Genomic DNA, 263243 nt, shown 5'->3' with positions numbered 1-263243 from the left:
TGACTTGAGATGCACCTTTGGATGCATGACAAGGTATGGCTGGCCTTGCTGGCTGTGGTCTGGCATTGGTGGCTCAAGTTCATTGTGGAGTCAATAGTGACTCCGAGATCCCTTTCCACCTCTGTGCTTTCAAGAAGGGAACTCCCTAGCCTGTATGTATGCTGTGGATTCCTTCTCCCAAGGTGCAGCACCCTGCATTTGTCTACGTTGAACCCCATCCTATTCTCATCTGCCCACTTTTGTAGTCTGTCTAAATCTAGTTGCAGCCTCTCTCTCCCTTCAAGTGTCCACCTCGCCCCACATCTTAGTGTCATCAGCTAACTTGGACAGCGTGCTTTCCACCCCCTCGTCCAAGTCGCTGATGAAGATGTTAAACAGTGCGGGCCCGAGGACAGAGCCTTGGGGTATCCCACTGCTCACATCTCACCAGGTTGAGTACAACCCATCCACCACTACTCTCTGGGTGCACCCCATCAGCCAATTTTTTTACCCATCCAACTGTGCAGGCATCAATGCTGCAGTCACTTAATTTATTGACGAGGATGGGGTGAGAGACAGTGTCAAAGGCCTTCTTAAAAAGTCTAGAAAGACTATGTCCACAGCGACACCATCATCCAAGGATTTAGTTACTTGGTCGTAAAAGGCAATCAGGTTGGTCAGGCAGGACCTGCCTTTGGTGAACTCATGCTGATTGCCCCTGAGCATGATCTCCCCTGCAGGCCCCCCACAGATATGCTCCTTGATGATCCTCTCCAAGAGCTTCCCGAGCACCTAGGTGAGGCTTACAGGCCTATAATTACTTGGGTCCTTCTTCCTCCCCTTCTTAAAAATTGGGACCACATTAGCCAGTTTCCAATCCCCCGGCACCTGGCCAGATGACCACAAATGCTCATACAGCCGGGCCAAAGGCTCCGCGATGACCCCTGCCAGCTCCCTCGACACCCTTGGGTGGAGGGCATCTGGACCTGCAGATTTAAAAATGTCTAGCCCTTCCAGAAGATCCCTAAGTATATCTGCACTGACTGAAGGCTTGATAGAGCTAGCTCCAAGATTGTCCTTACCTCTGGTAGGTGGGATATCCCGGTCCCTGTTCAGGAAAACAGAGGCAAAGAAACTGTTAAAAATATCAGCTCTCTCATTTGGCGTGGCCACCAGATTACTGTTTGTGTCTTACACGGGCCCTACATTGCCTGGTGTCCTCTTCTTGCTCCCAATGTACTTGAAAAAGGACTTTTTGTTGTCCTTAATTCTGGATGCTAGCCTGAGTTCCAGGTCTACCTTGGCCTTCCTAATAGCCCTCCTACACTCCCGGGCCGAGGAGGAGTACTCCTCCTTGGTGATAGTTCCTCCCTTCCACTGGTTGTACTCCTCCCTTTTAGTCCTCAAGCATTGCTGAATGCCCTTGCTGAGCCAAGGGGGTTTCTGAGCACTCTTACCCCCCTTGCTTCTCTCACGGACTGTTATCCTTTGGGCCTGGAGGACCACCCCCTTAAGGTACGACCATCCCTTGTGGGCTCCCATCTCCTCTATTTTCTGGGCCCTTAGTGCCTCCCCCACTAGTCTCCTAAGCTCATTGAAGTTGGCCCTTCTGAAGTCAAGGGCTTTAGCCGTGGTGTGAGCCCTAGACACCCTGTGTTGGATAGTGAAATCCAGCAGGTGATGATCGCTATTGCCCAGGTGGTCAAGGACTTGCAGTCCCCTCACTAGGTCATCCCCAGTGGTCAGGACCAGGTCCAGCAAGGCATTACCCTTAGTGGGGCTGTGCACTTCCTGGATAAGGTGAAGGTCCTGTAATACAGCCAGGAACCTACGCGAGCAGTCAGACCTGGCTGTCTGCTCCTCCCAAAAAATGTCATGGATCACCCAAACTACCCGGACAATAACATCCCTTGACCTAACCACCTCCATAAGCTCACTGGAGAAGTCCTGGTCCAGCTCCTCCTCCTGGTTGGGTGGTCTGTAGTAGACACCCACCGTAAGGTCCCTTTCGCCATGCCCCCCTTGTAGTTTGACCCATAGTGTCTCTGCCTGACCCTCCTCTAACCCAAAGCTAATCCTTGATGATGTGAGGTGCTCTTTGACAGAGTGCAACCCCCACATCTTTTCTCTCTGTCCTGTCTCTTCTATATAGGGTGTACCCCCAAATGCCCACCGCCCAGTCGTAGGTAGGGTCCCACCAGGTTTTTGTGAGCTCTACTATGTCTGGGTTCTTACTTGCAATCAGGAGGCATAGTTCCTCCTGCTTACACCCCATACTACGAGCATTAGTAGAGAGGCATCTGAGGCCTCCTGAGGGTGCTCGTGCCTTCCTCCCACTCCCAGGACAGTTGTGGCCCCCTGCTCCTCGGACATTGATATTTACCTGTGCTTCCCTTCCTCTTGTCACCCTGTGTGCTGGTGAAGCATCCTCTGCACTCAAAGTGGCCCCTTCCCCTGATGTAGCTAGTTTAAAGCCTGCCATATGAGATCAGCCAACCTAGAGGAAAAGATACGTCTCCCATTAGGGGAGAGGTGAAGCCCATCCCACCCCAGCATGCCTTCCTTACAAAAACATGGGTCGTTGTCAAAAAACCCAAAGCCTGCCTCGTGGCACCAGCTCCGAAGTCGCCGGTTAACTACATCAGTGCAGGCCTCATGATGCCTACCCCGTCCACTTACCAGGAGAAAGAAGGAAAATACCACCTGAGCACCCGTCTTCTTCAATTGGTGTCCCAAGGCCTTATAGTCCTTCATTATATTATCCAGCTTGCCCTTGGATGCATCATTTGTACCCACATGGACCACAACCAGTGGGTAGTAGTCAGAGGGCTTGATGATTTTCGGGATGGTCTCTGTGCCGTTGCGAATCCTTGCTCCAGGCATACAGCAGACTTGCCGTGACCAGGTCTTACTATAACCATTGTTAACAATGTTAGCTTATGCCTTTTATTGGAATTGCCTATGCATTCACTAGACTCCTTCGTTCCTGTTCATAATAGGGTTCATATTGTGATCAGTTAGTTTTATTACCCATAAACACAGTGACAATAATTTCCACTGTGAAACAATAAGGGATAGTTTTAAAGAACACCCTGAGTCATATCTTACCCGCAAGTATGCTTGTGGCAACACCCAGTTAAGCAAATGGATTTTACCAGTGCATATCTGAGGGTAGAATTTGGCTCATGGATACTTCAGTGTTCCATGAAGAGCCCAAATTCTCCCTTGAATAAATACGTGCACATTCTATTGACTTCAATGGGTGGTTAAAATAACGGGGCTGAATTTGTCCTCCTTTCTACAATGCTTGTTCCTGGAGGACAATAGTTTTAGCAGGGTGATGGTTAAACTTCAGTTCAGTAGTACTGGGAGTCTCAGTGCTTTTGTGTTGTAATAACAACCTTTATAAAAAGGCAGTACTGCATATGGATGCAGTCAATACACAATAATAGATACAAAGCTAGTGCATTTTTCCAGTGTTCAGAGTAAAAGAAGAATTTGAATAGTATATATCTTCTAATCCTCAGACAACACATTTAGCCAAAATTCCTTCAAAATGTCTTAGTTACTGGATTTCAAATGTTGTTTTAAAAGGATGCTTATTTGGAAGTACTTTGCTACATGGTGGACAGTATATTTGTGCAGATATATGAATACTGTCCTTGTTTTCAGAAATACCACATTTTCTCACATACAACACACACCTTTCCCACCAAAAATAGACCCCCAAAATAGAGGTGTATGTCTTACCTGGGGAAGTTGTTTTATTTTCTGGAAATGAAGCCTGAAGATGCTGCATATCATGTAGCTGGCAAGATGGCTGCTGCTTATCTAGCTTAGAAAACTGAAGGATGGAGTCCTGTGTTAACCCTCTCATAGCCATAGCTATTGGCTGAGCACTGTAACTTGTGCCTAAAGTGGAAAATGAGCTGCTGGTAGTATTGTGATGAAGATTTTGATATGGAAAAACAACAACTTCATTTACAGGAACTTATAGAAAGAACTATTTATACTGAAGAACTAACTGTCTTGAAAGGGTATGCAGCCCAACTTTGTGGGATGTAGAGGAAGTCCTCCTGGAAACACAGAGCATCCTGGAAGCGTGGCATCCCAGGAGACAGTCTGCTACACCAGAAAGTTCCCCCTACCTTCTGTATCCTGGGCACATTTCCTGGACACACTGTCTTCCCAGGAGGACTTACTTTATGTCACACAGATGGCCATGACGCTGGAAAATCTTAAATCTCTCTCTCTTTTTTTTTTTTTTTTTTTTACATTCTGCCTCCTAAAAACAAGGTGCATGTTTTATTTTGAGGCATGTTCTTTGTGAGGAAATATGGTATTTGTTACCCCCAGATACCTTTTCTTTCAGATGAGTGAGTCTTATTATAAAAGGCTGATATTACTAAGAAGTAACTAGTAGCTAATTTAACTTTGAGTGTGGCAGAGCACAATTGGGGTGCTCATCACTTAGTATGGGCTGCAGCAGGCTGGAGAAGTGCCTGCATGGAGGGCATCTGGGAGACACCCCTAAGCAGTAATTTTAAGGGGGAACATGTGTGGCAGAGCACCAACTGGGTGCTCACCACATAAGGGCTGTTGCAGGCTGTAAGGAAGCCTGCTGTGTGAGCAGCAGGGACAGCCTCCCCAAAGAACCATTTCAATGGGGAAGGTCAGTGGCAGAGCACCTTTGGTGCTGCCACTTTAAGGCAGATAGCAGGCAGCAGACAAGTGCAGGCCAGCTCTGATGAGGCACCCATTTTAAGATCCTGGCTCTCAGGGCTGGAGCAGCAGTTTGCTGCTAGCAGCCAAGGAGGTAACATCCAGCTAAGATGCTGCTTGAAACATCTTGGAGGTAGGGGCAGGAACTATGGGGATGTCAGAAGGATCCTTGTCCTGGGTATGCCTGAAAACTGCACCCTGCTGGGGAAGGTAGGCCTGGTGGGACTGGCCATGGTGGGACAGTCCCCCAGTAATGCCAGGCCAGTTACCTCTGTGGTGAAAGGCCCAGCCTCCACCATTTGGGGTGGGGGGGGTAACAACATTGGAAGAGAGTAGGGCCAGGAACACCCAGGAAGTGACACCTGAGCTCAGAATGGGTAATGGGGCCAGATGCATTTATCAGGAGGCACCTGAGCCCATAGGGGTGTAAGATCCCAGAGAGTATTGGGGCCAGGCATGCCCAACCAATGGCACCTGAGCACAATAAGAGTAGTGGGGCCAGGTATGCCCATGGGGTAGCACCTGAGCCCCTAGAGGTGGAAGACCCTGGAGCCCCAGGGAAGGGGTGAGTGTGCAGAGGTCGCAGTGAAGGAGGCAAACCTGTTGAGACCCCATAGAGGGGTTCAGCACATTCATCCCCAGAGTGGGGGTGACTATGTGGAGCCCCAGAGAGGGGGTGAGTGTGTTGAGGCACCAGGAAGCAGGCAGGCCCAGGTGAACCTTTGGGTGCCTGAGGCCATGTGGCAGCAGGGTACACCCTTGGGGGCTGGAAGCACTGGGGTCAGACCCTGATGCTCCCGGAGAGCAGAACAGGGACCCTGAAACCACTGCAAACTTACCGAGGAGACAGACCAGGGTGGAGAAATAGCTGCACGAGCTGGTGTTGCGTCGGCTCTTCATGCGCCTGTCAATTAAGCTGGGTGGTGGCCAGCTGATTATGTCAGCTGAGATGCGAGATTAAAAAACCCTGTCAGAAGCCAGATGCAGGGAAGAAGCCAGTTGGCAAGACATCGGACCAGCTAAGGCCCGGAACGCCAGCACAAATGAGCCCTCTGGCTCTGCCCCATGGTGAACAGGTGAGGGCAGCAGTCAGAAGCCAGCCAGGACATCTCAAACTGTGGTCCCAGAGCACAAGAGGCTTGTGGCCAGTGACTCTCCATAGGACATGCGACCGGCCGTATCCACCCCTGAAGCACCCATCTGAGGCCCCAGGGCTGGAGCTGGGATCAGGGTGGACACAAGAGGAAGAAGAGGTGGGTAGGCTGAACTCTCAAGCCTTTGCCCCATCCACATTCGAGGAGGCGGAGGCCCTTCAGAGCAACAGACAAGCAGTAGCCCAGCATTGGTGTGGCACCATGAAGACCCACGCAGTTGGCGAGTGGATGGGGTGTGGGGGAGGCGGAGCCCTGAGAATATTTGCAGTGAACCCATGAGTATCCCCATCTTCAGGTCAGGGGGAAACAACACCATTGAACCCCTCCTTTTATTGTTCCATCAAGTCGTGGCAGGTGAGTTGGGGGCCCAGACCACAGAGTGGGAGGATACTCACAAGCACCAGTCAGGGGCATCACAGGCCACAAGTGGCTTTAAGGCCGAGTGAGGTGGCAGAGAAGGAGCCGTGAGTGGAAGGGGTGAGTCACTAGCTCTAAGTTGAGAACAAGTGCGCTGTGTTACCCAATGAGGGGTCAGGGGCGGAGGTAGCCTAGTGTTTGGCTAATTAAATGGCTACCATGCAGATGAGGGTTCTGTGCAAGGGACGGCTAAGGAGTGAAGGGACAAGCCTGATGGCCCACATGGTTACTCAAGGGAGCAGGGTGGGGTGAATGAGGCCCATTACAGGGCAAGAGTGTGAGAGGCCTAGTGAGAGCAGGCAGAGTGGTAGAGACTCCAGTGGGGGGGGTGGGGGTGCTGTATGTGTGAGGCCCAGAACAGGACAGTGAGAGAAGCCTAACAGTGCGCCGAGTTGGGCCCAGCCTCAAGCCAGAGCATAATACAACACATGGATGTCATCCGCAAGGCATGAGACACAGTAAGGTGAGGCTGGAGTTCTGTGAAAACCACCCTTTGGCATCAGGGTGCTCGAAGGGCAACCTCCTGTCTAGTACCATCTTTATACATATTTAACAAAAAGGTGTGGCAGGAGAGTAAGGCAAGTGGCATGCCCAAAGACAGGTGGGTGGGCAGACTGGCACGGTGACTGGGCCTAGGAGTTTGTCCCCTGCCCCAATGAGCCATGAGGAATAAAGTAATTTTTTATTCATTTTTTGCATTCTGGATACCTAATGCATTTTGAAATATGCTGATAGCCTTGCATAAATGTTGGACCATAGGAAAATAAGGATGGAAGGGACCTCATGAGGTTACCTATTCCAGCCCACTGCTCAAGGCAAGATCATCCCTGACTAAACCATCCCCATCAAGAGTCTGCCTAACCTAGTTGTGGAGAGTTCACTCTAATCTTGTGGGCTATATAAAACTCAGTTGACTAGATTAGGTACCCAATAGCCTGATTATTCCTTGCTTTCTTTTTTCAGTGGTGACCCCAAGTCCTGCCTGCCACATCTTGTTGTAAAAAAAGTTTGTTCGGGAGGATGTAACTTAAACACCACTGAGTAATGAAATATTGATCTATATTATTGAGGTTTTGACCTTTTCTCATAACAAGGAAATATTTATTTACTTACTTTTATTTTCCTTTAAACTAAAAAATGCAAACTCACAGGATATTCTTTGAACTAAGAGTCTTTTATTAGGTATCTATCTCATAGATTTCATAGACATTAGGCCTGGAAGGGACCTTGGAAGATTGAGTCCAGCCCCTGCCTGAGGGGCAGGAAGTCAGCTGGGGTCATAGGATCCCAGCAAGATAAGCATCCAATTTTCTCTTGAAGGTGTTCAAAGTGGGTGCTTGAACCACCTCCGATGGCAGGTTATTCCAGGCCTTGGGGGTTCGGACAGTAAAGAAATTCTTCCTTATGTCCAGCCTGAAAAGGTCTTGCAGGAGTTTATAACCATTCGACCTCGTCATCCCTTGGGGCGCTCTGGTGAACAAAAGTTCCCCCAGATACTGGTGGTCACTCTTGTGGTCATGCCATAAAAACTTAGGGGTCCAGCAGATCACCCCTGAGCCTAAGCTTTTCCAGGCTAAAGAGCCCCATAGCTCTCAGCCTGTTGTCATAAGGTCTGCTTCCCTGACCTCTGATCATGCGCGTGGCTCTTCTCTGGACTCTCTCAAGCTTCTCCACATCCTTTTTGAGTTGTGGGGCCCAAAACTGGATGCAGTACTCCAGCTGCGGCCTCACCAAGGCCAAATACAAGGGGAGAATGACGTCCTGGGATTTGCTTGAGAAGCATCTACGGATGCAAGCCAGCGTTTTGGTCGCTTTACTAGCCACAACACCGCATTGAAGACTCATGTTCATCTTGGGGGTCAATGATGACCCCCAAGTCTCTTTCTTCCACAGTGCTAGCCAGCGTAGCACTGCCAAGCCTATAAGGATGCTGCAGGTTTTTCCTCCCAAGGTGGAGAACCTTGCATTTTCCAGTGCTGAACTCCATCAGGTTCTCATCCATCCATTTGCTGAGCCTGTCCAGGTCAGCCTGGATCGCACCCCTGTCTTCAGGTGTGGATGCTTTGCCCCAGAGTTTGGTGTCATCAGCCAATTTGGCCAGTCCGCTTCCGACTCCAATGTCCACATCATTAAATGAAGATGTTGAACAATATGGGTCCAAGGGCAGAGCCTTGGGGGATCCCACTGGTCACAGGGTACCATGATTAACTTCCGTCAATTACCACTCTGGGTCTGACCATGGAGCCAATTCCCCAGCCAGCAGATCGTGGTGGACCCAAGGCCACAATTGGCCAGTTTTGCCAAGAGGCGATCATGGGATACCAGATCAAAGGCTTTTTTGAAGTCAAGATATACGACATCAATCTCTTCTCCCTTGTCCAGGTCGTAGGTCATGTGGTCATAAAAGGAAAGGAGATTGGTCAAACAAGACCTACCCGCAACAAACCTGTGCTGGCTATCCCTCAGGATGTTGGCGTCGGCCAGTCTATTAAGGATGGCTCTTTAATAAACTTTCCTAAGACCTTCCCCAGGATAGAGGTCCGGCTGTAGTTTGCCGGATCCACTTTCCTCCCTTTCTTGAAGATAGGCACCACATTGGCCTTCTTCCAGTCTTCGGGCACTACACCAAAGCGCCAGGAGTTCTCAAAGATCTGTGGCAGGGTCTGAGCTATGATGCTAGCCAGCTCCTCGAGTACCCTGGGGTGTAGATTGTCAGGGCCAGCTGACTTGAAGGTGTCCAGCCCCTCAAGGTGTTCCTTCATGAGGTCAGCATTGATAGAGGGCAGGGGATCTCCCTCACCCAGACCTCCCTGTCCCGCAGTGGGCAGGGGCATCCCATGGGACTGATGAAAGACTGATGAAAAGTACCCATTTAATCAGCTGGCTTTTTCCTGGGCATCAGTTGTGTCATCTGATTTAGCAGGGGTCCAATGTTGCCCTTGCTCTTCCTCTGACTCCCCACATACCTGAAAAAAGGACATTTTACACCTCCTTGATACTTGAAGCTAGTTGGAGTTCAGTTGCAGCCTTGGCTTTTCTGGTTTGCTCTCTGCAGGACCAGACCAGTGCAGAATATTCCTCCTTGGAGGTGAATTCTGTTCTTCATCCTTTGTAGGCCTTTCTTTTTAGCCTCAGGAGGTCTGCTAGATCCCTGGAGAGCCAGAGGGGCCTGCTGTGCCCTCTTGCTGCCTTTTCTCCGAGATGGAATAAAATTAGCTTGTGCAGTGAGGATCACTCCCTTGAGAAGCAACCACTCTTCCTGAACTCCCCTCCCCCTGGGGTCGTGGTCCCTTAGGGCCTCACTGGCATGGCTTCTGAGCTTGTCAAAGTTGGCTTTCCTGAAGTCAACGACTTCAGTGTTGCTGACTGACTTGCCAGCTTTATGGTGGTTGGTAAAGGTGATCAGCTCATGGGAAGCTGTCACCCAGCTTTCCAATCGATCACTAGGTCACCAATTAGGTCATCCCCAGTTGCCAGTACCAGGTCAAGCAGTGCTTTACCTCTCGTTGGCCCATAGACTTCGAGTCAGGTAGAGGTCATTTACGCACGATAGGACACTTTGCGACTGCTCAGATTTTGCTGAGTGATCCTCCCACGAGATGTCTGGGTAGTTGAAGTCACCCATAACCACCATGGTCCTGGAGCATGCAGCCTCAGCCAGTTCCCGGGTGAACTCCTGGTCAAGCTCTTGACTTTGGGTGGGAGGTCTGTAGTAGACTCCCACCATTGTGTCCCCTGTGCCGTGTTCCCCATGGATTTTAACTCAGAGGGTCTCCAGCCATCTACCCTGGTCGCCAATATCAGCTTGCAGGAATGTGTAGCTTTCCTTAATATGGAGAGCTACACCCCTTTTATCTACTTGCTCTTTCCTGTATAAGGTATAGCCGTCTATATCCATGGTCCAGTCATGGGTAGAGTCCCACCAGGTCTCCGTTATCCCTATGACATCATAATTATGTGTGTTAAGCAGGAGGACAAGTTCCTCCTGCTTATTTCCCAAGCTCCTGGCATTTGTGTACAGGCAGGCAAGTGTTCCTCTACGGGCCCTTGACTTGCCCACAGATGACACCAGGGCTAGGGCAGGGGTGGGCTCCCTTAAGTGCCTTGGCCTGCTGGCTTTGCAAGGGTTGCTCAGCAGGTCAGCAGTGGCAGTAGTCCCCCTGTCCCCCAGCGGGCTTAGTTTAAAGCCCAGTGGAACAGGTCAGCCAGTCTGGTGGAGAAGAGCCTCCTCCCTAGCGGAGAGAGGTGGAGGCCATCTCTTCCCAGCAGCTCACTGCCTCTCTCACCAAAGAGCGGGCTGTGGTCATGGAAGCCAAAGCCTTCCCGATGACACCAGCGCCACACAGTCTTTGGTAAACTACCTGGATCCTCCTCTCCCTCCTCAGCCCATACCCTAAGACTGGGAGAATCAAAGAAAACACCACCTGTGCCCCCAGATCCTTTAGCTCCACTCCCAAATCCCTGTAGTGCCTCATGACCCAGCTGGGAGATATAATTTTTACATCTTGATCTTTAGGTCTTGGCATTCCCCAAGCTGGATGGAGCGACAGAAGCCTATTTCCCAGGCAACTACTTGATGTCTTCTCCAGTAGAGGTAAGCATTCTCTCTCTTATAATCTTTAAACGTCAAACAACATAAATATGAATAAAGGTTTTGTCTTTTCTTCTAAAATGTGTCTCTCTCAAAGAAAACAGGTTGACTTCACCTTTAGGTGCTTTAAATGGAGCTGGGCTTGTTGTATCTTTCAGGTTTGTTTCTTTCCTCTTTTACAATGAAGCTTTCACCTGACCTAATTTTTTTTTAAAATCTAGTATTTGAAAAGTTTACTTGTTAGCATAGTTCTTCACCACTTCTCCCCGTCTGCTCCTCAGTGTCGTACCAACTGCGGAACCATACTGTGGCAGAACCTCTCTTTTCTTTTTCATTCCATCTCCTCCAGGCAGATGCTGTCTCTCATCCTGTCTGACAAACCAACAGCCGACTCCTCTCTGCAGCCGACAGCCAACTCCTCTCTGCTCTCCGATCCACTCCTTCCTTAGCTCTCTCCATCTCATCTCCACTCTCCTCGGCATCTGGGCATCTTCCCCCTTCCCTCCTGTGGCCAAGCACCTTTGGGGGTGCTTGCCACTCAAGGGCTTTCACAGGATCTGAGGGGAGCCTGCTTTGGTGGAGCAGCAGGGGAAACCTCCCCCAGGAACTATTTTAAAGGGGGGGGGGGGGAGGTGTGTGGCAGGGCACTGTTGGTGACTGCCATTTTAAGAGCTGAGCCAGGCAGCCAGCAGATGCTTGATTGTGATGGTCATTTTAGAACTCCGACTGCCTATATAAACAGAGCAGTTCACTGCTGGCAGCCCAGGCAGCAACACTGCCTGGCTGCAAGGCTGAATGCAACATCCTGGAGGTAACGGCAGGAGCTATAGGGGATGACTTGGAAGCTCCTGGTCCTGGGTGTAACCTAAAACTGCACCCTGCCAGGAGTGGATGCCCTGGTGGAGCTCTCAGTGGCATGAAAGCCCCCAGGAAATACCAGACCAGTTACCACCCTGGTAAAAGGTGGGTAGGGGTGACTTAACCCCAGCCCTCACCTTTGGGTGGGTCATTTAACATCAGAGGTAGTTGGGGCCAGGCATGGCTGTGGCTGCCTGAGCCCTGAAGGTTCAAGACCCTGAGGAACGAGAGTGGGGGCCAGGCACAGCTATGGACATCTGAGCCCACAGGGGAGGGAAGCCCCATAGTCCCAGGGAGGGAGTGGCCCCAGCGAGAAGGCAGAGATGAGGAGCCCCAGTGAGGCAGAAAAGCCAGAGGGCTGGGAGCCCCATATTGTCTGAGTGTACAGAGTTGCCCCAGGAAGGGGGAAGGGCAAGCTTAGACCCCGTCAGGTAACTGGCAGGCCACTACCCCAGTGAGGGTCATTGAAGAGGCCCAAAATACTGTATGTCTGCCACCCAAGGTATGAGCTAGCTAAAGCCTATGGCCTAAGGGGCCCGCTCCAAGAGGGAGCAAAGCAGTACAAGTTGTTGAGGTATGAAAGAGACCCGGTGACACGGGGTGGAGTGTAAGAGGCCCTAGTGAGGGGAGGGCAGTATGAATGTGTGTGCATCTGAGGCCTAAGCTTGGTCCAGCTGTAAGCCAAAAGCATTGTCTCATCTGGATGCCATCTGTGAGGCTTTGGCTGCAGTGTAGGGGAGGAACGGAGCCACAGATAGCACACGCCCTGGCACCGGGGCAAGAATGTGTAGCCTCCTGCCTTAATTAACATAATTAATTAACAACAAGGCATGGCAGGACAGACAGGTGGGCAGTGTGCCCAGAGGCAGGTGGGGAAACCAGGACTGTGACTGGTCAGGGAGTTCCCACTTTGCCACATGTCTGCTTTCAGTAATGTTCCAGCTGCATTGAGCAGCTGCTCCAGAAGCATGGCCTCTTTTTCCTCTCCCCATTCCTGCTGGCTCTCAGGTTGCTCTACTGCTGGCTCTCTATCCTCATGACACTAGTTTTGAATATTTCCAGACATGAAGATTCCATAATTTCTCTAAGTAGCCTGTTCTAATGCTTGATTGCCCTCATAGCCAGAAAGTTGTTTTTAATCTCCAATCTAAAGTACCTATCACTTACTTTCCTTTTTATGTTTGGCGAGTTGCTATGGTTGCAGATTATAATTTTAGCTGGGGGGGGGAGAAATCACAATCTCACCTGGCAAAATATACTTGTGAACTAACCAAGCATCTGTATTTGGAAATTATGTTTGGCAGACCATTTTAATCAAACATTGGATTTTGTTAGAGTAATTTTAGCCCAATCTTGAAGTTCTGTCTCCCAACAAAATTATACCTATACATCAAGGAATGGTAGTTTTTTTGTGGGTAGGACTTAATGTCTTATTAACAACCTATAAACAGATCTCCTGTTTTTATACTTCTAGCACGTTGACTAGCTTGAAGTTCTCTTTTTCATAACTTATAAGGCTGACTAATTTAGCAGGCTGGTTTGCTTTTGAAAAAGTTTCGATTAGAAGGGTAGAAGGTCCTTGCATACTGTACTTAAGAGGGATCCAACATTTCCCTTTTATTAGTAGCTTGTCTCTTGTCCTTGCCAATTTGTTTTCCTTCTTTCTCTAGACAAAGCTAGGATCGTCAAATGCTAATACTAAAGAATCTTAACAGCAAGGTCCAGTTACTCAGTTCACTTTTACTTTGTCATTATCTGAGTGAATGTTGACTGAAAATATTGTAAATATGCCAAACTGAGGATAGCTAATCTAGTGGGCAACACCATAGAAATATCCTCCTATCTTGCAGGCACTCAAATACAATGAATGCTGCCATCTTTCTAAGTCTGAGAAACTCTTTTCATAAAACTTCACTGCTAAGAATGAGATCATTGCATTAGCAAATAGCTTTGTCTGATCCAGTAATAACATTTCCAGAGGTAGCACTTCGGTTTGTCTTGGCGCCATTGGTCAGAATTTTATTCGCTTCCTTAAAGTAATTACAACGTTAATACAAAAGGAGTATTTTTCAAAAGCATATACAAGAGAAGGGAAGAAGTGCAAGGGTGGGCCTTTCATTTTACTTGAATCTCACCTCTGTAGATTCATTTTATCTGGAGGTCAGCATGACAAGAGAAAAAAAAATGATGCTAATTTAACACACACAATATTAATTTGATTGGGCAGAATAACTTACTGACCAGATATCCTGTTTTTCTCTTGCCTCCAGCTCTCCTACCAGCCTCTGTGCCTACAGATCCTCTCAGGCACTCAATTCCTATTAGGGCTGTGTAAAGCCTTAGTTGCCAGTTTGATTCGGAGGAGATTCGACAGCCAAATCTCCAAATGTGAATCAAATCAGGAGACCCATTAATATCTCCAAATTGATTTGGCGATTCAGCCATAGACACCACTTTATATATTTTTTCTACATACCTCAAGGTACTAGGTGCACACTCATGAACAATGAGATGGTGGGGCAGATGGAGCATCCCACAGGAGTGAGTGAGTGAGTGAGGTCCCTTGTGTGCTTGGTGGCAGACCCAGAAGTACTCCTGGTTCAATTCTGGGTCCACGGTGGAACTTGTGGGGAGCACCCCCCACCCCCAGCTCAGTTTCTGGTGCCTCCTGCATGTGGGAAGGGCACCCAGGGTCCCCCCAGTGGCTGATCACTGAGGTGTGGGGTCATGGGGAGGGCCCCCCATGTGCTCAGTGGTGGACCCAGAAGTGGACTGGAAGTACTTCCCCACACTCCTGTGGGATATTCCATCTGCCCCACCATCTCAGCATTCACGAGGTACGTAGAAAAAACAAAAACACAACACACACACACACACGCGCGCGATGCGTCTTAGGCCAGATCTCTGAATCGGAACCAGATCTTCAGATTTGGTTGAATCTAATTGGGACAGTGATCTGAATCAGCAAATCGAATCACTGTCTCCTGAATTTGTTTGAATCCAAATCAAATACACCCTGCTTTGCACACCCCTAATTCCTATCCAATGTAGTGAAAGGAATGGAAGAACAAATGGCTTCTGGATACAGCAAAAGAAGTGGCAGTGTGTGGCAGTGATGATCATGCTGCCAGCTCGGAGGAAGACAGTAAAAACTGTTAGGACAGGTGCCCCAAGCATGATTACTCACCAGGAAACCCAATGGACCCAAAAGAACCAGATGCACAGAAGACAGGAATGCCTTGTGGCAGGGCACTGTTGGTGCCTGCCACTTTAAGGGCCAAGTCAAGCAGCCCGCAGGTGATTGATTGTGGTAGCCATTTTAGATCCCTGGCTGCCTATATAAACAGGGCAGTTCCCTGCTGGCAGGCCAGGCAGTAATATCGCCTGGTTGCAAGGGTGCATGCAACATCCTGGAGGTAAGGTCAGGAGCTATAGGGAATGGTTTGGAGGCTCCTGGTCCTGGGCATGACCTAAAACTGCACTCTCCCAGGAGTGGGTGGCTTGGTGGGGCTCTCAGTGGCACGGGAGTCCCCAGGAAACTGGCCTGGCATTATCACCCTAGTGAAAGGCGGGTAAGGGCGCCTTAACCCCAGCCCTTACCTTTGGGTGCGTCATTTACCATCACAGCAGGGTAGGCTAGGTGCACTTAATGAAGCACCTGAGTCTGCTGGAGGAGTGACCCCACAGGGCCAGGCACACTTCCAGAAGCACCTGAGCTGGGAATGGGGGACCCCCAATCCTTAAGCACAGGCAGGAGGCATAAACCCAACCAAAGGACTCAACTGGTCAATTCTGGGGCCAGGACCAGAAGGGCCAAAAGGGCCAGGGGCCCACCATGAGGGACGCCCATAATGAGCAAAGAAGCTCAGGGTCCCGACTGGCCTGAGATGGAGCTAGGGTTTATACAGAAGTCGAAGGTCCCATGATTGGAGCCACAGCTAATGGGCAAAGGGGATGGCTGAGCCAACTGCCTGAGATGCCATCTGTTAGGCTTGGGCCATCGTGTAGGGGTGGAACGGAGCCACATGTAAGCCCCCAATATTGGGGTATAAAATGGGCAGTCTCCCACCTTAATTAGCAATTTATTTGATTACAACAAGGCACAGCAGGATAGACAGGTGGGCAACGTGCCCAGAGGCAGGCGGGGAAACTAGCTCTGTGGCTAGTCAGGGACCCCCCCACTTTGCCACATGCCCCAATTTATTAGCTCCTGCCGGTTCTGGTTGGCTGGGCACCAGATGGGGAGAGCTCAAGAACTGTGTCCCTCAGCAACCATAAGGGAGAAGAGGACTGAAGAGGAGCTGAATGGACACAGAGGGAACTCTGTAAGAAAAGAATAAAAACCAAACAAACAAACAAAACCCAACCTTTAAAATAAGATCTAACAAAACCCCAGGAGGGATAAAGAGATGAGGGCACAACGCTTTCTCCCTTTGAGACTCGGAGGAGTCCCCATACTCACCTGAGGAAGGGAAGCCAGGAAGGATGACTGCCAGGATCTGGATCCAGGATCTTTCACTAACCAATCAGAGTGCTCCAAGAGTTACGGACAGACAGACGAACTAAGCCCTCTATTATATAAGGATGTTAATATAATAATTGTAACTCCTAAATAAACAATATGTATACCTCACTTTAATGTCTCTGTACAGTTGTTTGCCCCCTGCAGGAATGTGAGAACTTCATTTAGAGAAAAGGTGAATCTACAGAGCTGAGATTCAAGTTTAAAGAAGCAGATGCAGTGAGTACTGCAGACTTAGAAGCAGCCAGGAATATGATAGCACCACTATAAGCTGTAGTCAAATTCTTACTTATTACAGGAGCCTCATGGTTGTACATACATAGCTAACTTCATAAAAAAGAAAGTGTCCAAGTTGGCTTTTTACTGGTTTAAGCCTGTATACCATTTTTCCATCTTACTATGCCTGGAATATTCATTAAGAATTTTTCCATTAGACTTCTCCCAAGAATGCTTGGAGCTTACTTTGTGAGTCTCTCACTATCCAATATTTACTGCCACTTCATTAATAAAGACAAAATACCACAACATTTGGTTCTGTTCTTTGAAAATGAAGATGCTCCAAGGCAACACAAACTTCTTATATGGCCTGGAACAGCAATTTCTCTTTAGGAAAATTTCATACTCTAGCATATGGGAAATATACATCTAACATGATTTCCTTAATTTATGATCCACCCTTTAGCATATGGGATATACAAGTCTAAGAGGACTTCCTCAATTTACAATTCACCCTGTATAAATAATGATTTAGTAAAAGCAGATGACTAAGAGTGAATCACCTATTGCACTATATATCTACTACCAGATCATATGAAATGCAAATTGCAAGAATAGGAATAGAAAAGAACAAGACTGAGAAAACAAAAGGAAATTAAAAAAGGACAGTAAAGCAAAATGAGATGGAATACTATTAGAGTCCAGTTACTTTAGATAAAGATTAGCAGTGAAGCATTAATCAAAGGAACTTATGTGGTCTGCAATCTTTCCTGGTGTGCGCGCCGGGTCTGACCCCGGGTCGCTTACGTCGCTCTGCACGCGAGCTGTGGCCAGCAGCCCGGGCAGGCCGGGTCGGAGAGGGCAGGTGCCGAGCTAGAATTAGGCACAGACACGTAACGGTTGATTTTAAGATTATTTTACTTACACTGAGATGGTCGTGGTGTAGGCTGAGAACTTGCTTGACTTGCGGTTACAACAGAAAACACGAACACACGTGGAGGTTGCAAGGCTCCACGCAGACAGAACACGAACAATCACGTGGAGGTTGCTAGGCTCCACGCAGACAAACTCCGGATGTCCAGGACAAGAGCGCATTAAACTCGTCGTTACGTCCTATAGTAGGCTCCGTTCGAGGACGGGAAGAGGTGGGCGGTGGATCAGGCTGCCAAACTCCTCTGAGCGACACACAGGGTTTCTATTACCCTGCCGCGCACACCCAGAGTCCCCACGAGATGGATGCGGAGTTCTCTTCGGCTTGGGCGGAAACTGCTCAAGCCTCTTATACGGCTAGCAGGCCAATCGCTAGCCGCCATGTGTGAATAATTTAGAACTAGCCAATTGCGGGGCATGAATTTGCATACGACAAGCGGGAAACCTTTGCACCGTGCATTTCTGTGTTGCAAAGGAAATGCACCCTGCAAAGATCTCTGCAAAGTGGTGGGAACACTTCCCTGCACGCGGGTTCTCTGCGCAGCAGAACTCCTCCGTGCAACGAAGTTGTATACCCACGGGGATAATTCTTAGTGCCGAAGCACACACACACACACACACACACACACACAAAAAAAAAAAAATAATCAGACCTTTGGGTCATGACACCTAGTACTGTGAAAGCAAGGTGAGGCTGTCACATGAAGCGAGTTACTTATTTGACAATTTTTGCACAGATTAAAAGGAAATCACCCTATTTATTCCAATCCAAAATTAGCAATGTCAAGCCTATAAGTGTAAGAATTCCAACAATGCAAAAAAACCCACCAGTCTCAGAAGAAACCCATGGAACCCATGCCAGGATTTTAGAGCCCATCCTACAAACTTGTAAACTAAAATTAAACATAGCATTTGAATCATCATATCAAACAATGATAGCCATATTGCATTTAAGCACTGTGTATTTTTTATTTAGATGTAATACAAAGGCAGTCTTATTTATATGGCACTAGAGGATGAAGTAACAAGGAAATAGTTGAGATTATGTCAATACAGGCAGTCCTTGGACTTATGACAATTGGTTCCTGAAAACTGCATCTTAAGTCGAAACGTTGTAACTAGGAACTGATTTTCCCCATAGGAAACAATGTTATAAGTGAGGAATTGGTTCCTGAACCAAGGCTCGATATCCTATTTTCAACAAAAATAACCCAGAATTTTGTACTCGATCAATTATAGATGAGTAACATAGCTGCATTAATGTCTTTATATTGTAAATAGCAATCATATTGATTTGGAAGGACTTCTTTGAGGTGACTTTGCTGGACTTTTTGAAGGACTCTTGGTTGGACTTTTTGAAGGGTTCTTGGCCGGAGTCTTCTCAGAAGTCTTGGCTGCAGGTGTTTCTGGAGTCTCGGACACTTTCTTTAAAAAAGCAAACAAGGAAGGTTGGACAGATGTTCTCCAGTGAGATGGGCGATGCAGCGAACTTGTTTGCTGGTATGGTGTCACATCGGATCAAGTCAAAATTGAAGTCAGAAAGTTAAACGGTGTCAATTTATAAACGTTGTAAGCGTGAAACGTTGCAACTCAAAATGTTACAAGTCGAGGATTGCCTGTACTGGGTGGCATCCTAATCCACAGCAGTTTTTCCTTTTTAAGGAAGTTTGATTTGCATTAAAAAGGATTTTATTCATTTCTATTAATAATGGGATTTTATCAATGATTTCTTAAAACATTTTAATGGAAACAGTTGGCTATGTAGTTTAAAGCATTTTTCTGCAACACAGTGCTGATATGTAGCAAATATAGAATTAAGTGGAAAGGAAAGTAAAACTATTTATGATGTTTTCCTTGGCCAAGCTAAGTTAAATAAAAGTGAAATGTATTACATTCTATCAGGACCAATAAAAATGAATTGTCGTCAACAATAAAACTTTTTTTTTTTAATTGTTGCTTTGTAAAGAGATAGCAAGTCCTCAAAAATCGTTATTCCATTCCATTCTGTCTTAAATCTAGGAAAATCCACTATGAGCTAGTTTGACAAAAAACAAACAAACCCTTTTTCTTAAAAAAAAAAAAAAAAAAAGTGCAGAATATATTATTACTTAAATTTGAAAACTGATATCAACAACATAAGCAACAAAATCCCAATTCTAGCTTATTCTTCACTTGCATACTACCAATCAAAATTGCTCAAATCACAGCCTGAATTTTCAAATCTTGGTATTGAATGGAAGCTTTTAAAATCATATTTAAATCCCAAATCTCAAATCACTTTCATCTGCAAAGCATCACATGCACATGTCATGCTCACATACTTAGTTATTCATTTGCCTAACTGTGTGCATGTGTGGGGCTTTCAGCTGCTAAATGTTCTTGTTCAGAGGTACTGAACAAGAACAGGGCTCCAATTTTCAATTTCTGTAACTACATACAGTTCTTCTACCAGTCAAGAGCCACTTGTTTAATGATTAAAAATGACAGTACCGCTACATGCACTTTTGGGATTGCCCTAGAGTTAATGAGAACCAAATCCTACTAAAGTCCTTTGTTTGTTTAAGAATAACAGTTCTGAGCACAATTTGTAATAGTACATGATCTCCACTTGAGCGAGGTGTTAGAAGGAGAACATGCCTACATTAACGCTTATCCTCTGACTGTGGTCTTGCTATCCAGCCACAGCCAAGGTTATATTCCAAAAGAGGAGTCTACTTTGCTTTCTTATCTTCAGGCCCTTGTGAATGAATATCTAATAGCTGTGGCTAGATCTCTCCAAAATCAGATACTCTAAATACTTTCTGGATATACGCTTTTTATAGCATCTCTGCCATCTTTGTCCTGGACCTCTATTCAGCACAGACTTGGGGGTCGGACTCGATGATCTACTGAGGTCCCTTCCGACCCTAGCATCTATGAATCTTTCCAATTATTTTAAAATGTAATGGTGCTTTCACGATGGTAACCAGTGGGCACATCTATATGTGGGTCCCACTGTGCAGTTGGTACTATTCAGTCATTTAGTACTTGACTTAGCACAGTACTACACAGTGCCAGAGGCACACAGGACATTTCCAACCCTACTGCACATTAGCAATGAGCTACTTGCACAATAGCTCATTGATAATGCACTGTAGCAGCCGCATCATTAGTGCCCGCTGACACTACATCACCGTAGCAATGAGCTACAGCAACGTAACATCTCATGTACATGCACCCACTATCCATTATAGTTTAAGTGAAACCCTATATATGAAATGTTGTGAACAGATACAAGCCAAATTTTAAATTCCATTTCCTTGATTGAAGATTATGTATTTATTTTATGCATTAGCTCATTAGAATTATTTATACTTACATGGCTCAGAACTGCTGGTAGCTACTTTGTCTTACTGAGAGAGTCAGTATCAAAAGGCCTTGATGCTGTTATGTGAGGCTTACATGCAACGGAACTCATGCCATTATACGTAGAAACTTTCATGAGGCATGCATTAAGAAGCTAGTAACATGATCTTTTTACCAATGAACTTAAAGCCCAACAGATAATATAAGCATCAGTTTAATAGAAAGCTTTATAATGTAATCACTCATATTCATCATTAAATAGCCTGCATTTTTAGACCCTACCTGCAAAAAGCTGCAGCCAGTATAATAAAGTATTGCGATCTTTGAAAGAGGGTCTTCCACAGATCCTTTCCATTAATGGGGAAATAATACATCTCAAATATACAAACAAGCTATTTCCTTTGCAGATGAATGATGTAACAGTTTGATAGTGTAATAGTGATGTTATAGCTCTGATGGTACAAAAATTATGTGAAAGGAAGGGATTTCTTAGGGTGCTATCTTCCATTGAACAACTGTAGTTGGGATAGTTAGACAGGTGTTTAAATGCAAGACATTCTTTATCAAGTCTCTTAAAAATACCTTGCATTCAAAAGCTTGTCTAACTTTATCCCAGCTACACAGTTGGTCCAATAAAACGTTGCCCTAAGAAATCCCCGCTTCTTGTGACAGCGCGGGGCATGTGTCTCTTCAACAATGAATTCCATTTCATTTTATGAACACTATGCGTGTTTGCAGGAGCTATTGAGGATTATATACATTAAGGTTCCTGCCACTAGTGTGTATGGAGATTCTGTTTTTTGGAAAGGTGTGACAAAGCAACTAACAGGTATCGACACAGAATGGCTGTCACCTTCTTCAACGCTAGGGGCGTTGACCGACGTGCAGGTCCATGCTCTAACTCATCGTGCTTTGATGGTGGGTCGATGCAGCCCCACCCCCACTCCCAGCTCCAGTGCTGTCCGCAGAAAGGAGGGAGGAGGGGGAGGGGGAGCTGCAGGCTGGGGTTTGCTTGGCCTGAGCTGAAGGAGGAGGGGTGGGGGTGGGCCATGAGGTGGGGGGTGGTCTAACCCACCCTCCCTCCCCTCAGCTCAGCCTGAGAAAACCCCAGCCCACAGCTCTCTCCCCCTCCCCTTCTTGCATCAGCCCAACTCTGATCCCACCGACAGATTGACTCTAAGGAACATGAGTTCCCTAAGGCACTCCACTTTGGAGTGCATTCATCTGATCCCTCATTAGATGAGGATTAATTTGTCGCTCTATTGGCTTTTCAAGCACTCTGCAGCTGTGCACATGTGTCACAGCACAGCTGTAGAGTGCTTTGGGGGGCCAAATGCACAACAGATACAACTTCTGAGGCCTAGGTTATTTGTCATTTGGACCATTGTTTTTAAATAAACTATTTTCATGGGATCCTTTTTAGGAAAAGGGCCGCCTGGAATTCCATCTACTGGCAAATCTACTACTGTAAACTATATTTGGTTTATAAAACAGACAATTAAAAGGAAGCCACTGGCTTAAATGTCTAATCTAATACAACAGCAGAAGCTCAGGCTTTCAAGAATATAAATGAGAAAAACCACTTCCCCACAAATATACTATTTTGAATAGTATTTGAATCTGATACACTTGCTTTTTTGAGCGAGTCAAAGAAAAAAAGATTAATCTATTGCACTGTACTGGCAGACCAGTTAAAGGGACTTCATGGCATACTAGAGGATACAAGATCTTCTGAATACATGTCCCTTCACAAGGTAAAATAAGAAAGGTATACAGAGATTGATTAATATCTGGTTCTGCACAGTGGCACCAAGCAATTACAGCAAAATATTGAAAGACACTTTCCCTAATGAAGCTGTATTGAGCATAGGGAGAAATCATATTTAATCTGTTCAGATCACCAAAGTTAAAACTTGCTTCCATTTCTGATTTACACAAATGCTTCCACTACTGGGGATGCACTGGTGCTAGACCAACAGAGGAGAATTTCAGGCATTTCACTGTAGACAGCATAGCAGGAAGCAGCAGTCAGTACAGCCTGCAACACCTGTGTGGGACTTCCAGTCTTGGGTTGCCAGGCTTTCTGGAATCTCCAGTCTAACCGAGTTTGGGGGGGGCACAGACCAAAGTGCTGTGTTTTCAGGGGAAGCGTAAAACATTTGACAGCATGTTAGAATTTAAATACTTTTAGGAAATTGTATCAGAAAGAAAACTAGGTAAGTCTAAACTGTAAGACAAGTAAAAGCACATGGGAAAGAATGCAAGGAAAGAAATATTCTTAAAGGCATTTATCTCACTGTGAAGGGAACACTGAGCTTGCAAGTAATAAATTTAATGGAACAAATGACATGGGAGAAGTGACTAATTTGTCATCCTTCTAGTCCCATAATTCAGAACCAGAAATATCTTCCGTTTAAAAATCAGCATGTTCTGTAACAAGTCATTCCTTTTAGAATACCTAGATGTGCATCAAGGAAATGGTTCAGATGACTTAATTTCCAAATCTTCAGCCCAGTGGAGTCAAACAGTCAGCTGTTTGTGTTTATATTGTCAGGTTCATCCTTTATGGGGGGGTACTACTTTTTTTCTACTTAAGAGGACACTTTTAAAAAAAAACAACAAACAAACAAACAAAAAAACCCCTCATAGGTCCAGCCTCTACTTCTCTTACCCATCCTTCTGGGTTTTTTTCCTTCTCTTTACTACTGCAACTTCAACCCAAAGGCTACTATTAGCAACTCCCTATAAACCCTCTGTATTTCTTACTCCATCAAATAGTGCACTCACCAAAAATGTTTGGTGTCCTCTCTACTGAAAAAGGAATCAGTCATTGTGGGTCTATGCCAATCCTCTCCTGAAAGGTAACCTGGAGTACATGTGAGTACAGAAGCCAGAAATTTTTGTATGCTATAGGTGACAGTACTGGAAGAGGCCATTTTGTTACATTGATATTTTTGTAAATGTCATTGAAGTGACTTACGGACACACCACTTTCTCATCCATTGGGCGTACTAAGATGGCTTTAGAGCTAGTAATAAATTGCAAGTGGAAGTCACAAATTATAGGACTTCCTCTGTCTGAACTGTGAAGGATTCTCAGTGCATTGCATTTACAGTATTTAACGTTTCCCTCTGATCACAAGATATCACATTCTGTCCCTTCCTGTACAATCTCCCATTTCTTATACATTGCCATCACAAGGCATAAAATGTGAAGGGCTAACCACCTCAGGTTCCACCAGTTGCTTTGGCATAAAAACAACAGCATGTGGAGACAAACCCAATATTTTAAAGTTATAGATAAGTTTTACATTATAATAGGGATTTGTCTCCTACTCTGATCTGTCTGCATATGCTTGCATGAGTAATTTTGTCTCTTAACATGTATGTACAGAGAAATAGAGGGGAAAAATAAAACAAAACATGAATGCTGTCGATTCTAAGAGGTATAAAAAAAAAAAAAAAGCCTTTAATGAGCATAAATAGTGAAGAAAATTCTGGAAATTGCTCATGATGGTTGTACTGAAACCCCAACAGGGTCCCAAAGGCAGCTTTACATATACTTTCAAGTCTCATGGATTTGAATTCCCCTCATGGGTTCTTTACTGCTCAATGAGATGTGTCCACTTAAGGAAGATATTGAGACTGAAGTGTTAATTGAACCATGATAAAAGTATTTATTTCCTGATGGGTTTATTATCTCTCTCGTATGCGATTCTTACCTTTAAATAAACAGTTGTTCAGGATAGATCTTTGGGTGTGTTTAAAAGCTGATACAAGGCCTTTATATCACTGTATTAGTATCTGTTCTTCTTTCATTCTCATTTGGAAGCTCATTTAGGTTTTGATACAGATTTACCACAGAAAAAGGAGGAAAACTCCCTGAAGTTATGGTTATAGACCTTAGCTCTCTTCCCTGCTGTGGGAACTGTCCCACTCAGCTGGGGCTGGCTGGAAGCTGTCCTAGAAGCAGGACAGCTCCAGGGCAGCCCAGGATGCTCTGGGATCTCCACTCAGCCAGGAGCTGGCTGGGACCTGCCCCAGAGGTGGAACAGCTCCCAGCCAGCCCCCAGCTGGGTGGGGAAGCAGAGTGCTTAGCTCCTGGGGAGAGGGGAGCTGGTGTGGGGGAGGCACAGAGCTACCCTGTCCTGGTGCTGCTCAGCTCCTGGGGGGAGCCGGGAGCCAAGCAGTGCCAGGACCAGGGGAGTTTTCATTTCTTGTGACCCACCTTGTGTTGGGGCTGACTGGGAGCAAGTTTGCTCCCAGTCAGCATCTACACATGCACTACTGCACAGTATCTATTGCACAGTTAGTTTACTACCTGTGAATACAGGTAGTAGCTAACTGCACAGTAGACTAATTTCTATGCAGTAAATTGTGCACGCATGTAGACAGTGATGCTTTATTGCACGGATTAGTCTACAGAGCAGTAAAGTGTTTCATATAGATGTCATGACCCAATGATTGTGTGCGCTTCAGCACTGCAGAATTATTTCCCGCCACATGGAGCTTTCTTTGCACAGTGCAATTCTCAGCTGCAGAGAGAAAACCCTAGTGCAAAGGAGTTCCTGCCACCCGTATGTAAATTTGTTTCCCATTATTGGCTGTTTCTAAATTATTCCCACGTGGCGGCTAGCGATTGGCTTGCTAGTCGTATAAGAGGTTTGAGCAGTTTCCGCCCAAGTTGTAGAGGACTCCACAACCATCTCGTGGGGACTCTGAGCATGCGGCAGAGTAATAGAAACTTTGTGTGCGTCTCAGAGGAGTTCGGCGGCCTGATCAACCACCAACCTCTTCCCGTCTTGTTCGTTAAATTCTTAAGACGTATCTACGGTTTTGTGCGCTCGTCAAGGGTATCCAGAGCTCTGTCGTGTTTGTTTTTGCAGAGATGCAAAGATCAGGGGGCAGGTGCTCCCAGGCCTCTGCTTGTCCCGCCACCCAGTTCAGCTGGGGCCTCACTCACTCCAACCCCTGCTCCTGCCTGTACTCTGCTCCCTCCCTCATTGCTGGGGCCTTGATTTCCCCCCCCTCCCCGGCTCCCAACGGCAGTAAGGGAGGGAGGGAGTGGGGCTAGGGCTGGGGCTGGCCATGCATAGCCAGGGCAGGGCGTGGGATGGAGACGTGGGTGGCTTGTCTGGGGGGCACCTGGCACGGGGAGGGGGTGGTAGCTCCCACTGCTGCACACACCTGGGGAGGGCATGGGGGCATGTGCCCCAGATATGCACACGGGGTGAGGGTGGGCTGCTGCTGTAGGCTGGGGCTAGGGGGGCTGCACTGGGCACTTCCCTGAGGGGGGCTGGGCTGTGCTGCACTCAGGGCAGGTGGTGGCAGTGTTGGGAGGGGGAAAAGGGGGGCTACCGCAAATTTTGGGGTAGCTGCAGCCTCCCCCATAGCCCCCCACTCTTGAATTCACCAAGACAAAGAGCAAGGCCATATAGCAAGCCAGGGCTACGCAGGATTAGATTCATGATTGCCCGATTTCCAAACTTTCGCAAATTACTCTGAAGGATATTACCTTTCTGATTTCGGCACTTCACAAAGCCTCAGCAACAATTAATTAAAAGTCTTAGATATTTACCAGGTATAAACCTGCTCCTAAGCAAAAGGTTTAGTACTTTAACTGGTCCAATTGAAGGCACTGGGATTATTCATTGCAGAGAAAACTGTGACAATTATTAAATTGTCTAGAGTACAGCTATCATTAAACCTTTTAAAAAACTACAATTTTTTATCCTAATGAAACTAAAAAGAACATGTAGTAGCTTTAACATATCATATTTGTACCTTAATTTGCAACACTCACGAAACCAGTTTTCCATGCATTAGAGTATTTCTACTCTAATTTGGTCTATCAGATCATTGGATGAAATGAAAAACTTAAACTACAAGAATGAATCATATAAGCAGCCTGTTCCTGCTTCTAGTACAGCTAAAACTGCAGCCTTGATTCAAGGACACTTTTGGGTCCCAGGAACTGTAATACTGCACAAAGGACAAATAAAAAAGTATTCAAAGAAAGGCTTTGATTATATGTAATGTGTAAAGAATAGACGAGAACTTCTGGGCAGTGCCCAAGTCAGTGAAGCCCTTTGACCATGCCAAAAGGCTCTAGCACAGTTGACATTTGCAAGCCATGATCAAAGTTGCTGCACTTTTCACTCACATTTCATTGAGCTCTGAAGACTTGGTATTGTATTACTTATTATGATTTATTCCCCCCCCCCTTGTCTTTTCCTGCTGTGCACTTTCCTTTGCAAATTAATCAGGCAAATGATCCCATGAGCAACACAGATGGGAGGTCACGTTTCTCCCTACAGTGCTGACAACTCATCCAGGGTCTCCGATCAGGGAGAAGGGCGTTGTTGACGCCTTGACGTCTTCTCAGTCTTATCCAAAGTCCTTGTGGGATCCAATAAGAACCTTCCCTATCTCTTTATCTAGGAAAAGAATATATATACTTTGCCGAAGATCTTAGTGGCTGCGAGGAGTGAGGTTGGCGGGGCAGCAGACCCTTCCAGAGGGAGCAGGAGGTGCTTTAAAGCGGAGCGGGATCCGGATCAGGCGGGGCTCGTCCCCTGCCCGCGGCCAGCCTTTCTGCGCCTCCCCGCCCGGCGGAGCAGGTGGCTCCCGGGAAACCTCCCGCGGCCCCCCACGAGCGGCACTCGCGCGACACCCGGGACCGATCCGCGAGGGGGGCCAGGGCCGGGGCCGGGGCCGGGGCCGGGGCGGCGCAGGGAAGCCCAAGCGCAGCTGGCTCGGCCGGGCAGGGCAGGGCAGGGCAGGGCTCCGCTGGCCGCACAAGCCGCGGGGGAGCGCGGGGCCCGTGCGCGCAGGACGCCCTTCTCCAGCCAGCCCAGAAGGGCCGGGCGGCGGGGCGGGGCGGGGCGGCCCCCGCGGGCCTCCTGGAAACCCGCCCGGCTCCACACCCGCGCCTCTGACATCATCCCCGCCCCGCGGCGGGAGGCAGCCGGAGCCCGAGCTTCAAAACAAGCCGAGCGCGGCCTCGTCCCCCCGGCTCCGCTCCGCTCCGCTCCGCGGGCCCCTGCAGCCCCCGTGAGTAGCCGCGGCGTGGGGCGGGCGCGGGTTATTTCCACACGAGGGGTTGTCGGGTGCCAGACGGGACGGGGCGCGGGACCTCGCGGCGGGCTGCAGGGAAGGGAGCTGGGAAAAGCCCCGGGCTCTGCGGATTATGGCAAACGCACGGCTTGGTTTTGCAGAAGGGGCAGGCGCGGCCCCGGGGGCTTCTCCTCGCGCTCCGGCTCCGGCTCCTGCTCCTGCTCCGCGCGGTGCGAAGTTGGCTGTGGCGCTCGCACGCGCGGCGGCGCTCTGCGCGCTCCGGGCAGGCGGGCGGGCGGGCGAGCGGGCGGGCAGGGCCCGGGCAAGCGCTTCCCCCGCTCCCGGCCGGACGCGTCTTGCTGCTGGGATCTTACGGACTAAAGCCAGGAGAGCTACCCACGCCCGAAGACGCTGCTGAATCCTTGCCAAGCCCCGAGAGATGTTGAGGGAAAGAAGGGGTCAAGGAGAAGTGTCAGATCCATCTCATTTCAAGCGTGGACAAAGCGACCAACGGTTGTTTGGTTTAAAAAAAAAATATTTTGAAATAATCTTTCTCTCTGTGATTTATTCTGAAGTTGTTGGGACTGGAGTAGGACTCCAGGCCGGTTTTTAACTACTGTAACCCCCCCTGGTGGAAGGACACCTATATAATTTAGTACAGATTTTTGGTTTACAACATCTGTGCACGTTCAACTTTCCTCCTCTTGAACCGTTCAGCAGTTTTAAAGGTGCCCTTCAGCCTGCCGAGAGCCGCCTGCTACTGCCTTTTTCGGATATGCTGCAGGACTTGCGAGGGTTTACCCGACAGATTCAGACACAACGCTTTCACTAACGCTGCCTGTCTTTTAGAGGCCTGCTCCATGTTTGGAGATACCCAGTAGGACTATATTACACAGCCCTCTCTAATTCGGATGGCTGCCACGTACTAAAGACACTTTTCTCTTAGCACCGTCAGGAATAGATGATCGACAGAAACAGTTTATTCGCTGGGTTTGTTAAGAGCTCTTTCTCAAAGCATATTCAATGTGCCTCGCTTTAAAACAGATGCATATGAGTCTAAGTTTGAAGGAAGCTCCTACTGCATTTTGTAAGTCCTCAGTTATCCTGATTGCAGCCTAGGATCCCTGCATCATCTTAGGTAGGTTTAGATACTGTTTAAGGATATAGTGGAATGGTCACAGTCTTTTAATTACAAGCTCCACAAAACTGGAAAGTAGCAGATTTTATTCACTTTCATGCACATCAAACCCCATTAGTCTGTCATGTACCAAACAGGCCTGATCATCTTTTTAATGAGCTGCCTTTTAGTTTGCCATATGAAGTATTTATAATGCATCTTCAAGTCCAGTCTGATCTCAGTTTCTAGGTTCTGAGGTTTTCTGTGAGTTATTCTAGAGCAGTGCTCAAGTTGGAAAAAGAAAGACGCTGTGGACTTGTATTTCTCATAACAGCCCCTCAAGAGAGACATCTTCACAGACAGAACGTGGCATTAATGCATGCAGTGTGGGAGTGGTTTTGATCCTTACTAGGAAAGAAAAATGGGTTTAGTGGACCATATAATCCTATCCCTAGGTTGGTTGTACAACTGCCTTTCAAAATACATTTGCATGGCAGCATAAATGCCAAAATAAGGAGTGCAGCATGTATTTGGATATTCCTCATCTTTATCAAGAGAAACAAATAAAGTACATACAAGATACATGTTAAAACCTCCAAAGCATTCACTATTACAAGCTGATACATTTTATGCAAAGACTTGAGCTGTCACTAGGGTGGCACTATGACTGGAGAACTGCTGATATGGTTATATCATCATTTTCACTTTAATTTTTTAAGTTGGAGTGTAAATGCTATTGTGGATACCAAGTTGTTGAAGGAGGGTTCACTACTCATGGTGATCAATGGCATTTTTACAGATTTCTCTGTCAGCTGTGTGCTAAGTGGAGGTTGTTTCAGAAGAACCATAAACCAGCGTGCTAACTAGATAACCACAAAAAAGCCCAAGGTGAAACTTGGGAGTGCAATGGATATACTTAGAGGATGATTAATTTTGAGGAAGAATATTGACTGATGATGGTATTCTTTTAGTTGGAAATGGCAAAGTGTTCCTGACCTGCAGCCCTATAAAGCACTTGTTATAGGCAACTAAACAATATTGTTTCCCAGGTCTTTAGTACATTAGTGCATGTAAGGATGTGCTTATTATATGTAGTGACTTAGGTCACTGTTGAAGGCAGTTGGACAGTGTTGGGAAACCAGAATTCTGCAGCTAAACTCTCAGTATACTTCAATCATTTTTTCCTTCAGTATTACTTACCTCAGTGACTGAAAATTCTGTCTTTGGATATACCAGCTTTTACTAAGTGCACATTTTTATTCCCCTTTCTCTGTCACTGTAGTACCACACTTAAAAGTATGGCAATGCAGAGAATGTGGAACTTTGCTATAGAATCATATGGATCTCAGAGAGAAAAGGGGAAACTTAAGACACTGCATAAGGGACCTCCCACCCATGGATAACTTCTAATCTGCACGCTTTTGTTGGTGTTTTACTAATTTTTGTGGTCTCAATAGCATGGTTTCAATACTACTATACTACTTTTGTTGAAAGCTTGAATGTTTGGGAGGGAGAGAGAGAGATGATTCATCAGAAAATAAGTGTCTGAATTCTGACACTGAATAGGTCTTGCTGGCTGGGATTCAAGGGAGAGCCTGATAACTTGAATTCATTCAATAGAAGGAGTGCTACTTCAGTGACTGGGAAAAACATGTCATTATGCCTCACAAATCTGCCCGTTGAGTTTCCTGGGCTGGCTTAATGATGGTGCCTATAAGCCACGTGAGACCTCACATTTTGGGTGTGACATTAAAATACAACCCTCTGGCAGAGTAGAGGTAGTGCTCGCAGAGGTTCTTCAGGGGAGGCTAATAGAACGCCGACTAAATATTAAGCAGATGAGTCATATATAATATAAACATGTATATAACTTGTAGGTTCATTTAACATCCCGGGTTTTTGCACAGTAAAAGGTCACAGATGGTAAGCGTCAGCAGTCTTAAACTTCTCATACAAATACTCCAGCTTCTCATACAAATACTCCCACTACTTTAAGAAGATTGAAGGACATGAAAATGTGGGACCTTGGCCCCATAGAGAAAGTAATCTTCCAGATGAAGACAGCCCCAATATACATAATTTTGGACTCATGTGCCTCTGCTGTTCTCAGTATTTGAACGAAAGAGACAGTGGGTACATCTACACATTCATTAATGCACTTGTAGTTAACCAAGTACTAAATCAACGCACAGTAACGTGCACTACCACTCAGTAGCACCAGTGCATGGCTTTTTAGTGATGCTTATTGTGCAGTAGCCTAATGTTACTGCACAGTAGTGTATTAGCCCAGTTTTTGCCTGGTACGCTACTGCACAGTGTTATTAGGTTGCTGTACAGTTAGCATCTCATGTACACGCACACCCAGTCTCTCTGTACATCCATAAGGAGATTGTTAAAGAGGGATAGGGACAATTTGGATTGAACATAAAATACAAGTGAAAGCCACAGCAACCTCTGGAGCAAAAGAGCCTAACTGAAGATTTCCGGGTGGGCCCACCCACTGCTTGTGACAACATACATCTGAAGTGGATTTATTGCAAGTCCAGGGAAGTTTATGCCCTAATACAGTATTGGCCTTCATTTCACCAACGCAATTAACAAGTTGTCTTGGGGTGAGAGAATGTCATAAACTACTTCGTGTGTGTGTGTGTGTGTGTGTGTGTGTGTGTGTGTGTGTGTGTGTGTGTCTAACATACTGCATATGTAGCTATATTTGTTTAGGAAAACATGACAATAGGGAAACATAGGACTCGTAGAAAATATGGCTCCTTATTTAGGGTATGCAACCTTTTAACTAGGTACTTCCAAGACTGAAAATGCAATATATTGCAGCTCACATATGAGAAGTACTGCAAAAAAATCTTTGTGGGGAAGCTTGCAGGGTGCCTGGCAGCTGTAACAAGTAGGATTTATTTGAACTAGGAATTAAGTTGAGAGAGTCCTCTTTCAACATACTTTCCTCATATGGAAAAGTCCATTGGAATTCAGAGATTTTGAGATTCTATTGTGCTGTGCAGTTAACCTATAAACTCTTTTGTTCCATAAAAAAAAATTATAACTTGTACCATCATGCCAGCATCCAAACAGCTTTAGTGTAACAGATGTGGTAGAAAAAGCTGGAGCTATCACAAATTGGAGAAAAAAAAGCTGGACACTTGCATCTTTTATGTGGTGTCAGAATCTTCCTTTAAGGGCTCTAAAATCAAGATTCCCATGAATATTGAGTACTATTCAGTATGAGAACAAGTGTAGGAAAACCACTAGGAGGCAAATGGGAAACAGAAATACTGAATACCATCAAATGCAGAAGAGAGCTAATACTGATAAGGCAACTAACCCACATGACACTGAGGCTAAGTCTGTATTGCCTCACTGCTGAGCATGGACCCATTGCTGAGACACAAGCTGCACTATGTATGTGTCTAGCATAGTTTAGAGGGGGCCTGAGCTTGCACCCCAGTTTCTCTAAGACAGAGAACCTGAGAGTAGCACTGGAGCATGCTAGTGACTGTTCTTGAACTGATAATGGGAAGTTCAGGTGTGGAACAGAGAAGAGCAAAAGGCTGATATCAGTATAGATCATTTCAAATTTATAACGATAGTTCAAAAGAAATTTAGAAGAAGGGATAGTTAAATGCTAAGTTAACAGGCCTTGTGTGTCCATCATACTATAATGGAAAATTCAGTAATTGCAAACTGACATCTGGACTAAAGACTACCAGCAGATGGCTTCTGTCAACACAAGGAATTAAAAATTTAAGGTATTTACCCTTTAAAAACAAAACCAAACCAAAAAAGCTAACAGACTTGGCTGCAAGTATAATGGTCTTTCTCTACTCTATTATAAAAAAGGCATGGGGGTAAATTCAGCACTGGAGTGTGTAGGATGGAACAAAGTAGCCACAGTTAGTAATGGGAAAAGCAAAGTGCTATCTGGACTGTTCAATTTCCCATTTGGAGTCGTGTGAAGCACAAGTGCCCCTTTGGTGAAGTCACTGTGGCCTCTTGTTCAGACAGGAGATATTAAAAGGAAATGAGAGTCCATCTGATATAAACCTAATTTAATTGGTTAATAAATTCCTCATGTTAGTTGTACGAGTTCAGAATCAAGATGTGACAGAACAGATCATCAACAATAGGCTGCTTGTCCTCAGTTAAGTTTTAGGTCCAGTCATATGCTACAAGTAATTCCCAGCCCTGAAAGAATTATGGCATTAAATATTTGTAGTGGAAAAATTTGGTCCTTTTAGTTCATGGCTGGCTATTGTGCAGTTAGAGATATATTTTTTTTACTCTTGTTCTTGACAGTTGATATGTAAACTTTATTTTAGCTGAAAGCAAAACAATTAATCTTCAGAAACTTTAGTCTTTGCTCCTAGCCAAATTGAAGTTATCAATTTGAAAACTTTAAAGCTGTGAACATAATGTATTAGATTCCTTACAATCTACAAGAGCGTGTGCCAAAATTAGAACAATATCAGCTTTCATTTTTACTGCATTAAATGCATTTCTCTCAATAGCGACTTTTTCTACTGTTGTTTGCTGGCTGCTTAGGTGGAACAACAAAAAAGTCATGCTAGCTGTTCCAGCACATTTGGAATAATAGTTTTAATAGACTGTAGTCTGTGTTGCATTGAGATCATTTGTTGACTTAAGCTGGGAGAATTTTATGACTATGACTAAAAGCAGTGCAACAAATGTCTTTTGCTTAGACTTTTTGGTAATATTCTACACAGGATTAATTGGATGAGATTCACTTCAGTTTTCTGTCACCAGAGACCCTGTTAGAGCAGTTTAGGCATTCAAAATCTGTTTCCCGTCTTACACTGGGAAAGGAAACACTGCTCCACCAAAATGTGGCAGAATACAACTGAGAAAGGGGGTGACAAGGTCATGCAAGGATTCAGTCACTGGCTTGATGTGAACCCCCAAAAGTCTCCTTTGAAGCTTTTTTTGAATTACAGTTATCCCCCTCAATTTCCCTGCCCCACCTGCAGTGAAACTGGCATTAACCTGTTCCTCAATGTTACTGTAACTATGCTAGTGGGCTCTAAATTCAGTCCTGTATAATTCTTAACTGGAACTAGAAACCAGTGTACAAAATGTTGTGGGTGAAAGGGATCCAGATTGCTTATGAAAATGGAAAATGCTGTTCCCAGAAGAACCATCCCCCCCGTAAGAAACTTTAGTTCCTCTTAACTGTTTGTTTTGTCCGCGATCAGTAGGGGTGCACCGATAGAAAATTTTGGAGCTGATACCGATAGCTGAATTTAAGGAGGCATATCGGCCGATACTGATCCAATTTCTGATACAGCTGCATGCAGCCGGTAAGTCTGGTGTGGTGGAAGGGGAAAGGGGAGGGAAGGGGCATGGGGGTGCAGATCAAGGTCCCGTGGTGAGGGACAGAGTGGGGCTGGGGCTGGGGTAGGTGTTGCCCAGCTGAGGCAGGGCACAGCGTGGGATGGAGCCATGGCTTGTCCAGAGGGGTGTGGGGGGGAGGTGCAGCTCTTGTTGCTGCATGCGCCCTGGGAGAGTACGGGGGGGAGGGGGGAGGTGTGCCCCAGATCTGCACAGGGCAGTGTGGGCTGCAGCCACCCCCTCAAAAAAAAAAAAATCTCGCTGTAGCCACCCCATAGCCCCCCGCTGTCTCCTGCCTCATGCAGATCCAGGGGCACATGCCCCCCATGCCCTCCCAGACAAATGATGGGAGCAGCAGAGGGAGTCACCGGATGAGTGGACAAGCCGCCGAACAAGCTGTGTGCAGCAGTGGGAGGTGCCCACCCTCCCTTCCCATGCCCCCGGACAAGGCACAGCTCTGTCACACACCCAGCCGTGTCCCAGCTGGGCAGCACCTACCCCAGCCCTGCTCCCTCCCTCACCGTGGGGGCCTTGATCTGTCCCCCCATACTCCTCCTCTTCCACCACACCAGACTTATCAGCTGCTCGAAGCTCTCCACGCTGCCGGCTATGCTCCTCACTGCTTATGTGTTGTACTGCATGCACAGGCCATTTATCGTGCAAATTATTGGCCACTTCAGACCGATTTCTGATATAGACAATTTTCTTTATATCGGTACCAATCCAATATTGGACCGATGCATTGGTGCACCTTTAGTGATCAGTCTAGAGATTACTGCCTGTGTTGTTACTCTCCTATACAAAGCAGAAATGTGAGGAGCAGAAATAACTAGATTTCTTTCAAAGACAGGAAGGAATTTGAAAGCGTGCTGAGGATCACTTGGATACCAGAAAAGAATCTTACAACACGTAGGGGTACTACTTAGAGCGAATTGTTAGTATAACCTGACTGACCTGCCGTGGAACTCAAATGCCTAGTAGAACTTGTTCTATCCTTGCAGACATTTGCTTCAATGTACACAGTATGTTAAGGAAAAGTAAGCAAATCAGTATTTTAACAAGTACACTACTACCTTAATCACTGTGTATACTGAAATAGTAGAAGGTATCTGGACTGGTATCTACTTAAAATGGTAATATGAATTGACCAGAAAACTACATGTTGAAATAATACAGAATATACACTAAGGATATAATTTAACTCTCTCATATAGCATTTAAAAGTGCATGTGACAAATGTTTTGCAGGAGATGAAAATTTACTAAGAAAATTACTAGGCTACAATAATAGCTTGTGAAAAAAATCAAAATCAATGGAACAACTCATTAATTCTTTCATATCACTTTACTAATAGATGTTCTTGAACAACATGTGTCTTGTAAATTTAACCATTCTGTTTGACCTTTTTTTATGTGGTATCGTTTGTTCCTGCTAGTAACTTTATAAAGACATGTGGTTCCTTTTCTGAATATAAATTTAAGAGGCATGTGCTGGTGGTGTCATGGCTGAGTTGTGATATGTGGAAATTCTAGGACTGATTTAAAGACAGAATTCTTAAGTTTCATGAGGGTGCAGTTACTCCATCTTTATTGTTGACTGAAGTTGAAGGTAAACAACATCTTATGGGAATAAGCCTAAAATAATTACCTTTTCCCTACCTAGTTTTTATTCCTTTCAGTGCACATACAAATAAAGTAACTCCAGTAGAGTTCTAGTAGAGTGCTACAATCCTTGCACTAGCTCTGCATTTTGGATGGCCTTCATAGAAACCATGTTAGATGTTACTAAAGATGGATAAGCCATTTGGAGCTACATCCTGGCTGATTTTACTTGTGCAAATCATGTGTAGCCAACTGGTTCTTTAAATTATATTTTTGCATGTCACATTTGACACTACATTTGGTGTGAGAAACTATAAAGAACCACCCCCCCCTTTTTTTTTTTAAACCAAGATCCTCTCAGAAGTCTTGGAATACTATATTTTCTTGCATACAACACTCTCCTTCCCCTCTGCAAATAAGACATGCACCTTGTTTTGGAGAAGGCAGAATGAAGCAGAGAAGATTTTTCCAGAGTTAGGTTGCACAGACAGACCCTGATGTTCAGCTGACTCATCCTTCCTTTCCTACTTAACTGAAAGCTGAAAACCTAGATGCTGCTGAAGACTAGTTGCCATGGGTAGATCTCCGATTTTTAAAAGAAGTAAAGAGTCTGCAGAGCTGTGAAATAGCAGGAGAGAGACCAGAAGCATCTAAGCAGACAGCAACATTTCCGTAAGATTAGTGGAACATCAAGACTGTTAGAAAGGAAATATGATCTTTACTTGTGGAATGAAGAACAATGAGCCATTAAGTCAATTGACTCTCTCAGTTGCCTGAATAATGATGCTGCTGCTGCTCCATTGTGGAGCCAGAATCAAGCAGGGTGATTCTATTTTGAGCAGGAAATTAGCTTCCTGGTTTAAGATAGGCATTCCAATATTAGGCATCTTATTTTTGGGGAAAAGGTATGTGTGGTATATGAGCAAATACAGTATTAGAAATCAAAGGTATACATTTTTTTAAACTGGAAAAATGTTTGAGGTAATGTATACAAAATTACTCACAATTCTTTATATAATGATATGGAGCTCCTGCTTTTACCTTCTGATAGCCAAATTGTTACCTTTGCCCCTAAATTTTGTTTGGGTACTTAATTGCATTTTAAATCCTAGCAGCAAAGGAATATCATTTAGTGTTCACTAGGCTTACTTTAGTTTTTATATTTTAGCTTCATTCATTAAGTATATGCCTGACAATAAAGGAACTCCAGTAGAGATCCTCCAGTAGAGTAGAATTAACATCTACTTCCCTCCCTGACAGGGTACTAGCTTACGATTTTCTAATAGTGTGTACTGATATTTTTTCTACTTATTCAGTCCTTAATAACTCGATGACCTCTTTTGCTACTGTCACAGAGGCACATGAGGGGAGATATGGTGCAGGTTTAAGTTCAATTCTAAACTTATTCATACAGCAACAACTGACAGAGAAATAAATCCTCACAGTGGAGGGTAAAACAAACAATTAACTACAGGGATTTCAGTGTTCTGCATTATTTTATTTTGCAAAATTGCTGCCCAGGAGTAACTGGAACCTTGTTTTGACTCTGCCCTCCTGAACTCAGGTTCCTACAAATGTAAAACCTGTTTCTATTCAAGGGAACAGAGATTAAGATGTCTTTTTCATTAACAGTGTTAGAAAGCAGTAAGACTGTATAATTCCTAAGTTTACCTGCCTGTAGTCAGCCTCCTGTTTTCATTTGTTCAACCTGCAAATCTGGATCAGCTGTCCTACTCATTCTCCAGTACAGATTTCCCTGTCTGAGCATGACTCTTTCAATACACTTGCTGACTCCTTTCTCCTCTATTTAGTCTTTAATAAACCTTATAGTCTCACTGTTAATTTGTTTTGCCTATGTGTTTGCTGTAGTCTTCTTTCACTACATGCTAAATTGTAGGTCAGAGAAAGTCTTTTGAATTGTGTGTGTGGGTGCATGTATGCCTCTGTGTGTGTTGTACGTTGCGTAATGCAAATCTGAACTCTGATTGGGACCCTGTACACTACAATGATATAAAAATAAAAGTTATGTTAATACCCTTCCTGGTGTGTGGTAAAAGAGGGAGAAAAAGAGTACTTAAAATAGAAGCTGCAAAAACCAAACTACTTGTTTAGTGAAGACCAAGCCTGCAAATGGGGACCAAATGGGGAGGAAGAGAAAAGGAAGAGGGAGGGCTAGGAGCCTGATTAATGGGGCCAGGCAACCACTCTGGCAGCCAGACAGCGTGAATGGCTTCACAGTTACACCTCAATATGAAGCTAGGCTGAACCAATAATACAATAATGGGAAGTTAAGGGCATCAGCTTCCAATATGAGCATTATCTACTCTCTACGCTGGAGGGAGAGAATATAAACTACTGTATTTTGCTTCTCAGCCACAGAAGCCTGCAACACTTAAAAGTCAAGTACAGGCACTAGCGTAACTGAGGAAGGCAACCTGGACAGCAGCACAGAGCTGCCTTTGGGATAGGGGACAGAAAAATACGCTGGCAACTGGCCATGCTGCTGGACAGCAGCACAGCAGCCAGTACTGCCCCATGCACCAGAGCTACCCAGGATGTGCAGCTGCCCTGCCATTACTCTGAATGCAGGTCAGAGTAAAGCAGGGTCTTTCAGATGGGATAAAACACCTTTTTTAGAAACAACAAACAACCCCCCCCCAAACAAAACAAAAAACCCCCCAAAACTAGAAATGGATGATTCAAGGGTTGTATTTTTCAAGTGACTCATCTCTTAAGATTTGAAACTCTGCAAGAGCTCTTACAGATGAAGTTCTTGTGAGAAGGACAGAGTACAGGGACTCCTCCACAGTGCTCAAGCAGTGAGCTCTCACAAGCAGGCTCAGAGTAGTTTGATTCTTGCAAATGTTTTAATGAAATGCTCCAGTTTGAAGCTGGGTGCTTCAGCTCAGATGTACTTGTTGCACTCTTGGGCCAGGCTGTTATTTTAATAGGCGTCATCCTTCCGTTGGCTCGCTGCCAGATGCCTGTGGGAAGAGAAGCCAGTCCCAAAACAAGTAGTCCCAAGCTAGAGCCAACAGGCAAAAGGGGAGCTGGCCTGGACAGAGAAACAAAGCACCTCCAGACTCTTTATTTGTCATTTGGACTAAAAACTTATCCACAACACTTGCCTTGCATCAGGATTCGAGCAGATGCAGGATCTGCTCCATTCTGCTGTTTGCAAGGAAGGAGGATAATGGTATTGTCTGTACAAGGAGTGGCCAAACTGGCCTGTGCGCTGCAAACACTTTTAAATGTGGCTTCTGAAAAAAGAGTGGTGAACTGACTGTGGACTATGAACAGTTTAGTGTCCCGTAGCTTTCAGCTGGGTCAAGATTTTGGTCTATAGTTAGAAGAGTTTGGAAGTTTGACCACCCTTGGTCAAACTCTGAGGCAGAACTAGATTTTGTCGCTGATAAGTGAAAGGTCATCTGAAAGGTGTGCTAATGAAACTGCACTGGGATGATTTTTAGGCCAATGAATATGCTAATTTACCTTTCCCTAGTCACTCCTATGCAGTTCCAACATAAATAATGGTATGCACGCACCCAACCCCCCCGGTCATAATAAAAGGCTTGCTTTATTGAGTTATACAATACACATTTAGATTTCCTAAGGTGTATGTGAAATGCAAGTTTCAGAGTTTTGCTTTTTAATGATGCAAGCTTTGTTTCCTTGACAACCTAAATATAAGGATCTCCAGTTCTCTATACAGCTGAATCATAAAACACATCTAGTTACTGCAACTGTATCAACAAGATCCTCAGATCCTGATACAGCCTGGAATGGGAGCACCAAAACACAAGTCTAGCACCAGGAGCCAGCTGTCCTTTCTGAGTTCTGAAACTGAAAATGAAGGGTATTGCACCTCAAACAAGTTGAAACACTTGGTGACTTTATAGTTGCTGTGTTATTGGAGGACTTTGAAAAGTCTATGAAGGACTTTGAAAAGTCAGTAGAAGTGAGTGAGCAGCTCTCTCCCCTCTCTTGTAAGACTGTTGACACAAAATGGACTCACACCTCCAAAACTTTGGTCTCAGTTTTGCCACGCTGTGCATGGCTGGTCCAAAGCTCAGCACTGCTCTTGTAACAAGTGCTCCTTAGCAATGCAAGTGGAGGTTCCCATTACTTCTAAAAGCCTGAGCACCCAGGGCTGTAGTACATCCAGCCTATTTGTATATTGTAAGCTACGCTACATGCTTTTACACCACTGTACCATGCACATATTGGATGGGAGACTCAACTATGCAGGAGATGGACTCTAGGAAACTACTTTTCTGAAGATCCCCCTAAATTACGCTTCCTTTAGCAACTCTGAGCTCAATTCAGTAAAACCAGACTTGCAAGTGAAAACAAAAAGGACTTTTAGGCTGCTGACTGATGTGTGTGTGTATTGGGAGGTGCAATTCCCCCCCCACCCAAACACTCCGCCTCTGCTTTACCAGAAGCAGCGGTGCATTAGTTCGAGTTGGCTCTAAAGCGTCTTTTTAGATTAGGCACTTCAGCAAGGCTTTTTGGTGCTTTTATGTAAAGCTGATTCAATCAGCTATTAGAAAAAATCACCAGAAACACCCTGCTGAAGCACCCAATCGATACAGATGTTGGGTGAGGTGGATTAAGTTAATATGATGCCTCTTCTTGGGCATGTGCTGGGCGTGGCATGGGAGCATGCTGAGTTTAAAGTAAATTGCTGGTTTTGGGGTGGTTTTTATTTTTGTTTTTTACATCTTTAAACAGCCTTAGTTTCTCTCTCATGGTAGTGTATTAACTGTCCCAAGGAATTGTTATGGTGTGGTAAAAAAAGACAGACCATTTCTATTTAGGTTCTTACATAGCCCTTGCCACCATACTGTCTGAGCATCAAAACAAATTTTGAACTTATGTCTCCATACAAAGACCAGAACAGTGGGAGAAGAAAAGCTGCTGCTAAGTTTGGTGCCTTGTGTGCGGGCCGGGCCCCGCTCCCGCCGCTGCGCGCGGGTTGGGAGGGGCGATCCGCGGCCCGTCTTTCGCGCACACGGGCTGTGGCCGGCAGCCCGGGCACGCGGGGTCGGAGAGAGCCGGCAGCGAGCTAGACTTAGTCAAAAACACGTAGTGGTTGATTGAAAAGATTGTTTACTTACACCCAAAGATGGTATTGGTGTAGGCTGGACAGGTTTCCAGGCACAGCTCCCGCTTAGATCCTCGCTAGAGGACCACGACAAATTTGACTGCTCCCACAGAGTTGTTTAGGCTCCGCGGGTCCAGTTCGGTTGGGTTCGAAAAGTTCCCCAGAGTTAAGACTCCGCGGGTTCAAAGTTACAGGAAAAGGATATGTCTGGGATTGTGATTGGTGACGGGGAGAGGCTAGAGGCGAAAGCTCCGTAGGTTCGGTTATTAAGCCTCTATTGCCTGCTTAGGGGAGGCGCGTTGAGTCCACGAGGGTCCGCAGCGCTTGGAGATCTTCACACAGAATTCTCTCTCTCTCTCTCCGACTCCCTCCGACTTGGGCGGAAACTACCCAAGCCTTTTGTACAGCTAGCAAGCCAATAGCTAGCCGCCACGTGTGCCTACATTTGGAACTGGCCAATAGCGGGACACAAATTTGAATACGAATGGCGGGAACTCCTTTGCAATGTGCATCACTAGTATGCAAAAGAAATGCACCCTGCAAAGAAGCTGTAATTTGGCAGGAAATCCCCGTTGCACCAGAGTTCTCTCTCGCAGCAGAGAACTCTACCGTGCAAAGAAAGCTACAATCGGCAGGAAAATAATTTAGTGGTGCCGAAGTGCACACACAGACAAAAACCAAAACTTTGGGTTGTGACACTTGGACTAGCATCTTACTACTCTCTGTCTTGGCTCCCATCTTAATAAGACATTGACTGGGGATAAAATCTAGGTCTGCCTCACAGTTGTGTAGAGCACTGTTACCAAGTCAGACCATTTCAAATCAGATCTTGATACAGGGTCACCTAGGTGTTGCTTGTGAATGTTCTATGCATAGGGCTAAAAGAGTTAACATAGTAAATAGTGTGAGAGTATTGTTGTAGCTGTGATGATCTGGGAATTATGCAAGAGGTAAGGATTTATTTGAGTGCTGTTTTTTGGACCAACAGCATGGTTGGCATTGTTAGACCAACATTCAAAAGCTCGTCTCTCCCAACCATGCAGCTGAGTCCACAACAACATCCTTGCCTCTCAATATATAAATATACATTTAGCATATACATCAAGTACCCAAGTTCTAAGTTTCCTGGGAACTGAATAGGTATAAGGAAACCTATGGAAGAGGGGATGTAGCATTATTTGGTAATGCTGTAATTTCATCTGGTAAATTACATTCCGACTATAACATTTATGTACTAGAGAAGAGTATATAAAATATACAAGTATATACTATAGAAAAGTAGTATAGAACAGTGTTTCCCAACCTTTTCCAGCCCACTTACATTTATACAAATTTTCCATGGCACACCTGTTAAGGCATTCCCCATCCTCATACCTATTGTAGTTCATTGCCATAGTAAAATTCCATGGCACACCTGTTCATTTCTGATTGCACACTTGTGCTGCGGCATACTGGCTGGGAAACACCAGTATAGAAGTTTTTAGCAGGATGCTTATCACCTCTAACTGCAATAACTCTTTAGACAGAGTGCTATTGATACATTGCTGCACGCAGGGTTTACATACAAGGTCTAAGTCAGTGTCAAACACATGCACTGTCTTGATCTGGAGGTGGGGCGGCAGGGAGGGGCTGTGCTTTCATTAGAGCTGAATGAGAGCTGCTCCAATCAAAGAGTCCGCAGCACCGCGTGTATTCAGCATCCTGCACATCAAAATGGCAGTAGGTGCACTTTAAAGCTCGTTCAATGAGCTTTGGTTGAAGCACCCCCACTATCATTTTGAAGCACAGGGATTTTGAATACACGAGATGTGGAGGTTGCTGGACCATGCTAATTAGCATGCTCCAGTAGACTTGATTAATCAAGTCTTTTCCAATGTGCTGTAATTACAGTGTGTTGGAGCAACGTCCCCACACATTTACATGCACTCATGGCCTATAGGCCAGATTTGGCCCCCTGGTCCAGGTCATCCAGCTGGCAGACTTTTGATTTGACTGTAGCTGAGATGGGGGACCTTTTTGTGGTGGCAGCCAAGTGCCTGAGTAAGATCCCCAATGCTGGAGCCTGAACAGCACTGCAGCTTGTTCCCATGACTGCAGCCAGTTATTAGTAGTTACAGTAGCTTAGCAGCCAGGCCTGCAGTAGTGTCTCCCACGCCCAAGACAGACACAGTTGCGCATGCACCCATGTCACGAGTATTGTCGGTCAGCAGCTAGGGGTGCAGGGCCCCAGAAGCCAGAACCCCTGCACCGATCTCAACAGCTGGCAGGCTTTGTGGCCGCAGCAGGGGCTACCACCCTGCAGCTTTGCACCTTAACACACTCGGTGTCACCCATGTCATGAGTTTTGCTTGTCTGCAGCTTGAGGTGCAGTTGCCCCCCAAACCCCTGCACCAATCTTCTTGAAACTTGGCAGGCTTTGTGGCCTGAGCAGGGGCCACCACCCCTGCAGTTTTCATTCTGCTGCACCTTAACACACACAGGGTCATCTATGTCACGAGTTTTGCCTGTCAGCAGCTTGAGGTGCAGTTCCCCACAAACCTCTGCACCAATCTTCTTGAAACTTCTCAGGCTTTGTGGCTTCACCAGGGGCTACTACCCCTGTAGTTTTCACCCCACTATGGTGTAACACAGATGTGACATGAGTTTTGCTTTTAAGAATTTGGGGTACGGTTTCCCCCAACCCCTGTACCGATCTTGAAACTTGGCAGGCTTCATGCGCTCAGCAGAGGCTACCACCTCTACACATTTCATCCAAATCAGACAAAAACCAACAAAGTTATAGATATTTCACTGATTCCCCATTATACCCTATGACCGGATCTCCAAGGCCGCTCCGAAGCTTCAGAGCCGCTTCGGCCAGATCGAAGCAGAAACCCGGTCCAGAGCTCCAGATCAGATCCCTGGCAACCGAAGCAGCCGGATCCGAAGCCGGATCGGATTGCTGCTGACTCGCACAGGCCGAGGAGTTATTCCCACAGCATGAAGTTTCCTGAATCCTTTGTCTTATGTGCTATTGACAATTTAGGCTCTAGCAGACTAGGAAATATGATGAAAGTTTTGGCTAGCTTGGAAATAATCCATTCAGTTGAACAAACTTATTTTACTTTTTTGTGGAAAATACACCCCTAACTTCAGTGCATGAAAAATAGAATGAAAATTTGTTTCAATTTCTTACAAACCAATGAACTTTATGCAGACGAAGGTACAAAGGTACAACATCAATATGAGCTGGATTCCGAATTTCTCTGTGATATGTCACAAGACACCATGAGATGTTGCACAAGAGCACTGAGTAAAATGAAGCTATTGTCATATAGATCAAGAAATCCTGTGATGTATCACAAGGTAGCAGACTTTTTGTGCCACCAATGTGTGTTTTTCTTTTAACTTCAAAGCATGTAGTCTTAGTTACAGTTTTGGGTAGTTACAGTGTTGTTCTGCTTTAATCTCATGCTACCACTGACTTCTAGAAAGTTCAGCCTAATCGTGCCAGAAAGACTTGCTGTTTGGCCTGCATTCTAAATTCTCAAATGCTTGGGGCAGCTGTTCCCTACAAGTATTCTGACTGGTTTGGCAGGATCCTTTACCAGTCTTTTCTGGTATGACTTCACTGCTCAGTTAACAGCAGCAGGTGGCTTTATGGCCTGTGCATCAGGATTACCTTCATCTAGATCTGGTCATTCCTTCAGCCTTCCCCACATTAGTGTGTCCTCATAGTTCCAGTACTTGTCCATGTCTGTGGACATATCCCATGCTTCCTTGTGCTGACAGTTTCTCGGATTTTTCCTTAGTGCCTTATGGGCAAATAGATAATGTTCAGCACTTGTGATTTTTGTCTGTATCCTCAATGCAAAGTTCTCCGGTTCCAGCCTGAGTTAGAGACATCCTGGATTCTACCCTGTGCCCCAGCTGGGTAAGTTAGTCAGTCCTTAATGCACTTCAATATGATGACTTCTGTGTAGACAGTAGGGCTAGAGACAGACATTCCCTGAGCCTGAATTGATTCAATCTTTTCAGGTTATTCTAAACTGCAGAGATTGAACTGATTTGCCAGTGATTAGCCATTCACTTTTGATTCAGGAAATACAGGCACATACCTGCAGTGGCTCAGGTTAGAAGCTGGGGGGCACTAGAACAGCCTTCCCTTCCCTTTTACAGTGCTGAACTGAGGCAGGGGGTGTAGCCAGGCCCAGGCAGGATGCCATGATTAGGGAGGGGTTTAAACCCCCATCCTGGCCTGCACAGTCCCCATCTAGGGTGTGCCTGGAGGGGGAAGCAGTCCTTGCCAGGCTTTTCCCCCCTCTTTTCACTCAAGGGGCGGGGAGCATTGCCAGACCCTGGCCCCTGGCTAGCACCCTGAGGCAAGTGGGGAGGTACGGGGGAGGACTACTTGTGTGCAGTGCATGCATCTGTTGGTGATACTGAGTTTCCTCTCCCTGCTTCTACATACTGTCTGCAGCAAACTGACGGCACTCACTGGTTGCATTAATTGCAAATGAGGTCATTTCTCACACCTCGCTCAGTCCCCTGTTGAACACAGACAGCAAGCCAGTAGCCAGCTGGGAGCTTATAAGAACACAAAGCTTATCAGCTCATCAAGACTTATAAAAGAAAACAAATGCATTTCTCTCATTAGTTTCAAGATTTTTTATCTGCAGGGTGCATTTGCATTTGCAAGCCACTGGCTTCTAAGCTGACACTGTTTTGTTTGCCTTTCTTCCAGTGAAATTGGAGACACACACAGAGACAATTCTCAGTATTAGCAAGCACAGGGGGTGGAGGGGAAGGGCAGCATGGCCAGATGCTGGCTGGGGTCTGTGCCATTGGGGTCCCTGCCATGGGAGAGGGGTGGGAGAGGGGGATCCCTGCTTGAGCAGCTGGGGAGGGGGGGGCAGGGGGAACCCTGGCAGACACTGCAGTCCCTCACCTCATTCTCAGCCAGTCGGAGCTCTGGCTAGGGAGGAGAGGGCCAGTCCAGCCCTGCTCCCAGGGCTGAAAAGCATGCTGGGATACTCTGATTTAACTTAAACCAGGAAGGGGTCTGGAACAGAAGCTTCATAAACCAGTTTGACCCAAATCAGTCAACCAGGTTTATTTAAAACCGGTTTCGGCCATTTTGAAACTGGTTTATGCGCACTCAGTTTATGTTCTATTACAGGTTTAAACCAGTTTCTGATCACTTAAGCCAGTTTATGTGTAACTTCTGTTTCTAATCCAAGGGTTTTTGGATCAAAATCAGGTACAGAGCCTGGGTTAACTGTTCAGTGAAGGACACACCCTGACTTTGAAAATTTCTTCAATTAGTCCAACTTATTTAGTGTCCCTGTAAAATATAGTTCATAATTTTGTACTGTATCTCTAAGGCAGGCAGGGGTTTCAAACATATGGCTCATGAGATTGTGTGCCAGTGGAGGTGGAGTGGGGAGGGCAGGGATGAGTGACGGCTACCTGACTGCTCATCCTGCTGCTGGTAGTGGATCTGGATCTGACTTGTGGGGAGCCCCATAGTTTAGACTTGGCTCAGGGGGCCAAACCGGTTTGACACTGGTTGATTGTACTTTATATATAATCTATCCTCTATCGTACAGAAGGAACACTAGAGAGTTTTAAGACCCCCCTACAACTGATTGTGGGGAAGGAACTGAATTAAGCAACAGACTGCAAAGATATCCTGTGTCTGTGAGTTTTGGACTGTGTTTATTCCAAAGAAGCAAGTTCCTACTTCTCCTGAGTATGTGCCCTAATGGAGACAGTGTAAAAAACTAAAAGCCAAGAGACAATAGTTAAAGCTTCAGAATAAATTGCATTATCAAAATACAGTAAGCATGGAATATAGTATATACACATTTTTCCTTAGCAAAACTTTCTTTGTCTCAAGGAATTAACATACAGGCAATTAAAGAATTTGGGAGAGAGACAATGAAAAAGTGAATCAGTTTCTAGAATTGTAGCTTATGTGGATTAAGGGGAACAAGGTAGGTATATCCAATGTTTAGATTTTAGTAAAAAAAGTAAAAAATGTGTGGTGCAAAGGGAGAACAATTGGTACTCAAGAACAGAAAATGGATACACATCATGGAGTAAAAAAAGTTACAAATAGAAATAATAGGATAAAATTAAGAGGAGAAATTTAGGGAGAATTATCAGGAAACTGCCCCAAAGGGATACATTTCTTAGGAAAATAAATGGAAATATTGGTTTCTGAAGTCATCTTTAGATTGCAAAGCAGTGACAGGTATAGATCCCCTTCTACTTGGTCTTTTTTCATTCATGAAGAATTCAAATTTACAGTTTTTATATTGTCATAGGGTTCAAAAATGCAAAATGAATTAGCAAGCTGATGCTGTTTTATTTTCATAGTAAGAGTGACTTACTATGTTCACAGAGAACAGTTCTGGGGCAATGAAGAACAAAGAGAACAGTGATGGTCAGGAAGGGCTACTTGTCACTGAAGAAAGCAGCCTTTAACAGGATTTTAAGATTAGACTTAGGGCCACATGCTTTCAGAGTTTGTGCATTTTAAGTTAACTTTTCCTGCACTACACTCAGTCCCTACTCCAGATTCACAGTAAAGTCCAACTTGACTCTTATATAAACCTAATGATCTTCTTACCTGAATGATGTTTTCTGGCCAATTTTGTACAGATTAGTCTACCCAATGGTGTTTACACATCATGGTAGCTGATGTTGCCTCTCTTCTTGCTCTCTCAAAATAAACAAGAGCAAGAACAAACAGCTAAACACACGGAGTAGGTTCTATTTTCTAGAACCACCAAAACTAAGATTAGATTAAAAACTTTGCTCTCCTGTTTTTGTATTTGTGAAAGAGAAGAAACAGTTGTTGATTTAAAAAATGTAGTGGCTATTAATAGTTGATTTTAATAAATCCCATAATTTTTCCAGTGCAATATGTACATTAATGTGCACACACACAGATATGAATCAATAAATGTCCAGAAATGTTCAAACTTTTCAAACTAAAATGTCAGTATGAGTGCTGCACTGTGATATCTACTCTGTCAGCATTCATTCCCGATGATATCAAAAGATTAGTAAGATCTGTGACTCCTGAATGAAGTGGCTGTTCCCATCTCATTTGGTGTTTTAGGTTCTTGGGTGAACAGGTTTATTCCACTGATCAAAAGACCTCACAGAGCAGAGCTGCAGTAAAATAGTCTATCACTTGAAAGAGTACTTGTTCTGCTTTCAGATTAGAGCATCTCATTATTTAAAATCATCAGCATGTACTAGTTTTAGACTGAGAACAACTGAAATAAGCCAGTTTTAGACCATATTCATAAAGCCACTTGTATGTAGATATTTGCATGATTAGGACCTTACTTTGAACTTAGATCACGTATTAATATGATGCTAGTATTATTGGTAGTCCCCACCATATTTAACAAAAATTCAAAGAAAAAAATACCAAGTAAAGTTTGACTTGCTGCCATCATATCTGCTGCTAAAAAGAAGTCAAATATGATTGTACTGTAGAATTGCAGGAGTGATGATATGCTTGAAAAGTTGTATTTTTATTTTATGTTTATTTAATTTCTATGAAAGAATCAGGAGAGCCTGAAAGAACTGGAAGTCAAATGTTTTAAAACATACAGGTTCACAAAATTATATATTTGCCTCTTTGCTCTTAAAGTCTGTATGGTAAAACCCAATGCCAAGCAAGTACCTAACTTTTCTGTAAATCTGTTCCTTAATTTGAAGGATTCTGTCCTGCAATAGAAATGGCATGTTGGATTATGGAGTTAAACCCCAGAATTTAACATCAGTCTACATGTGCTGTAATAGTGTTGAAGATTGTATAACTCAATACCATGTTTGAGCAATGTTCATAGTATAATTTCATAGTGTAAAATCAAGTTAATCACGAAAGAATAAGTTACTAAAATCCTACTGAATACACCCAGATTTGTCTAGGCTATAAGATTTCCTAAACATGAGCAATTTCCTATCAAATATTCATTTCCAGAACATGCTAGATACTTAAATAAGCTCATTTATATTACAGTAATAGCAAATACTTTCTGTTTAAGATGAGAGATATTCCTTCTTTAATCCATGCATGTACATAAATACCACCTTAGTTTTCTACTTTGGGGAAGAATGTCACATGTAGTGTTCACTTGCCTTTGATATTTTCATTGCTACCTCCTATTCAGTACCTTAACTAAGAGAAGGTGACTGGGGAAGATGGGGCAGGGGGCCAAAAAAAAAGCACCACTCTATTGCTGCCACTGCTTTGTGGGCTGCTCCTGCTCAGGTTGCAGACCTGCTTTGTTCTCCTGTTGATAAGCACCTTTTCACCTGGTGCTTATTAGCTGAAAGTGCTGTGCTTTATATCATCTCCCCCATCATCTTTAAATGCACAGAGAGGTTAAGTGACTTGCAGCAAATTCGCATGCCAAATTACCACTGATAGACTATGAAGTAATATGCTAAAAGTATTAATGCTCTTTTCAGCTTCGTGAATGGAGGGAAGAAGCAGCTACCTCCTACTTCAGGAGATTCTATGCTGCCTTTGCTGACTGGCATAGGAGAAGGTAGTTACCCGTCTTCTGGCACCTGGGTTGTATGCTGTTTAATTGCAGCATTCTTCCTGACCATTCCTGTTGCTCTGAGGAGAGTCAAGGGGGCTGCTACCCTTCCTGGGAAGGAGAATTAACAATAATGTTTGAGCTATAGAGGCCTCTTTATGCTCTTCCTGGACCCCACACTTGCCCTGGTTAGGTGTAATGGGGTAGCAGGTTTATTCTTTCTGCCATGACAATTTCTCAGAGCCTGACAATGTTTCTCGCATGCACTCCCTTCTGGTGCTTGCTCCTGAGCATCAGTTATATCCTTGCTTCTCAATAATGCAAGTGTAGTCACGGCTGTTGTCTTCATGTCAGGAGGGGAAGTTGAGGGATGTTTTCTTCTTTCTTGTTGAAAACCTCTTACCTCAAGTCTTGTACATTTTGAAGGAAGTTTAATCCCCATATTACTGTATATAGATTGCTGTCACCAATACCTCCTAAACTTCTTACAGTAGAAATGAAGAATTGGGAAGTCCAGGCTACAGAAAATTAGCTGTATTAAAGTTATCAAGCATCCTATATTAAATCCCCCCACCAAAAAAAAGGCTGTTTTAGGATGATAGGAAAGCCCCCAAACTGAGTATTGTTTGATGACTAGATGCATCCTTGAATGTAATAAGGATGTGGTGAACTTCCTGGGAGGACAGGGAACAGTGTCAGCCTTAAGTGGTTAAGAACTAACTGTAAATACCCTCTAACCAGTACATCTTCAATCAAGGTGTAGTTTGAGTGACTTGGAAAATGACAAAGAAGTAAAAAAAAATGTGGAAAAATCATTTGGAATGGTAATGCACTTATATGAAAGAGAAAGGAAGTAATATCTAGCTGTGCGTATCCATATGTTAGCATGTGATTGGAGTTCCAAGAACAACATATAAAGATACGTGTTTTCAAGAGACCGTTTGATTTGTGTACTTTGGCCTGTATCTCCTCTCTCAGTTATACTGACCAGTCAGCTGAGAGTGAATAATGACCATCTGGTTTCTATTCACTGGCAAACCTTTAGCAACGGTATAGCAGTACCTGGAAGTTGCAACATCTTACTCATTGCCCATTCAGCAAACAAGCAGGATGTTTTCCATTTTTGAATTGCTTGAATTTGGGGCAAAAAGTTGTAAATCCAAAATATTAACTTGGTTAAAGGATGAACAGGTTTTTGGGGGCTGGTAAATCTCAATTTCACAAGTTTGGTTTCAATTAGATTAAAACTTGTTAGTTTGTGGACCTTCATGTAGTAGAAGACAAAGATGTGCCCCAATCCTTAAAAATAGTTCCCTGCAATGCAATTTGTTTCTGTCCTTATGCAACAGGGTACCTGAAGTTGCTTAATTGGTTGCATTTTGTTCCACAAATTAAAACCAAAGAAAAAAGTGAGGTAGGAGAGTATCCTCATGCCGTGTGAAAAGTGGTATATTTACAGTGAAAATTCTTTAAGTGGCATGGGTAGCCTCAGTCTATCATTATATAAACCAAAATATTTTTTTCTTTTCATTCATTCAAGGAAAAATCCTCACACATCATTGGATAACATTTACAGGAATAAAATGTGATTGTTGACTTCTGAGAGTCTTGAGTCATATAGCAATATAGATTTGTAGGGGGCCCAATTACCATGACTAGATGTGGCCAAGAAGACAAAGTTTAGCAGTGAGTAATTAGGTAGGTATAAATAGTAGAATAGTTTCTTTTAATTCAGGACTCAGAGTTTACTTTGCAGTATTCTAGTAGGCTCATTCCAACTGGCTATGGAAAAGAATGGTTAGTCATCCTTTTCCAAAAAATGCTTTAATGTTACATTATTCTTCTTAGGCTGCTCTGTTGCACTGAAATGTTATACTTCGGAGTAGACAAGCGATTAGTCTGGAACTTCTAGTTTCTATTCAGTATGTTTATATACTGTCTGTTAGCTTTTGTTAAACTTTTGCAGAGTAGTTGCGTTTTGGACTGGAGGGAATACCAGTAGATCCTGCTGTCTTTAAAATTGCTGTCAATGTAGTCCTTTTATTTGGTTAAACTGCCCACATTGCTTAGTGTGCATGTAGTTCAGGAGTCCAACAGTACTGACAGAGTTGAAAAGATTTGAGATAACAGCTATATGGCTATTTGAAAAAAGGACTTGGAACAGAAAGAACATTAGTCTTTTTTATATGAATTTGGTCATTCCTACTTCAAAAAATCTAATAAAGTAAAGGAAATAAAGAAATGTAAATTAATGTAACAGTTTAAATGTAATATAACAGTGCATGCATAGCTTTATGTTTCAGGGATGTATTTGGTAACTGTGTTGGTCTGAGACAAAAAGAAATGCAAAACTCTAGAACTCTTGGTTTAGAGATGATACCTTTTATTAGACCAACGAAGAAAGCGCAAACAAAAATAAATCTTTTTCTGCAAGCTTTCAGGCACACGTGCCCTTTCTCAGGCTCAGGGAAAGTTAAAGATGGTAAAAAGTCCCCAGAGTTAGAAAATAAACTTCATTTTTGCACAGAGGAAGCTTAAGGTGGAAGTCTGTTCCTCTGGGTCCATGAGAGTGTCTTTGTGAGTTGCTCTTTGACATGCAGATAAGGCAGGATTCCTTCCCAGATGGCAGACAGGCAGGGAGGTATAGAAATCTTTCTTGTTGTTCAGAAATGAAGTTTAAATCCAAAATCAGCAAAAATTTGGCCTGCCCCTGCCCACCCTGAGCGCAGCCCAGACTCAGACCCCTGCCTAGAAGAGCCTAGCACCGCTCCTGGACCCAAGTCCAAAGTGGACAGTCTGCTCTCACCCTATGCCCTCCATGCCTCCCCCGGGGTGCACACAGTGGTGGGATCTACCCCCCCCCCATGCCTCCTGGATAAGCTGCCCACAGCTTCATCCTGCACCCTTCCATGCCCCTGCCCAGCCCCAACCCCACTCCCTCCCTCACCATTGGGGCCTTGATCTGCCCCTCCTATCCCTTTCCTCTCCCACGCCCCTTCTCCCCCACAGACTTACAGGCTGGACCCTGCTCTCCATGCTGTCAGGCTGCACTCTTGGCTGCATGTATGCTGCAGCTGTGTGCATGCACGCGGCATTTATCAGCGACATTATCAGCCACATCAGCCAAAAAAAGCTGATTGCCAATAACGTCAATAATGCCAATACGATATGGACCAATGTATCGATGCACCTCTGCTTGTAGTTATTTCATCAGAGAAGATTTAAGACGTTGGGTATACCATGATCCTTAAAATACTTCTCAGCTATATGAATCTTGGTTAATCTCATCCCAGTTCTATTGGCAAGTCTGTCCTTGTGAGTCCATGTTGATTTTGTTCTTGGAGACTTTGGACTATTCTTACCCTACTGAAAGTAGAGGGAATCCCGCAATGACTTGTCATGGAGTCAGGATTTCACCCTCAGTTGTTATAACACCGATTTGCAGGGAATAAAAACTTCTTGAAAGGGCAAGATGTACGCAGCTAATTTTCTCAGTAGAGATAAACTTATCCTTCTCTAAGAAAGTCTGTACTATAGTCTGTTGCCCAACAAAGACAAGACACAATGCATGTCTTATTAGTTTATTACAAAATACAAGACTTCAAGTTGAAATTCATTGAGTAGCGGTGGTCAAGAGGAACACACTAACCAGTCTATTTATTTTAATATAATATATATATATATATATATATATATATATAGCCAATGGAAATATCCTATTCTAAAAAAAAGACTAAATAAAGCTACAAATAAGGTCTTCTATCTTTTTTAGAAGAGTCCCTGAGTGTCTAGCTCAAAATATATATAATTAAAACAAAACATCAGACACAGTATTTCTTTACTTAGAAATATTTTAAACTTAAAATCTTCTCATCTCACAGAGGCAGTTGTGATACTATCCATATTTTACAATGTGTCAACTACTTAACTCATCATTGCACAAAATAATGATGTATAGTCTTGTTTTTAAACAGCTTCATCTCAGACTAAAACCTTCACGGAACAAAGATGTTGATTCTTCTGGCTTTCATTATTGTGTTTCACATAACCTCAGCAGCGCTACTGTTCATCTCGACCATTGATAATGTAAGTTTCATTACTGGCCTAGAAATTCCAGTTTAGAACCACTGGTTTGTCTTTGTTTTGTTTATCAGCTGGGTTTCTACTTCATTGTATTTTCTAGAATACAGAACTTGATGGATCTTTCAAGCTTAAGATTTAGGTTCAATTGTAACACAGCATTTATATTTTGATTATATAACATATGAAGAAAAACATTTTTACTGTCTTGAAGGGTCTTTGCTGAACTTAAAAACTATAGTCAGATTAGAAACAGCCATCAGCTGCTCCTCAAACCAACCCAAACAATAGCGAGTTCAACCTAAACAATATCCTTCTCCCCACAAGTAATGCTCTTTAATCATAGCCCTCTTTTCAAAAGCCTGTGTAGACCACCTCTTCCTAAGTGCAGATAAAAACATTGACTGTTTGTTTACATTGCATTGACTGCTTACACTCACTCATAAGACATAAAACTTCCTTAAACCTCATATTCATTCTTTGCTGTTGCTTGGAAAAGTTAGTTTTCTTATTACCAAGTTAGCCTGTGAGGTGTCAGGCTGCCTAACCTTCTGTCTTTCAGCTGTCACTTAAAAGGATTTTTCTGCTTTGTTTCTGTACATGCTTCTTTCTTTATCTAATCTTTCCCTTTCTGAAGTACCCACAGCTTTTTACTTAGCAAAGTATTAGATATTCAGATCTTTTCTTTCAATCATGCAGTTGATTATTCACATTTATAGTAACACAAGAAATATTTACACTTTAGAAGTGGGTGATCACCTCCTAAGCCACATCCAGATGTGCAGGCTTGTGCAGTTTGTGGTACTGCAAAACTCTTTGTGGCACCCTAAACCACACACCTGGAATGTTAAAATGTGCCCTGCACTGCAAATTTTACTACCAGAAAATCCTGGTAGCAAAAGAAAATGGCGTGGAACAATGTGGCGTGGTGTACACAAGAGGAATTTGTGTCAGTAGACACGGAGGCTTGGTCCTCCTAGGAAACACTCTGGCTGCTGGCTAAAATGTCTCTGCTCCTTTAGTTGTCTCCTGGCTTTTCTGGGAGCTAGGAGGAGCAGGGAAAGAGCAGTTTCCCCAAAGTGGGGCAGTTTGCCCAACACTAAAGCACACGTGCAGTGGCATGCACTGCAACAAAAAGTAGAGGCATAAATGTGTGCCACTATTTTTGCTGCTGCAAGCGCAGGCCCCTGCATGTGAGGGTACACCCCTAATGAACATTATCAGAAACTTCGTATGTAAATTAAGAAATTTCAGGTTTTTTTTAATTCTGTCAATTGTCTCCCTTATAAATACTGTAGGGAGCTAGTGACTAAGAAATAAGTTTCCTCCAATGCAAATTACATAAATTAGGATCCCAACAAATCAAGTAACCTAGCTGTGCAAAAGTATGTGCCCTGCATTATTCAGGTGAAGATGTTAAAATAAAGAATATAAACCTGTAATTTTATAAGCACCCAATTTAGTATTTTATCATGGGTTTGACTGGTTTTGTGATCTTCCGTATGATAACTATCAAAAAGAGAAAGTAATTTAACATGCTGGTTTTGAAAACTGGCATTTTGAACACAGATGCTGGGATACAATATATGAGTGACTTAGTTTTCCTAAGAAAGAACATCACAAATAATCTGATTCTTTTACCGAATTATATCTATATTCCTTGAGTTTAAAAATCATATATTTTAGAGCATTAAAAGCATTATACGTGGTGAATTCTGCAAATATTCCAGAGTGCTTATCAAACAAGTATCTTTCAAATCCAGTATCTCACAGGTTTCTTAAATGTCTATCCCAGTAGCAGTACAGGTAACATTTAACTGCTATGTGTTCCAAGGCTAGTCAGAACAAAGAGCTCGGTAACTACTGCAACTGGGTTGGATTTCCTGAGGAAATACCACTTGGCCACAGAGCTTGCAGCATTTACAGTGTTACAAAAAAAATCTGTTCAGTCACTGCAAAGCTATTTTATGCTAAATGGTAAACAAACAAAAAGCAACATCCTAGTGGGACCTTAATGAGTCACTAGCTACTTCCAGTCCAATATCCTACTGTGTGTGTATACTATGATTATAGTTTATATATATATTTTGTAAAATAGGCATTTGCTTCTGCCACTAAATTAAGATTCAAGTTCATGTCTTCCATTTCAGAGACCTGTCACTTCACTCATGTGTTGATGTATATTGAGATTACAGGAGTTTGTGCCTTAAGGGCTGAATCCAAAAGTATAAAGCAGAAACTTCAAAGTATCTTTAACAAAGAGTTATCATTAGGGACCCAAGTTTTCCATTTCCTTCAGAAAAACATGAATTTTCCCTTTTACAGGACAAAATATGGATTTTCCCCTTTGAAGCAGAAAATCGCAGGTTTCACCTTGCAGGCTGGCAGAGTTCCAGCCTTCAAGAGGTTGGGAGGAATGGGGGAGGGCAATTGGAGGCAGGGGGTACCACATGTGTGTGCACATGCACATACATGTGGCTGGCAATACAGTCAGGCAGGGTGGTGGGAGCAGCCCCAGCAGCTGGATAAAGTTAAGTCTATGGGACAGGATGGGAGAGGAGGGGGCAGGGTTGGAGGGTATGGGCTTGGGGACCGTCTAGACATGGTCTGGGCATACCCATCGGTGATATGTTTGGGGGCATGTGCCCCCCCCCCCGATTTCTGCATGGGCAGCAAGGCATGGGACTGCAGCTTGGTTGGATTGGCATCAGGCAGGAGACACCTCCACAGCCAAGCAGGAAGCACCTGGTGCAGGAGGGTGGAATGAGCTGGGGAGGGTTAGTGATGCTGCCACTCTCAGGATCCCCGTGCCAGCCATGCTGCCAAGGTGAGGTGCCCCCTGCCCACCCGGTAACATCGGGGGACACAACTCCATACGGGTGCCCCTCCTGCTGCTGTTGGGTGGGCAGGGCGTGCCTTGCTATGGCAGGACAGCTGGTATGGGGTTCCCAGTAGCAGTGGTGGTAGCAGCACTGAGTCTCCCTGCCGTGCTCCACACTCCCACACTGGCAGCCCTCATCCTCCTTCCACCCCCACCATGGGCTCCACTCAGCTCTGCTCCAGCTCTGCTGTCCATGGGTGGGGGGGCGGGGCCAAGCTCCACACTTCTCCTTCCACTTGGGCATAGCAGCCAGGGACTGGGTGCTGCTGTCTATCTGTGGCTGGCACCCATGGAGCAGGGAGTAGGCAAGATGCAGCTGCCAGGTCCCATAGCTGTGGCAGGTGGGACCCCCTCCGGCAGAGCTGGGGCGGGTACAGGGGGCTACGGGTTGGGAGTGAGTGGTACCAGCAGGAAACAGGGCTGTGGGTAGGGAGTGAGGGGCACCAGCAGGGCTGGAGGACTGCACGGCTATGGGTTGGGAGTGAGGGGCACCAGCAGGGCCAGGGGGCTGCAGGTCAGGAGTGAGGGGCCTCGATTGGAACGGGGGGATATGGGTCAGGACTGAAGAGCACCATGAGGACTTTGAGGCTATAGCCAGGGAGTGAGGGGCACCAGCACATCAGGCTTGCTTAGCACCACAAAGAAGCAGAGGGGACACCTGAAGCTGGACCTGCATCCTGATGAGTGAAGGGAGCAGGGGAGACTCTGAGTTTCCATGTTAAAAAAACACCAAAATCAAACACGAACACATATAAGTATTTATAATTTATTTTATTATAATTATCGAAGCACTGGTAGGCTTCCAAATTGCTTTAAAATTGTAAATATATCAATAAAACATTGTGTTCAACTGATACATACACACATACATATATATATGTGTGTGCCCATGCACACACATACACACACACACACACACACACACACACACACACACACACACATATGTATTAAAAAGGGCCAGCCAATGGCAGGGACCGCACTTTGGGGTTTGGCTCCCCGGAAGCCCAGGACATCCAGCAGGCACAGCAAACCCCAACTTTGACCCCCAGTACAGCTGGGAGGTAAGTGGGGTCTGCGGTGGGTGGGTGTTAGATAGCTGCATGAGGCAGCTGAGTGGAGCCAAGGAGGGTCACACCACCCCGGCTCCTACTTCACCCAGCCCCACCAGGGAGCCATGCAACTGGAGCCTTACGAACAGAGCATGCAAACAGGTGCACTCTGGGCCAGGTGCACAAGTTAGCATGGGAGTTCATGGAGGAGGGTGAGCAGGAGGGGCACGAGGCTCTAGACAATGAGCCTGAAGAAAAGGGTCAGCATAGCAGAAGCCCAGACTACTACTTGTGTGATGGTGATGATGTGCCGTGCCCTGAAGATTCCCTCTGCCCTGCAGCTGGAGCCTCCCTCTCTGAGGCCTCTATCCAGATGGAGCCCATGGCTCCAGTCTCCACTCAGATGGAGCCCCTGGCTCTCGGCTGTGGGGGATGCCTAGCATGAATGCGGGCATCTGGAATTGGGAGCAAGGACACCCTGCCTTGTGGGGTGCGCTGCACATTAGAGTCCCTGCAGTGCCAGGTAGGGGAGCTCCAGGCTGCAGTGCAGAGGCTGCATGGCATTAGGGATGACAAAGAGGAAATTGATGCCTACCACCAGGCTCTTCACCTGAAGAATGAGGAGGGAAGAGCAAGGAAGGCTAGCAAGACAAGGGTGTACAAGAGGAGCCCCTGTGAAGTCCAGCTGGGGGTTGCTTGGACAAAGGTAGTCTCTGGCCCCAAGGCACCCTGCACCAGGGTCACCACCCCTCTGGAACTTCACAATAGATGCAAACCCCTCACAGCAACATCAGAAGAACCAGTATAGTTGCCGGCTTCAGCACTTGAGGAGGGATGGCAACCAGTAACCACACCTAAGAAGAGGCACAGAGCGGTTGTTGTGGGAGACTCCCTCTTGATGGGGACAGAGGGTGTGATCTGCTGCCCCGACCCCTTAGCCTGTGAGGTCTGCTGCCTTCCAGGGGCCCGTATCCAGGATATAACTGAGAGGATTCCGAAACTTATCTGACCCTTCGACCACTACCCCATGCTCCTCTTCTGTGGGGGCACAAATGACATAGCTCAGAGAAATCCCGGGTCAGTCGTGAGTGACTGCAGGGCTCTGGGGGTTGGGTTTAGAGGGTAGGGGGCACAGGTGGTTTTCTCCTCGATCCTCCCAGTTATGGGCCATGGGCACAGGAGGAAGAGATGTATTGAAGAGGCAAATAGAAGACTGAGGCATTGGTGCCAATGTGAAGGTTTTGGGCTCTTCAATCACAGTCCGCACTTCAGGGAAAGAGGCAGTGATCTGCTGGGAACATGGCCTCCACCTCACCCCAACAGGAAAGAAGCTCTTTTCAACCAAATTGGCTGACCTGCTTAACAGAGCTTTAAACTAAGATCCCCGGGGCACGGGTGGACAACCATCAGAACAAACCCAGGAAGAGACAAGCATATAATCAGTAGGTCAGGAAATTCAGTCGAACTTACTTCTACCCCAAGCCATGGATGGGACTCTCCTAAATGTACAAAGAAGCCTTGGGCTTCCAACGGCAGGCTCAGCTGCCTGTACACTAATGCCAGGGGCACAGGGAACAAACAGGAGGAAATGGCTCTCCTGCTAAGCAATAGCAAATATCTCATAGGGATAACGGAGACCTGGTGGGACTCCACCATATGACTGGACCACACTTATATATGGCTATACCTTGTACAGAAGGGATCATGCTGGGAGGAAGGGTGCAGCTGTCTGTCAAGGAGCACTACACTTTTCAAGTAGCTGACATAGGCACCCAAGGAGGACAACTTGAAATCCTCTGGGTTAGAATATGGGGAAAACATGGTGAAGGGGATATTACTGTATTATTACAGACCTCCTAACCAGAAGGAAGAGCTTGACCACGAATTCTCTAGGGAACTAACAGAGGCTGCACACTCTCAGTGCATGGTTGTCATGGGTGATTTCAACCATCCTGACATCTCATGGGAGGAGCATTCAGCCAAATCTGATTGGTCACATAGCTTCCTTGCCTGCATTGATGAGCTCTGTCTGACTCAAGAAATCCACAGGCCAACAGGAGGTGAGGTGATGCTAGATCTGGTTCTGGCCAAAGGGGATGATCTAGTGGGTGACCTGAGGATTAAAGGGAAGCTTGGTGACAGTGACAATGAGTTGATCACCTTCCTTTATCCATTGCAAAGCTGGCAAATCAGTCAGAAATGCAGAAATCCTTGACTTCAGGAAAGCTGACTTTCACAAACTCAGGAGGTTGTTTGTCAAGGCCCTGAAAGATAATGATCTCACACGGAAGGGAGTCCAAGATGAGTGGTCGCTCCTTAAGGACATGATCCTAGAAGCAGAAGGGAAGTCCATTCCAGCCCACAGGAAAGGTAGTAAAAGGCCTGGGAAACCCCTTTGGCTAAATAGGGAAACTCATGGACCTCCTCAATCTTAAAAGAGAAGCCTATAAGGAGTGGAAGATGGGAAATACCTCTAAGGAGGATTATACATCACTGGATTATGCATCACATCCCCACACCTGTAGGGAGTGGACCAGAAAAGCCAAGGCCAACATTGAGCCTAAGCTGGCTATGGGAATCAAGGACAATAAAAAGTTCTTCAGATACATAGGAAGTCAAAAGAAAAATAAGGGCAACATTGGACCCCTGCTGAATCAAATGGGGCAGCTGACAACCGACACCCAGGAAAAAAGCTAATTTCAGTGATTATTTTGCGTTGGTTTTTCATCAGCCCAAGGGGATCAACCTGTCTAACAGGATACAGGACTATGAAAGTATGGGTGACCATATGCCTACATTTGGTGAAGATCTTGTGAGGGAACACCTTGAAAGGCTAGACATAAATCAGTGGGCTCTGATGGAATGCATTCAAGAGTGCTAAAAGAGTTGGCTGACATCATAGCTCAACCATTGGTGTGGATATTTGAGAATGCATGGTGCTCAGGAGAGGTTCCTGAAGACTGGAAGAGGGCCAATGTGGTGCCTATCTTCAAGAAAGGAAGGAAGGAAGATCCAGGACACACCAATCAGTTGGACCTCAATCCCTGAGAAGATCTTGGAAAAAAATATCAAAGAATCCATAAGCAACAGGCTGAGAGAAGGCACCATTCTGAAACAGCCAACATGGCTTCATTATGGGTAGGTCATGCCTGATCAACCTCATTGCCTTCTATGACTAGGTGATGCATCACCTGGATGGGGGGGGAGAGGTTGATGTCATTTACTTGGATTTCAAAAAGCCTTTGACTTGGTCTCCCATTATGTCCTCATGGCAAAACTGGGGAACCGTGGCCTCGACAACCTTACAGTTCGATGGCTGGGGAACTGGCTCTATGGTTGGACCCAGAAAATGATAATTGATGGAGCTGAGTCAGCATGGTGTATGATGACCAGTGGTGTCCCTCAGGGTTCAGTACTCGCACCACTACTCTTTAATATACTCATTACCGATCTGGATTCAAGTGTCAGAAGTGGACTGGCTAAGTTTGCGGATGACACCAAACTATGGAGAAGTGTGGTTACATTGAAGGATAGGCTGGGGATACAGGCTAACCTGAATAGGCTCACAAGCTGGGCAGATATAAAACTGATGACCTTCAACACAGAAATACAAGGTGCTCCACCTCAGGAGAAAAAACCCACATCATAGTATAGGCTCAGCAATGCTTCCCTCAATACTATGTCTGAAAGAGATTTGGGGGTCATGATTGACCACAAGATGAATATGAGCCACCAATGCAATGCTGCAGCTGGCAAAGCAAATAAAACCCTGGCTTGCATTTACCGATACATCTCAAACAAGACCCAAGATGTCATTCTCCTGCTTTATTTGGCCTTGGTGAGGCCACAATTGGAATACTGCATCCAATTCTGGGCTCCACACTTTAAAAAGGATGTGGAGACGCTTGAAAGAGTCTAAAGGAGAGCCACATGCATGATCAGCGGTCAGAAGAGCAGTCCTTGTGAGGAGAGGCTGACAGGCATGGGACTTTTCAGCTTGGAAAAGCATAGTTCAGGGGGACTTGGTGGCAGCCTATAAGTATATAAGGGGTGTGCATCAGGATCTGGGAGAATGTCTGTTCACCAGGACACCCCAAGGGAAGACAAAGTCCAACAGTCACAAACTGCTGGAAGACCATTTGAGACTGGACATAAGGAAGAACTTCTTTACTGTCCAAATCTCCAGAGACTGGAATAGGCTGCCCCCAGAAGTGGTGCAAGCACCTATTCTGGACACGTTCAAGATGTGTTTGGATGATTATCTTGCTGGGGTCATCTGACTTTTTAAAACAGAAAAGTGGGATTCCTGGTGGTTACTAAATAATGCAACACATGCATTAGAAGAGGGAGTTAAATACTTGTATAACATAGTGGCCAATCCTGATCATGCAAGGAAAATCTTCACATCTGTGCATAGCCGAAGCAATAAGGGCTTGGCATTTTCAACTGTGGAACGGAAGGAATAACCAGACACCCAAACCGCCATGTCTCTGATTAGCTACTACCAGAGAAGAGAAATGGATGTGGCCCTCCACTTCCATTGTACAGTTCAGGTTACTGTGAACTTGTGCTGTGTGTAGTTACATATTTTATAGGGCTGTGAAAAACTTTGGTAGCCAGTGTGATTCAGAGGAGATTCAGTGTGATTTGGCGGCCAAGTCTCCGAATCCAAATCGAATTGGGAGACGCATTAATCTCTCTAAATTGAACCGGAATCCTCCGAATTGATTCAGAGAGATTCAGAGATTCAGCCATAGACTTTACAAGCAGGCACTAGGCAATGCCGGTGGGAGCAGCTGGGGGAGCAGCCTGATGAGACCTGGCTTGAGCCAGCAGTCCTGGGAGAAGCTACGGCTCGTCCAGCTGCTCCTCTGGCTGCCCCCTTCTCCTTCTCCTTCCCCATTGGGGTGAGGCAGGCAGTTCTGGCAGCCTGGGGAGAAGCTGTGGGGAATGATCGGGGAGCTGGGAGGAATGATTGGGAACTGGGGAATTGAACTGGGAGCTGGGGGAATGATTGGGGCTGGGAAAATGAACAGGGGCTTCCCACCAGCTCCCAGTTCATTACTGATCAGGTCCCATAGCTTCTCCCAGGGCTGCCAGCACTGCCTGCCTTGCCCCGGCAGGGGGGCAGCCAGGGAGGCAGCTGGATGAGCCATGGCTTGAGCTGGCAGCCCCAAGAAAAGCTGCAAGGGCTGGGGGGAATGATTGGGGGTTGGGGGAAGAAACAGGGACTTCCCCCCAGCTCCTGGTTCGATTTCCCAGTTCGATCCCCCAGCTCTGTGACTTTTCCCCAGCTCTCTGATCATTCCCCCTAGCTTCCAGTCATTCCCTCTAGCCCCCACGGCTTCTCCTGGGGCTGCCAGCACTGTCTGCCTTGCCCTGACAGGGGTGCAGCCAGCGAGGGAGGTAGCCAGATGAGCTGCAGCTTCTCCCAGGACTGCTGGCTCAAACCTGGGCTTGTTTGGCTTCTCCCTCAGCTGCTTCCACCAGCAGATAGAACCAAATCTTTTTAGACTAGACATTAGGAAGAACTTCTTCACAGTTAGAGTGGCCAAGGTCTGGAATGGGCTCCCAAGGGAGGTGGTGCTCTCCCCTACCCTGGGGGTCTTCAAGAGGAGGTTAGATAGGCATCTAGCAGGGTCATCTGAACCCAGCACTCTTTCCTGCGTATGCAGGGGGTCAGACCCGATGATCTATTGAGGTCCCTTCCAACCCTAACTTCTATGAATCTATGAACCTTTGGGCCAGTGGTGCTCCACCCTTTTTAGACTCAAGGCACCCCTTCGTAACTTCTCTGAATTGAACAGCAACCTATTTCAAAACTGAACGTATTTATTACAGTACTAACCTGCTTGAAGAGCCAGGAAGAAGGAGGAACAGCTGACGGGGAAGAACCCGCATTGTAGTAAGGGAGGTGGGGGAGAAGAAGTTACTAGTACCCTGGCTGAGAATCACTGCTCTAGGCTGAGACTAAGTATACTTAAATTTCAGTGCAGCTTAAGTGGTTAAAATGGAGCTGCCACCTTATCAACATGAACTTCACTGTATATTCTAAGCAGTGACTGGTAGCACTCAAATTCAAACACGTGTGCATAGCTATTAGATGAATTAGTGCAGCTTTTGGAAACAATGTATCATTCTTTATAGGACAACTTAACAGTTGGCCTAAATTACCTGTTTGGAGTTTTTAATATTTCTTTTACTATTATATTGTATTTATTTTGCAGGCCTGGTGGGTAGGAAAAGACTTTTCTACAGATGTCTGGCAAATCTGTACCAACATTACTAACTGTACAGTTATTAATGAAAACATGGCTGGTGAGTATTAATATTCTTAAGCTTCTAGAAGCTGCTTTGAGGAAGTATCCTATGCAAAATATTGCAGTGTGATAGAGGTCATAATGTACATGTTCAATGTACCATATAAATACTAACTGCTCTAATCTTTTAAGACCTATACTATTCATCTTACTCCTTTTGAAACAAACAATTGCTGCCTTAGTTTTTTCTGTCAGTTATATTATATTATATTTTCATTACAGGAGGAGTTATGGGAAGTAGCATTTATTAAATACTTTACAGATGGCACTTGAACAGTCTAAAATATAGTTATTTTCTGGCATTAAAAACCATAGTAAACTAGTGAGAGTTAAATTATCCTGGGAGAAAAGATTATGATTTCCTGTGATTGTAGAAGGTGAACCTGTTGGCCACTAAATGCAAAAGTTAAATTCTGGCTTTCAAACTAAAGTGAAAAGAACTTCTCCATGAATCAGCAATTCTACCCATCCAATGCTGGTCCCAAACCTGGTTAAAAGGAGTTAGTTTGGTTAAAACATTAGGTTTTTTTTTCTTCTTTCTTCTTCAACCCTCATTTGTCTTGTCTAAATGGGGTAGCTATTGTGGATCCTGGAAATCACTAGGTTTGTTCCTTGGATCCTCATCATGATGATTTGGCAGAGGTTTTTACAGCCAGATGCCCTTCCTGAATATGAGAAGGCTTTAAAACTGTATTAAAATACAGGCAGAAAGCAGAACACTGGGTGATGTGTGCACACTTATCTCTGTTGAAATAGCCCATTTGCCTAGTACTTTCTAACAGAGCTGAGATCATTTTACCCACAATTCCCTTTTTCAGAAGAATCAGTGAGAGAAAATTGAGTTCATAGGTCCTGAAATGTTTGACCTTTGGTGTCTTCTGGCAGCGCTTCTGGAGTCCATGTTGTAACCAAACCTGAATACTGTACATACGTACTTATGTGAATACTGGTTTGTTCTTTCACTATGTTTACATAGTAGATCAGGAGTATTTTGAAGAAAAAGGGAGGCCTGGAACTGGGAGAGTTCAAATTATCTGTCTGGGGAAGCTCCATTGAAAAGTTATTTTGTAGTACTGTCAAACTGTTAAAGTCTTTTATGGTGGAGGTGGCACTGGATATTCAGCAGGGAAGAACAGATGTGACAAATAAGGAAGGCAGGTGTCTGGCAAAACAAATCCTTAAACAAGACAGGAAAGATGTAGAAAGATGAAAGCAAGCTCTAATTAAGCATATGGATTACTGACTATAACTACTAGTGGCTGTTAGTGGGAGCTGCTGCGGGGAAACTGTTTGCTATAAAATGTTTCTGTTTTGACAGAATATCAATCAATACAAGCTGTTCAGGCTGCTATGATCCTGTCTACCGTTTTCTGTTGTGTTGCATTTCTGGTTTTCATTCTTCAACTCTTCCGCCTAAAGCAAGGAGAGAGATTTGTGTTAACTTCTATTATCCAGCTGCTGTCATGTGAGTTTTTGTGACGCATCACTTCTGTCATGCTTACACAGGGGAAAAAAGTTCACAAGGGAACAATGGCCCCACACAACATACAGACAGAAAAAAGTAGTTGGATGAAATTATCTGTTTTTTAATTTACTGTTTTATTAACTTTAAATGTTTAAAGGAAAACCCCAGATAAACATTTTGAAAGTACCAATTTAAGAACAGACTTTAACAGCTTTCTGAACTTAATAGGCAGATGCATCTTGAACTTTTACCACATAAAAGCTAAAAACTGTCTGGATGCCCAAAGGTTACTTCCAATCAACACTGGTACCCTGATAGGATTTTAGAAGCTGCTTGACTTTATTTAAGCCTCCTTTAAACTGAACTGAGTTCTGTGAAATACTTTCAATATAATTGGAGTATGAAAAGTAACTTTCTAAGAAAAGCAGATGCTGTGAAGAGAAACAGAATGTACACTCCAACTGCTTGTCACTGCTATATAGAATTGTTTTTTAAGATGCTGAATTTTAATACTTTCTCTCTCTTTCAGGCCTCTGTGTAATGATTGCAGCTTCCATTTATACAGATAGGCATGAAGAACTGCATGAGGCTGTTGAGTATCTTCAGTTAAATGTTGCTAGTGGCCAATATGGGTATTCCTTCATCTTAGCCTGGATTGCATTTGCTTTTACTCTGATCAGTGGTGTGATGTACCTAATATTAAGAAAACGTAAATAAATGTCAGCAGCTAGTTATTTCTGTCACTGCAGTACAGAACCAAAAAAATTCCAGTAACCATTTTGTATATAATCGTTTATGTGGTTTTGTAGTAAAAGTATTGTTTCTCTAAAATTGTACTGTGTTCTTGGTATGAAAAAGACCAGCAAACAAAAAGTAAACAAACAAAAAGTTTACTGGAAAACTTGACCGTCTAGGATAAAAGGTCTGGCTTTGGCCAGATTAGATTTCTTTGTATAGTTCACCACTTTAAATTGCTGTCACTTTAACTAGACATTAACAAATGTGTTTGGATTTGTCCTCTCATAGATAGGTTTACATCATGCTTAGTGTCAGAGACACAGCACATGCTATTAAGTCATTAGCATCTATCCCTTTAGGGATAAGTGTGGAGAAATATGAGACCCAGTTCACAAAGCCTAAAACCATTTTGGAAGTTACAAGATAGTGGGGGCCTACCGTTTCGGCAGGTGTGCCACAAATTAGCTTTGCATCCTTTGAGTGCCACTCTGATCTCCTTCCTCTGAGCTTCTTCTCTGCTTTCTGCTTCTTACTGTATGCTCCCTGACCAAATCTCCTGTTTTCTGCTTCCTGCCCTGGGCTTCCTACCTGATCTGCTCTAGCTTCTACTTCCTGCCCCACCTGTTGCTATGCTGCCTGTCCCTTCTCTGATCTGCCACATGCCACACGTACAGGCTACCCATGCCACAGGTTGACTCCCCCTGTTTAAAACATGCAGAATATTTCAATTATAATAGGACTTTCATACCATTTCAAATTAATAATAAAAAGGCAAATGTAAAACGTTTCAAAAATTAATTTTTTAAAAATGACATTTACTTTTTGTACTCTAAAACTTGGATTGTCCTTCTTACATTCAAGCATTCAGAGTATTAAGTAGTGCAAGTTACCAGTAAATTTTACTGCACAGTTTGGGTCTGGGATCTCAAACTAGTAGAAATATAGACAAATTTTGCAAATGTAAAAAAACTGCTTTTAAATCTCATTCATGTCTAGTTTTATCTAACAAGTAACTCTTGCTTTACCTTAACATTTATTTCTCAATATTTAAGGACTTACCATTTTTTAAAAATGAATTTGTGGCTAACCAATAGCAAATTTAGATTTTGTTGGACAAATCTGCTTGAAGTATTCCCCACCCTTAAAACCTGATATAAAATGACTTATGCCAAGGCAAAAAGTCATTTGCCTTCAAGAACTAGCTTTTTGCTATTACTCTTTGCAAATAATTTATATTTGGTATTTTACAGTCCTTTGTGAGTGTTTACATGAACCTAAAAACTCCTACTCAACAAATGAGGGTAGCATTTGCCTAAGCCATTTAGTTCTGTTTAGCTACTGACTTTGTTGACAGAATTCCTCAAATAATTACTTAGGGATTTTCTGATATTTAAATACATTTGTGGTATCAAATTTTATACTATAATAATAGGCTTAAATGCTAAAAATAGATTTGGCTAAGAGTGATTTAGAGGATGATAGATCAGTTTGTATAGAGTGTTGTGGCTTTTACAGGTCTGTCCTGGCTTCCATGTTTAAATGTAGTGCTTTTATGGCTTAACAAATGTAACCTTTTGTTTAAGTCCACTACATTCATTACTACTGAACTGGTATTAGAGACAGTAGAAAAGGAAGTCAAGAAGGTTTTCAGTAGCCTTGTAACTTGTGGTGCTTAGGCAAGCCAGATCAGCTAATGCAAAGTTGTGAAGTTCTACAAAAGTCAGTGCAGCTATATCAGTATAAATCTGCTGAGAATCTGGCTCAGTCATCTTCAGTAAGTAAAATCTTCATTATTTACAAGGTGGAGTTGTGCATGTATCACTAAAGGAACCACCAAAAACATGGGAACTGCTGTAGTATTGTTATAGGATTTACTTTTGGGGGCCAGGAAAAAAAACTACTTGCTTGGTAGATAGGAAGTATTTAGATGGAAAAAGTAGTCAACATGGAATGCATTCCTGCCATTGTAACATGACTTTACTGGTTGTTTTATCAAAATTTTTCCCCTTGGAAATATGTTCTAAATTTCTGAAGTTACCACTTTTGGTTTTATAATGTAACATTTTTTAAATTTCAAAGACATATATTTCAGTTCCAAAATCTTAATTTTAACAATGGAATAATAGAGTACAAAAGAACAGATTTTGTTTTGAAAGAGTGACATGCTATAAGGCAAGGTTTAAAGTAGATTTTATACCAGTCATTTGCTATTCTGGCTTGCATATTACATGAAGCACAATGAAATGAGCTAACAGAACGATAAACCAAATCATCGGTCAAAAGTATTTAAGCGTTTTTAGATAAAAGTCCAATGTTTTTCTAAAGTTTTCAAGACAAAAAAATTGCCATTGACTGACTATTTGCAGGACAGACATACTACTAGACTTAACGATCATAAAGTAGTTCACCTGGGTCATTTTATAGCTTGAATATTTAATATACATTATGCATATGTGTTCTCACACATGTATACACAACCCTATGTCCAGAAGGAAATCCTTTCCCTCTTAATTAAAGCAGTAGAGTATATTATACATATATATATATGCATATGCAGACACACACAAACATCTTACATGTGTCATTCTAAATACAAAGAGCAGTGTATACATGATGCCATATTATAGAGTAAGTGTGAACCTTTTGTATACTCAGAAGGAAATGCCAAGAAAAGTTTGATCTAGGAAAACAGAACAACCATGATTTTAAAATATTCTTTCTACCTAATGTGCCTTTAAAATATTTTGTTTTCTATGCTTTATATATTCTGAAACTGTACATGAAAATAAAGTTAAAACAAAATTATTGTACTGTAATAGCAGACTTGATGCATTTGACAGTCCCACACTGTCCTAAAGGTCTGGATTCATTTATACAACACTGAGACAAATACTTAAGCAATTCTACATGAACAAGTGTAATTAATCACTCTCAAGTTCCTCTGAAAGATCTTCATTAGGATAGGATGAATGTTGGTTGGTAATTTGACATGTGCAGGATCAGAAAGTTTTAGTTTACTGAATACCTAAGCCAGTGATTCTCAACCAGAATGCCTCAACATGTATGGAGATAAACAGGTAAGCTAAGCAATAAGCCAGGCTTAGGCTTGTCCCTGACTGGAGAATCACCCATTCTTACTGCCCAGCCCCTGTGCAAGGAGGTAGGCACTGTAATATGCAAATTAGTTTTTGTAATTGAGTGCCACTCAATTCATAAAAGTTTGGGAGGATTGCCTTGAGTCCAGAATTGTTGAGTGTCACTGGCTGATGTACAGGTCACACGGCAGTTGCTATTGAATGGTTTAAGCTGCACAAGAGTTAAGTAGAATGTTATCTGTCAGGTTTTTCATGCTTTTGAGGGGTACTGTGTAGTTAGAAAGCCATTTTTGGATTCCTAAAATTACAGGCCTATCTGAGCATGAATAAGTGTTTTCCCTAAAAAAATGGAGGGATGATCACCTGCAGCTCCCCCATTTTTGACTTATGATAGTTAACATTGAGTATCTATCCCATGCTTTGATCACTCTTGATAGTCTATTTAAAACCCAAGCATATTTTCTACAAGTGCTCATAATGTTTCAATTTTGGTTGCTTGGGTATTCTCTGAATGATTTCAATGTCAGCACAGCCAAAACAAATGGGCCTTCTCATTACACATCCCAAAGACCAAAGTTTTTGCCATACAAGACCAAGATAGTAACATTTCCAAAAGAAGGGATTCTACCAGAAAACCATCTACAGATAATTCCTTTTGACATGAAATAGGCTCTGGTTCAAGTCTCTCAAGAGTAGCAGTAGCCTGTAAAAAAGAAGCAGCCTCTCACATGTAAACCCAAAACCATATTGGGATGAATAGATTAGTCATTATCATAAAATTAGGTTGGAAACAAATTGGCAACCAGTGGAGATCAAAGCATTGGATGACCTTCCAGCCCTACTTTCCTACAATCCTATTAATATGCATATAGGACTAGCGCTAATTTATGATCAAGCTTCATATACAGGACAAATCTGGTGACAAATACATGGAGAAATAACAGGGTGCATAATATGTTTATTATACATATATAATATTGTCCAGGTTTCACATCCCTACAACAGAGTAGGAATGACAGTAGTATGCTAGAAGAGAAGTTTGGTTTGGGTCCTGGTATCTCCATCATTGAGGACATGGTTTTAGAGATGGCCAAAGCACTGGCAGTTTTTTTCCAGTATTGAATATCATAGTCTTATGTTTACTTTTTGAGAAAGGTGGCTACCCTGGTCAGGAAGATGCTCAATATTCTTCAAAGATTGACCTCTAATATGTGGAGCAGCAGCTGGTTAGTTTGTGTTGGCAAAGGATCTTGACTTTCTGAAGTTCACAGTGAGTCCAAGTATTTCATCTGCTTCACAGAAGTAGTCAAGAGTGACCTGGAGCTCTTCAGTTGAGTGGGCACGCATGATAATCATCAGCATATTGAAGACCAGTAATGGATGTGTTGGTTATCTTGGATTTTGAAAATAACTTCTTGACATTGAAGACATTTCCATTTATTTCCATTTATGATATCAGATGCTGACTCCAGATGGAAGTCCATCAGCAACAAGATGCAGAGTACCTGCAATATACTTTATTTACTTGAATAGAAGATGTGGTCTGTCCCCCAGACCAGTCAGCATGGGAAAAAAGCCCCTTGTCTTATAGTCACATAAGAAGTCAGGGGGAGGGAAGGGACAGGGGGTGCAGCAGGTGGCTGCTGTGCTTCTGACTGTAGCCCCCTTCCTTCCCTACTGTCAGGCACAGCTTGCTTCCAGCTCAGGCTGAAGTATCTCCTGGGCATAGAGCACATTAAAAGTTCTTCCCCAGTCTAGACAATCAGCAGCACTGAAACTGAATTGCCTTCCAGGCTAGTCAGCAGTGCTGGCGTTGCTGCATGGCCAGGCAAAGGCTGACCTTCCACATGCTATGTTCTGGGATGGAGCTGTCTAAGCAGTGTCTGACAGTGTTGGGGGGGGAGGGGGGAGAAAAGGCAGAGGCTAGGGAACAGTGGTGGGGGAAGAGGCAGAAGCTGTGGGAAGCGGGTGGGAGGTGCAGGGCAGGAAGGCTTCAAGGGAAAGAAGTAGGTGGGGCAAAGGGTGAACGGGCTACCTGCCCCCAGCCACTACTTTCCCTGCTGTAGCAGTGAGAAGGCACAGGCAGGGATTCAAGACAACCCTCCAATATCTAGATTCTATACCTGGAAAATGATAACAAATTTATAAGTTTTCCATATATAGAAGCTAATTATTGTTCAGTGTCATCTTACATTAGAGTAAATGTGGTAGATGGAAAAGAGTGTTGTTGCAATCTTATATCCTGGATTGACTCAATTTCTAATAGTGAAGGGGTCCATTTCCAAGCCATTGCTTAGAACAGTGTCTGTTATGTTATTGTGAAGAAGTCTGATAATGGTAACAAATTTTAGTGGACATCCAAGTCTCATCAGGATTTTCCATAGGGTCTCTGTTGATTGAATCAAAGGCTTTAGCCAGGTCAACGAAGACCATGTAAAGATCTCATGTCACTTGCAACACTTCTCCTGCAGTTGTCTAGCAATGAAGATCATATCCATTGTGCCTCTGAGCAGTCTGAAACCACTTTGGGTCTCTGGTAGACTCTTCTCAGCCAGGAAAGTGAGTTTATTGAGAATGTGAGCAAGGATCTTCCTAGCTATGGAGTGCAATACCATGATAATTGCTACAATCTTATCAATCTCCTTTCTTGGATATGGTAACAATTCTGGCATCTCTCAAGTCACTGGGAATTGACTTTTGTTTCCACTTTTTCATAATAACAACAACACATAATTGGTGAGAGAGCTTTTTTTATCCTTATTTATACATTTCAGCTGGTATTCTATCACAGCCACTTGTTTTGTTGTTCTGCTTAATGTTTTTAATAGCCTCTTGATAAGTTGGAGGATCTGCATGGTAGTCTTTAATGGGGTGCTGTGGATTGGCTTTGATAGTATGGTCTTCATCAGGAGCTCCTGAAAGTGCTCCTTTCACTGTACACTGATGGTGGAGTTGTTACACACCTATGGTGCTAAAGGATCGTTAAAGCATAATCAACCCAGCATGAACACAGAATATGCCTCACACCATTCAACTTAACTAAAATCTAACTTTATTAACACATTAAATGTATTAATAGTTTCTAGAGTGAGAAAGAGAGAAACACCTAGTCCAATGGTCTCACCCAATCTCAGTTGTTATTTCACTTCACAGAAAAGGTGGCCAATCAGTTCCTGAAAGTAGAGGGTGATCATCTGTGGGTAATGGCTGTTTTTCATTCCAGATGTTGTTGGACGACACACACCCAACTTTCTTGTTGCCCCCTTTTTTGCTTTTTCTTTAACCTTACTCCTCTGATGACTCTTCATTTTTGAGTACTGTTGATTGGTTTCCCTGTGGTCATTATATTGTTCATGTTCTTACCTTGTCGGCATATTCCTTTGTTCTAACAAGCCCATCACATGCACAGATCTTAATTTGTTTTTTTACCACTTTCTTAAGTTGGGTATGCCCTGGACTCTTAATTTGCTCTGCCCAACAACTCTGGAAATTCCAAGGGCACTGTCCAGTCAGTCCCCTCTTATCACCCATCATTAAGATATCCAATCATATCTCTGATCCCTCTGATTTAGTTGGTTAGTGTCAAGTTCAGTTAATTTGAGCTAGTAACAAGGCTTACACTATACATGCCTATGTTGATAATGCTGGAACATAAGCTTCCTGTAAAAGCGAGCTCAAGGCTATTAGCTGATAGTGCAGATACAAAATGCAAAAGAAAAGTTCAAATGAGGCTATACAAATCTTAAGCAATGGTTAAATAAGGCTGAATATAAAAGAAAAGTTCAAATAATACTATAATTCACCACTTAAGATAGTGCAACTAAAGCTAAATGTGACAAGTTACCCTAACAGAGCTGTCTTTAAAGAGTGTTGTTCCATCACTTTGTATGGGAACAACAGATACAGAATAGTAATACTTCCCCCTTAATATAGTCTGCATGAATTAATGTGATGGATTGTATCAATGGCAAGTGATACATGCAATAATAAAACCAAGATTTCTTTTTCCAATTAGCCTATAGTAGTTAGGTAGTAAACTCCTACTGAAATGCATTGGGACTCAAGCACCTAACATGACAAACTCCTTGGGTGGAGGAGGGGGGGAGGGGGGACTTTTGGGGGGGAGAATCTCAGCATAATCTATTTTGTCCATTGCCAGGGAATTTATGAATTCAAACAGAATTTAGTAACAAATTTGTCACAGGTGAAGAAGAGCTAATAAAATTAGATTTCAAAAGTTGTAATTTTAAAAGTACTAGTCAAAGAAGTTTAAGTACAGTTTAATATATAGCAGTATTTTCAACAGCAAGGAACAGCTTACTGGGAACTGATGGCTAGAAAATGATATGTAGAGGTTTGCTTTTGGGAACTGGCATGCAGGTAAAGTATATATGTATTAGAACAATGGTCCAGAGCAACAGCAAAGGTTAACTGATTTCTAAAAGTCCTGTTTGTGACAAAGTTTCTTCAAGGCCTACTGTGTCTGACACAGGCAAGCAGCAAGCAGTACCACACTGTTTCCATAACAGAGATATGGGACTCTGCAGCATTGGTGCCAGGTCACAGTGCCCAAGTGCAAAACCTTTGGGATTTCTGGTTTTGGTAGATGGACGACACTGGAAAGAACCATATTAGAATGTGTGCATGTGATGGGTTTGTAAAACAAAGGAATATGCTGACAGGACAGAATGTGGACAATATGACAACCACGGGAAGACCAATCAGTGATGCCCAGAGATGAAGTCATCAGAAGGGGGAAAGAATACAAAAGGAGGGATTTCAGAGCAGCAAAGTGTCCCCTAGAGGGGAACCTGAAGCCACCATGAACAGAGGGCACATCACCAGCCTGTCTCACCTACCCCACTGGAGGAGGAGGAGGGGAGGTGGCTTAGCCTTCAACCTCCAGGCTGCTGACATATGGCATTCAAGAGAGAACCTCAGTGAAGCTTGTGTACTGGCCAGAAGTATCTTCCCTCTGATGACAGCCCTGGGACTGGTAAATATAGAATTGTTTGCATTATTCTTATCTGCTATCACTGTGTATCAATGCCTATTATTGAATGGTCTGGATTTAGGTGGCAGAAGCAGATTGGCTAAGTTTGCAGAAGACACCAAGTTATGGGGAATGTGGTCATGCTAGAGGATATGCTGGCAATTCAGGCTGATAAAAGGTGGGTGGATAAAAACTTGATGACTTTCAACATGGAGAAATGCAAGGTGCTTCACCTCAGGAGAAAAACCCATATCATACTTATAGGCTTAGCAGTGCTGCACTCACTAGCACCACGACCAAAAGAGACTTGGGGGGTCATGATTGACCACAAGATGAACATGAGCTACCAAAGGAATGCTGCAGCTGGCAAAGCAAATAAAACTCTGGCTTGCATCTACCAATGCATCTCAAGCAAGATCCAAGAAGTCATCTTTCAACTTTACTTGGACTTGGTGAGGCCACAGCTGGAGTATTGCATCTAATTCTGGACTCCACACTTTAAAAAGGATGTGGAAAAGCTTGAGAGAGTCCAGAGGAGAGCCACATGCATGATTGAAGTTCAAGAGAACAGGTCTTATGAGGAGAGGCTGAGAGGCATGGGACTCTTCAGCCTGGAGAAGCAAAGGCTCAGGGGTGGCTTGGCAGCCTGTAAGTGTATAAGGGGTGTGCATCAGGAACTGGAAGAATGTCTGTTCACCAGGGCACACCAAGGGAAGACAAGGTGTAATGATCAGAGTCTGTTGGAAGACCGTTTTAGATTGGACATAAGGAAACACTTCTTTACTGTCTGAGTCTCCAGAGTCTGGAATAGACTGACCCCAGAAGTGGTGCAAGCACCTATTCTGGATACTTCTAAGAAATGCTTGGTGGTGTGATCTGACCCCAGCTGACTTCCTACCCTGATGATCTCACGAGATCTCTTCCAGCCCTAATGTCTATGAAATCTATGAATGGAGAGGTCATGGTCAGTCTGAGGGCTTGGGTCCACCCAGAACAAGGTATCTGGGCATAAATCCAGTGCCAACAGGAACAATGTGTGTGCACGCCATCTTCTCTCAAGATAAGAGACTATGAACACCACAACAATTGAGTCAGTTGTTCCCCACAGGCCTTTTGCAGTCAGAACTGAATATCTGTTCAAAGTGCTCTTAACACATCCAGTATCTCAAAATGATACCGATTCAAAGAAAGCATCTGTCACTTTAAGAACATCTGAAATAATAGTTAAGACACCCACCCATGATCAAGCCCAACCCTGTCCACCCTGCAAATATCTATGCCCATCTGTCCTTGTGCAAGAACATCACAAACCCACAAGGTCCAGGTACATAACTGTTGGCCTGTAGACCATTTTACAGTGCAACTGCAGCATAATCATGTGCTACAGGGCACAGATGTATTTGTAGTAGCAATTCTTATGCACCTGTGTTCAGACCTTTTTCCACCCTTCCATCTCCCTCTACTTTCTATAAACTATTTTGGGCCACTTAACGCCTCATTTTTCTTGTGTGGGTTTCCAGAATAAGTAGCTCAGCCTAGAGAAACTCCTGCTCTGCCATCACCAATATGACCTCTTGAGGCATGGGTAACTAGCTAAAAAGGCATGGCTAAATACTTGGAGTATAGGAAGCAGCATGCCTTAAACTGTATGCAACAACATGCTTTTGCAGTAATTTGCTCAACTGGGCATTAACTGCAAGTGTTCAGTGCACTATGGGGATACAAAAAAGAGAAACATCTCTATAAGCTTTCTAAGGATGTTAACCAATGTTCTAGTAAAGTTCCAGCTGCATACCTCTATTATGTGGACCTTGACAAGTGCTAGTTAGTACTTCGAGCACCCAGCACCTTTCTTCCTATAACTGTTCTTCAAGAGATGCTCTTACAGTCAGAAGAGAGGGAGATGACTATTGCTGAGTGGTCCCATGCTATGGCTACCATTATGGAACCTGGACCTGTGGGGCCCTGGAGCACTTTACTCAGAATGCTTTTTCTGTGGATGATCTGGGAGATTCCTGGAGGGTCCCTTGAGCAGCAAATCCGTGGACACCTACACAGCAGAGAACAACATGAAATGAGTCTTAGCTCAGTATATGCTAATGACATGCTTACAATTCTTCTGAAAGGAAAGGGAGTTCCTGATGGATGGCCTGTTCCTGAGGGGAAAGTTAGGATGATTTTGGCTTGGTGTAATTGCTTGCAGTTTATGGCAGAAACCACATAAGGTTTGCATAAGTTTGCTCTATCTATCCTGGGCTGTCCCCCTGCACCAAATAGTTTCAAGATCACTGTATGATCACCATACTATCATCATGTTATCACCAAGGTCACTATAGAAGGTCTAACGTGGCTGCAAGGTGGGGGAAGAATAAAAATCACAAGGTCAGTAGGAAAGGTTTTAGAGTAGTTTTACCTAGTCTAGCTACCATCAAATGATCACATGACTCTCAGGATCTGTTACAAAATATTTATTTTAAAATATTTATTTTGCATAAACATTAAGCATTTATGGATCAAAGCATAAGGGTTCACCGTAATGAGATTACTAGTCATGAGGCATCTGGAACCTTTTGTTGGACAGAAGCTAAATGTGGAAAGCAAAATCCTATGTTGCCCATGCTAGTCAATCTCTCTGAAAGCTGTCCAGGGAGCGAGTTGTAGACAATGTTTTCTGTCAACATTCTTATCAACTGGTCACAGATTTTGCTGGGATTTATCAGTGAAGCCTTCAGTAATAAAGTTGAAATAGTTCTTCTCCCCATTCCACAGTGAAGGTTCAATATCCAGGAAGTGGAAAGAGAATAGTTTGTGACTACTACTCAAGCACCAGCTACTTAGGATGTTATCTACCAAATCCTGGGAAGTGAAACTGGTGAATTTTTCATGCAGTAGCAAGTTAGTTGATAGGGCCAGCCTTGCTGGGCCACCTTCGTAACTGACAAAATTCATTTATAGGTAGTACAGTGTCCAGGCTTCTAGAAAGCTCCTGTGCATTCCTACTGGCTTTTTTTTTTTAAAGCAGACATGATGCATTGCTTAGTAGAACAGATGCCTTAATCACCATCTCCACTGTACCACCACCACTGCAGGTATGCATCTCAACCGATTACTGTGCAAGAACGAACCACACTGCTCCAAGATGTCAATCAGTTGTCAGGACCCCATCAGGTCCCTGCTCTTCCAACCTCTCCTACATGCAATGATGAACTGCAGGAGATGAAGCAGATGATCATTTTCTTATAGGAACTAGTCTGTACTGTGCTATGTAGGCAAGGTATGGAAGGAGAAAACCCCGCCAAAACAAGCAGGGGAATGCAGGCAGCAGGTATTATTACTGATAACTGTATTCTCTTCCTAGACTTGAAGTTTTTCATAGTGCCCTTTATTTAGTTCTATTTTGTTCTGGTTTGGTTGGGTTGAAATAATAGCTTGATTTACATATTTTTTTAAATACTTAGTTGTTATTCATGATTGCCTGGTCTGACCACAGCCATGTCAAGTCATTCGTGTTTTGAAGTTTAAACAAAGCTCTGTTGACACTGTTACTATTGCCTGCTCAATTGTAATGTAGGCAAAATACAGCCTTGCAAAAAGATTTTTCTGAAATATAATCACAGAGGTTGTAATCTATAAAAGCCGCAATGTTGACACTCAATTACTCCAAAATGGCTAGCGCAGAAAGCCAAAATCAAATAAACATGCAACTCAGGAGATAAATCAACACTTCAGTGATCCTCCCCTTACTACCCATCAGGGACAAAACAACTCACCTGTAGTAGTGTGATATAGTCAATTTCTAGAGAGCCAATGCAACCATCTTCTGCACAGATATAGGCTCTTTCACCTTGCACGTTGGTACTGAAGGTTTGGAACAACTTCCTTGCACAGATCCATGAACATTCACTTCCTCACATCAAATTTCTGCAGTCACTATTGGTCGTCCCATGTCAGGATCCCATGACTATGTGTTAGTTCTTCTGTTCCACAAATAAGGATGTAAGTTTGGTGTCAGAGCAGCATGCAGAACATGGACCATATCTTTTAAGCATGTTCCAGATCTGTTTTTCTCTAATTGCTTGTTGACACCCACATTCTGAACTCAAGTGAATCACCAAACTCCTAGTGACTGCAAAACTCCCCCGGATCAGAGCTATGAGGAAGGAGCCCCTGCCCTACCATTACTGAGCAGTGTGCTATTCAGTAGGGGTGTGTGAAATGGGCTGTATTCGATTCGGATTCAGCCTGAATCAGGGACAGTGATTTGATTCGTTGATTTGGATCGCCGTACCTGATTTGATTCAGCTGAATCTGAAGATTCGATGCTGATTCAAATAATCAGTGATTTGGCCATAGACACAGCTTTAAATGTTTTTTCTACATACCTCGAGGTACCAGGCATGGCTTGTGAATGCTGCGATGCTGGGGTGGACAGAGCATCCCAGAGGAGCTGTGGAGGGGGAGGCTGCGTGCTTGATGGCGAACCAATAAGTGGACCAGAAGTATTTCTGAGCTGGGGGAGCACGGGGGAGGGGGTGAGCTCCCCAGCAGACGCGGAAGTGGACCGGAATTGTTTCTGATCCACATCCAGGTCTGCCAAGTGCGCTAGGGAGTCCCCTGCGCTCCTGTGGGATGCTCCATCTGCCCCACCATCGCAGCATTCACAAGCCACCTGCTACCTTGGGGTATGTAGAAAGAACATTTAAAGCCGAATTGGTGAATCTTTCTGAATCTCTCTGAATCAATTCGGAGGGTTCCAATTTGATTCAGAGAGATTAAAGGGTCTCCTGATTCAAAAAGGATTCAGAGATTCGGCCACCAAATTGGACCAAATCTTCGCCAAATCGAATCAGGGACTGAAGCTTCGCACAGGCCTGCTATTCAGTCCCTGTGCCATTCAGGCTGCAGTGTTAGGTCTATTGAGGAAAGATTCCTAGGAAAGCTCTACTCCACAGTATAAAGGAACTTGGGATACAACAGAAAGAGTGGGCAGGAAAGGGGTGAATCTTTTGGCATGAGTATTATGTAGCTCTACTCAGCATTATTATCCCATCCTTTTCTTGATTTACTGCAAGCCTGAATGCCATAGGAAGAGCCTTCCAACAGCTGCTTAGTTGATCAGTGCCATCACTCTAACCGAAGACCTTGCCCACTGAAGACATTAGGATTTCACTATTTTTACTATAATAGACTCTTCAACGACTTCCTGCCATTCATTATTAGGCTTTCTACACGTATCACTCTCCTTTACTGGCCCTAGAATTTGTCATACTTTATTTTCAAAGGGATAAGTAATTTTTCTTTCTTTGTAAGTCTCTGGATACTACACAATATAAAACAGTAGGCATCATATAATGGTCTCATGCGTCTGAAGATTGACTTTTCTTAATATTAATTTGAAGCTAAAAGTTCACTACAGAAAAAAGCAGCAAGCATTTCTCATCTGTGTATGTGCCTTAAGTTTTCTCTCTCATCAAACTATTTACTAAATTAATGCTTCCAAATATCTACATTAACTAGTTGAGGCCAACTATTAATGACTGGATAACCTCATCCAAACACATCACCTTTATATTGGATTTGGCTTTATCCTGCTTGGTAAGCCCCATTTTTCTTCCCACTTCCTTCAGTTTTTGACCATTAATCCATACCTTCTCTGTGTTACAACTATCTATCCAAATTTATCAGTGTACCCTGGAAGTTGTTGTAGGTCAATTAAATTCACACATCCTGAGAATTTTGTGATGCCCTGCCTTTTTTTTTTCATAGCCATATTAAATAGCAACATGCATTTATTCTATATGACTGTCAAATATGGCAGAGATTTTATTCTCTGAAAGTTTTTATATTTCATTTTGTTCCCCCTTTCTCAAAACTTGGTATGGGTTAATTGCATCTTAAATACTAATGAGACTATGTAAGCTAGTCAATTAAGGCATGATGATGCAGTAAACAAGCCACAAAGTTATTCCACATCATGTACAACTTGTGGCACATTTGTATTAGGGCTTAAACTGAATGTGTCTCCAGAACCCGTGTCAAAATCCCGTGTGCCACCCAGTTGGGTGGCATGAGGTTTGATGACTCCCCACACACAGGGAGCCCAGCATTGGTCCGCAGTTTGGTGCCAGGCTCCCTGTACTGAGTGGTATATGAGGCTTGATAGCTTGACGTGCACAGGAAGTCTAGCACCAGGCTGATGCCAGGCTCTCTGTGTGTGGAGCCCATCAAGCCCTGTGTGTAGCTGGACAGCATATGGGTGTACAGAGAGGCTGGCATTACACTAAGGCAGCTTAGTGCCGGGCTCCCTGTGTGCCCAGCTGATTGTCAAATGGGACCAGGGATTGGTTTGGTTCCCAGCCTCAACTGACAGTCAGCCACTTAGTTTCATCTTGCTGGTGCAGGAGAAGCCCAGGTTTATGAACCAAGACTTCACCTGCACCAGCAAGTTAGGCATGATTGAGATCTAATCCCTGATCTTAGGACGGGCTACAGGCTTCTTTTAAATCTTCCTTGCACTATTTTTAAAGATCCTCTTATTCTAATTATATTTTGGTTGTTAAAATAGTCCATTCCTGGTAGTAAGTGGGACAGGGATACTACCTTGTGCCACACATTACACTTCTTATCTAAGGAATCATGCTACAGAAAGGATCTCAGGGCTGCATCACCCTGGTTGAGAATCACTGTTCTAGCAGATAAAAGAAAATAAACCAAACTAACTTTCTTTAAGTTGGACACTGCAACCACTGTCAGAAAATTTGGAGAAGAGAATGTAAAAATGATAGATGTAATAGTGTAGCTGGTAAAATTTATTGGGCTCTTTAAACATAGCAGATTCTCAATTGAATTTGATCATACTGCTGTGGCTAGTTGTAAAAACACTTCTAATACTGGAATGATCTTGCAGTTAGGATGGGTTCTGAGAATATCAAACAGAATATCAAACAGTGTCTCTTCCATAGAAGCTGATGCTATTGATGTAGAAGTTATTATAGGTACCAGATTCGGAAACTGTATGGTAGTTTTGGACTCCTGAAACATCCTTCTCCAGAGAACTGAACACAGAACTGGAAGTGACCTCAGGGATCAGTCTACCAGTATCACTTTATCCATTTATCAAGTACCATCTTTAAAAATAGTTCGTTTTTTGCTTCCCTTATTCTGATTGGAAGGCTGTTCAAAAGGCTTACTGCTCTAAATGGTTAGGAATCTTATTTCAATTTCTAGCCTAAATTTGCTCATGGCTTTTTTATACCCATATGTCATTGTGCCAATTTCATCCTTTAAGGTTTAGTGGTTCTTTTTCTTTTTTTCCTTATGAGGTGATCTTTCTCTCCCATTGCTGTCCCATGGGCAGAACACATATCTCCTCTTCAGCCTTCATTTTGTCAGATTTGTTAAAATTAAATTAATCAGACTATCACTCAATTCTTTACACCTTTGCTTAACAGAATACATTGCACTTATCACTCTCAATTCACTTTTATTATAAATATTTACACAATAGGAAAAGCAACTGCTATGACACTTTAATCATTTTGTAAGTTAATGTTCAGGAACAATCTTTAATAAATTTAACAGGTAACCTACCTCTTTGTAATATAAAAATGTTGATAAGTATCATGGTACTATAACTGGTGGTTTGTGGTGGCACCTAAAAGCAAGTGTAGCCACTAACAGTTGGAAGGCACAAATATGGGAATATTTATACTGCAGCAGCAAATACGTATTTATATAATCAATTTAAGTGACTTTCCCCCGAGAGCTTTGTTCTTGCTTTAAAACAGGGATTGGCAATTTACAGCCTATGAGCAGGATCCAGCCCATAAAGCATTTTATCCCGCTCATGAAGCTGAGATACTGACAATTTCATTTGGAGGGCGAGCAGGTAGGACAAAACTTCTGAAGTGGTAATAGGGGGGAGAACTAACATGCATAGCAGTGGCCAGGAGAAGTGGCTGTGGTGGTTATGGGAATGGCTGGGTCAGAAGTGTTGAGTCAAGGCCTGGGAACAGTGTTATTTGAGCCTGTTACTCCCCAAAGGTTGCTGACCCCTACTTCAGATGAATGAAAACGAAAATCTTATTCTGTTTTTTGTTATAATTGAGTTTCCCTAAAAGTTTCAGTAGTCAGCAGACTGATTAAATAACCGTAGGTGAGTGGTAATACTGAAATAACATTACTTGAATCACAGCAATATTCATAGTTACAAGCAGTTGTCAGAGGATTCAACATACTGGAGGGTAGTACTGTAGAACTATCTGAATTAACTCAATATCAGAAAATATTTAATTCTTGTAAGCTTGTGTTATTTAGTGAAGGGGAAAGAACACAACAAATCCCATTTTTTCAAATATACAAAAAAGGAAAAAAGCAAAACTCCCACTACTGTCATGATATGTTAGATTTCTCATCTCATGATTTACAAGCATCATCAAAACCCCCAAATTTATCAAATATTAACTTTTATTCTAGTTTTTCTAAGTATATTCAGTTCATAATGATCATCTTTGAAAGCAATGGAAATAAGGGATCAAAATATACAATGAATAACTAAAATACAGAACTGAAGTCAGCAAAAAAAAAAACCCTACCAAAAAACCCCCTCATTTTCAAGATTCTCAAACATGTTTGGAAAATCCGTAATATAAATAAGTAATAATACATGTGACAGTTAGGAAAGAGCCTGAGTGAATACCATCCATAGCATTATTAATCCTTTGGCCCTGAATTATTGATAAGTAAAAAATATAATACTTTAAATGGAAACAACTGCATAATATAGTTATTGAGGTAGATTATAAATCTTTTGTTGAGGTTTCCAAAGGAAGCAAAGTAATTGATTGTATATCACAAAATGGTCCATAACGTCCACAAACATCTTTTGCCTGTATAGTAAAATAGTACTTCTTTAATACTGTGAACTGTGATAAAGAACAAGCCATTGGCAGGGGTAAAGCCTTTATTTCTCCTATTTTCTTCCACTGTGATACAGTTCTGTGATTAGAGCTTTCATGGAACAGGAACAAGTGATAACTCTCTATAGGTGCACACTTGGGATCAATTTCTGTAACAGTCCACGAAAGTGCAATACCTGCTGGATTTTGCACCTGAGCTAATTTTAGTTCAGGCTTCTGAGGAGGAGGAGTGTCTTTGAATTCATCTGTAAGTTTTGGATATGGAGGTATCCTTGGAAATGGAGGAAGATGGGAAAACTGTTCAAGAGCCTAGGAAGCATAAAAACAAAACACATAATAAAGAATGCTGTAGTTTCACATGAGATACGTACCGGTCCAAAATTTCTTAGGACTATGAAGATAAGAATACTATGGTAAAAACAAAGATATTTTGTGAATTTGTTTTCTTTACTCTAAAAGGATCATAATTTTTCTCTGCTTTTTCATTCTGGTTATATGTTACTTAGATTTTTTTAAAGTGGCAATTTAAGAAGACTTACTGTAAACCAAGTATCTTATGATTTTATCTGAAGATTATCTGCTGATGCTACATAGGCTACATCTATATGGCTCTCTCCTAAACTAGAAACAATCTAACTATATCCACAACAGGCTAATTAGCTTGGTCTAACTAATTAGCATGGTCATTCAGCAGTATTAATCATGCTGCCCCATAGATATAGCTAAACAGCTTCCACCTCAGAAAGCAACCCATCTAGAGCAACACTGTGCTTGAGGGACCACTGCAAAGTATGGCAAGTTTGCTATATAAACCTAGGCATAAACACAGGGTTTTGCTGACACTTTACAGAAATCCTATGCTCCTTCTCCTGACACAGAAGATACTGTTAAGAAACAGAAGAATATCTGCAGGCAAAGTTTGTTTACTGCTGCATTATTGCACTTTGATAAATTTACAAAAATTATATACAGAGATTCACCCACAGAGCAACACTACAGTGAAAGTGCACAGTGAACTTCAACAGCTTGACACAAAGCTGATAGTCTGGAATAGCTATCATATGATAAAGTCAAGACAACACTCAGGGCACAGACAGAAGTTACATTTTTCACATGACTGACCCCCTGAAAGTGTTCTACAGCTGTTCTGAGACACATGCATGGCTGCAGAGCACTTTTAAAGTGGCTCATCATCTGTTGAGTATGTATGTTTTTGCTCAATAAAACAAAAGATAGTCTAATGGGATCAGAGATGCAGGTGCAGATACTCATTATCTACAGCGAACATTTGTAGGCTTCGCTAGAAGATGGATTAATACAACCATTCAGAGTCAACTCCATCAAAGGTTCTGTTAAAAGCACTGACCAAAGTAAGCATCGCTGTGGATGGAACAAGCCATTTTCATATGTTGCTTACTTAGACTAGAACGTGTGGGAAAATTACTTCTCCCAAGACTAATGGATAAGAGTGAATGATAAGACCAGCACAAGAAACCAAAATAAGGATGAATGCTCAAGGCCTAAGATGACACAGTAAATATGGCTTCCTACTTAGTGGGAGGGTTGTATTATGTCTCCATGTAGACACTAGGATGTTGTGATGTCACCAAACAATGTTTTAGTATTTGATGAGAACTAAAAGGTACACAACTTCTGTAAACAAGAAGTTGTATAAGGAGGCTGAGGGAGTCCTTAATATTTTTGCCCCCTAAGCTTATTATACCTATCTATACCTTTCCACAAGTATCCTGGCTGACACGCTATAATCTGTTGGCCATGTGTTGTAATGAGTAGGTGCTTTGTAAGTAATAAACCCTGCGAAGCTTTTGTCTTTAAAGTACTGAGCCTGTGGTCACTCCTTCTGCAATAAGATCTTCAGGGGACACACACCATCTGCAACAGCACAGACAACATCTTAGCACCACACACAAACTGAGGGAGTCTAACAATATTATTTCATTATCACGTGTGCAGTATGTTGGAAGATCCTACTACTTTTTTGGTACCTTTGGCCAAACATATGGGGTGCCAACAGACATTAGCTACCCACTCCCCCCCCTAAACAAACAAACCCCAGTGCTTTACCAGAAAGCAGCAGATTATGGACCCTGGACTTCAGAAAACCAGACTTAGACTCCCTCAGGGAACAGATGGGCATGATCCCCTGGGAGGCTAGTCTGAGGGGGAAAGGAGGAGAGATGGTTTATTTTAAAGATACTTTACTGAGGGCACAGGAACAAACCATTGTGATGTGCAGGAACAATAGCAAATATGGCAGGCAACCAGAATGGCTTAGCAGAGAACTCTTCAGTGAGCTTAAACAAAAAAAAAGGAAGCTTACAAGAAGTGGAAGCTTGGACAGAAGACTAGGGTGGAGTGTAAGAATATTGCTCGGGTATGCACGGATGGGAAGGCAAAGCACAATTGGAGTTGAACTATGTTAGCAACAAGAGGAAGGTCAGGGAAAGTGTGGGTCCCTTACTGCATAGGGAAGGCAACCTAGTAAGAGATGAGGCAGAAAATGATGAAGTAGTCAATGTCTGTTTTAACTTTGGTCTTCACAGGCAAAGTCATCTCCCAGCCCGTTGCACTAGGCAGCACAGTTTGGGGAGAAGCTGAGCAGCCCTCAGTGGTTAAAGAACAGGTTACGGGCTATTTATAAAAGCTGGACGTGTACAAGTGCATGGGACCATATGGGATGCATCCAAGGGTGCTGAGGGAGTTGGCTGATGTGATAGCAGAGCCACTGGCCATGGATCCAGGGAACAACAGACCAGTCAGCCTCACCTCAGTCCCTGAACAAATAATAGAGCAGGTCCTCAAGGAATCCATTTCTAAGTACCTGGAGGAGAAGAAAGTGATCATAGATTCATAGATGTTAGGGTCGGAAGGGACCTCAATAGATCATCAAGTCCGACCCCCTGCATAAGCAGGAAAGAGTGCTGGGTCTAAATGACCCCAGCTAGATACTCGTCTAACCTCCTCTTGAAGACCCCCAGGGTAGGGGAGAGCACCACCTCCCTTGGGAGCCCGTTCCAGACCTTGGCCACTCGAACTGTGAAGAAGTTCTTCCTAATGTCCAGTCTAAATCTGCTCTCTGCCAGCTTGTGGCCATGGTTTCTTGTAACCCCCGGGGGCGCCTTGGTGAATAAATCCTCACCAATTCCCTTCTGTGCCCCCGTGATGAACTTATAGGCAGCCACAAGGTCGCCCCTCAACCTTCTCTTGCGGAGGCTGAAAAGGTCCAGTTTCTCTAGTCTCTCCTCGTAGGGCTTGGTCTGCAGGCCCTTGACCATACGAGTTGCCCTTCTCTGGACCCTCTCCAGGTTATCCGCATCCTTCTTGAAGTGTGGCGCCCAGAATTGCACGCAGTACTCCAACTGCGGTCTGACCAATGCCCTATAGAGGGGAAGTATCACCTCCCTGGACCTATTTGTCATGCATCTGCTGATGCACGATAAAGTGCCATTGGCTTTTCTGATGGCTTCGTCACACTGCCGGCTCATGTTCATCTTGGAGTCCACTAGGACTCCAAGGTCCCTTTCCACTTCCGTGCTACCCAGCAGGTCATTCCCCAGGCTGTAGGTGTGCTGGACATTTTTCCTCCCTAGGTGCAGCACTTTGCATTTCTCCTTGTTGAACTGCATCCTGTTGTTTTCTGCCCACTTGTCCAGCCTATCCAGGTCTGCCTGCAGCTGTTCCCTGCCCTCCGGCGTGTCCACTTCTCCCCATAGCTTTGTGTCATCTGCAAACTTGGACAGAGTACATTTCACTCCCACGTCCAAGTCGCTGATGAAGACATTAAAGAGTATCGGTCCAAGGACCGAACCCTGCGGGACCCCACTGCCCATACCCTTCCAGGTCGAGACCGACCCATCTACCACAACTCTTTGGGTGCGACCCTCTAGCCAACTCGCCACCCACCGGACTGTGCAGTCATCCATATCACAGCCTCTTAATTTGTTCACCAGTATGGGGTGGGATACCGTATCGAAGGCCTTCCTGAAGTCCAGGTATACGACATCCACCCCTCCTCCTGTGTCCAGGCGTTTCGTAACCTGGTCATAGAAAGAGACTAGGTTGGTCAGGCACGATCTGCCCGCCACAAACCCATGCTGGTTTCCCCTCAGCATAATTTGTCCTGCCGGGCTCTCACAAATGTGAGCCTTGATAATTTTTTCAAATACTTTACCAAGGATGGAGGTGAGACTGACCGGCCTATAGTTGCCCGGGTCCTCCTTCCTCCCCTTTTTGAAAATGGGGACCACGTTAGCCCTTTTCCAGTCCTCCGGGACTTGGCCTGTGCGCCACGAGCATTCGAATATTCCCGCCAGTGGCTCTGCAATGACGTCGGCCAGTACCTTCAGCACCCTGGGATGGAGCCCATCCGGGCCTGCCGACTTAAAGGCATCCAGTTCTTCCAAGTGACTCTGCACCATCTCAGGGTCTACGTATGGAAGTCTGGCGCCTTGCTGCTGCCTCTCTACAACCCCAGTGAGAGACTTGTCGTGCCCCTCGCTTAGGAACACTGAGGCAAAGAACTCGTTGAGGAGTTCAGCCTTGTCCCCTCTATCTGTCACCAATTGCTTCTGCCCATTTAGCAGGGGTCCTATTCCTCCCTGGGCCTTCCTTTTACTCCCTATGTATCTAAAAAACAATTTCTTGTTGTTCTTTACTTGGGTTGCCATCCTCAGCTCCATGGTAACTTTGGCCCGCCTAACTGCCTCCCTACAAGCACGAGCAGAGGAGGTATATTCATCTTTAGTGATCTCACCCTGTTTCCACTTTTTATGTGCTCCCCTTTTGGCCCTTAGGCTGCCCTAGATTTCTCTGGTCAGCCATGGAAGCCTCCTGGCCCCTTTCCCTCTTTTGCCTCGCTCGGGGATCGTCTTGCTTTGTGCCCAAAGGATCGTTTCCTTTAGGCACAGCCACCCTTCTTGGGCACCCATCCCATCAAAACTCCTACTCTGCAGTGCTTCCTTGACTAATCGCCTGAGTACAGTGAGATCAGCTTTCCTAAAGTCTAGCACTTTCACCCTACTAGTTACCTTACCCACTCGCCGTCTTATGTTGAATTCTATCATAAGGTGATCACTGTCTCCCAGATAGCTACCGATTTGGAGGTCCCCTATCATGTCATCTCCCGTTGCCAATACCAAATTGATCAGGAACAGTCAGCATGGATTCATCACAGGAAAGTCATGCCTGGCTTTTGATACTTTTTCCCACAGCATTCTTGCAAGCAAGCTGAAGAAATATGGGCTGGATGAATGGACTTTAAGGTGCATAGAAAGTGGGCTGCATTATCAGGCTCAGAAGGTAGCGATCAATGGCCCGAGGTCTAGCGGGCAATATCCAGTATCCAATAGAGTGCCCCAGGGGTCAGTACCAGGGCCAGTTTTGTTCAATATTTTCATTAAGAATCTGGAAGATGGGATGTATTGAATCCTAAGGCAAGTTCATGGATGCCACCAAGCTGGGGGTGTAGCAGATACGCTGGAGGGTAGGTTTAGCATTCAGAGTGACCTAGAGAAATTTGAGGATTGGGCCAAAAGAAATCTCATGAGGTTCAACAAGAAGAAATGCAAAGTCTTGCACTTAGGATGGAAGAACCCCATGCACTGCAACAGCCTGGGGACTAACTAGCTAAGCAGCAGCTCTGCAGAAAAGGACCAGGGGGTTACAGTGGACAATAAGATGGATTTAGGTCAACAGTGTGCCTTTGCTGCCATGAAGGCTAACAGCATACTGGGCTGCAGAAGTAGGAACATTGTCTGCAGATTGAGGGAAGTAATTATTCCACTCTATTCTGCACTGGTGAGGCCACATCTGGAGTACTACGTCCAGTTTTGGAACCCCTCCCCCCTCCACCATACAGAAAGTATGCGGACAAGTTGAGAGTCCAGTAGAGGGCAATTAAAATGGTTAGGGAGCTGGGGCACATGCCTTCTAAAAAGAGGCTGAGGGGGCTGGGCTTATTTAGTCTGGAGAAGAGAAGACTGAAGGGAGATTTGATAGCAGCGTTCAACTATCTGAAGGGTGGTTCAGAAGAGGATGGAGCTAGACTGTTTTCAGTGGTGGCAGATGACAGAACAAAGAGCAATGGTCTCAAGCTGCAGCAAGGGAGGTTTAGGTTGGATATTAAGAAACATTCTGACTAGGAAGGTGGTGAAGCACTGGAATGGATTACCTAGCGAGGTTGTGGAATCTTCCCCTTGGAGATTTTTTAGGCCTGGCTTGACAAAGCCCTGACTGGAATGATATAGTTGGAGATGTTCCTGTTTTGAGCAGGAAGTTGTACAAGATGACCTCCTGAGGTCCCTTCCAACCCTAATTTTCTATTATTCTATGGAAAAGGAAGCATATTAGTTTCACCGAGCTCCCCAGCATCTGTATACATTGGGCCCTTCAGCAGGATTTTTTGGAACTTTTATCCCAAGCTGATTCAATCACCTATTGGATAAAAGCACCAAAAAGCCCAGCTGAAGTATGTAATCTATGCAGACGCTGAGCAATCCAGGTCAAACTAACGTGATGCCTCTTCTCATCATGCACTGTGGTAGGTGCGGGGGTGTACCAAGCAGAAAGTAATGTGCTGGGTTTTTTTTCACATCTGTAAGTAACAGATGGACCCCAGCAAGCCATCTACACTCCAGTCTGGGTGAGCCAAGCCAAAGGAGCAGAGGCAGGCCCATGGGATATTCAAATCAATGGAAGGGCAGCCAAGCTCAGAGTTCAGTGGGAATATATAAAATCATTTTCAGTCACCTGTGAGCTTGTTCTAGCAACTGACACAAAAGAAGCTTGTTTTGTGGGAAGAGCTTTAGAGAACACTGCTCTATCACTAGCTGGACCCTGTTTGGACATGTCAGCTCTTGCAGACATAAACAAGACCCCCCAAATCGTGCTTTACTTTAAACTCAGTGCCTTCCCATGCCAAGCCCTATGCATGCCCAGAAGAGGCATGCACCTTAGTTGGACCAGGCTCACCCGACATCTGTAGAGATCAGGGCTTTTGTGCGGCTTTTTTGGTGCTTTCATCGAATAACTGATTGAATCAGCTTTAGCTAGAGAAGCCAAAACCCCCCTGCTGAAATGCCCAATCTATATAGATGCTGCAGAGCTGGGTCAAAGTAATGCGCTGCTTCCTCTGGTAAAGTACTTTTTGGTTTTTTTACATCTGCAAGCTGCCATCATGTACAGGGGTAGTGCCACAGAGAACCATTTAGGTCACAACTACAGACCGTTTTTTAGGACCACTTATAATCAATCAAATCATCTACTCTGCAAACACCTTTTCTAACAGTCATGGTAACTACTGAAAACGGCAAGAAGTAGAAGTTTTACACTACCCCAAAGGAGCTGGGAACTCAGCTTTTCTAGTGTATCAAGTATCATGTTTAATTGCAGACATTTTTAAGCAGTTAACTGCTACAAACCATGCCAGAAACATAGTGAGGGAAAAATAAAATAGAACATCTATACATACCATATCCAATCGCTCTTTAGAGAGTTGTATTTTTCTAGCCCTACCCACTGAACTCAGAATCCTAACTGTCCTACACATGTGTATGAAGATATTGCACCTTTATAATTTTCAGACCTTCAGTCTAGCAATTTTTTTTTTAGGCACAGCAATGGAACCTATGGCCCCTTTTCATTTTCAACTTCAGAAAGATAACATTTTTTCTAGATTAAAAGCTTTCCTTGCCTGGTCTTTGCCTCTACAGCAATGTTTCCCATAAGCATTTTTAAAAATGGTTCATTTTAGCATGAAGCAATACTCAATTACTGTTTTTTTCTGTGTTTGGATTAGAATCCCCATGTTTCAGGAGTCATTATTACAGTAAAAATATTTCTTTTAAGAAATAGTCACTAAAGCTTTTTTTACTATTGTTTTTATATTACAATAGGGCCTCCTAGTGGTTTAAACGAAGAAAGCTATTCTTTGTTAAGGAGTTAGCTTAATACAAATGAAATAACAATGTTACTTCATCCTGAAAAACGTTCCTATTACCATTTTAATTTTTCTTAAATTGCATATTATACGACCTGTGGACCTTGAGAGCGGGAATTTGCAAATTCCAAAACGTAAAAATAAAGAAACAATAAAAAGTACCTGACATGATGTTTGTTCTGTTAGCTCGAGACAATTCAGTTTAGGACTTGCTGGCTTTGAAACAGTTTTGTTAAGCATAGATTTCTGTTTTTCATTTACTTTATCTGTAAACAAAATGCAAGTTTTAAATACAACTTTACCTATATAATCGACCTGAATTAAAGACATTACTTCATTTCTGTTTACTTTATTTGCATATATACATGTGTCAACCCACAGATTTGAAAAGCCAACCAGTGTGCTAGACATCTCCGTTCCTACAACTGCTTGTTATTAACTTTTCCTTTCATCTAAGATAATAACATTTGGAGAAAACAACAACAACAACCAGGAAAGACGTGTTGCTGTAAGGAGAAAACAGATACTATTCAGTGAACTTTAGATACTGATAAAAAGGTTTTTTTAGTATCATAAAATTGCTTCTGCAGATGGACCTGAGCAAAAGAGGAAAGCATTAGCAGTCTTCAGGAAAGAAAATGAAAGAGGCATAATTTAAAAAGAGCATCTGAGTTGTCTCCAAAGACAAGAGCTGAGTAAAAGCTATGGCACAATAATGCTTTAATAGTCTCTCAAGCAAAAATTAAAAATATACCTTGGCCCTACATATCTTGGATTTAGGTCAATATGATAATTCAAACTTAAGATGACCCCCATGAGTAATTAGATTCTATACAAAGAAAAAGTATAAATTTGTTATAATTTTCCATGCATATAATCTATTGTTTGATGGGATGGTTTAGTTGAGGATGATCCTGCCTTGAGCAGGGGCTAGACTAGATGACCATATGCGTTCTCTTTCAGCTTTACTTTCCTAAGGTTACTACTAGAGTGGAGAGATAAAGATACATTTTCCTTTTAAGAAATAGGTACAATTTCCAAATCAGCAAAAGTATTTTTCTTTCAAATAAAGTAATTTATACATACGCCTATATTTTAGTTTGATTTTCATCATCCCTACAAACAAGAAATCATTTCCTCCCTCACCTTTATTAGAGCGGTGCTTTTCTTCTTCCGTTAGATCAATCACGGAGACTTTTGGTTTTTTTTCTGCAATCTGTAAAAAGAGTGTCAATTCCAATTAAATTATTTCTACAATGGTAGAATCTTAAATTCTAGCATAAATGCTATTAAAGTTCAGGAATGAAAGTGTGTTTGGTAGCTTATATTTTTTAAACAAAACTTTTCTCATGTAAGTGAAAGACAGCAGAACTAACCACTGTGCATCTGTAGAAACTCTGGCAATTAGAAACATATTGCATAGACCTTAACAGATAACCGAAAGAGTCAACCAAGTAACAACACCATCTATATATATATAGATATATATATAAAAGCACTAGATATCCCAACACAAAAAACTCTTGCCTCTGTATAGAGATGTGGGCGCAAAATTTTCTAGTGCTTTATTTTTCCGTGGGAAATTTTCCATTTCTAAAAATTCATTGTTTCATAAAATTAGTTAGTCTCAATGAATGGATGCCAATACAATATTAGGCAAGCTTGGCAGTTTCAAAGTTGTAATTAATGTTTTTCAGGTGATTATCCCTATGAAGTGAGAGAGAGAGAGTATCATATATGTTTTATTGATTTGTAAACAGGAGGGTAAAAACACTCTCATAATAATCTAAACCAAAAATCAAGTTATGAATTCATTTAATTGGCTATGCAGGTCAAATCAGAACCAAAGCTAAAATTCTTATTTCATCTCAGGCTGCAAGTGAAAGCAAAACCAAATCTAAAACTGTGATTAATTTTTGTTTCACTTTCAGTTCAGCAAACACACAGAGCAGTGTCTCATTTCTTTTCTGGAGCTGGGGGAGTTGGAAGTGTTTGCCTAAGAACTCTTAGTTTTTTAGTGCTTTTGGTTTCAAGTAGTCATTATAATGCCTACTCAAAAAAAAACCAACTAGTGTGTGGTGGCATCATTTTAGTGAAGTTCAAGCCACTGAAGGAAGGAAGAAAGTTGGTAGATGTAAATATTATGGGCAGGAGTATGCTAACAACACAACAAGAATGAAGAAACATTTAATAAACACGTAGAAACTGTCCTGAAAGAGTACAAGCCATATACAGAAAGCTAATACAACAAAGTGGTGGAACAACATTATCTGAGAAAAGTCTACTTCAGGAATCCTATGCAAGTAAACAAATTAATATGTTAAACAACAGACAGTATAGACTAGCATCTTGTATTTTTTTAAAACAATTTTAAAAGTTGTTAATGCAACTCTGGATTATTATTTATTTAAAATTTGTGCATCCTGCTTTTCTGCTTGCATGAAGCACCCAATGGCTTAGGCTTAACAATAATTCTTTTTAAAATTACATAATAGATAAATAATTAACTATTTCAACCCAGCAGAGTGAGCTTAGTCCTCTGGCCAATGGCAGAGGCCAGACTACACTTCCCTTTGGGTCTGCAGTCCCAGGGCAACCGAGTAGCATGCTGAGCAGCAGAATGTTCTTTCTGGCATGGAGGGGGGAAGCAAGTTCACTGCCACTTCTTCTGATGGATGAGGCCAGACTAGAATAGGCTAAAATAAAAATCTTTTCCCCCTTTTGTTGCAGGAACTTGGTAGCTCAAGTGAAATAGCAGATTTGCAAAAAATGGAATATGAAAATGTTGAGCTGTCAGGTCTGGGGGAAGAAGCAGCAGGATCCTCACTTTCAAGATCACTGTCACCCAATATATGATCCACCACGAGTAGCTGTTCAAGACAGTCAAGCTTTTTATCAAGCTTTGTGGACAAAATGTCAAAAGAAGATCAAGAAAAAACAGAAGAGACATTAGCTCAAGCTATATTTTCAAGTTGTACACCTCTTTCCATAACTGAAAATCAATACTGGAAGGAACATTACAAAGTAATTTGCCCATCATATAAATTACCGTCATGTTATCACTTATCACATTCTCTCTTAGACAGAAAGCATGACAGAGTTCAAACAATGCTTATTCAAAGGCTTGGTCGAGCAGAATCACTGACTCTGATGTCAGATGGATGGACTGATATATACAAGGAAATCCTTTACTGAACATTACTTTGGCAACACCTGAACCAATATTTCTGAAAGCAATTGCTATCAAATCTTCCCATCATACAGGTGAATACATAGCCAAATTACTGAGTGAAGAGATTGAAAGTGCAGGCCCTCCAGGGTACAAGCCCTTGTAACTGATCATGCAAGTAACATGAAAGCTGTATGGCAAATATTAAAGGCAAAGTAACCTAATTTAATTGTATTTGGCTGTCTTGCTCATGGGTTGAATCTTCTGGCAAGTAAGTGTGAATACAGGTAAGTCTGTATTCACATATTGGCAAACTGCAAAGCGATTGTGAAGGTATTCAACGATCATCATGTTGCTAATCAGACTTTGAAGAAATTACAGAAAGAGAGCAGGGGAAGAAAAGTGCACTTTTATTGCCAGGAGAAACTAGATGGGGCTTGCTACAAAGTGTTCACATAGTTTGCTGTGCACAACAAACTATTTGCACTGTGCTTCAACAGATGACACAATATCCCAGATTATTTCCATGAACATTCAGAAGCAGATTCTCAACAACGATGTGGTTTTGGTTCGAGTTCAAGGAGCATTCAATTTGCTACTACCAGTTTCAGTGCCTAGCAAGAAACTTGAAGGAGATGCACCATGCCTTTCAAATATTCCAGCTGAATTGAGCTTTTGCCTTCTTCACCTTCTTCATTTGAGTTTTGCTCTCACCCAGTTCATCTGGCAGCAAACCTTTTGGATCATCAACACAGAGGACAACATTTATCAGAAGATAAATTATCTACTGCTCTTGATGCAACTATGGAAGTAGCTAAGAATGTCCTCAACATAGACGAAATACTCGTGATGACAGACATTGCTGAGTACCACACAGAAGAAAAACTTTGGAGCAAAGACTTCATTTGGCAGGCAGAAGAGAATATGTCTCTTTTCACATGGTATAAGTGATACTCTAACACCCAACTGTTGTTCAGCATTGCTCTAAAGATCCTAAGAGTTCTACCAACAGCAGCTTCTTGTGAACAGAACTGGAAGGCTTTCAGCTCAATCAAGACAAAAAAAAGGAACAGATTAACAAATGAGCGCACCGCTAAATTTGTTTCTATTTCTCAAAATCTATTGCTTCTGGAGAATCAGTCAGAAACACAATTAGTGAAGAAGAGGCAGTGTGATAAGTTGCCCTTGCCAAAAGACTCATTGGTAAAACCATCCTTTAGTGAAAGAGAATGTGGTTCAAGTAGTTCTGACTCAGATTTGCCTCAATCTGATTCTGAAATGGAACTAATAAATAGTGCAAGTGATTCTGCAGATAGTGACAGTGAAACTGGAGGTGCCATAATGACCTCAGTGGAAGAGAGTTAAAGTCGGTTGATGTAAATGAGTGGACAACTACGGCATACCATGCAGTTATTTGGATGTACTAAAATTAGTGTGTCAACAGTTTTCAGTGCCTTCATTTTTTTCTTAAATTTAAATAAAGAATGTAAGGGAAGTACATGCTATTGTGTACTGTCTTTACATTTTTACAAGTATTGCAATTCAAATAATTTCTTTCCACATAAAGCTTTGAATTTTGTTGAATATAACATTTAAACTACATTAAGTGTGATGTATTTAATTTTTTTCCTAATCAAATATTTCAGTTCAAATACTTCTGGCTATTGGGACATAAAATTAACATGGGGGTACATTTTTAGTTTTGTTTACTAAATGTAAGTCAAATAAACATGCTAAATCAGATCACGCTCTATTTAGGGCATTGTAACATTTTCTGGAAAATTTTCCAATTCACAATTTTCCAGAAAACACATCTCTGCCTCCGTAAGAAGAGAATCATACCAAGACAGCTTTTCTTTCATTTCCTTCAATGTAGGCATGGTTTAAAATGAGATTTCAAATTAAGAGCATCTTCTGATGCCAAAAACTATCTATAAATTTATTTTTGGGATTAAAACAAATAAATTCCTTTTTGTTTAGGAAAAGTAGAATTGTTTGGTACTTTTATTAATTATAATAATTCAATTAATTAACCTGAAGTCTGATTGAATTTGTGATGGGAATCAAAAACCCATCAATCAGACTATCTCTTGAATACTACAGCACCAACATTTCCTTTTTAGACACTATGATCAATATTCAGAATGGTAAAATACAAACCAACATAAAAGAAGAAACCCTTGGACCAACATACATATTACACAAAACCAGCAACCACCCTAAACACACCAAGAAAGCTATAATACACAGCCAAGCCCTCCAATACCACCAAATTTGAACTGAGAATACCCAGGACCATCACCTCGCTCACCTCAAAAGGGCTTTCATCCTCCAGAGAGAGAGAGACTGTACTTTTGAAAGAGCTACCCAGATACCATATGAAGAATTACTGCAGTACAAAAAGAAAATCCCCACAAATTGCCCACAGTTATTTATGACATACCATCCTTCCCTGGAACCTGTACGGAAAATCTTCAATCAATTGCAACCCACACTAGAAGAAGACCTGATTCTTAAACAGATCTTTCAAGAACCACCCATCTTAGCTTTCAAACAAACACTGAGACTCGCTAACCTCATCACCAGAAGCAAACTTCCTATGGCCCAAAGCACACCGAATGGATCCAGACCATACCAGGACAAAAAATCTAAAACCTGCCAAGACATCTCTACCACTTCCACCCATAATAACTACACCCCACAACAGAACCATCATCATTCCTAGATCTTACACCTGCACTTCCAGAAATGTAATACATCTCATCCAGTGCACCAAATGCCCTGATGAAAAATATGTAGAAGAAATCAAACAACAACTGTGTACCAGAATGAGAGAACACTGAAAACCTATCAAAGACAAAAATACCTAATTACCTGTGGATGCACACTTCTCATAAGATAATCACTTTCGTTCCAATCTCTCCATTCAATTCCTCAAAGAAAATTTACAAAACCCCTTTTGTAGACGAGCCTACGAACTTCATTTCATAAATTTAGTGGATATAAAAAATCATGGACTAAATATAGAGGTTGGATTTATGACACATTATAACCTGCCTGTATTTTACCAGCTGCATTCTTCTATCACCAGTTCAACACTTCCCCTCCCCCTGCCACCTGTCTCACACCTATCATCTTCCACCACTCTGATCCACACTATCATGCATTTGCATTTTCACAGACCTGCATTTTGCTCCTGTTCTACCCAGAAGATGACACAATTCACCAGCACACTGTCTGTATGCCTGAAGAAGGGTGTTTGCAACCAAAAGCTTGCAAAGAACAATTCTTCCTAGTATTTAGTTGGTCTAATAAGAGATATCATGTCTACCCAAAGAACCATGTCTGCATAATTCAATGAATGAGCTTAAGGACTTTTTAAAACACTTATTTAGAACCATTTTAAATAAAATGTTATTACAAGTTGATCTTAACTGCATATCTTTCCTCCTATAATTTTATGCAATTGCTTTGTGTTGCGCTACTGCTGTTTGCCTTAGTATGCTGCAGGAAGTAAAAACAGTTTTTTAAACTTACCAGCTTCTCTCTATTTCCTTGGACAGTATTAGACTACATAGAGGTAGGCATATACCAAAAATCAGATAACCCACATATACTAGTTCTTGCACTTTTAGAGGGTTTTTTTTCTAGTGGTAGAAATGTTGTTCAAAGTGATAGGAAATCTTGCAAGGAACATTTGTATAGATTCAGATTAAAAAAAAAAATCAGAGCGTTCTGGACATAGACTTTCTTAAAAAAACCTAAAACAAACGAAAAACCCATATATATCACTTTCCACGACTAAAAGTTCACAACCACAAGCTTTATCTACATAAATGTATTTAGATTGGCTTATGCAAATGGAAATTCGAACAGCAAAGAAGTTATATAATATTTTTAACAGTTTTCTGGAGGGTCAAACAAATTCTAGAGATCCAACATAAATTAAAAAAGAAGTACTAGTGCAGAGTATCCGAATACCTATATAAAGCATCTTAAGTGTTTAATTAAGTGTACTAACTACGTAGTTCAGCCTTACAAAGGGAAGGAATGACTTTAGACTAGAAAATGAAGTGAATCATTTTTATATGCATATATATCAGTAACTGAAGTACTAGTCTTTAGGAAAAGTTCTTTTCTTTTCTGTTCTTTAATTAAAATCCAGGGCTGCTTGCAGACATGGGGAAAACAATAAAAACTTTAAACTCTGCATGCTCCTGCACGGAGCCCAGCACATGCCCAGAAAAGGCAGTGTGTTAGCTGCACCTTGCTTTCCCAGCGTCTGTAGGAATCAGGGCTTTAGTGAGACTTTTTGGCGCTTAGCTAATAGCTGACTGAATCAACTTTAGCTAAAGCACCAAAAAGCTCTGCTGAAATGCCCAATCTAAATAGATACTGCAGGGCCAGGTTAAAGTAATGTTCTACTGCTTCTGGTAGAGCACTCCCGCCCCAGGAATTAGTTAGTGCCCTGGAAGTCTTCTTTATAGTCTACAGGGTCTTCAAGGATCAAGGATGATCACTCCCACGGGTCAAGTAAAGGGTTGTAAATGAGTCCATTGATGATTAAGAAGGCTGATCATAAGAGCTGCAGACTCTGGCAAATGCCACAGGTGGTGGTTAAAGGGAAGGTCAGGCCATGGATTTCTTCATCTTGTTTCCTTTCCTTCTGTTTGTTGTTTTTCTGTCTCCAGGGTGAGATGGTTTTCCCCAAAGTAAGATGTACCTTCTCTCACAAGGTGTTGCCATGTAGCCCTGTCCTGACCTATTTTTTCCCAGTTTCTGGTGTCAACGACAAACTTCTTAATTCTTTCCTTGAGGGTGTTCTTGAACCATTTCTTCTGGCCCCTTCATGTCCTTTGCCTTGGCTGAGTTGGGAATATAGCAGTTGTTTCGGTAAACATATATCAGGCATGCACACATACATAGTGCCCTGTTCATCATATCTTATGTTGAGTAATCAACACTTCCATACTGGTGGTGTTGGCATTGGTGAGGACATTGGCAATTGTGTGACAATCCTCCCACTTCATTCCCAGGATCTTCCGGAGGTAGCGCTAGTGATGTCATTCCAAGCTTTTCAGGTGGTCCCTGTAGGTCACCCAAGCATCAGAGCCATAGAGGAGAGTTGGGATCACCACAGCTTTATATAGTAGGAGCTCTGTTCGAGTCCTGATATTGTGATTCTTGAACACAAGATGATACAGTCTGCCAAAGGCAGAGCTGGCACATGAGATCGTATGCTGGATCTTCTTGTTGATGTCAGCCTTCCAACATGGCTGTCAAGGTATGCAAAGTTTTCACCATTCTCCACCTCCTGTTCATCAATAAGGATTTTTGCCAGGGGAGTTGATTAGCCTAGAGCAGGCTGGTGAGGCACCTTTGGCTTTTTTAACATTAACTGTCAGTCCCAGGCACTGGTATGCTTGAGAAGTAGTTAAGGGCTGTTTGCAGGTCCTCCTCTGTATGTGCAATGACAGCACAATTATTGGTGTACTAAAGTTTCACAATTGAGGCCAAAGTAGCTTTGGTTTTGGCAAATAACAAATATTTGTTTTGGGGTGTAGGCAGGGGAGATTGAAAAGATTCCCTTTCATCCTGTACTCAATGCTGATACCATGTGGCAGACGGTCACAGATACGCATCTTGATGACCACAAGAAAGATGGAAAACAAAATTGGTGAAATAACATGGCCCTGCTTGATGCCAGTTTGAATGGCAAAGGGCTCTGTAGTGGAGCCACTGCATAGGATGGAGGCAGTTATCTGGTCATGAAGGAGTATTAGAATGGTAATTAATTTCCCTGGGTAGCCAAACTTCGATCTTCCATAGAGCCTCTTGATTAACAGAGTTGAAGGCTTTGCTCAAATCAATAAAGGCCATTATACAGCTCCTAGTGTTCTTGGCATTTTTCCTGGATCTGCTGGACTACAAAAGTCATGTTCATAGTGCCTCTCGGTGGTCTAAAGCCACACTGAGGCTTGGGAAGGATTTCCATGGCAAGAAGGAACAAGTCAATTCAGCAGAAATTGAGCAAGGACTTTCCAAGCAATGGAGAGGAGGATGATACACATCAATAGTTTCCAGTCTGACTTCTCTCCATTTTTAAGAATCGTGACAATATTGGCATTTCTTAGGTCAGCAGAAATATCCTCAGTGCTCCAGATTTAAAAAAAAAACTGTGTGTGGAACATGTTGGTTATTGTTTCCCCACCAACTTTGAAGACCTTAGCTGGTATGCCACCAGGGCCAGGTACTTTGCTGTTCTTCAATCTGTCTTAATCACCTGGTGGATGACTTCAGAGGTTGGTGGACTGGCAAGTGCTTCCCTCACTGGATGCTGCAAGATGGATTCAATGGTCTCAGTCACCACTGATTCTTGCTTCAGGAGCTTTTGGTAGTGCTCCTTCCAGCTGTTTTTCATGGATTTGTTTTTGAGGAGTGTAGTGTTGTCTTCAGATCTAAGCAGGGTGTGTCTGCAAGAGCCTGGTCCATACACAGCCTTGGTTGCACTGAAGAAGCTCTGCATGTCATGACCGTCAACAAATTGTTGGATTTCGGTCAAACCAGTCCTGATGGCATTGGGTGATAAAGCCAACTGATTCCGTGCAAGCATCTTGGATGGTCTCCTTTAGAGCTTGCCAATCTTCCTCAACACAAGTACTATCATTTTCAATCCAAAAACTGGCAAGTTTCTTGCTGAGATATGTTTGGAGGGCTTCATGGTGTCCATGGGTCTGAAGGCATTTGATGCTCTACTGTCTTCGGACTGATTTGGGTTGCACGTTCAATGTTTAACACAACCCTAATAGACATGATTGATTTCACTAAACAATGATCAATACTGCAGTCATTGACTTCTCTCATAATTCACGTGATATGAATGTCTTTTAGAGAACAATCTTACAATGGCATAGCTGAGGACATGCCATTATTTCAAGTGGGGGTATTGCCATGTTGTTTTGTACCTATCATGTTGTCTAAAGGTAGAGTTAGTAAAGACAAGGTCATGCTCTACACACATTTACCGAGTAAGAGGATGCCACTGGAATTGGCCTTCCCCACTCCTCCCTTCCTAATAGTGCCCTTCCACCATTTAAGGAAGTATGGGCTGGATGGACTGTAACGTGGATAGAAAACTGGCTGAAGCATTGGGCTCAGAGAGTAGTAATCAAAGGTTCAATGTCTAGTTGGCAGCTGGTAACAAGTGGAGCGCCCCAGGGGTTGGTCCTGGGGGCTATTTTTGTTCAATGTCTTCATCAACAACCTGGAAGATAGCATAGAATGCACACTCAGTGAGTCTGCAGATGACACCAAGCTGGGGGGAGTAGTATATACACTGGAGGGTAGGACTAGGATTCAGAGGGATCTAGACAAATTAGAGGACTGGGCCAAAAGAAATCTTACAAGGTTCAGCAAGGACATGTGCAATGTCCTGCACTTAGGACAGAAAAATCCCATGTACCAGTACAGGCTGGGGGCTGAGTGGCTGGGCAGCAGTTCTGCAGAAAAGGACCTGGGGGTTACAGTGGATAGTAAGTTGAATATGAGCCAGCAGTATGCCCTTGTTGCCAAGAAGGCTAACAGCATACTGGGCTGCATTGATAGGTGTGTTGCCAGTAGGTCAAGGGAAGTGATTATTCCCGTCTATTCAGCACTGGTGAGGCCACTGTGTTTAGTTTTGGGCCCCCACTACAGAAAGGATATGACAATTGGAGAGAGAGTCAAGTGGAGGGTGAGAAAAATTGTGAGGGGCTGAAGGACGTGACTTATGAAGAAAGACTGAGGTAACTGGGTTTATTTAGTTTAGAGGAGACCAAGAGGGGACTTAGATTCATAGACTGTAGAGTCGGAAGGGACCACAACGGAACATCGTGTCCGACACCCTGCCCCTGGCAGGAAAGAGGACCGAGGTCAGATGACCCCAACCAGGTGACTATCTAGCCTCCTCCTGAAGACTAAGTAGATGACCTCCTGGTCACTTCCAACCCTAACTTTCTATGATTCCACATGGTAAAGTACAAGCAACTCTCTCATTGAAATCTCCAAGGAAAATGAACTTATTCTCTTTTGGGATAATAGTCAAGATTTTATAGAGGTCAGCATAAAACTGTTCTTTTTGTTCTTCCTCGGCATTGAGTGTTGGGGCGTATACACCGTTGATGGTAGCAAATGAATTGTTGGTCAGTTGGATGTGGAAAGTCATGACCCGGCTAGACACAGCCTTGGCTGGGATGATCTAGTTGCTTTGAGCAGGGGTTGGACTAGATGACCTCCTGAGCTCCCTTCCAACCCTAGTTTTTTATGATTCTATGAGGTGCTTGTTAATGTTGTCATGACCCAGAGGTCTGATTTTTTTGTGTGTGCGCTTCGGCACTAAGAATTATCCCCGTGGGTATACCGCTTCGTTGTACGGAGGAGTTCTGCTGCGCAGAGAACCCGCATGCAGGGAAGTTTTCCCGCCACTTTGCAGGGATCTTTGCAGGGTGCATTTCCTTTGCAGCACAGAAATGCATGGTGCAAAGGTTTCCCGCTCGTCGTATGCAAATTCGTGCCCCGCAATTGTCTAGTTCTAAATTATTCACACGTGGCGGCTGGCGATTGGCCTGCTAGCCGTATAAGAGGCTTGAGCAGTTTCCGCCCAAGCCGAAGAGGACTCCGCATCCATCTCGTGGGGACTCTGGGTGTGCGCGGCAGGGTAATAGAAACCCTGTGTGTCGCTCAGAGGAGTTTGGCGGCCTGATCCACCGCCCACCTCTTCCCGTCCTCGAACGGAGCCTACTATAGGACGTAACGACGAGTTTAATGCGCGCTTGTCCTGGACATCCGGAGTTTGTCTGCGTGGAGCCTAGCAACCTCCACGTGATTGTTCATGTTCTGTCTGCATGGAGCCTTGCAACCTCCACGTGTGTTCGTGTTTTCTGTTGTAACCGCAACTCAAGCAAGTTCTCAGCCTACACCACGACCATCTCGGTGTAAGTAAAATAATCTTAAAATCAACCGTTACGTGTCTGTGCCTAATTCTAGCTCGGCGCCCGCCCTCTCCGACCCGGCCTGCCCGGGCTGCTGGCCACAGTCCGCGTGCAGAGCGACGTAAGCGACCCGGGGTCAGACCCGGCGCGCACATGGCGACGAGGATGGGATCGGGATCTCCGCGACCCATGATGGGATCGGAATCACCGCGACCCATGATGGGATCCGGCGAAATCCTCGCCGCGCACATGGCGACGAGGATGAGCTCAGGAGAGGGCTCGCTAGAGTTAGAATTAGTTGAGAACTGCCCTTGGAGAAGTGGGAGACGCAGCGTAGCAAGCGTCGGAGAACTGGAGGCGCACCTCGCATACCACCAGGCGGGCGGAACGGGCTGGAGATGTGTCCGTGGACACCTTTTGTTAAGGGGAGAAGAGGGAACTCCAGAAGTCGGAGCCCTGGAAGGGAAAGAGATAAATCTTCACCCCGCGGCGTTCGGGTGTATCATGGGCGATGAGCGGGTCCTGTATAGGCCCCTCGAAGCTGTGACCCTTGCTGAAGTCGACCCGGCGAGCGCAGTAAGCCCGACCCCCACCCGGAAGTGTGTCCGTTGCTCACGGTGTGCCCGAGAGATGGGAGAGACGATGCCAATCGGCTGGTTTTCCCCGTGTATGGTGGTGCCTAGACTGAGAGGTCGTGAGCGTCCGTCCGAGCTCCGCGAAGACCCGGAGACGGAGGACCGCGCTGTAGATGAGAGAGTGGTCCTACGATACGACAAGGGGGGAAAAATGAACACAGCTTTTCAAACTATGGCTGATTTAATGACTGAAACTTTAAGTTTAAAGACCCAGCTGCATATGGCCGTCCGAGCAGTCGGAGAAGCGGTTGAGAAAGGGGATCTTGAAAGGCCTCGACAAGATGGCGCCGAGCAGAGGGAAGACCGCGTGGAGAAGCCGGAAGTGAGGGATGGAGCTTCGGGAGAGCCCGCGAGGGTTCGGCCGGTGACTCCGCCCAGCGACGCAGTGTCGGTTCCGCCGACCACGCCCCTTTGCCGAAGGGAGGGGGAGTCGAGCAGAGGAGTGCATCCGCCCCTCCCGCCTGAGACAGCAACGACTCCCACTGTAACAATAACTGCAGCTCCGACAGAAACAGCAACAGCAACGACAACTCATGAAGAAATCGATCAGCCTGCAGTATCAAGCAGCCCAGTCATCGGTCCGCAGAATGCAGTTCAAGCTACCACCTATTACGCTCGTTCCAGAGCCGAACTGCAGAATTTGTGTAGAGAATCCAGGATCCGATCCGACGAAACTCTGGCTGCGTGGTTGGGACGTCTGGTCGTGGAACTTGGGTCCAACCTCCTGGACCAGGAAGAAGCAAGCTTCTTGGTGAGACAAGCTTCATGGAGTAGGGAACATGTCACCGACATCGACATGGTGGCGTTTAGCGTCCATTGGCCTATTCCGATTCCAGCACTTGTGGCAGGAGTGATTGAACAGAAGGCCCACGCATGGCACGACAACCGACCAGAACACACCGGTGCAGAACAGCTTGTACTGGCTATTATCGGAGTTTCATACTGTGCCTGGAACCCAAGAGAATGCACGTTGGGACTAACACCGCTCCAACGAATGCGACCGTGGCCTCATCGTCACCTGCGAGACCCTGGAACCGTTCCAGTGACTCTTAACAGCATAGATAGTTGCCCTAAAGTTTACGGGCAAAGAAACATCGTGGTTCTGCGAATTGTGCTGAACCCACTGGTCGATCATCCTGTGAGTAGTCTCCTTCATCAGTTGTCAAGACTACGCGTCCTAACGGAGCCAAGACTATCCAGTGATCGGGAGTGTCAATGCCCGACTGAGGCTCAGAACATGAAACACCGTGAATCCGAGCGTCCAGTATTACGCCAGAGAACACAGGAGGAGAGATACATGTTTGGATACCTCCTGCAGCATTCTGGACTTAATAAGAGACAGCTTCGGATTTTAGGAGACGCGGGACAATGGCAGCTAGCCTATGAGTTAGGTTTTCACTATCTGGAAGAAGGCGACGATGACTCATCGACGATTTCGTCGAGTTGCTGAGTCGAAAAAGAAAGAGAGCTGTCCAGTATAAAATCGTGTTTATGTATTTGTATTTAATAGTACTGATAAGTTTAATTGACTGCATTATCGTGCGGTCCTGTGTGATTTTATAGATAGTATTGAATAACCATTTTAAGAGAGTTCTTTTACAGATCTGGGATTCGGAGTGCGTGGTGGAGAGAGGCCTCGAGAGGGACAACATCACCGAGAGGAACGAGGGCCTGACGCGCGATTCCACCATGACGCCCACCGAAGTCATGATCATTCAGTTTTTTGTTATGAATGTGATTTTATGTATATGTGTGTGTGCCGGCTATTATTTGATTTGATCCCTTGAGGACAAACTTTTATTGTTGACTGATTTTGTTTTTGCTCGTTTAGTTTCGCGAACCATTGACAGAGCTATGAATAACCCGGATGATAGGTTTGAAATATAATTCTATTGTGCCTTCAGCAAGGGGGGATGTCATGACCCAGAGGTCTGATTTTTTTTGTGTGTGCGCTTCGGCACTAAGAATTATCCCCGTGGGTATACTGCTTCGTTGTACGGAGGAGTTCTACTGCGCAGAGAACCCGCGTGCAGGGAAGTTTTCCCGCCACTTTGCAGGGATCTTTGCAGGGTGCATTTCCTTTGCAGCACAGAAATGCATGGTGCAAAGGTTTCCCGCTCGTCGTATGCAAATTCGTGCCCCGCAATTGTCTAGTTCTAAATTATTCACACGTGGCGGCTGGCGATTGGCCTGCTAGCCGTATAAGAGGCTTGAGCAGTTTCCGCCCAAGCCGAAGAGGACTCCGCATCCATCTCGTGGGGACTCTGGGTGTGCGCGGCAGGGTAATAGAAACCCTGTGTGTCGCTCAGAGGAGTTTGGCGGCCTGATCCACCGCCCACCTCTTCCCGTCCTCGAACGGAGCCTACTATAGGACGTAACGACGAGTTTAATGCGCGCTTGTCCTGGACATCCGGAGTTTGTCTGCGTGGAGCCTAGCAACCTCCACGTGATTGTTCATGTTCTGTCTGCGTGGAGCCTTGCAACCTCCACGTGTGTTCGTGTTTTCTGTTGTAACCGCAACTCAAGCAAGTTCTCAGCCTACACCACGACCATCTCGGTGTAAGTAAAATAATCTTAAAATCAACCGTTACGTGTCTGTGCCTAATTCTAGCTCGGCGCCCGCCCTCTCCGACCCGGCCTGCCCGGGCTGCTGGCCACAGTCCGCGTGCAGAGCGACGTAAGCGACCCGGGGTCAGACCCAGTGCGCACAAATGTCAATAGGGAATTTGATCATGGTTTATGTTTAGGTCACCTCTTCTAGCCCGCTCCATAGGCTGGGTGAGCAAAGGGGATCCTATATAGGACTGCTCAATCGTGATAACAGCTGCTGAATCATCCTCCTGTTCCATTCCAAGGGTGAAGCGCCACCACCTGTGTGTGGATCTGAGAATAGGGACTCCCAGCGATTGCTTTGTCTGTCCCTGTCACCAATTATCCACCGCCGCAGGACGTTGTAGAGGTTATGGGTATTGGTGATTGGTTACTGTGGTAGATACTGGATCCAGTGTGAAAAGCCTGCATGTGACTTGTAAAATGGCCTCCTTATGCAAAACATGATGAAAACTGCACATCAGCAACTGTGCAGAATTTGGTGGAGGAGAAACCTATGTCCAGTGGAGAAGAGATCCAAGACGACTGGGGTTACTCTTCCACTGCAGCCTTCATTTGCCTGTGCAGCCATTGAGAAATATGCCTACTTTGCCTGCCTGCCCTACTGTTGAGGTTGTTATGTTAGGTTTCTCTTCATCCGTTACCTCACGTTTGACCTTACCACCATGAATGACCCTTACACCAAGAGTGTAATACTCTATGGTGTTGCTTTTAGAGGAATGAAGAGTATGAAATAGCTCTAAAATTAATCTATAATCGCTTACCACTGTGTAGATTCTCAAAGTACATCAGTTTGTAATGATGAGCTCAATGAATGGAAGCACTGGCTTTTAAAATCATAATAAAACATAAGGAGGATGAAGAATAATTCCTATATTATACTGAATGGCAAAGAAACAACAGTGAGGAATGGGCCTAATATTAGACCTGTTTAGAGTACTGGTATTTAAATGTTGCAAGTTAAAACTGGGGATGGGTGAAGCAATTAGGCTTATCAGATAAAATTTCAGTCTTAGAGGGGTAATAAATATTATTTTCCAAGTAGATAGATAGATAGATGCTTTCAGAGACAAATGCTGTTTGTAGATGACACTTTTTAGCAGGTTTAAAGTGAGTTAAATGCCTTTGGCACCACTTTAATGGCATTGCTGTTTGCACATTTGGCAGCGTATTGTCCATTAATTCCAGCCGCTGTAGCACATTTGGTAGTGTAATGCAACTTAAATGACTTTAGGATGCAGCAAATGACTTTGGGGCGCTGCATAGCAAAACACCTCCGAGGAGTTTTAGTTTCCTATTCTACAACCACGGAGGGAAGCACTGGGCTCCGTGTGGCTCAGGGGCTGCGCAGGCAGACCATCTAGGCAGCCCAGGAAGGCAGGCTCCACAGAAGAAAATAAAAAGCGGCGAGTCTGATTTCTGTATCTCCCCCCACTCCCCACTAAGACCTGCTTGCCTGCCTGAGCTGTGCAGGGGTAAGACGTGCAGATTATCTGGTGCTTCCCTCTGTAGCTGCAGTGGCTCCCACAACTGCCTGAGCCAGGTGCCTGCGGGCAGGTGCCACCGGGGGGGGATGGGACAGACGGACAATGTTGCTATTGCAGAAGGAAGCACGAGCCCCCACTCAACTCTCTCTGCCTGCCAGCAGCTTGCTCTCCCCTCCCTGCCACTGGAGAGGCAGGTAAGGATCGGGCTCTGACACAGGTGTACATGACATGGGGGTTTACTTTGCCCCAAATTGAATCAGTGTTTTTAAAAAACCACTGCTTCAATTTACAGAGAATTAAACCCGCGTGTCACCTACAAATGCCCTAAGACAGTACACAATTCACCTGAATAGATTCTTCTAAGCCTTATGCAAGTTCAAACCAGTTCTCTAAATACTGTGATGCAGCAGGTACATCATGACAGCCAAACATTTGCAGAATATATTAACGTGATTTTACTTCCTTTCAATTTTTCCAGGGGTGCACCGATAAAGATTTTCTTGGATGATACCAATAGCAGATTATTAACCAATCGAATCAGCAAAAATGGATCTGATAACGCATTTACAGGAATGCAGATGGGCAGCGTGGAGAGTGGCTCCCTGCAGGTAAGTCTGTGGTGAGGAAGGGCTGTGGGGGAGGGAAGTGGTGTGTGCATGTTTGTGGGAGGGGGGGTGCAGATCGAGGCCCCAAGTGAGGGAGGGAGTGGGGTAAGAGCAGGAACAGGGGCTGAGGTCACTGCACACCCTGGCTGGTGAATGGGACCCAGGGCAGAGAGTGGGATGGAGGCATGCACAGCTTGTCCTGGGGATCAGCATCCCAGTGCTTAAAAATGGTGGTGGGGTGCTTGAAATAAAGCTTGTTGAATGATCTTTAGTTCAAGTGCTGCCACCACCATTGTTAAGCATGGAGATGCTTTTAACCAGAGCACAGCCAAGCAGGGCAAGGGAAGTTGCAGGCTGCCTACTATGGGCTTGGGGCTCTCTGCCCTGCTGCCTTTGCCCTGGGAGCCCTGCACTGGCTGCGTGCCCCCTACCTGCCTGGCAAGGAGTAGGGGGTACAACTCACCATCCCCACTGCTGCTGTGTGGGTAGGGGACATGTCACCAGTGTGGGGCTCCCAAGACAAAGGCAGCAGGGCAGAGAACCCCAAGCCCACCGCAGGTAGCCGGCATCTGCCCCTCATACAAATCTGGGGGGGCACATGCCCTCCCCATGCCTCCCCTGGGGGGTGGTGTGCAGTGAAGAGCTGCCCCCTTCTCCCAAGCTTCCTGGACGTGCTGTCTATGGCTCCATCCTGCTTTGGGTCCTGTTCACCACCCTGGCTGGGCCCATTCACCACCAAGCCCCTGCCACATTCTCTCCCTCACCCTGGAGGCCTCGATCTGCCCCCCGCTCCCCATGTCCCTTCCACTCCACAGACCTACCTGCAGGGAACTGCTCTCCAAGCTGCCTGGCTGCATTCCTGGCCACGTGCATACATGCAGCTGTGTACATGCACGCAGTGTCCGAGGGCCTCGGCCAGAAGGCTTAATTAATTCATAGATGTTAAGCGCCTACATTGAACACCTTCAAGAGCAAACCGGATGCTTATCTTGCTGGGATCCTATGACCCCAGCTGACTTCCTGCCCTTTGGGCAGGGGGCTGGACTCGATGATCTTCCAAGGTCCCTTCCAGCCCTAATGTCTATGAAATCTATGAAAGTCTATGAAAATGTTTGGGTCGGAAGGGACCTCAGTAGATTATCAAGTCCAACCCCCTGCCCTGGGCACGAAAGAGGACTGGGGTTAGATGCCCCAGCCAGGTGCATGTCTAGCTTCCTCTTAAAGCCCCCCAAGGTAGCGGAGAGCATCATCTCCCTTGAAAGCCCATTCCAGATTCTGGCAACCCTCACTGTAAAGAAGAGCATCTCCTATTCCCCCCGCCGATGAATTTGTAGGCGGCCACAAGATCACCTCTCAGCCTTCTCTTGAGGAGGCTGAAGAGATCTAGGTCCCTCAATTATATTTAACAGTGAACATTATCAGCTACACCGGCCAAAAAAAGCTGATAGATGATAACGTAAATTTCCCCTTTATCTGTACCAATCTTATTCTTACTGATATTCTCAAGCTTACATACATGTATAAGTTTATCTGGGAATTTCCCTAAAAGATGGGAAAAGAGCCTTGCTTTTGCACATCCTAGAGTGTCCCCTAGGAGGTTCATAAGGAGGTTAATATATACTTGATGTGACTGCTAGCAAATGTTTGTTCTCTGCCCTATAGTGAAAGGAATAGTCATTCTTACAGCTCTGAAGGTTTGCTATAGATGAGACCTTTTCTTTTGACTTTCTAGAAGGTAGTCAGGATTGGTGGCCCCTTACTATACAGTTTAGGAAGTAAGTTCACACCAGAAGGGCACAGGGTCTCTTCTGCTCATTCAGTGCACAGGAGCTGAAATGGGACAACTGAGGGCAGAAAAATGTAACGAAGAAAATATATGAGGCATTTTCCTTCATCCACCAGCAGACTCCACAAGTTCTGCAGAAAGGGAGACAGGCTATGGGTGTTCAGTAGCTTTGCATTAATACACAGTATTAATACTGTGTATTAATTCCAAATACACCATTTTGGAAGCTGTATACTAAAAGTGGAAGTAGACTGGGGTGGAGAAAAATGAAGGGAAACAACCAATATGGGATATTTCAGAGCTACCAAGTATAGATATGTACTACTTCCAAAGGGCAAACCATAATCCACAGAGATTTAGGAGGATATACGCTCCCCTGGGATTATGCAGTTGGCGTAGCAAGAAGAGCCTGCTAAGGTTGTAAAAGAAGCCAGAAAAGTTTGTATGCAATCCCTCATCCTATGCAGTACTGGGGGAAGAGGGAAGGTGGTAACATGGTTCTAGTCCATACTTCTCTGGTCTAGCATATGTGAAGACAGACAGCTTTGGTTTTGTTCCCTTTAAGAAGTTCATGAGAGGGAAACAATACAGATTGTCACCTTCTCCCAAAAATCCCTGTTATCTTACTCTTTCTCATCTTAAAGTTTTATTAAGAATCCAGAATCATCAGGAATTTATCCCCGACTCCATCCCTGCAAGTTTAAGAAAGTTTTAAGACAGCTGTTGACTCTTCTTGTTTGTGCCATGACCTGTACCAACTCTGTAGAGCTTTAGGACTCAAACTTCTTGCATCAAAAATGGATCACCAGTCTAAAAGACTTAAAATCTTGCTGTTATTTCTTATCAAGGCCTATGCAAGATTAAAAGACGTACAAGATGACACTCCAAAGACAGGTAATGAACGGTAAGCTCCAATAAACCTATATTCTGTAATGGGTTAGCAAAATGGGCTGACGTTTTGCAAAATAGACCACTTTATGGGAAGGGTGACTAGTTTCCCAAACCCGTATACACTACTACACAGGGAAAGTAGGAGTTTTGCTTCCCTGATCTTTTTTTCCTAAACCCTCCTACAGTATATATACATATATCCTAAAACCAGCAAGAGCAAAATTTATTTTCTATGAGCTTTGGAAGAGCAAAGGAAGGTCTCCCTGGTTAGATGAGAAGTTCTTGGGAGGGTATGACAGATGGGAAGGATAATCTCTGAAATGTTCCATAATTTTTGACAGATGGAATATAACCTGCTACCATTTAATTTACAGAAAGAAATATAAACTGCTTAAGGAGGGTGATTGGCAGAGGACTTAAGAGAAACTTGAGACTACAATTTATTTTGTTTCTTGAGGACAGAGAAAAGAGGAATGAAAGGGTTTTTTGAGGGGGGGAAAATAGTTTTGCTTATATTTTAGATTAGAAAATAAGTATCATCAAGTCTGCTCTTCTTGATCTTGCACAAGGATTTCAAAGCAATTTATGGGGAGCTTCTAGTTGAAGGGTGGGGTGCTGAATCTTTTTTAAATTACCTTTAATGCAAAATGTAAATCATTGAAACTATTTACAAAACCCAAACTATAGCTTAACAGTGACAAAAATCCCTTCTTATCTCACTACCTCAGCTTCTCTCTCTCATAATCTTATTGTTTCACAAGTTCTCTGGGCATCAGCATCTTCTAGGGTAAGACATAACCTACATTCCCAATACAAAAAAATAAAACAGAAATAAAAAGACAACTTTATGAATTTACATATTAGAGAAGCAGCAGAAGGCAAAGTCCACCTTGAATATGTTTAAAGAGAGGTAATATAGCAATGTGATAGCCCATATATCTAAAGTCTCTGTCCCAACAAGATGCCAAAGACGAACAGGACTATGCTGTATCCACAAAAAGGCTAAATGACTTGAAAATAATAATAATCACTGCAAGCAAATAAAGATTTAGTTGCTGAACATAAAAAAAGTTCTTATCAACCTACCTTACTGCTGAGCTGAGTTTTAGCTGATATTGCTGCTTGCGTAGAAGTTTCTTTTTTCTGAGTATCTGTGAAAGATTTTTTTTTTTCTTTTAACAGAAGATTTTTGAAAAAGCTTAAATTTAATACACCTATATGTCACTTGTGTCTTCAAGTCTATTTTACAGTTGCTGGTATTTTAACATACAGGATAGCAGGGTATTTTTGTAACCTATGTCTATTTGCCTTAGGAAAATGACAGACACTGAAAATATTACCCTCCCTATACTACCCTCCCTATTTCGAAATAAATCTCTCGCAGATCAACTCAGACTGTAAAAACACCATCAGACCCAGTGAAATTTTAGTATTCCTTAGAAATACCTTTACTTGTGTTCCAATCTCCTCAGCACTTCAAAAATACCATTGGATGACTATGCAACATCTCAATTAACTCATTTTAAAGTTTAAATCATGAATGAAATGATTCAAAGTGGCTTCAGTACAAAAGACATCAACTATCCTTCACAATGGAATACAGGGCTACTGTTAAAGTTGTTGATCAATTAATGAATTAATGGCTACAATGGCTAATAAATAAATGGCTACAAGCTCAGCTGGTTCCATCAAAGACAGCCACACTATTAAAAAGTCTGCTTACAGGTGCATAAAAATGTTTTGTGGTCCATATATGGTCCACACCTTGCACTTTGGGAACCCTGCCCTAATATGTAACATGCAGCCCTGAATAATAATTCAGTTATTCTCTTTTAGGCCCCTGCCACACGTTACATATATTATACAATTAAATGATTAACTGTACAATAAATTTAGACTGGCCACATGTGCAAATTAATTATCACACAATATAAATGTCCATCCAGCTATGAAAATGGCCAATCAGGTACAAAGGTAGTGCTTGAAAATGTGCCACAGCTTCATAACTATTTTCTATACAGCTTTAAATTTGAATGTGTAGCAGGGACTTTAGTGAGAAAATGTAAATTAACAAGTGAACTTCTGTGTGCGTGCTCAGGCCATGACCCAGATTACAGGCAATGAGTCAGTTTTGAATTTGGTATTCAAGCAGTTAAAATGCAAATAATGAAATAAAATTAATGTAATCAAGCCAAAACTGATTGAATGATCCACATCTAATGAAAGATTTTTTTTTTTTTTTAAACAGAAGATTTTTGAAAAAGCTTTAATTGACTACTTCTTTTTCAGTATATATGATTTTAAAAAGTATAGTACTGTGGATGAGGAAGGAATGTAATTCCTACTCTGCAGATATTTCATTTTTAAGGGGTTTTTTTGTTTTTCATAGATGTGAATCATTAAAATAATCAGAACAACAGTTCTTCTAAAACTTTGTCTTAAGAATTGAAAATTAGAAATTATGGGGAAAGATAATGATCTATTAAAAAAACCTTTAAAAATGAAATATTTGCAAACAGAGTAGGAATTACATTCCTTCCTCATCCATTGTGCTATACTTAAAAAATCATATATACTGAAAAAGCTATTCAGAATTCTTGTTTTGTCAGTGCATAATTTATAGGGATACAGTTAGGTTGGTACTGCCCAAATTGAACCAATTCAGTTTCTTTTATCACATTGAAATGCCTATGCAATAATCTGCATTTGACACAAATGTTTCAGCATTTCTTCCTCCAGTCCTCCCTTTAGTTTCATGAAATAGTGATCCTGTAACAAACTACATAAACTGGACAGGGTATAAGAGGGTTTTTTTAAGTTCTGTGATTATACAGTTATGAAAATGTTTATAATATGCAAAATACATTGACAGTGTCCTTTTAACATCTACATAAAATGGACACATGCCACTGTATGAATTTTTTTGTAAACTGACTCACCCAAAAGCATGTCAGCATCCTTTGGCTATGCTTTTGTTTAATTAAAAAGAGAAAAAACGTTAGTTGTAGGAAAGTATGTTACTTTGTTTTAAATCTTCTCCTCAAATTTGTTAGAACATATGCATGCTAATGTTAAACTTTAATACCTGAATTGTTTGTAGTTGTTATAGCCGTTGAATTTTTGCTTTCCACAGAAATTAGTATGACTTCATCAGAGCTGATAAACAAAACAAAAGATTAATTCACCAAAATAATATTTTAATTGACGATGCATAAATGGTTCCCCTCTCCTAACAGAAAAGATTGAGAACTAGCTACAAAATACGTAAGAGTCACGAAACTCAGGTGTTTGACCCAGTAAGAAAATCAACTGCATTTTACTGAACAAAAAAAAAAAGTAAAATGCATTTTTGGTAACGCTGCTAGCTATAAACTCAAAAATCATAGTCCATCAATCAAATAAAATGCTCTCCAAATACCATTACTCAATATTTGATTTGGAATAGATTTTGTTATAAATCCTTTCAGCCTTATATTATAATTTACAGATTATACGTTATTATATCTCCACCACTTAACAGCAGAGAACGACAGAATCATAGAAAATTAGGGCTGGAAGGCACCTCAGGAGGTCATCTAGTCCAACCCCCTACTCAAAGCAGGACAAGCCCCAACTAGATTATCCCAGCCAAGGCCTTGCCTAGCCTGGTTTTAAAAACCTCTAAGGATAGAGATACCACAACCTCTCTGGGAAATCTGTTCCAGTGCTTTACTATTCTTCTATTGAGAAGGTTTTTCCTAATATCCAACCTAAACTTCTTTTGCTGGAACTGGAGACCATTGCTCCTTATTCTGTCATCTGCTACCACTGGTAATAGTCTAGCCCAGTGGCAACGCGTACGTGCACCCCCTGACAGCCAGCGTGCCCCACTTGGGTGACAGGCAGGTGGACACACTGGTGCCCCCCCGTGAGAGTGCCAGCCAGGGAGTAGGAGCACCAGGAGAAGCGCTGCTGGCACTTCCAGGCGCACCCCTGGCACTTCTGGGTCGGCATGACTGGCAGCGGGGAAGCCTTCTCCCGGTTGCAGACTAGCCGCTGGGGAGGAGGGCAAGTACCCCCCACCCTCCCCCCTTGACTGAGGCACCAGTTGCCCATGGTATAGCCCCTTTCTGTTTACAATCACCCTTCAGGTAGTTGAAAGCTTTTAATAAATCTTCCCCAGGCTAAATAAGCCCAGTTTCCTCAGCCTCTCCTTATAAGTCACGTTCCCTAGCCCCCTCACCAGTTTCATTGCCCTCCGCTAGACTCTCTCAAATTTATCCACATCCTTTCTGTAGTGAAGGGCCTAAAACTGGAGACAATACTCAAGATGTGGCCTCACCAGTGCTGAACAGAGGGGAAGAATCACTTCCCTCAATCTGCTGGCAATGCTCCTACTAATGCAGCCCAGTATGCTATTAGCCTTCATGGCTACAAGGGCACACTGCCAGCTTCTATTCAGCTTATTGTAACCCCAAGGTCCTTTTCTGCAGAGCTGCTGCTTAGCCAGTTGGTCCCCAGCCTGTAGTGACGCATGGGATTGTTCTGTCCTAAGTGTAAAACTTTACACCTGTCCATGTCAAATCTCATTAGATCACTTTTGGTCCAATCCTCCAATTGGTTGAGATTTCTCTGAATCCTGGCCCTGCCCTCCAGCCTATCTACTACTCTCCCAGCTTTTTGTCATCTGCAAACTTGCTGAGGGTGCACTCCAACAGCCAGATCATCGATGGGGATACCAAACAAAAATCGGCCCCAGGACTGACCCCTAGGTCACTCCATTTGATACTGGCTGCCAACTAGACACTGAGCCATTGATTACTACCCTTTGATCCCAACCATCCAGTCAGTTTTCTATCCAACTTATAGACCATTCATCCAACCTGCACTTCCTTAGCTCACTTGTAAGAAGGTTATGGAAGACCGTATCAAAAGCCGTGCTGAAGTAACAGGCATCAAAAGTTTACGTTCTAGGTGTCATCTTTTCCAGAAACAACTCACTTCCAAAGAAGGTTAGCTGCTTTCTTTGAAGGTGAAACACAAGAATTACTTCATTTCTTTAAGACAATAAATCACACTAAAATGCACAGCAGGATAAGCCTCCACAGCCACCTTGGGTATATCTATTTAAAATTGTAAACCACATTTTTATATGTTTTCCAACAAACCCTCAACATACGCATAATTAAGAAAAGAAAAAAAACCAAGAAGAAATACTTCAATCGCCACCTTATGACAAGGTTACATTCTACAATGCATTATCTCAAATGACATACTAAAACTACGAAGATCAATATGGTGTATGTGAGTTGTGTGTTGAAGCTAACACTGATATTAACATATTTTTTAAAACATAATTTTAATTTACTATATTAGAAGTTGAGAGTGTTCCCTTAATATCAAGCATCCACTAATATTATAAAAAGTTCATATTAAGATAGTTACATTTTGAGAGAGAGTTCATCTCCATTTGATATTACAAACACATTGCAATATTGATTCCTTCCAATTTCACTTGTTATTTTTTTTGTGTGTGTGACTGAGGCAATACACCAACAGGCTCTGGGTGTTTGTGCCCTACCTAGAAAAGCATACCAAAACAGTGTAGATGCTGCTTAGAACTAAGGGGATTTTTCCCCCCAAATTTAAGAACCTCCTTAATTTGTAGCAACTTCCCATCACTTCAGAACCCAAAGTCCATGGGGTGTTAAATGGAATTTCTCAGGCCTCTGGCAGATATGCAAAGGCATGATGGGGTCTGATGCATGATCCCCATAATACTGCTTCCTGCCATGCCAAACATGAATGGCAGAAGTGATTATGGGGATCAAGCATCAGATCCCATCATGCCTTATTGCCAGTGCAGGGGGGGGCTAGGGTTATAATTCTGTCAAGTATGGGTGCCCAGGGAATGAGAAAGTAGAAAATGTCTTTCAAAGATTTCTAACTCCAGCTCTAACTACTTTGCAATTTCAAGCTTATTCAGCTGACATTACACATTCAAACAAAGGGACTTTGTTAAGATATGTAGCAAATACTTCTCCATTCCTTTGTAATCTCATCCAGCAACTCATCCCCTCTCTCTACGAAGTGGAACTACACTAATGTAATGATCTTTAATTCTAATACGGCAGAGGATACTGTGCATCCCACCATAAGATTCTAGTTATGTCAATGCAAAATGACATGAGAGAGAAGATTTTGAAACTTTGGACAGGGTGAAAGAGACTGAACTCTCGATTTTGATGTGCCTAACTGGCAGGGTGCTTACACTGCCTGTGAAAGTCAGTGATGCATCTACTGGAAAAGAAATGAGGAGGTGGCAGTAATGATGGGATGTTTGAAAAATGAATGCTAGTTGAAAGCAGTGTTTACCAAAAGGTTAATGTTCCAAAGGGACAATGGTGATCCAGGAATTTACATTATAAAGAGTGCCCTAAAATTCCTCACAGGGATGATCTTACCAAACTATTTAAGGAACAATTGACTGAGGAAACTATTGACATGGAAAATTATTGCTTTACTTCAAACTTGTTCATACACCTCCAGTATCAGTTCCTGAACAACGAAAGAACTTTCGTCATAATACAACATCAATAAGTTAAATATGGCTTGCATCCCTGTGATTTCCTTAGCCATTTTGCTTGGATGACTTTTGTTTAAGAGAATCATGCAAATGAAATAGAAGCCTGCCACTTTTTTTTTTTTTTAAAGTCTTATTTGTAACAGATTTGGAATGGACATCTAATGGAAAACCTGAATGGTGAACCCACTCACTCCCAGTTCACAAAATGATGGAAAAGATCCTGGATAGAGAACAGGTTGATTCCATCTTGCTTTTTTTTTATTTGCTGCACTGGTTTGCCCAACCAAGTCCAGTTTTATGTCCTCTTATGAAGCAAACATTTACATTTAGCACTGGTAAATACTTAGAGTAAAATCCCCACAAGCCAGGTCTTGATACTGTGCTTCTGGCTCTGACATCTATGATGGAATTGCCATCTGATGAAAAGACATCCCCACTTTTAAAAGGGAAGCAGGTGGGTAAATAATCTTTTGGGAAGATGGTGAAGTTAAAGGAATTAAAAAAAAAGTTAACTGATAACACAGGAACTCCCATTGTGTGCAGAGCTCCCTTCCCATTATAAAAAAAGAGATTCATCCTCCTGAACATCACCTCAAGAATCACAGACAGAGTCCAACAAGCCTAAATCCACTGCAACAAGGTTTTAAATCTTCCTAATGATTTGCTGGCCCATGCCATGTATTCCCAGAATGGTTTGTGCTCATCTAAGTACTGCCATGGAAATATAATTATTAAGCTACTGCTACCTCTGAACTAAAACATTCTGCAAAAAAATTAGGATTTATGTTCTTAATAAATAGGCTCTATAGGATAAGAAAAAGATGTACCAAAATCTCTACTCTTCTAACTTCTGGGAACTAAGATAACAGAAAATGTCTAGTATCTGAAGTAATATAATGGAATATTTTATGTGCTGTAAACCAATGTAATATAAATATGGCCTTATTTTAGCTCATAATTTGGAATAGTCAGATTAAAGAAGTAACTGCTGCAAAACTTCTCCAGTCTGATAATGATTAGCATTTTTGTATGTTGCCAATTTAACTTAGATTAATAAACTAATTGGGCATGGTTATATGAAGTCTTGAACTAATTAACTAGCAAACCTAGAATATTACAAATGCACTCATGATTTACGCTCACTGGCCAGAGGGTGGGAGGTGGAGGGAAATGTAACCCGATACATCAGAAAGATTAGAATATTATTTCTCCCTCAAAAGTTAAATCTCTGATGGTTGACAGCCAGAATGAGCTAAGAAAATTATTCCTTTTCTGATGTATTCTAGTGTCCTTCAAAATACCAAAGAGATCAAATGGCAATTCAGAGAAAGTCTGCTGTGTTGTTGATGAACAGAAAATCTCATCTGGATGTTCTATCACTTTCCTACTTTGGGGGCAAGGATGCACAAAATTTTTCCCATAAGAATCACTGACGCAGCTGAAAGCTAGTCTAGACATATGGAAAAGAAAACTGACTAATACTGAAATAAAGCAATCCTTATGCGTCTCACCTTCCAATTCAAGACTATTTACATTTAAAAAAAAAAAAGCTTTTAATAGGTAAACCCATATTAAGAAATGAACTACTACAAAGCACCCCTCTGGGCTTTCCTAAAGATGGTCATTGCTGTGTCTGGTGATGAGCAAGCTTTTTATGTTTAATGAATCAATGGCGTCACCCAACTCTAGAAGTGAAGGCAGTCCTTTAGCTCCCAAATTCTTCAAAAGGATGTCAAGCCACATAACCATGGTGACAAATCAGTTATTCCTAGTCTGCCCAAGAATATTTTTGGTTGAATTACATGGAGACACTGTAAGATGACACTTGTTCCTCTTCAAAAACCCAGGAGTAACAAAACATTTAAGAGGAACTAACAAGACTTCATCCCCAGATAAAGGTTTTTACTAAGAAAGACTTTATGGAGTTTCCCCAGGAGGTGCTTCCATGCAACAAAAAACTAGATTTTATACAGGAAGACTTGGATTGGTAGATACAAGTAAAACAAGCAAAATTCCAAGTATCATCTACCCTTTCTACAATCATATGCCCTGAATTTCAATAGCTCAGTATGACTAGAACTTGATTAACAATACCCACATGCCACAAGTAGGCATCAGATAAGGAAATGCCAAGTACAGTCTTTTGGGCAAGTGGTACTTTGGTTTAAGACTCACAATAGGTAGCTCTTGGCCATCTAATATTTTATGGCTCTTTGTCTTGACCAGATAATCATTCAGCTAACTTTCAGAATAAGACCAGCTTTTTAACATGATCTCTAATATAATTAGCTTGCCCCTGTCTTATGGCTAAACAAACCGCAAGTTACCCTGGAACTCTGCACCTTCATTCTCCTTAATGTATTTAAAACAAAAACAAAAAAACCCCACGACTTTCTTCTCCCCTCCATGTTCTGACAGACATTTTTTTTCTGCTTGCTTTTTTACATTAGAAATTAAAGCCTTAACTATCTTGTTTTTCTTTAAACTCTTTATAGACTAAAGACTTATTAAGGTATTGACAGGGAATGGAAGTAACAGGGAACTGGATGAGAATGCCACAGGTGTCTATACTATTGACACTCATTAGGTGATGTCAGCTGAGAACTATGGGTCTTCAAATTAAACCTTTGTTCTTTCCCTGAAGTCAACTACAAAATTTGTAGTTAAACAGCTTTGTCCGATACATTTTGCTATTTTATCATCTACCTGTTTAAAGACAGTGGCGTGGATTTTTAAGGGGACAGGAGGGCAAATCTGCCCCCACCAGGAATAAAAATGGCACCTATTCTGTAGATTTCTCTTCTTGCTTATCATTGCTGCATATGATTTCCGAGTGCAAAAATGGAAATTCTATCTGTAAAAGAATCACAAAAAAAAATGTAAGAGACAGGCAACTGGACTGATCCCAAAGATTCAAAAACAGCTCTCTGTATTAGGCATCCCTAAAGATGCAGGGACAAGCTATCCCAATGCAACAAAAGAATGGGAAGCACAACAATGCTCCCCTGCTGCCAAATTTCTGGAACCATGGAGAGCTCTGTGGGATGAATGACAGCACTGCAGGCTGGATCTTGCCCATGGGCCGGGGTTTGAGCACCCCTGCCCTACAGCAATAGCAGAACAGGTTACCAAATATTTAGAGAAGCTAGATGCTTTCAATGAAAAAAAGACCAGGTGAAATGCACCCAAGGTACTAAAAGAATTGGCTAATTTCTGAACCATTAGCTATACTTTTTGAGAATTCGTGGAAAATCGTGGGAGGTCCCAGATGACTGGAAAAAGGCAAATATAGTGCCACTCTTTAAGAAAGAGAGAAAGGAAGATTGAGAGAACTATAGACCAGTCAGCCTGACTTCTATACCTGTAAAGATCATGGAGCAGATCCTCAAGGAACTCATTGTGAAGTACCTAGAGGAGGACAATACGATCAGGACCAGCCTGCATGGATACAGCAAGATCAAGTCATACTGACCAACCTGATTTCAACCTATGATAATGCGACTGGCTCTGTACATTAGGGGTGGAGAACAGTGGATGTAATATACTTTGATTTAGCAAGGCTTCTGACGCTGTCTCTCATGACCGGGATTCCGCGTTTTCCATTTGCCATGAAAAAAATGTGGTAACATGGTAACACAGATCTTCTCCTTTAAAGAAGAAAAACATGGGAAACGGCAGGTTTCCCCTTGCAGGCTGGCAGAGTTCCAGCCTGCAACTCTGTTTTCTGTTGGGGGGAGTGGGAGAAGGGTGACCAGGCAGGGGGCGCAACATGTATGTGCATATATGCACATGCACTTGGCAGCCAGACAGCATGGAGAGCAGCTCCCATAGCTCCATGCAGGTAAGTCTGGGGTGAGGGGGAGGGAAGGTAAGTGGGGTAGAGACTGAGGCCCCCCATTGTGAGGGAGGAAGGGAAGGAGGGAGTTCAGCAGGGCTAGGGCTGGGGACACTTGGGGTGGTGCATGGGGCCTGGGGCTAAGGGCAGGAATGTGCAGCAGCAAGACCTTGCTGGGAGCAGGACAGAGCCATAGGCAGTTCATCCAGGGGGATGGGCAGAGGGGCTGGGTTCCCTGCTATGCTGGGTCCCGTCCACTGGACTGCGGAGGCTCCTGGGGGAAAAGCAGCAGGGTGGGGAGCCCCAAACCTGCACTGGCCAGCCCACATCCGCCCACACTCATGGGCTCCGCTTCAACTGTGCCCTGTGTGGGGGAGGGGGAGTTGGGCTCTGCGCTTTGCTCTGGCCACAGAAGCCACTGCCTCCCATGGGCAGCAGCTGGGGCTTAGGCAGTGCTGGGGGGGCAGGGGGCTTTGGACCCAGGTCCCCAGCCCCAGCCCCAGCATCTGGGAGCTCCCTGTGGCAGGACTAGGGCAGCAGGGGATTGTGGGTGAGGAGTCAGAGGCAATAGCATGGGCAGGACACTGGCATATTAGGGCTGCTCAGCACCACAAAGCAACAGAAGGGACGGCCACTACTGGACCCACATCCTGGTGAACGAAAGGGGCAGATGGAGCTCGATTTTCCAAGATAATAAAAACCACAAAATCAAATGCCAAAATTTACAGGTATTTACAATTTATTTTTTATAGCGATTGAGGCACTAGTAGGCTTCCACATTGCTTTAAAATTGTAAATATAATCAATAAAACATTCAACTGGTACCTATATACATAGTGGTAGTTCATTTTAATCACCGAAAAGTGCAGATTTTGGGGGCTTTGATCAGAGAAGTCACAATTTTTATCAGAGAATTAATTTTTAAACAGAGAAAACCAGGACCTCTACTCATGACACTCTCATTAACAAGCTAAGCAAACACAGCCTAGATAAAACGACTGTAAGGTGGTGTAGCAGGGTGTGAAGGTCTCCTGTTACTTCACGGGAAGAAAGCAGCAGGCTAAAACATTCAGCAGATAGCTGAACTGGGGCCAGCTGCATTTTGGAGAAGCAGCCAGGAGAAACCTGCAGCAGCAGGGACCCAGACTTTGAGGCCTGGGACTGCTAGGTAACCAGGGAGGACTGCAGGGCAGGGGAGTGCAAACAGCTTGTTGGGCTGAACAGAAACTCCATGGCCTATTTTCAGAAGCAACAGCCAGGTGACTAGAAGGGGTAGGGCTTGGCGGGATAAGTGCCCAGTCTCTGGGCTGGGGCTGGCAGGCTGTGCTTGCAGGGTGGAGGGGAAAGAGCTGGCTGCCAAGGAAAAGGAGGTATCTTGTCAGCTGGGGATCACATTAGCTCCTTATGGAAGGACTGAGGCTACTTTTTATAGCCTGGAGGGGGTTTGGGATGAGTTGCAGCCAAATACCAGAGGATTGGGTTGTGGCTGGGGGTGTGTAGAGGCCACAGGGATGCCTGAGGGGCACTCAGCACAGAGCCCTTTAAGGGTCAAGGACCCCAGGAGGCTGGCATAGAGAGCAAGAGTAGCCTTTCCAAGTCAGGTACCTGAGAGGCTATTATAGACAGCAAGATGGGGCTGAGACCCATAAACCCAGGTCTGAGGAGGCTCAGCCAGAGGAAGACACCCAATGCTGGAAAGGCTGAAGCCCAGACAAAGGTTTTAGGGCCTGAGGGGCCCAATGTTGGTTTGGGGCCAGGAGGCCCCCTCCAAGTAACAAAGATACTTGCGAGGCATGGGCGTGACTACAGGGGAGGACAGAAGCTATGATTACAGCCCCTAAGGCACAGCCAGGGCAGCCTTAAAGGGGAAATGCACCCTGTGGAGTTTGAGGCAGAGGAGCCCTGAGGGCTGTATAGAAAGGAAAGGCACCTAGAAAGAGATTACCCCAGCCTCTTAAGGCAGCCTGATTTAAATACATTAAGATCAAGTCATGGAAGGAAAGAGATAGGAGGTGCGGGAGGCTGGGTACCAACAGCAGGTGAGTCTAACCATTAGAGGGCATCAGATACCAGGGATGGATTTCCTGTGCCTGTCACAGGTCGATATAACTGGCTATATCATCGTACTCTGCAAGAATTCCTTAATGGCTCAATTTCTAGTTGATAAGAGGTATCAAGTACAGTTCACCAGGGCTTTGCTATCAGTCTGGTATTGTTTAATATCTTCATTAATGATTTGGATAATGGGAGTGAGTGAACGCTTAGCAAATTTGTAGACAACACAAAAATGGGTGAACTTGCAGGCACTCTGAAAGGTAGGACTAGGATCCAGAATGACCTGAAGAGATTACAAAAGATGGTCTATAATTACTCAGATGAGATTCAACAAGGACAAGTGCAAAGTCCTACAGTAGGAATGGAATAACTGCATGTCGAAGTAGACTTGGGAATGATTGGCCAGGCTGCAGTACTGCAGAAAAGCACCTGGGGGTTACAGTAGACCAGTCGTATGTAATCTTTTTCCCCGGTGGGTTGAATGGACAATGCCTGGTCCAACTGCGGGCCAGATAGCAAGGAAGGGCCACGACCCAGCCAGGGGGATGAAGGGGAGTATGGCTTAGCACCATCCCAGCCCCACTGGGGAAAAGGGCATAGCCCAGCCCCATGGGGAGTAGAGGGCGGGGGGCATGCAGCATGGGCCAGCCCCGGCCCAACCCTGCAGAAGGGGACAGCCTGGATCTAACTAGGCATGTGGGGCTTGGGGGTTTGGAATTTGGTGGGGGGAGGGTGACCATATTAATGGCCACCACTCCCCTACCACAACTTCCCAACCCATGGGAAGCCTGATGGGCAAGATGCAATGGCTCCACAGGCTACATTTAGCCTGAGGGATGGAGGCTGAGCATCCCTGCAGTAGACCATATGCTAAGGATGACCTAACATTGTGTTATTGCTGCAAAAAACACAATAGCATCCTGGGTTGCATTAACTGGAGGGTTGGTTGCAAGTCAAGGGAAGCGATTCTTCTGCTATATTTAGCACTGGTGAGGCCTTACTTGGAGTACTGTGTCTGGTTTTGAGCCTCACACTTCAAGAAGGATGTGGACGAGTTGGAGAAAGTTCACTGGGAAGCAACAAAAGTAATTAGAGGCCTGAAAGATGAGACTTATGACAAAAGGTTTTAATAGTTATTTAGACTGGAGCAGAGACAATTGGAGGGGGATTTGATAGCAGTCTAGGAACACCTGAAGGGTGATTAGAAAGAGGATGGAGATGGGCTTTTCTTTATGGTTGTAGGGGACAGGGCTAGGAGCAATGGCCTCAAGCTGCAACAGGAAAAGTTTAGCTTGGAGATTAGGAGGAACTTTCTGACTATGAGGGTGGTCAAGGACTGAAACAAGTTACCTAGAAAAATTGTGGAATCTCCATTGTTAGAAGTTTTCAAGAGCAGGTTAAACACATACTTCACAGGTATCTGGTATATATATACACATAATGAGCACTGCTAACCTATAGGGTTACCGTGGCTTGAAATGCTGTTGACTTTGCTTGGGCCCAACCCAATGAACTGTATAGTAAATCATGAGCCTTTTGGCTCTGGACTAATATAATGCATAGTTTATATTCTATGTAAGTAGTTACAAAAGTGGTGCTTAAAAGTATGTTTGTGGAATAGCTGTGCTAAAACTTGCAACAGTTTAAAAAGAAGTGTGTTAATTAATTCATGGGGGGTTTTTTTGTTTTTTTTTCAAATTTGTCCCTCACGTCCATGTGCTCAGGGAGAGTTGAGTCTGGCAGTAGGGGGAAAGGAGGAGGAGCTGCAGGGAAAATAAGTTTAGGGAGCAGAGGCCCAGGGGGCCACCTGATCACTCCTGAGATTTATTTTTCCTGCTGTAGCAGTGAAAGTGGGACAAAAATCAAGACAAACCTCCAATAATTAGATTCTATATCTGGAAAATTATAACTAATTTATAATTTTTTCATATATAGAAACTAATTGTTGAGGGGGCCATCTTATATCCAAGTAAATACAGTACGTTATGAAGAAAAATAGGTAATTTTGAGTTAAAATATTTCAAAATCATACAGAATACACCAGCTACATTAATTTATCTATTTTTGGTAATGACAGACACCTACCTTTCCCCGTCTTCTGAAACCAATTCAGGAGCAGAATCAGATTGTCTATGAGATGCTGGTACAGCTTTAACTGGAGAGACTGATTGTACGCTAATGTTATCAGGAAGCGATGGAGAACCTTTGGTCCGATTTAGTATCACATTTTGCAAGTTTGCACTTCGAAGATTTTCCTAAAATGGAGAAAAAAACAAGGCACCATCACAACTGTAGCCCAGCCTGTTCACATCCAGACCTCTTCTGATGAGTCAAAATGCCCTAGATTTCAGATATGCTCTCTTTTCAGTAGAAAAGCATGACTTTTTTTGGTTCTTAGTGATCATTATTTTTATTTTGAAGCAAAACGTTATATCTGTCATTATTAAGCCAGAGTATCTTTAAAATTAATCTTTTGCTCTTGTAAAGATTTATATGACAGAAGAGCAGCTATCAAATGGTAAGTAATATGCTAAGAAATTAAATATTATAATTATCATGTCAAATATATCTAATGAATACAAATCCCATTTATTCTTTCTTATTTGGTAAGCCATGCTTAGCTCCACTTAAAATTGTACTTCTGGATCATACAGCTAAAGCACAGAACTCTTTCTCTTACTAAACATTTTTCTGAGCCTCCGATAAGGACTCAGAGATATTTCCACATACTGTCAGTTGCTTAGATGAAATGAACACTCATTTATTTTACCAGCCTAAACATTCAGTTCTCCAAGCATGTATAATAAACAAACCATGGGTTTAATGCCTATTGCACACAATAGTTCCTCTAGTCTAGTAGGGTATGGAGGGAAACGGGTTAAAATTCAGCAGCGATAAAAGCATGGGACAGAAGCAGATAATTTGTTACGATGGTAATAAAAAGTCAGATTTTTGCAGCATCAGCTAGTATGAGTTTGGCCATTTTAATGTTAAACTCCCTTATTGTACACACTGTCTGAACACTAAGCTACTACTGTTACTCCACTGTACGTCCCTTTGCAATAAACATGTATTATCTGTACTGTCTGGTTTATGCACGGCATGAATAGGTGACCGCAGGAAGGTACAAACTTATAATCTGGTTCCAAAAAGTTCTCTGAAGTCTTTAGGGTTCACTCATTAGTGAACCATATCCATAGATGGTGCTTTTCTTCTCTGCTTAAAAAACTGCAAGATGTAAAACCAGTTTTATAAACACAACTGAAGACAAGGTCCCCATGTCCATTGCATATGCAATTCTTTCTTCAATAAGATTTTGCTAGACTTTTTTGAGATTTCTCTCTCAAATGCAAATAAATCCAAACTCTGTGTTAGACATGAGACTCTCTTTGGATATAAACACATGTTTCTCCCTAAAATTTAGGAGATTTTTTAAGGTGCGTTACAGCAATAGTTAGTATAAAGGAGAGAAAGAGTGGTATTTGTAGTTCCATTCTTCCCAATATTGACCAAAAAGTTTCAGAATGACAACCTAAGAAAAAGCAAATCTGACAACATGCCAAAACTTTCTTGCGTGCTAGAACTGTTTTGCTGTTAAATAGAAATATTAAAAAAATCCCTAATGCAAATGTTCAGTACTTACTTTTTGCTTTACAAAACACATTCAAAAGTTTCATTGTAAAAAGAAACAAATGTTAAATAGCAGAATAAAATATTTCTACCACAAACTCTTTAAATCCGGGCACTTAACCTTTGCCAGTGTACAAAGTATATAATATTTTAGAAATTAAATTACAGTTCTATAAAGAGAAATAAGAACACTATGGTTTAAGCTATATTTGGCTAAACCCACAAGCCTGTGTTAAATCTTTGGGACAAATTATCAGTTGTTATAAAAGCTGTCACTGCACCAATAAAGGAAAATGAAGATCTGACAGTTTACTTGAGTTGAGGAACTGTCCCCCTTAATTTAACAAGCTTATTGAAGATCTTTATGCAGGTACACAAACAAACAGTCTGAAGTAGCACCCCACTGCAGGTTTGCAAAACCTTCCTTAATCCTCTGAGAGCCTCTCAAGAGATTTTCTATTTCAAGTCAAGCTCTGAAAAAGCCCAAAACCTTATAAAAATTAATACTTCCTTAGGTGATCGTCCTAGTCATATAATATTCAGACCTCTGCATGAAATGCTTATGTTCTATTTATTGGCTAAGTTTTTAAAATATCGAACAGCATTTTCAGTTTTACCATCTAAAGATCTCTCTACACAATTCCATTCATGTGGCAATGAATACGTTCATATGAACATACACAATTTAAAAGTGCAATAAAATGGCAAGCCAGGCATAAAAATATTTCCCAGATAATGCAGCATACTTATGGCTAGTTTGTACAGTGCCTTAAACTGAATGTGTGGAGCATCCAAGGCTGCCTCAGGGCTGATGCCAACAGCCCAGGATCTCAAATTGGCTTGACAGGCCTGATAATCAGCGAACTGTCAGTCCCAGCTCTGGGGTCTTGCACCCACTCTGGCGGGGTCTCAGGGCTACATTAGGCATTCCTTTATATGCATTAGAAACACAAACAAAAGCAATTTAACCTTCAAAATTACCATTGTTACATGTTTTCATATTATGCATTATAACATTGTTTATGAAAGTGCCCATCATTTCACGATTAATTGCTAGTAATATCTACATGACCATATATCTTGTACAATACCTTATGAGTGACCATTTTTGTCAATATTTTCTTCTGAAATGTTATCACAGCATTAATACGTCTCTCAAGCTTTGATATTTTTTTCTACACCGAAAGAAAAGAATACTACTATAAGTGTTAACTTGAAATATTACATAAATTCATATACTGTTTATCACATTTAGAGGGCAAAACATAACAAAAAGTGCAAGTAAACTAAACTACAAAACTAAACTACAAAACAATTAGAAACTGTTGATTTTTATGCGATATAATACAAGGAATTAAAAAGCTTTTGGAAAATTGATACTGGGTTGTGCAATTACCTTTTCAGTGCACATAAAACTGCATAATTGAGGTACACAAATGTTAAAGTATTTCTGAAAACTGAACACCTTAAACAAGAAATGCATTCATGCTTCTAGGGCAAACATACAGCATTTGTTGCAAAAAAACCCCAACTTACTAGGAACGTAATAGCTATTTCCTCATGTTTTCTTCGGCACTGTGTTTGTTCAACTCTTCCATTTAAACGTTCTATTTTATGGTTAAAGGATTCATCATTTAAAATACCCATCCGCTCATGAATCAAAAGTTTGACCTACAATGAAGAAAAAGCTATTTTTCCACACAAGAAATCATTTTTTTGCTGAAATAATGAATATATCTAAATACATTCATTAGCCATTAGTTTTAATAATGCTTCATTTTTAAAATAGTTAAAAATTAAACCTATGCACCATCATTGCACACATTATAAATGTAATATTTTATGTTTTGGACAGGACAACAATCATGACACTTGGGAGACAGGGTTCAATGATTCTCATTATGGTGGTATTATCTGTCTGCGTGTGGTAGATCGGAGCAAGGCATATTTATAGCTGAACCTACAAATGTTTATAGGTGCAAAGCATTGTTGAATTCGAGTCATAACAACATTTTTGTCCTTTTTGGGTTGAGAATCAGAAACTGTTAAGGGGCTGGTGCTGCTTTTCAGTTAAAAAAAAGAACTGATGGTGAGCAAATAAGACTTGCACTCCTGGGAAGTAAACATTTTCTAAGAGACTACAAATTTTGTGTTATACTGGTTTAGATAAGGCCAGAACTAAACTAAAAAAGTCTCTAGTACAGCTATACTAGCAAACTCTGCTAGCATAGGCATACTTTATTATTGACAAAAATTGCTTTTACCAGTATGCTTTATGTTACTACCAGAGAGGTTACAATTGAGAGTACAGTATCACTCAATGTTATCAATATAGATGTTAAAAATGTAAGTACTATAAGTGTTAGAAAGCCAAAACATTAATTTGGCAAAAATCTATTGTTGACAAGTACCTGCTTATTATACAAGTAGTAATTATTTTATTATTGCAAGAAGTAGAAGAAAGACAAACCAAAGAGCAATTACTAATAAAATAAATAAATAAAATGATTCCTTTCCTTGGAGATCAGCTATGAATCACTTTTACTTTGTTAGCATTAATACACAGCAGAGAGAGCAGTTGTAACAAAAGAGACATGTTGGTTTGGTTATGTCTTTCATTCCTTCTGTGTTTTAGGATGCACTTCAACCTGAGCCTAATGATTTATAAATGCTGAGGGTTTCCAAGTAAGCAATATGTTAAATATCAAGAGCAATTTCAAGCCCCAGTTCACACAAGCAACCTGCAGCTCTGAGACAGGTGTTGATGCACAGTAGGTATATAAGCTTTCAAATATCAATACCCATAACTAGACAGGACCCCAGCACACTGTCAACCTTCTTGCTTCTCTTGGTCCATCATTGTTTGATTGATTACTAATGAGAACAAAGCTACAAAGAACTTCCCAGGCATTTTCTCTCTCCTTTCCTTTCTGATTAACTTCTCTCATTTCCTTCATTCTACATTATTAGCCTTTCCTCTGCAAATCCAGCAGTTGTACTCAAGAATGTACAGAGCAAGATGACTGCCAACTGAAACAGACTAATGCCAAGTTTACAGGGTAAATTCATTCACTGTCCTTGACCACAATCCTCAAACCCACTGCTCCTAAACCAAAAGCGAATCAAAAGAAGCGTAAGTGTATGCATGCAGATAGATTAATTGCCTTGGAGGCAGCTTAGCAACTCAGCAGTGCTAATTAGGGCACCCTAAGTACTCTGCAGAAGAAACCATGCCACTTCAGTTCAGGAGGCAGCCAGAACAGGAACAACAAGCAGCCTGCAACCTGATGCATGCTCAGACTAAAAGTTGTAGTAATACACAAGTTCTAATACATGTTACTTCATCAATTAATATAGGCAAAAATTGCACTTTTTTTTTTAGATTACAGAAGCACTAATTTAGGATTATATTTTATTTCTTCCCAAATCCATTTACATTCTAGCTAAAATATAAAAATTCATATCCATCTGATTTGGATTAAAATCATTAGTCCTGCTAACAACTCCAACTAAAGTTAAAAGCAAGTAAACAATCAAAACTAAACCATTTAATTCGTACAAGATTTCAGCTTTATATATATATAAACCAAAGAAAATTACCTTTTCCCATATTTTCTCATCCTTTACTGATGCTGTACAAATATTTTCTTCACTGATTTCATCAGAAGTTTTGATGCGTTTGCACTGGAAGTCTTCCTTATTTCCTGAGCTTAACCTCTTCCTTTGAACAGTGTCTTGAGTTAAAAAAAGAGAAAAGAAGAGAAAAGTTAAACATTTTACTTTACAAAAGCAGTGCCAAACACTTTGTTAAAAGGTTAACTTTTGATGAAATAGGTGAGGTCTTCACTCCAAAGTGCTCAATAAAAGAAATATTAAATTACTGAGAAAAAAGAAGGAGTTAAATGGATCTACTCTCACCCCTCAGAATTTTAAAGGTGATTTCTTTTTTTAATTGTAACAATTTTTGGTGCATTCAAGAATGGAGCAAGGTAACTATAAACCCGAGTGGGACATTTATTTTAGTCATTGTTTATGTATACTGTCATAATCAATCGTCTTCATGAGCTGTTTCATTAAGCATGGAATACTTAACATGATATTCTAAAATATTCTGCAAATGTTTCTAAGAGTCAAGACAAAATCTATACTATATATTTGAGAAACAGCTGAATGAATACTATTTTAATTGAATGTCATTAACAGGGCGGATTTGATTTAAATCAAATTGATTTAAATCATGGTTTTAATCAGTGGACGATTTAATCACTGTTTTCTGCAAAAAGTGTGTTCTTGTCGTTTGATTTCCTTTATTCATTTAACTTTTCTGAAATTACACTTTCAGAGAGAGGCAAGGGCATCTTAACAAAAAATACGATTAAATAAAAAAAATCTGATTTAAATAAAAATGTGCCCCTTTGTTTTAAAAAACACATCTGTATGTGGCCAAGTCTCCATTTGCAGATGAGCAATACAGTCTTGTTAGGGAGTGGCAACCAAATTTTCTTAAGATTGCCATTTGCAGCGAGCATATTCCATATTACAAACTTCTCATTACTACTTACACTGTGGTTAGCTTCCCTAGTATGATCACCAGCAGTGATCACCAGCTTTGACATACTGAATGAATACAAAGAGACACCGCTAATGATATAAGACAAATGGGATACGCAGAGAATCACCCTGGATCTCAATAGATACTAGGATCCATTAGGGTTTCTGTAGGGGTGCAATGATAAAGTTTTGGGCCAATACTGATGGCCGATTATTGACCAGCCATACCGGCCCATACCGATCTGTTTGCCGATATGCAGCCCAGCAGCTTGGAGAGCAGCATCTGGCTGGGAAGTCTATGGGGGGGGGGAAAACACGACGCAGATTGAGGCCCCCACAGCTGGGGCTGGGGCAGGCGCTTCGTAGCCAGGGTGGGACGGGGCACAGGACAGAGCCGCAGGCAGCTCGTCTGGGAGGTGCGGCTCCTATCACTGCTCACACCCAGAGGAACGCATGGGAAGCACATGTGGCCAGGGCTGCACCAGCCTCTTCCTGGTGAGGGCTTGGCCAGGTGGGGCAGGCAGGTGGTGCTGAGGAGGGCTACAGCCACCCCAAAGTTTGCTGTAGCGCTCCCCTCCCCAGCACCATCCACCCTGTCCCTGCCGGCCCCAAACACAACCCTGGCCCAGCTCCCCTGCTGGGAAGAGGCTGGCGCAGCCCTGGCCCTGAGCGGGCAGCCCACCCTCGCCCTGTGCAGCCACACTCCCTCCCTCACCACGGGGTCCTTGATCTGCCCCCCATACCCCTTCCCTCCCATACAGCCCTACTGGCTGGACACTGCTCTCCAAGCTGCTGGGCTGCACTCCTGGCCGTGTACATGCTGCGCGCATACACATGACATTTATCAGTAACATTAATCGGCCACATCAGCCAAAAAAAAAAAAAGCCGATTCCTGATAACATCAATCTTCCTTTTGTTGGTGCTGGTTCGATACACACTGATGCATCAGTGCACCTCTAGTTAGCAATACTACTGTAGACCTGAGAGATCAGATTTTGAATCTCTGACAGTAAATAAACCAAGTCAGACTTGTGAAAAACAGAACCAGTAAACTTTTATCACGTATTTTCAGAAATTAAATCAATACAAGAGATATTCCAAAATGGTTATTAATTTGGGATCTGAAAACGTCCAAAGCAAAGAAGAAAGGGCATTTGGAAGACAGTGTACTATTCTGAAAGAAATGAGAAAGTAAGTGTGTGTGATGTAATCCTATATGAATAGGGATTTTTGCTCACTGTATAACGTACGTTGACCATTGCAGCACTACTCCTCTCCAACCCCAGCACAGACGAGAACTTCTATCCAATACTGTAGAGCAGTGGAAGCCAATTTCTTTGGCAGGCTTGCCACAAATAAGCACTGCAACCCTCCTCCTCAGTGCCACTCTAATCCCCTTCCCCTGTCCAATCTGCTGCTCTTCCTTCTGCTTCCTACCTGATCTGATGGTTTGCATTCTACTTCCTGCTCTACCTGCCATGTGGCAGTGAATGAGGTGAACAAGCACAAAGAAAGTTTGGCTGACAGAAAAGTTATTGTATGGACACAAACTATACTGTGTTGCTGTAACACACGTGGCACTTGAGCAGCAAGTTCTCCCCTCGTGGCCACAACCTGGACCCACTGTTACCCACTCTGGCCTCTCAAGGTTCCTTTGCCCTGTTATCTCACCTGCCGTGCCTTGATGTTGATGTTATAGTCTCACAGAGAAGCAGAAGGGGCTTTGCGGTGCTAAGTCCTTGACTGGTCTGAGGCCCCCTGGCCTTGACCCACTTTATCCTAGCTGGGTCACTCCACCTGAGGTCCACTGTACCAAGACCCTTAGCTTTTGGGCCTCAGCTCCTATCTTACCCCTCACAGGCTCTAGGCCCTTTGGGCCCTGGTCTCGCCCTTCATGGGCTCTGGACCTGCGCCCTCGTCTCTACTGTCTGGCACCACTGCGTTTGTCAGAGAACTGAATACCTGACAAACAGCAGTCTTCCTTTTGAAGTGTTTGGGCTTCTGCACTTAAGCAGCCCACCAGGCTTCAAGCCCTAGAAGTGCTGTGTTGGGTGCCCTTGCTGCACCCCTGTGGCCTCCAATCTTTCTCTTACAGCCACATCCAGTCCTCTGGTTTAAACACAAACCAAAAACATGAGCATTTGTTCCCAAAATGAAAGGTTCCCTTCCTGGGGTTGCTCTTTGCCTGTGGTAGCACTACCACAAAGGCTCACAAGCACTTATCTGTTGCTGCTCATGGTAGAGGGTTTCTTCCAGCTCCCCTGCAGTCCAGAGTCCTTCCTATGTGAGCAGCTTACATTCTCTCTTCCCAGGAGGTCTGCCTCCTGCAGCTCCTACAGCTAGACTGCCCTCTCTGGGTCAGGCCTTGGGTTTATGAGTCTCTCCAAGTCACCTAATCTACTTCCACCCCAGGCCTGTCAATCACTGCCTGTACCTGGGATGGGTGGGCATTTTATTTAAAACCCCTTTGCCATTGTAATTCTGTTCCAGGTGCCGAGGCCAGCCAGCTGACCCTGGGGTCCCTCTCCCCGCTCAGAAGTGAGCAAGGGACCCTGTTACAGTTGGTTGTAACCAACTGATTCATTATAAACATTGAAATGGCCACTGTAAAAAACTCATTTTTGCCTCAAAATAGAATCAAAGCAAAAACTGTTAGTGGATAATAGTAGAGGAAACAATACTAATGGCCATTAGCCTTGAACACAATCAATATAGATGTGAAATAACAATTAAGCAATTTTAAAAATTCTTCAGAGAAGCTGGAACTCTACCACAGCTTAAATAAAGGTATCCAGTCAACGTAGATGCTAGAGATGTAAGAATCAATGCCAACAGTTCAATTAGGCTTCTTTATTCATAATTTCTGTATGGGGAACCCTTATGCAGTAGGAAAGTAATAAGTTAGTTTGACAACACTTGAACATGTTTTATCCTGGTCTACGCTTTCATCATCATTTCAGTGAAGACTGCTGACAAATTTGTTTATATAGTAACACTTCATAGATTAGGCTAGGCTCAAATAGGCACTGAACTGGTTATTGTGTAATACAACAATTTGGTCAACAGAATAGTTCATAGTTTTCAAGGTTAAAGAAAAAGAAAAAGAGGACCAGAGCTGCTTGTGAAGCTGAAAACAAGAAGAATTAGCTAGCAAGGGATGCATACCAAATAATGTTTTACGTAAGAAAAAAAAATCAGTACCATTTGAAAACATTGTAATGTTTGTAATCAAACTTACCCGTCCCCTCTCCCCGCAGCCCATTTCATTTGTTCCCTCTTATCCAAGGGTGCTCAGCTTCTTGCCCTTGCATCTTCCTACGGGTCCAAAACTTTGGCAGTGGGGGAGCAGCATTACTTGCAGTTTCCCTGCTGCCCAGTTTCTGGACCCATGAGGGACCCTGCAGCTTGGATGATGTGGCCTTGTACATGGGGTTGAGATAGCATACAGCCGGGTCTGGAACAGAAGATTGGGGGTTGCACTAGATGACCTCCCAAGGTCTCTTCCAACCCTAATTTTCTATGATTGGGGCAAGTGTGGTATCAGACCTGTGCATGTGAATAGGCCAGCATGCTGGATCACATCCATGAACCAACCCCACACGCCAGATCTGACCCACAGATCAGCTCCATACTGTAGGCCTCACTGGAACACACACACACACACACACACACACACACACACACACACACACACACAAAGTACTGGTCACAGTAGTGATCAGCAAACCTGGCCGATGCATGAACTCCTTACATAAGCAAAACTTGGAATGCGGTTAAGATATGGCCCAGATGTGCACTCACGTCATGAGATGAGGAGGAGATGGCTGCATAAGCTGCGTGATGGTCTAGTACCAAGATAAGGCTGGAATAAATCCATGGTACAGAAAGGCTCAAAGTATTCAAGATATTGGTGGAATGTAATATGTAATTTGTTTTGACCACTGTATAAAACAATTAGAAATCATGGGAACTTGGTGTTGGGTTATGTAACCCTACGTGGTATTGTGCCAACACCTTGTCTGCCAGATCATGAATGTATTAGGGCTGTGCCTTGTAGACAACAAACCTGACCGTGCCTTTGTCACTGAACTGAGCCCGTGGTCATTCTTTAAAACAAGACTGCTGTTTGGATCTCCTGGCTACAATTTTTTGCTAGCACCACAGTCCCTGAGACTTCAACACTGACAAACCATTGATAACACACAAGGACAGCGACCATGACAAATCACTCATGTGGTCTGTAGGGCCAACGCACCACCACTGCTCTTATTCAAGCAACTGAAATAAGACATTTCCTTGTTTCCTCCTTTTACTTCTCACTGTCAGAACGTGATTTTATGAAATCAATATATCTTTCCTAAACTTCACTGCGGGGAGGGTTAGTTACTAGTAAAATGGATTTTCCTGTTTCATATTCAATTCTGAAATTTCCAATTCACTTTCCTTCATTCTGTTTTTTTAGATCTCTGTCTCATTTTAGTCTCTTTTTCAACTTTTCATGTAAGTCTTTATATTGCTTCTCTTTTCTCTCCTCTCACCACTTCCTTCCTGAACTGCATGCTCTCAATTTGTCATTTCTCTTCCTGTTTCAACAAAGGATCAGGACACGGGTGAAGTCGAATAGTTGGAAGGACGGCATCTGGCCTCACCACCAGAGTACTTGTTTATCCATGCTGTTTCAACACTACAAACTAACATGCCAGAAAGTAAACTGCAAAGTGTTACAAGTATATCCATGACTGAACTTTTACAACGGTACATTTCTGAATTTATCAATTGCAATAAGTTAAAATTAAAGAAAGAATCTCAAAAACAGTCAGGTAATTAAAAGAAAGTGCTTACCAAAATTAGATTCAGGTGACATATCCTGTAGTTTAAGATCAGTTTTATCATCTTCAAAAATATTTGAACTACCATTCCCATATGGCATTTTGCTCTCAAAATCAGTTTTATCTGTCTCAAGCTGCATGGGAGTAACTGAACTAATATTATTCTCATGCTTTAGGTTATTTGAATCTTCTATGGTATCTGTCCTTTCTGAAGTGGGAATAGATTTTTTGGAAATATTTGTTTCTACTTTTGTGTCAGTCTCTTCTAAATCAGGATTTATACTATTAGTTCTTTCATTCTCAAAGACACTGCTAGCTCTGCCTTTTAAATAAGTGCTCCTTTTTAATTCAACAGGTAATCCATTCGGTAGTGAATAAAGATGCACTTCAACTGGTTTGGACGATGGTGAAGTTAATTCATTTTCATGCCAATTATCCAGTATATCTTGTAGACACCCAGAACTTAAAAACTGCTCTGCATCACATATTTTGTTGTAAGACTTCTCAGGGGTAGGATCTTGGGATTCTTTTTTACATCTACTTTGATCAATGTTTTTATCGTAAGAACATTCAGTATTTACTTCAAGGTTAACAGGGTCAGTTTCAAGGTTCAGCATTAATGTCTGGCATACCAGTTCACATTTTTCAGGAAGTGTTTTAGTTATGTTACATTTAGATAATGATCTTTCTTTTACAGTATCGTTACTTCCGTTGCTTGCGTCCACGGAGTTCAATTGATCAGGGTGATCCTCAGTACGCAAACTATTTACAACCTTTTCTTGTCCTGAATTTGTCTTTATTTTATTCAGCATTTTCACTTGCTTTCGACTACTTTGCGTCATAGTTTTTCTTGCTCTCCAAGGCTTCCGGATTATCATATTTGAAGGCTCCATCTTTCATGCCCTGGAATAAAGAAACCCTATACTTTAAAACCAAATTCATGAAGTATTTCATAATTTTAAAAAGTGTTTCTCTCTCAATTCTGCTGCAAATGCCAGTATTTTAAAAGTCTGTTTTAATCAAATCAAACGTTTGAAGTTAATTAAAAGTTAGAGCTGGAAATTATTAATAAAGCAGGTCTGTTCTTTACATTACACTTACTATGACTTTATGCTTTAATATTTTAAAATGTTTAAGCAGCTAATGAATGAGTTAAGGCTAATATTCAAGGTAGAGTCCAGGCCTGAGGTGGGGAGGGTGGGGGGTGGCTAGGCAGGATTTGGACACAGTTTCAGACAGGGCCTCAGTTTTGGTTAGGGGAGTATATAGGCTCCAGGACAAAAAAACTGGATTCTGGTTAATCAAATTAATGAGGTTAAGGACAAGAGTTGAAAGACCCCTATAAGATACAACTATGCAGATGGGAGGCCCTATTTACTGATGAATAGGGAAACTGCAGATGAATAAGGACAAGTGTGCTTGCCATGGTTTGCGATCAGAGATGAAGACAACTGAGGACTTTAAGAACAAGTACTGTCAGAACCAGGCAAGCAGAACAAGTTCCATCTCTTAGGGAGGCCCCACTTCTACTATCCCAAGTAATGCCACTCAAAAGGGATAGCTGAAGACTGCAGTGTAAACTTAAGAGGAGTAGTAGGGCAGGGCTGCAGCCACTAAGGCCTCATACAGACATTCAGATTCTCCTACAAGAGTCACTGCTCACCCAGAAGAAACCATGAGTATACAGATGTTCAGGCTTTTTCTCTGAGAGTAAAAATAGCCGCTCCAGGAAAAAAATAACCTGGGAAGAACCAGAACTAAATCACTCCCAAGAGTCTGTACATTACACTTGAGAATTTCTACAGAGAGAATGAATGTCTGTACATGCTGTGGCTTCTCTCAGAAGAGAACATGGTCCTCTAGAATTCCCCCTGCTTCCCTTCCAGGGAGACAGTGTGTCACTCACTGGACTCCACTGCTCCAGCAGGGAGCAGAAAATGCCCCCTTCACAATCCCCACATTGTGTTGCACAGAAATAGTCTGACCAGGGCAGTTTGTGTCAGTCAATCAGAGATGCCCTATGCACTGCTGCCATCTGTCACCAGGAAAGACGAGGGAGCCTACAGATCATGCTGAAATGTGTTTAGAGCACCCTCCTCCCCAGGTGAACAGTGTCAGCACTGCAAACTCTTCACTCTTCAGGGCCTCAGCATTCAAATATCTATATACACAGCTCTGGGAAATTTTCTCTACCAGGAGAACAAACCTGGGAGAATTCTCTCAGATTATCTGAATATTTGCATATAGTCTAAGAAAAAACATTTAAAAGAAAGGAAAAAGCAATGAAAGATTTGAAAAGTAGCTGGCAGATGACAGGATGTTGTTATTGCTTAACCACAACCATCGATACACATAGCATGCATATCAAACCAGCAAGACAAATTCCAAATATTACCTGAATTTCCATTTCTATACCCATAATACTTACCCAGTGCTTAAAAAGAGATGTTTACCAAACATTAAACCTCTTTGCTCTATGAAGCTCATACAACAAAAGCAGCAATTCAAGATGAAAGGCAGAATAACATAAGAAAACTTCTACACATGATATTTAAATGCTTGCAAAGGAATTAAAATCATTTTAAAAATGACATAAGTGTGCATATATACACATGTGCTTAAGGCTTGTTCCACTTTCATTTCTTTATGATGTATAGGCAGTGCACAGTGGCACATTAAGATTAGCTTATTCAGAAACACATAAGCTTTCATTGGCCACAGCTTACTTGGTCAGATATTATGCTGTTCTTCATACACCATCTGACAAAGTAGACTGTAGCCTACAAAAGCTTATGCTTTTCTGAATGAGTTAAATCTTAAAGCTGCTACCTTGCCTTCAGATTACATCATAAGACGACAAAAATGTGTTAAAGAAATAATTTTTTTCCTTCATATGATTGTTCCTCTCCTTATCTTTCATATCAGGAATGTCAAGCTTGGTCTTGCAGTTTTGATAAAGGATTTCTTGAGTTGCAAGCCTCAGAGATGCTTTTACCTTTAATCCTTTGAAAGTTTGAGTTGTTAGCAGAAATGTCCTTACCATAAGCAACATATTAATTAGTTGTTTAAGTTAATGATCGTTACCTTAAACTGCAGAACAATGCCAAATTGTTCTATAAAACTGTTATAATAACTTTAAACCTCATCAAGCTTTTGATAGCACCTTACAGAATGATTTATAGAAAGCTTTGGGAATGTACAGCATTGATTAGATGGATAGACATTATGGGTGCATCAATAACATTTTTTGGGCCAATAATTAATGAGCCATAACAACCAATACCAATTGCCAATATGCAGCCTGGGAACTTGGAGAGCAGCATCCGGCTGGTAAGTCTGTTGGAGAGGGGAGGGAAGGGGCATGGGGGCAGCAGATCGAGGCCCCTGTGGTAGCAAGGGAGTAGGGCTAGGGCTGGTGCAGTGGCAGGTGCTGCCCTGTCGAGGCAGAGCACAGGCTGAGATGCTTGTCCGTGAGAGTGCAGGGGGGTGGATCCTACCACTACATGCACCCCAGAGGGGGCCATGGGGGACATGTACCCCTAGCATCTGCGTGCGGGGTGAGGGCGAGCTGCTGCTGTGGGCTGGGGGCAGTGCCAGACTCATCCTGGTGGAGGGGGCTGGGCCAGGGCCGAGTGGGGGGTGCTAAATGGTGGGGCAAAGCCACCCCAAAATTTGCCATAGCCCCCCCTCATAACTCCCCTCGCAGCACCGCCACCCACCACAAAAACAGTCCTAGCCCAACCTCTTGCTGGGAAGAGCCCAGCTCTGCCCCTGGCACCAGCCTGCAGTGGCAGCTCACCCTCTCCCTGTGCACAGATCTGGGGGGCACATACCCCCCCCATGACTCCCCAGGGGGTGTGCAGTGGTGGGATCCACCCCCCCCCCCCCGATGAGTGACTGGGAAGCACCTGTGCAGCATCCTATTTCCTCCCTCCCTGCAGGGACCTGCATCTGCACCCCTCCAGACCCCTTCCCTCCACCCACCCCTCCCCCCTCAAGAGACTTACCAGCCGGATGCTGCTCTCCAGGCTGCTAGGCTGGCTACATGAATGTTGTGGCTGCAAGCATGCACATGGCATTTACCAATGATATTTTCAGCTACATCAACCAAAAAAGCCAATTGCTGATAGGGTCAATTTTCCTTTTATCGATGCCTATACAATATGGACTGATGTATCAGTGCACCTCCACTAGAAACTGATTAGAAATTGATTAGATTGATAGAAATCATCTAATCAAGTGAAACGAGAGTGGACAAACAGCTTCTGGAATAGCTTAAAGGGTGACAAATTAATCCAGCCCCCTGGGCTAGATGGCTAGTGTGGGACCTGTGTATGGACTGGATTGGATCTACAAGCCAGCCCTGCATTCTGGACCCAGAGCATGCCCTTAAGAGGCCACCACATGTGTCCTGGTCCTGTTCCAGCTGCTCCAGGACCATGCAGCATGGCTCTGGAGCCACCATCACAGTGGCTGTGTTGAACATCCTCAGAAAGGTAACATGGCCGTTGCACTGCTGCTCGGGGACACAGGCACCACATGAGGTACATGGGACCATCTGTTGTACCCTGTATTCTGCCTCTGGATTACTCTGAGACTCACTGGCAGCACTGGGGGCAGGATAATATGGCTTCACAGGTCAGATCCAGCCCACAGGCCCTATTTTTTATGACCCTGGTTTAAAATGACCATAAGAATGAGGCAGGAAAACAATATAACCAAATTTGTTCAATTTGCTATTGGAAACTAAGAGTTTTAGTATCAAGAGATAAAATAGGAGTCATGGTATGTGGAAGTACAGTAAATTGACAGTATTGATCTCAGTATTGACAGACTAAAGATACCTTGATAAACATGAGAATCAAGGTATGCAAGGTGACCGTTGCTCTCACATTACTGTATAAATTAGAATGATGGAATTAAAAAAAAAAAAAAAAAAGATGAATGAAAGCTATTGACTTGAGATACTGGCTGGCTGAGGTGAATTAAGAATTAACCAGTAAGAGATAATACTTATGGCAATATGTACTACAATGCAGGGAATAAAAAACAGGAAGACCAAGGATGATTAGATAGGTGCTGTCATTTCTATATCATTCTTGACAAGCTTAAAGATAAATGAAGCTATGAAGGTGATACTACACAGAAAGCTGTAGAAACACTTCATCCAGCCCCACCATTGCTGTTGAAATGATAGATGGGAATCAAAGTAGAAAAACTAGGACTGCCAAAGAAATAAATGTTTGTTATGCAAATCATTAATATGTAGGTTGATCATAAGGAAATCCAGGACATTTATTGGACACCGTCCCCCTGCCTTCACAAGTCGGCAGGGGCAGGGAAGGCAACGGTACCTGCCTGCCCACCTACAAGGTGCTTTGCACTGCCCCAACTCCCAGGCAGACTGCGTCTCTTGCCCCTACATTTGTGGGATGCCCATGATAATTCTCAACAACTGGCCTGGACCAGCCTCCAAAATCTGGGACTGTCTTAGCTAAACCAGGACATACGATCACCCTATTAATATGGGTTATATTTCCATTCAGAAATGTGAAATTTATGACAATGCACACCGTTCTGAAACAGCTAAAATGTAGATCAGCATAACAGACTGTCATTTGAAAAAGGGAGACAAACCTGGATCAGTTTCAGCCAAAATTACCTTGTTGCTGTGTTAAACTTGGGAAAGTGACTATTGCAGCCAGTTAGTGGACAGCCAAACCATCTGAGCACAAGAGTTATGGTTTTTCATCACAGGACTCAGAGAGAAACCATACAAAAGCAACAGAAATTGTCAGACTGCTTCCAAAAACTAGAACAATGTACCAGGATACTGCTCACTTGTGCTAAATCTGGAAAGTTGCTTTGGCCACACTACTCAAACACCAAACATGATTCTCAAAGGGCTAATTAATAAACAAGAACCCAGGCTGTGTTGGTACCAATCAACCTATAAGATCACATTTACTATAAAGTTAAAAAGCAGATGTTTGATTTCTCCCAGGGACAAAGCCAACAGAGAGCTTCTGGATCCTACAGATGTCCACATTGATTATCCCAGTTTAAGTGCCTGTAAAGTACCAAGACTCCCCACGCACCTGCTAATTCAACTTAATTGCAACTGTATGTGTAAATGACTGCCCCAGACCTGTTCTGATACAATTCAAAGCCCTGGACAATCATACCAGGGATAAACCCAATATCTGTTTTTAGCCCAAAGTGCTACTTGTAACCACCTATAAAATAGCTCTCAAAAATAGTCTCTATTTTTGTTACATTTACTCGTCAAAGAAGCATAAAACTAATGTTTCAACCAGTTTTAACTTCTGATACTAACATGCAATTTATTAAATAAAAAGGTACTAACTGAAAAGACTTTTGAAGGCGGTTATATTAGCTAACACAACTTAGGTTTACAGAACCAACACTCTTCAAGGGTAAAAACAGACATTAGGTCTGAGTGTCCGGGGCTTTTACTTGCATCAAAAGAGATATGGGGGAATAATCATTTACAGCCACAACTTCAGTGACAATTAATAGAAATTACCCTTTATCTTCCCAGGAAAAAGCATTCTCTCAGATACCTCTAAGGTACTTAATATGGGACAATAGGCTTGTATGTCTGTCGATGCCAGGATAAAAGGCTTTGTTGCAGAAGAAATCCAACCTTCTGTTTGCAGCCTAATGTTATAAACAGAGGTCACATCTGAGCTAGCTCTGTCCACATACAGACCTTCAGTTTCTCCTGGGAGAATGGCTGCTCTCCTAGGAGAAACCATGGGTGCACAGATGTTCAAAAGGAAAAATGGCTGCTCTGGGAGAAAAATAAAACTGGAAACAACTAGGGTTAAATTATTCCCAGAAGAATGAATGTCTGTACATATTCTCTTTTGAAAGAATCCACAGTGCAGTCCTCTAGCAGCCCAGGCTGCTTTTAGGAAGACACTGTGTTGCTCACTGGGCTCTACTGCTCCAGCCCAGCAAGGAGCAGAACCCCCCCACCCCCATTGTGCTGTAGACAGATACAAGCTGACCCCATGCAGTCTGGGCCAGCCAATCAGGGCAGCCCTTTGCACTGCTACCATCTGTCTCCAGGTAGACTGAGGGAGCCTGCAGAGCACAAGGAAGTGTACAGGCAGGGGCCTAGCTCTCTGCTCTTCAGAGACTCAGCGTTTGAATGTTGGTCCAGGCATCTCCAGATAAGTTTTTTCTACCAGAAAAACGAAGTGGGGCAAGTTCTCCCACATCACTGGCATGTGGGCACACCGCCAGCGAGACCCTGGGACAAGCGAAGAGCAGCACAGACCTCTGCAGGTACTGCCCCTCTGGCGATCAACTTGAAAGAGGCTAACCTTGAAGAGGACTGCGGGGCTCCGAGAGTCTTAGCACACACTTCCATAGGACTCAAAGCGGGGCCAGGGGCTCCTAGCCTGCGCCCAGCTCGCGAACAAAAGGCCTTCTCCCTGGGGGGACGCTGTGCTGCTCGAGCTCCGCAGCCGGCCGGTGCAGCCCGCACCAAACACAACAAACCACCTGGCACCCCGCCCCCCCGGCTCCGCGCTTCTGAAAACGAAGCAAAACAGCGATGTTGAGACGGGAAAAGCGCCAGCCCGTGGCTGCAGCCCCAGCCCCGTGCTGTCCCCAGCGCAGCCGCGGGGAAGCTTCCCGGCGACCCGAGCGCCGGCGGCGGGTGACAGCGCAGGGCCCGGCCCTCCCGGCCGCCATCAGCGCCGCCGCGGGCCCCGCGCCCATTCCGCCCCGCAAGGCGCCGGGGAAAGGGGAGGGAGGCGCCCCCAGCACAAGCGGCGGCGGCTCCGGGCGGGCACTCACCGGAAAGGAAGAGACTTGCCGCGGGCGAACAGGCCTGGGCCCGCCGCAGCCCCTCGCACCCGCCTGCGCCCTGCGCCGCGCGGGCACGTCAGGGGCGGCCGCCGGCCAATCAGGGGCGCGAGAGCGGCGGCGCGGGCCGGGGCCGGGGCCGGGGGCTGGCAGGGAGCGCCCCCTGCTCTGCGCGAGCGGCGCCCTCGTGCGAGGCTGCAGCGCCTCCCGGCCCCGGCTCTACCCGCCGGGCCGCCTGGGTCCCGCCTGCCTCGTCCGGAGCTCTGGAGGAGAGCAGCCCAGCCTCCCCTCCCCGCAGCGGGGGCCTAGGGCCGGCTGTTTTTCGGCTAGTTGTACATACCCGAGGTAGTCGAGAGACGCCCATGGAAGATGTCGCATGGGTGCCCCTGGGCAGAGGGCCAGCTAAGCAGCCTCCCTCGCCCTGCACTGAAGCTCTCAAACGCCAGTGAGTGGCACCAAGTGCTGCTGATCCAGCAGTGAAACCTCTTGCTTGGCCCCCGCTTTGAGCAGAGAAGTGCTCTGGGCCCAAACAGCCCGCTGGCCTCCTCGCTCAAGTCTGGCCTTGATACGCAAACCTCGTTTCTTAGCTGTTTTTATCAGTTTGCCCTTGGAACCAGTGGGTTTTCTTAACTGTTGAGATGCTGATTTCTGGTGGGTTTTTTGTACAGGTGGCTCTCAGCCTGCCAAGACTCAGGGAAGCTTGCGGAAAATGCTAGAGTTCAGGTTTCGACCACCAAAAAATAACAGCAATTCATCTGTTGCAAAGAACTCGGAAAGCCCCAAATTGGATCCCAGTAGTTAACTATGAATTCCTGGGTTGCATCTTGTGACTCATGTTAGCACACCTAAAGGTGCTAACACTGGGTACCTCTAAACATGCGCTTTACTGCAGAGCTGACTACAGGCAGTCCTTGACTTACAACGTTTCGAGTCAGAATGTTTTCTGACTCGAACGTTTATAAAATTAATACCCTGTTTCAACTTTATGAAGTCAGTTTCAACTTTACAATGCTTGATCTGACCTGACGCCATGTCAGTGAACAAGTTTGCGGCATCACTCATCTCCCTGGAGAACATCTGCCCTTTGACACTTTCTTTAAGAAGCAGACAAGACTCCAGAAAAACCTGCAGCCAAGACTCCTGAGAAGACTCTAGCCAAGAACCCTTCAAAAAGTCCAGCAAAGTCACCTCAAAGAAGTCCTTCCAAACCAATATGATTGCTATTTACAATATAAATACATTAATGTAGCTATATTACTCATCTATAATTGATAGAGTACAAAATTCTGAGGTATTTTTGGTGAAGATAGGGTATCGGGCCTTGGCTCAGGGACCAATCCCCCATTTATAACATTGTTCCTTATGAGAAAATCAGTTCCGAGTTACAACGTTTCGACTTAAAACGCTGTTTTCAGGAACCGATTGTGTCGTAAGTCCAAGGACTGCCTGTAATTAGCTCTTCAGTAAAGCGTCACACTCTACATGTGTGTTGATATTGGGGCGCAGTAACTAACTCTGCCATAGGATAGTAGTGTTGGGGACAGTACTGTCCTACATCAGAGTAAATTTACTCCACCAGAAAGCATATGTACACAGTAAGTGGGGCTGGCTGGGGCACAAGGGTGCTAAAGCACAGGGGCTGCCTGCTACACAGCGCAACACTTTAGCACTCTTGTGCCTCAGCCAGCCACCCAACACTGACTCTCGGAGTCAGTTCCAACGTGAACCAAAGGGGGCAAGAGTGCTAAAAAGCCACCTGGGCTCAGTAAAGACATCCAGGAGGGCCTGAGAGCAAAAAATGTGGCATACAATCAGTGGAAGCAAGGGGGCAATCACCAAGAAGGATTACACCTCCGTTGCTCGCAATTGCAGGGAGGCAGTTAGGAGGGCCAAGGCAGAGATGGAACTAGGGCTAGCGATCAGAATTAAGGATAACAAAAAGTCCTTTTTCAAATATATAGGGAATAAGAAGAAGGCACCAGGTAACGTGGGGTCCCTACAGGATAGGCTTGGCAATCTGGTGGTTGCAGCAAAGGAAAAAGCTGATCTCTTCAACAAGTTCTTTGCCTCCATATTTCTTAGCAGGGACCAGGACAACTCCCCTGCTAGGATTACGGACAGGCTCAGGGGACACGATACCTTGCCTCAGGTCAGGGACCATTTAGGTGGGGAACTCTTGGAGGGGCTGGATGCGTATAAATCAGCAGGTCTGGATGCTCTTCACCCGAGGGTACTGAGGGAATTGGCAGAGGTCATAGCAGGGCCCCTGGCACAGCTGTATGAGCATTCATGGGGCTCTGGCCAGGTGCCAGAGGACTGGAAAAGGGCCAATGTGGTCCCCATTTACAAGAAAGGGAGAAAGGAGGACCCTGATAACTATTGGCTAGTTAGTCTCACCTCAGTCTTTGGGAAGACCTTTGAGAAAATTGTCAAGGAACACATCTGTAGGGGCTCAGCATGGGAGGTAATGCTCAGGGGTAACCAATTAACCTTGTTTCCTTTTACGACCAGGTCACAAAGTCCTTGGATGCGGGCGGTGAGGTGGATGTCATCTACTTGGACTTCAAGAAGGCCTTTGACACTGTTTCTCACCCCATTCTCATAAAAAAAAAAAACAAACCAAAACTAGGCAACTGTGGCACTGATGCCTACACAGTCAGATGGGTGGCAAACTGGCTCGATGCTCACTCTCAGAGAGTGGTGGTGGACGGGTCATTTTCGAGCTGGAGGGATGTGGGCAGTGGAGTTCCCCAGGGCTTGGTCCTCGGGCCTGTGCTATTCAACGTCTTTATCAGCAACTTGGAGGTGGGCATGGAAGGCACGTTGTCCAAATTTGCTGATGACACAAAGATGTGGGGAGAAGTGGGCAGCCTGGAGGGGAGGGACAGAATCCAACTAGATCTAGATAGGTTACAGAGGTGGGTGGATGAGAACAGAATGGAATTCAATGCAGACAAGTACAAGGTACTTCAGCTAGGGAGGAGGAACCTGCAACGCACCTACAGGCTGGGGAACACCCTTCTCAACAACACAGTGGCAGAAAGGGGGGACCAGCAGAAAATAGATGAGGCTCAGTTACCCCAGGCACCACCTGGGATGATGAGGAATACCAGACACAAATTGTTTGAGAGCAGGTTCAGGCTTGATATCAGGAGGCATTACTTTACGGTTAGGGCTGCCAGGCTCTGGAATGGACTCCCAAGGGAGGTGGTGCTCTCCTCTACCTTGGGGTCTTCAAGAGGAGGTTGGATAGATATCTGGCTAGGGTATTATGATCCCAGCACTCATTCCTGCCCAGGGTAGGGGATCGGACTTGATGATCTGTTCAGGTCCCTTCTGACCCTTGAAACTATAAAACCACCACACAACCCGGTGTTATATCCAATGACACTATTATGGCTCTTGTACCAGGTATGGAGACTAAGACTTGGTTAACTATAAGCAAATTTATTAATTCCTAACAGTTACAATTCTAAATCCAAAAGCAAAATAACCTTGGCAATTACAATTCTAGTACTGTAGTTAGAAGCAATACAACATGCTCACCAGCCTAAGATATAATGAACAAGACATCACTGAATGGTTAGTCTGTGAGGTCTTCTCTGGGGCATCCAGTTTGTCAGTTTAGAGGCTTAAAGACCCCAAATTTTCTAATTTTTGCCATAACAGAGCATAAGGGGAAGAAGGATAAGCATCTTCAGGATAGCCAGGGGAGTCCTTATCTTGATAGTCCCGTATATTACCATCCGACTCATAATCCCAATTACAGGGATTATGATTGGGGGCAGCTCTCGAGGCCGGGTCTCATGCCAGCCTGCCCACCTGTCTATGGGGCAGTCCGTCCAGTCTCTCCTGCCTTGACTTTGCTGTTCTCAAACCAGGTGTTGAAATGTGGGAGACTGCCCATTACATGCCCCAGTGCCAGGGGTGCTATTTGCAGCTCCGACCTGCTCCTACACCACAGCCCATGCCTTGCAGATAGCATCCATGGTGTCATAATGCTCCTGGTCTAAAGCCGGGCCATGCTTAGCCCTCACTGTCAGGCCTTTTTCCACACACACACAATTACTCTGCCCTCCTCTCACTAAGGCCTCTCACACTCCACCCCCTCTCACAGGGTCTCTTTCTCACATAGACAACTTATCCCGCCATGCTCCCTTTTGGAGCAGCTCCAGTAGACCATAGGCTTTATTCAGATCATGCCTTGTGGGGCAGATGTACAGTCTCTTGGGCCTTTTCCATGATCCTCACCTGGGTAGCGGCCAGTCAAGTTCGTGACCTGGGCCAAGCTTGCCCCAGCCCCTCCCATGGCAGCTTTACATAAACTTCCACAAACATACACTGGGCCCCCGGCTCCATGTACCAGGCTCCCAGCCCTCTAATCCCCCTCTCTGGGACTCCACGCTTCCCTCAACTAGCTCTCCAGGGGCTTGGCCCATGTCCTGCCTTTCAAGCTGTCCCACAGCCCTACGCAGTATAACCCCTTGGACTGCCCTTCAGGCTGAACCTCAGCTCTACTCAACCCTCTTCTGGGCCCTCACTACCACCCCTTGTCGGGGGATACACATCTACCCCCTCCTTTGGGGTTTCCCTCCCCTGTGGAGACTCAGATGGCTGCAGCCATGCCTGGATCTTATACCCTCTTCAGGCTCAGGTGGCCATAGTCATGCCCGCCCCCTTGTACCTACAGTGTCATGGACGCTAGGGGTTAAGGTGCCCTGACCTGCCTTTCACCAGGGTGGTAACTGGCCTGGCATTTCCTGGGGGCTCCTGCACCAGTAGGAGCCTCACCAGGACACCCATGCCTGGCAGGGTGCAGTTTTAGGTCATGCCCAGGACCAAAAGCCTCCTAGCTATCCCCGTAAACTCTTGCCCTTACCTCCTAGTGTTCCTGCTGCAGCTCAGCCAGGCAATGTTTCTACCTGGGCTGGCAACAGCAGACTGCAGCCTTTCTATACTCAAAAGTTCTCAAAATGGCTGCCACCATCAGGCACCTGCTGGATGCCTGGCCCAGCCCTTAAAGTGGCAGGCACTGCAAGTGCTCTGGCACAGGGATTCTGATGAGTTAGGTTCTTTTCACATTTTCCTCTTACAGACAAAACCCTCCCTTGCTGGGTCTTTAACAGTCCTTGTAAGCATGCAGTCTTTTTCTGACACTGATTATGGCAAGCTTCATTTTCTGAAGCTTTTGCCTTATTCTGCATAACCACCTGTTAAGTCATGAAATGGGATTCAGGAATAGTGTATAAAGGATTGACACAACAACTCATTTGTTAAATGACAGACTTTATTTACTACAACTGTTCACTGTTAAATGAGCCTAACGAAAAGCAAAGTCCAGAATATTTAGCTGTAAAAGCGATAGTATCTCACCAATACAGGTAAAGAGGTGGTCTCAGTCTCGTCACCTTCTTAAGGAGTGGATCCATTCAGCAGAAGATCAGTTGGATGCAGTGGCAGTTTGAGTTATGAGTGATTTTTTACTTTTGAAGTGCACCCTGTTAGCTGTTTTACTCTTCTTTTATACCCTTTAGCTCAGCATCTTCAAAGCATTTTTGTTGTATAAATCAACAGAGAATCCCAAGCAATAATTAACAGGAAAATCCTGTTAATCAAACTATTCATTATTGTTTATCAGAAAGTCCCAATTTTAATTAAATTACCTTGCTCAGTAACAAGAGGTTATCAATTTCTACTAAGTTGGAACATATCAAGAAATTGATTAACAACTGGGAAAACACATAGTTTTTGAGGGGTTGTCCTTGGAAGATCAAGGGAAGCACTGAAGCAAAACAAAAGTAAACCAGGAGGCTACACCTCTCAAAACCCATATGGAGAATGGGTACTGAAGGCACTGGCTGACGTCATTGCACAGCCACTGGCGGGAATATTTGAACGCTCGTGGCGCACGGGCCAGGTCCCGGAAGACTGGAAAAGGGCCAAAGTGGTCCCCATTTTCAAGAAGGGGAGGAAGGAGGACCCAGGCAACGATAGGCCAGTCAATCTCACCTCCATCCTTGGCAAAGTCTTTGAAAAAATTATCAAGGCTCACATTTGCAAGAGCCCGGCAGGAAAAATTATGCTGAGGGAAAACCAGCATGGGTTTGTAGCAGGTAGATCATGCCTGACTAATCTAGTCTCTTTTTATGACCAGGTTACAAAACACCTGGGACGCAGGAGTAGAGGTTGACGTCGTTTACTTAGACTTCAGGAAGGCTTTCAATACGGTATCCCACACCATACCGGTGAACAAGTTAAGAGGCTGTGACTTGGATGACTACACAGTCCGGTGGGTGGCGAATTGGCTAGAGGGTCGTACCCAGAGAGTTGTAGTGGATGGGTCGGTATCGACCTGGAAGGGTGTGGGCAGTGGGGTCCCACAGGGCTCCGTCCTTGGACCGATACTCTTTAATATCTTCATCAGCAACTTGGATGAGGGCGTGAAATGTACTCTGTCCAAGTCTGCGGATGACACAAAGCTGTGGGGGAGAGGTAGACACACCGGAGGGCAGGGAACAACTACAAGCAGACCTGGACAGGTTGGACATATGGGCGGAAAACAACAGAATGCAATTCAACAAAGAGAAATGCAAAGTGCTGCACCTAGGGAGGAAAAATGTCCAGCACACCTACAGCCTAGGAAATGACCTGCTTGGTGGCACGGAAGTGGAAAGGGATCTTGGAGTCCTAGTGGACTCCAAGATGAACATGAGTCGGCAGTGTGACGAAGTCATCAGGAAAGCTAATGGGCACTTTATCGTGTATCAGCAGATGCATGACGAACAGAACCAAGGAGGTGATACTTACCCTCTTTCGGGCGCTGGTCAGACTGCAGTTGGAATACTGCATCCAGTTTTGAGCACCGCACTTCAAGAGGGATGTGGATAACCTGGAGAGGGTCCAGAGAAGGGCCACTCGTATGGTTAAGGGCCTGCAGGCCAAGCCCTACAAGGAGAGACTAGGGCACCTGGACCTCTTCACTCTCTGCAAGAGAAGGTTGAGAGGCAACCTTGTGGCTGCCTATAAGTTCATCATGGGGGCACAGAAGGGAATTGGTGAGGTTCTACTCACCAAGTTGCCCCTGGGGGTTAGAAGAAATAATGGCCATAAGCTAGCAGAGAGCAGATTTAGACTAGACATTAGGAAGAACTTCTTCACAGTCAGAGTGGCCAAAGTCTGGAATGAGCTCCCAAGAGAGGTGGTGCTCTCCCCTACCCTGGGGGTCTTCAAGAGGAGGTTAGATAGGCATCTAGCAGGGTCATCTAAACCCAGCACTCTTTCCTGCCTATGCAGGGAGTCGGACTTGATGATCTATTGAGGTCCCTTCCGACCCTAACATCTATGAATCTATGAATCTCCCTGCACATAAACTTGAGTAAATTGCAAAGAAATATTTACTATAATAATTAATCAAGGATAGATATTTCACAGAATCACATTCCAGGCATATAGAAGCCTGCTTAAAATCATTCAGTTAGATAAACTGGAAGTGATGTCTCATTATTTCTTTTCAGAAGGCCCAGCTGAAAATTTACATCCTCTTGCACTATGCAGTTGTCATCAATATTTTGTATTTTAACTCCACCCCTGGAATACCTAATAGTTCATTATGTATGAATATAAGAAATGGAGAGCAACTTGGCTGTCTCTCACCAGTCAGAAGGTCAAGTCCCTCCATCTTCCACTCCCAGCTGTACCTCAGTTCCAGGCTCTCCTTGTATTTCCTGGCCAGCTCTCTGGTCCAATCAGGGTCTGCATGCATTGTGCAGCTGGAGCATGACATTCCTGCTGGAGAAGTCACCTGTTCATGAACAGGGAACCTGGTTTTCTCTGATTAAAAAAAAAAATCAATTTTTTTAATTAAAAAAAGTAACCTCAAATCCTAATTTTTCCATGATTTTCATTACAAGACTAATAGATATACCTATATATTAGGTCTATATAGTGGTATTTCATTTAAATCATGGAAAAATGTGGACTCTGGGTTACTTTATTCAATCTCAAAATTGGGGATTTGTTTTAATCAAAGAAAACCAGGATCCCAGCTCATGAGTCACTGGCCAGCTCTTTTCAATCAGGGCTGGGGATTTCCTCAGGCCCTGCCCCCAAGCAGGAAAACTTACTTCCCTGGACAGCACTTCCTATCCTGGGGTTCTCTGTGTCTGGTCCGGCTGACTCAGTCTGCGTGGCCTGAAGTGCAAGGATGACCTCACATGACCCTCTTTGCTCCCAGAGGGAGCAACAGTCTGGGACAAATCCTGATGCACCACAGGTAAGGGGAGGGGTGCAAGCAGGCCTTCAGCCCTGAGTTTTGACCCTGGTGCTTAGCATAAGTTGCAAACAGCTGCAGTCCTGACCTTGGTGATTAGCATAACTCAGGAGTTTTTAACCTTTTTTAATAAGTGTACCCCCAGCAGCCAGATGTGGAGTGGTGGGGGTGGGGAGTGGTATGCAGCCGGACATGGGGTGGTGGATGGCGGTGGCAACCACTGCTGTGTGCAAGCTTTCCCTTCTCCACGTCTGACCAGCTAGGTGGCGCCTGTGTGGCCTGCAGAGGGGTACTGCTGCCCTCGCTCTGCCCTGGCACTGCTCCTGGGAGGCGGCAGCGTGGGTTGGTGGGTGGCAGTGCTCCATCCCTGCACACCCGTGTGTACCCCCTAGGGCCTTTCCAAGTACCCCCAGAGGTACGCATACCCCTGATTGAAAACCTCTGGCATAAGCTGTAGACAGCTGCAGATTTAGCAATAAGGCTTGGCATGCGTTGTGTACGTGGCCATGACCTGTTCTTGGCAAAAGAAGGAAGTTTGGAAATACCATGTCCAGATGACCTTGATCAAAGCAAGAAGTTGTTTAACTAAAATTAGGAAGTTTAACTTGAAAAAAGAGGAATGGAAAGATTACCTAAAAAATAGAAAATTCCAGTTAATTTTTCCCATGTACAGCAAGCAGAAGCAAGCTTATTAATATGCATTATAGGGAATGGCTTAAGCTAATTATACGAGAAATGTGGTATCTATAAGGTATATTAGAAGAAGAAACACACTCCTGAAGATCAGAATAGATCTTGTCATCCAAGATTCTACCTTGCACAGAATTCAGATGTACCAGGAGCTCCGGACAAGACCTCACAGCCTGATTAACCAGTGACATAGCGTTCGTTATATCTCAGGGTAGTGAGCATGTTGTATTCTTTTGACTCTACAGTAATAAAATTGTAACTGCTGAGGTTATTTTGCATTTTTTAAATTTAGAATTGTGACTAATAGAGATTAATAAACTTGCTTATAGGTAAGAATAAGTGTGTCTTAGTCTCCATACCTGGTACAAGATCCATAATAGTGTTATTGGATGTAACACACTTTAAAGTGCAGGGGCTGCCTGGCACTGCTCCTCATTTTAGCACTCTCATGGCCCAGTCAGCCCCTACGCCACCACCCAGCACCTGGGGTTGACCCAAGCCTGCTGTCAGCCCAGGGCTGCTCTGCCCCAGCCCAAACTGCTGCGGTCCAGGGTGTATGTGCAGGCACTGCGCCTAGGAGCAGCTGACACTAGAGTGTATTTCATTGCACTAATAATGTGTAAATGCAGCCACTGCATGGTGATGATGATGAAGCAAGTGTTGCCACAGTCATATGTCAGAAACATGAGGACCAGAAAGCTAGCAACAGGTAGAAAGGTCAATGTCAATAAGACCTTGGGCACCCAAAGGAGGGCCATAAGGGCTTTCAGAGATTTTGTGATCAGACATCTGAGCTTGAGCACTACAGCTACAGCCAGCATTGTTGGAGAGGCCCCAAGAGTGTAGGCTCACCTTAAACAGTCCAATGCCTATTCTCAAACCGTTAAGAGCAGTCCAGGCCCTGCAGGGTAGATGCCATCTGGAGGGGGTGTAAGATAATGTTAGGGGATGAAGTTCAGTCCAGGGTGCATGCTATTATATAACACCCACACCAGTCCAGCCTTGTGTGCTGGATCTGGCATGTAGGACTGGTCTGTGGCCCCAATCCAGCCTGCAGACTGGCCCCACCTCCAGCCCAGTGGTTCTAGATGAGTTTGATACTTCTGATTTATCCAAAAAACCATTAGAAGGCCACAAGAGACTACTGTGAAGAATTACAACTTAATACAATATCGACGTAGAAAGTTTTAACAGTTATATCATCACAGTTTGATTTTTCTGATGTTTTTATTTAAGATAGTAAAGTATATTTTGCAGTCTATCACATAGAACTGACACTGAAACTCAATCTGAAAAAACTGCCCTATGTTATAGTAACGTATTGCCAGGGCTGTCCCTGGGGGTGTGAATCGGGGTGACTGCCCCAGGCCCCGTGCTTTGGGGGGCTCTGTGCTTTGGGGGCTCTGAGGAGCTGGGCCGGTTCACATCTGGCCGCTTATCACCACCCCCCTCTGCCACTGCCGCCGCATCCGGGGCCCTCACAGGCTGATTTGCCCCAGGCCCTGCACCCTGTTATGCTCATCTCTGTATATTGCTGGACTAAACTGTTCTCCTTTAAGTTCCATACCAGTAAAATTAACAGTATCTGACAATTTAACATCCATGCTTATTAGCCATGAAGCAAGAATTTTTTGTTATTTCTTTCATTAGACCTACTGTAAAGTGTTGGCCTGATTTTAAGAATCAGCAGCCAATACTCAATTGTAGGCAGGGTGCAACATCCCTAAAATGACCAATCACAACACATCCAGTTGATAACTTGGAGACCTTTATTGGTACACAGTAGCAGCATGTGACAATTAGCAAGCAAGCAAATACTCTCACCATACGCAGTGCCCCAGGGATGCACACAGGAAGATGGACATCTGGCCAGCATGTGGGTCTCTTGCTTCATTTTGCAGTGGTCTTGCCTGGAGGAAGTTGCTGAATGATAAACACACCCTTTCTTTGTTCCCCTCAAGTTTTGTATCTTAGTTCATTCATTGTATACCTAGCTGGTGCTCATTCATTGGTGGTCTGGTCTGATGTACCTTGTCCAGCCAACAGAGGTACTGTCTGTGTGTGTTTCATGCACCAGGTGTCTGTCCCAGCTGCCAACAAGAGGATTCGGGATTTAGAGAGTGGTCGGGAGTGAAAAGGTAAAAAACATTTATTGATTTAACAAATACACATCTACGCGTAGTATAGACAAGACAACAACAGCAGTCAATAATATTTCACATTGGCAATTTATCGGCAGTCCTTTCTGATGCTTGATGTACAACAAGTCTCTCTCTCTAAAGCTCAACAAAGTCAGGCATCCCCAATCTGTGCTGTCCAAGGGGTACTGCGAAGAACCCTCATTTTTGGTCCTCGGGCTCCTCGAGATCTGCCGGCCCACTGAACCCTGGTCAGCAGCCTATCTTCAAAATGGTAGCTTCCTTCAGAACGCTGCGTCTTCCTTCTGCCAATTTCTGGGCATGCCAGCAAATTTATAACTTCCTAAGCTACACTGTTGGCTTACAGCCACTCACAATCTTACACCTGGATCTTTCCTTATATAGCTAACCAATAGCAGTACAAGCATTTGCGTTACGCCATACAAGGTTAATTTTAGCTGTGCCACTACTTAATGGCTTACCAGGCCTCATACCAGTTGTCTTTAAACTTTTAACTGAACCTCTTAGCTATAATAAATTTTGTAATACATAAACAACAGGAAACACCTGCAATACACACAACAGGAAACCTTTGGTCTTGCTTAGTCTCGGGGCACTCAGCAAGCACTTCACTGCAAGCAGGCACAACTCTTGACTGTCACAAGTGTCTGGTAAAATGTGATTATATAGCTGGAATCTTTCCATCCCTAACTGGGACTTTTAGATACCAAGACAGGTTAATCTCTGCAGCTGCACTGTTATCTTTTGAATGTTTAGGAGGTGGGCCGCTTCCCTTCTCAAGGCTCATTAGACAATCTCTACTCCCCACAAAAAATTTTCTAACTCTGGAATGTGTGAGAACTGCTTTGTTACAAAGCTGTTCCCCTGGTAGGCCATGAGAGCTTGATTTTGCTTTCTAGCATGCTAGCTAGCCACACTTATATTGAAGATATTGAATGATAAGCAATGAGTAGTAAATAAGCACTAAAATTCTAAAAATTTGAAATGTTAGTCATCATAAACTTGGGAAGTCTGTCAGACAACCTTTCCAACCTCAAGTGTCCTTCCCCAGGTCCTTGCCACTTGACGTTGCCTAGACTATCACAGTTACAATAGTGCTCCAAATCTATTACACTTATTAGCCATAACAGTCGGCACTTTACTGGGGGGATCCTATTTGGAAGTTTTCCTGACAGTGGACATCTAATTCTACTTTTGCTTATTTGAATTTACCTTCAAAGTGACAAAAGCAGGTTTCATACTTTAAGAGGGAACCCTCCTTCTGCCCAGGGGAACTTGGGTGGATCGCTTTGTACATTCACTGGTTTTAAATGGAAGGAGAAGTTTAGGTTGACTGAGCATGAGTTGCTTTTGCTGTAGCACTGGATCAGCTTTTCAGTGAATCACCCAATAAATCAAGCATGATTGTGCTCATATTTGCATTACAAAAGGGAAAAATTGTCCCTTGTGTGAAAGGGAGGGATTCCAACTTTAACACTAACACCCTACTGGTTACAGAAATTAGCAGGCCTTTATCTCATTTGCTTGATGTGCCATTTGATCTGTTTTAACACCACTGTCCTTTTCAGTCAGTGGCTGCTCCTATAGAGAACTGGAGTCTGTCTGGGAAATCACCCTTCATTCAGCAGAAAAGACTCTTAAGGAAATTTGGTTCAGATCTTTCTTAAACTTTCAGAAGAATGAAATGTCATTTCCTTCCATCTTTTGAAGTTTAGATGGCTAGCATTACAATGTATTGATATTTTGAAAATAACTCTCGTTTTAGAGGCATGAGTCCAAGTGAGGTCTTGCTCACCGTTGTTCTGTGTGTACAGGCTGCTGGAGTCTGTGTGCTCTGAGAAGTGGGTGCTAGCAAGCAGCTTTCTGGAGTCCAAATGCAATGCAGAAAAAAATTACTGAAACCTGTGTTCGGTGGCAAAAAGCTCTGAGTGGTTCATTATCATTTAGACAGCTGGTCTGTATACCAGTTGGCCCAACTCAGTAAAACTACCGAGGACAATGGTAGCAACTCTGTGCATAAATTATACTCCCCTAGGTCATTACAAAGAAACAAGTCTTGTCGCACCTACATTTATATAATAAATGCTACTTTTTATGCTAATGTTTATCTGTCCTGCCAAAAGATATCCATTTCTACTTTATTCGTTGTCAAGTTCATACCCAGCCCCTTCCATTTTTCTATTATTGTATTTACTCAAATCCAAGAAGACTTTGAATTTAAGGTAACTCCCACCCTCAGTAATTAGAGCCTATACATGAAAAATAATAAATGTGTTATAATTTTCCATGCATAAAATCTAATTAGTGGAAGATCATCTTAAATTTGTTCCCCCCACTGCTGTGATGGGGGAAAAAAGTGATGGGAGTTGACAGACCCTGCCCCTTGCCTGCCCCCGTTTGTGCTCCCCTACTGCTTGCCCTTCCATGTCTGTCCCTGTGGCTTGACCCTGCTCCCCATGCCCCCAGTACCTGTGCCTCCTGCCCTGCCATGTTTGTGCCTAACACCTGCCACTAGTCCTCTAGCCCCATGCTTGATTTCCCCTTTCCTGACCTCCTAGAGGGGTTAGCTAAGACTTGTAGTAAGGTACAGCTGTATGGTAATTGTGACTAGGGTTGTAAGTGTTGTGCAGGAGATGTTGTTTGTTACTGCTGACCAGGAGACTTTGTTTGCCCAGGTCAGGCAGAAAAGTGGACATGGGTATATGCTGTGGTCTGCTTGGGATTGAGTAAGAACCTCCTGTTGTTACCAGATTTGCCCATTACTTTGGGGTGTGCTCATTTATTAGGGATAGTTTCTAGGGTCTTGGTAATTCTGTCAATGTGCTGCTTGTGTTACTATACGGAGCTGTCTCTCTCCCTTCTGCAAGCCCTCACCCCCAATGGAGCTATCTTGCAGGACTCAGTTTCAATGGGATTGGGTTCCTCCAGTCACCAAATCAGTCATACACACAAACACACACAGATTAATGTGACATGCCTGACCCAGCCGGGCTGATCAGCATGGACAGGCTGACACCCTCATATGCCAAGAATCAGTTCATAAGAGCAACAATACACTGTAGTCAGACACAAGCACACAGGTGAACAGAATCCCTCTGAATCCGGCTGGGTGTCCAGCTGACACCCTCACGGGCCAGCATTCAGTTCATAAGGGCATGTCTGAGTCAAACTGGGACAATCAGCCTGTACAAGCTGATCCCCTTATGTGTCTCAAACTCAGCACATTCCAATCTTTGGCCTCTTGATGAGCAGACCCCACAGTATTTTTGGGCTTCACAGGGATCTTTAGCTTAGGTAAAAGAAGCACTGCTGCAGAGCACAGAAGGAAAGAGAAGCAGAGAAGGAAAAATATACCCAATTACTACCAGTTTGACTATAAAAGTTATTTATTGCTAAGCATATGAAATATATAATGGTACTAGTAGTAATAGACATGCAAAAGAAAAACAAACACAAACAATTACAGTACTACCCTGGTTTCACTAAGTATTTGGGGAAACTTAGCTCAAGCTTAACTAATACAGTTCAGGTTCAGAAATTTATGCCTAGAGTGAAAAGAGAGAGAGAGAGATGGGATCTCACCAGTCCAAGGTACTCGGGCTGCAAAGCTGACAGGCACAGTCCTTGAAGGGAGATGATCTGTTCTTCCAGCGTCCCAAGAACAACAGGGGATGGTGTCAGCACAGGAGTTTTTCTTCTTTCTTTCTTCTTTCTGAAGCACCCACACTTTTTACAGATTTTTATACCCTCAGTTCAGCTGCTTCGAAGCATCTTCAATTGTGTAAATCATTGTCTTTTCTATTGACAAGGGGTTATCTGGTTTGGAACATCTCAAGAAACTGATTGATAATCAGGAAAAACATAAGGTTAGGGAGTAACCAAATACTTGGGACCCAGCTTGAAATTCCTATGGATGGCAGATATACTGATGGGATATCTCATGGTTTCTTTAGAAACAATAGATAGCTTGCAGCATCAGGATTTTGGATTTTTACTTGTTGTGCACAAGCCTCAGCTTAGCATGACTTTTCCAGATCTTACTATAGTCTTTTAACAGACTTAGGATAATTATTGGGATGCTCATAACATTTTGTGGAGAGGACTCCTGTTAGTCATCTCGGGAAAAGTATGACAACACCTGTGATTAGGGCTCCAATGGGCTGGACGCCGTGATGAACCCTTAACCATTGTTCAAAGGTTGCCCATACCCCCTCTGACTCAGTCTCTTGCCTCAGCATTCCCTAACCCGGCAAGCAAGTTTTAGTCAATCAAGTTTAAATAGGCCTCCCATAGTGGGACCGGGGAATGTACACTGTAACACTGTTGTGTTTGCAATAGAAAGCTAGAGAGCAGAGAAACTCATCTCTCTGCTGGAAAGGCTGTGTGAATGAACAGGGTCCTTTGACTCTAGGTTCCTTGGGAATAGTTATAGTCTTCTGGGGAGAGAGGACAGAAGCAGTTATGTGTTTGCTGTGGAGTTTGTAAGGTGTAGGTTACAAGTGCAGGTTATGGCAAGGCAGAGTGTTATGCAGGTAGTGCAGCTTCAGAGAGATCAGAGACAGAGGAATGTGAGACAGATACTCTGGGATCCTCTGTGCACCAGAGAATAGAGGCAGGAGGTGGCACAGAAAGAGACAGGGTATGTTACTGGACATCTGTTCAGGCAGTGGCAAAGAATTTGTGATTGGAAGTGAGGGGAAACTTGGTTCTCCCCCCACCTCTCTAGGAACAGTGAAGAGCCTAGAAGAGAGAGACTGTTACAGGAGCATAACAGCTTGTTTGGGGAAACATCAGGGTACAGCTGTGGAAACAAAGATCAGTGCCCAGAATTACTTTGAGTTACTCTGGGCAGGGAAAAAGGAGTAAGCTTATCAGAGGCATGTTTTGTTCTTCTCTCTGCAGAGGTGTAATTTGAAGGTTCTTTTCTGATGTAGGAAGAGTTTTCCTGAAGGGATTGTGTGTGATGTGTAATTCGTCACCCACGATCTTTTGGATGGAGCTTTCTCAGTCCTAGAACGGAGCTTGCTGGACTGTGTCTGTGTGGGACAGAGACAGAGATTGTTTTTGGTTTGTAGAAGGCAAGGCCAGCACAGATTGTGCAGCTGTAAGGGACAAGATTTGATGGATGGATTGGTTTCCAGAGACCAAGGCAAGAAGGGGCCACTGATGAGAATGGATTGTGAAGCCTGTAGCCCAGAAAGGGTTATGGTTAAGGTCTGTTAAGGAAAGGAAAACTGGAAGTTAGGTAAGACCTAGAAGAGGGTGTTGGGATTCCAGAGAGTTGCTAGAGAGAGAGATCTGATGGATAAAGTATTGCCATCAGAGCTGAGAGAATTGTTAGACCGAGAGACCTGCTGGTAAGTGAGAGATCTTTGAGGGGTTTGAGAACAGACTCACAGAGCACAGACTGAAACTGAGAGTGGGTGCTAAAGAGCAGAGCCCAGCCAGAGCTGGTGAGAGTATGGAAAGGCAGGGACTCTGTCTGAAAGATGTGTGAGGCAGAGTCAGTGACTTGGAGTCCAGAAGGGGTTAGATCAGGAGAAAATAGAACTAGATGAGCCTGGAGGCTCTGAGGAGAGCCAAGTGAGAAAGAGAGAAAAAGATCTGAGAGGGGTCTTCAGGGCCCTAGAAGACCAAGTGATCCGGCAGTCCAGTGAAGGGGCACAGAGAAAAGACCACTGTTGGAGCTGCTAGAGCCAGGAGCCTGCAATCTCAATTAGCCCAAGGAGGGTCCAGGAAGCCCAGAAGTAAGAGACTATGCCCATGAGAAGTAAAGAAGACCATAGCAGGAGAGTGGAGAGTTTGGTCCTGGGTATGACTGGAAACTGCCACCTTCCTGGATGTGGTTAGTGTGGTGGAGCTACCCGTAGCAGGGTAGGCTCTGCAAAATTCCGCATAATAACCACCCTGGGGACTGGGCAGGGGTGAATATAGGGCGCCTTAAAACCCTAGCTTCCACTGTCTTGTGGGTTACCCTTAATTGGGAAAAGGCTAGGGGGAGCATACCCCAACAGAAAAACCCTTGTTAAAGGCCAAATAAAAAGGATAGAGGGAAGTAGGAAAACAGGCTGTGAGGCAGCTGTTATAGAGAGAGATGTAGAAAGTGTTCAGAAAGAAAGGAGAGAATAAGAGATTAACAGAGTTTGAATGCTAGAGCAGGTTGGAGGAAAGAGTAAGAATGTAATTTTAAGAATGACTGCTTTAGAGCGGGGAAAAGATACAGTTGCTTTAAGGAAAAGTTGTGTTCTGATCTCAGAGTGCCTGAGGTCATGCTGTTGTCTGTTTGGGTTAAGTACAACAATTTCTATTGCTGGTCCAATAAGAAGTCAGTAGCAGAGAAGACTAAGTTCTGTGCTAGAAACTGTGAATGTTTGTAACAGAAGTAAAGCCTAAAAAGTGGGCTGTATTGCAGAGATTGTTGAGGTGTTTGTGCAAAACAAAGAATGAGCAGTGTTGTATGTTTGCTCTATGTGTGTATTGCAAGACAGAAAAACTGCTGGAAATAAGTATCTGCAGTCTCATTGGCAAAGAGGGTGAGAAATGTGTTTTTTTTAACCTCTCACTCTTCAGAAATAGTGTGAATCTTTTAGAAAAGTGTTAACAACTTGTTTAAGCAAAAAAAAGGTATGTATGAGAATTTGGTAACAACTATTAAGAGTCTTGCTGTAATTAATAGGGTTAATCAAAACAAGTAAATGAAGGCATTTCCCAAGGTGCAGGCAGAAAGAGTTAAATGTGGCAAAATATACATTCTGCCTTATCCCCCATTATAAGGTCTTGCTCTTGATTTCATAAATTGGTAATTCAAAGTAACACTACTCCCTACTGTCAGGGCTCCCTCCCTTCCGAGGGGGGAAGGTGACTAACCCACAAGTCACATGACAGAGTCAAAGTGACAAGTATAACTTTTATTGCGAGCAACAGCAAAATGATCTAATGGTAGCAACTCAATACAAGGGCTTACAAAACCGCTAGTTCAACGGGCTGGAGGAAAGGCATTCCCCACCCTGTCCTAAGTCATTACCTGACTTGTCTCGGGAACCCCACCCTGCATCCAGGGTGGCAAGATGGTCTCCTCTATTGGGTCCTCAGCCTTGTCCTTCCCCAAAGTGATTCCACCAGGGGCCTACTTCTCATGACCTTTATACTTTCGCTCCTGCTTCCTATCTCTTTGGGTTCTCCAATCAAAGTAGCTTCTAGCCTTATTACCTTTTATGGTTTAGAGCAAAGTTATTGTTTCATATTCCAAAGCTGTCATTTCAAAGTTCCTCTTTCCAGAGCCGTTGGGTCAGGCAAGAGCAGGTCCTCTTTCTACTCTTATCCAAAGAACAGCAGATGCATTAGGTCATTATCCTGTGGCTTCTGGGTTCCGCTGAGCTGACTCCCCCTGTAACAGGTCACCCTCCCCAGCACCATCTTCCCTGTTAATCTGTGCCTTAAGTGGGGCGCCCTTGGAATTTGCTTTGGAACTCTTACGTCCCGCCCTCTACTCGTCTGCCACGTCTTGATGGAAATTATTGTTGTTGTTCTTGTGAGCGGGAGACTGCCTATTGTATTTTGTATGTTGGGGTCTTTTGCCCACCAGGGCCTGACCCCTGTTTTTTTCTAGCTAGGCCTCCCCGTCCAAAACCCACCAAATAGGGTTTGACTCTGAGGCTCTAGCCTTCTCCAGTGTTGGGCCTCGTTACCCTTCGGCCCCCTTGTCCTCCCTGGGCTCTCTGCAGCCCCTGTCTCACTCTGTGCCTCCCTGGCACCCGGGCTCTCCACAGCCCTGTCTTGCACTGCACCCTCACTGGGTGCTTGGACTTTCCGCAGCCCTGTCTCACTCTGCGCGTCACTGGCGCTCAGGCTCTCCACCACCTTGCCTCGCACTGCGCTCTCTCTGGTGCTCATCAATCGCTGCCCCCCCTCTGGGGCTTCCTGCTTCCCCCTCTCTGGGGCCTCTCGCTGCCCCCTTTCTGGGGCTGGGGTCTTCACGCTAATGTGGGTCCCCTATGTGGCCTCCTCCATCCCCTTATAACCTCACCCAAGCCACCGGTGAAAACAGCAAACAAAACACAAGCCCCTAGGCTATAACATACATTCAAGCCACCCCAGGGTTGTTCCATCTCTCCCCAGTATCAGGAGCTGCTCGTGCCATCAGGCCTCTCCCCTTTGCTCACTCAGGCAGAGCTCCTTCCCCCTTGGCTGCCAGCAGAGAACTCTCCTCCTGGCCTCAGCCCGGTGTTTATATGTGGGCCAGGCCCCACCCCTTCCAGTCAGCTGACCTCTGACAAGTGTGGGCCACTAGCCCCCTCATTGCCTAGTTGTCCCGGCAACCTGCACCTGGGTTCTTATCTCTTCTCCTAGAGTAGAAGGCACCTTAGTGCCCTGCTATACCCCCCTCCAGGATGCCAGTTTAGCCTCCTCCCAGAACCCTTTTCCGGATGGGCCTTACAATCCCTCCCCGACCAGTTGCATCTGCATGTATTCACGCAGATCAAAATTACGCAGGGTTACATAACCATCAACGTAGCCCATCAGGCCCTGCACTCGCCCATATAATCTTCGGGCATAGCAGGTAAGCATACACATTAGGCAGCATAAGATAGCAATGCACAGCAAAGTGATAACTACTGGATGTAGCACAAAGTTCATCAACCCAATCCAGGTGGGGCTATAACCTAAGAAAATGTCATACCAATGATGTACAAACACTGATTCTAACTCGGCAGTTAACTTTAAAAGTTTTCCCTTCTGATGTATTATGCATAGGCTTGCCTGTTTTTTGTTATTCAAAGCAGTAGCATAACTGCTAATCATCTTCTCTAATGCCCGCAATTTCTGATAGACAGCCTCCCAAGAAAGGCCTAATGTCATCGTCCAATTCACTGGAAAGACCTTGGCTAAACTTAATGAACATGAATAGGTAGGTTGTTTATAAATATGTCCTCCACATTCTACCACAGTAGCATTGCAACGGCACTCTCTAACAGGGGCCTGGGAGACATTCCCGTCGTTCCAAGTTACCAGGGTCACTGAAGCAACACATAGACACCCAATATCATTGTTCACTACTATAGTAGTTTGGTTAAAGATTCCATCTAACAAAGAATCACCCACACTATCCTGATCTAGACAACAAGGGTCCATTAGGAACTTTTCATGATAGCACATCTATTCATGACAGCCCCATTGTTCGCACCCTCTGGTGTCTAGGAGCTCTCCTTTCTGAGTCACCCATTTAGCAGGGGACCTGGGGGTCCAAACCCTCCCCGCCAACACTATAGGGATTGGGACATAGTCATAGAGGGACCAGGTTCTGGTAACCCCCCCCCCCCCCAATCTTACATGAATATACCCTCTCAAGGGCTTCTTAATCCCAGAGAAGATGACCTTCGTAAAGAGGGGTTTACATTCAGGACACCGTTCTGCATAGGAATTGGATATGACTGCTGGATCCCCTGACTTGATCCAAAATGCCTGTCTTTCATATTGGTGTAATATGAAGGTTTGCATAATTACACAAGATATGGCGGAACCTGTCTCATTGGCTAAGTCTCTCATCCCTTCTAACACTGAATGCATAATGGCATGTAGCTGCTTGAGTGGTTGTGCTGCCTCTGTTATAATTTTAACATGATTCTCCTGATATTCCGCATTAGCCACAATTTGACCCTCTAATGCTTGGCGGGTGAGTTGTTCCATCCTGGCAAACTTATTTCACACTACCTCTATATCCATTTGGTTAAGCACCACTCTGGCACTTCCCAATGAACCCAAGACAGTTGGTGCATCGCTACGAAATTTCCTATGCAATCCAGGATTTCCTAGCCAGGCCAATAGAATGGGTTCTGCCCATTTGCTGCATCTTGGATGTGTCCTGGTGACATTAATTTCCCATTGCAAGACTACAAATCATTCCAAGAACAGTGAGGGGAATACAACTAAGTTTTCCGGGACCCTAGTTCCCAAAACTGTAGGAATCTTTTCTGGGTAGGTGGGACCCACCAAAATCCAGAAAGAGATTTTCCCTCCGTTTGGCAACCCTTGTATTCATCCTGAGTTAAGATGAGGGAATTCTGCCTGTCCACACAAGGCCTCTGCAGGGATGGGATGCCTTCCTGGCTCACAATCTAGCGATCCCACAATATTAGAAAATACAAGCACAAAGTCTATTTGAAGTCCATGGAGCACAGCATGATCATAAGTGCCTTCCTCTCTGAGAATTTGGTACTCCTCAATCTCAGTGATGTATTCATCATTGTTGGCCAATAGAGTCCAATTGGTACCTCGGGCTACAGTCACCTTATAGTGGAATGTAACTTTCTCCTTTGGATCCTATATGTGCACTCTGCGGTGGGTGACACCCCACAGGTGTGCTCCCTTTGATCTCGTATTGATCCATACACACCAATGCACTCCATACAGACTGCTGGTAGTATCCACCAGCTGCCAGGTTTGGTGGTCACTGGAATTCCAGGCATGTAACAGAAACACTTCAGACACATACCCTTGGTGAGCCATAGGGGAGCAGGAAGCATTGGGCCATGTAGCCTTGAGAGGCAGGACACAGGAGGTTGATTTCCACCAGCCAGAGTAGTTAAGTGTGCCCCAAGGTCAATTTAGCCCCGTCAGCAGCAACACCCAGGCTCTCATGGTGTTTCCTGGAAAACAGCTGTTTGATTAGCGGGGGCCCAGTATTTACTTGTGGGGGTCCCTACCAACACCGTGTTGCCCTGCCCCCAAGTCAAGACCAAACTCTCTTGCTCTCTTCTCTGACCTGGTCAGGAAGTAAACTTTACTTCTGCTCCTAAAGGGGTCAGAGGGATTGATTCTTATCTCCTTGTTCCAGACCCAATTCCATCTCCTGCTCCCACCGGAAACGTGGTAGCTGGCTCATCATCTGGGTGAAAGGGCTAGTTCCCCATTCTCCCACTTGCATTTGCAAGACCCTTAATACCCAAGGAATTTGCTGGACCCATCCATTTCTGAAAACCTCTTCCACTACTTCCAGTTTCCTCTTCAACTCCTGGTTCAGACGCTCGACCTTTCCCTGGCCTTGCGGATGATAAGGAATGCCAAACTGATGTTCTACCCTTGAGCTCTCGCACCATTGTCCCACTACCGCATTTTTAAAATGGGACCCATTATCAGTCTTTAAACAGCGTGGTTTCCCAAAATGGGCCTCTATTTCCTTCAAGGCTCGAACCACCTTTTCCCCAGTGGCCACCATAGTAGGCCATACTTCTGGCCAGCCTGTGGCTACATCCAGAGCTACTAATATATATCTTTTCCCTTTACTCACCTTTAAGGGCCCTACAAAATCCATTTGCCACTCCTCTCCCGGTTCTAGGGCTCGAATGTCTACCTGCCCCCTCCATGGGCATGGGGATTGTCGGTAAGTGCTGCAAGCCGGACATTCCTCCAGGGCCTGTTCCTCCTCTGCCTCCATAGCCCTCCTGCCAAAGTCTCCTCCACATCCCTTTTCCCCCTTCATGGGCAAATGCATGGGCTGTCCGTGCTGTCTCCAGAGAGTTGATGCAGGAAGGGCGCATCAGCGAGTCCGCCTGGACGTTTGCAATCGCTTCCGGAGAACCATCCCCTTGATGTCCAGCCACATGTTGGATGGCCACCCCAATTTGTCCACTCATCTCCCAAATACGTTGCCAGAATTCCATTCCCCAAACAGGTCGACCTTTCAAGTGCCATCCAGCCCTTTTCCAATAAGGGATCCATTCGGTGGCCCCCTTAGCACATACCCAACTATCTGTATATACTCTTATTTCCATCCAACCCTTATCAATCCCATAAGCAATTGCTTCTTCTACAGCCTTCAATTTTGCTAGTTGGGTGCTCCCTTGCATTTCACCCCTCCCATATTCTCCTGAGAAGGGGCAGTACCAAGCCCATACTGCCATTACACCATCCGCCGCCCCATCAGTAAATAGAGCTTGAGGATCCGCAGGGTCAAAACTTTCTGTGGGGGTTATTGGGCTTATAGCTTCCCCCTCTGTGGGTGTCTCTAACCAAGGGAGTACCGGATTTTTCAACTTTCCCCCTGCATCCCAATGCGGGTACCCAGTGTGGAAGTAAGTTTAACCAGGCCTCTTACTTGACTAGGAGAGACAAAGAGAGAGAAAGAGAAGAGAAGAAGATGCTGATGCTGTGTGTTTCAAAATGTTCTAAGATAAGGAAAAACCTTCATGCCTTGTTTTGTCTGTGTGCAGATGTTAACCTTTTCCTTTCCGCCAAACTAGAAGCTGATAACCGTTCCCAAAACATAGTGGTTTTTTTTTAAATAAGTAAACTGCTTACGTGTGACAAACAAATGATCAACATCTTTCTGTTTCTCTCAAGGTTACTTTGTCTGAACACTGCATCTTTTTTCGCTGTCTAAAGTATAAATATGCTTGTAAACTTGTAGAGGTCAGAGTTCCTTTAAAAGCTCTCCCTGTGATCACTTGTATAGTTTTAAATAAACCTAGATGGCTCTGCCAATTCTAATACAAACACAATGCGAAGTTTGATTTCTTCCACACCGGCTAGCTGTAGGCTCCACTTTAACCACTGGGTTTGGTGGGGGGACCCCGCAGGCAGGCCTTTCCTTAAGGCGGTCAATATCCCAGGCCGTGCTTGAATCCTTAGCCAACCTCTCCCCCTTCTCTAGTCCATAAACCACTGCTAACATTTCCTTTTGAAGTGGCTCATAGCGGATGTCCATATTAGATAGCGCCCGGCTCTAAGCTCCCAATAACTCCCAATTCTCCCACCTTTGTTGACTTCACTGATATAACACCCTACTGATGGTGTTCACCCGGACCCCTGCCTCCAAATATTTGGGAGTGCTGGGGTCTGGAGGGAGTAGGGACGAGCTCTCTAATATAGCCCGCAGCATTTCTTGGCGAATCTCTTCTTCCTCTTCTCCCCATGCCCATGGGTCACCCTTGACCTTTAGTGGCTGATAGAGGGGGCGTGCCAGGTTCGTGAAGTCAGGTACCGCCACCCGGCACCATCCCATCAATCCCAATTGGGACTGCAGTTCTTTCTGAGTGTGGGGTGGTGGGGAGTTGGGCTAATGCTTCCTTAGTTTGTTCTAGGATTCCCAAGCCTTGGGCATCCAATTGCATACCCAGGTACCTTACTGAGCTCTGCAGTCATTGAAACTTCCTTTTATCTACCTGAAACCCTACTGTCCCTAGAGGTTGTAGTACCTGGTGGGAGATATCAGTGCATTCCCTGGGAGTGTTTGCCCAAATTAAAATGTCATCCACATAGCTTTGAACACACGGCAGGAAGTCAAGTGCCTTACTCGCTTGTTGGTGTGCTAGTATCGGCAAATTGCACCAGCCCTGGGGCAGGCGCTATGGCTGGTACTGTTTTCCTCTGAACATAAAAGCAAACATGTCTTGGTTGCTTTCTCACACTGGAATTGCTCAGAAACAGTTTGAGATGTCGATTATGGTAAAATGGGAAGTGTCTGCCCTTTGAGCCACATCCCACATTTCGGGAAGGGTGATGACCACCGGGCCGTTTTTTTGTCCTTTTATTTACCTCTCAATAATCTATTACCATTCTCCATTTTCCACCAGCCTCTCTCATGGGCCATAAAGGGGAGTTTCATTGGGAAATGGTGGGTTCTATAAGCCCGGCCCACAGCAGTCCCTGAACTATTTCACTTAAACCCTCTTTGGCCTCGGGCGTCAAAGGGTAGGGACGTACAAAATGTGGTCTTACTCCTTTTTCTAATTCAATTTGTATCTCTTATTTGGTACACCCCACATCCCACTCTGAATGGACCCATGATCCGTCCCTAGGCAAGGGGGTGTCCCTCACTTCCCCTCCCCAGGACCCCCCTAATCTGTGTGCAGATTTTTCAGATTGGGGTAGAGCCCCACTATGGTCTTGGGCTTCTATTCAGGAGGTGCTGAGGGAACAGCCACCACTGCGTGGCAATCTTTAGTCATCTCCCTAATTTTGTCATCTTTCCACAACTGATACAACTCACTTGTGGGCTTTTCATCAATCTGCTCGCTGGGGATTCCTCTCCCCCTCAGCTCCTTCCAGAGTTGGTGGCAAGGAATCTTTTTCTTCAGATTGGTTAGCAACTTCCGTACTACCGCCACTTGTTTCAATTTTGGGTAATCCCCTGTCAAATTAATCAGGGTCTGCAGTCCTTTTATAATTTCTGCCAGGGGATGATTCGTCCAGGCATCATAGAGTTGCAGCATAATACCCTGTAAAGGACCAGATCCTTTACGAAGGGTGCTCTCCCAGGCGGCCCCAGTGACTACAACCCGCAGGGTGTCCATGTCCAAGGTCCCTTCCAAGGCTGCCTCAATAAATGCATCCCCACTTAACTGCCATACTGCCCCTGGCCAATCTATCCATTTAGGCTCTCTAGCGTGCCGGTCCTTGGTCAATTCCCAAGCTTCCAAGGTCCCTATCACAATGTCCAGTAACTGGTAAGCATAAAAACCCGAGACCTTTGGGTCTACCTTCTGACTGGCCTGTGCTGATTTATACCATTCCCCTGGGAAGATCTTGGTTAACACAGTTAATTCAATTCCTCTTGGTGAGTGAAATATTTATCTGGTCCCTGGGCCATTACCCTATTGACCCAGGAGGCCCAGGTCTCTTTTGGATCCTTTACCCAGGCGGCTAGCTCAACCTGGAAATCTGCAGGCTTCCATGGGACCACCTCCCAGTCCTGTAGGGTGAACCCAGGGCCCTCCTGATTTGCTTGATAACTAGGCTTCAAAACTGCACTTACCTTCAACTCTGTGGGAGGAGGTTTACTCTCCAGGGGGGGCCGTCTCCTCCTCTGTTCCCAAAGCGGGCAGAGAGGGCTGGCCTTCCTCACCATCAACTAGATTGACCACTCCCACCTGTCGTTCTCCCCCCGACTCCAGGGTTGGGTCCTTTGGAGGCAACAAAGATCCTGCCACCTCCCATAACAAGGATATGGCTCCTTCCAATAACACAGTTTTTCCCAGCTTCCTTCCCAGCTGCCACTGGGCAAAAACTCTTTTAACCACGGAAAGGGACCTGAGGTCCCTTGCCCCAGAGGACATCCATGGGTGCACCCTTCTACTAAGTTCAGAAAGACGTGTGGTTTTTCCCCGGTGTGTGAACATGTCCACAGCTCCCTGGACGCAGCTGGCCAGGCTGCCCCCTAGCAGGGTTCTCTAATTGCCCACATTCTCCACCAATTGTCAGGGCTCCCTCCCTTCCGAGCAGGGGAGGTGAGTAACCCACAAGTCACACACCAGGGTCAAACAACAAGTATAACTTTTATTGCGAGCCACAGCAAAATGGTCTAATGGTAGCAACTCAATACAAGGGCTTACAAAACCGCTAGTGCTTTGGGCTGGAGGAAAGGCACTCCCCACCCTGTCCTAAGTCATTACCTGACTTGTCTCGGGAACCCCACCCTGCATCCAGGGTGGCAAGATGGTTTCCTGTATTGGGTCCTCAGCCTTGCCCTTCCCCAAAGTGATTCCACCAGGGGCCTACTTCTCATGACCTTTATACGTTCACTCCTGCTTCCTATCTCTTTGGGTTCTCCAATCAAAGTAGCTTCTAGCCTTATTACCTTTCGTGGATTAGAGCAAAGTTATTGTTTCATGTTGCAAAGTTGTCATTTCGAAGTTCCTCTTTCCAGAGCCGTTGGGTCAGGCAAGAGCAGTTCCTCTTTCTAATCTTATCCAAAAGAACAGCAGATGCGTTAGGTCATTTTCCCGTGGCTTCTGGGTTCCACTGAGCTGACCCCTCCCCTCCCCAGATGCCATCTTAGCCTCCTCCCAGAACCCTTTTCAGGATGGGCCTTACACCTACTCACAGCCAATGCTTTCAGCTTTGCTCTAACTCAGGGGCAGTTAGCAGCTCTGACAACCTGGCTGGGCCCCTTGCCTATACCTGGCCAGGGAGAATTGGTGGCACAGGACTGGAGGAACTGGAGCAGAATGTGAAGCAGTGAGGGGCAGGCAGTGGGGAATGCACACTCCCCACCAGCTGCACACATGGGTTTCCCTTATTTCCCACTCCATGGTCTCCAATGCACTCTGAGCTGCAAGCCCCCTCCCCCACCAAATGAATGATCTGGGCCCAGAACAGGTGGCAGCTCAGCTCCAGCAGCACCTATAAGGCTGGGGCTAAAGCCGGAGCTGCCCCAAGCTGGTACTTGAATCCAAGAAAAAGCCTTTTCTGCATATGCTGATTTGGAGGAAAAAAACACCTTATCTTGTATTCTAGTAAATACAGCACCTCAACACCTGCCTTTATTCATTTTACTTTGCTCCTGCTTTTCATTTCTTGTACCAGCTTCCATACTCATTAGTACATTCTCACTTTTATATGTCTCTGAACAAGTTATTCAGAAGTCAGTGAGGCTGATTCTTCTCAAGCTCCTTTTCAGAGCCTTTGCTTAATTATGACTTAGCAGAACTGAAAGTCCTAGAAACTGCATTTCTTTTCCTGCAGTAATGGTGTTCGCTTTCTACTCTGATAATCATTCCATGTATTTCTTCTTATGCCTAAATACAAATAAAGTATTGAACTTCAGATAAATAACACATTCTATATATCAGGACTCCTTTTTGTCTTAAAGTTCTTCATTTGTAACATTTGTATAGTATTTAGCTAGCTTAAAAGAGACTTGTGAATCTGATTTAGAAAGAAGACACTAGGAACTTTAGATTTCTGCTCCTTACTTTCCTTTCATCTTTTTCTTACGACAAGAATGGTGTCCTTAAAAAATGGCAGAGTAACAGTATACACTTGTGCTGGTATTTTTTATGTTAATTTCAGACTTGAAATTACAAGACAGTTTGTTTATTTTCCTTTGCTAAAATGTTTATATAATATGTATGTAACAGGGGGCTTCTAACCCCTGTTACTTTAAGAGGGAGTGAGGCAGCGTTATATGGCTGCAAGATTGCATGCAGCTGCAGTCAGGCAGGGGAAGGGTGTTAGTCACAACTGCGAGGCAGCAACAAATTGCAAGCCACTTACTTGGGGCAGGCAGCAATAGGACAGGATACTGAATTCCAGGCACCTAGTAAAGTAGTGGCTATGGCAGAGGAGATAGTTAATAGGGAACCCCTGGGCTCAGTTAAAAGAGTGAGGGGGGTAATGTGTTCTGGAGGGGGCAGAGCCCAGGACTCTAAGCCTGGCTATCTGGCTCAGGATGTGGAAGAGAGATTTGCTCCTTGAAAACTGCTGCAGAGTTATCTTTGCAAGCTTTGGTGAGGGTGTCCTGGAGAATGTAGGGTGGTCTTGTAAGTGGGATCAAAGGGTAATGAGGCTGTTGGGTATGACTGTGGAATTTCAATGCGTGTTTTGTTTCAATGCTGTTTCAACTTGTTTCAAGCTTGAAACAGCAAAATCAAAACAAAATGAAAGGTTTCAAAACAGCTTTGAAACAAAACAAGGGCATTCGAGATGTTTTGAAAGTTTCAAAATATTTTGAGTTTCAAAGCTGGGCTTGCTTGCAGCTACAGAGAAACTAAGGGGGCGGGGGGAGAAGGACTGCTCTGATATTGACTGTGTAGCTGACCAGTGACTGTGATCCTTCCCTGAGGTCCCTTCCAATCCCAGTGCTCTGGGGGAGGGACAGAAAAACAGCATAAAAAGCATTGTGTGAACTGAGCTTTCTCTGTGCCTTGGGGTCAGCTTACTGAACCATCTTCTAGCAGCTTAGCAGCATCAGAAGTAGTATATAGGCTCACCACCCTTCAATGCAAATGTGACAGGTGGGCAGGACCAGAAGCCCCACCCCCTTAGCCCCGCCCCTTTCCCTTGTATGGTGTGTGACATCATCACCCCTGCCCCCTGCCCCTGGTCACATGGTGCATGACATCACCAGCCCTGCCCCCTGACCCCAGTCACGTGGCAAGTGACATCAGCAACTCCACCCCTGACCCCAGTCATGTGGTGTGTGACACCAACACCACATGGTTCATGACATCAGAAGGACAACTCATGCATACCACCAAAGCCCAACCCCTCATGCTGCAAGACCCGCCCTAGATCACGTGGTGCTGTTATGGCCTATCAGGTCCCAGACCACTAAGCAGAAGTTGAGAATTTGGAAGATGGTGACTTTGTGCCATGGTTTAAATTTGTCCTGAAGCGTTTGAACGCACCACACAGGTGTTAGCATGGGGGTGAGTGTGGGGGAAGCTGTTACCAGACATGTCTACACAGGAGGCTATGTTAAAGGAAGTTTATTACTCTCCTGGTGAAGCTGGCAGTTTTGGTGGGGTGAACACGCTTTTTGAAGCTACCAAAAGGCAGAATAAGTTCCTGAACAGAAGTGGGGTGGCCGCCTGGCTTTCAGATCAGGATGCTTACACCTGCACAAACCGGCAAGAAGACATTTTAAAAGAAACAAGACTGTTGTTTCAGATATTGATGCACAATGGCAGGCAGATTTGGTAGATATGCAGCAGTTTTCCAAGCACAATAGTGGGGTTAAGTTCATCTTAACAGTGATAGACGTATTATCAAAGTATGCGTGGGCTGTGGGTCTAAAAGACAAGTCAGGCGATGAAAGAGCCCGAGCCTTTAAAACCATTTTTACAGAAGGCCGTGTACCTTGAAAATTACAGACTGACCGGGGAAAAGAATTTTTAAATAAGTCTTTAAGTAAGCTGTTAAAACACTATAATATTTACCATTTTGTGATGAATAGCGAAGTGAAAGCGGCGGTGGTAGAGAGGTTTAACAGAACATTAAAATCAAAGATGTGGAGGTATTTTACAGCCCGCAACACCTTTCGCTACATTGATGTGTTACCAGAGTTTATAAAGAGCTACAATCACAGTTTTCACAGAACTATTTGCACCAGGCCTGTTGACGTGAACTTCTCAAACTCTCCACGGGTGTGGAAAGTCGTGTACGGGGACTATTTCAAAATAAAACCAGTAGCACCTGTGTTTAGAAAAGGAGACCATGTGAGGGTGTGTAGGGCCAAAAGGAGGTTTGAAAAAGGTTATGAACAAACATTCACCAATGAGATTTTCATAGTGGGTGAAGTCCTTAGAACCATGCAGACGCCTGTATACCGCCTAAAAGATTACGAAGACGAACCTATTGAGGGTTCTTTCTACCCTGAAGAACTACAAAAAGTGAATCCCAAACAGGACAGAGTTTACAGGGTTGAAAAAGTTCTAGCAATGAAAGGAAAAGGAAGAAAGAAGCAGTTGTTGGTTAAATGGTTGGGGTGGCCGTCTAAATTTAACAGTTGGGTGGAAGCCTCCCAAGTTTGTAATATATAGAGGTACCTCAGTCAGAAGGTCGAGATGTGTGGTGGTGACTTTTACATTACTTTACCCAGCAACGCTTGCTCCAGCATTTTTCCGCAGAACACCAGCTCGAACTTTACCACGCAACTGGTTAAACCCCTGGATCTGCTGGGGAATTGGGAGATAGGGTTAGCAGAAATACAATACCCACACAGCTGGAACAACATCAACAAAGACACCCCTTTCAAAATTATTTCTGGGACTGAAAAATGGGGGTACAGCCTGCCTCGGGGGGTATTATACAGCCATCACAGAGTTACTGGATCTTATAAACAAAACAATCACCACCAATCCTACTCCGCCCAAATTAGTTATGCACTATGACCAAGCATTCGGGAAAGTGAGACATAAAGACAAATATAACTCTTATGGTTTTTATATGCATGGTCAGCTAGCCTATATTTTGGGAATGCTACCTGGAGTCTCTGTTAAAAAAACACCCTTCCCAGCTGATATTACCGGAGGGTTCAATTCGCTGTATGTCTACACAGACATTGTGGAACATCAGCTTGTCGGGGAGTTTTCGGTACCTTTGCTACGCCGCATCCCTGTCCATGGGAGCAACAACGAGTTTGTCACCATCACATATGACAACCTGCATTATGTCCCCATCAGTCAGCATCACATTGACACAATCAGCATTGAAATAAAGACGGATCAGAACAAACACGTCTCATTTCACTTTGGTAAGGTGATTGTTAAGCTTCACCTACGCCCCTGGAAGACTTTGAGATTTTAAAATAAGTAAAAGTACAAGGGTAATGGTAAAAAACTATGGGGACCCTAATTTGTACAGAAATGATTATAAAGCCCAGGCTGGGTATGGCCTTCCTGGATATCACAGGGTACCTGTGATGTATGGGGCTGGTGTGGGAGGTATATTTTGCAGCCTCTTTAGAAAAGCTGTTTCACTTTTGAGAAGGGGTCTGGAGATTATTAAGCCCCACGCTAAAAATGCGGCGCAAAACATAGCCAAAGATGTGATCGGTCACGTCTCCCGAGATGTCCTAGATAAAGTGGTCAAGCTGGCAAAGCAGGAGGGGTCCAGCCTCATGTATATTCAAAGAAAGAGCCTTAAAAGAAAGAGAGACGTACCAGACTCCGGATATGCAGGACCCCCGCAACCCCTTAAAAAGAAGAGGGTAAGTCGGTGGGGAAGCCAGACACAAAAAACCAAGAAGCAGCCCGGGAGAAAGAAGGGGCGCTCTCCTGGAGGAAACAGAAATATATTTTAACCGCCATGGCCTTTGTTCACTGCAAGTCTGAAGAATGCGCCAAATCCGAACTGGATGTGTTTCAAATAGCCCCTACGCAGACCTACATTGAGAAAAGCCTGTATGTTAAGAACCCCCCACTCTCGGCTATTACCGAGTCCAGCCCCTTTGACATTTTCATAGCTGGGAATGGCAAAGATTACATGGATTTGAACAACACACTACTGTACCTTTGCTGCAAGATTGTAAAAGGCGATGGAACTGATCTTGATGCCAGGGCAGCAGTGGGTCTGGTGAATTACCTGCTAGCCTCTGTCTTCAGTTAGCTGGATGTCACTCTGGGAGACCGTCTCATAAGCCAGAGCAACAGCTGTTACTCTTACTGAGCCTTCATCGAATCGGTTCTCAGCTACAGAGATGACACCCTCGCCATCCAATTTTCTGCTGGACTGTTTTACAAAGATACCCCAGGGCATCATGAAACGGTTGCATGGGATGGCAATAATCAGGGGTTTCAGAGATGGGCAAACCTGACAGACTGGAGCAAAAAGATAGAGCTGCTTGGTCATCTCCATAGCGATTTGTTTTTTCAAGAAAAACTGTTTCTGAACGGCATGGATGTGAAAATTAAGCTGACACGTAGCAAAGATGCCTTTTGTTTGATGGGCAATGCAGCAGCTGGCCCCTGTAAACTAAAAATAACATCTGCCTCACTTTTTGTGAATAAAGTGAAGGTAGCTCCAGACGTCCTACTGGGCCACGTGGTGGCCTTGCTTACGGCCAACGCTAAATAGCCTGTAGACCGCGTGGGTATGAAAGTGTTTAGCATTCCTGCTGGCAGCCCAGTCAGCAACCAGGAGAATCTGTTTCTGGGGCAGTTGCCCAAACTCATCATCGGGTTCGTGGATAACGATGCCTTTAGCGGGAATTATGCTAAGAACCCCTTTAACTTTAAACATTACAATATTAATTTTGTGGCCCTCTACATTGATGGAGAACAAACCCTGACAAAGCCCTTACAACCAGATTTTGAGAATGGTAACTGCATGAGAGAATACATGCAGCTGGTACAGACAGCCAGTAAACATGATAATCAACCGTGAGGAGTTTGCTCTTGGGTACGCCTTATTTGCCTTTGACCTGTCTCCTGACCAAGAGTGTGCTGATCATTAGTCGCTGATTAAAACCGGGAACCTGAGAGCAGAAATACGTTTTGCTGCGGCTTTGCCCACCACGGTTAACATGATCGTGTACAGGGTCATTGACAACGTCATAGAAATAAATCAGAGAACAAACGTCCTGTTTGACTATATGTGAAGATGGACACTGAACAGAACATCAGGGTTTTATCCTCAGACACTTATGCCAAAGAAACTTTCTTAGACATTTTCCCCTGCAACTAGCTTCCTAAGACTCGACTGTCTAAAAGGCCCCTGAGCTTGGTAGTCAACACGCACCCACATAATCAACCTGGAGAACACTGGTTGGCTGTTTACTTGAAGGATCGGAACAGTGGAGAATTTTTCGACTCGTACGGTCACCCCCAAACAGCGCTCTCTTTCCTCAAAGCATTATGTTGTTTTTAAACAAGAACGTCATCGACACTGTTTTTCAAACGAAACAGTTACAAGACCCCCAGTCTGTCACCTGTGGATAGCATTGTGTGTTTTTCCTACACCACCGTAGCAAGGGGCTATCGTTTGAACAGATTTTAAAATTGTATTATTCCAACGATTTAGCACAAAATGATAGGGTGATGATGCATTTTGTAAAAAGTAAATATAAACATTTCTGCGTGGCCAGGCCTGCTCAAAACATGTTTCAACATGCCCAGACATGTATTTCTTGCTATGACTTTCACGAATGCTTTGTCTAAATAAAACACTCAGCTGATGCTGTGTAAATAAAGCTGTTGTTGTTTAAATGTGTGTGTGTGTTTTCATTCAAAAAATCCTCTATAGACAAAAAATTTATAGCAGTATAGAATAGTTTATTTCAAAGTGTAAAACTTTACAGGGAGAGCCAGTGGCTTTTAGAGACAATTTTTCACTTCATAGGGGGCATTGTTGGTGTTTCTTAGTCTGAGGCAGATGCTTTCAGGCGTTCCAGATGATCACGATTCACAACGTTGCCCATAACAGAAAATGGTACGTTCAGCTCGGCCATGGCATTCATAAAGATGTCCCAGCCTTTAGGCGGATGTTTAGTAGCCCCTGCGTGAGTCTGAAGGGTTCTCCGGACCAAGTCGAGCATGTTAGAACCTTTGACGAGCATCCCTTAGAACCCTAAGCTGAGCCAGCACAAGGGTATTTCTTTTTGGGATGATCAGGGGGTTTCGTCGTCGGTACACCAGGCAGGGTAGCCCGAGGCTTCCTGCTTCTGTCAGAGGTGCATTTTTATGTACTGTGAAAAAAGGGTGCTAGACTTCTCAGCAAAATGCCAAACTCCGGATCAAGTGGAGCACGTTAGAACCCTTGATGAGCATCTCAGCAAAATGCCAAACTTCATAGATTTGAGCTACTCTGTATCCCTTGGCGATAACTTTATTGTAGCCTTTGGCATTGTGAGCTATGAAGGTGTAATCCTTGAACTTTTTATCCATAAAGACCTTAATAAAATCAGACAGACACTCTTCACCCTTAAACTCCCAAGTGCTTTCTGGCTTTTTGGGCTTAGCTTTACAAGCCCTTTTGGGGTTTTTGCCTGCTTCTTTCTGAGTTTTTTTCCCCCCTGTCTTTAGCTCCATTGCAAAAATATAGTTGGGCACATACATATCCGTCTCCTGCACACATTCAAAATCATAAAAAATGTACCCCTCGCCTTCTTCAGGCTCTTTAATCTGATGCATAAAGCACCAGTGTTTGTTTATATCCGTGATTTTCCCATAACACTGTTTGCACTGTCGCCCTTTGCACTCGTGCTTTTTGTCCATGTAAGATTTACACTCATCGTAGAGTTTTAGTCAGACACTCAATCCTATTTTCAGAGGCCAGGGCCACGTGCTTTTCTAAGCACTCTTTGGAATGACAGAACAGTTTACAATTAGGGCACTTCTGTGTCCTGCCCAACGTTTTCAAAGCAGTTTGGGTTCAGGCAAAGACAACATCGGAACCTGCACGTGTGGCTGTACAACGTCTGACAAAGATCGCAATAATTTCTCATGCCAAACACCTTTCTCACATCCAAAATACCATAATAATGTTCACCATGTAGCAGAAGAAAACAGGTGTCAGGGTATCTGGGTGTGTCCTGTGTTTTAAATAAACCCCACCCAATTTTTTCCTTATGCATCACTATGTGAATGTTAACCTGTTCAAGGTCTTCAAACAAAGGTACTTGATGGAGCATAACCTTTTGATATATAGACAGGCCTAATTTCCTATGTAGTTCTTTGGCACCATCTAGCAGTTCGACATCTCTGGCCCCTCTACGTTTTGTAACAGCCAATAGACTGCCTGCAAAGCACAGGTTAGTATCATAGGTATTCAAGTCGATTAAATACTTCCTCTTTTTAGTAATGATCTGGGAATAGGGGATAGAGCTTATAACTCTACAGCTCCCACCTCCCTGGCCTCTCACAATGATCACAACCAGCTGAAATGTCGAATCGAGCAATATTTCTTTCTGGCTTTGTAACAGATTACTGTACCACTCTAAAAACAGCTCTGGGGTCATCTTGTTTAAATTAATAGCTCAAGAGTATAAACAGTTTGCCATACTATCTGCCTGAATACGTAACTGGGCATAATCATTGCCTGTGAATCTCTGGCGGAGTTCTGCTACAATTTCTTCCACCCCAAGGGTTATGGCTTCATATGCCACATGTAACGGCACACGCTTCAGATTCACAAAACGGAACTCCTCAGTGTACCTCATGCCTCCAAACCTGGCTACAGACCACTCTTGCCTTCTCACATGCACCATATGTACATCCGGTAAAACATCCTCTGATGACTCAGGAGACCAGGGGGCACTTAAGGGGTCCTCTAAACTGTCTTCTACAACAGATTCGTTATTCCAATCCTCTGACCCCTCAGGTCTTGGTGGTGGGGGAGGCCTGGATGGTCTGGGAACATTTGAGGGACCCTCTAAGGAGCTTCCTAAACCATAGTCACCATCTCCCCTCTCTTGTTCCATGGGTTCTGGTGAAAGGTCAGGTCTGGGAGGCTGGGGTACATTTGAGGGACCCTCTAAAGGGGTTCCTAAACCATATTCTTCACCCCCTCTCTCTGGCTCCAGGGGTTGTGGTGAAGGGTCAGGACTGGAAGGAGAAGTGTTTGAGGGATCCCTAGGGGATCTCTTTTTTTTCCTCAACCGGTGTTTAGCCTTCCCCATGCTCTTCTTTAACCAGGCCCTTACTTTTTGCCCCGCGAGCCACTTGCTGGTTGGCCAACCATTCTTACCCCCACGTTTACCATGACTCACCCTCTTATGATACAGGCTACGCCTGCTGTCTGAATTACACAGGCTACCTCCCCTCTGAGTAAAATTTACCCTTTTGCGCTGGTAGTAATCATGATCATTCAAAGTGCTCTGCACACTCTTTCTGAGATGTATACGCCTACGTGTACCACTCCAAATCCCCCTCTTTTTTTCACAATAATCATGATCTTTCAAGACAGGGTGTTTATACCCACCCCGAAAATCCACCCTCTTTTTTTCCACAGTAATCGTGATCTCTCAAAGTGCTCTGCACACTCTTTCTGAGATGTATACGCCTGCCAACATCACTCCAAATCATCCTTTTTTTCCCCCACAATAATTATGATCTTTCAAAAAAGGAGAAAGACTCTCCTCTTTTTGTAAATTGTGTGAGCAATCAGTGCTGAGTTTCTTATTCACGGGGTTCAGATCACCTGTTTTGGGGGTGTGAATCCTAGTCTTTTTACATATGTCTTTCTCAGAGGTATGTGGCTTGTTTTCCTCTGAGGAATCGTACCCTTCTGTTCTGTCCCGTCGGTCTTCTGATCCTTGGGTGTTATGATCTGGAGGCTGTGCATTTCTGGGGTTTTTTACTTGTGCTTTTAGAGGTCTCTGCCCAGGCCCCCGCTCTTCTTCGGGAGTAGTGCACGTGATCGCTTAGGAAATATAAAATTTACATCTCAGCATTGAGAATCCACTTTCCTCACACACTGCAAATTTAAAATTTGCTTAACCCCTACACACAGCTTCTCCTCCCACAGGAAACAAAGTTTCAGAAGCTGATTTCAGAAAAATTACCTTTTGCTACTGGATAAAAACATGACTGTATGTGCTTGTTCTGCGTTTCTATTTTAAAAGAAGAGGTTCTGTTTGAAAACAAACAGTTGTTATAACTTAGTGTGATTATAGCAACACTGCCACAAATAACCCAATCATTTTAAAATAATTTTTACCTTATTGTGGTAAAATTGCATGGGGGTTCCCCACCTGTTAAGCTCTCTGTAATATAAATGAAATGATGCAATAAGTAAGTCCTCTGTATTAAAAATTAAATAATAGATTAAGGAAAATAGTGTATGTATAAAGTAAAATATAACTGTATTAAAATAGTCAGCACTAAAAGACAACTGCACCCCCTTAGTCTTAAAACATGTGGAGATCTGGACACACCAAGCAGCCTTTTTTTTTTTTTAATCTGTTTATCTTTATAATACACACCCCCATCACTCCTTTACCATACACAATCTGTGAGAATATATATTTTTAAATTCAGTCTTTATTTCCATTAAAACTTTTACAATATTTTACTAGTTTATTTTGTTACCCCTTCTCCTAAGAAGGATTTTTATCATTTCTAGTGACCATTAAGTCTCATTGTTTTATCTTTACAAAAAACCCTACATGTATGTGATTAGAGATCCAAGACACTAAAGCAAATGCTAAAATACATTAGATGTAGAAAACCATTGTTGTTGTGTTTTACAACTTCACATTCCCTAGTCTCCCACCAAAAACAGCAAAAGATATACGCCCCAACCCCATTTTAAACTCTTTTTGCTAATCCCTTCTCTTAAGCAGGGTTTTATAATCTCTAGTACCAATTAAGCATTCAATATGGGGTATGAGTGATTCATCTTCCTCAGTGATCAAATCATGAAGGGCAGCCCTAGGATCTACTGCAGAATACACAGTGTTTAGAAGCTGTCTAACCTGAATTAAGTGTTTCTCAGTAGTTCTGAGAATGTTCCTGGCAAACCCAATGATTATAACAGCATTGAAAATGCTATCAAGACATATTTCCTGGCAAAATTCCTGAATTATTTTATTTATGTCTTCATCTAACCAAGTAATACATTCATGGGCTTCTTGACCCCCTAGGTCAAGATGTGCCCCCCCAGCATAGGTCAAAAAGTCTCTGCCTCAAGCAGTATTTCATTATGCCATAAAAGGAAATGTGAACAAGAGACTTCATGAAAACTTTACGTTCACGTGACGTAAGAGCTTGTGTAGATTTGATGCCGAGTTGACTTCTTAACTCTTCAGCCTCATCAGGTCTTTGTTCTCTGCAGAAGCATACACTTCCTTCTGGTGTACTGGTGAGTAGGTTTTCTGGTGTCATTAAAAAGGCTTCATCTACCTGCAAAGGAATTCAAATAAAGGACTAAGTTAGTTAGCTGCTGTTCAAGCAGTCCTTAGTTACTTCCAAACCTGAAGTGAACCCACACCACTACCCTCACAACCCAAATGCCCCCACAATCATGCTTCAAGTCTCTTATTGGTCTCTCCTCTGCGGTGACCTCTACTTCGCATGCAGGCTCAGGCACAGAGATACCATCTTCCAAAGTCTCAACGTCTGCTTCGAGGTCCAATTGCCTGTTCATAGGCTCTTCCCAAACAGGGTCAGGCATCTCAAAGAGTCTTTGGGCAAGGAGCCGGGTCTCCTCCTCAAAACTATTTCTACGGTAACGCTTTCTATAAGGCCGTCTTGGGGTTGTAGTGAGTGGGCCTACAGGTGTTGTGAAAGAATCCATATCTGCCCTTGCTTGCCTTAGCACGGTCTCAGATAAACAGAGGGGTCATTTGGGAAAGCAGATAGACCTGGTGGGTTTGCCACCTAAACCCCACCCCCCACTGTACTCATTCCAATTGGTTCAGCATCGTTCTTGGGAGGTCTGAGGCCTCTGAAACCCCTGCCAATTGGTTGAGGGTGGTGGGGTGGGTTGTTAGAGGGGTCACATCACCACCTGGCCACCCCATAGGCCACGCCTGTACTCTGACGGGGGTTAGAGTGGTCTGGGACCTGATAGGCCATAACAGCACCACGTGATCTAGGGCGGGTCTTGCAGCATGAGGGGTTGGGCTTTGGGGGTCTGCATGGGTTGTCCTTCTGATGTCATGAACCATGTGGTGTTGGTGTCACACACCACGTGACTGGGGGTGGGGGTGGAGTTGCTGATGTCACACACCACGTGACTGGGGTCAGGGGCAGAGTTGCTAATGTCACATGCCATGTGACTGGGGTCAGGGGCAGAGTTGGTGATGTCATGCACCAAGTGACTGGGGTCAGGGGGAGGGGCTGGTGATGTCATACCCCACATGACCAGGGCCAAGGGACAGGGGTAGTGACACCACACACCATACAAGGGAAAGGGGCGGGGCTAAGGGGGCGGGACTTCCGATCCCGCCCACCTGTCACATTTGCATTGCAGGGCGGTGAGCCTATATACTACTTTCCTCCTCTGACTGGTCTGGGCTTCCCCATCTGGAGAGAAAATCAGCTACGAAATTATATTTCCCTGGGCAGTGTATAATTGTAAACTTGAAGGGCTGCAACGCCAAGGTCCAGCAAGTGATCCGGGTGTTTACACTTTGTTTCCAAGTTAACCATTGTAGTGGGGCATGATCCATCACTACCAGAAATTCTCATCCCATCAGATAATACTTAAAATACTCTATTGCCCAGCATATTGCCAGACACTCCCTCTTGACCGTGGCATACCTGGTCTCGGTGCAACTGAGCTTCCAACTGGCGACTTGCAAAATGCAGTATAAACCTTCGATAATAATGAATGTCTCCCAAGAAGGAGCATAGCTGTTTGCAGGTACGAGGTTCCTGAAATCATCTTATGGCTTCTATCTTGTTGGTCAGGGGGCGTATTGTTCCCCTGCCTACCCGAAACCCTAGGCATGCCATTTCTCGTCCTGTTAACTTGCATTTCTTGGGATTGGCGGTCAGACCTGCTTCTTGGAGTTGTCCCAGGATGGCTCTCAGGGCTTTAAGGTGCCGGTGCCAACTGGGAGTAAATATAATGATATCATCGATATATGCTGCCACATACGACGTGCGTGGTGCAAGCAAGGTGTCCATCAGCCTCTGGAATATGGCTGACACACTGTTTAGGCCAAGGGGCATCTGTATAAACTTGAATAAATCTCAAGGGGTTCCAAAAGCGGTCTTGGCACTATCCGCAGGGCGCATCAGGATTTGCCAGTACCCTTTGGCCAGGTCGGGAGTAGATATGTAGCCCCATTGTGCCGGAGGCTTCCTAAAGTCTGCACCTGCGTATAGACTTTAGGAAGCTAAATGCCTTGAGGACCGTCAACGCCTTCCTTATGCCGCACATTACCCACCTCATTGAGAGGATCGGTAAAGATGGTATCCCACTTCCATGGGTCTTCCTGCAAGTACCGCCTGAGCAACCACTTGATCATCCCATTTAATCTCTCCACTAGACCGTTCGTCTGGGGATGGTACACTGATGTCTTCAACTGGGTGATGCCAAGGGTTTTACACAGAGCTTTCATCACACCAGACATGAAATTCGTCCGCTGGTCAGTGAGTATTTCATGTGGTATGCCAACCCGTGCTATCCATTTAAGTAATTCTTCTGCTACTCACTTTGCTGTAATGGACCTAAGTGGGACTGCGTCTGGGAAACAGGTGGCATAATCCACTAAAACCAATATATATTGATAACTGTTGTGTGACTTCAGGAGAAGGCCCACTATGTCTAGCACAATTTGGGAGAATGGTGTCTCTATTATCGGCATGGGGTGCAATGGTGCCCTAGGTGGCCTCCACTCCTGAGCCCTTTGGCACTCCGGGCAAGCAGCCCCCCAACTTTCCACGTCGTCTTGCAGACGTGGCCAAAAAAACTCTTGGACCAGCCTAGCCTGGGTCTTGGTGCATCTCAAATGGCCTCTCATTGGGGAGTCATGAGCCAATCTCCACACGGAGCAGTGGAGTGAGGACAGGACCACTACCTGTCTCCTTTTTGAGGCACCCTCCTTGCTCTGTTGGACCTGATATAATAACCCCCCGATTATCTCAAAGTCAGAATGGCTTCACAACATTCCTTCCCCGGAGTCTTCGGTCTGTAGCCGCTGGAGTTCTGCGTCTTCTTGTTGGGCCTGAAATAACTGAGCTGCACTAACCACCTGCTCCAGGTTAATACTGCCTGATGCCACTTCCCTCTGGTGAGATGGGCTTTCTCCAGCCCAATCTTTTCCCCTCTGGAGCCACTTCCTTTCTTCCTCTGTAGCTCGCACCCATTCGAGCACTATGTAGAACGGTCCCCATTCTCTTCCGAGGATCATTTCACAGGCTAAGGCAGGTGCCAGTCCGACCTGCAGTTCGCCATAGAACTCCATCACCCTAAACGGCAGATAGCAACTCCGAAAATGCATCTTTCTGCCCTGTATACACGACATTGTTATGGGTCTGGCTTCTTTCTCCCCTGTCTGCAGGGCAAGATCTGCATGGAGTAGGGACTGGGAACACCCTGTATCCAGGGTTGCTCTGACTGCCTTGCCCCCGATCCAGGCAGTTACCATGGGGCGGTTCCATCCTCCTTCTTGTGCGACGAGCCCAAAACTACAATCCATGGGCTCTCCCCTCTCCGTCTCTTTCCCTCTGTCATGGGGCGGAATATATAGAGCTGGTCTGTGGTCCAGCTCACTCAGGCCCAAACCGCTCTCCCAGGAGATGTGCCCCATTCACCCACAGCAACAGCACACCACACCTCTCGATGCCCCTCTTCGTGGAGCAGTCCGCCTTTCCCCTTCACTTGCTAGGCTCTCCTTCAAGGCCCATGGGCCTCACCCATACCCTCTCTCACTTTCTGAGTTAGCGAAGGCCTCAGCCAGGTGGAGGGCCTCCTCGCTGGTCCACAGTTGGTGTCTCTGCACCCACCTCTGGGTGTCTTCTTCCAAGTCCCAGAGAAACTGCTCTAATAAGATCCATCACCCCCTCCCGGTCATACCGGCCAGCTGGTAACCATTTATTAAGCAAATCCTGAAGAGACTGCAACAAGCCATGGGGCCGCTTAGCTTCTTTTGGTTTTTGTACTTGAAATGCCTGCCTGTAACTTCCCAGGGGAAATTTCCAGCCTATAGAGGATCACCGCCTTGACAGCCTCATAATTTTCGGTGTCTTCCCTTGACAGGGCCTGGTAGGCAGCTTGGGCCTGATCTATCACCAAGGCACCTAGCTGTTGGCCCCACTGACTGTGATCCAGCCCCGTCTGGATAGAGGTCCTCTCAAATGCTTCTGTGTAAGCTTCGGGATCATCTTCCTGTGTCATTCGGGGCATCTTGAATAGGGCAGCATTATGCTGCATCCACTCTTGCTGGTGTGCCCCTTGCAACTGTTGCACTTCCAGCACTTGCCCTATGGTCTGAATAGCCTGTGTAAGTAGCTCCGTGTGGGCTATCACTGGCGGTTGCATCTCCGCTTGCTCCCGGGTTGGGATTTCTGTTCCACTGATGCCGAAAAAGTTCTCAGCCAATGCACTACTGTGATGAAAGGGGCTTTGAGTGTTGTACTACCTGCCGGGTATGTAGCCCCTCCCCTCAACTTTCCTGCCATGACTTGATGTTATTCTGTAAAGAGAGAGGGTTCAATGGAGATCTTCTTCCCGAGAAGGCTTCCCCGGGAACTCATGATTCAGGCGTGATGTTCCACGGAGCTCCGCAACTCCTACACCCCGTCCACTCGCCAACTGGATGGGCGTCAGCATAATGGTGGTTTGGTCTTGCCGGCTCGACCACAGCTCGCCTCGAGGGGAATCCCACGTCCGAGTGTTGATATTTTGTCTGGCCACCCCTCCTGCTTTGATGAGTAGCCTCCCTTCCTCGAGGCTGGCAAGCTATATATGCGTAATGTAGTGCCTACTGCAGTGCCTCTGATTAGGGCGCTTTGCCTTACACCTCTTCTCTCTCTCTTATTTATTTATTTTTTTCTTCAAAAGAAATAGACCCCTGGGGAAGAGAGGGATGTGGAGCTGCCTCCTTTCCCCCAGCCTCCTACAGGGGGCTCAAATGCCTCTCCTGCTCTGCCTGCTGGTGCTGCACTGGCTGCACTGTTCCTCTCCAGTGCAGGAGCCTCAGCATGTCTGGCATGCTACACGCCAGTGTCCTCCCTCTCCGGCTCCTTCTCTGGCTCCTCCGCACCCCAGGTTCCAGTGGGGTTTTTAAATCTTCCCGTGGTGGCCAGAACAGCTGCCACAATTGGTCCAGCTGTTCCCTGCCTGGGAAACAGCTGATTAAGCAGCTAGCATAACGCCAGCTCATGCTGCCTTGGCCACGATCCCTGCTCCGGCTCTGGCTGCCCAGCGGGAGGTAAGTTTCCCCCATGGAGGGGCTATTTATGGGGTTTGGGGCCCCCGGGGACTACCCTCTCCCCTTTGGGAGCCGGTGGGGCCGCCTCGCCACCACATCTATAAAAAAGAATTCTGAAAAATGCCAGGGGGAATGAACCTTTTCTCGACTGCTGCTTTCTTCAGAGCACAAATGCATCTGTTCACCCCGCTCCAGCTTCTATCTTCATCTTCTTCCGAATAGGCCTGGGATAGCCACCCAGTGCTAATATTAAACAACTGCTGCTGGTAACTATAACATCTGATTGAAATAATTGTTTTGTGTATGTATATGTCTATATGTGATGATAACATGATAAAATATGTGTGTCTGTATGAACGGTGTATCCGAACTTCTGTGTCTGTTTCATGTAATCAATAAACCCGGCATTTTGCCTTATCCCCCTTTATAAGGTCTTGCTCTTAATTTGATTAATTGGTAATTTAAAGTAACAGTCCACGATGCCAACTTTGTTGGAATCTGCTGTGTGGCACACTAGTTCCACCTCATTGTCAGGGATGCCTTGGAGGGGGACAGGGCTGCCAGTGACAGTGCCAGCACCACCAGCAAGCTCATTTCAAAATGCAGGAAGGTGGCAGGCTACTTCTACCAGAGCATCAAGGGGGGCAAGATGCTGTGGGACAAACAGGCAGAGCTGAACATCCCACAGCACAAAATCATGCAGGATGTGGAGACTTGGTGGAACTCCACATACCTGATGCTCAAGAGGCTGGTGGAGCAACAGAAGGCCATCCATGAGATGACCTTGCTTAGGGAGATTGGGATCAACAGCCCTGTTAACAGAGCTGAATGGGATACCATCTCCCAGATCTTGTTGGTCCTCAAGCCCTTCCTTAAGGCCACCAAGAGCCTCAGCGCTGGCAATGCTCTCCTTAGCCAGGTGATCCCTGTAGTGAAGGAACTTCAGAACCAAATGGAGAAGCTCCAGGGGATCAATATTCCTAGCTGGGGCAAGCTACTGTCACCAGACATGCAGGCACTGATAAGGCGGCTGAAGGAGGGCATCAGGAAATGACTTGATCCCTTGTGGTTCTGTACAGTCCACATGCCGGTCACCATGTGTGACCTGAGAGTGAAGGGGAGTGTCAGCGAATGTGGCAGCAAAACCCTGCATAAGTAGACATAGGTGCTGGTGAAGAGAGCCAGGGAGACAGACAGGTGGAGGTGGGGGGACATGGAAGAGGGGGCTCCACTGCCCTATGCCAGCACGCCATCCACCAGCCATACTCCTCCTCCACCACAGGTGCTGCCAAGGGCATGGCTTCCATGGTGGGGTCCAGAGGCACCAGACCACACCTTCAGGCAGGTAGCACTCAGGCCTTGGTGGCTGCCTATCTTGCTGAGGACGTGGAGCTGCTGCTGTGTGACTCCTTGGCCTACTGGGCAAGTCCCAGCCAGATGTGGTCAGATCTGGCCATGGTTGCCCAGGAATACCGGTCCTGTCCACCAACCAGTGTTCCAAGAGAGAGGGTGTTCAGCATTGCTGGTGTTGTAGTGACACCCCACTGCACCTCCTTGGATCCTAGTTTTGTGGAGCAGCTGGTGTTCCTGAAGGTGAACCTCCTGCTCCTGGAGTTCCCTAAGCTGCAGGTGCAGATGGAGTGAATGCCACCCTTCTCACTCTGTCTGCACTTCCAAGATTTTCTTGGCTACTGAGCTCTCTGGCTATGCCTCATATATATGGTTCTCTCCAAAAATATTCTCTAATTGGTTCATTGAAATTTTTTTGTTTTCCTAAAATCCTGGGAACCAGTTGTGTGACCCCAGCAGGTCTCAAATAGCTGGAATAGATGTCCTTGTTAAACTAACAGTTTTTGGAAGGGAGGGTTTCTTACCCCTTCCTTTAGCATCAGGGAATGTCACTTATCCTTTTTAAAGAATCATAGAAAATTAGGGTTGGAAGGGACCTCAGGAGGTCATTTAGTCCAACCCTCTGCTCAAAGCAGAACCATCCCCAACTAAATCATCCCAGTCAGGGCTTTGTCAAGCTGGGCCTTAAAAACCTCCAAGGATGGAGATTCCACAGCCTCCTTAGGTAACCTGTTCCAGTGCTTCACCATGGTCCTAGTGAAAGTGCTTTTCCTAATAGCCAACTTAAACTTCGATGAAACTTGAGACCATTGCTTCTTGTTCTGCCACCTGTTACCACTGAGAACAATCCAGCTTCATCCTCTTTGGAACCCCTCTTCAGGTAGTTAAAGGCTGCTATCAAATCCCCACTTAGTCTTCCCTTCTGCAGACTAAAAAAGCCTGGTTCCCTCAGCATCTCCTCAGAACTCATGTGCCCCAGCTCCCTAACAATTTTTGTTGCCCTCTGCTGCACTCACTTCAATTTGTCCACATCTTTTCTATTGGGGGCGGGGGGGGGGGGGGAGCAGGGGGAGTGTCCAAAACTGGATATAGGACTTCAGATCTGGCCTCACCAGTGCAGAATAGAGTGAAACAGTCACTTCCCTTGATCTGCTGGTGATGCTCCTACTCATGCAGCCCAGAATGCTGTTAGCCTTCTTGGCAACAAGGGTACACTGTTGACTCATATCCATCTTAGTGTCCACTGTAACCCCCAGGCCCTTTTCTGCAGAGCTGCTGCTTAGCCAGTCAGTCCCTAGGCTGTAACGGTACGTGGCATTCTTCTGTCCTAAGTGCAGGACTTTGAACTTGTCCTTCTTGAACCTCATGAGATTTCTTTTAACCCAATCCTCCAATTTGTCTAGCTCACTCTGAATCCTAGCCCTACCCTCCAGTGTATCTACTACACCCCCCAGCTTGGTGTCATCCATGAACTTCTTGAGGGTGCAGTCTATCCCATCTGCCAGATTGTTAATGAAGATATTGAACAAAACCAGCCTTAGTACCAACCCTTGGGGCACTCCACTTGATACTGGCTGTCAGATAGACACTGAGCCATTGATTACTACCTGCTGAGCCTAACAATCCAACCAGCTTTGCTAAAGTCTTGCTAAAGTCAGGGTATATTACTTACACTGCTTTTTACTGCTTTCCCCAAATCCAGAGCTAGTTATCTCATCATAGAAGGCAATCAGGTTGATCAGGCATGCCTTGACCTTGGTGAATCTGTGTTGAATGTTCCTAACCACCTTCTCCTCCAAGTGCTTAGAAATGGATTCTTTGAGGACCTGCTCCATGATTTTTCCAGGGACTGAGGTGAGTCTGACTAGTCTATAGTTCCCTGGATCCTCCTCCTTTCCTTTTTTAAAGGTGGACTATATGTGTCTTTTTCCAGTCATATGGGACCTCCCCTGATCACCACAGTTTTTCAAAGATCAAAGCCAGAGGCTCTGCAATGACATCACCAAACTCTCTCGGTGACCTCAGGTACATCCAGCCACATGGACTTGTACACGTCCAGCTTTTGTAAATGGTCCTTAACTTGTTGTTTCACTACTGATGGCTGTTCACCTTCTCCCCAAACTATGCTGCCTGGTGCAGTACTCTGGAAGCTGGCCTTGCCTGTGAAGACTGAGGTAAAAAAAGGATTGAGTACTTCACTCTCTTCCTTATCATCTGTCACTAGGTTGCCTCCCCCATTCACTAAGGGACCCATGTTTTCCCTGATTCTCCTCTTGCTAGCACCATACTTGTAGAAACCCTTCTTGTTATCCTACACATCCGTTGCTAGCTGAAATGCCAATTGTGCTTTGGCCTTCCTGACTTCATCACTGCATGCCTGAACAATATTCTTATACTCCTCCTAAGTTGTTTGTCAAAGCTTCCACTTCTTGTAAGCTTCCTTTTTGAGTTTAAACTCACCAAAGACTTCCCTGCTAAGCAAAGCTGGTCATTTGCCACATTTGTTATTTTTCCTATCCATTGGGATGGTTTGTTCTTGTGCCCTCACCAAGATTTCAATAAAATACAACCAGCTGTCTTGGACTCCTTTCCCCCTCAGACTAGCCTCCCGGTGGATCCTGCCCATCAGTTCCCTGAGGGAGTTCAAGTCTGCTTTTCTGAAGTCCAGAGTCCATAATCTGCTGCTCTCCTTTCTTCCTTTTGTCAGGATCCTGAACTCAATTATTTTGTAGTCGCTGCTGCCCAACATGCCATCCTCTTATACATTCCCCACCAATACTTCCCTATTTGTGAGGAGTAGATCAAGAAGAACATGGCCCCTAGTTGGTCTCTCCAATACTTGCACCAGGAAGTTGTCTCCAATGGAATCCAAAAACTTCTTGGATTGCCTGTGCACTACTCTATTCCCCTCCAAACAGATGCCAAGGTGGTTGAAGTCCCATGAGAACGAGGGCCTATGGTCTAGAAACTTCTGCTAGTTGACTGAAGAAAGCCTAACCTACCTCATACTCCTGGCTTGGTGATTTATAGCACACACTGACCATAACATCACCCTTGTTGCTCTCCCCTCTAACATTAAGTCAGATACTTTTGACAGGCCTATCTCCAGTTTCATACAGGAGCTCTGAGCAATCATATTGGTCTTTTACATACAGCACAACTCCTCCTCCTCTTCTTCCCTGCCTGTCCTTCCTGAACAGTTTGTGCCCATCCATGACAGTGCTTTAGTAATGCAAGCTGTCGTACCAGGTCTCTGTTATTCCAATCACATCATAGTTCCATGACTGTGCATGGCTTCCAATTCTTCCTGCTTATTTTCCAGGCTCTGAGCATTTGTGTACAAATACCTGAAGTCACTAGCTGATTGCCCTACTTTCTGAGGCCTCCCCTGCCCCCCCTTCCCCCCTTCTGCTTCTGGTTCCTCCAAGTCCCCTGCTTCCCCACTTACCTCAGGGCTTTGTTCTCCATGCCCCTGTGAACCTAGTTTAAAGCTCTCCTTACTAGGTTAACAAACCTGTTTGTAAAGATACTCTTCCCTCTCTTCATCAGATGGATTCTGTCTCTTCCTAGCAAGCCTTCTTCTTGGAACAACATCCCATGGTCAAAGAAGCTGAATCCCTGCTGGTAACACCAACTGCACAGGCATGCATTCATCTGCACGATGTGTCCACTCCTGCCAGGGCCCTTCCCCTTGACCAGAAGGAGTGAGGAGAAAATGACCTGTGCCCCTATCCCCTTCACCCTTGCACCCAGTGCCCTGTAGTCACTCTCAATGTGTTCAGGGTCACCCCTGGCAGTATCACTGGTGCCCACTTGGATGAGTAGCATGGGTTAGTAGTCAGAAGGCTGGACGAGTCTTGGTAATCCTTCCATGATATCTTGGATCTGGGCTCCCAGCAAACAGCAGATCTCCTGGGACAACAGTTCAGGCTGGCAGTTGGGTCCTTCCATCCCCCACAGAAGGGAGTCTCCAACCACAAACACCCATCACTTTCTATTTGTGGCAGTGGTCTCAATCCTCCCCACTTTGGGGATTCGTGACCTGGCCTTTTCCTCAAATTGAATGCACTCCTCCTCCTCCTCTGTTGCTAATGCTCCATATCAGTTCTCCAGGCAAACCACTGCACATGGAGATGATGACTTTTTCTTGATGCCAGAAGATACAAACCTCCAGCTTCCACCTTCCTTGGAGTCCAAGCCCCCTTCCTTGTCCTTTCTCCATAGTCCTAGAGGTTTCCTCCACCATGGAATCAATGAAGTCCTCATGGCAGAGGATGCTTTGGAGCCTTGCTGCCTTCTCCTGTAGCTCCCTTGCATTCTCTCTGAGGGACACCGCCAGAAGGCACCACTTAGGTTGCAGGCATTCGCCCACCTGGCTGACCCTGGAAGGAATCTGCAAGCCGCATTCTGCAGATCCTCAATGGTGAGTGGTCCTGCCTGGACAGACACCTCACAGGTGCAAGCAGAGGAAGAGCTGGAAGTCTCAGTGGGTCTGGGATTGCAACATCCTCCAGCTATGTCTCTGGGTCTTCTAATTTGTTGCCTCTCACTTTCTGCCTCTCTTTTCAAGCAGACCTTCCCTAGCAAACTCCTCTGTAGTGGCCTGTTTGCTGTTCATTGATCTGAAAAATTCCTTTTTTGCTACAACCTCTTTCCTCTCACCTAGTTTACAGTCAAGGAATGTGAGAGAGAGTTTCCAAGCAAACTCCCCAGCAAACTTCCCCTTGCTCTGGACTCTAGTCAAGCAAAGGACTTAAGTCTTGGTCTAGCTACTGAGTTCTAGTTGCTTAAAATAAAACCATATAGGTTAGTCAGTCCTAATTACATATAAATAAAGACTCTTGCCTTTCAGTATTATCAAAATAACTTGATTGCTTAAATCACAAGCGAGACTTTGAAAAGGGGGATAAGGCAGAATGCCGCATTTATTGATTACATGAATCAGACATAGAGGCTCTGACATATCATTCATACAAACACACACAAATCATCATGCACATCATCACACACAAACATACACACACACACACAGAACAACCATTCCATGCCAACAGACAGATACTGGATATAGTTACCAGCAATAGTTGCTCAATGTTAACACAGGGTGGCCAACCCTGTGTTCACTGAGTAGCTGAGATGTTGAAGCTGATGATGGTGGTAAAAGACAGTAGCTGAAGTGAGGTGAAAAGCAGACGCATCTGTGCTCCGGAAAGGAAGACAGAAGTTTTCACCCACTTGGCATCATTTGGGTTCTCTTTATATGTGGTGTGGTGGCAAGAAGCCCCCACAAGTGCTAAGGCTGCTGGGGGCAGCCCTGGGCACCCCTGTGGTGAATAGGCAGACCCCCCTAACTCCAGTAGACTTACCTCTTAGAGTGGGACCAGAGCTGCAGCCACGGCCATGCAAGCCAGCGTTACACTGGCTCTTCAAACAGCTGCTCCCCGGGCGGGGCGGCATCTGGCTAATTGCAGCAGCTAATGTCACTGCTGCAGGAGGTTCAAAAACATTACTGGAAACCAGCATGGCGGGGGAGAGGAGGAGAGAGGGAGAGAGCTAGCTGGGAGCACCCAGGCAGGTGGCAGCAGCAGCTCCGGAGGCTGGTTATAGCAGCCTGGCAGATACTGCCCTGCTTGAAAGGACATTCCCCAGCCCCACAATCTCAAAGCTTATAAGAAGTGTCCCTCTCCCTCGGAGGGAAAGGAAGGACACCAAAACACCAAGAGTTCAGGCCTTTTGATCAGGGACTGCGGCTCCAGATGCATTGACACCCAGGCGAATGCCTGGTTGGCCAAAGCTGATGCCAGACCCCATAACAAGGGGGATTACAGAGATTGGTGAAGCAGCAAGTGGAACACCCAAGCAGTTGGTGAGTGAACAGGGTATAGGGGCGGTGGAGCCCCAAAGAACACAGCATCTCAATAAGATGAGATAGGGGCACAGCTGTGAGTACCCCCGTCGTCGGGTCACTCGGGAAGAAGAACACCACAGAACCCCTCCTTTCATCAGGTAACAACAAGTCATGGCAGGCAAGTTGGGGGGCACCCTGACCAAGGGGGCAGTAAGGTACAGCGCCCACTGGAGATGTCACAGTGGTGCATTGACCAGGAACAGAAATTCCTACATTAGAGGATCAGTGATCCCAACCTGGGTGGAAGTAGTCATGCAGGCACCGGATGTAGCTCACACAGAGCTCATGATGCAAGCCATCCAAGCGATCAGACAGGTGCTTGAAATACAACAGCTGCAGGGTGCCAACCAGCAGGAGTGGATGCAGCGTAATGCCACCCTGTTTAACATGCCGCAGATGACGTGGGATGATGACCCCAAGGCCTACATTGAGGCATTTGAGAGGACGGCCCTTCAGATCAGGCTAGATTGCACTCAGTGGGCCCACCAGTTGGGTGCCCTGGTGGTAGACCAACCCCAAGCGGCCTACTGGGCCCTGTTGAGGGAAGATGCCTGTAACTATGATACGGTGAAGGCCATGATCTTGTGCCAACTCGAGATTTCCCCAGAAAGCCATAGGCAGGCCTTCTGAGCCTGAAAATCCAAGGAAGTGAAGATGCTTCACAGCTTATTACAGTACCTGTAAGACACTCAGAATAAATGGCTTCCCATGGGCCAGTTCAACTGAGATGGGGTCATAGACCAGGTCCTGTTGGAACAATTCCTTTGGGATCTGAAGGAGGACACTCAGGTATGGGTAAGAAGACACCAACTAAAGGGCAGTGAAGAAGCCCTCCATCTCACAGAGTCTTTTGCCAGCTTAGAGAATGAGTGTAGTCGGGGGCGAGGCCTCCATGCCCCAAATGGGAGCACGACTCAAGAAGAGGAAAAGAGGATAGGTCCACAGAAGGGGATGATGAGGGGTGTAGTCTGTTACTGCTGTGGCCAGACTGGCCATATCACAAGGGAGTGTGGACTGAGTTTTAGCGAACTAGGTTGTGGATTGGCAACATCTACCCTGCCTAGAGAGAGAGTGATGGAAGCGTACCGGGGTGAGCCCATGGATTGCAGTTTTGGTACTAACTCACAGGAGGGAGGCTGGGATCACCTGGTAGTGATGGCCTGGATTGGGGATCAGGTGGTGAGAGCAACCCTGGACACAGGATGTTCACAGTCCCTACTCTGTGCAGATCTGGCCCCTAGAACGTGGGTGAGGGAGGCTAGGCTTTTGGTGATGACCTGCATCTTAGGAGGCAAGATGCACTTTCAGAGTTGCTACCTCCCCCTGAATGTAATGAAGTTCTGAGGTGAACTACGGGTTGGCCTGGCTCCAGCGTTGGCATGGGAGATGATCTAGGGCTGAGAATGGGGACTGTTCTACATGGTACTAGAACATATAAGAGCGACTGAGGAGGAGAGAAAGCGACTAAGAAGAGGCGAGGGCTGAGCTAGAGAAACAGCGTCCCTGCAGGATGGACCTGTCTTTGACAGCATTGACATGAAGCAGGTAGCAAGTGTGACACAGTTTCATCAAGCACAACAAGAAGATTCAGAGCTGCAACAGCTAGTAACAGAGGACCAAGGAGAGGGGACATCCAGGAGCCACCCTGACTTTGAGGTAATGAGGGGGCTACTGTACTGGGTCCAGAGGGGTCAGGATGGGACGGCAGAGGTGGTAGCTAGTGATTCTGTCCCCATTCTGCTGACAAATTTGGAGATTGGCACATGACTCCCCATTAGGCGACCATTTATGTCATACCAAAACCAGGGCAAGACTAATCTGGGATTTCTTTTCACCCTGTCTACAAGAGGATGTGGATAGGTGGGGTGCAGCCTGTCTGGAGTGCCAGAGAGCCCAGGAATGGAGACCTCAGAGGGTTCCTTTGCATCCCATGCCAATAATTGAGATGCTGTTATCCCTTATAGTGGTCGACATTGTGGGTACCCTCCCAAAATCCCACAGAGGGTACCAATAAGTACTAGTTCTGGTGAATTATGCTACATGGTTTCCAGAAGCGGTTCCACTTACGTCCATTATGGCTACCTATGTGGCGGAAGAACTCCTAAAGTGGCGCAGTCCAGTCATTCCAGTGGCCAAACCTAATGGGTTACTCTTCCTGTGCATCAATTTCCAAAAACTGAATACCCTAGCGACCTTCGACACCTTCCCCATGCCTCATATCACCCACCTCATTGAGAAGATTGGGGAAGCAAGGTATATATCCATCATCGACTTAGCCAAAGGGTACTGGCCAATCCTGATGAGACTGGCTGACTGCACTGAGATTTTGGAACACTCTGGGGCCTATTCAAGTTTGTACAAATGCCCTTCAGGCAGAATGGAGCTGCAGCCACCTTGCAGAGGCTTATGGATTCCCTGTTGGCACCACACGCAACATACATGGTGGCATACATTGACGACATATTTATCTTTACCTCAGATTGGCCCCAACACCTTGACACCCTGAGGGCTGTTCTGGGAGAGCTTCAAATGGCTGGGATGGCTGCCAATCCAAAAAAATGTAAACTTCCAGGTAAAGAGACCAAGTACCTGGGGTTTTGTGTAGGCTGGGGAACCATCCGACCCCTTGTGGACAAAGTGGCAGCAATACACTGTTTTCAAGAGCCATGCAAGCAATAACAACTCTGATCCTTCTTGGGGCTCATCAACTACTATCGCAGGTTTATGCTGTACTTTGCAGAGCTTGCTGCCCCCCTTGCAGATGCACTCAGAGGACGGGTGTCAGGGATGCTAAGGTGGACATCCAAAATGACAAGAAGCTTTGAGGATCTGAAGAAGGCTATGTATCGCGATGTGGTGGTACATGTTCCTGACTTCTCTGCCCCTTTTATTTTACAGACTGATGCATCTGGCAGTGCCCTAGGGGCAGTCGTACTACAAAGATGGGGGAAGATAAGTGTCTGGTCCCATTGGCAAGCTGCAAACTCAGCCAACTCACATCTGCCATGATAGAGAGGGAGTGCCTAGCCATGTGCTGGGTGGTAGAGAATTTTAAATATTATCTGATGGGCCGGGAGTTCCTGGTGGTGACGGATCATGCCCCACTGCAGTGGTTAACCAAAACACAGATAGAAAATACCTGTATAACCCACTGGGCACTTGCTCTTCAACCTTTCAAGTTCACAGTAGGGCACCACTTTGGCAAGGATAATCTTGTGGCGGATTTTCTCTCTAGATATATTAGCTCAGAGGATCCAGCTGGAGGCATGCCATGCACATGAGAGGAAACCCCAGACAATTAGGGATGCCCTACAAGGTGTCAAAATGCCACAAGGCAGCTTAAGGGGGGAGGTCTGTGGTGGCGAGAAGCCCCCACAGACACTAAGGGTGCTGGGGGCAGCCCCAGGCACCCCCGGCGTGAATAGGCAGACCCCCTGTGCCCCAGTAGACTTACCTCCGGGAGCTGGAGTGGAGCCAGAGCCATGGCCGCAGCCATGCGAGCTGGCATTATGCTGGCTCTTCAAACAGCTGCTCCCCGGGTGGGGCGGCATCTGGCTAATTGCGGCAGCTGATGCCGCCACCATCGGAGGTTCAAAAACCCTGCTGGAAACCAGTAGGGTGGGGAAGAGGAGGAGAGAGGGAGAAAGCCAGCTGGGAGCACAGCTGTGAGTACCCCACACATCAGGTCACTCGGGAAGAAGAACAACACTGAACCCCACCTTTCATCAGGTAACAACAAGTCATGGCAGGCGAGTTGGGGAGCATCACGACCAAGGGGGCAGTAAGGTACTCACAGTGCCCACTAGAGATGCCATATGTGGTTTGCCAGTCCGTGGTTTGCTTCTTGGGGTTTTTCCATGCTTAGTCTGTGCTTTAGCAGCTGCTTTGCATCCGTCTTCTTATCTCAAATCAAGGTCACTTTAGTTGTAAAAGTGGGTCTCAGTCTTGAAGTGTTCTTGTTGCCCACATGGTAACATTTCTTCTTCTGTTACCTCCTTTGTGCCCTTGAGCTTCAAAGGGATTCTTTAGCCGTTTGTTAGTTAGTTACTGGCTGGTAGTTTATACATCTGGCGCCTTGTTGCTTACATAAACAATTACATTCTCTCTCCTTTTTCTCATGCAAAAACTCCCATTCATTCTTCACTCACCCCTTGCCCATGTCTGTGTAATGGGGAACACAAAGTTCATTTACTTGTGTCAAGCTGGAAGCATTACAGAATAGAGTCAAGCAGTTACTTTCTAGAAGACAGAAATCAAGTCATTAAATTTGCTAAACTATATAAAAAAGAAGTTTAACCAAATGTTACAAATGCTACATAAGTCTCCCCTTCAAGACAGGGGCAGCAAATTGATCTGCAAACTGCTTGCAAACTGTCGTTTGCTTCTCTCTGTTCGCTGCTCCTGCTTTCTTTTCTCTTTATTTTACTGTCTTCTCTGACAAGGCTACTTTGGTTTTTACTATTTATCTACAGAACTTAAGAAAATATAATGATTCTAACACAACTACCTGATGCATTAAGTTGCATAAATCACTACTATTAACATTCTTAAGATAAAAATAGATAGTATGCCATGTTTGGGTTATTTATCTGAAGGCTGTCTTGTATGGCATTTCCTGTCGGACCTTTTGCTTTGTCTAATTTGATCTCGCTACTGTCTTAACTGGGCATGTTAATTGCTTTCTTCATTTTGCTGATCCCATTAATTGTAACGTATTTACAGCCATTTAAGAGTAGGCTTGAGCTGTCTGTTTTAGTCACAATTCTTCAACCAACATGGTGAAAGCTGTCAACAGCTCACAGTTTGGGAACTAATTCCTTTACCTATGACATCACCATTTTCAGGCTCACTTTTTGTCCGTGTAATAACTGATACAGGTCTTACAGAAGAAAGGTACTTCTAAGTTAAATGCACCTTTTAAAATCTGTTCTTTTACATCCTTATTTCCTTAGCACAACTAATTTTTTAAAACAGAATTACCTTGGATTAAGTCATGATCCTATGCTATTATTCGAATTTGTAGTATAATTCAGGAGGTGGAATTACACACTTATCCTTACTTTCCTGCATTCCCTGAGGATAGTTCTTAATAATAATGCTATTTGTAATCTTGTGACACTCAGAAAACCACATTCAAACCTGGGGCCCCATTCTGCTGGATATGGACACACTAGCTGCATCTAGACAAATGTGACTGTGCAGTATATGGCGCTACAGACATGTGTATGGCAACACATACTGCACGTTCAGCTGTTCTCTGCACTGCAAGGGAGCAGTGGGTGGTGGGGGAGGTTTACCCCTGGATATCCAGGGTTCAAAAATCCCATGAAAAAAAAAGTGGGGTGGTGTGTACAGGGACAGCTTGAGCCACTCAAAACTATAGCCTGGCTGCTGGAGCTGCATACCAGCTGTCAGCCAGGCTTCCCATGCCTGGATTGATGCTATTGCAGCCCCATGAGGCCCCCGGGACACCAGGTAAGGCTGCTGGGGCCAACCCAGTGCTGGCCCCAGCCTCTCTTACCCCATCTGAGAGTAACTTGGGAAGTACGAGAGGGCACGTGTCACAGGCATTTCTCGGGGACAACTAGTGGTGGCACAAGGTGCACTGCTGCTAATTGTCCCCAGGGAACCAAACATCCACGCACATGTAGACACAGCCACCTTGTTCAAAATATTTACTATCTAATTCTACTTTGAGATAAAACAAAAATGGATAAGATACAAGGAAGAAAGTTAAGACAAATGGAGTAAAAGGTCATCTAGTTATATGAGATGCTAGAGATAGTTAACTAATACTTAACATTTATTATCAAAGTAATTATTTATCCCCAATAGTTGTACAGTGTGTCCACATTGACTAGTAGACCTTTTTGCAGGTAACATTTAGGATTCTCCGCACTCTATTTCCATTGTGTTATTTCCATTTTTAAATTATTTCTGGGTTACTGACTGCCTTCTCAAAGGCTGTGGAAAGGATTCTAAAGGTACAGGTATAGTAAGGAAGACAAGTGTTTTTGCAAGGTTGGAATCTTGGAAATGACACAGAAAACAGGCAAACCCCAAACACACAACTGTGTATTTGAGACTGGCACCAGTAGTCCAAGGCACTTAAGGGAGCCCACCCCTGCCCCAGCCCTGGTACAATCTGTGGGCAAGGCAAGAGCCCCCAAGGGGACACTTGCCTGCCTGTATACAAATGCCAGGAGCCTGGGGAATAAGCAGGAGGAACTCATCCTCCTGATTAATGCAAATAATTATGACATCATAAGGATAACGGAGACCTGGTGGGACTCCACCCAGGACTGGACCATGGGTATAGATGGCTACACCTTGTACAGGAGAGATCAAGTAGATAAAAGGGCCGGGGGTGTAGCTCTCTATGTTAAGGAAAGCTACGCATCCCTGCAAGCTGATGCTGGCGACCAGGGTGGATGACTGGAGACCCTCTGGGTTAAAATCCGTGGGGAACACAGCACAGGGGCACAACAGTGGGAGTCTACTACAGACCTCCCACCCAAAATCAAGAGCTTGACCAGGAGTTCACCCGGGAACTGACTGAAGCTGCATACTCCAGGACCATGGTTGTCATGGGTGACTTCAATTACCCAGACATCTTGTGGGAGGATCACTCAGCAAAATCCGAGCGGTCGCAAAGCTTCCTATCATGCATGGATGACCTCTACCTTATTCAAGAAGTCTACGGGCCAATGAGAGGTAAAGCACTGCTTGACCTGGTACTGGCTACTGGGGATGACCTAATCAGCAACCTAGTGATCGATGGGAAGCTGGGTGACAGTGACCACGAGCTGATCACCTTCACCATCCACCATAAAGCTGGCAAGTCTGTCAGCAACACTGAAGTCCTTGACTTCAGGAAAGCTGACTTTGACAAGTTTAGGAAGCTTGTCAGTGAGGCCCTAAAGGACCATGACCCCAGGGGGAGGGGAGTCCAGGAAGAGTGGTTGCTCTTCAAGGGAGTGATCCTCAATGCACAAGCTAATTCTATTCCATCTCGGAGGAAAGGCAGCAAGAGGGCACAGCAGCCCCCCTGGCTCTCCAGGGATCTAGCAGACATCCTGAGGCAAAAAAGAAAGGCCTGCAAAGGATGGAGGATGGGATTCACCTCCAAGGAGGAATATTCTGTACTGCTCTGGTACTGCAGGGAGCAAACCAGGAAAGCCAAGGCTGCAAATGAACTCCAACTAGCTTCAAGCACCAAATAATACAATAAAAGGACAATAAAAAGTCCTTTTTCAGATATGTAGGGAGCCGGAGGAAAAGCAAGGGCAACATTGGACCCCTGCTGAACCAGATGGGACAACTGACAACTGACACCCGGGAAAAAGCCAACCTAATAAATGGGTACTTTGCGTCAGTCTTTCATCAGTCCCATGGGACACCCATGCCCGCTACAGGACAGGGAGGTCTGGGTGAGGGAGATCCCCTGCCCTCCATCAATGTGGACCTCGTAAAGGACCACCTTGAGAGGCTGGATACCTTCAAGTCAGCTGTCCCTGACAATCTACAGCCTGGGGTATTCCAGGAGCTGGTGAGCATCATAGCCCAGCCTCTGGCATGGATCTTTGAGAACTCCTGGTGCTCTGGTGTAGTGCCCGAAGACTGGAAGAAGGTCAATGTGGTGCCTATCTTCAAGAAAGGGAGGAAAGTGGATCCTGTAAACTATAGGCCCATCAGCCTGATCTCTATCCTGAGGAAGATCTTACAAAAGTTTATTAAAGAGGCCATCCTTAATGGACTAGCCGACGCCAACATCCTGAGGGATAGCCAGCATGGGTTTGTAGTGGGTAGGTCTTGCTTGACCAATCTCATTTCCTTTTATGACCAGGTGACCTATGACCTGGACAAGGGAGAAGAGATTGATGTCATATATCTTGACTTTAAAAAAGCCTTCGATCTGGTATCCCATGATCACCTCTTGGCGAAACTGGCCAATTGTGGCCTTGGGTCCACCATGATCCACTGGCTGGGAAATTGGCTCCATGGTCGGACCCAAAGGGTGGTAATTGACAGAAGTCAATCGTCATGGTGCCCTGTGATCAGTGGAGTCCCCCAAGGCTCTGTCCTTGGACCCATATTGTTCAACATCTTCATTAATGATGTGGACATTGGAGTCAAAAGTGGACTGGCCAAGTTCACCAATAACACCAAACTTTGGGGCAAAGCATCCACACCTGAGGACAGGAGGGCGATCCAGGCTCACCTGAGCAGGCTCAGCAAATGGGCGGATGAGAACATGATGTTGTTTAACACTGAAAAATGCAAGGTTCTCCACCTTGGGAGGAAAGACCTGCAGCATCCTTATAGGCTCGGCAGTGCTAAGTTGGCTAGCACTACAGAAGAAAGAGACTATGGGGTCATCATTGACAACAAGATGAACATGAGCCTGCAATGTGATGCTGTGGCTAGTAAAGTAACCAAAACCCTGGCTTGCATCCATAGATGCTTCTCAAGCAAATCTTGGGATGTCATTCTCTCCTTGTACTCAGTCTTGGTGAGGCTGCAGCTGGAGTACTGGGTCCAGTTTTGGGCCCCACAATTCAAAATGATGTGGAGAAGCTTAAGAGAGTCCAGAGAAGAGCCACATGCATGATCAGAGGTCAGGAAAACAGACCTTACGACGACAGGCTGAGATCTATGAGGCTCTTTAGCCTGGAAAAGCGCAGGCTCAGGGGCGATCTGATGGCCACTTTTAAGTTCTTTAGGGGTGGCCATCAGTATCTGGAGGAACATTTGTTCACCAGAGCGCCCCAAGGGATGACAAGGTCGAACGGTTATAAACTACTGCAAGACCATTTCAGGCTGGACATAAGGAAGAATTTCTTTACTGTCCAAGCCCCCAAGGTGTGGAATAGCCTGCCATCAGAGGTGGTTCTTGCACCTACATTGAACACCTTCAAGAGTAAATTGGATGCTTATCTTGTTGGGATCCTATTATCCCAGCTGACTTCCTGCCGTTTGGGTGGGGGGGCTGGACTCGATGATCTTCCGAGGTCCCTTCCAGCCCTAATGTCTATGAAATCTGTGAAACTGCAGAGGCAATGGAGCATCTATATAATATCAGAATTCTTTTACTATTTCAGACCTTTACACACCAGTATTTATCACTAATCTTTGGTAAAGTCCTGAATGTTCCTGCAAATGTTTCAAGTAGCAAAATAGATTTGAACTCTCTACCAGAAAAATGTACATTGTTTTCACATTCCTCTGTCAAAAAAAAGAACAGTCTATTACATTATTCAGTTCTCTGTGTACAGCAAAAGCCATCTTGCTTTTATTGAATTGACAGAGAATGGCAATTTTTCAGTGTTGAAGGAAATCTTTAACCACAGGTTCTTCTAGCTTCTCCCTTTACTCTAATGTAAATGAGATAGTCCAGTGCTAAAATAAAAGTGAGACATTTCAAATGATACTCTTAAATTTTTTGCTCTTGACTTTAGGCAAACTGTCTGGTTGCATATCCAGGAAAATGTATGTACTGTTACAGATTCATTTTCACTCATAGTTTTTCCTCATTTTTCTAGAACCTGAATCCTTGATAATCATATAGATTGGGGCTCTCCATGTCCTCCTGTATAATGTTGCATACAAGTCCTCATTCTCCTCCCCAGATCTCCAGGGTGTGGGTCACATTGCCATACCCTGTGCTGCCCCAGAGGTAGGAGTAGGATGTTGCAGCTAAGAATTAGTTCTGATACACAGGCGTTAACAGGTTCTAGAAAATGATGAAAAATTTTGCCTAAAGCCAAGAGCAAAAAATTTAAGAGTATCATTTGAAATGTTGGGCACTGGCAGGGCTGGGGGGAGGGGGGGCGCTGTGGCTTGGGAGTGAAGGGCAATGGCAGGAGCAGGGGTAGGGCACCGGCATATGCGGGCTGCTCAGCTCCACAAAGCAGTGAGGGACAGTTGCAGTTGGATCCATGTCCTGGTGAGCAAAGGGGGCAGTGGGAGCTCTGGTTTTCTATGATAAAACAACAAAATCAAACGTGAAAATATGTAAGTATTTATAATTTATTTTATTATAATGATTGAAGCACTGGTAGGCTTCCAAATTGCTTCCAAATTGTAAATAAATCAATAAAATATTGTGTTCAGTTAATAACTATGTGTGCTGTTTCATATAGTGAAACAATGTGTATAGCGATGTTTCATTTTAATCATGGGCGAATATGGATTTTAGGATTTTTAATCAGAGAATTTTGGATTTTTTTTTAAATCAGGAATCTTGCAATTTTTAAACAGAGAAAACCAGGATCCCTGATGATGACATAGCAGCCTAGAAGATTCTTTTTGCTTTTTTGTTGTAAAATTTTAGCATGATGGTCCATTTTCTTGAGAAAACGTGACATTTTAGCAAATGGATAATGCATTGATTTGCATCTGCCTTTAGCACTTTTCTTGAAAGCTGTGTGCCTTTGTAACAGGTTAGGTACCTGAGGGCTATTGTGATGACCCCTATAGACCCCCTCATCCCTGCTAGGCTCTCTCTCTTTGCCCTGTCTCTCAAGGTCTCACCTGCCATGTCTTTATGGAAACTTCACAAAAGAGCGGCTGCTCTCAGAGCCTGAGGAACGTAAGGTGCTCTCTTTCTCTGTCTCTCTCTCTAGCCCTATCTTCCTTAAGGGTTAAATTTGTGACCTCTAGCTTCCCCCATAGTCATGCCTAAGCATCACAGGTGTTTTGTATCAACAGTCAGGTTGGATCCTTGTCCCTAAGTCACCAGGCCACCTCAAGCCTTTATTCCCTTGTTGGGGCTTCAGCCTTCCTGGCTTCTACCCCTCTATTGTGGCTGGTCCCTTAGCCAAGGCCCACTGTTCTGGACCTCCTTCTGGTCCCTCTGGCCCCCAGGCTATGCCCCTATTTGGTCTCCAGGCTATCACATGCCCCTCTAATGGGACCTCCAAACCACCCCTCATATTCCCTTCCACAAACCACCAGTTAAAATGGAAACCCCAATAGTAAGTCTTCTGGCAAGCACCACTACACCTAAATAGTGGCTACCTGCCTACCTAACCAGATCTCTCATTACCCCAGGTAATATTTCCCTGTTTCCAGGTTTGCAGAGTTGCTTATCTCAGCTCTAGTGTTAACCCAAGAGCTGTGCTGCCAGGAGCTCCTCTCTCTGTGGCTCTCAGGGCTAGACTTCCCCCTGTGGCTCCGGCCCTAGGCTTATATGGCTGGAAGGTAAGCCCCCTTGGGTCATATGCCTCTCCTGACATGACCACAGGGCTGTTCCTTAACCCCCACTTTGCTGGTGGTCTGAGCCTGATCTACAAAAACCTTGCTTGTAAAGAGGCCACGCCACTTTCCAGTAACAGGGCAAGGGTTCCCTGTTATAGACTTATTAAACTGATACCTCTTCTTTTGGATTGGTTTCTTTCCAAATTAATTTCTGTTGAGTGGGTAATTCAGATGCATTTTTTACATTATTAGTAGCCATATACATTGCACATTCTCCCCTTACGTTGTGGTTTTGATTTGCATCAATGAACAGGTATGGCATTATGCTGTTTTGTCTCCCTAGATAAGTCCTCTTAAAATAAAGTAGAAATGTTTCTTTATGCATTCATTATAGGTTTATTATAAGTGCCAGGTTTAATAAAGCACTACAAAATCTAATGATTTTTGTCATCATGAAAGAACAAAAAATTGTCAACTTGTATATTTTGCAGTATGTTCAATTAAAAAGTGAAAAGGGAAAGTTCACAAAAAGGGAAATTTGAGCATGACCAAATATGACCTTAGGTTAGTAATGTTGGTGTGATGTTGTTTGAAGAAACTCAGGCCCCAGCTACACAATCCCAGAACCTTTTATGCCTTCGTGGGTTTTTAAAAAAAACTAAACTTGAAACAACACCAGCTTTTCAAAGCTGTGTTTTTAAGGGTACCCTTCTAAGTCCATTTTGTTATGATTAATTTGATCTTTACAAATACTGAATATCTGCAGCTCCTGTTGAATACAGTCAGATTGATAGATGCTTCATTGACTCCACTGTGGGGCTCATTGCCTGCAGCTGTGGCACCTGGGCTCTAGGCAGTTCCAGACATACCAACCACTTGCTTTCAGCCCTGCCTGGGCTCCGGGCCCAGATAGAGCCCAGCTTTTGACTCTCAGCCTTGCCTGGAGGGTGGGCAAGTGGGGAGTGCATAACTCACTGCTTTCCTGCCCTGCCTGGGGGCGGGGGGGGAGGGGGGAGGAAGCATGCCAGGGGGGCAGGGGGAGTGTGCTGTTTGCCCATGGGCCTGTTGCCCACCATCGGGACGGGATCCTGCGGACTGCGGGGCACCCTGCCAGTTATCACCCCGGTAAGTGCAGGGCCAGGCCAGGCCCCTGCTACAGCTACCTTAATATCTATGAAAGTTATGGTTATAGCAAAATCATAATGAGCTATAAAAACAAAATATTAATTTAATGAAGCTTGGCTAATCAGACAGTTCAGGTAGTGAGAGTGGAGTATGGGGAAGCACTTCTTAACATAACACCTATTGCAGTATTCTGTACTCATCATTTAAGCTACTTGGCCTACCATGTTAAATCTGCTATTACACATCAATATTTTACCAACACATTGAATTAATCTTTAAAAAAATTATCTCTGTAAAACAAGTCAACTCAGAAAATTGTGTGGTTAGTGTGTGTTGCAATTATAGCTAAAGCAAACACGTAACTTGCCAGAACTCCCCATATCCGTTCTGTGTTCACAAAACCTTGGAACGCTCTATCTTGTTTTTCATCCTTATTTTTGCTTGAAATAGCTCTGCCTAATAATATTTTCCCTGTTGTTTCTCTCCCTATCCCTATTGCATGAAAACCCTTGATTAATATGTTAATTATATTAATTGGGTGCTGGAAAGCTAGTAGACTGACGGATTAAAGGTTCGCCAAGCTATCAGGTGTCTGGTTTGGTTCAGTCAGGTTTACTGAACAAACACTAAGGGTAGAGAAATAGCTAGAACAACAACAGAACAGAACAGGGAATGCAGAAAGAGGAAAATATGGGATTATACCTTACACTTCAAAGTCTTCTCTCACTGATGGCGGAAGTCAAGTTGAATCTGGGGAGATCAATGCCCACAACTGCTGGGAGACTCTTCTGTGATGGCCCCTCTGCCTTCTGCCATGTACTTTTATATCAGAGAGGCCTTGGTAACTCATCCCTCATTATCCTCCAATCATATGCTGAATATTCCAGTCTCCTTGGTGACAGTGCCTGCCATTCATCCAAACTACTACAATTTGCAACTCAACAACACTCATTTCTCACTTTTACCTCAGGCCTGTTGCCTCACACACCTGTCAATCGCACCATCTTTCCTGCCAAAACTCAAACATCAGTTTGCTCACTCATAGAAAAGCGGGTCAAGAGTTAAAAGTTCACTTCTTCCAGGCTTTTCTAAACCAGGCCTCTTCTGTGAATGCTTGACAATGAACAGAACAGAGCAAACCTGGGGTCTATACCCCCATCCTTGTTGGGCAGACCTAAAAGTCACATCAGAAGTAGTGGCTGGAACCAATTTGTGAGCCTGGGAAGACTTATGGAGGCTTATTGTAATGATGCACCGAATAGGATGCACCGACTCAGCACGGCACTGGACGAGATAACAGAAATGTGAAAAACAAATGAGATGAATGGGACACTAAGATTTAGGAAGTAAAGATAATTTAGGTATTAGATATAACCTAATTTTGGGAACATGCTTGGTATGAGATCAGCATTCTGATTGGTTAATGAGCATGTGATAAGGAAATATGCTTTTGTAGCTAAATAGCATTATCTAATGATTGGACTACCAGTGTATCTAGGGCTGCCTACAGGTGTTTATTTTGATCAGAAGAAATTTATTTCCATCAAAAAATAGCCTAGGAATTGAGCTGTACAGATGTTCCTCCAGCCCTATGGCTGGAGAGCTTCACAGGCCAGGTCTCCAGCCCCGGGGAACTAGAGGGCAGCTCCTTGCCCCCCCCCCCCCCCGCCCTTAGGGGAGGCCATATTAATTGACAGCCTGCTCTCTTCTTTGCCTGGAAAGAGGGAAGGATGTAAAATGGCAGTTGTCACCCGGGGAGTGTTTGCACCCTGTAAGATTGCACCCCAGTCCCACCAACTAATTGACAGCAGAGGGGCATTTTCATGTGGTGGACCACCCTCCCCCCACCTCCCCCTGGTCTCTCCAGCAGAAAAATAGCCCCTGACCCAGAGGAGTGCAGGGGAGGGAGGGACAACACTCAACTGCTGCAGCAAGTTTCTGGGAGCCCTATGACAAGGGCATGGCAGCCTGTCTCACCCCACACTGCTCTGGGCTGTGTTACGCCTCAGCTCTGTATTCTTGGGCAACCCTGGCACAGGATGCAGTCTGTCTGATTCACAAAGGACTCACCTCCCCCCCTCCCTCCCCTCCTCTACCTAAACGAAACTGATTAAGATGCAGTGAGAGACGCACCTAAAACCCTCACCAGATAAGGGTGATAAGAGTGAAACAACTGCCCTAGGTCTCATTTACATCGGAGATGGAACCAGATGACCATTCATTTACATGAGAGATGGAGAACAGAAAGCCTAAAGCAGAGACTGCAGTGAATTCTGGGACCAGAGAAGCAGGGGAGCACTGCATGATGGGGAATCTGTGCTCCAAATGTTAATCAACCCATGTTCACACACACCCAGCTCAGCATTTATCAGACCACTTCTAATCTGGATTTACTAAGGACTTTTCCCCCCTCAGACACACACACACAGCTCTAAATTTAATAGGCATCTTGCGCCATACATTCCCCGGTCCCACTACGGGAGGCCTATTTAAACTTGATTGACTAAAACTCGGTTGCTGGGTTAGGGAATGCTGAGGCAAGAGACCGAGTCAGAGGGGTATGGGCAACATTTGAACAATGGTTAAGGGTTCATCACAGCATCCAGCCTGCTGGAGCCCTAATTACAGGTGTTGTCATATCTTTCCCGAGACGACTGGTGGGAGTCCTCTCCACAAAAGGTTATGAGCACCCCAATAGTTGTCTTAAGTCTGTTAAAAGACTATAGTAGGATCTGGAAAAGTCATGCTAAGCTGAGTCTTGTGCACAACAAGTAAAAATCCAAAATCCTGATGCTGCAAACTATCTATTGTTCCTGAAGAAACCATGAGATATCCCATCAGTATATCTGCCATCCATAGGAATCTCAAGCTGGCTCCCAAGTATTTGGGTTACTCCCTAATCTTAAGTGTTTCCTGATTATCAATCAGTTTCCTGAGATGGTCCAAACCAGAAAACCCCTTGTCAATAGAAAAGACAATGATTTACACTACTGAGGGTGCTTCGAAGCAGCTGAACTGAGGGTATAAAAATCTGTAAGTGTGTGTGCTTCAAAAAGAAGGAAGAAGGAGGACGAAAGGAGAAGGAGAGGAAACTCCTGTGCTGACAACATCCCCTGTCATTCTTGGGACACTGGAAGAACAGATCATCTCTCTCTTCAAGGATTGTGCTATGGACTGTGCCTGTCAGCTTTGCAGCCTGAGTACCATGGACTAGGTGAGATCCCAGCGTTCTCTCTCTTCTTTCTAGGCATAAACTTCTGAACCTGAACTGTATCAGTTAAGCTTGAGCTAAGTTTCCCCAAATACTTAGTGAAACCAGGGTAGTATTGTCATTGTTTGTGTTTGTTTTTCTTTTGCATGTCTATTACTACTAGTACTATTATATATTTCATATGCTTAGCAATAAATAACTTTTATAGTCAAACTGGTAGTAATTGGGTATATTTTTCCTTCTCTGCTTCTCTTTCCTCCCGTGCTCTGCAGCAATGCTTCTTTTACCTATGCTAAAGATCCCTGTGAAGCCCAAATTATTGTGGGGTCTGCTCCTCAAGAGGCCAAAGATTGGGACGTGCTGAGTTTGAAACACATAAGGGGATCAGCTTGTACAGGCTGATTGACCCAGTTTGACTCAGATGTGACTTATGAACTGAATGCTGGCCCATGAGGGTGTCAGCTGGACACTCAGCTGGATTCAGAGGGATTCTGTTCACCTGTGTGCTTGTGTCTGACTGCATTTTATTGTTGCTCTTATGAACTGATTCTTGGCGTATGAGGGTGTCAGCCTGTCCATGCTGATCAGCCCGGCCAGGTCAGGCGTGTCACGTTAATTTGTGTGTGTTTGTGTGTATGACTGATTTGGTGACTGGAGGAACCCAGTCCCATTGAGATTGAGTCCTGCAAGATAGCTCCACTGGGGGTGAGGGCTTGCAGAAGGGAGAGAGACAGCTCCGTATAGTAACACAAGCAGCACATTGACAGAATTACCAAGACCCTAGAAACTATCCCTAATAAATGAGCACACCCCAAAGTAATGGGCAAATTTGGTAACAGCTGGCGGAGAGCAATGTGAGGTGATGCAGAGCATTTTGATGTGGAGGCAAGGCTCCTTAGCCTTGGCACTGCAGCCCGCCTTGCCCAGCACCAGCAACACACCTATAGGCTGGGGAACACCCTTGTCAACATGGTGGCAGAAAGGGATCTTGGAGTCATTGTTGACTCCAGGATGAACATGAGCCACCAATCCAAGGAAGCAGTCAGTAAGGCTAACCGCACCTTGTCATGCAACTACAGATGCATCACAAGCAGGTCCAAGGAGATGATCTTTCCCCTCTATGTGAACTTGGTCAGGCTGCAGTTGGAGTACTGCATTCAGTTCTGGGCACCGCACTTCAAGAAGGAAGTGGCTAGCATTGAGAGGGTCCAGAGGAGGGCCGCTCGCATGGTCAAGGGGCAGTGGGGCAGGCCCTACGAAGAGAGGCTGAAAGGTCTGAATCTATTCAGTATCCACAAGAGGAGGCTGAGAGGGGATCTGGTGGCCATTTACAAACTCACCGGGGGGACCAGCAGGAATTGGGGAATGCTCTGTTCCCCTGGGCACCACCCAGGATTACTAGGAATAACGGCCACAAATTGTTAGAGAGAAGGTTCAGGTTGGACATCAGGAGACATTACTTTATAGTTAGGGCTGCCAGGCAATGGAATAGGCTCCCAAGTGAGGTAGTGCTCTCTCCTACCTTGGGAGTCTTCAAGAGGAGGCTGGACGGATATTTGGCTGGGGTGATATGATCCCGGCACCCATTCCTGCCAGGGACACGGGGTTGGACCTGACAATCTGTTTAGGTCCCTTCTGACCCTAAGTACTATGATATAGAAAAAAATGGGGCTCCAGGAGCTCAACAGGTACCCTAGCCTACGAGTCATTTAGTTCTGGAGGAAGTGTGACTTTTTAAAGGGATAGAGAACACCCTGAACTGCTTATATTATGTTATAGCCCAGGGGCTCATATTTAAGTTGCTGTTTATAAATACCGGTGGATTGGGCTGGGGCTATCGGGGAAGGAGGAGGCCTGATTGGGGGCCCACTATGGTGTGGGAACCCCAGTGCCAGAGAAGGGCGCAGCAACAAGCGGGTGAGCAGACCCCAGCACCAGTGTGGGGTGCAGAGACAGAGCTGTGGAGAGTCTGGGGCCAGTGTGGGGCACAGAGACAGGGCTGCAGGGAGCCTGGTGAGGACAAGAAGCTAAGCAATAGCAAGGCCCCAGGAGAGACAATATTTAAATACCATCTGCAAGGCGTGGGGTGTGGTAAAGGGGTGGTTTTGGAGCCACACATCTAGCCCATAAGGCTGAGGATGCCCTGTGAGACAAACATTTTGTGCAGGACCCAAAAGGAGTCCATGAACCCACAGGGTTCAGTGGGGCCCATGAGGACCATGTCCAAACAAACTCATGGGCAGCCTCCAAATTTATGATCATTACCAACAAGACATGGCAGGTGAGAAAAAGGGTGTCCGTTGGGCAAGATTGGCATGGTCACGGAACCCTAGGGGCATCACAACCATCTCTGGGGACCAGACCATGACAGCATGTTAGCAAGGGATGCTATGTATCTAAAGCTATTGGAACATGAGCTGTTAAAGGTAACCAAAGGGTTCAGGTGGTTATTTGAAAGACTTGTGTGAGTGCCATATTGAATTCAAAATCATAAGGGGTGTGAACTATGGGTAAGTAAGATTGTGGTATGTCATTGGTAGGTATTATAGGGTCTGGGTATCCACTTGGCTGTTGACCTGCCCCAGTGATGTCAGGATGAGACCCCCAATTTGCACCACCTGCGTATCCTGGTTGCTGTTCCCGCTTGTCTGCCACGACTTGATGTTCTTTTTGGGAGACAGCAGATGGCTCATGGGGTCTCACACCTGGGCTTCTTCATGGGGTTCCAACCTCTCTTTTATCCCACCCTTACCACATCCACAGCTGAGATGGACATCAATCTCCAGAGGTCTCAGTTATAGATGATACTCTGTCTCATCTGAGCCATCCCTCTTAGGAGGATCAGTGACTTCCTGGCTGTTAGCTCTTCATAGGCTGTCCTTTGCCTGGGGACTGTGGCCGCCACAACAAAAACTTGTCTCCATCTTGAAGTAACAGTAAACTTATGAGTACTATCAACAGAAAGATAATCAGTATCCACTGATGGGCCCTGGGTCTTGTCTCCTGGGCCCAGACTGGGGCTTTTAGGCTTCCCCTTCTTAAGAGCCACCTTGTAGGTTCAGCAGCTGCCAGCTGAATCCTTGGCAGTCCACTTGTGGACCCCTCCTCTGGGTCCCCACCCCTTCCCACCTAGGGCCCATCCAACCTAGGGCTGGGATGTCTGGATTGCTCCCACCTGTATTCTTGTCACCTGCTATGGTGTCCCCACTCAGCTCTCTGCCTCATTCAGGCCTCAGGCTATTATGGTCCCATGACCCCATACTGCCACCTATCCCGCTGCCTGCCCCACTGCCTGGCATGGTTCCCGGTTCTCATTGCTCCCCAGACATTCCCTGCCGGCATGGTGGTTCCATGGCTCTCTAACTTGTTCCTCCTGGCCCATGTGCCACTCACCTCTCCATTGCTGCACTCTTCAGTGCTCCCTGGTCCTCTTCCCAGAGAGGCTTTGTGCTGTCCTCCACAGAAATCCCCGGTCCTCCTCCTGGAGAGCCTGCTGGGTGTGCCGGTACCTCAGCACTCTGTTTGCCTCCAGCCACATTTCCTGGCATTTCCCAGGTGCCTGCCTTGAATCTTCCCATGCTGCCTTCAGCTGTTCTCCTGGCCACTTTTTCAGCAGCCCACTCCTCTCCTTAGTCCCGCCCTCTCTCACTGCTGATTTGCAGGCTCATGATTTGTAGTCTACATGATCTTGCCTGCATTTGTATTGAAATGGATGATGATCATATGAATGTTCCAGGTGTAACTGACCTATCCCTAACATTATTTGCCACTTTACTTGTTCTTGTCAACAATGATTTTATCACTTTCATGGGCAGATCTAAGATTTTGAAAAAGGGGGTGCAGATGGTGTAGTGTATCAAAGCATATAACAAAACGTATCCTTTTTTCAAGGTAAAAAAGAAACTAGAAGCTTCCCTAATATGCTGGAGGCCTAAGTTTATATTATTTAGTTCATTGTCCAATGAAAGTTATTTCCACACCTGAGTTAATATTCACTTCAGTTCATAGGAAAGTAAGGGTGGAAGGAAACCTCACAGAGATCTAATCCAGCCCTCTGCTTGAGGCAGGATCATCCCTGACTAAACCATCCCAGCCAAGTTAAATGTTAAATGGTTCCACACCCGAGTTAATGTTTTCAACTAAAATTGGAAATAATCTGCAGGGCTGTAAAACAGGAGCTTCATTACCAAGATCAGCTAATGGACAGCAGAACTGGAAAAGAAAGAATAGCTTGATTAGTGGAACATTAAGATAATTAAAATGGAGAGAGTGTCATTCACACCTGTAAAATGAATAGTTAAGAAGGACTGGGACAGATTATAATGACCCATGAAGTCACATCACTCCCTCACTGCTGCCTGAATAGAAATGCTGCTGCCACTGCTAGGCAATTTGTTTTAATCTTTGGATGGATCATGAATCAAAGGGCATGCAACTACATCACTTTACACTGCCCCCGTAGATTTGCCCTAGTCACTTCCATATACGTATGGTGATAAAATCCTATATCTTTAGGATAAGAACAGGTCTATATAAGAACGGAATGCTACCATGTAATGATTATGTAGACAAACTAAGTAGTTACATCATGAAATATTACACAATGCCTTTAGGCAGTGTGCCCGCCTCCGTTCAACTAAGCGCTTCTGTGCAGCCTTTGCCCGGACTATGGATTGCGTCCCGGGCTAGCCGGTGGACCCCACAGGCTACCTCTGCTGACGTCAGGGGGACCCCTTAAATCACCTGCCACAACTCTGTATGTTGCTTCAGTGGAGGGGTTCCCCCTTGGGCAGCCTCCCGGATCGTCGCGCCTTCCGGTGGGCACTCACAGGGCTCCAACCTCCCCTACACCCCGGTCACTCACCACCTTGGGCTGCCGATCTTCAGGCCCCTTTGGTGTCCTCGGCTCCTCCCCAACTTCTGCCTATGGCTTGCCAGCTGCGCGTCTGTGTCTTCGGGCCTGGTGTAAGGTCCATGAAGTCCCGCAGCCTAGTCCCTCCAATAGGGCTCTCTATCGCCCTATACTAAACACCCTGTGATGTGACGTGCCTGACCACCACCGTGATAACTAAGGCCTCTGAACTACTGGTCCGAGAGGCCCAAAAGGGTGCCTCTGACTTCTGGGCTGTGTGGATTGCCCTGGACTCGGGTTCCACCGCCCTAGCGGCTCACCCACTGGGGTGTTGAATCACCGCTTCTTTGTAAGGCTGCTGTGGGCCCTGAAGGTCCACCGTCCAACCCCAGTCTGGGTCTTCATCTGCCCTCTGGTGTGGCCCAACGAGGCCCCATTGGACTCGCCCCTCTGTTACATCGTCTTCGAGGCCCCCACACAGGTTCGCTCCTTGACCTCAGCGCCGGCTCGCCCCGACGCTGCTCTCTTGGCCCCTCCTTCCGGTTCCTCCGAGGGGCTGCCGCGGGCTCCGCTGCGGGTGCGGCTGCTGGATCTCCCACCAGCGTTGCTCCCACCTGCACTGCCGCCTCTGCGGCTGACATCACTGCCGGTTCTCCTGCTGACTCTTCTGCCGGCATTACAACCCGCTTGCCTGTTGGCTCTGCACCCGACGCTGCAGCTGGCTCCCTTGTTGGCCTTGCAACCAACGCTGCAACCGGCTTCCCTGTCGGCTCTCTCGGAGCCCCTCCTGGCTCCGCCCTCGGCTTCCCACGCTGCCGGGCACGGCAGCTGATCCCCTGAGTGAGGGCTCGTTCCTCCAGCCTCCACCCATCAGCCACCCTGCCGCATTGTCGGGGCCACTTTTTATTACTCCTGGGCGGCGTCTCCCTCCCACGCTGCTCGGCCGCAGCTGTATAAATGTGCGACTAATCACCTTCACCGGTGGTTTCGCCACGCGCCTCTCCTCCGGCTCTTCGGGCTCTGCGAGAGGTAAGTGGGGCTCTCTTTTGGCCCAGGGTCCTCCTGCCACCCCAGCTCCCCTGGGACAGGCAGAAATGAGTGTTAATTTGGTCTTTTTTTGGGATATAGACAAATACGATAATGGCCAGAGTGAAGACCCAGAAAATGTCTCCATTTATCTTGTGTAGATCTTACCTGTTTGCTGCTCTGTCACAGTTCATTTTAACTGGTCCTGCAGGCTCTCACCAACTCTGCCAGTGTATAGAATCATAGAAAATTATGTTTGGATCTCAGGAGGTCATGTAGTCCAAACCCCTGCTCAAAGAAGGACCATCCCCAACTACATTGTTTCAGCCAGGGCTTTGTCAGGCTGGGCCATAAAAACCTCCATGGATGGAGATTTCAGCACCTCTCAGGCAACTCATTCCAGTGATTCATTACCCTTCTAATGAGAAAATTTTTCCTAATATACAACCTAAATTTCCCTTGCTGCACCTTGAAACCACTGATCCTTGTTCTGTTATCTGGCACCCCTGAGAACAGTTCTAGTTCCATCCTCTTTGGAACCACCCTTCAGGCAGTTAAAGGCTGTTATCAATAGGGCTGTAGAAGTCTTCGGCTCGTGCTTTGGATCCGGTGCCGCTTCTGACACTTTGGTGTCATAAGCGGCATGCCCAGATCAAAATGCAGGCTCAGCTAAGCTATCCAAAGCAGTTTGGAGCATCTGAAGTGCTTTGGAAATGCTTCGGATGCTTTGGACACTTTAGACAGCTTAACTGAGAGTTAGAAGAGGGAGGGGGAGCAGTGCGGGGGGGGGGAGGATGGGGGAGACTGACATCTGTAGTTGGCCTGTGAGAAGGATTTCTCCCTGGCTGCCTTTCCAATGACAGCATCTGTGGGGTGGGACTAGAAACAGCATAAAAGCCTCTGTTTGGAGGAATTCTGTACCTTTTCCAGCTTGTTCCCTGTCAAGACCTGTGTGAGAGAAGAATGCTCAGACTGAGGCATTGCAGCTTGCTGGCTGTACTCAGTACTAGTTGAACTTGCCTGCTCCTTTTTCTTGTTACAAAGGATTGGGTAGGATTCAGCTTATCTTAGTTTAGCTATTCAATTACAAGTGCAATTAGTATTACTATTCAATTCATTTATTTGAATTTATATTCAATAGAATGAGTAAGGTTATATTCCCAGTGCCTACTACACAAGTATTTCAGGTTCAGTCAAACGACTTTTTGCTTGTGATAGAAATCTGTTTGTCACCTGTTCTAGCTGCCAGTGGGAGGGTTTGGGATTGAGAGAGTGGTTGGGAGTGAAAAGGTAAGAAAGGTAAGAAAGGTTTATTGATTTAACATACATACATCTACTTGTAGTATTAACAAGACAACAATGACAGACAACAATATTTTGTGTTGGCAACTTATTGACAGTCCCCTCTGATGCCTGAAGAATGACAAGTTACTCTCAATAAAGTTCAGTGAAGTCAGGCATCCTTGATTTGTGCTGTCCAGAGGGGTACTGGGAAGGACCCTGGTCTTTGGTCCTTGGGCTCTTCGAGATCTGTTAGCCAGCCGAATCCAGGTCAGCAGCCTATCTTTAAAATGGTAGCTTCCTTCATAACACTGCATCTTCCTTCTGCCAATCTTGGACGTGCTAGCAAATTTATAGCTTTCTAAGCTATGCTGTTGGCTTACAGCCACTCACAATCTGGATGTTTCCTTATATAGCTAACCAATAGCAGTACAAGCATTTGCGTTACACCATATAAGGTCAATTTTAGCTGCACCACTACTTAACTGCTTACAAGGCTTCATACCAGTTTTCTTTAAACTTTAACTAAACTTTTTAATTGTAATACATTTTTTGTGATACATAGATAAACATCAATCGGTTACAAACAAAAGGTGGCATTGTGGTTTATTTCGTCACGGGGCACTCAGCAAGCATCTTTCTTCAAACAGGCACAACTCCTAACTGTCACAGTCACCGTCAAATATTGCCCAAATTTGAAATGGTATAGATGGATATGCCTCCTCATTTGCTGTATAGAGAGAGAGTAACACCTACAGGACTAGCTGTATAAAAAGGACTCTCCACTATATCTTATTATGTCATGTAACAAGGTGCTGACAATTAGGATTATAAATAGTTTTAAACTGGAGTGGAGCTCATGGCTTATGGGCCCTCAGCAGTTTTGTAAGTCACTGCAACAGTCTTTCTAAATAATTGTAATGGGAATCTGAGTCTCATAGGTCTAATACACTTCTTCATTTTGGCTTTTAATAAACATCTTCTTTGGGAAACCCGGTGCTGTGTTACTGCAGCGTCCAACTGAGATCTCTAGTTTGGAAATCTGACACTTAATCATGATCTGAAATAGTCACATTTTTGATTTATTGTTCTGACCATTTCTTGTGGGACATCATTATCATTAAATTTATTTTTTTATCATTTGAATCATTAAATTATTTCCTCTGGCAAACATGTCTAACAGCCATTTAAAATTTAGGCCTATACCAGGGCTTGTGGCCAAGAAAAGAATGGCTGATGGAACACTTCATTTTAGCTGAAAATTTGAACTTACAAATTTTACCTAAAAAAAGAAATAGAAAGCATCCTTTGTCTTAAAAGAGGGGTTAAACAAAAGCAAGCATGAATAAACAAGTCTGAACAAAATCTATGCATTTGTGATGCTTCTTCAATTCCTTTGCCCCCTACACCCCAAAAGAGAGAGAGAAAAAAAGAGATTTTTCAGTCCAGATATGAAGATTTTGATTTCAAGCATATCTTTTGTCTCATATAGACTCGCTCAAATGCCCAATAACCAAATAGTTCCATAGTTTCAAAGTGTTTAGGGTCGGAAGGGACCTAAAGAGATCGTCAGGTCTGACCCCTTGCCCCATGCAGGAATGAGTGCGGGGTCATAACACCCCAATCAAATATCTGTCTAGCCTCCTCTTGAAGACAAAAAAGGTAGGAGAGAGCACCACCACACTTGGGAGTCCATTCCAGAGCCCGACAGCCCAAACTGTAAAGTAATGTCTCCTAATGTCCAGCCTGAACCTTCTCTCTAACAATTTGTGGCCATTATTCCTAGTAACCCCAGGTGGTACCTGGAGGAACACAGCCTCCCCTAATTCCTGCTGGTCCCCCTGGTGAGTTTGTAAATGGCCACCAGATCCCCTCTCAGCCTCCTCTTGTAGAGGCTGAATAGATTCAGGCCCTTCAGCCTGTCTTCATAGGGCCTGACCTGCTGCCCCTTGACCATGCGAGTGGCCCTCCTCTGGACCCTCTCAATGCTAGCCACATACCTCTTGAAGTGCAGCACCCAGAACTGGATGCAATACGCCTGCTGTAGCCTGACCAATGCTGCATAGAGGGGAAGGATCACCTCCCTGGACTTGCTTGTGATGCATCTGTAGATGCACAACAAGGTGCGGCTAGCCTTACTGACTGCTTCCTCTCATTGGGAGGTCATGTTCATCCTGGAGTATCATAATATTTAGGGTCAGAAAGGATTGGCCCTTCAGCCTCTCTTCGTAAGGCCTGCCCTACTGCCCCTTGACCATGCAAGTGGTCCACCTCTGGACCCTCTAAATGCTAACCACATCCTTCTTGAAGTGCAGCACCCAGAACTGGAAACAGTACTCCAACTGTGGCCTGACCAATGCTGCATAGAGGGGAAGTATCACCTCCTTGGACCTGCCTGTGATGTATCTGTAGATGCACGACAAGGTGCGGTTAGCCTTACCGACCGTTTCCTCGCATTTCATAGATTTCATAGACATTAGGACTGGAAGGGACCTTGGAAGATCATCAAATCCAGACCCCTGTCCAAGGGGCAGGAACTCAGCTGCAACATCCCAGCATGCAGGATTCCAGCAAGATAAACATCCAAATTTATCCTGAAGGCATTCAAAGTAGGTGCTTGAATCACCTCCAATGCCAGGCTATTCCACACCTTGGGGGCTCAGAGAGTAAAGAAATTCATCCCTATGTCCAGCCTGAAATGGTCTTGCAGGAGTTTATAACCATTCGACCTTGTCATCCCTTGGGGCACTCTAGTGAACAAACATTCCCACAGATCCTGGTGAACACCCCTTATTAAGTTATACGTGACCAACAGATGGCCCCTGAGCCAGCGCTTTTCCAGGCTGAAGCGTCCCATAGCTCTCAGCCTGTTGTCATAAGGTATGTTTTTCTGACCTCTGATCATGTGCGTGGCTCTTCTCTGCACTCTCTCAAGCTTCTCCACATCCTTTTTGAATTGTGTAGCCCAGAACTGATTGCAGTACTCCAGCTGCGGCCTCACCAAGGTTGAGTACAACAGGAGAATGACATCCTGAGATTTGCTTGAGAAGCATCTATGGATGCAAGCCAGCATTTTGTTCACTTTACTAGCTGCAGCATCACATTAAAGGCTCATGTTCATCTTGTGGTCAATCATGACCCCCACGTCCCTTTTGTTCATAGTGCTAGCCCACATACCACTGCTGAGCCTATAAGGATGCTGCAGGTTTTTCTTCCCAAGGTGGAGAACTTTGCCTTTTTCGGTGTTAAACACCATCAGGTTCTCATTTGCCCATTTTCTGAGCCTGTCAAGGTCAGCCTGGATCATCCTCCTATCCTCAGGTGTGAATGCTTTACCCTAGAGTTTGGTGTCGTCGGTGAACTTGGCCAGTCCACTTCTGATACCTTTGTCCATATCATTAATGGAGATGTTGAATAGTGTTGGCCCAAGGACAGAGCCTTGAGTGACCCCACTGGTCACAAGGCACCATGACACTTGCCTTCCATCAACCACCACCCTCAGGGTCTGACCATGGAGCCAATTCCTTAGCCAGTGGATTGTGGTGAACCCAAGAGCACAATTGGCCAGTTTTGCCAAGAGGTGATCATGGGATACCAGATCAAAGGCTTTTTTAAAGTCAAGATATACAACATCAATCTCTTCTCCCTTGTCCAGGTCATAGGTCACCTGATCATAAAAGGAAATGAGATTGGTCAAGCGAGACCTACCCACAACAAACCCGTGCTGGCTATCCCTCAGGATGTTGGTGTCGGCCAGCCTATTAAGGATGGCCTATTTAATAAACTTTTGTAAGATCTTCCCCGGGATAGAGGTCAGGCTAATGGGCCTATAGTTTGCAGGATCCATTTTCCTCCCTTTCTTGAAGATAAGCACCACATTTGCCTTCTTCCAGTCTTCAGGCACTACACCAGAGCACCAGGAGTTCTCAGAGATCTCTGCCAGAGGCTGGGCTATGATGCTCACCAGCTCCTTGAGTACCCTGGGGTGTAGATTGTCAGGGCCAGCTGACTTGAAGGTATCCAGCCTCTCAAGGTATTCCTTTACGAGGTCCGCATTGATGGAGGGCAAAGGATTTCCCTCATCCGGACCTCCCTGTTCCATATTGGGCATGGGTGTCCCATGGGACTGATAAAAGACTGACGCAAAGTACCCATTTAATAGGTTGGCTTTTTCCTGGGCATTGGTTGTCAGTTGTCCCATCTAGTTTAGCAGGGGTCCAATGTTGCCCTTGCTTTTCCTCCAGCTCCCCACATATCTGAAAAAGGAATTTTTTATTGTCCTTGATACTTGTAGGTAGTTGGAGTTCCATTGCAGCCTTGGCTGTCCTGGTTCACTCCCTGCAGGTCCAGACCAGTGTGGAATATTCCTCCTTGGAGGTGGATCCAGTCTTCCATCCTTTGTAGGTCTTTCTTTTTAAGTGCTGGAGGTCCACTAGTTCCTTTCTGAGCCAAGGGAGCTGCTTTGCCCTTTTGCTGCCTTTCCTCTGAGATGCAATAGCCTTAGCTTGTGCATCTAGGATCACTCCCTTGAGGAGTAACCACTCTTCCTGAACTCCCCTACCCTTGGGGTCATGGTCCCTTAGGTCCTCACTGACAAGTCTCCTGAGCTTGTCAAAGTCATCTTTTCTGAAGTCGAGGACTTCTGTATTGTTGACTGACTTGCCAGCTTTACGGTGGATGGTGAAGGTGATCAGCTCGTGGTCGCTGTCACCCAGCTTCCCTTTGATCATTCGGTCACCGATTAGGTTGTCCCCAGTTGCCAGTACCAGGTTGAGCAGCGTTTTACCTCTTGCTGGCCCGTAGACTTCTTGTGTCAGATAGAGGTCATCCACACATGAGAGAAAGCTTTGCAACTGCTTGGATTTGGCCAAGCACTCTTCCCACAAGATGTCTGCGTAGTTGAAGTCTCCCATGACAACCATGGACTGGGATCATGAGACCACAGCCAATTTCCTTGCAAATTCCTGGTCAAGCATTAGCTGCTCATGTTCATCCTGGAGTCAGCAATGATTCCAAGATCCCTTTCTGCCACCATGTTGAAAAGAAGGGTGTTCCCCAGCCTATAGGTGGGTTGCTGGATCCTTCTCCACAGATGCAGTACCCTGCACTTGTCTGCACTGAATTCCATCCTATTCTCATCTGCCCACCTCTGTAACCTATCTAGATCTAGCTGGATTCTGTCCCTTCCTCCAGCATGCCCACCTCACCCCCCCCATCTTGGTGTCGTCAGCGGATTTGGACAGTGTGCTTTCCACATCCACATGCAGATCACTGATAAAGATGTTGAACAGTACAGGCCCCAGGACTGAGCCCTGGGGGACTCCGCTGCCCACATCCCTCCAGGTCGAAAATGATCCATCCACCATCACTCTCTGGGCGTGACCATCTAGCCAATTTGCCACCCATCTGACTGTGTAGGCATCAATGCCACAGTCACCTAGTTGTTTTTTTTTTGAGAGAGTGTGGTGGGAAACAGTGTCAAAGGCCTTTTTGAAGTCCAGGAAGACGACATCCACTTTGTTGCTCTTGTCCAGGGACTTTGTGACCTGATCATAAATGGAAACCAGGTTAGGCAGGATCTACCCTCAATGAACCCATGTTGGTTGCCCCTGAGCATTACTTCCCCTGCTGGGCTCTTGCAGATGTGTTCCTTGATAATTTTCTCACAGGTCTTCCCAAGGACTGAGGTGAGAGGAACAGGCCTATAGTTACCCAGGTCCTCCTTTCTCTCCTTCTTGTAAATGTGGACCACATTGGCCCTTTTCTAATCCTCTGGTACCTGGCCAGAGCCCCACAAGCACTCATAAAGCCATGCCAGGGGCCCCACTATGACCCCTGCCAATTCCCTCAGGACCCTCGGGTGAAGAGCTTCTGGACCTACTGATTTAAATACATCCAGCCCCTCCAACAATTCCCTAACTAGGTTATCCCTGACCCTAGGTATGGCAGTTCCTCCCCTGGGTCCATCCATAATCCTAGTGGAGGAAATGTCCCAGCCCCTGTTCAGGAACATGGAGGCAAATAATTCATTTAATAGGTCAGCTTTTTCGTTAGCTGCAGTCACCAAGCCTGCCCTGTAGGTGCCCCATGTTCCCCGGTGCCTTCTTCTTACTCCCTATGTATTTGAAAGAGGACTTTTTGTTATCGCTAATTCTGGTCACTAGCACTAGCTTCATCTCTGCCTTGGCCTTCCTAACAGCGTCCCTGAAGTCACGAGCAATGGAGGTGTAATCCTCCTTAGTGATAGCCCCTTGCTTCCACTGTTTGCATGCCTTAGGCATTCCTGGATGCTTTTGCTGAGCCATGGGGGCTTTTTAGCACTCCTGCCCCCCTTGGTGTGTATTGGGACTGACTCCCTTTCAGCTTGGAGAATCATCTCCTTGAGGAACAACCACTCATCTTGGACTCCCATCTCACTGAAGCTCTGAGACCTCAATGCCTCTCCTACTAATCTTCTTAGCTCATTGAAGTCGGCTCTCCTGAAATTGAGGACTTTTGCCTTACTGCTTGCTTTCATCACCCTGCGCTGGATAGTAAATTCCAGCTGGCAATGATTACTGTCGCCCAGGTGGTTGAGTACCCGCAGACCCCCCATCATGTCTTTGCCTGTGAGAAGAACCAAGTCCAGCAAGGCATTTCCCCTGGTGGGACTATGCACCTCCTGGGTTAGGTGGAAGTCCTGTATCCTGGCTAGGAACCTCCATGAGTGGTCAGACCTGGCTGACTGCTCCTCCCAGCAGATGTCTGGGTAGTTTAGGTCACCCATGACAACCACATCCCTTGACTTGACAGCCTCCATGAGCTGACCTTGTGGCATGTGGTTGGAACTTTAAATAATTAAGTTGAATCTAGTTTAGAATATTTCAATATGAATTTAATGATTTGATCTCTGTCTTCTAGAAAGTAGTTGCTTGACTCCATTCTGTAGTGTTCCTGGCATGACACAAGTGAATGAACTTTGTATGCCCTAGTCATGAGAAAGGTATGGGTGACAGGGTGATTGAAAAGTGAATGGGCGTTTTTGCATGAGAACAAAGAGAAGGGATGTAATTGTTTATGTAAGCAAGAAGGTGCCAGATGTGTAAATTGCCAGCCGGTAACTAACTAACAAATGGCTGAAGAATCCCTTTAAAGCCGGAGGGCACAAAGGACATAACGGAAGAGGGAATGTTCCCATGTGGGCAACAAGAACACTTCAAGGCTGAGACCCATTTTTTATGATCAGGATGACCATGAGTTGAGATAAGAAGAAGATGGATGCAAAACAACTGTTAAAACATAGAGTAAGCATGGAAAATCCCCAAAATGCTGAACAAAGACTGGCAAACCCTATAAAAGGAAAACCCAAATGATGCCAAGTGGGTGAACTTTCTGTCTTCCTTTCTGGAGCACAGACGCATCTGTTCACCCCACTTCAAGCTGCTATCTCTAAGATCTTTTTCTAAGCTGCTATCTTCTAACATCATCATCTATTCAGTTAGCTGGGGTTGGCCACATCATGCTAATATTGAACAGCTATTGCTGGTAACTATATCTGATGTATGTGCATAGATGGAATGGTTGTTTTGTGTACGTGTGTGTCTGTGTGTAATGATGTGCATAATAATTTGTGTGTGTTTGTATGAATGGTGTGTCCAAACCTCTATGTCTAATTCATGTAATCAATAAATGCGGCACTTTGCCTTATCCTTCCTTATAAGGTCTTGCTTTTGATTTGGGCAATTGGCATTTTGGGTAACAACCTGAGAATTCCAGGTCCAGCTCATCCCCCTGGTGAGGTGGTCTGTAGTAGATGCAAACTATCAAGTCCCTTTCCCAACAATGTCCTCGCCTTCTAACCCAGAACGCCTCAGTTAGCTCTTCCTCTGAACCCATCTTGATCGTTGAAGATGTGTATGCTCTTTGACGTAAAGTGCTACCGTGCTCCCCCCCCCCGCCCATTTTTCCCCTGCTCTGTTCCGCCTGTACAGCCTGTAGCCCTCGGTGTCTACTGCCCAGTCATGGGTAGAATCCCACCAGGTTTCTGTGAGCCCCACTAGGTCTGGGTTTTTGCCAGCTAGCAGGAGGGTGAGTTCCTCCTGCTTATTCCCCATGCTTCAAGTATTTGTGTAGAGGCTTTTGAGTCCTCCTGTAGGTGCATGTGCTGCCCCCTTGTTCTTCCACCTGCCCTGGCCCCTGTCACTTACCTGGGTACTACTTGTGCATGTCACCTGGCTTGACGGCAAAGTGTCTTCATGTTTCTCTGCATCCTTGTCCCCCAGCGAACCTAGTTTAAAGCTAGCCATATGAGATCAGCCAGCCTGGAAGAAAAAAAAAAAACACACTTAGCTTTTGGGGAGTGATGAAGCCCATCCCACCCGAGCATGTCCTCTGTGCAGAAATGTGGGTCATGGTCCAAGGTTTGATAAGTGTGATTATTTTGGTCAGTGATACATAGCCCATTGCTCTTTCATGGCTACATACAGTGGTTCAGGGTAAATATATGAAAGCAAGTGAAGATATTTGTCAGGCAGCAAAGGGTATGTTGAAGTCTCAAAGATGCCATGTCACTAGGAATTGATGTAGTGTCACAATAAAGACTATGCTGCAAGATCAGATGCGACTTTTTGGCTCTCTGGCTATAAAGGACTGGTACCTGTCATGTGTGTTATTGTAAATCCATAGATTACTGATTCCCAAGGGGTTTGACGCAGTGCACTACTGAACAGCAGAAGTGCGCTGTGAAAAGTGATACTTTATCAGTATCAGATTTGGCCCATGGAACCAGGCTATTTAGCCTGCAGGGCTCCCTGTGGACATTCAGACGTGGTGGCAATCAACACTGCCACCAATTCTTGCTATCAAATTTCCAAGCTCTTATTCAGTGAGGTTTATCCCACCCTGCAGGGTTTGGAAATGAGATGGCAGAGGAGTGGTGGTAGTGTTAATTGTCATCACCCCCCAATTTCCAGACCTGTGGGTAGCCCCACAGAACAGAAGGCCTGGCAACATGAGCCACATTAATACTGATAAAGTATAACTCTTTGCTCCACATTTCTTTGCTCACTTGTGCACTGAGGCACACCCTTTGGGAATAATAATATAGTGTGTGTATAATTTCAGGTGTAAGATTTAAGTTTGCTGCCAATTTTAATCTGCAAAAATTGCTCTGGGTATCAAAAGTTTGGGAAACTCTACCTTAGATGGCACCTTTTAAGGAAGTGAATTTAAGTTATCAGATAACCAGGCTCAATCTCTTTATTAATTAGAGATAAATTGGCCCAACCAAAAACATTTGTACATTACCAATCTAGAGAATAGCATTTCAGGGTTAGACTTAAAGAGTATCTGTTCAAGACTAAGCCCAAATCCTACCCAGACAGAACATTCAATTATATTACCTCAGACTCTACATGTGTTCTCTTTTCTCATATTTCTAAAGTTAGCAGACCATACAGGCATTAACATATCTTTTCTTATCCTGTAACACAAATCCTGTCTTCTTGATATGCCTTGCATATATATGCCTTGTCCATAGTATAGAAATCAGAATGGCTTAATTAGTAGTTCCTTTTCAAATTAAATTATTTGTCTTAAATACAAAGCATTCTGGGAATATACAACACTGGCTAATACATCATGCATAAGTAAGTGGGAGGTTTATGTTTTATAAACATTTTTGGTAGTTTATGTTGAAGGTTAAAATGGTTGTTGTGGGTCTTTTTCCTATTCAGGAGTTCTAGATTTTGTTGTTAGGATCACTATCTTTTAAAAAAAAATAATATTTGGTATCCTTATCTTTCAGCATGCGAGAGGAAAAGCATTTTGCCTTTGAATCAGGGTTCTGAAATTGTCATCAATGTGCCTTCATGTTATTCATAGATCCTAAGGATAGAAAGGAATATTGTATTCATTTAGTAACTACATAGTAAATATGTAGTATTCTAGTTGGACCAACTGCATAAGTGACAGGGCTGGTAATACTGAGGGGTTATACTACTCATGCTGCAACAGATAATCCTAGTTATTGCATATTTATGAACCAATCTCTTTTTTTTAAAGGTAACTAGAACCTTCCTAAATCATGACATGTCTTGAGAAAAGTCTACTAAATGTTGTGCTGTGTAGCAAGTTTCAGGTTCCAATGGTAGCCATGATGCCCCCTACTGACCACACAACCCTTGCCCTGCTCCAGTTCTAGAGTGCCCTCCCCCTCTCGGTTATCTGCCACACCTTGATGTATGTGTTTGATTGAAAGGGAGGCTGCCTAAAGGTCCTAGAGCAAGCCCCATCTCCGTTTTGCCTCTCTCGGGCAAAGTTAGCCTCCTGACCTGCCCATGCCCCCCAGAGCACCTGTATCCTTAGGCAGGGGTGGGAAATTATTTTGGCTGGGGAGCCATTGAATGAGTTTTTGTGAGCTGTCAAGGGCCACAAGGACTGGTCACCATCTTGGAATTGGAAGTCCCACCCCTAGCCCCTGACCTGAGCCACCAGAAGTCCCATCCCTTGCCCCTGGAAGTACTCCTTTTGGGAGGGGGGGTTGCCATCTTAGAACCAGAAAAAAACTAATCATATACTAAAAGTCAAAAACCTATTATAACATTTTAATTTTATTACAAGAAATATTTTTGTCATGATTTGTGTTTGCATAATAGCTCAAAAATAAAGTTTTACTCTTGTATATTATGTGTGGGGTGTGGTAATGGTGTGTGTGTGTGTGTGGTGGGGGTGATGTGTGAGAGGGTTTGTGAGGGGGTTTGGTTGTGTCTGGGGGTGTAGGGTATGTTGTGAGGGTGCGTGTATATATGTGTAGGTGTTGCGGGGGCAGGTTGTAGGAGTGTGGGGTTTGTGGGGTGTGAGGGACCTCTCCAAACATTCCCCCACATAGCGCATAGCCCCTGCCACTAGCAGCAGGTGGCAGGCCCTTGGGGCTCTTGTGGCCCACACAGGCGCTGCTGCCCAGTGGTGCATGGTTCTGACCACAACTGCATGTGGTGGCAACAATTGCAGCCAGGCCAGCCTGCCTCTATCATATGGAGCTCCTGGTAGCACATATGCAGCTCCTGGCAGTCATGTGTCACCAGGGGGAAGCCCCATACAATGGAGCCAGCTGCCTTCCTCGCTCCCAGCTGCCATGTGCAGGTCCTAGGACTCTGCTAGAAAGCAGGGGGTTGGGCTCCCCACGATTTTCCAGTGGAATTCTGGAACATGCATGTGGTGGCAGGAGTGAGGAAGGCAGCTGACTCCATAGCATGGGGCTTCCCCCTGGTGGTGTGCAAGTGCCAAGAGCTACATATGTGCTGTGAGGAGTCCCACCTGATAGACGCAGGCTATCCTGGCTCTGCTCCCTGCCATCACATGCAGCTCTGGCTGTGCGCTGCTGGGTGGCAGCACCTGCATGGGCTACTAGCACCCTGCTGCAGCCGCTGGCAGTTGGGGCTATGTGCCATGGTGGGGGGAGTGTGTGGGAGGGGACCCCATACCCCCTACCCTCCCTCACACCCATACTCACACCCTGCCCACCCAAGCTCTATGCTCCTACCACCTTCCTGGGTGTGGGTTCCATGTTCCTGCCAGCCCCATGGTCCCCACCCCTGCACAGCTGCAGATCCCCACACTGCTTCCCTACCTGTTGCCTAGAGTAAGTATTGCAGCAGGGAGATGAGGAGGAGCCACTGGATGCCGGGAAGCTGAGCAGGTCCCCCAGCAGCTGCAGTGGTGGCACCAGCAGCCCCAACTGGAAGCTGTGTGCTGGCTGGGCTGGGCCCTTCTGTGCATGAGGGTAGGAACGAGGTGTGCAGGCTATGTGGGGTACAATTAATTGGTGGGCACCCATGGGCTGGATGAAATTGCCTGGCTGGCTGGATGCAGCTCATGGGCCATATTTTGCCTGCCCCTGTCTTACGGGCTATTCACAGCCTCTGGCCTCCCTTACAGCCATGTAGGTGTTACTGTACAATCACTCCCTTAATAGGGTTTTGGTCCTCTCATCCTCCACCCCTTTTCTCAAGCTGGACCTTCCAGCCCAGACCCACTGTGCTGTACCTGGTTTGTGGGCACCAGCTCTTATCTTGATAACTTTAGCATTGTGCCCCCTGGTCCCATCTCTGCCCTGCTATGGACAATAAGTCTGCTTTGGCTTTGCCTGGACACCACGGCCCTATCATGTTTTGGCCTCTTGGCCTTGTCTCCACCCTGTTCTAGACACTGGTCCTGCTTTGGCTTTGTCTATTCCATGTCCTGGGCCCTCCTCAGTCCTTGGCAGGTTTCAAAATGCTCTCATGCCCTCAGGCAATATTGGGACCTCCATACCACCCCTAATAGTTCCAACCCAAACCATCACTATAAACTGCTGTGGGAGAAGAGAAAAATGGAGTTGAATCTCCCTTATGTGTAAGGGAGCAAATCATGTATTCAGCTTATGGGGAAGTCAAAAGGACATGACCCAAAAACGCCAGACTAACACAGACTGGGACCATCCTGTCCTAGTCTAGTAAAAACTTAGCATAAAAGTAACCACAAACCAGCCTGCTGCATCATCCCAGAATGGGAAGTGACCCCTGAGGTTACAAGTCAGAAGAAACCCCCCTAAAATAACACTGTTACACTAAAATAAGTAGAGACCTGTGCATTACTAACAAAATTATGACAAATGCTGATTGGTATATGTTGTTGTTATGCTTATGATGTCATATTTTCTACATGAACTCGCCTCACCTATTGTACAGGGTCAGACCTCTTCACAATTCTCCAATTGTGTATGAGTCTGTCCAGAATGCATTCTCTAATAAACCAAGCTTCTGCTGACCTGACCTAAAGTTTGCTGCGTGTTTTCCACGACACTGCAATGAAGGAAAAAGCCCACTGGCTGTAATACAAATTAAACATGTGCCAGGTGCAAATAAGGGGTGTACAAAATAGGCCATATTCAATTTGGATTTGGCCTGAATTGGGGACAGTGATTCAATTCGTTGATTCAGATCACTGTCCCCAATTTGATTCAGCCAAATCCAAATCTGAAGATTCGATGCTGATTCAGAGAATCAGTGTTTGGGCCATAGACAGCTTTAAATGTTTTTTTCTACATACCTTGAGGTACCAGGCACGGCTCATAAATGCTGTGATGCTGGGGTAGATGGAGTGTCCCACAGGAGTGTGCCCCCCCCCATGTGCTCGGCAATGAACCTGGAAGTGGACTGGAAGTACTTCTGGTCTACTTTTGGGTCTACTGGGGAGTGCACTGGCCCCCCGCTCCGTGCGCCCTGGCTTGGTGATCGGCCCCAGGCAGCTCAGGAGTTTGGCATCTCCCCAGGGCAGCTCAGTAGTATGGCATCTTCCTGCAGTCTTTCTGACCAGGAGCTCCTCTCTCTGCAGCTTGCAGGGCCAGATTGCTTAACCTGGCTCAGGCCCTAGGGTTTTATACTATGTAAGCCCTTTCCCTTTCAGTCAGGTGGTGCTCCAGCCCTGCAGGGGTTTCTTACTAGGGCCTGACAGCTTTGGCAGACCATTGGTGCCCAAGCTAGTCTTTGCCTTGCTCTCCTATTGCAGAGCTGCTACCCTGCATAGTGCTGTCTGAACTCCTGCTGGATCTCTTCATTCTCCAGGAGGTTCATGTTCAATTTCCCAGTCCTCTGCCCCTCTTGGACTGCCCCTCCCCCCCATCTCTGTCTTTACTGTCAGGAGGCAGTGGTCTGAGAAGAAGATGGGCATGTATTCAGCCTTCACTACTGTCCACCCATCAGGAGAAAGATAAAGTCTATGCATAATTGTGTCTCCCTGTGAGGTCCACTTGGATGAAATTTTCCCCAGATCCTTGGGCACCTTTGTCCACAACCACCAGGCTGTGATCACAGAGAAGCTGCTTCAGCATCCTGGAGTATCTGCCCAGGCTTGTCGTTTGGCCTCCACTTATTTTGACTCCCTCACAGATGATGCAGTTGAAGTGTCCTTTGTTCATCACTAGTTGGATCCTGGGCATTGCCACAGTCATGTTCTCTAGTGATATTACTCCAAAGCCAAAGGTTCATGATTTACTATATAGTTCATTAGGCTGGGCCCCAGAAGAATCAGCAGCATTTCAAGTCAACATGACCCCATAGTTCAGCACTGCTCAGTATGTGTGTGTACTCCACCTATGCCCCCACACAGGAGTCATGTGCTAACTAGCCCTCATTTAGGACTGGAACCAAGTGTTCTTGTCACAAGTTCTGGGATTCTACAAGAATTTGTATGCAGATGAAGTGCAGAGCAACTTGGTCCAGTTTTGCCTCATAGAGGATGGGGCCACACTAATCATATGCTGCAGGCAAAGAGATGGGCCAACACAGGGGTTCTGGGTGAATGGTTTGCAGCTCCATTTGGTGATGTTTGCCAGGCATTTAAGGCTAGTAAAGGAACAGGAATGGTTGGAAATGGGAAAGAAAGGCACAGCTCAGCTGTGAGAGTGAAGAGGAAGTAAAAATGCATGCAGTGTAGTGGCTTACCATGACTTGGAAAAGTGACAGCCGTGAGGGGTACTGCACTTAATGGGTACTGCCATATGTTTCATTAAGATGTGCTGCATTAACCTATCCTTATGGCAGGTTCCCATCAGCATTCAAAGCCTGATCTATGCCTTAGAGACAGAGAAAGGGATTGACAGAGCACTAGGGTGTAAGGAGAGGAGAATGGAAACCTGAATCTCAAAACAATGATACTGGTGGCAAGTAAGTATGAGATGAAAAAAGAGTTGAGTGGAAATGAAGGTCTGGAAACACACTGACAGTGGATAAAGGTAGAGAAGAAAGGATGAAGAAAGTGACAGCAGGAAGAAGACAGGAGTAGAGAAGAGCAGGAGAGAGCAGAAGCACCAGGAGAAGAAACACCAGGTGAGAAGTAGATACCAATGGGATCATGGCTGCAGGCCAGTCTACTAGGAGTGGAAAGGTGGGGAAACAAAAGAGACATTGAGAGCAGCTAGAGAGAAGTGGAGGCAGAGGATAAGGCAACTTTGACTGGTAACAGGAGTCAGACAGGATCACTAATTAACAGATATGATTTCCTGGAACAGGTACTGTTTGAAATTTTGGAGGTGCAGGCAGAGCATCTCACCAGCCAGATTGTTTTTTCAAACCAAAAGACTTGGGAACTGACTTTCTGGGATGGAGAAAGGTATGAGAAATTTTAGAAGAAATATGCATAGAAACATTGGAGGGAAAAATTAAGAGGGATAAAGTTCTTAGCTAGGGAGAAACTGAGAGAAAAAGTCATTATAATTCAAATGTACATGGATTTATTAGAAGCAGAAGACATAGAAAGACAGATAAAAAAGTACCTCCAAAGGCTAATGTCAGTAGAGAAAGTAAGGGACAAATCTGATATCTGGACAGAATCTTGGAGGGCATTAGTAATTATAAACAGACAAGTAGAGAGCACGTGGGATGCTCCATCTCCCATCAAACCATTGAGGTTTTATATTGTACCATGGGCAACTAAAATGGTGCAGCAAATGTGGAAAGGTGAGGCATCTGTCCATACATTATCCCCTCACAGTGTGCTACTGTGTGAAGGGATGGGGCATAAAGCAGAACAGTTCCAGGAGTGCCTAAAATGCACTTTTTGTAAGAGAGAATTACATTTATATCATAGGAACCTTTGCAAGTATAGTCAGATCCTCTGAGGAACAACAAAACCCAGAGCAGGAGAGCTGAGGAAAGGAGGGGTTGGACATGGAAGTAGAAATGGTGATAGGTCATTGATGACTCTGAAACTCAAGCTGAGCTGTGCCTACTCACAAAAGTTAAAATTCAAAATATTGATGGCAATTGCATAGTGCAAAAGGATGGAATTTTGTGGCTGAATCTTTTGAAAGGTAATAATGAGGCATCACTTCCAGCTTATCTTACTATATTTACAATGATTTTAAGCAGGGTCTTATTTGTCTGGCATGTAACTGTGTGAAATGTCTATCCTTGATTAATCAGTATAGTAAATATTTCTTTGCAATTAATCATGTTTATGTGTAGGAAATGAGATTCTCCATGTGGGCTTTAATAGGCATCTCCTCCTGATTTACTCTTGTTTTGCCTCAGTGGTTTCCTTGATCTTCCAAGGAGGATTCCTCAAAAACCTTGTGTTTTTCCCAGTTGTTAATCAATTTCCAACTTAGTGATGGATATGTTCCAACTCAGAGATCGATAACCTCTTGTTACTAAGGAAGGTAATTCAATCAAAATTGGGACTTTCTGATAACCAATAATGAACAGTTTGATTAACAGGATTTTCCTGTTTTTACTGCTTGGGTTTCTCTCTTGATTTACACAACTATGAGAACGCTTTGAAGATGTTGAGCTAAATGATATAAAAGAGGAATGAAACAGTTAACAGGGCATGCTTCAAGAATGAGAAATCACTCTGACAAGAACTGCTCCTGCATCCAGCTGATCTACTGGTGAAAGGATCCACACCTTGAGAATCTGACAAGATTGAGACTGTCTCTTTTGCCTGTAATTGGCAAGATACCGTCATTTTCACAGCTAAATATACTACACATTGCTTTGCTTTAGGCTCATTTAACAGTGAATACTTGTAGTAAATAAAGCCTTTCTGTCATTCTTCAAATGAGTTGTCATATCAGTCCTTTATACACTAGTCTTGAATCCCATTTCTTGACTGAACGGTCATAAAGAAGCACAGACAAGTATCAAGCAACAAGAAAAAAAACCATTTAAAGTCCAAAGCAGTTCACTTTTCTTTGAATTAACCCTGAAAACCTTCAGGAGAGTGAAACAGAGAAGTAGGGGGGCAAAATTTCTGTGATTGAGGCAGTGCAGAAGGCCATAGGAGAAGGAATAGAAGGGATGGTGGGAACAGCAAACAGCTCAGACATGGAGGTGAGGGTGGGAAAGAAAGAAGTCACCCTACAGACAACAGAGGTGTATCCCCATGAGCGGGAAGCAAAATGTATGCCACTGCTACTTGTCCCCAGGGAACCCCTGTACAGGTGCATTCTGGTGTATGGCATGTTGCCCTGGATTGGGTAGGGAGGTTGGGGCCAGCAGCATGATAGGGATGGCAGTAACAGAGGACAAGGGGAAAGCAGCACATATCACCTGATTTCATGTAGCTGCAATTTTGAGGAAATGGGGAGTATATCAGACCTTTTTGAAGAGTCCATGGGCATGACAACCACCAATTCATTACACCAGGATGGAAGAATTTGTGCAGAGGTATAAAATAGGGAGGGTAGAGCTGGAGGTCCTAAAAAATCATAAGAGGCTGATGAAAGTGGGAAGGGAGAGAGAAAATATGGTGCTGGTGGGAAACGTAACAGAAGGACAAGTGAAAAACATGTGGGTAGTGGTGGCAGGTAAACAGCTAAAAGGCAAACATAGTGACCTAGTGTGGCTCGTTGTAAAAATATCTTGCTGGTGAAAAAAATGCAACTTACATGGGGCTTGATGAGCTCATCAAGGTGCCCATGGGAGAGGTGTGCAGAAGAAGAAACAGTGGGACATGTATTTTGGGAATATACATATGCAAAGGCGGTGTGGGAAATAGGTCCGCTGCTTTCTGAGTGTCACCAAAATAAACCTGTCATTAGTGTGGGAGATGGTACTATATGGATTCATACTAGGTGGAGGAAACATGATTAAGGACTTTATTAGCATGTGTTAAAGCTAGTTTAAGGAAAGTAAGAAACCTCTGGGTATTTAAGGGGTTGACTTTCACTGAAAGCGAATGCCTGAAGCTGTGGCTGCATGAACTGAAATACTACATCAGTTGGGAGAAGGAAGAGATCAGATAGAAAGAAGACTTATAAAGGACATTTTCTATTTCCCGCCCGCACGCGCACACACACACACACATACCTCATCTAACCAGAACTAAGCAGAAGAAAAGTACATCCCCCGGTCTCACTATGGGAGGCCTATTTAAACTTGATTGACTAAAACTCGGTTGCCGGGTTAGGGGATGCTGAGGCAAGAAACCGAGTCAGAGGGGGTATGGGCAACATTTGAAGAATGGTTAAGGGTTCATCACAATGTCCAGCTCATTGGAGCCCTGACCACAAATGCTATCATACTTCTCCAGGATGACTGGTAGAAATCCTCCCCGCAAAGTTTATGAACACTTCAAGTAATCAATCCCTTTAAGTAAGATCTGGAAGTCATGCCAAACTGAGGCTTATTCACAACAAGTAAAATACAAAACCCTGATGCTGCAAGCATAGCTAGGCCATCTGAAAAGAAACAATGTGGAATTCCATCCTGTATATCTTCTATTCATAAGAATTTCAAGCTGGCTCCTGTCTGGTTACTCCTTAAAACCTTATGTTTTTCCTGATTGTTAATCAGTTTCTTGAGATGTTCCAAACCAGATAACTCCTTGTCACTAGAAAAGATACTTATTTACATAATTAAAAGAGTGCTTTGAAGAGGCTGGACTAAGGGTATAAAAAGCTATAAAAGCAGGAAACAGTGTGCTTCAAGGGGGAGAAATCTATCTGACACCATCCACTGTTGTTCTCGAGAAGCTGGAAAAAACAGATTATCTCTTTCCATCATCTGTTTAAATTTCAACGATCATGCTAAGAACTTTACCTGTCAGTAAACAACCCGAGCGCATTGTAACAGTGAGATCCCAGCTCTCACTTTCTCTCTAGGCATAGATTTCTGAACCTGAATTTTATTAGTTAAGCTTAAGCTAGATTTCCCCAAATACTCAATAAAACCACGGTAATATTATAATTGTTTTTGTTTGTTTTTCCTTGCATGGCTATTACTACTAGAACCATTATAAATTTCATATACTTAGAAATAAATAACTTTTATAGTCAAACTGGTGATAACTGGGTGTATTTTTCCTTCTCTACTTCCCCTTCCCCACTTGCTCTGCAGCAACGCTTCTTTTACCTAAGCCAAAGATCCTTCTGAATCCCAAAAATACTGTGGGGTCTGCTCACCAAGAGGCTACCACTACCAGGACAGTTAGGGCAAAAGATTGGGACGTGCTGAGTTTAAGACACATAAGGGGATCAGTTTGTACAGGCTGGTTGACCCAGTTTGGCTCAGACGTGCCCTTATGAACTGAATGCTGGCCCATGAGGGTGTCAGCTGGACACCCAGCCGGATTCAGAGGCATTCTGTTTACCTGTGTGCTTGTGTCTGACTGCATTTTATTGTTACCTTAATGAATTGATTCCTGGCATATGAGGGTGTCAGCCTGTCCACGCTGATCAACTCGGCTGGGTCAGGTGTGTCACGTTAATCTGTATGTGTTTGTATGTATGTGACTGATTTAGTGGCTGGAGGAAACGAGCTCCATTGAACTGAGTTCTGCAAGATAGCTCCATTAGAGGCGAGTACTTGCAGAAGGGAGAGATACAGCTCCATATAGAAACACAAGTACACAAGCAGCATGTTGATAGAATTACAAAGACCCTAGAAACATATCCCTAATAAATGAGTGCACCCTAAAATGATGGGCAAATCTGATAACAGTACTGGACACACTTATTTTACTAAACTAACAGAAAGGACTGATGGGAGGAGGTGGAGAGTTTCAGGTGGTTACTCAGTTAATAGATTATTTTTTCATGGGGTTCTATATGAAGAAAAATATTTAATAGATTTCATACACATTAAGGGCTGGAAGGGACCTTGCAAGATCAATGAGTCTAGCTCCCCTGCCATAGGCAGGAAGTCTGCTGGGGTCAAATGATCCGTGTCTGGCCAAGTGGGCAGCACCTGCATGGGATGGTGTGTGGCAGTGCTCCATCCCCACCCACCCATGCATACCCTCTAGGGCCTTCTCAACTACCCCCAGGGGTACATGTACCGCCGGTTGACAATCCCTGCTGTAGGGTGATAAATGTGTCATTAATAAGATACGTTTTTTAAAAAAAAAGTTCCCATTAGCATTTTTGGCATCAAGGAGAGTGCTGGACCTTGCTGTGGCCTGTTATTGTAGTGTGTCCAGACCTGGTGCTTGTTCTCTCCTGAGGGAGCAACTGCCTGGCTTCACCCCATTTCCTCTAGCTGTGCCCCCTCAGCCTAGGTCCACTGCCTTCTGGGCCCCTTCTAGCTTCTGGGCTCCTGGGTCCCTGACCAGGCCAGGCAGCTCAGGTGTCCCATGGCTTCCATAACATTCCTGTAGCCACAACATGGTCTTCTATTCTTAGATTTAAGCATAATGCAAATATAAGCAAGCCACTTCCCAAACTAAGCTTTACCCCACTCTGGGTCAGTGCCCCACCACAAGTCCTTTAGCTGCTCCATTTAGCTCCCCTGGGTAACTTGGGTGTCTGTGGACCTGTTTCCTAAAGGTCCTCTCTCCCAGGAGCTCCTTACTCTTCAGCATGCAGCACTAGACTGCCCCTTCTGCCTCAGGCCCTGGACTTATATGCCTCTCAGCTCCACCCCTTCTGATCACGTTGCTCCCCAGCTACACTTCCCCCTTTGCCTAATGACCAACTCTGCTCCTCTACCACAACTGCACACAGCAGGCTTGGCCTGATGCACTCTCTTCTTAAAGAGACAGGAGCCTCTGGCTTCCTGTTACAAAGGCATGCACTACATTTGTAAGATGTGATCAGATTTTTGTCTGTGGATCCTGCAGTTTTTTGCCGAGCTGACTAGTCAGGAAACTTGCAAAATCCTATTAGATACTACACTGAAAGGTGAATGGCAAAAAGTCAGTCTTGGATTTTACTGATAATTTGAACACTAAGTTTTAAAGTCTAATAGAAGACCTAAGTCTGGGAAATTATAGGGTTATACTGTCAGCTATAGGATGTGGGACTTTTGATTTATGCTAAACCATAGTTGATTCCAAGAGAAACCTTGTGAAGAACTCACCTCATTGACCTCTAAATGACTTGATGAGAGACATAGAAAAATAAGAATACACTAATGAGCAGGGAGGCTGGTACAGAAAGGGAGTGTTAGGAGCAAAGTAAAATTAATGAGGGCAGGTGTTGAGATAAAAGAAGAACTGAAGGGGCCAGGTGTGAGTTTGGCAAAGGGACAAGTAAAAATGGGTATCTTGGCAAAAGGACACACAAATATTGGCACACGAAACTTAGGTTTTTCAGGTATAAATACAAGTGCTGTGAGGCTTGTTTCTCCGCTGCAATCTAGGGGAGCACAATACATGCTCAGTGTTGCTGTCATTGTCTGGAGCAGTTCTACTGAGTTGGGACAATTATGAAGCCAACCAGCTAGTGTACTTTCAAAGTAACAATAAAACTCTGAGCCTTTTGCCACTAAGCATGAATTTGTGTTGTTCTTTCTGTATCGCACCTGGACTCTAGGAAGCCACTTGCTGGGACGAGGCTCCCAGAGCTCACAGACCCAAACAGCTTGAACATCAAGAACAACAGTAAGCCACCCAAACATATGACTCAAAACAACGTAGGATAGAAATTTAATTTACTTCTTTATACACCTATAGGTTAATGATCAGAAAATGGCCGATTATAGGATTCATAGACGTTAGGGTTGGAAGGGACCTCGGACTCGATGACCTATTGACCCGCTGCATAGGCAGGAAAGAGTGCTGGGTCTAGATGACCCCAGCTAGATGCCCATCTAACCTCCTCTTGAAGACCCCCAGGGTAGGGGAGAGCACCACCTCCCTTGGGAGCCCGTTCCAGACCTTGGCCACTCGAACTGTGAAGAAGTTCTTCCTAATGTCTAGTCTAAATCTGCTCTCTGCTAGCTTGTGGCCATTATTTCTTGTAACGCCCGGGGGCGCCTTGGTGAATAAAACCTCACCAATTCCCTTCTGTGCCCCCATGATGAACTTATAGGCAGCCACAAGATTGCCTCTCAACCTTCTCTTGCAGAGGCTGAAGAGGTCCAGGTTCTCCTCGTAGGGCTTGGTCTGCAAGCCCTTAACCATACGAGTGGCCCTTCTCTGGACTCTCTCCAGGTTATCCGCATCCCTCTTGAAGTGCGGCACCCAGAATTGCACGCAGTACTCCAACTGCGGTCTGACCAGTGCCCGATAGAGGGGAAGTATCACCTCCTTGGATCTATTCGTCATGCATCTGCTGATGCACGATAAAGTGCCATTGGCTTTTCTGATGGCTTCGTCACACTGCCGGCTCATGTTCATCTTGGAGTCCACTAGGACTCCAAGGTCCCTTTCCACTTCCGTGCTACCCAGCAGGTCATTCCCTAGGCTGTAGGTGTGCTGGACATATTTCCTCCCTAGGTGCAGCACTTTGCATTTCTCCTTGTTGAACTGCATTCTGTTGTTTTCTGTCCACTTGCCCAACCTGTCCAGGTCTGCTTGCGGCTGTTCCCTGCCCTCCGATGTGTCCACTTCTCCCCATAGCTTTGTGTCATCTGCAAACTTGGACAGAGTACACTTCACTCCCTTGTCCAAGTCGCTGATGAAGACATTAAAGAGTATTGGTCCAAGGACCGAGCCCTGCGGGACCCCACTGCCCACACCCTTCCAGGTCAAAACAGACCTATCCACCACGGCTAGAGGGTCACACCCAGAGAGTCAATTCGCCACCCACTGGACTGTGTAGTCATCCAAGTCACAGCCTCTTAACTTGTTCACCAGTATGGGGTGGGATACCGTATCGAAGGCCTTCCTGAAGTCTAAGTATACGACATCCACCCCTCCTCCTGTGTCCAGGCATTTTGTAACCTGGTCATAAAAAGAGACTAGATTAGTCAGGCACGATCTGCCTGCTACGAACCCATGCTGGTTTCCCCTCAGCATAATTTGTCCTGCCAGGCTCTCGCAAATGTGAGCCTTGATAATTTTTTCAAAGATTTTGCCGAGGATGGAGGTGAGACTGACTGGGCTATAGTTGCACGGGTCCTCCTTCCTCCCCTCCTTGAAAATGGGGACCACGTTGGCCCTTTTCCAGTCCTCTGGGACGGCCCGTGCACCATGAGCATTCAAATATTCCTGCCAGTGGCTCTGCAATGATGTTGGCCAGTGCCTTCAGTACCCTCGGATGGAGCTTATCCGGGCCTGTTGACTTAAAGGCATCCAGTTCCTCCAAGTGACTCTGTACCATCTCAGGGTCTACGCATGGTAGTCTGGTGCCTTGCTGCTGCCTCTCTACAACCCCAGTGAGAGACTTGTCATGCCCCTCGCTTAGGAACACTGAGGCAAAGAACTCGTTGAGGAGTTCAGCCTTGTCCCCCCTGTCCGTCACCAATTGTTTCTGCCCATTTAGCAGGGGTCCTATTCCTCCCTGGGCCTTCCTTTTACTCCCTATATATCTAAAAAACAATTTCTTGTTGTCCTTTACTTGGAATGCCATCCTCAGCTCCATGGTAGCTTTGGCCCGTCTAACTGCCTCCCTACAAGCACGAGCAGAGGAGGTATATTCGTCTTTGGTGATCTCTCCCTGTTTCCACTTTTTATGTGCTCCCCTTTTGGCCCTTAGGCTGCCCTGGATTTCTCTGGTCAGCCAAGGAAGCCTCCTGGCCCCTTTCCCTTTTTCCTCACATCGGGATCATCTCGCTTTGTGCCTGAAGGATCATTTCCTTAAGGCACAGCCACCCTTCTTGGATAAAAACATCCAGTTATTTCAACATCTTTCTACCTATTTTTTCTGTGGATGTGAGGGTCTTCTACTTTGTAAACTGTATTAATGGCCTGAAAATGATATTTACTTAGTGGCTCATTACAGTAGAACCAGCTCATACAGAAGAAAGGTTTTCAATATCTAGTTTTTTGGGGTTTTTTTTTAGTATTAATATACCTGAGCAATGTACTTTGTAAAGTGTTGGGTGGCAAAGGATCTAACTGCATGCTTGGTAAGCTGCGGCATTTCTCTGACTCTCCAGCAATGGAAATGAATCTCTTGCCCAGAAGTATTATGCAATAATGGTATTTTTAATGGTAAATAGAAAATACATTTTTTTATATTCAAGTTATTTACTAGTTCATTCACTTAATTCAATTATTTTCCTGTACCACAAGTTTTATGTTACCCATTTTAAGGAACAAAAAAAACCCTTGTGTTTTAATGTGTTTAAATAGTATGTTCTCTGTTGTAACTAAATTTAAACTGTTTCTGGGAAAAATGCAGAAAGTGTAGGATGTGTTTCCTGTTATACTAGACACAGCAAACTTAAGAAAAAAATATTTTTCTCTTCCGCTGTTCTTCTATCACTTGGTTTGTACCCTCTCATTTCTCATGTCTAAATATCTTTGGTTTGCCGGGCACCATGGTTTGAAACTGCTTTAAAAAACAACCCACAAACTATAACACTTCCTAATTGTCTCGCCCTCATAATGGTTTCAGTTCAGTAGATATTCAGTCATTCTGTGTGTCAGCAAAAAATGCCTTATTAATTCATTATTTAATATTGCTACTCTTTTAAAATCCTTTTTCATTCTCTAATTTTTTTTTGGGGGGGGTGGTATTCAAATTTATTTTACTAGCAGTAACACAGGGACAAGTGTTAGAGCACAATCTGTCCTTTAAACAGGATCAGTATGATCCTAGAAAAAAAAAGAAAGATATTTTCACTCACAAATGAACACCTACCATATTGTAGTAATAATTTGTTCCCAGCACGTATCAATGCGGATCTCACTACAGGGCATTAATGCTCCCTCCTTCGCCTCATGCACCTACTTGATGCTATGAAGGCTACAGTTAGCTGTGACCCTCTCTTAGTTCTCCTGTGTCAGCAAAATGAAACCCTGATTGTCTGAGGGTATAACTTGGTGCATTACACTGGTACAGGGTGGCAGATGTATCCCCCCCAATTATCATAGAAAATTATGGTTGGGAGGGACCTCAGGAGGTCATCTGGTCCAACCCCCTTCTCAAAGCAGGACCATCCCCAACTAGATCATCCTAGCCAAGGTTTTGTCTAGCCAGGTCTTAAAACCCTCGAAGGATGGAGAGTCCACAGCCTCTCTGAATAACTTGTTCTAGTGTTTTACTACCCACCTTGTGATAAAGTTCTTCCCAATATTTAACCCAAACTTCCTATTGCTCCTTGTTCTCTCATCCTCCATCACTGAGAACAGTCTGGCTCCATTTTTCAAACCACCCTTCAGGTAGTTGAAGGCTGCTATTAAATCACTTCTCAGTCTTCTCTTACCCAGACTAAAAAAGCTGTTTTCTCAGCCTTTCCTCAGAAGTCATGTGCCCCAGCCACTTAGCATTTTTGTTGCCCTCTGCTGGACTCTCTCCAATTTGGCCACATTCTTTCTGTAGTTGGGAGGGGGGGGGGAGGAGAAAGGGGCAACACTCCAGATGTAGCTTCATCAAGGCCAAATAGAGGAATAAGCATGTCCCTTGATCTGCTGAGAATTCATCTACTAATGCAGCCCAGTATGCTGTTAGCCTTCTTAGCAACACAGGCAAGCTGTTAGCTCATATTCAGGTTCTTGTCCACTGTAACCCCCATGTCCTGTTCTGCCAGTGGGTCCCCAGCCTGTACTGGGGATTGTTCCATCCAACTTTGCACTTGTTCTTATTGAACCTATTGAGATTTATTTTGGTCCAATCCCGCAATTTGCTTAGGTCTCTCTGAATCCTAGTCCTACCCTCCAGCATATCTACTACTCCTCCCAGCTTGGTATCATCCACAAAACTGCTGAGGGTGCACTCCAGCCCATTTTCCAAATCGTTAATGAAAATTTTGAACAAAACTGGCCCCAGGACCAACCCAAAACCAGGCCCCATGAAAGCTAGGCATCTAGCCATTGGTTACTACTGTTTGAGCTCAATGATCCAGCCAGTTTTCTATCCACCTTATCATCCATTCATCCAACCCATAGTTCCTTAGCTTGATTGTAAGAGTATTATACATGGCCATATCAAAAGCCTTGCTAAAGTTGAGATATAGCATGTCTAGTACTCCCCCCAGTCACAGAGCCAGTCACCTTGACAAAGAAGGTAATCAGGTTGGTCAGGTATGACTTGCCCTTGGTGAATCCATGTCAACTATTCTTAATCATTACCTTCTCCAAGTACTTAGAAATAGATTCCTTGAGGCTCTGTGGCAGAGCACCTTTGGTGCCTACCACTTTAAGGGCTAAGATCAAGCAGCAGAGCAGCCTGCAGGCAGCTGCACTCCCCAATCAGGAGTCACATGACCAGCAGGGGACTGCCTGATTGGAGAAGGCTCAGCTGCTAGCAGTAAAAACAGGCCTGAACAAGGGAGCTAGCAGTTTGCTGGCTACAGCTGTCAGGAGAACACTGCCCAACGGGAGCTGCTGCTCACAACATCTTGGAGGTACAGGGAAGGCGATATGGGAAGGTGGATGCTCCTAGTTCTGGGGAATGACTGAAGGATGATGTGGTGGGGCTGCACAACCTGGTGGATAACCCCATAGCAGGGACCAGAAGGGGAGCAGGCACATCTCTGGACACCTGAGCCCCATGGGGTGTAAGACCCTGATGGCCTCAGTGAGGGGGTGGAAGAGGGGGCATAGTGAAAGTAGGTTGCGCAGAGTATGCTGTGCGTCAGCAACCTGAAGAATTGTGCTGAGTGGGTGCAAAGTAGGGGTTGTGTAGGCAGGCCTGAAGGGCTGCACAGGGGTAAGCAAAGTGGGGCTGCAGGAGTGGCCTGAAGGACTGCACACAGACCAGCCCCAAAGAATTTAGTGAGCAGTTGATGGCCCTAGTGAGAGGGATAAAATGGAGGCCCCAGTGAGGGGGCATGAAGGTCAAGGTTAGTCTCTGGATGCCTGAGGTCAAGTGTGGGCCGCTACTGCGGCTCAGCAAAGGAGCCAGGGGAGTTATAGTGGGTAGTGTGGGCCTTTGGCCTAGTATCAAATTTGGATGCCATCCATGAGGCATGGGACATGGTATAGAGGAGTTCAGAGCCATGTATAATGCTCTAGGCATCGGGGCACTTAATGGGCAGCTTCCCGTATTTTTATATTGTTTTAAAATAGCAAACCATGGCAGGTGAGACAAGGCAGATTGCCTACACAGCTGGGTAGGCTGACCATGAGACAGGACTCATGACAGCCCCATGTCACAGGCTCCATAGACTCGTACATGTCCAGCTTTAAAGTAGTCCCTATCCTGTTCTTTCATCACTGTTGGCTGCTCACTTCCTCCCCAAACATGCTGCCAGGTGAAGTCATCTGGGACCTGATTATGCTTGTAAAAAAGTATTGAGTGCTTCAGCCTTTTCTGCATCTTCTGTCACAAGTTTGCCTTCCCCACTCAGTAAGGCATTCACACTTTCCCATATATTCCTCTTGTTGCTGATATACTTATAGAAACACTGCTCATCTTTCATGTCCCTTGCTAGCTGCAACTCCAGCTACATTTTGGCCATCCTGATTTCATTCCTGCATGCCTAAGTAATGTTCTTAAACTTGAACAAACAACTAGGGAGAAGTATCCACATTCTGTAAGCTTCCTTTTTGTGTTTTAGATCAATGAAGAGGTAACTGCTAAGCCAATCTGGTATTCTGCCATACTTGCTAGTCTTCCTGCACATTGGGATGGTTCATTCCTGCACTCTCCTGGGCTCCTTTCCCCCTCAGACTGACCTCCCAGGGGATTCTGCCCATCAGTTCCCTGGGTGAGTTGATTGTCTGCTTTTCTGAAGTCCAGGGTCTTTACTCAGCTACTCTCCTTCCTTCTTTCCTCACGATCCTGAACTCAATCATTTTGTGGTTCCTGCTGCCAGCCACTACTACATTCTCCACCAATTTTTCCCTGTTTGTGAGAAGCAGGTCAAGAAGAGCATTGCCCCTACTTGGTCTCTCCAACACCTGCACCAGGAAGTTGCCCCTAACATCCTCCAAAAGTTTCTGGGTTGTGTGCGCACTGCTGTATCACCCTCCCAGTAGATGTCAGTGTGATTGAGGGTTCCCCCATGAGAACCATGGCCTGTAATGTAGAAAATTCCACTAACTCATTGAAGAAAGGCTCATCTACCTCATCCTCCTGGTCTGGTGGACCATAGCAGTGGTTTGCAACTTTTTTAGACTGAGGACCGGAAGTGACCACGGACCAGAAGTGACCAGCATACTGTGGACCAGCAGCCAAACTGAGTATAAAAAAGGGGTTGGCTGTTGGTCTGCAGTATGCCAGTCACTTCTGGATTTCTGGTCCAGCCGCCAACCCTCCTGTGGACCGACAGCCAACTCACCAGGCAGTGGCCTGGGGGTTGGGAAATTCTGGCCTATAGCACTCACCCCCCCCCCCCGACAACATCACCGTAGTTGCTCTTCCCTCTGACCCTAACCCACAGACTTTCAAAAGGCCTATATCCAGTTTTATACTGGAGCTCTGAGCAATAGTACAATACTTTTACATACAGTACAACTCATCTTCTCCCTTGTCTGTCTTTCTGAACAGTTTATACTAGGGCTGACAAATGATTTAAAAAACAAAACAAAACAAAAAAAAACCACACAACACACACAAAAAAACCAAACAAACAAAAAACCACACACCACAAAAAACACAATTAATTGCAAGATTAAAAAAAAAAAAAGACAGTAGCAATTAATCACAATTTTGATCGCACAGTTAAACAGTAGTCAGCACTCCCCACCCAACAGTCCAGAGCCCATGCACCCCATGGCTCCTCCCCTGCCACCACCAACTGCACACAGCCCCAGCCCTGCCCCCAGTCTACCCTATATCCTTTCTAAACCTCACGCTGGCCAAAGTAGGCCAGCCAGAACCTACACGAACAGCCCCAACCCCGGACCACCCTCCACCTGCTCCAGACTTGCCTGCCTATGCTAAGCAGCAGTGGCAGTGGCTGGGTAGAAGCTGTTGCTTGGTGTGCGGGAAAAAAAAGTGGCCTCTCCCCCTCACCACTGCTGGGACCTTCTTGCTGCAGCCACCATTGTACATGGGCTGTACACCTGGGAGTGCAGAGGATCTGCAGGGCAGCCCAAATTCCCCGCCGGGAGCCCAGAGGTGGCAGTGATAGTGGCACAGAGGAGCTGCAGGGCACCCAGGCATGGGCTCTGGGCAGCTGCAGCAGGAAGGGCTTGGCAGCAGCAAGGGGGAGGGGCCGCTTTCCATCACAGTGAGCAGCAGCTTCTGCCCGGCTACCACCGCTTCGCCGCTGTTCAGCATGGGCAGGTGATCCAGAGCAGGTGCAGGGTGGGCTGGGGTCATGGTTGCATGTGTGAGTTCTGGCTGGTCCAGAGCTGGTCTACTCCACTAGCCCAAGTCTGGAGAGGGCACTGCATTTTGGGCAGGCTGCATTTTGCCCAACCCTGGTCAAAATAGATGTGTGCAATTAATGCTCATTACAAAAATTAACTCATTAATTTGTTTTGTGTTAAATGCATACATTAACTGTGATGAACTGATAGCCCTAGTTTATACCCATCCATGACAGTACTTCAGCCATGCAAGCTATCCCACCAAGTCTTTATTATTCCAATCATGTCATGGGTCTGTGACTCGGTATGAGGACTTCCAATTCTTCCTACTTGTTTCCCCGGCTCCATGCATTCATGTACAGGCACCTGAAGTAACTAGCCAATTTCCCTACTTTCTCAGTAAGGATGAGGAGGCCTCCCCTGTTCCTTGCTTGTGCTTGCACTTCCTCCAGATCACTTGCTTCCCCACTTACCTCAGGGCTTTGTTCCCCATCCCCCAGTAAACTTAGTTTAAAGCCCTACTCACCGGGTTACTGAGCCTGTCTGTGAAGATACTTTTTCCTCTCTTCATCAGGTGGATCAGATTTATTCCTAGCAATCACTCTTCTTGGAACAATAGCCCATCGTCAAAGAAGCCAAAGCCCTTCTGGCAATGCCATCTGTGCAGCCATGCATTGATCTACAGGATGCACCTGTTCCTGCCAGGGCTCTTACCTGTGACAAGAAAGATCAAAGAGAACACTGCCTAAGCCCACATTCCCTTCATTATTGCACCCAGAGCCCCATAGTCACTTTTGATCTGCTATGGGTCCCCGCTGGAAGTATCATTGGTAACAACATGGATGAGCAGCATGGGATAATAGTCACAGGGATGGATGAGTCTCAGTAATCCTTTTATGACATCTTGGATCTGGGGGTCATAGCAAATAGCAGATCTTCTGAGACACATCAGGCTAGCAGCTGGATGCCTCTGTCCCCTGCAAAAGTGACTCTCCAACCGCTACCACCTGTCACTTCCTCTTGGTGTTAGTGGTCTCAATCCTCCTAAACTTGGGGATGCCTGGCCTGGCCTCTTCCACAAATGAAGCATACTTCTCCTCCTCTGTTGCTAGGGCTCAATATCTGTTCTGCAGTCAAACAACTGCAGGTGGAGATGAAGACTTCTGCTTGCTGCCAGAGGTCACAAGTTTCCAACTTCCACCTTTCTGGGAGTCCACGTCTTCTTCCTGCTCTAGCAGTGCCTGTGGCAGCGCTTCTTCCACGGTTCTAGAGGTTTCCTCCAACACTGATGAAGTCCTTGTGGTGAAGGATGCTTTGGAGCCTTTTCACCCCCTCCTGTAGCTCTCTTGGCTGCTCCATGAGGAATGCCATTAGAAGACACTGCTCACGTTATAGGCACTCTCCTGCCTGGCTGTCACCAGAAGGAACCTGCAAGTCAGTGTCCACAGTGCCAAACCAGGATCTCAGTGGAAGCCTTTACAGTGAGCAGTCCTGCCTGGATAGATGCTCCACAGGTGTGGGATGTGCCCCGATGATCTACATTAACACCTTGACTATGGGGTCCAGTGTTGGCTTTGGTAATCTAGCCTACCACCGGGATGTTGATAAGCCTGGAGATTCAGTCCCTGGTCTCAACGGTCTGAGCCACAGGCATCTGGTGTCCCCTAACCAGAGGGATGCCCCCTGAATATTTTAATGTTGAGGGGCTGGGGATTGCCCATCCTCAGCCTGGAGTCAGACACTGCTCCCCCTCCTCTGCTGCAAGGCAGTGCCTCCAGTGCTGCCACAGCCAGCACCTGGATCCTCTGCCCGGCCGGCATACTCCCAACTGGCTTCCTCCCCTCCTCTTCCAGCTTCCGGCATAGTTTTTAAGTTGTCCACGGCAGCGGCATCAGCTGCTGCAATCAGCCAGCCACTGCCCTGCCTGGAAAGCAGCCGCTTGAATACCTGGCAGAATGCTGGCTCATGCAGCTCCTGCTCTGGCCCTGCTTGTCCGGACAGTAAGTTTCCTGGGGTGCGGGGTGTTCTCTCTCCCACTCCAGGAATGCTAGGGGTTGTCCCCAGTGTCCCCAGCACCTGTGGGGGCTTCTCGCTGCCACATCTGCCATTAGTTCTTGTAGCTCACAGGAATCTTCCTGCATGTATAAAATTTCCCCATCATTTTCTCTTCAGAGACTTGAAACTTTTCTGAAGTGTTTTGTTTTGACTTTTTTTTTTTTTAAATTGACCCATATTGTTTTATAGGCCCATCCATTGCAGTCTTCAAAACCTTATAAAAAATTCCCTTTCAAAAAATTTCAAAAAGCTTACCTCAAAGTGCACACTGCTTTACCTTTTCAGCTTTTCTGCCATGACAGTCATATTTTTGTTAGGCATGTTGCAAGGAAATCTAATAGGCCTTTTGTAACTCTTACATAGGATACCACATTCTCAGAAATCAAAGAAAATTTAGCTCTTTCAGTCAGGTATATGCCCTCTTTAGTGACAGCTTAAATAAAAACCTTATCAGCTATTAGGACTTTGTTACAACTCTGTTTCATGAATACAGAGTAACCTAGTTACATATGTAAATAATGCAGTTGTCCCAAGCACAGATTTTCATGGTAACCATATATATATATATATATATATATATATATATATATATATATATATATATATAAGTAGACTTTGCTTTGCTTTTTCCTCAGAGTAATAGTCTAGTTTCACTTTTTGTTGGAAAAACTCATCTGTTTTAGACAAAATTAAAGAAAATTCCTTTCTTCTTAGATGGTATGGGAACACAGAGTATCAAAGTATGTCCAGTGTTCTGGTAAAAACATCTCTAAATTTAAGCTTAATTTAGAAGCAGGACAATTTATTATAAAAATCTTTTATTCTTGTCTGTCTCTACCAACCACCTTTGCTGGATCTAAAGTCAGATGCACTTAAATAGATGTGACCATACTGTCCTCTAGTGGAGGAAAGGAGCTAAAAGGAAGCTAAAAGCTCTTGTATGCTGAATGTTTGCAACTGTTTCAGTGATTGCTACTGATTATTTCTAATGTCTATTTCTATTGTTAAAAGCACCATCTTTGTGATGATCACTTAGATATGTGACTTCACCTAAAGTTACAAACACATTAGACTCTGCTAATTCTGGAAGTACAGCAACTGGGAGTTGCCATACATCTATGGAAGACATGTAATAGTGGATTGCATAGGCATTTATGAGTAAAGAGGTTTTAAAACTTTATACACCCATTTTTTATGGATCCAAAGAAAATATAGGAGGAGGCAGTCTTGAATTGTTTAGAGAAAAAGGTGTGCTAATACAGGCTCTCACAGGTTGATTAAAATCAGACTCTAAGGGAGTTTTGCATTTATATTTCACACCTATATGTGGCATATTGTTTAAGTAATGCTAAATATTTCAAAGTTCACTTTGAAAGGGGGAGGAAGTGACCCCCCCCCAAATATTATCTATGCTCTTTCTTTAGATCTTTTAGCAAAACAGGTTATTTTGTAGGTTTCAATCAGACAATTATACATCCCATTGTGTCTAATAATAAATTTAATATTGCCCTGAGAACAGCAGAATGAACAGTTTCAGGTGTTCCCGTAAGTTATATGTTATTTGGCTATAGGAAGTTCTCAGCCATAACAAGTTACACATTTCAATTCAAATACACATAACTTACATACACAGGCTAAAAGTGGTTGAACTTTTGGGTTCCATTACTGAAGGGTAGATTTGAAGTAGCACTGAATTTTTGGTCCATTATGCATAATTTGGGTTCTGTTGGCATCTGTGCCAGAATTCTTTAATTGTGGAGTCCCCCCTGCATGCCCCCTCACCGCTGATTGGCAGAGGAGCCTGTCGGCCACACTGTGTGCACCCCATTCACATTGGCAGGAAGACAAAAACTGTGGTTTTAAACATGCCGTGGTTTTTGCATCCCATCACTTGTTGCTGACTAGACAGGATGCAAAAACCACAGCATGTTTAAAACTATGGTTTTCACCTCTTGGCCATCAGGAGCAAGTGGCACATAGCATGGCTGACAGGCCCATCTGCCAATCAGTGGCAGGTGCGGGGCGAGTAAGGAGAACTCCAAGATTCAAGGAGCTACTGTGCCACAAGCTGTGCCACAATTTAAACCAGGTCCTAGGGTGACGCATAGGAAGGCACAACTCCACATTGCTCCCACCCTCACCCCTACTGTTACCAGGCACTGGCTCTAGCCAGACTGTAGCCCCACATCCCACACCTCCTAGCAGCCTGACCCCCCTAGCAGCTCCCCTCAACCTCCCTATAAGCCTCTTGACCTTCCTAAGCAGCCTTTGCCCCACCAACAGCTCCCCCCAGAAATCTTCTAGCAGTTCCCCTGCTCAGTCCTTGGGAAGGGCTACCTGCCTTGCTGCCCTCTAAGTCCCACAGTGGGCAGCTGAAATCCTCCCCCTGCCCCCACCCCCACAGGCTATGCCCAGCTCCACTCTGGCCATGCTGCCTGCAGGATGGGGGAGGGACCTGGCAGGGGCAGGATCTGTGTTTCTCTCTCTGCTCCAGTCACAGCAGCTGCTGCCTCCCACACATGGCAGCCAGGCCCTGGTCAGGCTGCAGCCACTGTGCTCTGTGCCCCACTGTCAGTGTAGAAGGAAGGGCACGTCCCCTGCCCCCAACACGTCACTAATGGAGTTACCTGCATGGAGTTGATCCCCACATTTGGCTGTGTGTGCGTGCATGCGCGCGCGCGCGCACACACACACACACACACACACACACACACAGAGCTTCTCCTTCCCCACAGCCCCTGATCATCCTTCCCCCATTCCCCCCAAACCCAAGCAGCTCCTTGCAGGTTGGAACTCTGCCAGCCAGCAAGTGGAAACCTGTGGTTTCCTGTTTCTAAGGGGAAAATCCATGTTTTTCCACATGAAATAGAAAGCCTGGATCCCTGCTAATGAGGCAGAAGCTGCCTAATGCTGTTAATGTATTTTATCAAATGTAGGGTGTAGCAAGCATCAAGAGGTGGTCCTAAGCATCTTCAGGTTAGTGTTCAGCTCATGGTGTGGTGAGTAAATCACTTACGTGAGAAGCAGGGTATGGGTTCAAATCCCCTCTTGGTAAGGTTGACTATGGGGCTTTGAACATGAGTCTCCTGCTCTTTGGAGAAGTATCCTAGCCTCTAAGATATTGGATGAGCAAGTGGGAAGCTATCCTCCTTCTCTGGTGTTTGATACCCACTATTTGTGGGGGTTGTGACTAAAATGTTGGGACTCGACTAGCATTATGCACAGCCAGAATATAACCCTACTGAGTGTACTCGGGGGGGAGTATGAGCTAGTGGAGCCATGCATAAATGCAGAAAACTGCATTTATATAGCTATTTAAGTGCCATATATGTGTGCACAAATGAAATAAATTGTCATATAGATTAAATCCTGTTTTGGATCTTGATATACTTTACATACTGCACTATGCCTATTTCTGCACAATGGGTAAGGTTCAGAAATGATTAAGTGACTTTCTGTTGCTGAAGCATGACCTTGCTGGGTCTGAATAATTCATCAGGAGGCAAGTTATCTGATATTACAAACAGGTTGAGAACTTTGTTAAATGTAGTGAGATCTGGCTTTTTTTTTTTTTCCTTCAGGCTTTCTAACAAGACCAGGTTAGTTTAGTTAGCACTGCTTTCAAGTAGAAACTGAATAACTGTTTAAGTGAAGCATGTAAAAGAAGGTTGACTAGCTTCCAAATTATTTGTTTTTTGAGGTATAATAAACTTTAACATCTGAGTGTAACAGCTACTAGCTGAATTGACAAATGAGCGCCATACACTATAGGGAGAATGGGACATTCAATAGTGACATTCCCTTCTCCTATACCACACTGTTGCCAGTTATACACTTTTCTATAAAAATGTTGAAGTGATAGAACAAAGCCTGTTCCAGGGATTGAAGGCATTCCTTAAGCATTTGGAGCAAACTATGAAATGAGGACTATCAGAGGGTATTGCATAATATCTTCTGAACAAGGAGAAAAATCTTGTGATGTAGTATGTTGTTTTAAGGGAAATGTGCAGCTCTACATTGTTATTGGAAATATGAAATGCTTTCAGAGAACAATATCCTGTGGATGGGTGGCAGAAGTAAGCACAATTACGCTTTCAGTCTCATGTTTCTAGCTTGTCTGAATTCTCAAGATTAAGCAAGAAGATCCTTGTAAGAATGTGATTGCACCCGATTAATCTGTATTGACAGGTATCCTACATGTAATTAAACTATGGGCAAGGAAATTAGTAGGTGGAGATAAAACTATCAGGTTTCATCCATGTCATGGCGGGGTCCTGCCGGAGGGCCGTGATCAACTCAAGGCCCCCTTCCCGTGCCAAGTCGGCCCAAGGGCACCCTCAGATTTTTGCCTGCCACGTCTTTGATATTCACATATGTTAGGGAGGCTGCTTTACGTCTCCTTGCACATGGTTACTTCTGGCCCCCTGAACTCCTGAACTCTTCATGGGTCCTGCTCTACAATGAGTTGCTTTAGGGCCACCCTAGCCTTAGGGGCTATGCGTGGCTCCAACCACCCCCCAAGCCTTGCAGCTGGAATAGAAGTTGTTCGGTCTCTCTCTGTCTCCACTCGCTCTCTGGCACTCGGGCTCTCAACAGCCCCCTGTCTTGGGGCTCCTCTCAGTAAAGCTGCCCCCTCTCTCAGGGCTCACCACGCCCACACTGGGGCTTCTCAGCAATGCCCCCTCCTCTGGGGTGGGGTCTGTGCACCCCAAATGCTGCACCCTCATTGGTGCTGGGGTTCCCACTCTACTGTGGGTCCCCTATGAGGCCTCCTCCAACCCCTAATAGCCTCACCCAAACCACCGGTTACAAACAGTAAACACAACCACAAGGCCCTAGGCTATAACATAAACATAAGCCGCCCAGCTGTAATCACACTTTGCCTACCCAGGTCCTTCAGCCCACAGCCGTGTCATGTGCTGCTCCTTCGGCAGGCTTCTTCTCTCTTCTGCAGCAGAGCGCTCCTTCCTCTATAGCTGCTGGCAGGGAACTACCTCTGGCTTCCACTCCTAGAGTTTATAAGGGAGCCAGGCCCTGCCCCTTTGGGTCAGCTGACCTCCTGGTTGCCCTGGCAACCCCCAGCTGGGCTCCTTATTCCCTGCTAGGGCTCTTTCCCCAGCCATTTCCCCTCTTTAGGAGCAGTGCCCTGTGACAATCTGGATTATGCATAATGTTCCCTCACATTTACCTATGTAATTTCCACTAATTTTAAGACCCTTGTAGAAGTAATATTTAAGAACTATGCATAACAGTTCAAGCTATCCTAATTTCTGATCCTGTTTTTGATATTTTTCTGTTTTTTATTCTTGTCCTTCTTTCTTCTTTCCTAGCTATTTTCCAGATTAGCATCTCATATGAAGGTGTCATTTCTAGATGATGAAAATAGGCATGAAAAGGTGAAGGTCTTATATCTTGGTGTGAAAATAGAGCAGATTAGCTATCACTGTAATCTGGTAAGGAGCCCTTAACAACAGGAGCTCAATTACTGAATATTATTAGACACGATATATTTTTTTAATCTTCTCATTTCCTATAGAGTTCACCAGCAACCTTGGGGATTGTGGATGGTTTTGGAGATTGCTGGGTCTTACCTTTTTAGGAACTTGCTGATGACAATGAGAATGTTGAATAGTCAACTGGAAATATGCAGGGAACCAGTGGACACAGGGAAACTTCCATTGCATTTTATTGCTTGTAATGAATATTTGCATATTATTATGTTTTTTCTATCTGTGTTCAAGAAGAGGCTGGCCACAAGGTGGGTTGATTTTGAGGGATGTTGGCAGAGAAGTGCTTCTGCAAGGGTTCATTTGCCACTGCCTTCTCAATGTCTTTGCATAAAAAAGGGAGCTGAAAAACACAGTGAAAGTTTGGCAAGTTCTTTGTTACCATATCCTTTGGTAAGAGGAATTACAAGTAAAAACTTTAGTCTTTTTATAGTTAAGAAAACAAATTTGCTCTAAATGTGTTAAATGTGAATTAAAGAAATCCATCAGAGAAATCACCCACATTTTTTAATCTGACCAAGAACTTCTTCTAAGAAACCATTTCTGTCCAATGGTTGGTCTTTTATATTTCACATTCAAATACTGATATTAAATTATAAAATTTAAATTTTCTAAATCAACTTCATTTTTTTCATGTGAACCTGGTGGTTTAGGAAGTGACAGTATTTTATTCTAATCAAATATAGCATTCTAGAATACAAGATAAAGTTAAAAGCAAGGTTTAACTGTGTTTAAAGATTTAATATAATAATAAATATCTTCAACAATCCATGATAGTCAATTGATTACTTAAAACCACCAAAAGGATACTTGGAGTAAACCGGAATACGTCAGTAGGTAAATAGTTAAGCCTCATTAGCATACTTACATATTCAAATTTAAAGAAATGCTATCATAATCCAATGCAAAATCAGTAGTGTGAATAAAAATTGAATTTTTATTAAAAATAAAATTTAACTTTATATATTTAAAAGTGTCCATATGATATGTAGGCAAAACTTACTATAACCTGTTAAACATTAAATGAAAAATATTTTCAATCAGAACCTGTTTTACTGCCAAAGCTTTAAAGAAACCTTCCCACTGAAATCAGCTAGAAGTCCTTAGCTAAGCACCTGCCACCAAAGGCTCCTGAAGTTCAAAACCAGTTTTTGACAGCAGTAAGACCTTCTGCAGGTACCAAGAATACTTTTTTTCCCCATATATTTTATTCAAACTAGTTCAGTTCAATGCTGAGTGCTTTCCAAGTAAAGAAACTCTCTAGGAATTAAAAAAAACCACAAGTAATCTTATTTTCTTCCTTTCTTTTAACTTTTAAATAAAAATAAGGAGAGGCCCAACCAGTATCTATTACTAGTCTTAAAATATCGAAGGATACATTGCCCAGAAATACTTAGTTCAATTATTAGATACAAAGGATACTACCTGTACTTTAGTAGATCAGTTTTAAATTCAGAACAGGGCTTGATTTTTTTATCTTATGTATTAGCTTATTTCAAGTGTTTTAGCTAATAAAAACAATAAGCTACAAATATAATATGCTATTTTCCCACTTTCACCCAAATGTGTCTTGACTTACCATCATGAGTTTAAAAATAAACTTTGCTAAATAAGAATGGTAATTCAAAATTTTGAGAAGAATTAATGTAAAAATTAAGAATCCATGTAAATGTTAAGCTATGTAAGTTAAACGTATATCAGTAAAGCATAGCATCCCAGTTAGCAAAAAACTAGCATCAGGTTTTGCCAGCCAACAAGCATCAAGATTTCTTTGGGAAATAAATCAAATATAAATGCAAAACAAGATTAAAATTGATTTAAGGGTTTCCTGTTTGCTGATTATACCTATATTAGAATTTGATTTAAATCAGTTCACCTTGACCTGAAGTAAAATGTGATACAAACAGTATAATCGAACTCAATGTACGTGATCACATAAGTAGAAAAAAGGAATTACATTCAGTAGTAAACTGGGTAGGGTAACATCTTTAAAGATGTCAACCTTTATTTTAGGGAAATGAAGTAATAATTCCTGCCATAAGAATTTGGCATTGCTTAGTTTAGAAGATTCAAAGCCAAGTTCCAATCTTATATGAACAGCTCAAGGTTATGTGGTATTTTTATATACATCTCTTGCTAAAGATTTTTTCACATTATAGTTTCAAATTTGTGTTACAATAATCACATACAATACCAAGAATTGCTGAATAGGTGTAGCTCTGGTTTCCTACAGAGTTAAGTGTTTAACACTGTGATCAATAAGAAATGAGGGTCTTTCAGAAACTAGCACCAATTTTGAAATAAAACCATTTTGTGTGAAATGATCATGTACTGGACCTCCTGACTTCTCTATATAGTTGTAAATGATGGATGCATTCAACAATACTGCCATCAGTGTTCCCTGCTGCTATATAGTTTCCCACTTCATTGTAGACCTACAGCATGAGCAACCATTTTGCCATTAGTTTCTGAAACACCCTCATAAATCAAATAATAAGTTCTGTGAAATCATGCAAAATTCATTTTTAGAAAGGATTGAACTAGATGCAATAAAGTGTTTGTGCTGTCCAACCTAATTTTACATAGGAGTTTTGTCTCTGAAAAGACACAGCACATACCAAAACGTGTATACCACCATACTAAGATACAGCACAATGCTCTCATAGTGAAGAGAATCAAAGGTAAGCCAGAAGTGAGCTAAGATTTACCATACCAAAATGGAAATTAGCTTTATTTTTTAATGTGTTAGGCTATTTTCAGTTTTTTAATGTTTCTGTAACTAGAAATACAGAACATAATCAAAATAACTATAGAAAAGCATTTTAGCATCTGTAGGATGCATGTATGAGGATTAAAGCAAAGTAACTTTGCTCTCATTCTCACATAGTATAACTGTTATGAGGGAGATGTGAGGTATCTTGCTGTCTCTTTCTGATGCAATTTCTTGAGAATAAGCTAAATGGGGGCCATAGCAGACTAATGAAACTGGGTATTGCTAGTACATTAGGGATGGACTTTGGTAAGGTAATAGAACAAAAGTTACCCGTCAAAAGATGAGTTAACAAAAACAGTAACATTAGTTATGATTCTTATTTCCTTTTACCAGTGCAATCCCTAATAATATTTGCAATTCAGGTATTTTAGTAATTATCTATAAAAGTTATTACATTGATCTATTTGTGTATTTTCCCAGTGCCTAAAACCTACCAGCACGAGAGCCTGGATTTATGGCATTAAAATCTGAATTTCATTTAGTTCAATATTCTAAAAAAGCCATACTTACCAAGGTCACATTCTGATTTGCTTTTAGCAATAAATATTGATTTCCCAGTCTCTGTACACTTAAGTAGATTGAGGTACTCTCACCTTTACTTCAGCTATTCTTGGAGTCTTATGTATGGTTGCGACTTGGTATCTTTGCTGTTCAGAAAAGTTTTATAGAATGTGGTTTATAATTCAATCTTTGGACCCAATCCAAACTCAAAAGATTCTTCTTCATAAACAACTCTTAGTTACAGAACATCACTTTTGGCAGAAGAAAATCCAAACCCTGATTTGATGCTTGTGAAAAGTGATAAGACTGTCTGGATCAGATCAAGCTAACATTTTTCAGGACCTGTGGACTTCTTGATGAGATGGTTAACACTCTGCTGTGCTTAGCATCTGTTTTTATACATCATACTTACTTCTATGCTAAGTTAGTTCAGCCCCAAAAGAGATCTATTTTTTTTAGACAGGCCCCTTCTTGTCAGACCTGACAAACTGTGAACCAACAACTCATCTTTGTCTTCAGGTCATAAATACCTTATCTAGATTGACTGTCATGTACCCCTCTTAGCAGGCAGCTTCCAAGTTTCAGAAAAGCTATCCTTTCACAAGTTTCAGTTCACTTCCTGGAAGTTTCTATTTTTGTTTTGTTTTGTCAATTAAAGATATTGTTTGAGAACTGAGTCATTCTTTTTTTTTATTAACTCTTCTTGAGACAGCTAACATCAAGTAAATTGCTTACTAACACAAACTATGACAAAGACTTCTCTGTTTTCTGTGCTTACATTTAGCTTTTAATTTGAGAAGACCTTTATTCCATCTTCCTTCAGGTATAGAAAAATTGAATTCCCTAACTTAATGTTAATTTTCACATAGCTTCCAGAATAATTTTAAATGTAATTATCCTAGGTCTAAATATTTGAAATATTTTAGATATTCTAGGTATTAACCTAGGGGTTGTTTTTTTAATATCTTGGACACAAATAAGAAATATGTTTAATCTCTTAATACATTCACAAATGATACTCTTCACTTCTATATAACATTTATATAATCAATACTATGAATATGCATTCAAGACTAAAGCTTATTTATATGAATTATTCCTAAACTGGTATGATCCAATTACCAATATCTCTTAACACAATTTAAATAACATATCCAGACCAAGCTCCATACTGTGTTACAATGAAGAAAGGTGCCCTGTCACTTTGATTCTTAGCAAAAATACTACATGTTCCTTTTGGAGTCTAATCTTTGTTGCTGGGATAGTGAGAGATACTGGGCTATGAATCTAATCTTAAAATATAAAAACTTTCATAGAAAAGCTGCTGTTAATTTACTTTCCCCTACATCTTTATAAAACAATATTTCAATTACATAGCTGGTATCAGATTTTCTTTATTTGGCAAAAGTTAGACACTTTTTCTCGAGATCAAGATAAAAGCCTATTTACTTTCAGTAATAACTTGAGGTCTGTGGCCTCATCCTTAGATGAAAAGCATAATTTACAACTTCTCCATGTGCAATTTGAACCATTTGTAGCAGGATGTTTTGTATATGTCAGTACATAGAAGCCTGAATTACAGCACCCTTTTATTAATGTTTTCTACAACCCTGAGGGTTTTAGCATGTCTTGAGCCCTTTCACGGGTGTCATCTTATTTATGAGTTTATTAATGTCCTGGTATTTTTTGATCCTGAAAGCAACAGATAAGTCTCCATACATTAAAATGTGTGATTATATTTATTCTGGTCAAATAGTGGTAGCTATTTGCAATCTCCATAGAATTCAAGGATATTGCATATAATATATTAAATGTTCTGGCTATGGCATGCAGACACTGTAGATACTCAGCTGTTATACTTCATTACAGAGCAATTACCTTGCCATTCAGAGTGCTGGCAGACTTGATCAATCAATCAACCAGCTGTTTGCATCTTGTTTAGATGATACTTAAGCTATTTAAACTGTTTTCAACATTATGCAGCAGTACTGGGTTTATAACTATACTAGCAATCATGGTTGGAAGGAGAAAGAAACTATTCTCAGTGTAAAAAGTGAACCACTGAATAAGAAAGATGAGCTGCCAAAGACGAGACAGTGCGACCTTGGGTCTTCCTAAGTTTAAGAAATGCATGTTATCTAGGTTTTGATGTTTTTTGCAGGTACCAGTCATGCAGGCATCAGCTCAACAAAGCCTCTATAACTGGAGGGGACTGTAATTATAAAGCTCTAACCTTCAATGCCTGGAAAAAGATGAGGTGATTCCATGAAAAGTTCATCTAATAGTCACTTTAGCCTAAGAATTTCAGACCTTCTATTCAACTCACTTGAATACATTCTTCAAACTTAAGCTGATTCTTTAAAAAAAAAAAATCATAATTTCAAACTGCAATTAAAAAAGCTGAGTATTCAGGTTTAAAACTGAAGAAGTCACTCGTGAGCACCAGTGTAATGGTATGTCTTGCACTATGGATCTCTATCTTAGCACTTTATACTAGCACTATAAAAATATAGTGCTAAGGAGACAAAAGGAGCTATAACGTTGTCTTAAAGGCAAGCTCCCAATCCAGGGTGATAGGGGTCTGCTCCTTGGGTCCCTTGGGAAAGGGCATCAGCTCTCAATGATCAGCTGCCTGGCTCCACTATTCAGCCTGTGACCAGCAGACGACCCATAGCTCAGCTGACCACACCAGCTCTGCAGAGCTCAGCTGCCTGGGTTCACTGATCAGCTAATTTGTGGAGCCTAGACAGCCTCACAGGCCCTGCAGCTGGCAGAGCTGCAGCAAATTTGGGCATGGGGTGCAGCCCACTTGGGTTTGGGCACAGCCACCTTGGTTAACTGAGCTGGAGCTTTGCTGGCTACAGCAGCTGACAGAGCTGCCCCTGCCTTGTTCCACTCCTCAGTTGAACCATGGAGACATGCAGCTATTGAAACAAGAAGAGCTTCAGCTCTCCTGGGTGCCATTGCCATGGCAAGAGCAGGGTCCTAGCAGAGCTCCCTAAAAGCTGTCTGCTGAGAAGGCTGTCAGGGAGATAGCTGCTTACCCTTCCCACTTTCCTTTGGAGGGAGAGAGGAAGATTTTGTGCTGCAGGGGTCCCAGAGCTATGAAACGTGGGAGTTACAAGTTATGGTCCCCTGCACATAACAAATTGTGGGCATCTAATCAGCTGTGATGCAGATAAGTCAATTTCTTATATTTTTGTATAACAACTTAATCATTTGGATGAGGCATGTCTTTTTATCCCTATTATGTTTAGAGTCCCAAGATTCAGCCTTTTAAAAAATGTCTATCTACAGTTAATATCTTTCAAAAATCCCTTGGTTCCAGTGTAGAATAGCAGAGTGAAACATGTAAGCAAAATGACTGGTTAGAATGAGACTCAAAGCAATGAATATAGGTCAGTTTTCAAATGGAAGTGCCTAAATTTAACTATGAATTTTCATTTAATCCCACTGATTTTCAGATGAAGTGATAGGCAAGCATGATTGCCTGACTATCAAGTTACCAAAATAATTTCAAAGGGTGTATTTAGGTACTTCATTGGGATACCCAGCTATGAAAATATTTCCCTACTTCATGTATAGCATTATGTGGAAGTAAGAAATTGGTGCATGGAAACCTTTGTGAAGGAGTAGAAGGATAGTGTGGGCATGTGCATGTGTATAGCAGATTTTTTAACTGAGAACACTTGCTTCCTAGAAGAGTTTGAAAATGACAGAAGGGCTAATTCAAATGGAATAAGTTCTATCCAGGAAAGGAACAAAGTTTGTAAACTTAATGATAAAACATTTGCTTTATCAAGTTCTGGGAAACAAAACTGTATTTGTGTCTATTTTTTACATTGGAAGAGTTTACTGAGTAGAGCTATTCATGCATCTCACTGTACTCAGACTCTGTCTCAGAATGGGACTCTGTGAGAAGCCAGAGTCTTTTCCCAGTGCATTGGACTAGTCTTCTGTTCTGTTCCATTTTTTGTGCAATTTCTTCTGCTTCACCATGTTATACACTGTAGGATGCTGCTAACAACAGTTCACTACATAGATCAGGGGTGAGGCAAAATATAGCTTGAAGTCTTCCCTCCTACCTGGACCTTACCTCCCCCCTGCCCTCCCCTTCCCCCCCCCCCCTGGAGCAGCACAGTAGGGGCAGGAGGAGAATCTCCTGGAGGCAGGGGGAGCCAAGCAGTACCCAGGTGGGTGTGGCAGCAGCTGTGCTGGGAAGCTGTGTGCACTGGCTGGGGCCAGGAGGTGCTGTGGGGTGGGCATAGGGAGGGTGTCAGCAGAAACAGCATGGGCTGCCTGTGGCAGGAGCAGGTGGGTCTCAGCCCCATGTGAAACACTGCAGGGGCAGCCATGGGCTGGATGGTGGAGGGAGGTGGACTGCATTGGCACCTGATCTGCACTGCCCAGGCCACTCTACTGCATGGCCTCTGCCACCTCCTCCCTCCTTTGTTCCCTTCCCACACCCCTGGCTGGTCCCAGGACCAAGCACATGGGCAGAGCCCCCCTCTCCCCAGGCACCACACTCCCCACTACACATACACCCACCCTCCCACACGCACCCCTCTCCCCACATATGCATCCCCACACCTCCCCAAACACAATAAACAACAGTTAAGATTTTATTTTGAGCTATTATGCAATTGCCTCTCTCTCTCTCTCTCTCTCTCTCTCTCATATATACACACACACACTACTAAAAAAAGCATATTTCAGGACAATTACTTAAAAATAAAATTAAAATATACTTTGTTTTCTATCTATAATTTGTTAAAATGATATCTTCTGAAAGATTTTGTTTGTGCAGCCCTTGACAGCTCACCAAAACGTAAGTGGCCCTTCAACTGAAATAATTGCCCACCCTTGGCATAGATCCTGACGTATATTTAGGATGCAGAATAAATGAAGTCTGATCTATATGTCATACCCTCACCAGTACTGTGAGCTCCATCATGCACTGGAGGTCAGAATTCATCACTTATCTTAAAACATTGTTTCCTCAACTCTGAACCTGAGAACAGTGTTTGACGCATGCTGGAAGATATTTGTCAAATGCATTTAGAATGCACGAGACACCATTAAAAATAAACTAATCCATTACGCATTCACAGTTGAAAATAAACATTATTTGAAAATCCTCTGTATAATTAGGAATGCTGAATAAACCTTAATTAAAATAGCTTATTGTATAGTTAATACAGAACAGTTTTACAAGTCTCTAAGAATTTCTAACTTTTAAAATCAGTATTTGTTTGCAAATGCCTAAAACAATGTTCCATCAGACCTCTAAAGGGGCTGTTGTCCTGGACATTCTTGCCCCTAAATTATGGCGATCAGAGCTTGGAACTTTATTAGATTGCAGACTAGTAACTGGGGAAGCAAGAGATCATATTTTCACAGGGGCTATAGATGACAGCTTGAATTTTCATTTAGAGTATGAAGATGCAGCAAGTGGCTAAGGGGCCACACCCTATGCTCCCTGTTGAGCTAGCATAAGTAGGAAGTCAGATCCACAATTACAATATTCAGAATTTCCTGAATTGGTGCTTTAACCTGAACATAAACTTCCCCTGATTTGAAGGGTATCAGGATCTGTGTTTATTAGTCAGTGCCATTCAAAGTTGTGCGAAAGGACATATTTTGACTACTGTAAAAATAACTTATTTAGGTTCTCTCTACACATATAGGTAAAGGCATGATTGGATCTAATGCATGATCCACACAGTCATGCTTCCTGCCATGCCACACACACTTGGCAGGAGGTACAATTGTG

At 44.6% G+C, this 263243-nt stretch overlaps 2 protein-coding genes across 7 annotated transcripts; one reads left to right on the top strand and one right to left on the bottom strand.

Annotated features, from left to right (window-relative positions):
* Positions 1–27609: 27609 nt before the first annotated feature.
* EMP2 (epithelial membrane protein 2) lies at positions 27610–68862 on the top strand. Of its 3 annotated transcripts, none has more exons than XM_019494763.2 (6): positions 27610–27786; positions 51062–51219; positions 53496–53607; positions 63762–63852; positions 65173–65319; positions 65849–68862. In XM_019494763.2, the coding sequence occupies exons 3-6, from the start codon at positions 53530–53532 to the stop codon at positions 66034–66036; spliced, it is 504 nt and encodes a 167-aa protein (XP_019350308.1). In that variant the 5' UTR covers positions 27610–27786; positions 51062–51219; positions 53496–53529; the 3' UTR covers positions 66037–68862. The 3 variants fall into 3 exon arrangements, with proteins under 3 accessions (XP_019350308.1, XP_059572835.1, XP_006271315.1); XM_059716852.1 differs by lacking the exon at positions 51062–51219 and adding an exon at positions 49448–49527; XM_006271253.4 differs by lacking the exon at positions 51062–51219 and having other exon boundaries at positions 27612–27786.
* Positions 68863–81608: 12746 nt separating this feature from the next.
* ATF7IP2 (activating transcription factor 7 interacting protein 2) lies at positions 81609–145004 on the bottom strand. Of its 4 annotated transcripts, XM_019494761.2 has the most exons (12): positions 144469–144585; positions 143991–144201; positions 136652–137541; positions 130858–130991; positions 128794–128928; positions 128349–128432; positions 125713–125882; positions 114258–114328; positions 112259–112323; positions 92167–92236; positions 91183–91286; positions 81609–83372 (listed from the first exon to the last, which is right to left on the bottom strand). In XM_019494761.2, exons 3-12 carry the CDS (start codon positions 137529–137531, stop codon positions 82944–82946), a joined length of 2142 nt encoding a protein of 713 aa, XP_019350306.1. In that variant the 5' UTR covers positions 137532–137541; positions 143991–144201; positions 144469–144585; the 3' UTR covers positions 81609–82943. The 4 variants fall into 4 exon arrangements, with proteins under 4 accessions (XP_019350306.1, XP_019350307.1, XP_059572715.1 ...); XM_019494762.2 differs by lacking the exons at positions 143991–144201; positions 144469–144585 and adding an exon at positions 144818–145004; XM_059716732.1 differs by lacking the exon at positions 128349–128432 and having other exon boundaries at positions 144469–144586.
* Between the last annotated feature and the right edge of the window lie 118239 nt (positions 145005–263243).

Source organism: Alligator mississippiensis, chromosome 13 (assembly GCF_030867095.1).
Source record: "Alligator mississippiensis isolate rAllMis1 chromosome 13, rAllMis1, whole genome shotgun sequence".
Taxonomy (NCBI): Eukaryota; Metazoa; Chordata; order Crocodylia; family Alligatoridae; genus Alligator; species Alligator mississippiensis.
This window is presented reverse-complemented; position numbering and strand designations above follow the sequence as displayed.

Bases quoted from the DNA above. Each gene is read 5' to 3' on its own strand.
- EMP2 (XM_019494763.2), top strand. From the start codon at position 53,530: ATGTTGATTCTTCTGGCTTTCATTATTGTGTTTCACATAACCTCAGCA. The intron at 63,853-65,172 runs GTGAGTATTAAT...CTGTTTTGACAG, and splicing joins TATTAATGAAAACATGGCTG to AATATCAATCAATACAAGCT. The intron at 65,320-65,848 runs GTGAGTTTTTGT...TCTCTCTTTCAG, and splicing joins TATTATCCAGCTGCTGTCAT to GCCTCTGTGTAATGATTGCA.
- ATF7IP2 (XM_019494762.2), bottom strand. From the start codon at position 137,531: ATGGAGCCTTCAAATATGATAATCCGGAAGCCTTGGAGAGCAAGAAAA. The intron at 128,929-130,857 runs GTAATTTTCTTT...TCTTCATTGTAG, and splicing joins ATGAGAAAATATGGGAAAAG to GTCAAACTTTTGATTCATGA. The intron at 114,329-125,712 runs GTAGGTGTCTGT...TTTGTTTATCAG, and splicing joins GTTTCAGAAGACGGGGAAAG to CTCTGATGAAGTCATACTAA.